Source organism: Melanotaenia boesemani, chromosome 12 (genome assembly GCF_017639745.1).
Source record: "Melanotaenia boesemani isolate fMelBoe1 chromosome 12, fMelBoe1.pri, whole genome shotgun sequence".
In the NCBI taxonomy this organism is placed as follows: domain Eukaryota; kingdom Metazoa; phylum Chordata; class Actinopteri; order Atheriniformes; family Melanotaeniidae; genus Melanotaenia; species Melanotaenia boesemani.
Genome location: NC_055693.1, coordinates 23,225,846 through 23,480,478, shown reverse-complemented (window position 1 = coordinate 23,480,478; position 254,633 = coordinate 23,225,846). Strand labels below are relative to the sequence as shown.

General features: G+C 39.1%; 10 protein-coding genes across 18 annotated transcripts; 3 read left to right on the top strand and 7 right to left on the bottom strand.

Moving 5' to 3' along the window:
• Positions 1-14,506: 14,506 nt before the first annotated feature.
• serp2 (stress-associated endoplasmic reticulum protein family member 2) lies at positions 14,507-16,328 on the top strand. The gene is made up of 3 exons (XM_042001356.1): positions 14,507-14,832; positions 15,900-15,972; positions 16,127-16,328. The coding sequence occupies exons 1-3, from the start codon at positions 14,749-14,751 to the stop codon at positions 16,165-16,167; spliced, it is 198 nt and encodes a 65-aa protein (XP_041857290.1). The 5' UTR covers positions 14,507-14,748; the 3' UTR covers positions 16,168-16,328.
• A 2,069-nt stretch (positions 16,329-18,397) lies between these two features.
• LOC121650065 (TSC22 domain family protein 1-like) lies at positions 18,398-52,927 on the bottom strand. Of its 3 annotated transcripts, XM_042001352.1 has the most exons (4): positions 52,682-52,927; positions 49,446-52,161; positions 20,927-20,978; positions 18,398-19,617 (listed from the first exon to the last, which is right to left on the bottom strand). In XM_042001352.1, exons 1-4 carry the CDS (start codon positions 52,686-52,688, stop codon positions 19,348-19,350), a joined length of 3,045 nt encoding a protein of 1,014 aa, XP_041857286.1. In that variant the 5' UTR covers positions 52,689-52,927; the 3' UTR covers positions 18,398-19,347. The 3 variants fall into 3 exon arrangements, with proteins under 3 accessions (XP_041857286.1, XP_041857287.1, XP_041857289.1); XM_042001353.1 differs by having other exon boundaries at positions 49,446-52,927; XM_042001355.1 differs by lacking the exons at positions 49,446-52,161; positions 52,682-52,927 and adding an exon at positions 21,352-23,222.
• Positions 52,928-61,848: 8,921 nt separating this feature from the next.
• On the top strand, positions 61,849-109,201 carry LOC121650353 (general transcription factor IIF subunit 2-like). Of its 2 annotated transcripts, XM_042001825.1 has the most exons (8): positions 61,849-61,955; positions 62,221-62,294; positions 62,462-62,480; positions 62,807-62,951; positions 102,408-102,489; positions 104,913-105,009; positions 107,698-107,841; positions 108,831-109,201. In XM_042001825.1, exons 1-8 carry the CDS (start codon positions 61,890-61,892, stop codon positions 108,972-108,974), a joined length of 771 nt encoding a protein of 256 aa, XP_041857759.1. In that variant the 5' UTR covers positions 61,849-61,889; the 3' UTR covers positions 108,975-109,201. The 2 variants fall into 2 exon arrangements, with proteins under 2 accessions (XP_041857759.1, XP_041857760.1); XM_042001826.1 differs by lacking the exon at positions 62,462-62,480 and having other exon boundaries at positions 61,859-61,955.
• kctd4 (potassium channel tetramerization domain containing 4) lies at positions 80,576-82,485 on the bottom strand. Its single transcript, XM_042001824.1, has one exon. The coding sequence runs from the start codon at positions 82,094-82,096 to the stop codon at positions 81,320-81,322; it is 777 nt and encodes a 258-aa protein (XP_041857758.1). The 5' UTR covers positions 82,097-82,485; the 3' UTR covers positions 80,576-81,319.
• A 1,225-nt stretch (positions 109,202-110,426) lies between the features above and the next one.
• On the bottom strand, positions 110,427-112,954 carry tpt1 (tumor protein, translationally-controlled 1). The gene is made up of 6 exons (XM_042001827.1): positions 112,806-112,954; positions 112,094-112,161; positions 111,595-111,779; positions 111,326-111,431; positions 110,943-111,059; positions 110,427-110,856 (listed from the first exon to the last, which is right to left on the bottom strand). Exons 1-6 carry the CDS (start codon positions 112,831-112,833, stop codon positions 110,854-110,856), a joined length of 507 nt encoding a protein of 168 aa, XP_041857761.1. The 5' UTR covers positions 112,834-112,954; the 3' UTR covers positions 110,427-110,853.
• A 1,812-nt stretch (positions 112,955-114,766) lies between these two features.
• Positions 114,767-135,449, bottom strand: ranbp2 (RAN binding protein 2). 2 transcript variants are annotated; one of them, XM_042000939.1, is made up of 30 exons: positions 135,253-135,449; positions 134,486-134,553; positions 134,278-134,389; positions 133,186-133,338; positions 132,745-132,975; positions 132,443-132,585; positions 131,948-132,143; positions 131,361-131,501; positions 130,936-131,095; positions 130,135-130,316; positions 129,318-129,514; positions 128,927-129,050; positions 128,236-128,397; positions 127,969-128,106; positions 127,460-127,591; positions 127,086-127,313; positions 126,912-126,995; positions 126,662-126,803; positions 126,486-126,580; positions 124,478-126,392; positions 121,571-124,285; positions 119,844-120,020; positions 119,403-119,489; positions 119,021-119,196; positions 118,590-118,872; positions 117,169-117,255; positions 116,936-117,090; positions 116,574-116,847; positions 116,114-116,469; positions 114,767-115,850 (listed from the first exon to the last, which is right to left on the bottom strand). In XM_042000939.1, the coding sequence occupies exons 1-30, from the start codon at positions 135,322-135,324 to the stop codon at positions 115,539-115,541; spliced, it is 9,297 nt and encodes a 3,098-aa protein (XP_041856873.1). In that variant the 5' UTR covers positions 135,325-135,449; the 3' UTR covers positions 114,767-115,538. The 2 variants fall into 2 exon arrangements, with proteins under 2 accessions (XP_041856873.1, XP_041856874.1); XM_042000940.1 differs by having other exon boundaries at positions 121,571-124,385; positions 124,746-126,392.
• A 1,218-nt stretch (positions 135,450-136,667) lies between these two features.
• Positions 136,668-161,031, bottom strand: LOC121650665 (LIM and senescent cell antigen-like-containing domain protein 1). 5 transcript variants are annotated; one of them, XM_042002283.1, is made up of 11 exons: positions 160,848-161,031; positions 144,865-145,024; positions 143,369-143,435; positions 143,124-143,244; positions 142,695-142,844; positions 141,956-142,106; positions 140,745-140,837; positions 139,462-139,510; positions 139,160-139,235; positions 138,587-138,775; positions 136,668-137,590 (listed from the first exon to the last, which is right to left on the bottom strand). In XM_042002283.1, exons 1-10 carry the CDS (start codon positions 160,874-160,876, stop codon positions 138,631-138,633), a joined length of 1,041 nt encoding a protein of 346 aa, XP_041858217.1. In that variant the 5' UTR covers positions 160,877-161,031; the 3' UTR covers positions 136,668-137,590; positions 138,587-138,630. The 5 variants fall into 5 exon arrangements, with proteins under 5 accessions (XP_041858217.1, XP_041858216.1, XP_041858214.1 ...); XM_042002282.1 differs by lacking the exon at positions 160,848-161,031 and adding an exon at positions 155,909-156,114; XM_042002280.1 differs by lacking the exons at positions 140,745-140,837; positions 160,848-161,031 and adding exons at positions 141,503-141,595; positions 149,674-150,188.
• Positions 161,032-163,026: 1,995 nt separating this feature from the next.
• LOC121650277 (GRIP and coiled-coil domain-containing protein 2) lies at positions 163,027-183,876 on the bottom strand. The gene is made up of 24 exons (XM_042001721.1): positions 183,715-183,876; positions 183,119-183,181; positions 182,917-183,001; positions 182,745-182,824; positions 182,534-182,638; positions 181,879-182,383; positions 179,868-181,756; positions 179,649-179,712; positions 179,422-179,522; positions 178,494-178,592; positions 177,579-177,698; positions 176,586-176,750; positions 176,273-176,377; positions 175,519-175,681; positions 174,771-174,871; positions 174,453-174,530; positions 174,203-174,340; positions 172,721-172,842; positions 172,145-172,321; positions 171,658-171,866; positions 169,176-169,403; positions 168,861-169,000; positions 166,652-166,853; positions 163,027-164,732 (listed from the first exon to the last, which is right to left on the bottom strand). Exons 1-24 carry the CDS (start codon positions 183,718-183,720, stop codon positions 164,659-164,661), a joined length of 5,019 nt encoding a protein of 1,672 aa, XP_041857655.1. The 5' UTR covers positions 183,721-183,876; the 3' UTR covers positions 163,027-164,658.
• On the top strand, positions 167,729-168,770 carry tmem223 (transmembrane protein 223). The gene has a single exon (XM_042001722.1). It carries the CDS (start codon positions 167,870-167,872, stop codon positions 168,662-168,664), a length of 795 nt encoding a protein of 264 aa, XP_041857656.1. The 5' UTR covers positions 167,729-167,869; the 3' UTR covers positions 168,665-168,770.
• A 31,368-nt stretch (positions 183,877-215,244) lies between the features above and the next one.
• On the bottom strand, positions 215,245-226,462 carry LOC121649776 (high-affinity choline transporter 1-like). Its single transcript, XM_042000829.1, has 9 exons — positions 226,383-226,462; positions 224,905-225,156; positions 224,566-224,679; positions 224,030-224,185; positions 223,729-223,877; positions 223,409-223,552; positions 223,025-223,178; positions 220,334-220,551; positions 215,245-220,220 (listed from the first exon to the last, which is right to left on the bottom strand). Exons 2-9 carry the CDS (start codon positions 225,086-225,088, stop codon positions 219,567-219,569), a joined length of 1,773 nt encoding a protein of 590 aa, XP_041856763.1. The 5' UTR covers positions 225,089-225,156; positions 226,383-226,462; the 3' UTR covers positions 215,245-219,566.
• Between the last annotated feature and the right edge of the window lie 28,171 nt (positions 226,463-254,633).

Here is a 254,633-nt window from a genome sequence, read left to right as displayed (position 1 = left end):
AATAGTAAGATATTTAAGCAAAATAACTAATTATTAATAGAAAAAAATAACAGAACGCTCAAATTTGAGAAAGCTTGCATTACGTTTTTGTTTTGTGCCATATGTGACTGTAGCATAGATGAAGTACGGCTTCTCAAAATGAGACCTTTGCTCTTGTAACACAAGGATTGCTGTGCACAGCCTTAATTTCAGCATTGTGACTTAACTTCTGTGAAAATGGTCGGCTGAGAATCTCCAGGAAAGAGTAACACAAAGGGGTGACGCTCATTAATTATTTCCACATGACTCAACCAAGCCGAGCCCTGATGGTAAGTCTTTCTTTACAGCTTCCATGGAACTGAAACAAGATCTAACAGGAGATAGTTTCCTTGAGCCATCCTAACCCACCAACACACTCACACACTGCATCACCGGTGAAGGCCCTGCTTCACATCACTGTGAGGAATGTTTGATTCAACCATCGTCCCACACAAATAACCAGGATAAATATTACCTCAGGGGTGCTGCCGTCACAGAGAACGCATGCTTACTGTTGCGACATCACCCTCCTGGATAAAACACCATTGCTCTAAACAGCTAAACAACGTTAGGACCTTTACTAACTTATAACCCAGGAGAAAGTTACTGGGGCTACTAATGGGTAAAGTTATTTATTACAGAACTTCTTCAGTAATGGTTTACATGAGGAATAAGAATCAACAACTAATGAGCTTCAATCTTTCAGCATTTCTTTATTGTGCTGTAGTAGTATATTTACTGATGGACCCGCTTACAGGCTGTTGAAATTCTTCAGGTCCTTGTAATGGCAACAGATGTTGACTGTCTGCCAAGGTTTGCTTGAGACAAACTGCTCCTAATAGTCACATCTTTGCTGAGCAGTCATTTTACTAACTTCATTTCACAGTCAAGTGGCTGCAGTTTCAGAGAAGACAATACAAAAGAACAGTTTAGTGTAATAGAGCACGAATCTGACAGGTTACAACTCAATATTTTTAAGATTTATTACCTGTGTTTTTAGGCATTTTCCTTGTGAACAACCCGGGTCATCGACTGAATCTACCCTACTTGAATTTCATTCATTTGTGTTCTAAGTCTGCAAACTTTATGAAGGCATAACACAAGCTGGACGGTGGTCATTTTAGGTCTCCTACTGACGCAAATGCATTCGTTGTTCAACAAACAAATAAGCGTGACTGGCTATTTCAGTGTACATAACAGGAAGAGAGTTTGTAAACGTTCACAATGACATGATCAGGATACACACTGTCCTCTGTGTTTCCTCAGTGGTTTCTCCACCATCCACACACCAGGCAACTTCACCACAATCACCTGAGAACGGGGTTTCTTCAACGTCATCTTCTGGGAAAATGGAATAAAAGTCACCACCTTCCACACTGGTTTGTTTTCTGGCTGTAATTTCCACAAAGTTAAAGCTTGAGTTGAAGAAGAGCTGTTCTGGCTGAAGTCACATGATGTTAACTGACGCATAAATAAACAATAAATTTCACTTATGAATAATAAGCTTTTCTCCCCTCTTTAACACAAACTCTAACATGTCAAGTACTGTTGAACAAAGTTCCAGAAAATTTTGATTTTCTATGACGTTCATTGTGAATTTTGAGGAAGACATTTGAGGAAGTCTTTTTAGAGTTTACCTCAGGGGAAAACAACATGAATGTTGACACTGTGAGGATTTCATTTTAAATTACATACTTCACTGAAAGCTCTAACAGTCCACAACATGAAGAGGTTTTATCCATCCAACCATTTTCTACACCAATTTTTCCAATTAAGGGTCGCCGAGAAGCTGGAGCCTATCAAAGCAATTAGCAGGTGAGAGGCAGGGTACACCTGAGACAGGACCCCAGTCCATCGCAGGGCAAACACAGAGAGACAAACAACCACTCACGCTCACACTCGATCCTAGGGAGAATTTAGAGTGACCAATTAACCTGACGTGCATGTCTTTGGATGGTGGGAGGAAGCCGGAGAACCCGGAGAGAACCCACACATACACGGGGAGAACATGCAAACTCCACGCAGAAAGCCCCCTGTTTGCACCTCCCCCCAGCCGAGACTCGAACCAGTGACCTTCTTGCTGCAAAGCTGTGGTGTTAAAGTGTGCCAAGAAAATATCCCCACACCATTACACTACCACCACCAGCCTGAGCTGATGATACAAGTCAGGATGTGAGGCTGCGGTGCTAACCACCACACCCCCATGCAGCCCTGCAGCTATTTCATGTTAAATAATTAGTCTCTTCAAAGACTTTGTCATCATGCTCTTTAGGACCCTGAAGTAAAATGAAAATCCTTCAATTTAGATTGAAGCTATCTTGTATGTTAATCAGTGGTTAGGAATTTTAAATGGAACTCTCACAGGAGTTTTAGCTAACCTGGTGGTGACATCATGATGAGGTCACTGAGGAGTATAAGCACATATTAAACCACAGACTGGGACACTCAGTCAAACCAGCCATCATTTGCATCTCCTCAGATTCTACAATGCATTTACTCCGGTCTACATATGATGCCACTGTGTCTTTGATGGCGTTGCAAACAGTTTTGGTCTAAATGTTGATACGCAGAGTGGGAGGCTAGCCTTCATTCAAACTTCAAACTCAAATCCATACTCAGTCAGCTTTAATAACACATACTGATTCAGTATAACATTTCAAATCCATATATCCATTTCTTCACAACCTCAATTTTAATTTATTTTTCAGCCACAATCATACAGGAAGCAACATGTAAAGCAGGATAACATGAATGTGCAGATGTTTAAAATTAAACCAAACTGTATATTACCCCCATACTCAAGCCCTGGCCATAATTTTCAGAAAAACCACCTGAAATAACATACCCAAATTAAATAAAGAATTATGCCACAATAAATAGGTTTATATTTATGTTCTTGGTGTCTAGGAACATAGGGGCTTCAGAGAATGTATTCCCAGTGTCAAAGATTTTTTTGTTTGTTACTATGCCTGGGTAAATTTCAATAAAACAGAGGAGAAATGTGAAACTTCTATCATAACCTATTTTCCCTTTTATTTGACAGAGGACAACACCATGCTAACAATAATTCAATGCAGAGAGAAAAAAATCATTTCTGAACATTAACTGTGGCAAGACAACGTGTGAGCAAATGAAGAATAAGATCAATTACAAGTTTGGAGTCATAGAAAAGCAGTTTTCCTTTTATTGTGACATTCAGCTCTGTGCAGACCAACCGTTCTGCTTGGCAGCACCTCCTGTATTTGCCCTGTGGTATTGGCCTGTCACAGCAGACTAGAAAAACACTAGAAAAAATAAATCAGCAAAATCATTAATAGAACATGGTTATATTGAAACATTCTCTTACTCAATTACACAGGTCACGAATTAACAATTCAAACATTATCATAAAAAACAAACTATTTATTTGTACGATCCTCAGTGTTCACCTTTCTACCTCTAATCACATCCACTCGATTATTCAACCAAGACCGAGAATGCACCCACACACCCTACAAGAGAGCTCCGTTGTAGGAGCTCCTCCTTGACCAATGATCAAAATCTTTCCTCAGAAGAAACATTTTGAAAGTGAATGATTGACAATAATAGAATTAGAAAACTAAAGATGGATGGTGGGTGCCCATAATTCATATTCCTACACAGGAGGTAACATAAAGCTCAGGAGGGAGCTAGTGCTTCCTAACATTAATGTTTGTTAAATACACTTTTGTTCTTCTTTTGAATATCAAGGACTAAACTTTGAGCAGCACTTGAAAATAAACAAAAAATCCTGCTTTATTACCTTTTTTTTTTTTTTGTAGTGGGTGACTGTATTTCCAAAAGGTATAAATCTTGATCCTTCATCTTCCCATAAAAGATACTATCGATGTTAATGATTGGTGATGATTTTGCTTGAACTCCTGCCTTTTCTCTTGGTTTTTTTGGTTTATCTTTGTGATATGACTCCACACTTTCCAGCTTTTTGCATCTCTTCTCAGACGTTCAGTTCAGGACCTTTGCTTTTGCAGTGAGAATAATGCTGAATGTAATCTACTCAAGGTTAGTTTAATGAAATAATACATCATGATGTGAAGATGTGAAGAATAAATGTTTTTTCTGTTTCTGTTCCCTCTACCGGTTAAAAAAAATCCTGCATTCTCCATCATTCATTTTAAGGTTATGGGGATAAAAGAAGGGCTTGTACTCTTGTTGTTTTTTTAGGTGTGTGAACCTGCTAATGGTCCATGAACATCCTGCCTTAAACACAAAATTACAGAATTCCAAATGGACTCCTCCCAGTACAATCGTAACCTTTACTGACTGGTTCCTGAACATAACATATGTGCCCTGGTATTTTCCAATTCTGGCTTTAATAATTTTCCAAAATTGGAACATAGTTGGTCCCCAACTTTGTTGGTGTTGAGTTTGAGGTTAGTCGGGTCTATGTTTGAGTGGGAGAAAATGAGGAAAGAAACAACAGCAAAGGATCTCTGCATGTGTGTGTGTGTATGCGTAGGTGTGTGTGTGTATGTGTGTGTGATTGTGTGTGTGTGTGTGTGTGTCTTTGGCCTGCCAAGTGCTGACCCAGTTTTCCTGCTTTGAGGTTGGCATCACCTGCAAGCAGCAGACGGCTGCACAGAGACTCATTCACTCAACTGCAAACACACTCAGACCAAGTTACTGAAACGTGACTGTGTTTGAAGCTGTGCAGCAATGAGTGTGTGTGTGCTACGACAGCAGTGTGTGTGAGTGTCCATGTGTTGACACTGGCCCTGCTTTCTTCAGTTTTTGACCATTTTGTGGCAGGCATTAGTCAACAGGAAGAAGACATTTCCTGCATATTTACACAAAATATACACTCTCACACACATAATACTTGATTTACTTGAAAAAAGAAAAGCTCGTTTATGCACTTTAGCCCACGGTGATAATTCTGTTTAGCATCCTGCTTGTTTGTGTATTTGACTCATGATGTGCAGGAGTTTGAAAACATGCACATTGGGATTAAAGAACACCTCTGCAAGGTAATGATATTACTTCTGACTTTACTTAGCTTTTTTGGCTATGTGTGTGTGTTTGTGTGTGTTTGCTTTTACATGTGCACGGAATTCCTCACATAGAATTATTCAAATGATGCAGGACGATCAAGTAATGAAAGATCTTTTATTCAGCATTAAAAAGCTCAATCAGACACTGTTTCTCAAAAAGGTCTCAGAGGGATGGAAATAAACAAGAGGGAAAACAGGGTTGTGATGTTTGCACATCAAGGAAAGCGATCCATACATTAATTCTGTCTGTGGTAGAATTGTTACCACTAAGCTATCATGTACCTTTAGCTGTCCACTTGTGTTATTGTAACTCAGCTTTTGAAGACATTAAATTCCACCTTGAAATACTCTCAAACCAGCTTTAAACAACCCACTCTCAGCAGGAACTTTGTAATTAATACATACATGTCCAATTCTGAATATTATATTATATTATATTATATTATATTATATTATATTATATTATATTATATTATATTATATTATATTATATTATATTATATTATATTATATTATTGCATGTGTCACTTTTAGTGGGTAGAGTGGGTAGAGTGGTTATCCAGTAGCCCAAGAGTTGCTCATGTTGAAGTGTCCCTGAGCAAGATACTAAACCCCTAATAGCTCCTGATGGGTCGTAGTTCAGCGCCTTGCATGACAATTGGTGAATGTGACTTATATGTACAGTGCTTTTACCCAAATTTTACCAAATGAGGAAGTACAGACCATTTACCATTTACCATGAGCACCTTTAGGGAATGAGAACCATTGCTAAAGTATGACTGTAATGCTCATGGCATGAATTAGGAAAACAGTAAAATGTACAGAGAAACAGGAGGTTACTAAATACTTAAGCAGGAAAAGAAGCATGCCAAAAGGGTGGGAAAAAAAATCAAAGATTTTGAAGGCAGAGAAATAGGCACGAGGGGGGCAATTACTGCAGAAGTGAGGAAGTGCGGTTGTTGTGGAAAAGAATGCTGGATCTCTGCTTTCACTGAGCCCCACTTCAAAGGAGTTTCAAGCACACACAAACACATTCATCTTACCATCCTATGGAGTCATCCTATTGGTTGCAGCCATTCACTAAGCGCCGTGGGGCCTGCACAGTCACTTTGGCAGAGAAAGAGCCATGTTTGCACAACTGTGGCTCATGTTGCTGAGCCCAAGCAGTGCAACTTTTGTTCGCATTCACATGTACATGTGTACTTCCATGTGGATGTGAACATATCTTTGCATTTGCACACATACTATAAGTGTGTACATGTGTGCTCTGCAACCCTTGTTCTTGCATTCTCTATGGCTCGCCATTATTGTGATTCTTTTGTCTGCTTTGTTTTCCTAGCGATTGGTCAGTGAATCAGCATCAGTTAGATGCTAAGCCAGCACACTGGTTTTGTATCTCAACCCAGCAGGACAATATAAAGCAGGCCGGAGATACATAACCCCCAGAAGACCCAGCAAACAAGTGCCGGGAGCCCTAATTGTCAGGACAAAGAGGAGACAACCATAAAACCAAAACATGTCTCCTGCAGATGTCTGAGATGAGAAATATTTTTTAATTTACAGGCCTAAATTACAACCATCTTTTTTACCACTTTCATGTTTTTAATTCAGACATTCATGAATTCCTAAGTATTTCTGTTGTGCACTGAATTGACGTATTAACCTCTGTCTCTTTTCTTGACCCAGTCTGCAGGTGTTTGTCATGGCTGCTGTTTATAATCCACATCACTGAACCACAGAGAGGATTATCAGGATAAGATGGCGTTCTAATCTAAGGTGTCACAGTTATGTTTAAGCTGTCCTGCGACAGGGCGTGCAGGTATATTTGAGGGTCAGACAAAGCAGATCTTCTTTCTCTGTCTGTACAGGTGGATGCAGACAGAACTCTGAAACCTCAGATCTGATGCATTACTGATGCACTGCAGCCTGTTTCTCATGATCAGGACCAGAAAATAAAACAAGAGCATTTTTTTCACCATGTAAAAGAAATTAAAATGATTAATATAGTTTTTGCAAATATTCAGAGCGTTGAATATTTGTGAGAGGAATTACTGAAAGAAACTATGCATGCTTATTACTCATATTCATCATTAGCTTGCAGGCTAAATTTTCAGGATAGCAAAGACATCACAGTTTTCAGCTCTTTTGGGAGACTTAGTTCAAATTTATATTCAATGCACAGCATTTTGGGGGTTATCTCACTGATTTTGTAGTTGTTACAGGCCACTGACAAATCTGATCCATCTCTCATCACATCCTACACTTGAAATGTTCCACAAGAGCTTTGATGAAATTGACCTTTTTCTGTTGAAACGTCCGTCTCATTAACTGCTAATTGTCATTTATAACTTCTTATGTACTGATTAAAATATATTGCATGTGGTGTTGTAATGACTTGAGTTTAGGGGATTTAGTTGTTCATTTTAACAAAACTAATTAATCAATTTATAAATTATGCAGTCTCTTTTTACATGTGTGCTTGTTTTAGTGCCCTTGACAACCATTAATGTAATCAACTTCAGATTTGGTGATTTTGTTTGTGGTTACCTGAATTTCACATCCTGTGTTGACTTTTTTCTGCAATATTATAGGTATTATAGTTTATGAATAAGCCCCTAAAATAAATGTGGAACAAGTTAAGGTAAACTGAAGGCTGTAAAACCGCTTTGTGTGCAGTCTAAAACTTTCTAAAGCTGTTATAAAATGGGAACAGTAGCCAAGAAGATCAAAGCAATAATAACACACAATGAAATGTCAAATCATTTTAAATTTCAAAGAGCGCATGGTATGATCACCTGATGATGAAAGATGGATGAGTGAGGGGAAGTGATACTCAATGTGAGTCACCACAGCGTCTGTCATTGGCAGGATTATGCAGCACTGTTAAAGCAGATAAGCATTCTTTAGAGGGAGCCTGAGTAGTCATGTTTGAAAAGCACAGCACAGACTTTGGAAAGCGGGAGGGGGGGCAGAGTGACTTCACACTCTGGCATGTGTGTCTCCAACCATGTGTGGTGTGCTGATGATGGCATGTGGGTGTGTGTTTATGTATCACCCCGGTTTCAGTTGACCCTGCTGTTAAATCAATGCTCCCAGGATTTTCAGTAAGAAGTTGCTTTTTGTTTTTTTTATGACCCTTTTTCATGTCAGTCACTTTAAGCAAATTTATTAATGTGTTATTTAGATCAAAACTGGGATTTTAAAATACATGTAAATAACCCACCAAAGCGATCAAACTAGATTAACACACACAGATAATGAAGGAGTACAAATAACTGACTGAAATGGGCCTAAAGGTGCTAAACAAACACCACATTTTTACATTTGTTTTAGTTAGTAGCAGCTCTTTAGCTTGTAAAGCGTTTCTCAACAGCTGCTTTTTCCTAATAAAAACCTATATTTTATAACTGCAGCATCATCTAACAAAATCCCAATCCAGGTAACATAAAGACATCATATGTGCAGTGAATTCAGCTGAATCTGCATGGATAATGATCTCCCATAGAGAAAGTTAAAAGAGGCAGAATGCCTTTAATGCTACACCGTCCACAGCTCTGCTGCTTTGGGCATACTTTGATGAACCAGATGACCCTCCTGTCCATGTTTACTGAAAGAGGCCAATAAAACTGCCTAACCACAGCTCAGCTCAGCTTAACTGTGCATGTAACGGTACTACTTTGTTGCTTCTGTGTGACTCAAACACAGTTGAGTTTCTCAACTTTTCACTGACTTAATAAAATGTATTTTATGTACGTTGTCAAGAATGGGGGCTCTTTATTTAGCCAGAAAGGTCCTTTAAGATGAAATGAAAGGGAACATATGGAGTTTTTCATGTGTAACATTGGTCCATGACTGCGATACATTTATATTCATTTTAAAATGAGGTTTGCGTCTTATTCTGGTCTAGTTTAAACCAAATAATGACATTTTTCTCAGTCAACACATCATTTGGTGCAACCAGCAGAGGTGCTACTTTTATATCTCCATCCTATTTCAAGAGTTTTCTTTAAACATATCCATAGCTCACTGAAACAATGCTCCCAGCAGCTCTTGAAAAAGATGGTGTCTATCACGTCGGATGGTTCACGCCTCCACGTCTTCCATTAATTTATGATAATGGACGCCTCGTTTTGCCTTACTTATTTGATAGATAAACATGTCACAGTTATTAAGCATCCTGACTAAGCAGTGTAGTTACTTCACATGAGTGTGTTGTAATCTGAACTTCATTATTGTGCGTTGTCATGTTCGTGCATGTGGGTTTGTGTTGTAGTTTGTGGGGTGGGAAACACTTTTCCACCAATAAACAAACAGAGTTCCGTAGCTAAGAACATCTCACAATACGAAGAATGAGACCAAAGTTAATTCAGTCAGGAGAGCAAATGAAGAGTTGATGCAAATGTATTAGTGTACAATCATTTGAATAAAGTTAGTTGGTTAGACTCTCATGCTGAATTGAGATGTGACCAAAAATATTAAAAGGCCTGGAGTCTAGGTGCTGCTGGTGGAGGAAGCATTTTTAAGACTCTTTCAGGACAAACTGGAGGTTAAGTTGGGGAGGAGGTGGGATTAGCAGTGCATGCTCTGAAAGAAGAATGACCATCAGTTTTCTGTACCTCGTTATTGTATTTCAGGGTCACAGAAGATAGAGGCTGGAGTCTATCCCAGCTGCTATCAGGTGAGAGAAGGGGAATTATAATTGCTATTGAAGGTTTTAACTGAGGAAGGAGAAAAATAGCAGAGCAAAAAGACGAGTTGCAAGAAACGTAAAAAGAATGAGATGGAGAAGAGTGTTTCCCTCATTAAACCTTTACCAAACCTTCATTGTTGTTTTGGTTTGTCTGAGATAGAGAGATTTATTAGCTTCTGAAGGAATCTAAAGTCGGTTTCTGCCTCATTTTTAGCTCTGTTTGTTTAAACCTGAGGCAGTGACGCTCAAAATCCAGCTTCCAGTGCCATAAATGGCCAGCTTGTGGAAATTACAAGTAAGAGAAAAATGGATGATCACAAAAGTTACCAAAATAGTTTGTCTGCATTGTCACATCTGTGTATGTTTTTTAAACACACATAATTAATTCCTGTGTGATTTGCATGAGTCGATACATCTCAAGACAGTCCTGCAGTCTGCCATTTAAAGTGGGTCAGATAGCAGCTGGTGTAACACCGGTGAGCTTCACTCTTCCAGTCTCAGGAGACAGTTAAACCAGTTTAAGTAAAATGATCAAATGATGTGATGCCATGATCTGCACCTCCTTGTTATCTTTGTTTTGGGGGGTAACCTGGGGGAGCTGTATATCTTTAACACCCTTGCATGGTTTGTAAGTTGATGCTTTGCATTTGGAAAACAAAACAGTAAAAATTGAATCTGCTTTCCATACAGTCTTTGCGTTGTTTTCACTGACCTACTTTCTCATCTCTCTCCTACTTTCACTCCTCGTCGTTCTGTGTGAATCACTCCTCTGATTTCATGGCATGAATCCTCCTTTTACACATGCTTCATATTTTCTTCTTTACTAAATTCAACAGGTCCTAGCCTTGACTAAATCTCTTTTCTATGATCTCTTTATGTTGGGTAACAATGGTTACCTGCTAGCAGTGGTTAAGGATAACAAAGGTTATAGACATACATTTATTTTCTTTATTCCTTTCTTGTTCTATGATGTAAAATATGACAGTGACAAAAAATATTTTCTCCAAACTGTGACTGTGTAAAGAATTTAATTGAAAAATTGAGCATTTTAGAGAACAACACCAGTCAACAAGAAGAACTAATACAACCAGATCACATTTTCCTGCAGATCCTTCTGCTCTAAAAGTGGTTATACCCACTCAACACTGTGAAGTTTCATACTCATATAGTTTATACTCTTTTCTTCTTCTGGCCTTTTTTCAGTCGAAGGAGCTTCACTTCTGTATGCTTCAATTCAGTTGAATAGCTCATGTGATGGCCATAATATATATATATAAAATATATATATATATTTATACATATATGACTGTGTGTGTATGTGTATGTGTGGATAAGAAACTTGTGGCTTTACGAAAATTAAGAAGCGGGCTAAAAAGTCAGGGAAGAATATAAGTTCATTTTCTAACTTCAGCACCTAAAACATCTAAAAGGCTTTGTATATGGTTCATTATACTAATGGTTAAAAACTGGAAGACTCACACTGTACATACTGCAAATTTGCCCTTTTATTACTTTGTTCACATGTTATTCTCTTGGTGAAATCACACCAAAGCAATAAAAAAAAACTCAATAAACACCATTATTATGATAAAGAGTCGATTCACTGAAGTTTTTAAACTTTTTATGAACCAGAAAGTAGCACATTTACAATTTTGATTGACCAAATGAAGATTTTAAAACTCACACATGAAATCAGTGGTAAACATTTGTGTGAAAATCATATAAACAGCTCAGCTATATGTTTTTTGAGAAAGACAAATATTTTGAAGCCATCTTGGCTTTTTGGGAGTGTAGCTGAAGACCTGAGCTTGTGTGTGTCAGGAAGTGTGGCATCATTCATCATAGCAGCACTCAGCAATGAGACGAAACACCACTACTGCTTGCTAACATGAGCATAACTCAGCTGCAGGTGTGTGTGAGGGAAATTACAGATGAAGCTCTGTGCAGTCCGACAGCATCAAGGCCAGTGGGAGGGATGAGGGGCGCTGAAGCCAGTAAATAGGAAGAAAAAACAAAGGAAAAAAGAGCTTGTTAACTGAGACCCACCTATTTGTTTTCATACAGAGCTTATTTTGGTTCATGCCACACCCTCCCATCCAGACATCAAATATTCTCCTCCCTCCTCCCCCTCACTGCAGTCCCTTCTCTCTTTACCTGGATTCATCTCTCACATTTCAGCTTTATTTTGTCAGGCTTAACTACTGTTTACCTTCTTCTCCTGCAGTGGTTGAAATACATGTTTGTGCTCCAAAAAGTGAGCTGTGACCTAATTAGAGCAGCAGATTTAAGGAGAAAAACACACCAGAAATTAGGTCAAATACTTTGCTCGGGCTTCAGTGGGAGGGGTTTCTTACAGTGGAGATGCTTTGAAATGATGAGAGGAGATTATAATTTGTCTGCCTGTTAAAGTCAGCCACAGTCCAGCTGCTGTGTCAGACATATACATGAGCTCTGTCTGCCATACTGCTGAGTTTATGCATAATTATGACTCGGAGAAGCTGTAAACAGCCTACTGCCATTGGATGCTCTGCTATTTTTGATGTGTAAATTCAAAAGTTGGTGTGACTGATCTGCATGTTTGACTTCATTCAGTAGACTTCTGTGTGCTGTTACCACCTCTTTGGCATTGCCTGCTTTTTGGATGTGAGCGCTGCATTCTTCCCTTCATGCCCATGCCATATTTCTGATTATAACTGATTGTTTCCATGTATCTTAAACTAGTGCATGTCCTTGTTTACATAGATATGTTATCTGGAATCAGTGAGGTCAGACAGGATGTCAGAGTGATGAGGTTGCCTGACTGAGAATATGACAAGATACAGAAAATCATAACATTTACAATAGTTTTACATAATACATGGTTTAATGTGTGAAGGTTGCAAGTTCCCGAAGCTGAGAAAAAATCTTTTTTTTTAAGCTCTTGCAACCTCCTTTACTCTCACATTCAGACGCCCGCATTTTCTGATCTTCTTAATCCCTGCAGCACAGCTCAGGTCTCTTTCACTCACACACAGACAATGCAAATCCCAGAGGAAAGGAAAGAGAGAAGCTTCACATCCAGGTCATGCATCGATGCTAGCGAGGACATTTGATCTGTAGCCGCAGCCTCGGTTGACATCTGCTGCTTCTATCACACGTGAGGAGATGACACATTTTTCTGAAATTTTTTTTTTTTTTTTCTTTTCTTGCTAAACCTTGTCAAGACAGCGGAAGTCCTGTTGTTAGACTTCTTAGGCGGACAGCTTTGACACCGTTGTACCTAGCTTGGTTATTGTAATGATTGATCCTGCAAACTAGGGACTGAAAGCAGAGTTTGCACATTTACAGTCAAACAAAATCAATCAGCTGGCAGGGTAATTATAGCTGAAAATGGACTGGTGAACTCATATTAGAAACAGTAAACCTCCACTAAGAAGAGAGAAATCAGTCATTTAGGTAAGCGGGCTTGTGGGAAAATAAGATTATCAACAACACTATGATTTTCTCTGGTGGAGCTATGTTATTCTTCACAGTTTTCAGTAAATCAACACTACTCAAGGCAACATGAAGAACTCCTCCCTTTGTGCTAACAATGTAACACACTTTTCAATGCACACATAATTCTGAGTCAGCTGTTTAGACTAGAGCTGTGTAGACCATCCGCCTCTTCTCCTCTTTACTGGTGGAGTTTCTGTATCCCTCCCCAAGCAAACTCTTTGATTTAGTTGCTAGGTAACCCCTGCTCTGTCTCTGCCCTGCTTTCACTCTCAGCAGCCTGTGAGTTACCATCTTGTCATATGGAGTGAGTGATGTAAGTGAGCTATAACTACAGTTAGAAATCTGTATGTTTGGTTGGGTTTATATTTACTTTTTTTTTTTTTTTTTGCTACCTTATGTTTTCAGTTTGGCAAGTAAAAAAAACCACAAAAAACAGTGGAAGCTGATAACATTGATCTTAACAGAAGTAAACAGATGGTGTTCCCGAATGCTGTAATTTAAGCTGAGTCTATTGGCATGAAAATCAGCCCTGACTGTAAATAGGAATGGTGGAACAAGCATTATGCCACAAAAAAGCCTATAGGAGTGCTTTCTACACTTTGTAGTGCAAATGCTTGCCAAAGAGAGCAACATTCTTGCAGCATGTATTGTATAAAAGAGGATAAAGGCCCAGCATCCTGATGTGAAATACAAGCTATAAAATGCAGTTTATTAGGTCTACACAGCCAAACTGACACAGGAGAGAGGCTTCACAATAAATCCTGCCTTTATGAGAGCTGTAATATAGAGTTTCATTGGAACAGCGTGATGCTGAACATTTCAATTACTGAAACAGTGAGTCTAAGATTATTCTGTATTGAACTGCATTTGTTTGTCATCAGCAGGGATTTAAAACAAACAAGAAGTTGCTTTTAAGAGAACAGTGCCCATGCAGTTGTTCATATATAGCCCAAAAAAAGAAAAAGAAAATATTTTATTCATTTAAATATTTTCTTTATTTTAATTTAATTTTTAATTTTACTTATTTGATTTTGTTTAAATATTTAATTTCATTTAAATTTTTATTCGTTTGTATTTGATTAAAATATCCTATTTTATCTAATGTTGTTTAAATAAGTTATTTAATTAAAATGTTAAAAATGCTCATCGCCAGGTGCAACAGGGGACCGTCGAGAAGCTCCCGGATATAAAAGCGTTCTGTGTCCGGCAGCAACCTTCAGAATAACAGGTTTAGCTAATTGTTTATGTTTCGCTTTTTATGATGAGTTCTAAAACACAGCTAGATAACTAAAATAACATCGTCGTTAAGTGTCGTGAAACTCAACATTTATTTTCATGCGCTGACTTTCAACAACACACGCCACTTTAATAACATTCATGCTAGCATTTTGACAGCAAAACCCCAAGCTTCCGGTTTCCTCGTGCCACAGGTCTCCCAGCCTGACGCAGGGGTGCTGTCGTAAGCCAGCAGCATCAAGAAAAATAACAGGCTAAAACAGGCTGAATTAGTCCTGATTTTTGTCCTCGCGGGGGAAGATGGTGGCTAAACAGAGGATCCGTATGGCCAACGAGAAACATAGCAAGAACATCACGCAGAGAGGAAACGTGGCCAAAACGCTGGTGAGCCGTTCACTGACAGCCAGATGCCAGCATATTATTAGCCCAGATAGGTGACGTTCAGTCCGGTTTGAACACAGCTGCATGGTGATGATGATGATGAGGAGGATAATGGTGATAGTGATGCCAGCTGTTGGTTAAATATGCCGTTCACACTTAAGACATAGACCGTTACTCAGGACCTTAACATCCCCCATCTGCCTGTAAATTCATTTTTTAACCCTCCGAACTGATGCTGCTTACAAATGTAATGTAATCAGACTGGGCTCACCTGCTCGTTACCGCCTTCCCCAGTGTTACTTTACGTTACTTTCCTGAAGTGGGAACAGACCCAAATATATATCCTATGTTGACTTTTAAGATTACCGACAGTAAAACTCTAGTATTTGTTCTTCTATTTGAATAGTATGGAAATATGTGATGGAAAATTGTAGAAATGATTAAATTTATGTGTCTTAAAAGCTGACATTTCATTTAGGGTCAAGAGGGCAGACTGAAGAGGGCTGTGTGATGCAATCAACAGCTCCAGAGCTGCTAGTATGTTTCTATTTAGCCCTCTATTCAGTTCCAAGCAACTGTGTATAGTTGTGTTTCAGGGAAACGATTTTCCAACCTACTCCTCTTTCTTCAGCTTTGTTTACATCGTCACTGCCTGTAAAAATCTCCCCCACAAACATCTAACATTCACCCACAGATTAGATCATTATGAGTGTGGAATTAAAAAAAAAGAAAAACTAACTCTGCAGCACCTCTGCACTTTTCAATCACTGTTTAGTGTTTGACCACAGAGTTGTAATTGTGGATATTTTTGATGACCAGTAACTTCTTCCAGCTAGTTTTGAGGAAAAGAAAACAAATAAGAGGGGAAAAGTTAAAACAAAAAAAAAGTGACCAAGAAAAGAGCAGGAATAACAACAACATGAGCAGAGCTGGAAATGAAAAACCACTTTGTGTCTTGTGGTTTTACTTAAGCTTTGCAGCATCATGTACGTTTGTTTTGTTGTGGTTTGTAGTAATGTGAAACACATGGTTTTTTTTTTTTTATTTATTTATTTATTTTTTTTACACAGCGACCACAAGAGGAGAAGTATCCTGTGGGTCCCTGGCTGCTCGCCCTCTTTGTATTTGTTGTGTGTGGATCAGGTATGTTTTGTATCTAAAGGGGTAGAAAAAGAGAGGTTTTTGGGCTTGTAATTACACAGTTAAAAAAAAACTGGGGTGGCACGGGTGAGTTAGTAAAGATAGAAAAATAAAAACCTAAGAAGAGGGTCTGACCCGTCGGTTTGTGTGTTGTCAGCCATATTTCAGATCATCCAGAGCATCCGTATGGGGATGTGACTCAGGAGGAAGCTCTGGACCCTCATCCCCCACCTCATGCCCTCACTGATTCTGGCAAACCTGTGCCTGCACACTCGTGTCCCCCGTCCCAGAGGCCCAAACATGGATGCCAGACACTTGAGAAAAAACAACCCCCTATGGACAAACCTCAGTCCTCCATCAGCGTTTACAGTGTTGCAGTCTGTGGTACTGACAGCTTTTCTATGGACAGTCTTAAGACCACGGCGGCTGAAGAGCATGTTCGATTGTTTGCTTGGTACCTGTGGGTATGTGTGTGCGTGAGCTGCCGGTGATTCCTGCTAACAATGTGCCATATTTGTTTAACTGTTCGTCTATATCGTGTGAAAAGAATGTTTTTTTAATTAAATGTTGAGCATTTAGAGAACGGCCGCTTTTAACTCCGGTTTGCAGGTTATGCACTGATGTGTGTTATTGATGTAAAGGTGAGGAGAGCTCAGGTTCTGACAAGCCAACAAAGCGTGGTGACTTAATGTTATCTTTAAACACTTTATGAAGTAGAGTTAAAGCATCTCTAAACCATAATACTACCACCACTATGCTTCATAATGATGATGTGTTTCTCCTGAAAATCTGCAGAAAACATGTCTGGAGTTACTGTGCCACATGACGTCATCTTGATTCTTTTATCCAGAGCATATTATTCCAAGAGAATTCTTCTTTGACTTTATGCTCACTGACAAACTGTAGTTTTGATCTTTCTCTGCTTATAGATACTAAGCATATTGTGCTAACGTCTGAAAGACTTACACACAGGACCTGTGTGTATCTGAGGGTACTTGGAGATATGTCCTGGTATTGAATACCTCAGCCAAGATTCTTTGAAATCTGCACCACTTACCAACCATTTCAAATTATTGGGAGTCCTTTAATGACCACTCATAAGAGGCATTAAGATCTGAAAAGCTAATTAAATCTTAGCATAATGACACTACAAACTTCAATAGCAAGAAGATCATATTAATTGTGCCTTTTAGGAGTTATTTGCTCCTAATTTGTAAATGGATTTTAATTTCATTAAGTTTAAGGTGGAATGAAGGAAGCCACAGACTAAATTTTTCCATCTTATTTTGATTTATGACATTGACACAGAATGTCAGGTTGATGTTAACTAAGTGCATCACTCTTAAATATAGGCAATTACAGACCCTTGTTTTCTTGTTTAAAATTCACATTAGTGCCCAAACAAGATTTCTGTTGTTGGTCATGCATGTGAACATTGTGAAATCTGCCACACTGCTCTCTGTTAAAGCCACATAGCAGCAATGCAAGCATAGGTTGGGCTTCAAGTTCAGCTTTTATTTATTAATGTTATTTTATGGTTGTATTGTTAGTGGTTTCCATTAGACGGCATAGATTAGACCTTACTACTCTGGGCACCTACAAGTTTTAGATCATGTATCAGCAGGGTATTTTTTTAGTGGCAGAGTATTTCGTGTCTGACTTATCAGTCAACTGTGAATAACAAACACTGTAAGGTGGAGCTCAGCCAATAAAACAGCCCAATAATGTGTCACTCTAGGAGTGTAAATAAATTATGTTTTATTGCCCTTTAGAGAATCGTTTGAATATACTTTGCTTTTTCTTACCACTCATGCTAAAATGAAGATGTAACACTGCAGGCAGTCATTAACTTTGGATCAAATTCATCTGATCTACAAGACTTGTACAAAGCAGCTGGCTTCTGAGGAAATTAAAGCTGCTAACCAGCGCTCACAGGCTTGATTCACAACAGAGAGCAAAACCAGGTTGTTATTCTTCCTTAAGCATGTTTATTGAAAGTTTGTGAAGTGCAGCTGTCAAGTGCAATTGTAGGTATTTATGTTACATTATGTCATCCGGTCTTTGCAGAAACATGCACAGAACATGAGCATACAACTGATACACAGAATGAAAAAGAAAGAACATCTCCAGAGTTTGTGTATTTTTTTCCATCCAAGATCCAAAAGTATTCACTGTCAAAAATTTAACAAATAAAAGTTGCTTTACCTCAGAAAGAAAAAAGAGCCATGTGAAAGTTGTTTTACAGAGTTCATGTTGCAGTTAAGGGATCTAAACAACAATGTTGGTTGTGTGTTGTCAGTTAAATAGCCTAACCTCCTGTCGATCCACAGTCCTGAAAGTACAGCATTAAAAACAGATGACGAAGGCCGGGCAAGACCAGAGTGTTTCTTGCTCCTCTGCATCAATCTGTGTGACCTATATAGCATACCTTTCTTTTTTCTTTTTTGCTCTCCCTCCTCTCCTCACTATTTTACATTGTACTTACACTATACAGAAATGTACATCATCATCTGCCCAAAGAACTTTTGTGGAAAGGGGGGAAAAATAGAAGAAATCGCAGCTTAGCCCAAAGTCTCAACCCTGTAAAATAAGGTTTAAATTACATGCCACTGCAGGGTTGAGAAAACAGCAACAATGAGCTTTTTTCAGGGCAAAATGACGAACTTGAAAGCGAAATACTGAAAATAGATCATCATCATCTCCATAAGAAATCATTTTGTTCATCCCACCAACCCACAGTTTAAGTAACATCATCAATGCTGCCAAGAGTTGTTCAAAATAAGCTCCCACCCCCTCCCCGCCAACTCCCCCATTCCAGATGGGGACTTTGTCATGATAATAAATGCTCACATTCTTCATTTGTCACTCTGAGAAGGCTTTTTCTCTCAAGTCTCAACATTTAAGATCAAGCCTTGATAGAGAACACTTATTTACATCATTCAGCAAAATAGGTAACAACCAATATAATCCTCCACCTGCCACTGCTCCATCGTCAGTATATCACTTAAAATCCAGACACAGGCACAGTGATTTCATTTTTTTTTAAATCTGTAGCTAAGCATATTGTCATCACTGATAAACAGTTTTGTTTCATCTTGGTAAGACATTCTTGTTGATGACCAAGGGTTTTTTGGCAAATGTTTGATGATTCATCCTCCTCAAAACAACCACCCATACAGCATCTAAAGATTGTCACCCACCACTGTGCCAAGGAGCACAGCACTGCTTTTTCCAGCTGGCTGCATCCCTCAGAGATAAATATGTGCAAATTTTTGTCCTAACAGCGGAACCTCCTGCTGAAGAAGGCAAAGTTTGGCTCTGCAGCTTTAGCAGAGCTCAAAACCAGAAAGTCAAGTCAGTCTAGCGGCGCAGACCAGGCTACGCTGAGGGTCCAGAGCTGTGCGAGGCGGACTGGGTGAGGGTGGCGGTGTTCGGGGGTGCCGCTGGGGCAGCTGTTGGAGGGGCAGGTGGAGAGCCAGTCTGAACCTGGGCCTGGAATTGGGCCATCTGTTCTGGGCTGGCCAATGTCTTCAGCAGCGTGTTCTCCTGCTCCAGTTGGGAGTTTCGCTCGATCAGCTCCTTGATCTGTTCCTTCAAGACCTCCACCTCTTCACGCACGGCGTACATCAGGTGACTCTTCACCAGGTCCTGAAGTAGACAGAAGCATGGATTTACCATCGGAAACTATCAGTATCACATTGATAAAAGTTGGCTACTAACTGTAAAGTTTCTCAGACTTAGGGACAATTATTGCAGAAATTTAATAAAATGTGAAAAAATGCAAAATCTCCTTAAATCCAGACCCTTAAGGATGAAAATAGTACTTAAGTGATAATACAATTTAACTTATTGAAAATGATTGTATCTCAAACATGAGGAAAATGCACAGACCTTATCTAGTCTGGATTTAAAATCACCTTGCAAAACACCTTTCACAAAAGAACTTGCAGTGATTTAGAAACACCTGACCTAATTAATTATAATACATAAAAAGTTGTCTTTAAAGTTTGTAAACTTTTGATGTTTAAGTCATGCCACTCAAATGCAAACACATTTTACTGTTATTTCAAACACAGCTTGAACAATAGACAAATGTTTTAACAGAAATGTAACGAAACGCACGAAAAAAAACCAAATCCTCCCCAATGATAAGCTTATTAATTCTACATTAAGATACAAGAAAAATCTTAAGATCTTAATTGAGTCTTTATTCAGTCTGATGTGGTTATAACACAATAGGCAGATGTTAAAAAGGGAAAACGTGAGGAACAATATTTCCCAGGATGCTACGTCATTAAGCCGGCCTACATTTATGAGTAGCCAATCAAAGGTCGAGATATTTATAACCAGGCGTGAGAGTCTTCCAGCTTGCCTAGCAACAGACCTGACAACAGAGACGGTAAAAGGGAAAACAAAACCTCTTTGGTTTTTGGATTATAACGCTTTGAATCGCGTCGCCGACTTTACAATATACTGGATCTGATACCTTTTACGACAAATAAATTTATTAAAAATTTTTTAAGGATTATTTTTCTGAAATCGTGTCTCAATTTGGATGTAGGGACAGAGTTGGAGTCGACTGCAGATATTAAGTGTCATTACTCTCACACTTGCTTTAATAAAAGTGCATAACTATCATAATTTATTTTTTAAATGTCAGCTACAATGCAGTATAATACAAAGAATTATTAATTTTCCTCCACAGCTAGGTGCCGTTTGTTGCCAGTGACTTAAATACATAGGCTAAATATTGCACAATACTATGATGAAACAACTCCTACAGATGTATAAAAAAGGGGGCGAAATGAAAAAATAAAAAATCAAGTCCTGCATCACAGGGATGACCTAGTCCTAGTTTTTAACGACCGCCCAAATCTCAGCATACTATGGAGTAAAAAGCCACTGTTATCAATGTTTTGCAGTGGGTAACACAAAAAGACGAAAACTGAAAACTCACCATTGCTTGCTCTATCTTGTTGTCTATAGCAACAACGCTGGCTCCCGACGAGCTGAAAAACAAGAGGAGAGAAATAAATACATTTCAACCCAGCCTGATGCTGCAGTGTAAAAAGATGAGGAGAAGCGCAGCCCACGGAGCTCCGTGGAAGCCGCCTTTCTTCCTTTAGAAGAATGTGGGTCGTTACAAGAAGCATCTGGAAATTTCTATAAAAGCGGCTGTCTGGTTTCAGTGTCAAATAATTCCTCACAGGCTTCCCCTGGCAGGCGTTTATGGCGTTATGGTCTTTGAATACACTGATACTGAAAGCGCTGCTTTAATCACACAGCGGTGACATTACTGATGCAGTTAAAAATATAAAATAAAAAAGCTGAGCCCTGGACACACAGCAGTGTTGTAACACTTATTTTATTTTTTTATTTTACCTATTGTCGAGCTCGACGTGCGAGCTCTCTGCGCCCAATAACGACGAAAGAAACGATATGGAGAAATTTCTTAGTTGACAGACGCCCAAATCCATGGCCACTGTGTAGCACGAAGTATTCATGCTGCTCATGTTTTGTAGTCCCTTAAACAAACCCGAGTCCACTTCCACGCCACCAGCTTTGCGAGACACATCCACGCTATTCTTTCAACTGTAGTCCGGTAAAGCGCACGCACCGACTGCAACGGTACAGACGCGAGCCATGGTTAGCTCATCTCAGCGGTACACAAAGGTCTGCAGCTTTTTTACAAGCCGGTATAATTTATGAGGCGACACACTGAGGAGCTGGTCCCTGATTGGTCGAGATTGAGACTGTTTGACTAATATATTCAGGAACCCCCCACCCGCCGCTCAGCTGACATGATCTGCATACTCCGACGGTGGAGGGAGGATGGTTGGAACCGGGGGAAACCGGATGGAGGAAGACTCCGCCTTGGCAAAAAAAGGACGCGAAAGGGCAACGTTTAGAGACTGTTGATGTACTGCAGCTATACACATTAATCAAATCATGTCTAGTGTTTCCAGTCTTGTAGTGCCACAGGAACAATTAGATTAAATTTCCTTAACTTTAGATTTTTGTCGTTTTTATAACCGCAGACAGAGAGTGAAGTTTTTCATCCCTGAGTAACATTTGTTGGGAACTTCTGAGGATAACTGGGCATGCATTGCTTACACAAATTAACTTAAGGTCAGTTCACACAAGCTCTAACTGGTATCAAAATAATAGTAATGTTCTCAAACAAGACGCCTGCAAATAACATTGCTGACATGACAACCAAGGCATCTAAATATTGATCTGATAAATACATTAATTACTGTGTCCATGGCCAAAATAATCACTATAATATATAGAGCGAGAAGAATATGAACAGGATGCAGTTATTTTATTAAAAAATGGAAATTAGGCTTTGTGAATCAAACTGCTTCAGATGACTATAAAATGTTATGCTGTATAGACATATACTGCCCCCACGTGGTCATGGGTAATACTACACAACTGTAAGACCCAACCATAATATCAAAGAATCCTGGCAACATTCATCACAAATCAATGCAATGCTGACTACTGAGCTGAGAGAGAAATGCATGACAGACTGAAAGGCACAGGACTTAGGGAGGGACCCATATGTTCATGCAAACAGTATCTGATTTAAAAACACCATGTCTTTTATAAACAAACCTATCTGCATGTACAGAAATAACCCAAGTCTAAATGCAAGTGGAAAAAGCTTACAAGGATATTGTAAGTTAATATTTGAATGCCAAGTGCAACAAACACACATCAGTCACTACAACATTTAAACAACTGACAGGTAAAGTGAGAAATATCAATCATTCCCCCAGTGCAGTGTTCTCTTGGAAAAACCTGCATCTTGGCATCTAGATGGATTTTAATTTGACATTTGCCACATACTGAAACATTTTTGCTGACCAGACACCCCCTTACATAGCAACAGCACTCCCCTACAGAAGGACTGCAGCAGGCCCTAAAAAAATCGCTTAGTGAGGGCTGAAAAAACACAACAAGGAGTCTGAGGTGCCTGCTTACATCTCAGAACACTTCTTTGTTTACACACTGACCGGTTAGAACTGTTCAGGCAGCACAAGGACATTTTCAACATTATTAAGTCCTGCTGTTATGATTGATGAGTGAATGACCTATTTAATAAATGTCCATCTTTGAGGTGATGGAGGTCAGTGTGGTTTATCACACACCCAATAAGTGCCTTTACAATACTTCATAGTTGGGAGTATCTTGGTCACACAGATACTTAAAAACACCTCCTCCACAGAAATTCTCACCTCAGACATTTATTAAACAACGTCCTCCCCCACACACCCCTCCCATCTCTATCTGAAAGGCCACTCTCACACATTCCATGTACATTACAAACCTGTGAAATAGTCTGTACACACTGTCCAAAGCATACAGCTCATAAGCTCAAAGTAGGCAGGTTTCCTCTGCCATTTTTATTTGGGTTTATATGTGTATGAAAAGTTGGATGAAAACAGTAGTGAGGGACCAAGCCTTTGCCACCACTGCCACCCCCTACCCTCTGCAACACACTCCTACAACCTATCAGAAACTTATCAGACTCACTACAGAACTTCAAATCACCCCTGTACAAACCCACCTGTACAAACTGGCTTTTCCATCATTCCAATTTCTGTTGTCTTTGTTTTTAGAAGTAAAGTGTCTCAGTGTCCAAAAAAATCACAAAAAAATGTTCCACTTTTGTGTTATACATTTATTCACCAAGTTGAAGTTTGTTTCGAAGAAAGGATGCACATTTGGGGAGCAGCCTCTTGCCGTAACTAGCAGAAAAGTGAAACTTGGCCATCCAACTCCTCCGACATCTAACCCCTTATCAAACGCCTGTAATATGACCTCTCAAATTAGAATTACTGCTGTTATTGAACCCTCTGGATTGTAAGTACAGGCTTGGGCTCTTTGTAAAGGTAACACTCTCTAGTTTCATCCACACCAATCAGAATCACTGTAAGTATTACTGATAAAAAGTTATACACTTCAGAACACACAGAAAAAAAAAACAAAATTTGTCCTCGCCTAACCTGTAGGGACAGAATGAGACCAATCTTGATGGGAAATATTGATGTCTGACCTATAGAGAGCCCTCAAAGGTAAGGAAAGTCAACATTTAAACTTTCTGCTTTTCTGTAAAAAAGGCTTTAGTGTTAGCGCTGTGGTTGTTGTGTGTCAAAATGGTTTATATCATCGGAAAGACAAAACTTTGAGCTTTCATTTGATGTGTATATTGTGGGCATTCATGACGGAGGGAAATGCACGCATGGCTGCAATGTTGTTGATTAGTAGTCATGTACCAGGACCGGTACGTCTGCATCGTAAGGGGTTAATCCTGTAGAAGCCGCAGCCGCTAATCCATAACCTAACCTGTCGAATCCGACGTGAGTGGAGTTGGAGGTTGCAACCAGGCATACTTGCAATTGTGGGGAAGGAAATTACTCTGAAATCGGTATCAGACCTGGCAAAGATTAAGATGTGACCCACCAGCTGTTTCTGGTCTGACCTGACAAACTCATGTGACTGACTGCCATCTTCCCAGATGTACAAGCCATCCATCCATCCATCTTTTTTTCTTTTTTTTTACCTTCTTATTCCAACGTAGGGTTAGTAATTTTTCAAGAGGTGCTTTCTTCATGTTCTTTTTGTGGAAAGTCAGTGCAGTAGTTTTTCCTCAGTGAGATTTGTTTCTGGTTCAGACATTTACTTCGACTGAATTACAGCTGCCAACAGCCAATATTCCCACCCTTTGGTGGCCCAACACATTAGTTTATTCGGTTCAATTTAGCCAATGAAAACATCAAACGTGAACATGGATATCCCAAACCTGCAAGACAAAAACCCAAAAGGTATTCAATGTACTATATCACAAAATAAAACTTTTCTAAATGCTAAGCTGAAGCCAGGAAATGTTACTGGAAACAAGCCATCAGCATAGCTGCCCAAACATCACCCGAATCAGCTCTAGGATAAACAATTAACATACTTCTGAAGGTAATATGCAACAGTGACAGGAGAATGGGAGAGGGGCAAAATATGTATTACAAACAAATAAATTATCTAAATCCAACAACATTCAGAAGTAGCTGGGTAGCTACAAGGTGATTTCAAAGTCCCCAGTACAACCACAGTCCTGCTTCACTAAAAATACCATGAAGACAAACAGCTTTATACTTTGGTGTCAATCTCTGTTCATTTTCTATCCCAGTCAAACAACTAAGCACTTACTGTACCGAGAAGCCAAACACCAAAAAAAGAACTTCTAAGCCATGCTGATCTCTTCCGGTCGAGTCTTTGACTGGAAGAGCTTTTAGCCACTTATCCACATCCAAATAGCCAGAACAACTGTGGCTCTGAAGGAGTCAACCCTCCCGTGTTATGTTTTCAAACTCAAGTGTGCATAGAAGCTCACAAAGGTTTCAGAGTATCTGTACCGGTTTACACAGACCGCTGGTCCAGATGCTCTCCTGAAAGAGGCACTGCAATAAGACCACGGACAAGACTTTTACACTTAGAGACATTACGCCCTGTTTTGTTTTTTAACAAGTTGTCACATTTTCCCTACTTCTTATTCATTTTCTGGGACATGTTTTGTTCAAAATATGACAAGACAATCCAACAACTCAGACACACCAGTGTTAGGGTTTTAGAGCAACCAACTCCACCTCTCTCTTCAGGATCCGCCCGTTTTGTTAAAATACCACATGGCAGATAAACACTGAGGTGACGTAACAGCCAGCAAGTCAAACACATAAGTCATAAATCATGTCATCGGCCAGACAATCCCTGGGCTTCACCGCTGGTTCACTCCTCTTAATTGGCTGATGTAAAGAAATGTTATGTTGCCAAAGTTTCACAAACATTTGCTTCTGTAACTAGGAAACACATTTGCACAACACATGACCAATACATCTGAATTTCCAGATTCTGTATGGGGGACAAAAAAAATAATACACCAATGAGGACGCCAATCTTCACTGGGATACCAAACATTTAAGTACATTATATGTCCATACATTTCTCAAGTTAACTGAAAGAATAGCCACTAATGAGAATTTGTTTCTTAAAAGAAAGCTAAACAGTTTCAACTTCCCACTTCCAAGATACATCAAATACAGACTGATAATTTGAAGCTTAAGTTGGGTACAAAAGATCCAAAATACTTCCCATTTCACATTTGTTCAGTTTAGCAAGGCTTGCTATTAAATGTCGAGTTATTTTCTATGAAATTCTGTTCCTGATTAGTCTAAAATGCCTCTTTAGTAGTCAAGTCTTTTCTTCCACAACTTTCCTACATCATGAAACACAGGGCTGCCTAAGACCGGTCCTTGAGCTCTACTATTCTGCAACTTTTAGATGCATCCCATCTCCAACACACCTGAATCAAATGAATGGCTCATTGCCAGGCCTCTGCAAAGCTGAATGACAAACACAAGGGAAATCAGCCATTCAGGTGTGTTGGAGAAGGATGCATCTAAAAGTTGCAGGATAGTAGATCTCAAGGACTTGACTTGGGCACCTCTGATGTAACATATTTGCATGCTGCCTGTCCAGCAGCTGGTTTAACATACCGCAAAGAAAATGATCAGATTGGTTTAATTCAACCATTGACAAATCGGAGCCCACTGTTTGTTTTTTTCCCCAGACGAAGGGCTGCAAAGACACAGGAAGCTGATCAGACAGCTGATGAGGCGCAGAAACACCAGTTCTGAGGGAAATAATGGGTTTGTGGCATTACAGTAGTGTAAACCTTTTGTTTTAGATCCACAAAATACAATTACGAACCTTTGATTATTTATAATTTGTGCTCACGTTTTTCCATCTCGAAGACAAACATCTTTTTCCCATCTGATTGATATCTGGGGAGTTTGGAGCAGGTGATTCAGTTCACCTGTTCCACACTGTTACCATGAGGCTTCCTTGAGATGCTATCATGACAATAATTCTGCATAATTTGTAGGTATACTTGATGCATTTAGCAATAGTGGTGAGTTTTAACCCCTGTATCAACTGCTGGTGTTTTAGGTAGGTGAGCCGACTGATGGCCTTGCTGTAAATCAACAGTAACCCAGTGACCTAGTGAGGCAGAATGAGAGAAATGACCCAAACTACACTAAGCTCAGAGCAGGCTGATGACGGTAATTCATGGTGTTGAGCGTTTTAACTACATTAAAACATTTCTTACCACTACAATACATATGACTGACAATTAACTGTTTTCTACATCCAGCTCCTGTTCTATGTATTAATACTGAGAGAAAACAATTAGCCAAATTCTCAGAACTTTATAACTACAGTAGGTAATAAAACCAGATCAAGTGCTATTGTGCTGTAGGTTAACTTTGTGAGATGGACAAGACAAAAAAAAATTACAAGAAACATGTTTTAGACTTAACCAAAGTCCTGTGTGTGTATATACTAGTATGTTAAATGCACTTGTACCAAAGATGTACAGTTCATTCATTATGCTACATGCCAACCATCTCCCTCAGCATCCTGCAGCATGGAGACCCAGTACTCCTCAATGCCAATGTCACCCCTGAAGCCATAAATGACTGAACACAAAGGGCAACATAGCCTTGCAGCTTTTGTAAGCATCTTTAACAACTGGCCCAACCAGGGAGTTGATGCACCCAACTCCCTGGGCATTCCCTGTCTCCATTTTACCTTTTGAGATGCTGCTCCAGTTCCCAGAACAAAAGCTTCACTGCCATCTCTTCATGGCCTTGCAGTGGTATTCCCTGCGCTCTCATGGAGGCGTCATTCAGCTGGAACATATGTGCTCCAAAGTTGTGCAGCAGTGTGCAGCAAGCCTCTTTGTTTAACTTTTTTAACTGTCCTCGCTCCGTCTTACACTGGTGGACAGATCTGGGTCGCGCCTATGGATGCATTAGTGGCTGAAGCTGTAAAGCCAACTAACAGTGTTCCAGTGATCATATATGTGTGCCCCTCATCTTTCCTTCTGTGTCAACCATTCGTGTTTGCATAGCTGGCTGGTGAGTGAATTACTGGCTACAGACAGTAGCTGAGAGGGTGATGACGTGTGATCATGTGATAGAAGGAGTTACATAAACCATCAACTGAGATTAGCATGTGGTCCAGTGACTACCCCGTTCTACACCGCAAGCCCTCTGCCCTTTATAGCCTGAGATGTTCTGTGGCTATAAAGTAGATCTGAGCCTCAACTTTCCAACCACACAGATAGCATTACAGCTTCCAACATCCCAAATACAGCAAACTGCCTTTTATTGAATAATCTAATAAGATAAGTAGAAAGATGCTTATTTGGCGTTCTACCGCTGTGATTTATGGGATACAGATTTCCAACAAATTTACATTCTGTCTTTATATGAATCACTCCCAGACCGAACTTGTTCAGACTTCGTCTTCCACAAAAGTTAATTAATTTGGTATTTTCTAATTTGACTTTTCTTGTACCCTAGTTTGAACGCCAGCCCTCTGCGTGACAGATAAGAGACCCTGTGCTTTAGGGTCTTATCTTGTCATTTCTCATTGAACGGCAGTCTTACGATGGCTTAATGCTTCAACAAACAGAAAACACAATACGCACTCACAGGGGCCTCCACTGGATAAGAGGCAGCCGGTCAAGAATTAACAGGTTAAAGACAAGTGCAGTCTGGGGATTTTACTTGTCCCAACAGACTTGATGCACTGCAGATGAATCAGTAGCACACATGACTTCTAAGGAGGTTTATTAAGTCCTATCACAGCCTGCATAACCATCAGTATTATGATTCAAACACCTTAAACAAATTCTCAGCTGCTGGCCATCATCATCTTCTTGACTCTCATTTAAGATGATTTCTAGAGTTACCTCAAAGGAGAGTCACATCCTTCTATTGAACCAGGTTAAATACAGCCAATGAAAATACAGCAACTCATGAAAAGCTGATAATACAGATGTTTTATTTTCAGTAGAGAACAATGGCTTTTAGAGAAATAACTGGGCTATTGTAATTAACGATGCCACTTAAGTGATTAGAGCAAAAACCATCAAGCAGGATGATAAACCCACCTCTGATATATGCAGTGTAGATTTCAGTCTTAGATATACATTTAACATAATTACTCTCTCATTGTTTGTGCTGTTAGAGCTACTTAGTGACTGTAGAACCAACAATTGTTTAATTATAAAAAGCAGCCAAAACATTCTTATAATCTTAGTAGTAGCTTTTCATCATATAAAGAAAAAGGCAAATACAGGGGTAGGGGGTGACTAATAAAAGAAAAAGAGACTTGTGGTGTGTATAATACTGGAAGAAAGCATGATAAATATGCACACGCTCACCCCAAAGAGATTTTTACAGCATGCAACTATGAGCTGGGCCATTTGTTCTGCATGTAATCTTTAAATAAACCATACAGATGCAGATTAAAACTCACACAATAATTCTTTATAAATAAGCTGTCAAGTACAGACACCACAAACACAATCACTGTGGTTAATTTCTGATTGTTTCACACAATCATTGCTTTTCAAAGCACAACATTAGCATGACTGGAAATATAGATCCAAACCCTACACACTCTGTCAGATTCATCACTGCAGCTATTTAGATAACAATGATCAAAGGGTTGTATGTAGGTCGGTTTAGCAGTTTTTCTCCCCCATTCCCTCCAGTACATGTTACAGAAAGAAGTCTGCAGTCAATTTCTGCTGTGCTTCTGGGGAAATGTGGACTGTAGATGCTAATAAAAAGGGGCCTGGCATGCCCCAGCAATGAAAAAAAGAGGTCTATTGAATAGTTGAATTGTAAAGGCTTTTGGCTGAGCTCTAGTTTGATAGTGGAAAGCACACAAAGACTTTACCAGTAAGCCCTGGCAGTGGTTTTTCCATAGTCATACCCTGACTATGGAGAATGACACAGAGCCACTCAGTGAGTCAGTCAGAGAGGCAGGGAGGAATGATGAGTGGCCATTTTGGCCTTCACACGTAAGAGAGAGGTACTATAGGGGAGTTTGGGCTGACAGCAGCAAGTCCTCAGTGCTAAACTCACACAGACGGTGAAAGATAAAGGGAACAGAAGGAGGGAGAGCGAGTCAGGTAGAAATACAAGAGCTAGAATGGCCTGGATCTATCACCTCACTATCAGTACTGTGTCTCTCAGTGAGTTAGTGATGGGGGAGGACACAGAGGAGCATTAACACACACAGTGGCTTTCAAAATACTAATAGGAAACATGCCGAGGAGGTGAATACTTTTGCAAGCTGCAGTAGATGTTTCAAATATTATTTAATACATTTTCCACCTTTTCACTTTATGTTTTAACTAATTAGAATAAAACAAGGCTGCAAAAACAATTGCTTAGCACAACACAGAACATATAATTTCTCATCAACATATTTAATCCAAGCCTTTTTCCCCTACACTTACTAAAGTACAACAGCAACACAAATGCCCTGAAACTTTTTTGCCTGCAAAGGAAGTCTGTCATCTTCTTGCTATTTTTTGTGAAACAAAAGGCTACTATGCTACATCATATCTACTTTACTGAAGCACCTATAAATGTTTGTCATTAAAATAATTTGGCAGACTAAGGCAATACCATTTAATAATTTCTGATTGTTCATAGTTCATATCAATTAGTCTTAAGTGGAAACTTTGTAGAAACATATACATCATCCAGAAAATACAGCAATATCCACATCCTGACAGCTAACTCAGTCTTAAAGAATTTTTTACCTTCTAATCACGTCTGCATCCGACTGGTTTACAGATTAACTTGAGTACTAAAATGTTGTGTTGAAATGTCTAAAAAATCTCTCAGTGTCAGCGGCATCTTTCACACCTCAAACCCTTGCAGCTCTAGTTTTAACAGCTTGTGGAGGCTTGGACAATGCTGCCTTTAAAAAAAACAAAGAAAAACTTTATCAATTACAAGCAGTAAAAGAGCTAAACTTTTTATTATTTTTTTTTTCCAGCTTTGACTGAAGAGAAAAAACAAAACAAAGGGAGGTGGGCCCTGTGCTTCTGATCAAAACTATTACCTGAGAAAATTATTCCTGTGTTTTTTATGAGGAGAAGCTGCAGCACTGTGAAAATGGGAATTTACTTATAATGTGGCCTTCAAAGAGAAAGATTTTCTTTGGACATTGGCTGCTTTTTTGTTAATTTTTCTTTCCGATCCAAATACCTAAACATTTTCTGAGAGTTGCATTTGTGTGTGAGAGTGTGTTGAGCCACTTAAACCTTACCTATAGATCATTAAAGTATGAAAAAAGCCACCCAACTTAAGGAATCTTTGGGCACTTTGTTACAAGGAATCTTTATAGCTTGCAGCTACAAAAAAATACAGGTAACGTTAAGTTTAAACGATATAAAACAGTATTTTGGGACATGTAGGGGATTTCCAAAGAACTGTTAGCTGAAAATCTCTATTTCTGGCATGATGGCATGATGTGTGGGAAAAAGTAAAAGTTTTTGTTCTGTTTTTGTTGGTTTTTTTTTTTCCATTAACATTAAATAAAATCAAAAGAAAAAAGAATAGGTGCCAAAAAGTTCTTATGAAATGTGAAATAATGGCAATCTTAGCCTGGAAAACCATTTCTGAAGACTAAAGTTTCTACATGAAAGCTTGTCTAGGAGTTCACACTGAGCTGAAAAATAAAGTTGGACAAACAAAATTTTTAAGCTTTTTTTATGTAAAAACTCTATAAGCTTATATAGTGCACTTTCATTCATAACTGCATCTTTTTATATATTTTTCCAATATATGAAGACATGAAAGGTTAAGGTTCAAGTTACATAAGTTGTGATGGGCATGTGAGCAGCAGGTTTGAATAATGAAGGGTGAAATCTGGCATTAAAAGGATTAGCAGCCAAAGAACACACAGCGCTCAAGTCCAAACATCACATAACAGAGATAACGGGATCGGCAGTAGTAAAAGATGAGGGGGGAAGGGCCTGAAGGGAAGACACTAGTGGCGCACATCATCATCACATTATGTTCACAACTGTGAGAAGGCACCTATATGCCCCAAATCAGCTTCTCTTGCCGAGATAATGCCAAGTTAGATTTTTTTCATTCATCACTGGATTACTCTCACCTGTGAACTATTATGCAGGTTGATGCCACCTTAGCAGCTAACGCTAAGACCACGGGCTCCGACATGTTCAACAAACAACAAAGGTTTGAAAATAACAGAAAGTGACATCACCCCACTCCTTAAACCCACATACTCCAAAATAAATCCAATAATGGACTGGTAAATGTACACAACGATCTTTCACATATCGTATCTTTAGAAGTGCAAGTAACTGCGTCATATCAGATCATTACAGTAATCTGATTACTCCCAGATATCTGATTTTGATGGTCATGTAAACAGGCTCATTGTTTTATAAAAAATTATTATCTAAGAAAGTCTTTAATATATACAAACAGTGTTGTTACATAAATATTTGTAAATTAATGGATATCAAATTTAACTGAATCAGGTTATTCTGAATTGAATTGATTCAGCAAATTGGTGGTGACACCCTGCCCTATCTATCCATCTATCTCTCTCCAAATTTATCTTTGAGAGTCTTTAAAGAAAGGGAAAGTACTTGCTTATGTCTGGGACAAACATCCCACTCAGACTCCACCTTACAGCCACAAGAATCTTACAAGTTGTACATTTATGTGGGAGTTTATGCTCAAAGAACTCCACAGTACCACAATATCAATTAAGGAATGTGTAGTCAAAGCAGTAGGTGCTTCCATCCCACCCCCCATACTCTGCATCCAAGATATATGTCGTTAAAACTGATGACCTGTGCATTTACTCTGCTCCAATTTAATTTAAGCTGTGGGTCAAACTGAGGGGTCAGGCTGTAGCACAACTGATCACTCACTGAATAGCTGGCATCACCAATATTGATTTGTTTCCACACTTCCTCAAAATTAAGAAGAACTGCCTCAAAGTAAATCTATTTCATTATATTTATGGCTCCTTAAAGACTTAATATGGGGCTTCAAAATTGCTTGCAAACATAGTTCATTAATGTGTCATCACGAAAGATGCTTTGTTAGTATCAGTTCACTTAGACTAAGGTAAAATAAAAAGCATGTCTTGATTATTTTACAGCTGAAAGAAAGTCTTCTCTGCCTTTACATCACACGTTTCAGGTCAGGGAAAGTTTGTCAAATGAATACCTGGAAACATTAGGCTACAATCCTTGGCCCAGTTCTCTGCCTACACTGATGTCACATTACAAGTAAAGACAACACGACAGAGCAGTGAGTGGATTAACTCCCAACGGCTCCACGTCAGCAGGTTTAAATCTCCAACGAAAGCAGGGCTATCATAAGAACATTTAAGTACCAAACAAAGGAAGATGCCGTTGTTTCTTCCAGGGTTTTACAGTCAGGCAGATACAGAGTGTCTTCGTGACTCGTGACGAGTTTGACACTAAGCACGAATGCAGCGACAGCTTGGTCACTTTAAGTTTACTGGGACTGTCAGATGCAGAGTGATGATGGTGAAAGTGGTGACTGGAAGTGAGAAAAGCTGTTCTCTGGAAGAAAAAGAGCTGATCAGAACAGATTAGTAATCAACAATGCCCTCTTTTGGTCACAATCAGAACTTGTCCTGTAACTCCTTGTGTATTCAGCTTTTTATAACTTGCAAAAAATCAGAAGAGCAATTTATTCATGTCTTCTTCCACAGTAGATAGGAAATTATTACCATGAGCATTTTATATGAAATTAGGAAAAATTTTAAAAGATTGTGGATTCTAATCTGTATACAAATCTAAGATAGATTCTTCCAATTGTATAAATGTCTGTTGCTTTATTATAGTAATCACAATATTTTCAAGAAAAAAAATCCACCTTAAAACTCTGCGTTCTAGACTGATGTGATGGCACAGTGACATTTGTTATGTGCATTTCTAGAGCCATCGCTGCCCAGCGGCTGAGAAACCACACTATACAACTTTTTCTTCCGGGAAGCCACAGGATGTTGCAGCCAAGTTTCCCTTTACGAACCACATCAGATTCTGGCAAGTAGATATAAACACACCACACATCACAACTGATTCACCAAAGAAATGCAATAAGACATTATCTAAAAAAGAGAAGAAAAGAAAGAGAAAGGGACAGAGGAGGAGATCAGATAAGAGTCTAGATAAGACTGTCTTTTACTGGCTGGAGGGATCTCACAGTACAAAAGCAGGATGCAAGATGGATGCTGATAAGGACCACGTCACTGAGAAAAATCTGTAAAAGTTCTGTAGTGCGTCTGTTGACCTGTACCCGTTTTAGATGTTTGATATTGGAAGCACTAATGTAAAGACAATCCCGTTCCTGTTTGTGCTTCACTTGCAGAAAACTCCTTTTGAGAGTTCCAACAGAGCAAAGTATCCCTTACTCTTGATCCCACGGGAAGTGATGCCTATTACATAAATAATGAAATGCTGCACATTTAACCACATAAACCCCTGCTGACTCAGTCCCAGAATAACACTATGAGGCTCCATGCTGATGCAGTCTGACCTCAGGCTTCACTGGATGTCCTTCACTTAGAAAAACCTAAAAGTTCAAGCAGAGCTGCACTGTAACATTTCAACATAACATTTCATGTGTTCAAATGTTCCTGTAGGTGTTTGGTTCCACACTGCCATCTACTGGCATAAACTATCACCAAAGCACAAATTCAAAAGCCCAACACAAAAGGCTGCCTCCTGAAATATTTGCTTGACACCAGGTGAATCTTTATTTGTCTTGAAAAATATTTCCATTCAAGTTAAAAATGCTTCATCTTACTGTAGGTGCAGAAATGAGACAATTTTGTTTGGCTAATGAACACTACAAAAACAGAAACTAACTGTTGAGGGAATGAATTTACTGTATACTTGCAACACTTTTTGCAGGATGACTGGCTTGTGAGAAAAAGACAAAGAAAAGTAACAACAGTTCTTTCCTACAGCCAATCTGAAGACAGTATATGGTAAATGTGGTCCTATTACAGTTAAAAAGAGCATTCAGATAATCAAATAACGCACACTGCATGGAGTATAATGAGCCTGCTGTGTAGGCAGGTCACAGCTTGTCAACCAGCAGGGGGTAGTACAGCATTGTTTACAGAGCTGAGAAGTGTCTGCGGGGTATGGTTTTTCAGCAGCGCTACAGTGGCTGTGTCAACAGCAGCCAGGGGAAACTTGTTGGTTATGTTTAACTAAAAGATAAAAAAGTTTAAAAGTATTCATGACATGTTAATCTCTAGTCTGGAGACGTACGAGTTCAAGAAACTAATATATTCTCTCTATTATATATGCATAGCTGTATTAGGACACAAATACAGATTACAGTAAAATATCCATCTATCTGTCCATCTAAAATATACGTCATCAGAAGTGAATAGTATTTGGGAATATCAGTACAAGACAAGTGTCTTTATTTGACCTATAAAGAGAAGCACCTAGCTACACAGTAGAAAGAAAAAGATGTAAAAGAAATGCAACCCCCTCCCTCCAGCTGCCCATTCATTCAGGCCACCCAGCATAGAGAAGGGGATTAGTTCTCACAAAGCGTGAGTGAATGAATATGAAACCCTATGAGAAAAGACACACACTGGTTCAAACTTACATCATTGCAGCTGATAGATAATTAAAACATTTCTCTGCTGGCATTTGAAATTTTTCCTTTGATCAAAATATTTTTCTGAAATCTCTCGATTACAATGCCACAGATGTATTGGTGTTTCTGGCCACATGGTGGGTCAGCACTGGGCCTCCTGTGACTGCTCTGGGATGGGGGAGGAACTTAAAGCAGCACTGCTGCTCATAGAGAAGAGTTAGAATGATATGTGCTTTCACGTCAGTCTCCATAAGTCTCCAATAACGCTTAAGAAAGTTGCTAGATTTGTCGTCCCCCCTCTTTTTCAAAGAACATTTATGAACAAATTTTAAGAGTCGCCAGAGGGGTCTGAATATTCACTAAATATAGCAACAAAGTCAGGATGGACGAATCCACTTTTTTCACTTCTGATACCGATGCAGGTATCTGAAATTTGTATCAGCTGATACTGATAAGACACGATGCAAAAACCTCACTGAATTACCTAACAAATTATGTGTCACTGTGTGGAAAAGACAGATCTTTCTTTTGTGTAAAAATTTTTTCTTTTCTAATTTATAAAAACACAAAGATATAAACATACTGAATAACTTATTGAACAACTGTGCACCAATACAGCAATCTAAAATAATCTAAATATCTTAAATAAGCTTCACAAGCTTGGTCAAACATGTAAAAATATAACAAAACTTCTCCTGGTTCAGTCAGTGCAAGTAGGAGTATAACACCAAAAGAATAATAAAGTGCTGAAACTGGGGAAAAAATAGCTTGGCTACCTTGGTCAAAGATGTAAATATAAACAAGAACAAAACCTCTTCTAAATGGTTAAGTCAGTGCAATTAGGAATTCAAAATCCAACGTTAAATAAGTAATAAAGGAGCTGAAATTAAGAAGAAAAAAAGAAGATAGCTCCACTAGCTTGGTTAGTAGATATTCAAATATACAGAAATGACTTATTAACTTATTTTTATTATTGTTATTTACCTTATTTAAATGATGGCATGTCCTTTCTGACTCTACACGGTCGCACATTCACGATTCTCCTCGATGTTCAAAGACGTGTGCATGCACACGCAGGTGAGAATACTCCCACCAGCAGACAGGCAGAAAACATGTCGGAAAAAATGTGGCGTAAATATCATAAGGTTTCACAAATTTACCCTCCATCCCGCTGATAACTTGACGTACCGTAGTTTGATCATAGTTTTATTTAACGTTTACAGATATTCATCAATGTCTCTGCTCTGTCCTACTAATCTGTCGGAGATTTAAACTGCAACTGGATCTCTCAACCATGTGTTTTCCAAGGCCCAGCTCAGCTGCTGATTGATTGTTAATGTGTTTAATGTGATCATCTCACACCATTGATGGATGAACTCAACATGACAATAGTCCACATTAGCGCACACTAACTTATGAAGGTGGTAGTGCACCCCAAAATGTGTTTTGAGCTGTAAATAACATAGTATTACTTAATTGTGATGAAAACCACCACAGCTTTCCAGAGCCTGCCGGAGCTGTTGTCAGGTCAGCGTAGCAGCGCTAACGGTTCAGGACCACCTTGATCTTGTGTAGGTGAGGAGATTCAGGAGTGGAAAAGTGATCCAATATTCTTTGTAGGTTTTATCAACATCAAATTTAATTGAAATCAAATCTAAATAAGCTGTTTATTTTCATGAGTGACAATACCCAGCCCTAATATCAAATACAGACTGATAATTTGAAACTGAAGTTGGGTATGAAGATTCTGAAATACTTTGACTTATTTCAGGAAATTAGCGATGATACCCAGCCCTACTAAATAGATAGGATTGGACCCACTGTCAAGATACCTGATCTAGATTTTTGTTTAATCTTGGTACTAGTACCAATATCTGTTCAGTGCATCCCTATCAGTTAGTTGGCAAAAGTGAGCAGCAGTGGCGTGGGGTCTACTTCTGGTGTTTGACTTCAGAAGCAGGAGAAGTGTGCATGTCATTGGCAACACGTGGTCAATGACATGCACCGTTAACTGTCAGCTCTGCCATGTTTATCTAAATCCCACATAAATCAATGTTAAAGAAATGAAACTGCAGCTGCATTTAACAGAAATGTAACAAGTCATATGAAGCACATTGATGGCAAAAAGGCAGGAATCCTTACACCGACAGCGAAGTCATCCTTTGCATTCTCTGCACTGTGTGTGCGCGCGTGTGTGTGTGTGTGTGTGTGTGGAGCATTCCCTGAGCTGACTGGACAGTGTTCTGGCCACAGGAATGCCAGCCATGATTCAGCACATTGCCTGCATGTTCAGGGGGATGACAGCAGCAGCCCACTAAAGCCTAAAAATAAAAATGCGTGGCTGAAGATGCAACCTCAACTGACACCTTTTCACACTGTTATATTTTCCATTGGTAACATTCAAATGGCATGTCCTACTTGCTGTAAGGGCATTTACTGGCCAAAAAATATCATTGATGCTTCTCTAACCTTTTATGTTTTGGTGCTAATGCAAAGCTCCTGAAACACAAGATTAAATCTATACCAAGTACATTTATTATAGTGTGGCTCAATAACAGAGATCCCTTTACAACTAATCCTTTTACTAAACAAACCAGCTTGACCAATAATCCAATCTGATATTTCCATCATTTTTATTTAAAATATATTGCAGATAAAAGTTTAAAATTTATCTACTAGACAAATAGAAACATCCTAACAGAGTTTTTAAATTGAGTTGCTTAACCCAATATCTTAGAGCCAAAGTTTTAATCTCTCTTTTCCCATCTGGTTTATTAAAACTGTTATTGTCTGTAAATTCTATCAGATACTAAAACCAGAAACAAGATATTAGTGTCAAGGTTTTAAACTGGAGAAAGAAAAAAAAGAATCAGCATAATTTGACAATGTTCATTCAACTTCTTTGTTTTGTAAAAAGGAAAGATGACCAACACCACTGATAATGTAAAAATATAGCTTTGTAAATCTGCTTTTTGTTTCCAGTTGGAGTAGAAAGCAAAGATTTAATCACTCAGTTGTAAGGGAATAAATATGGAATTCATGTGAAAAACAAATACCTGCACAAGTATAAACATCTAAATTGGTTTGTAGTAAAAACGAGAATGCTTGGAGACCTTAATAAGCTGTTGCAACTGAAAAATTGGCAGGAAGCATGGCCAACATGGGATTAAAAGCCAAACATAAACCATCACAAACACATAAACAGACGAAGAGTGTACAGTGGGCTAAAGAAAAGCTGCCATAGACTGAAATTAATTACATAAATAATCATGACTGCACTGAGTAATGAAATAGAAACACTAAGATGACTGAAGAAAAACAAAGTTCTACAATCACTGATGATATGGGGATGATGGCAGGTAAAGGGCCAGGGGAGACGGCAGGCCTTTCCTCAATAGTAAATGCTCATGAGAACATTCAAATTTTAACACACTGCATTAATCAAGGCTGAGGTTAGTTTTTCAGGGTGACAATACATCAAGCCAGAGAGCAAAAACCATTTAAATTTTCCCACAGAGAAGATCAACTAGGGATGGGCATTTTAAGTGATTCTTGAAATCAACTAATCAGGCCAAAACATTGATTAGTTGATCAGAAATGAAAAATATTTTCTTCCAATAGGGAAATTGTAAAATACAAGTGAAATTTTTGTATGTCTGTGCACGCCAAAAACCCAAATAGATTTTTTTAAAATATATATTATATATAAGGTTGTTTATTTGTTATTATTGTGCAGTTCTATTGTTCTTGATAAAGTGTAACTCCACCCACTGCCAAATTTTGAAAAACGGCAGAAACTAAAAAGGCTGGGGTGGGACATCTGGGGCGTGGTGGGAGGGTGAATCAGAGGGCAGAGCATAGACTAAAGATGAACGAAGCCTCCGTGACATCACCCGTAGGTTTCTGAAGCGCTGAACTGAAGCTCATAGGGCGGTTCCCACTGTCGCCATCTTGGCAGGTGTTGTTATTCCCGGAAAATCCAAAAATGGGCAAAGAGGTGGAGCTGAGAGGGGGACTGTGAAGGTGGGGGTGGATGATTGACACCCATCAAACGCCAAGCTGCCTGTAGCTAAGAGCTAACCGAACTAACGGTAGCTAACCAGCTAACGGAGTTAGGGGGGCTAAAGCTAAGGCGGGCTGTTAGCCGGCTAAAAACCGTGGTTATGCTGCACTCTCCCTTCTTGCTACGGATATTGGATAGCTGTCAATCAAAAGGACACACTCCAGCAGGCTCACGAAAGCTGTGGCGACCTGCAAGAGGTTGTGGCAGCTGCCGAAGTGCTGCTGCAAGTTGCCGCTGCCACGATTTGAGCTGCTGTCTGTCGCCAGATGAGCATCGGCAGGTAAAGAATGAAGTCCGGTGTTACTTTTACACCCCTCTAAAGCACAAATCCTTCCCATTGCAGATTTTTTCTTAAAAGCTCTGTAAAAGTCTAAAAGTCTGAAACTAGTAAATCTACATCAAACAACAAGTTCACAACCTGCGTCAGTGGGTTTGGCTTTTTGCCGGCAAAGTGAAGACCTGGCATTTTTTGTATCTGGAGGGAGGGTGCTGTGAGGTTTTTAAAATTTTCATGACGTAGAGGAGCACCAAGTTTAACTCTACGTCACAAAAAACAAAACCTGGTTTTACCCAATAGGGGGCGGTTTAAAATGACTAATTTTAATAACAGTATAGTTGGTTTTCATCACAATGAAATAATACTATGTTAACAGCTTAAAAACACATTTTAGGGTGCACTAACCCTTTATGTAGGAAGATGAGAAAGTGGGTCAGGAAGAGACACTGGTATTGAACCCAGGCTGGCTGCTTTAAGATTCTGCAGACTGGAGCATTCAGCAACAACAAAACCAAACAAAACCATCTGGTTTTGTCCTCCTGAAGCGCAACATTTTTGTGATAGTTTGGCAACCTGTTATCATGCTCCCTCTCTGTAGCTCACTTTTAAAGGGGCCATGCCGCTCCTTTAACACAGTGCTGTAAACAGGTCCAAATGTCTACAAAATTAAATGTAACTCTCGACTATTGACCAGTCGATTAGTCGTGTATATTCCTAATATCAACTCCATTATCTGTTCTTGGAAGCATGAATAGGTCCAGCAGCTAATTACAGCCCTTCGGTTGGTTTATGCCACTTTCTTTCGAAAAAAAAGGTTCCATCTGGACATATATGTTCATCCAAATGCATACAGTTTTATTTTTAATGTCATCCATAGATACATAGGAAGTAAACAGTGGTTTGCCAGTGAATCTCTTGGGGACCCATCAAGATAGGGTTCTTTAGGTATGTTGAAATGGGGCAGGCAACAACTGAAAACAGTCAAAGAGTGATGAAAATTCTCCAAAATAAGTATAGTAATGATAAATAAAAAAAGAGCAATTAATTCTGTTTATAATGTGAAAGTACAACAGCACCAGAATAACAGCAGGAGCTTCATCAAGCTTAGACTAGTATGTCAGCGTGCGTGAATCTATGTCTTTGAGCATAAAAAAAAAGTGCGCTCAGGTTTGGGAGGCAATTTTCTCAAAGATGAAAGGCAGCTAAATACAATCCATTAACATCCATTACAGACCATTAGTTTTCCCACAGCACTCTTAAGTGAAACAATCCTGTTTATTGATGGAAAAATAAGCAATCAGCAAGAAGGGGGCGGGCACAAACAAGATCAATGCTCAAAGCACACAAACAGGCACACAAAAACGCAGCAAAGACTAGGCGGAGACATGCAACTCAGTAGTTTTGTATTATTGTCTATTACACCATCATAAAAAAAATAACATCAGTCTCTTTATTATCTGTCACTGATGCCTTCACCACTTGGGAAGAAAAACGAAAAAGAAGAAGAGTAAAAATTCAGTGGTGTGTGGTGAGACCTCCCTCCCACTCGCGCTCCCTCTCTCACACACAGCATGTTGCTGCTCTGCTGTGTTCTGGTGCTCTCTGGCTTGGTCTGTGTGGTTAAAATGGGGGAGGTGTCAGCAGCATAACAAATAACAATTGCTGTTTACTTTTAGTGAAGCATTTTGGTTATGGACAAACCAGGGCACTATATAAAACAGCCATGACTTAATGTTACAACAACGTCGGTGCATTTGTTCTTAAAAAGAAGCACGATTGTACAAATTTTTTCACTCTGAGCATGTCAAAATAAAATATCCACGATGCTTGCTAGAACCTTAAAAACAGTCCTTTGTTAAAGCAAGAAATTCAACTTTCTTGCCTCACTATTTTTGGATGACCAAGTTTTGTTTTCAGTTAATTCATTGGCCTAAACTTAAGGAAGCATACTGTATTCACTTGGAGAAAATAAAATAAAATCAAACTAAACAAAATACGGTTGTGTTTTTACGACATAATGAGCGTCGCTTGTCGGCATTAACTAATCCTTACTGAATGATAAATTCAGCTTGTCTCAATACAAGCTCTGTAAACTGGAAAGTAAACGGTTAAATTGATCTTGACCAATAGGAACACTTCTAAGGTTCTAAGGGCTTCTAATAGTATTTTCCAAACCTCCTGAGTCCTGAGTGTAGCACACATTCACTGTAACAGTTTGGATCAGCTTAATTTACAACATTCAACTCAGTCCAGACTTGCACTCACTTTTCAGAAAGATCTTGTACTGATGATGGGAAAACCAGATGACTGGCAACTCCTGCAGGATTTAGATGTTTCCCTGCTGCAGTGCACCTGGTTCAAATAAAATCGTTCGCCAGCTGCTTGTTTTCTGGTTCTGCACAAGTCCGTTAATGATTCACTCGTTTGAATCAGCAGGGAAACATCCGATACCTGCACCGGTCTTTGAGGACCGGAGCTGCTGAGCCCTGACGTAAAGTCTTGGCGGTACTTCGCGACGCCATTTAAACAGTGATTTAATCAACAAAAAAATGTTGCTCTAAACAAAAAGCCATTCCTGCTTTGTTTTTATGCATGGTCGTACTGGAAATGGCTTTTTTCCCAACCAAACAACGGATTACTGTGTGTCATGCTCCACCCTTTTGGGTCGGATCTGTTAGAGTGGTACCCCAACGCAAGTCCCAAAACAGTAGGCCGGCTCACTTGGGATTTTAGGGTACCCTTCCCAGTTTTCGCATGTAGAAACAAAAAAAATGAGTCCTGCACTGCTGGTGGAAACAGAGCATAAATGTCTCCCATGTCATCATGTAGCCCTAATGCAGTGACCAACCGATCCTGGAGAAACATGGCTACATCCACCCGACACAACTGGGTTTTCCGCCGGAACGACAGTGAAGTCCTCAGGCGTTTGTGCAAAGTCAACTGAATGAAACTCAACAACTTGGATAAAACATAAGCGTCTTTTGTTTAGAAGTAGTCTGTTAATAATGTTGGCAAGCATTGCATATTATCTTGTAAAAAGAGGGCTTTTTTTATCTTGTTAATTCAGAAAAACAGACTTTTTTTGGGAGGGAAATTATCTTGTGAAGTCAGAAAAAGTACACTTCTGTAAAAACTTTTAAAATGTACATCAAATTCTACTAAAAGTTGCAATATTCCACATGTTAATCCAAAAGAGTTAAGAATTACAGATGTTTTGCTTGTCTAGCATTACTGATGGAATATGATTGGCTTATACACGTTTACAATGTAATGACCATATGAGCCAGCAAACAACAGGAAGTTTATACCTTTGAACTGTAATTTATTGTTTTTTATTTTGTGTTATGACAAAGTCAAATGTTAAATTTAGGCATTTACAGTGTGTATACTGACATATGTTTATAATAAAGGAGTGAGTCAGTGACAATCTTTAATCTTCCAAAGGGTGTGTCATTGCTACTAAAAACAAAATAATAAATGACCTCAATACTCTTAAAACAAATAAAAAACAGAGGGATAATCTTACTGCCATGCCTGAGTTGCAAAAGCTTACATGGATTAGATTTCAGCACAGAACAAACTAACCCCCGAAAACACAAACCAAGATGAGGCCATTGTTTAGAATTTTTCCTTTTTATCTCAGATCTGCTTTAAAATTACAGACGGCAACATGTGGAAACCAGGTGTGTCAGAGGCCACGGTTTCATCATGTCCAAGTCGATACGTATACAAAACCACCCGCAGAGCAGCCACAGATGAAGAAAACAATAATTCAATAGGGTGATTATCACAACTGGAAAGCTGAGCCACTGTGCTCAGTCTGGTTCCATCTGGTCCAGGCTGCCGATCCTCAATGGTCTAAACCAGAGTCAGTAGACCTGACTAAGTTGGGTTGGGTCAGCTTGGGTCACTTCCGCAGTGTGTTGTGAATTTTGGGGATCTCGTTGATCTCCACACAATGAGCAGCAGACCCAGGTCACATCGGCTCCCTGCACTGCCAGGGGGAAGATTACATTCTAAACAGCCAGCAGCAGAGATAGCCATCACGCACCAGCCAGTCCACATTCCCCTGAGCTTTCACACATTGAAACACACACAAACACACATACTTGGACTATGGTCACACCAACAATAGCTTTGCATTTAAATAAAAAAAAAAAAAAAAAGCCTGCTTTTTCAAAGAGATCGCCATTTTTACACAATGGTGGCATCAGCTAAAGACATTTTTTGTTTTTTAACAGTCAGAGCAATGTCGCATCACATACAGTAGAACTGAAACATAAGAAGAAAGACACATTTAATAATCCACTGGAATAGGTGCTGGACCAAATAATCAACAAGGAAATGGTCTGTACAGAAAAAAGCTCTTGCACAGGATCTTATATGCTGCCATGCATTTCAAGCAACAAACCGGCCTGCAGACCATCACATTAAATCAGTATAAACTTGCACAAATAAATGCTTATAAATACAGGAGGAAGATGGCAAAAAAATGCCAGAAAAACACTTTTACATGTAATTCACCTCAGAGACTCAACACACAGAACTGGATCAAAGCCATATGTAAGGAATTTGTTGATATTGATTTCTAAAGGAACCCTACTGCTCCGATACAAAAAGAAATGTTTAGCTGTTACAAAACATTATGCAACTTATATCAGGATCAAAACTTCTTTTGCATGTGCCTTTGGTCATTTTCTCTATAAATGTCAAGACTGCATAAGGCCAGAAACATAAAGAGCACTAAAAAGGAGTGTATAATACTGATTCTGTATGCATTACTGAACTTTGAATTAACTCGGCAGACATATTTGGTGCTTCCACTTGCACCATTCATCTTCAGCTTCAGTGCATATTGAAGACTGTTTTGCTCACTACACTGAGTTCATATAAAGTGATGTCTTTATTTAAGCTGCCACTATTACACTCAGCTTGCCTGCATCACCTCCTGTAACTTAAACATTTTCCAGTGAACACAGATTTGCAAAGCAATGCTGTAATTTTTTTATTTTTTTTTTTAACCTTTATTTAACCAGGAAAGTCCCATTGAGACTCGAAAGGTCTCTACTATCTACTCTACTACTATATCATCCCACAGACCTGGGATCAGCGAACCATGCTGTTAAAATTGACATATTATACAGTATAATGTGGAATGGAGCATAATAATATTGACATTTTCATCTCTGACTTATTTTAATTTCATCATATGTTACCTTGACATGGTGAGGTCAACCCAGCCAGAACAACAGCTGCTGTTCTTTATTTAATGGCAACCTGGAAAATACTGCTTGTATATTTTTCTAACACATGCTTTAAAATGACATTTTCATCAAATTTAGAAAAGGGACTTTACATCCCAACATTTTGCATCATTAGCAGAGAGCTCAGTGTTCAGCTCAGGCTTCCAGTGTAGCCATTGGATATATAACAAAAACCAGAAAGATTCCATCAAAAATGCCGTGATCGTGATCACATGACGCCAACAAGTTTGTTAGGGGTGGTTGGGAATTTGGAAATGCAAACTATGTTAGAAAGAATTAATGCTAGGTAAACATCCTTTACCTGGGGAGCTTAACTAAGGGTTAGTTTCAGTTTTGGATAGCTGTACCTGAGATTTTCCATCTGTGCATGTGAAAAAGACCAATACTTAAATTAAATTTGGATATTCTACATCTCTGCCTCAACCATCAAAATAATTATCCATCAGTGATATTTCATATACTAATTACTCTGAAGGCAAGATTATAAAACATTGGGCACTGGCTAGAAAAACCTGGAAACAAGAACAAGAGCAAACCGCCTGCACATTCATCAAGAAAATATTCATATTTCCTCCAGTAAATTAGGACAAACTAGAGTCCTACAATGTATGATTGCTTTGTTTTCTCTTCTACATAACTGAAGTTGCTATATTTTTCTTGCTGATAAAAGACTTAAAATGAATAAGATCAAATTTGACATTTCACAATACCTGACCAACCCAAAGTAATACAGAGTAAAATATGAACCAAAACGTGAAAATTAGTGCCTCCATCTTCAGCTTGGTCATATCAATCCAAGCAAGGCAAGTAATGCTCCTTGAAATGTCAACTTATGTCAACAAAGGTTCATAAGATTGGTGTTAAATTTCAAAACAAGAACAAAAATGCAGAGCATACACACATTCACAAAATACACAAAACACATTCATATATAGAAGACAGAGGGATTTATGAGGTAACCTAGAGAGAAAACTTGTTCAACCACCTGGTCGCATACTAATTATATGATGAATGTTTTGTACTTTATTCAGTATAACCCTTTGGCCAATAAACCTCGGCAGTCAATCATCAGCAGCCTGCCTGCCTACACACACACACACACACACACACTGACTACCCACTCATCTTGAACTCATCCGGTTAATGACTTGTCAGCACTTTTAGATCATATGCACAACTGACACCCTCCTTCATACAAATGCTCTTTGACACAAAAAAACAGATGAAATGACTCTACAGAGACCCTGTTATGATGCTGTGCCTTAAAACAGCTGCACACCACGGCCCTGTTTACACCACAACGCTGAAACAGTAAAACGCAAAAGTTTTGTTGCGTTCTGGACTCTCATTTACACAGTAACAGAGTTTTGGGTGGATAAAACCTAAAGACTTGACAAAGGCCTCTTGGGTGAAATTTCCTCACTGAGAAAGTCCCGTCAGTGTAAACGTAAAATGAAATCTTTAGGCGACAGCGACGTCTTCCACGTCATCTTGAACCTGCGCACTCAGACCCTGCTTAAACCGCGAAAAGCACAAAAACAATGGCGGACCCCCGTGTCATGTTTGTGTCGCTACATCTTTTTAATTTACTTGGTCTGTGGAAGCAAAGCCTGTTTCTGGTAGAATATTGATGCCATCAGTGAAAACGTAGAGGTTACATGTGCCAGACAACTAGCGGCTGGCACGTTAACGCTTCTGTTGTTGTGTTGCTTCTGGTCCTCTTTGCATTTTCTCCTGCTTGGACATAGTTTTCAACCCGCTGTTAATTTTTTTTATTTGGTCCAAAAACGCAAAGGAAAAATATTTGCATTTTGTGTGGAAACACTGTCTGTAAACAGGGCCTATGTTGTTCTTCTATAGGTCAGTCTATACTGCTTTTCATTGGTGTAGCTGTGGTCTTAACTATAGGACACATCATGCATATGAAGCTTATTTAACCAGATTTGCTACTTTGTTTGAATTCCACAAGTTATATTTACCCTCACTTTGCTTACTTCTGCCCTGCTCAGGTCCATTTTAGTTTTTAAAACAACAGATCCGGTGCACCATAAATCTACAAGTCATTCCAAACTACATTCCCATTGGCTAAGGAGACGCCGGGTGGAGCAGTCACGCTGCTGGATGACAGTTCCAAACATTTCTGACACACATTCTGGCCTCTCCGCAATAAATACACAAAGGAAAATCTCCTACATCTTTACAACACTTTCATAAAAGGGTGTCTAAAAATGTGCAGTAATAGAATAATTTATTGTCTTGCAGACATTAAAGAGGGGGCAGTGGAGACAGTCAAATAGGCAGCGTGAAACTTTAACAATGAAACTGCTAGTGTAGGTGAAATCCTTTGAAAGACATAAGTAAATGTTATCATTACAGAATCAGTTTTTAAAAAGAGATCTTTAAATGGGGACGTTTTAAATCCTAATGTGCCCCAAACTACCCCTAATGAACTACAGTGCTTTCCTTTCAACTTTAGCAACTTCAGAAAAGTTTCAGTGATTCAACTGAGTTCAATCAGCACCTTAGACTTCAGTCAGAAAGTCCACAAAAAATAAATAAATAAAATTAATTCTAAAATTGATCTCTGATAAAATAACTTTGCATCACTGCCCAAGCTCCATCAGAACTTTACAATATCTTTTAAAGCAATGGGAACTCTGCACCATAATTCATTATTTACAATGAATATCAGTTAAATATCTTTTATAAATTTATACCAACATGAATAAAAAAAACAAGTCTGGATTGATTAGGTCAATGGAAAACACCATCTATCTAGAGTGTTGATTTATGAGTAACTAAAGCCTCGTCACTGAGGAGCAGCCTAACATCAGTGAGTCAAAATCAGTCAAATCCACTGTACATAATTGAAGTTTGTTTATATTGAGCCCCTATTTGCTTAAGAAAACAAAACCATAAAAAAAGAAACAGATTTTTACGTTACTCTGGGTGAGTCATCTAGCAAAATATTGCACAATATTGCCTGTGTTGAAGAGTTTACTATTTTAAGTACCATTTTACTTACATACAGGCTGTGAGTGTGCTTGGAGGAGACTGTGTTGTCATCTTGGTTTGCAATAGTTTCTGTTCATGAAAGTTTACCAATAAAAAACAAAAAGCAATAAGAAGTTACAGGCTTTACCGGCCAATGTCATCTACCACCATTACACTTGTAGCTAGTAAACCTGACAGAACTGAATTTTGAGCAGTATACGCAGAGACAACTTTCCCATTTATCACACTGGCTTTAGTTTGACCCACATGCTGCTGATCAAAGACAATAATCCACCTGACCCCACACAGATTCCACATTCCTGAGTTAAACATCATGTGATAATAAATGCCATCCTTCACTATCCATCTGACCCAGGAAAACAAACCCAAACAAAACTACCATCATTACGTCCGTGTTACATTCTATATTCTGAGTGATTGGTTATCATAAATTGGGTTTTTAAAACATCATAAATAATAAGGATAAGAACTAAGAAAATACACATTTCAGAAGTTGGGAACAAGGCTTAGGAGTGAGTGAATTGTGAGCAATTTCCTGCTTCTGCAAGGCGATTAAAATTCCTGCCTAACCGCAAAAATTAGTTCTTAAAACTCACTGGCAGGACATTCCAACGGATTTTCACTTTGCAGGAGAAAAGAGGTCTTCATGAAAATCAATAGCCTGTTAATGTGAAAAACAGCCATGCACTTTACTTTTCATGTCCCCTAAACTAACATCTCTTTGTCATTTGTTCATTCAAAAGGCAGGGAGAGCATTTGTTCGCCTTGCTTTGATGTAGACAATAAGAAAATATAACATTTCCTTCAACTGAATAACACAATTTCACTTCATTCTATCACTAATCAAATAATGCCACAACAGCCTCCTGCTTTTTAACAATGTGCTGAGAGGGCAAGACAAACTGTGCACCCAGTACAAATTGTGCCCTGTAAGGTGGACAGCTGAGAAAGAAGCAAGCAGGTGGCTAAGTAAAATGTTGAATCACTGCAGACACTTGATAAAGACGAGAGACATAACATCCAGCGTCTCAACCAGAGTCTTGTGCTGTGCTCCATTGACAGAGGACAGACAGTATGTGGCAGCTTGGACACTGTCAGCTGGTTATGTACAGAAACAACTTCTTCTCTTACAGCTGTCACGACAACCAGTGGATTTGAGCTTAAACACCCACATAAAAGAGCACCTGTCTGGATTCAACTCTAATTTTGGGCCAGTGAAGACGACTACAACCAATTATATAAATACAAATAAAATAGTAATAGAAGTAAAGCAATAAAAAGTTTCTTACCCATCCTCCTCTCCATCTACAGGTTTCAGACCAACTGGTGCAGTTAAGGCACTGGCGGTGGTTGCACTGCCCTCAGTTTCTTGACCCTGGCCAGTATTAGATCCAGATCCAGTCTCACCCACAGACAGCTTGGGCAGCCCCAGCAATGCAGACTGATGCTGGAGAAGCAGCCGCTGGGCATCCTGCAGCTGTGTGGTAGTGAAGCTGGGCAGACTAGCGTAGAGGGCACTGGCCTGGGCAGCATGAGCGAGGGCCTGGGCACTGCTGTGGTCCTGGGTCAAGCTGACAGATGAAGGATGGCTGTGAGGAACACCCTGCGGGGGCATCCGAACACTGTTAACAGAATTGTGGGCTTGGGGCTGGGCCTGATGATCACTCTGGAGGTTGGGAGGAGGCACACTTTGTGCAGATGCTTGGCTGTGATGGACCGTGGTGGGCGGCTGGCTGCTCAGGGCTGGATTCTGGATTTGTGTTGGGAGTGACTGTGGCTTCTGCTGCTGACAATCAAGATGGCTTGGGTGGTTCTGAGGCTGCTGGCCAAGACCTGCTACACCAACATGAGAAGGCATGCTAGAGGTAGTGGCCTGAAGAGAGGGGGGCTGTGTGTGAATGAGACCCTGTGATTGCTGAGGACCTCCCATCATCTGGCAAGCTCCATTTGCTGGCCCAGAAGGTGCTGAGCCAGCTTGGCTGGAAAGAGGTTGGGAAGCAACAGCCTGGGGGACACCTTGCTGTGGCTGGGTATACTCCGGTGGCCTCATTGACACTGGGGCTGTTGACTGGGTGGCTGCTGATTGCTGTGCAAGAGTGGCATAGCCTAATTTCTGTGGCTGAACACTCACTAAGCCCTGTGAGGAGACTTGGGGTTGATTAGCAACTGCCTGGGCATAAGTGAGCTGGGCCACAGCAGGTGTGGGGAGACCAATAGTGGTCTGGTGACCAGGTATGGGTGTAGGCTGATGAATGTTTGTGGGAGCTGAGGGGGCTACATTAGTCTTCACATGTGGATGGGTGATATCCTGGCTGTGAATGTGAGATTGGGTTTGAGCCATGTTTAAGCCACTGGGAAGGATTCCTTGATAGCCCTGAGGAGGGGAGGCGTAATCCTGGGGTTGCTGGGGCACTGGGGGTCCACTGGTCTCTCCACTGCCTGTATTCTCAATGAAATGGCTCAAACTACTACTCACAGAACTACCACTTGTGTTTTCTCTTTCCAAGGCCCCAGCAAAGTTCTCAGAAGCAAACTGACGTGCGCCGAGAGACCCAGCATCAGAGGCAGAAGTACTGGGCGCAGGGGCTGGGGCCTCTTTGTCATAGAATTCAGTGCATGTCCATCTGCCCTTCTTAAAGGGCTCAGAGCTAGAGTCCAACTTCACCACCCTAAAGCGAGAGCTCGTAGTAGCCACCGCAGGAGCTGGAGTTGGAGCAGGCATGGCAGGAGCAGATGATACAGGAGCTGAGGCCACAGCTGTTGCAGAAGTGCTCGCAGACTGCATCACAGCTGATCCAACTCTTCCTTGGATCCCGCTGGAGACCCCCATGCCTCCGGAGGCACTGGCGACAGCAGCAGCAGTTGTACTAGTCATGGTGAAACTGGAGTTGATGTTTTGGTGTTGCTGGATCATGCTGACATTAGTGGTGGGCATACGGTTACCTCCGGCTGGAACAGCACAACTTCCACTCCCCCCACTGCTGCTTATCGCATTAAGAGGGAAGCCACCACTGCTACTGCTAGCACTCGTGCTGATTCCCCCTCTCACAGGCACATTGGCAGAGCTCAACATATTCACATTACTAACACTGCTGGTCTGGGGATTAACTATGCTAACTGTAGTGGCCGTAGCAGAACTGTGCATTCCAGGGACAGATCCTGGGGCCACAATCCCCACAGGCTGAGAACCAATACTTGGAGGGACAGCATGCGAAACATTCTCTTGAGGGCCCCCCACATCAGAAGGCATTTTCTGGGTTAGACTAGGTAAAGCTCCAGAAGTGAGGGTAGATGGGGTGCTGCCAGGCCCAGAGGAGATAGGATAGCTCTGGACATGGTTAGGATGATGAGGATGTTGATGGTGTACAGTCCCGTTTACCATGGCACCACCATGGTGTTGTGCCTGGGTCAGAGTATTAGGGTGTGAAGGCTGATTAGGAGAGACAGCTCCAGGGGTCTCTGCCTCATGGAAATTATTCAATGTCTCCTCTGAAGAGCTTCTCTCTGCTCCAACTGCATCATTAGCTCGGGAGAGGGACGCATCCAGGATTTCAGAAGAAGATAGATCCTCTGTGTGGGACTCATCTAAGTCATCATAACTTTCTGTGTCCTCTGCAATACTGTTATTGGTACTAACTGATATTTGTGCTGGAGTCACACTGGTGATCTGGAAACCACTCTTCTTTTTTATCTGAGCCCCAGTTGGCTGTGTGGGCTGGGGCTGGGAATGCAGATTCAGGGTGTGGGGAGGAGGATGATGTGGACCAGGAGAGGAAGAACCAGCAGGAGGCTGAATCAACAGGGAGGGCTGATAATCATCGGCTGAAACGTGGCTGTTACTGATCACCGGGTTTGTCGGTGTTGACAGCATGGAGCCGCTCCCGCTGCTTGTATTGCTCCCCCTTCTGTGAAAGACAGCCGGATGCGCCATCTTTCTAACACTGCCAGAGTCTCCTGCAGGGTCCGGATGATGCATTTCGAGGGAATCCGGGCGGTAGTTGGTCTCTGACAGTATGCAATGAGATTGCAGTTCGTTAACGGCGCCGTTTTGCCAAAACTACGGTGAACAGACAACCAAATTGAAAATAAATATCAAAACAAATTATAGTTTTTTGTTCTCGAGTATCAGGAAAAGCTGTGCCAATATTTACAGCATCTCATGCACGATTCAATGTTTTCCTGTGAGAGCGAGGCAACAGAAGCTAGTGGCCGCTTGCTCAGCAGCTAACGAGCTAACGTCAGCTGATGCCAGTTGAACTTCGTCGGTTAACTATCCGTCTATGCCTTTGTTAAACATAAGTTAACATTTTGTGTGTTTTGTAACGATATGCTGTATAGCAATAAACACACGTACTAAAAGCAAAACAGCCGCTGAGTATATTAGCGTTATGTTAACTACTAGCCTGACAGAAGAGTAACGCCAGATAGCTAGCTGCCAGTCTCCATCACCGGCTAGCTATAGACTGTAGTGAGTCGTTTTAACTGCTGTATTTACTCAAATCAATCAAAATTTAAACAAAGCAACCTTTCATCCAGCACAGTGTCACGTGGAAGAGGGAACGACCACTTAATAGCGGAACAAACAGGTTAAATCCATTCCACTGAATCCTCGTTTTGGTCTTGGTTTTGCTGTATCACTGGTCCTCTCCAGCGGTAGCGTCGTTCAGTATATAGCTTCCTTCACGGCTGCTGTGGCTCAATGCTGTGACGGGACTGAAGGGGAGGGGTACTCCGTAATATGGCGACCGCGCATGGTCTCTGCTGCCAGACATAAAGCAGTCTGGGTGAGGCGGCGACCGACGAGCTCGATATCAACATAAACGAAGTTTGCCGGAAAGTGCCGAGTGAAGGCGCTGCCTTTATAACCAATTTAAATGCGCCACAGTGGATTAAGTTTAATATCGAAGTAAAGCAAACCCGAATGTATAAAATAAAACAGGCTTTGTTTGATTGTTTTTACAAATAAATAGATAAATCATTTTAATTAATGAATAGTTGGTGCATTCTTACATAGATTTGGATAAAATTAATTAGACAAATTAGCTGAGTAGTAAACAGTTTGATTGTTATCGGTTTTACATTCTTATACTTATTTATCTACTCTTAAATAAAATAATTGCAAAAACAACTGATAAAGTAACTTATTATTATTATTATTATTATTATTATTATTATTTTCTATTTATTACTGATGTAACTGGAATAATAAAATACAAAATTTATTTAGCAAAAAAAAGTCAATTTCGTGTTCTTTGATTTCAAAGGAATAAGAAAACTGACACACAGATTAATATAAATTTGCTAACTGAATTGTGAAAAGCTACATCTTATACACTCCAACATAATATGTTGGAGTATATATTGCATATTATGCAATAATCTGGAGTTACATATATATCCCCAAAGACCATGTAAAACAGTCCAACAGTTGCCCAATGAAAAAGAGAGAAAAAGAATCATAGCAGTGTAAACATTTGTTGTGGATTGAGCAAAACACCATCACAACAGTGTTTGTGAAACAAAGGCAGACAGAGAGCTGCTAGATCCCTCTGCAGACACAGGTGCTAACCACACTGAAGGATTATTCTACACACAGGTACTGTTTGGGGCCTCTGTCTCTCCCCCTGTGTGTCAGAGAGAGGCTGACAGAAATGTACACATTTGTTGGTTGAACATGTTGCCACTGCAGGTCAATGAACTCCAGTGTTGAACTAGTCAAACATGTCCATTTTCTGTGTTCTGGTCTGTTCTTTTCATCACTGGATATTTATATCCAGTTGTGATTTTAGTCTCTTTCAGTTAATATCTTCTCTACTCTTCTCTAGTTTTCTCCCCTACTCTCCTAAGTGACTCATACATTCAGTGGAGGTTATCAGAAGGGCTTAGATGAAAATAGGCTCACAGATACAAAGATTTAGCCCAAAAGATCATACTTCGCTTTCAGTTTATTTGTAAACCTTGGGTGTAATGTATATTAAAGATGTGGGCCCACACAACTTTGTAGTTGAAACATTGATATTTGGTTAGTTTTGGTGGGTATGAAGATTTAAGTTGAATTTTCAGTTAAATGTAAAAACTGTACATTTCTGTGATATAAGAGAGGCAGGCATGGAAATGTAAGAAGCAGTGAGAGAAGAGGTGTTACTGATAAAGAGGAAGTAGAGAGCAGTGGTTTGTGATGCTGGTGCAACAGGAGAAGATGGAACATCAGGCAAGCAGACAAGCTATGTCCATAGTTGCAAATGATAGAGGACAGGAGACAGCAGGAGCCTGTTGCAGTCTAAGTGTCTGGTGCTGTCAGCAGCTTTAAATCACAAACAAATAAAAGCCCTATATTTAAATAACCATCCCCAATTTATACACTACATTCATTGTCATTCACATAAAAACATCCATTTTCCACTGAAGGACTTTGCAAAGTTTGATTTGCTGGCTCATCCTGTTATCCTGATATGTGGTTAGCAAAACACTGAAATCCAAATTGTTGTGTTGCAATTCAAAAGTTAGTAACAACAACCAGAAATTTTTAGTTTTACTGGTCATAATGGCTACAACTTTTACAAAACCGAAAAAAATTGACTTCAAACTGGTGTAGTGATACTGGTGATCCATGCGTGACTAGAAAGATGTTTCAGTCCTCCTCCTCCAGTGATCTGTTTGAGATGGAGCCTGGGGGTCCACTCAGATTTAAGAAGTGGTCAGTGCCACCCTGGCCACCCCTCTAGCTCTGCCCCTGCATGGTGATGCTGTATTTAGCACTGTTACCTCACAGCATAAAGGTTCCTGGTCAAGCCTCAGTGTTTCTGTGTGGAGTTTGCATGATGCAGGTGTGAACGTGAAAGCTTGTTTGTCTCTCTGTGTACACTTTCACATATAAAAACATCTGCAAAGCAGGTTTGACTAAACAACAACAAAATAAAATCTTTTACTTTTGAGTGTAAATCGAAATTGAAATATTAAGTTGGACACACTTAATAGTAGCTAATAAGTCTATTCAGACAGTTAACAGACAGTATTGCACATAACATTACTATTACAAAATGCATTTCTTTTACGGTTTGTTGAATGTTTAAAAAGAAAAAATAACTTAAAGAATATTTAGGTATTTTGTATTTATAAAGATGACACATCTCCTTCCTGAAATTTTCTTAAAAGAGTTCCCAGATTGTAAGAAGCTTGGTTCAGCTCATTGGACACAGTGTCCTGAACTTATTTCTCCTGTGAACAAGAAACTATATTATTTATCCCCTTTGTGGAGAAAGGAAATGATACTGATAGACTCTCGGGAAAATACTTTTTGATGACAGGTTTGTTTGTTATAATGCTGGGGAAAGTCAAACAATGGTTTTGAAATCACAGAAAGTCAGTCAGGGACTCATCTAGAAACGTTTGAGCCGGAGGAAAGACCAGAAACGACCCAAGCTCTAAAAGTTGGGAGATGAGAGATGGGAGAAAATGTTCCACTCAGTTTGGTCTTGAGAATCCAACAGATACAAGACAACAGACTAGACAAGCCAAGCTTTGGACTGATAGATCTTTTCATTCTGAGTAAACCTTTCAGCCTTAACTCATCTTACCATGCTTCTTTCATGTAAAGAGAAAGGACTATGAGAGATAAACTGTGAGATTACTTCCTCATCCATTAAGGTGATTATGGGTTTTGTTATTTAGCCATCATGCCTGGTAACATTTATAATTTTATAAATTCAAAAAGTTACTAGGATAGGATTAGGATAAGGCACAAATCTCCTCAAATATCAAATAATGTCCATTTAGCATGCTGTAAAAGATCTGTTCTGACATGTATGTTGGTGCCTAAATGGACAAACACCAACATAATCCAACAGCTGTTTGATCAGCTGAAGCCCACAACAAAGTGATGCTGTGTTGCAGAATTTTATTTTATTTTATTTTATTTTATTTTATTGTTTTATTTATATATTTTATTCTATTTTTTTTTTTAAAGCTACTTTACTTGCATACTTAATTGTGGCACCAAACCATGGCTCATGTGACTCCAACATGACGACATATACTTTTTCCTCCTCCACATTTTGCTGACAGCCATTATTATCAGTTATGTTGCAAATTAAGCTTTAATTTTATTCACACTGTTTTTTTCCCTGGCTATTTAGGGTGAGTGAAACCTGTTCAGTACAAAACCGAATCACTACCTTTGATCAGGAAGTAGATTTTGAGGAATATCCAGTCTCATATCGGGACAATTGCTCATTTGCACTGTGGTGCACATTTCTACTGTATCGAATGAGGATTAAAATAATACAACGCTCAGCTGTGTGTGGCTATAACTTTTTATAGGCCTCTGCAGCAGGACATGAAGGTTATTTGTTCTGAGGAAAGAGGTTTTTCAGAGCAAAGGGATGACACTGGTGAAAACAATCTAAAATTCTTAAAACAACAGCAGCTTTGGCCACAGAGAGCAGTGGGTCATGTCCAGTGATGCGGAGCAGCATGTCTGTGTCTCTGTCTGGGTCTTGTATTCACTGAACTTCGGATGGAGGCCAGAATTTATCCCAGCTTTAATTTTCTAGACCACTCCCCCTCTGCAAGCATCAGAAAATAACAGCATTTGTGCCTAACCTGATGTGTAAATATCCACATCCAACATTACATTCATAGGGTCATTGGACTTTTTGTTTTAAATGGTATGGATCATCTTAGGTGAAGTCAGACCCCCTTGAAAACCCACACAGTCAGGAATATATATTCTGACACTTAACACCTCCATGTTTGTCTTTCTTTCTTCTTTTCTCCTTCAGGCTGGATGAGGCTAAGGGCCTGAGCAGATGTTTGATCTGCAGGCTCCCTTCAAATGTCTTTAGAGATCAGTTAAAGCAGGAATCTGATCTCTTACTGTCCAGTAAGACCTTTTTTACAGGTCCACAGCTGTGAATGCATTCAGTCTATACATGAATTTCTCCTCAGTAAGATAGCTTGTAAGATAAAAAAAAATGTGATAAAAATCTTGATTTAGGACATCATTAGAGAAATTGCACTTACTAAAAAGATATAATGAATATTTTTTTAAAAAAATGCATACAGTTGGCACAATGAATTAAACAAAGCAGTAACCTTAGATGTGCATGCCTGACCGATGAGTGAAAGGGAAACTTGAGAGCAGCCGGTGGAAATACTGCATTTAATAATGGAGGAGAGAATCTAAGATGGCAAAGACTCATGGTCAAGTTTAGTGCAACAATACTTGGAAAAACTTGTTTAAGCAACATGTTGAGCAACTGCAGGAGAAAGTGTTTGAGATTCCTGCTTGAAAAAACTGTGCACCAATATGAGTCCGGGTGTTCAGGTGCTTCTTGTGGCAGGTCAAGTGAAAATCAATGAAGAATTTATCTTATTTTGATCTCAATATCCCAAATGAACTCTCAAGCCATTTTTAAAGAATTAAGTATACATGGGCATCGGACTGGTACCAGGGTTAAAAAACCTGAACAGTCAGGAAATGCCTTACTTATATCTACCAATTTCCTCCATTAAACAGGATTTTCAAAAAGACCTTTGATTGTGGTGCCCCCATCAGGCCAATAAGTATATTTGTGCCAAAATAGATAAAGTTTAATAGAGTTCATGTCAGAAAAGTCAAATGATGGTCGTTGAGGGCCATTGTAATGCAAGTTTTAGACATTTCTCTACTCTGATTCAAATTAAGTGAATTTCACTAACAGCTAGTTTAGCCCAAGCCTGTTAATGACCCGTTAATCTGAGTCGGGTGTGTTGAAAAGGAAACATCTAACACCTGCAGGACAGCAGCCCTTGAGGACTGGAACTGGACATCCCTGGTTTATATTATTGATAACTCTTTTAAACTTACCTTCTACAGTGAGCAGTCGTCCAGTTAAATGTGTAAAGTATGAATATTCAATAAGCTCCAAAGACTAGAAATGCTATAAATGTGCTTCACAGATAAAGGTCGTTATTCAGTGATCGTGCCCCCAGTGAGTCAGTCACACTGCTGCTATTCAGTACAATGCAGGGCAGGAGGTGGGTTGGCAGCCGAGGTGCCATGAATGAAGTTTTATTGACAATCTTGTAGCTGGAGACAAAAAGAAAACCAAATCATTCAGTCTTTTTCTTTCTAAATAAACAATGACTGTTGGTGAAATCATGTCAGCAGGAGTGTTTGTGTGATAGAGTGCTCTGTTTTTTTACACAATCTGAGGGTAAAATCTATGTAGATGTATGTGCAGAATAAGCATCATAACTAACATTTCACTTAACTGTACTGTTTCATACCAGAAAAACATTCTTTCTTTCTTTCTTTTTCTTTCTTTCTATTATTATTTTTTTTCTAGCTACCAATTTATGAGACTGCATCTGCCCAGCAGGGGCTGCCATGGCAACAACTCTTCTGCCAACTGCAAGCAGTTACTGCAGAAATTATACCAGCTCCGCTTTGCGTTGCATTTATGCCAAAACCATCACGTTTTCTGAAAAAAAAAGTATTATTCGAGGGAGCATAGTGCAATGAAAATGAAGCAATTCTTTCCATGTCAGAATGTTGTTCCCCAGTTGGGATTTAGGGTTTGTCCAGTACAATTTTATGGGTAAAGTGAGGATGACCTTAAGGGGAAAACTAAAACCATCACACAGTTGATGCCAAGTTCATATTATCCCTGATGAAAAGGGATTTCTGAATCTTTCAAACCACAGAGGACATTCAGAGGTTTCACAGAGATTTGAACAGGAGTAATAAGAGGAAGTTAGACTTAGGCTTCATTGTCTCACCAAGTGTATCACACACACACACACACACACACACACACACCACATTTTCCACACAAATCCAATGAAGATGATAAATTGTGAGCAGCAGGCTGGGAAACTTTGGAGGCTCTGTTTCAGTGTCTTGATGTAGAGGAAAGGTTTCACTGTGGTGAGCTTTATGTGAATGTGCTGACAGCTGCTCAGCTGATGGCAGAAGCTCTGAGTGACTCTTTGTATTGCAGAGATGTCCCAGGTTGCATTGCTGAGAGATTCATACAGGACACAGGAACTGAAAACTCATTGCCTGCGTTTGAAAAAAACAAAAAACATATTTTTCCCATCCTGACGGCTCAATTTATCCACATGACTTGGATAGCAAAACTTCCATGACAGTAATGTCAGGTCATCTTGCTGTCCTTGATCTTGCTGTGCCCAAGGCATGGAAATAACTTGGTGTTTATCCACCTTTATTTAAAAGTGAAGCTTCTCTATATTTAAAAACAGTTTGTCAATGCATCGGCATAACAATTATAATTGAGATGGCTATTATGATCCAACCATGAACTGTAGAGAAAAGGTTGGAAAACGTTTTTGTAACTTCCCAATAACAGTGTAAAGACATAACGAGATATTTTATAATGTAAGTGCATGGTCATAGAACAAAGTAATATCTGTGCTAATGTAATTTTATGATCAGGTTGTTTTCCCATGGTTTTCCAGCTTGAAGCTAGAGAGGGTGTGGAAAAAAACTTTTTTTTTTTGCATATTTTTGTAGTCATGTTATTTTATTTAATAATTTCATCCATTTTTTTCATTCACTTCCAACAGTTTTATTCTTATCAGCATCCACAAGGTGGCAGTACATACTAATGAGCTGAAAACAGATGATTATTAACACAACTACATCAAAGATCCAAATAAAGAAGCTGCTTCTTGCTTTTCTGACTTTAACTATGGAATTCTCTTATTCAAATCTTTAATAATAACATGAATGTTAGAAATTATAAAACATTCAGATTTGTCTGTAGTTGGCTTTAATGTCCCTCATTGTCCCTACCGGGCTTGCAGCAGCAACATGTGTCTTTGGATGCTTTGGATCTGTGTGGGCTTCAATATCTTGTTTCAATTTGAATTAAATGTGAATGCCTGGTGGAACTTGCAGGGGGTCCACTGCTGCTGGACTCTACTTTTATGTTGCAACCCCCCCCCCTTGTTCTCTCTATAACTCAAATAAAAACCTTATTTTCTGAACTCCATGTCAATCACTGCTTTATTTCACAGTCCATGGGCTGCATCCAAACCCTTTTTAAATTTTTAATTGACATGCACTTCTGAGACTATTTACTGTTCCTTTGTACAAAGTTTGGAAACAATAAGGTGTAAGGAGCCATTTGCACATCAAGTCTTTGTGTCATAAAATCATTAGGTAAAAAAAAAACAAAACAGGAAAAGAAGCTTAATTAATAGGTAGCTGATGTATGCCTGTCTAATATATTCATTATTTCAGTGAATATTCTGGTTTATATCTTCTAGTATTTCTTGATATGCAAGCTGATTCAATTTGCATTCATTAAATGTAAGTTGCACTCCAGTGATTTATGTTAATGAATTTAAAAGCTAATCTTGATTAACTCTGGACTCAAATACATCAAAATAACTAGTGCTCAGCTGAACTGGCATATACCTACTCACATGACCCGTGGCAACACGGAGACTTCACCTTCATTGATTGAAAGGTTGACTTTTTATTTATTTTTTTATTTTTTTTATTCTTTAACAAGAAATCTTCGTGTGCGTAAAATCTGCTTCATCTGCTGCAGATACGGGACCCAAGTGGGTTTGCTCATAGTTTCCACTGTGGCTTCACCTTGTGTTTTGCCCGTATGGGTTTGGAGCCCATCTAACTGAAATCTCAGGGACCTGCAAAATTTGCCCAGTTCAAGCACATGCCCACTCAGTACCCCCATAGTCCAAATAAAACTAAGAACCGACTTGAAACCCATACAGGCAAAACACAGGTGAAGCCACAGTGGAAACCCACTTTTTTTGCAGACAAACCCACTTGGGTCCCTTATCAGCAGCCCAAATATAACCCCTATTGGCCCCACATGGACATGCTGGCTTCGTGGTTGTGAGAAATTTAAAATTCATAGACTCTTACAATGAATAAATCTCATTTATCAGTGCTAACTTAATACTCATTTTACTTACAGTTTATCAACTGAAATACTCCAGCATTTCTATTCATTTAGAAAACAAAAGTTTGAAGTTTGGTGGTTTAAAGTTAGTGCTGGAAGAAAGTGTGCACGAAGACCACTTACAAAATGGACAATTAATTTCCACACCTGCTTGTGGACTTCAGTGTGTTCAAAGTAGTATTTAAAACGTTATTTGTTTTAAGGAATATAGAAGAATGAGAAGGAGGTGATGTGAAAGTTATTAACTTTAGCAACCTGGGACAAATCCCTGGAAATTTTGTTGATATTTTGTTTGTTGCAAGTGGAAAAGTACAGTATAATTAACCAATTGACCACTTTTGGAATCAGATAAAAATGACAGGGCCTCAGATCATTAATTACTGCTCCTTAAACGTCCTTTATCAGTGCCACCTTACTATAGGTGTGTCTCCTCTGTCCTTTACTCTATAATGAATTAAGTTTGAAGCTTTTGAAGGTTGGCATTTCAATTAAGCATGAATCTCGGTAGTTTTACATGCTTATAGTTTATTTAAGCATCCAGATTCATGAAATAAATCAATAAAATAGGACTAATATGTTTGCTGTCTGGTCTCCAGTAAAAATGGAAGAAGATGAATTGCTTTAGCACAAAGGAAGAAGATCATACAATCAGCTACAGACCAGCTGTGCTCGGTTTTGACAAATAGTTGTTTCTGTCGATTCTTTTAATCAATTTGTTTCTTTTGAAAGGCGCAACAGGAAGTTTTATGTCTCATCCACTATATAAAAATAGTGCGATTGACGACGTCTGAAACAATGTCAGAGAAAACGGAGGTTAATCTCACTGGAGTAAAAAAAACTAAAGGCGTTTGGCTTGTTAAGGTTTGTCCGCGTGCAAATGATCAGAAACTAACAGAAACGATCAGAAACTGTTGTCATATTTCTGTGAAATCCCGCCGGAGTTAGCGTTTGACGCGTGTGATGCGTTCATGGAACGATAAGCTGCTTACAATTCAGCAGAACTTGAACATTTAAAACCGATTATTTTCTGTTTAAAATTGTATTTTGACTTTAATTATAACTTTTTTCTTTGCAATTTACTCGTCAGAAAGTAAGTAGGCTAAGAAATTGCTTTATTTCTCGCCAGGTTCCCAAGTATTTATCTCAGCAATGGGACAAAGCAACAGAAAAGGAAGAAGTTGGAAAAATTTCCATTGGAAAGTATGTATAAGAAGGCCTCTGTATGTTTTTATTATATTTTATAAACTGGAAAAAGACTTTGAAAATGTTGTCTTTGCTTTATGACCTTCATTATCAACCAGCAAATTTTAGCTGCATCAGTGATGAACACATTTTTTTTTTTTTAAATCTTTTCTCACGCCTGATAGGAAACAAGGTAAAACAGAGGTGAGCCAGCTTTAAATACTTTTGTCCACGGTTGACATGACTAACATGTTAATTTCTAATCTGATACATTTGTTTAGTCTTCCCTCTTTTCAATCCACGTTTTCAGTTCATTCACAGCCATCTAACATGAAGTTCTCCATCAATTTTTTTTCTTTTTATGCTTTCCTCTTTCCTCATTGCTGCATCTCTTCTCTGTTTGCTCTTGCACTGACTCAACTTTCTGACAGGAATCAATAACATTTTACTGTATCATATTTGACCCGATTAAACAAAGAGACGGCTGCTTATATTTGTCAGCAATGCATTGACTAATCCGTGTTCCTCAGGTATGTTTCAGTCTGAATGAGGATCTGGCTGCCCTGGGCGCTGTGGGAGAGAAGGATGCATCGCTGCAGGTCCCAAGGGATCATCCCTTCACCATGCACACAGTGGGCGGACAGACCCTGGCTGTCTTCAGCCAAAGTGCAACAGGTTAGACTCAGCTGCTCCAATCCTCACCTAGCTGATGGATAATGTCATGTAGAACACGTTTATGGTGCTGGAGGTGGTTACAGGGGCCAAGCTGAAATACATGTCACAGTGTATGATATCTGTGATGGGACACAGGACAGTGTGGTTTGGTAGCTAAACAAAACAAACTATATCCTGGACAGATATGTCTTGACAGATGAAATATAATTCTGCAATTCTGCTGAAAGTTAGTTTAGTCAGAGTTCAGAGTTTGGTTTATTAAATGTGACGTTTCTCAATTCTCCAAGTCTCAATTTTCTCTGAGAGAAACCTGCAACCGCTATATGTATTTTTCTTTGATAGCACTGTAAAATTTATACTCAGACTCGCTCCTTATTTGTGGAGGACATTTTCTGCCAGGCATAATGTGTCATTGCTCTTTCTGAGCCAAAGAGATTTACATGGATTTGCATCAGACCAGCTTAAAAATAGCTGCAACAGTGTTGTTGGGTGTCAGTTACCAAGTGACTTGAGAATTACAGAAGATGATAGTGTTACTTTTAATGGGATAGCTCTGTTTGACCGCTGTGATATTTCTTTCTTTTTTTATTTTTTTTTTTTTTTTTAAGGAAGCGATGAGGAAGTGGATTTAATTGTTTTGTGATCATACCAACAGGAACTACTGAGAATGAGAAGAAAAAGACAAAAAAAAAAGAACAGAATAACACAAAAGATTAAGATATTACCTTTACTTGTAAAAACTGTAATTCAGTGAAAAGGTAAATAACAGGAAACGAGGCACTCAAATCACCACACTGTCAAGAGCAATTCTCTGCCTGCAGGGTGCCAGTACTCCGGTAAGAAACGGCTGCTTTTCTCAGTTTTTCAGGGGCTCAGGAGGGTGTGTAAATTGGCTGGTGTTGGTTTCAAAACAAAAAGCATATTTTGGGCATTCCCCAGGCGTGACCAAATTAGTTTAAAGCACACATTTTGATTACAGACCAATCCAGAGGGAAGAGTGTGAAAATGGAGCAGTGCATGGATTTCTTGTGCTGTTTGGTGAGTAAAGAACATAAAGTTGACATAGCTCCAAGTGTGACAGCACAAATAAAACAACATGTTTTTTGCAAGATGAGAGCAAAACATAAAATGAAACTAAGTAGTGATGAAAGGAAATGGTGTGATGTGTTGCATAAGTTTTGGATGGAAGACTTGGACGTAGTGAGTCTGCACTATTTACATACTGGGAAAGCATATTGAGCTAGCAGAGTGTGTACACCTTTACGCTTACTTTAATCACATGGTTGATACAAACACAACATGGTTGTTTGGAAGTCAAACAACAAGGTAGTTAAACTGATGAAGTGACTGACTCTGCTTAATGTTTTATTCCAGGCAGTATATTAACCAGCAAATTTTTCTCTTATTTTAAAATGAATAAAAATGAAAATGCTTTATTTGTCAACTAAGATAAATTGTTATATTGAAGTTTTTTTAATTAGAAACAATTAATTCAAATACTTGCTCTAGTTATTTATTATCGCACCATCCCAAAAAATGTACCGACCACATCTCTGTACACAACTTCTTGTCCATCCCTGATAAACCCCACAACTGCAGAGTAATCAGAGTATTTCTGCAGATGACAGGACTCAGAGTTGTATTGGAAATCTGAGGTTTACAGTGTGAATAGAAATGGTGAGAGTCCAGTCGCTTGTGGTGCTCCAGTGCTGCTGACCACCATCTCAGACACACAACGTTTCAGTCTCACAAGCTGTGGTCAGTTTGTTAAGCAGCCATAAATCCAGATGGTTGTGGAGGCATCCACCTGGAATTTATGGAGCTTATCATATAACAGAGCAGCTGAATTGTAAAAGCACTTGAGAAATCAAAGAACATGATCCTTGAAGTGCTGCCTGATTGGTCCAGAAGAGACTGGGCTCTCAGAAGCAGGTAGATGATGGCATCTTCAACCCAAAGGCCTTTAATATATGCAAACTGTAATGGGTTCTGAAAGATGTGCACTTGCTTATTGAGGTGAGCCAATAACAATCTCTCAAGGACTTTCATGATTTCAGATGTTAGGGCAACTGGTATGTAGTTATTTAGATACTGGAACAAGTACAAGAACTCCTTTTTTCTTTTTCTTTTTCTTTTGACACCATCTGGACCTGCAGCCTTTTTTCAGTTCTTCACATGACTGCAGGAGACAGACAGGCTAGAGGTGGAGGCAGATGAGGTCTCACTGTGTTCTGATGTGGAGGCTGTGTTAAGATCCATGGCTGAGCTGCAGGGTGACAGAATGGAGGTGTGAAAGGAAAGCTGTGGGCTCATGGAGGGTGTGTGGTCTGAATATTGTCTGATGATTAATCTGTGTGATTAATTAACACAATATACCTTGATTGCTTCAACAGATCAGGGCTGTTTTAATGTGAGCCTTTCTCATGCTGCAAATGTATTTTCCTTCATAATGGATCAACTCCTCTCTTGCCACTTGACATCACTTCTATCCAGCTCATACACTGGCAAAGCGACAAGAAGCGTTGGACTATCATGCAAACGCCTTTAGAAGTTACGAGACTGGAGCGCTTACATTTCTTCTGTATATTTTCCTCTTTCTTTGCACATGACTCATGTGTTGAGATGGCCCAGATTGTTAAAACTCAACAACACAGATCAGAAGCCTTTTAGTAATCAATCAACTTGCCAGCAAGCTAATAAGCGAGTCAAACATTGGTGTTTCTTTGTCAGTGGGCTTCACTGTTGATTTGAAGTTGAACTGAACAGAGGTATTGAAGTGTAGTCTGGATAACTTTAGTCTGAGTGGAGTGTGACATTAAAATATACTGCCAGTTTGAGGAGCTCATTGAAGGAGGTGTTTTCAGGAAATATACATCATATAGACTCTTTTTTTTTTTATGTTTGGCTTAAAACATAAACTAAATGTCCTTGAAAGGCTCTGAAAACTGTATGCACTTTGTCAATACAAGACAATAAATGAGGAAAAAAAAAAACTCCTCATTGGGGCTTATTCTATCACCGCCCTCATACACTTTAAATGCACCCACACTTGCAAGTGTGTTAATACCTCCTACCCTCCTACATGTGATAATGGATTTTTCTTTTTCAAGGCTCTTTTCTGTTGTTTCCGCCTTTTATTAGAGCAACACTTCAACATGTTCAGCATTGAACATGTTTAGCAAAATTATGCTTATAAATGGTGAGAGGTGGGGGAGAGAGATCTAGAATTCTAAAACTATAAAAGCAGTAGGTGTTTACAAGTTTCACAGAGGACTATTAGGTTATAACCCGGTGATGGTAAATTTGGAAACACTGTGTTCAGGAAGTATATAAAAAAAGTCTTTTTCCTTTAAAGGTGTCCGTGCTCCAGATGGCTGACTTGTCTGTGAAAGTTCAACAGGAACAAGAGGTGGAATAATCTTTTCTGAGACGTGGTGGTGTTTAGTCTCTATTCACCTGACCGATACTCAGCTCCTCCCCCACTCGCCCACAGGAAGGTGTACTGTTTGACACCGGTCTCCCACTCACTTACCACACCACACATAAAGCAGCTTTCCAGCCCATCTTTACCCGAATAAACCCACTTGCACAGGTTTGATCTGCACTTGCTCTCTAAACTTCAAAGTTTTTTCTGCACACCTACACAGATTTCACTGATTCTTGACACATCGGACAAAGCAGGTGTTACATGTTCAGGCATTTGATTGATGTGTAAGAAATGTGGTCAAATATATAATGAGCAAAGTACCAATGAAAATTTTAAAAAGCTTTACCATAGAAATTATAAATTGGAAGGTGTACAGTCAATACAGATGTCAGATGTTTAAATTTTTTTCTTACGTTAATTCTGAAACACATATTACCTCGGTGTTGCTATTAGGCTGTTATATCACAACCACATGATGTGAAAGTATTCATATAAAGGTTAAGAAACCAATTAAACCCTTTTGTTCTCCAAAGTTGCAGTTTAACTGCAGAAACTTTGAGGGTCCCATCTCTGAAACACATGTCTTTTGTCTTTTCCACCGTAGGGAAGAGATCATAAAAGTATATTTTACTCGCAAAAATGGTGCTGTTTGGGAGGAAGCGCTGTAAAACTGCCTCATCATTTTAGGCTGGGGGGGTGTCCAGCGATGAATGTTTCTGATTGGTCAAAAATCTCTTATACTTTAAGATTTTGTCTTTGTCAACCATGATAATTTCCTTTTTGGGATTAATAAGATATTTTTCACTTAATTTGATATAGTTTAATCAGATTTCATTTAATATATATAAAATTATTGAGGGTGAATGACTTTAGATACATACACAGACACACATTAACGCACACGTTCTCTCTAATACCTCTTGACAGCCTCACTTTCATTTAGAAGCAAACAAACTATAAACAGAAGTAAATTGCCTGCAGGGCTTTAACACTGTTTCCAACTTCTTTAATTTATTCAGATCAGCTGTTATAAGGTTGCTGCTTGTAGAATTATCAGGAGGTCTCTGCTGGAGGGTATCCATCAGGGAGCATCTTTAGAGGATGAGGAGGGCTTTCTGAATCAGCTGTGTGCTGCACAGCAGGTGGTATTTGAGACGGGATGTACTGGTGGTAACTTAGTTTACAGTTTACAGTAGATAAAAATCATCTTAGTCTTTTCCAGAGAACCATCTTTCAGAGAGTTACGTCCCTAAGGCAGGTCTAGGGGAAGAAAGGAGTAACACAATTCCAGAAGATGCCAGTCTGAAGACAAGCCATTTAAATATGGTTATTTTGTTTGACAGCTAAAATACAGAAGGGCCAGTAGCATCAGGCCAAAATAATAAACAAAACCCCTCTACTGGAAAATGAAAAGCACAACTTACCTCCCCTCAGAAACAAAATAATACAAACCTACTTCGTAACTACCCTAACTTCAACACAAATGGGAGAAAAAAGGACCAGCAAAGAAAACAAAATGGCAGCTCTCCCCTACAAGACCTCAGGGGGTCCATGGCTTTTTAGTATTTGCAGGAAGAGGGTCCTCAAGAAAAATAGGTTGGGAACCACTGACTTAGGGGGCCGGAAAAAACTTTAACTTTATCTGGACTGAATAAGGGCTGGGATATACTTGCTGTGAACGCAAGTGTAAATGTCATCATTTTGCTACGTTTGTGTATAAACTTGCTGCAAACAACGGAAGCACAGCGCAGCAAAGACGCTCAATACTGGAGATCACCGCAAAGGGAGTACACAACACTTGGACTTTGAAATAGTGAAAACTGGTCACATTGTATTTTTGGGGTATCAAACCCCAAAATACTTACAATTTGTTCCAACTGTTAAGGCATGAGTGTTTGTCACTGTGGATAAAATTATATGGATGCTAGTAGTGGTGGACAAGGTTCAGGAGATGATCTTCAAAACGATCCGCCATTATGTCTACCTTGGACCTGTCGGTTCACGCTCTTTTTTGCATGATTGCCGCTAGCTTTCAAGTTTATATTGCAACTCGCGCATGCGCCACATTACCTTGCATCAACGCAAGCGGCCTACGTGTCAAACGGACGCTAGGAATGCATGACGACCATGATACGTATGCGGATGCGCCACTAACATCAAGTATATCCCAGCCCTAAGTTATCAGTTGCAGACACGAGAGATATTACTGGTTGGTTGCAATACAGCTTTTTACCACTTGGTGGCAGTAATGCGCAGTCAGTTGTTTAACAAACTACCAGAAGATGATGTTCAGCTAGCTGCCAGCCTGTAGTGAATTATGGAGATTCATTTTAAATGGAAAAATAGAAAGATGAAAGTGGTCCAAATTCCCCTTTAAAGACAAAGATTTTGCGTTTAGAAACCAAAAATCTAATGCTCACGGGAAAGCAAGTGGAATTTTCAAAGGACAAAAGTTTTTTTAAATAAATGCATATATTTTTTTTAACTTAGATAAAGTGGAATTTGGTTTTAGTTAGTGAATACAAATTTAACAAAGAGTAACATCACCCGTTAGCTCATGAATTTTCAGGGTGCAGGTACATCCTACCAAGATGTAGGACTGATAGACACAAGTGTTCTTTTGTCCCTGCAGCCATTGCCCTGTTGAATAAGGAGTTTTAATTTTTATTTATTTATTTATTTTTTAAATGTATTATTTTTATTATAGCCCTTTTTAAAAATGTTGTGTTATTTGTGTGTTTGTGACTGATTGTTTTTTACTGCTGGCTGTACAACAAATTGCCCTCACGGGATAATAAAGAGTCCTTGATTCCTTGATTCAATTAGACCAATACAGTGTTGATATTTTAATTGGCCTCTGGCCACTTTGTACAGGAAAAATTGGGCTCCGGGATAAAAAAAAAGGATGAGAACCCCAGCCCCTAACTAACTTTATTTGTGACCAAAGAAAAACCAGCATTAACTGGAACTACTGTAACTGCCCATTTGTTGGAAAGTATGTAGTTCAGCCAACCACGCAGTGTCTAATCTCTATAATCAGACCAATTCAGATTCTGTGCAATTCATTCCTTCGCCTCTGTTATGCAAGTATCCAATGAACCAGTAAAAGCAAGAGGTTGCTAATGGAGACCGTCAGTGAGTTATACATACACAAATAATGTCTGACATGGCTTTTGTGCTGCGAGGCTGCTAGCTAAATATTCCTCCATTATTTCCCCCCTCGTTGCTCTGCATTGTTCCGGTTAAGGACCAGGTATTGATTAAGAGGTTGCTAAGCAACAGGCTTTGCTGCCAGAGAAGCGTGCAGAGAACAGTAAAGGCAGATGTAATGTCTAGCTCTGTTACAGTATGACTTCAGCTACTTGTGAAGCTTTTTATCAAAACTTTGGATATGTTAAAAACACAGAAAAGGATGTCTGTGCCAAAACTTTGACAAAAGGGTGTGGTTTTACTTTTAATATAAAACTCTTTTCATAAAAACGTTTGACATCTTTTGAAAGATTCCAGATATGATAAAGTGATTGCTTGCTTGTCAAAAGGATTTCTTTGCCCAATTAAGTATTAATCTTTAAATACAAGTCAAAAATATAAACAGAGTTTTCATCAAATTCTCAACAAAACAAGTGATTGGCTTCATCTGGACTGTTTGGTTTGTAAAATTTGACCAGCAACTCTGGAAATAAAAAGGCAATCAACCCACCGACCACCCACTGTCCTCACATTCTGAGTGTTTTTAAACTGTTAAATTATTAGTGTAACAATGATTAAACTAATTAAGACCCACCCACTTGAAACCAGAACTGACTTAAGTTCTGTAATGAATAATAAATTTACTCTCAGATTTTTGGTTACTTTTCATGACCAAATACAGTGTTTGGATTTAGATGTTTTTTTCTAGTAGCTGTTTGTGTAGATTTTGAAACTCTGACTGCAACCCTGCTTATCCCAAATTATGAATTTAACATCCTATGATGCAACTCTCCCTCACACATTTCTCGTCTATTCTCAAACACATCATCAGCTCACTGTATTCAGTTTCTCAAGTGAACTTTGAATTGTGCTCATCATACTAATAATTACTTACTCACACAGTCCTCAAATTGCTTAATTTAATCTAATTAAATCTTTAATAGGACTAAATTATGAAAAACATAGCAAACAAGTCAGATGGCTCATCCTGTGATTTTGGGCCTTTAAGCATAGATTTTTTTTAAAGAAAAGCAGAAGCATTAATCTCACCCAGCTTTGTTGGAGTCACTTTTTTCCTTGTAGGGTTGAACACACCTTTAGATGCTGCATATAAGATACACATACAGTTTTTTTCTTTATAAAGTTTTCTGTGTCATAGCTTCTGTGCCCTATTTTTATTTATTTTATTTTTTTAAGAAAGTAAAATGAGCAAGTCAGTCTATTTTTATTTAAAATGGACAGATGTTTTTGCACAGTCATACATTCATCAGATCCTGCAGAAATTGCTTACAACAAGGTTTAGGCAGACGTCTGTAAGGTGACTTAATAATTGACAAGCTTTCCTCGAGCGTTATCATATAAAATCCCAGCAGCGGCATGATGCAGTAAACCTTTAGAGGTATTCATGCTGCAGGTTGGATCCTGGCCAGACTGTTGTAGGTGTTTTATTGAAGGAGTGCAGCCGGCCGTTTAAATCTAAACGAGTGGTTCATGAAATGTTGAGCATTTTTAAAGAGGAATATCTCTTGACAGAATAACTCTTGAAGAGCATGATCATCAAGTGAAATAATGATAGCTACACTGAAATATAACCAGTTCCATTCAGAGGGATTCAGCAGGTCTGTTGTATGAATTGTTGCCATCCATTTTCTTTTGGTTGTGCTCAAACAAGGGGTCTGGTTGGGCTGTTTCCATGGCTGACCTCAAAGAGCCATCCTCCTGCGTTTCATTAGGAGTTTAATCCAGTAGGAGGTTTTGGAGTTTGTGTTGCAGCCTCTCGGGCATGCTCGCTGTCGATTCTCTTCTGCTGGCCTGCTCTTTACTCTGACAGCACCGCTACAAATCACATGAAAAAGTACCATTTTCAGAGTGTTAGGCACTGATCAAACAATTTTGTGGCAATCCTGACATTAGTTTAGCAGTGTTTATTTCTCTGTAGATATTTAGTTGCTTCATTTATTAAGGTTGTATTAGTCAGATTGGCTGCTTGCCTGAGCATAATGTCTCCTTTTAAAAATTCCATGTACTGTGCTGTACCATGCTTCAGAACATTAGGTTTTGTTAAAAATATTTTAAAAAGACATTAACGGCGTTTGTTCTCAAGGAGGTAGTTTGTGGTCCTTGAACATTTTTGTGTTCTTCAGAAAATGATTACATATCTGTAAGTAGCAAAAGCATGCAGGCCTCTTGAGTTTGTGGTCAATTTGATAATAAAAATGGAGTAGTGTGTTTGCAGTTGATGGCAACACAGTCAGGTGTGAGTGGGCACCCTGTTGTCTAAGATTGGTGATCCCAGCGTGTGTTTAAAGTGCATCAGTAAGGACAAAGAACGTTGCTGAGAAAGCTGTAGGTGCTCATCAGGCATAGTCTCTGAACCATGTCTAAAGAGCTTGGATGCCACCTGTTCATGACCATAGAGATTGTGGACAGATGAAGACCATTGACATCCTCACTAGGAGAGGTCAATCATCAAAGGGCTACAAATAAAGGAAAGAAAGGGAAAGGAGTCCAAGAGTAACTTAACAGACAAGGCCTCTGCATGTATTTTCTGCATGAAAATACAAGTGTTTAATTTGAATGAAACTCATAAAATCTGGAGAAAGAAAAACACTAGAATCCAGCATAGGAACCTCATTCCTTCTGTGAAAATGTTGGTGGTAATATTATGATACGGGCCTGTTTCACTGCATGTGGGATAGAGCGACTTGCTAGCTTTGATGGAAAGATGCCGAGCACAGGAACAGTTTTGCTAATAATTCAATAAAGAAGAATAATGTTATTGTGGACTAATGACAGTTTTGACTTTAATTCAGCTTCAATATGATAGGATGAAATCAGCCAACATCCTGAAAATTAAACAAATGACACAATAAAATTGCAACCAAATGTTAACGCTGATTTGTACAGAGTAATGGACCAAAATTCCTATAAGCTAAGGTGCATTAACAGCAGAAATATATAGTTGTGATTTATGCTGCACAAGGGAGGTCATGCTACATGTTGAAAGCAAAGGTTGGCCAAGTAAATATCCCTCACACCATTATACCACCACCACCACCACCAGGTTGAACCATTGATACGTGTCAGGATGAAACCATGCTTGCATGATGTTTCCACCAAATTCTGACCCTACCATCTAAATCTGAAGCTGAAATGGAGACTCATCAGATCAGGCAAAGGTTTTCTATCTTCCATTTTCCAGTTTTGGTGAGTCTGTGTGAATTGTAGCCTCAGGTTCCTGTTCTTAGCTGACAGGAGTGGCACCTGATGTGGTCTTCTGCTGATAGTTTTCTACATATCTTGGTTGGAACCAGTTGTTATTTGGGTTTATGTTGCCTTTCTATTGTCTCCAACCAGTCCGCTCATTCTCCTCTAACCTCTGACGTCAATAAGACATTTTGGTTCAGACAACTGCTGCTCACTGGATATTTTCTCTTTTTCAGGCCATTCTCTGTAAACCCTAGAGATGGTTGTGTGTATGAAAATCCCAGTAGTTCAAAGTCACTTAAATCAACTTTTTGCTCCATTCTGATGTTCTGTTAAATGTCTGTAGGTTGTCGTGACCATGTCTACACGACTAAATACATTGAGTTGCAGACATGTGATTGAACATGTACCTGATAAAGTGGTCGTTGAGTGTATATTTGTCATACATAAGCTGCTTTTAGGTAACAGATGGCATGTGAGAGTGTAAATGTCAGACATGGTCCAGACTTTTGTGCAGAGATTTTCCACCAAGGCCATGAGTACAACCTCTGCATAATCAGCAGATGAGATGGTTTAAGAACATCACTGTGCATGTGAGCTGACATACTGGTTTCTACTCACTCCTCTGTACATACTATGGTCACATACAGATATACGCAGTAGTCGTATCAACCTCATCTGCATTTCTTGGCATGTACAGAATGTGAAGCGTTTTCGACTGATAACGTTTTGCTTCCTCCGTGCTCTACACATGAGTTGCTCCACACCTCCTCCCTCACATTTCCAGCCAGCTCATCTCCAGGAGAAAGGCTCCTGCTGTGATGTGCTTGTGTGAATGGCAACAGATCAAAGGGTTCAGACCTGCACCTGAAAATGTTCATGTGTGGAAAACCCCTAAAGATATGAGAAAATTGGAAAAAAATGTATGGTTTCATCTGCTTTAACTAAGTTTTTTTGTCAATTTCTGGTCGTCATTTGTAGCGTGTTTATGACAGATGTCATTTAAATAAATGTTCTAAAACCTCTTGAAACCCAATATGTTACTGTAGAGCTGAGAGGTGTGAAATACTGCTTTAAAGTGTTTTACTGTAAACCTTCCTGTTTAAATGTTTATTCTGTAGGTGAGGAAAAGGGAGCGTGTCACTTGTACCCAGAGAGCTTGTGTGTTGGTGTACAAAAGCATGCAGATGGTTTGTTGCTGGGCATAATCTTGGAGCTGGTGCATTTAAAAAAACAATATTTTAACAGACAAAAGTCTACATTCAAGCATTTAAAAAAATTGTTTGTACTCAACAAGTGTTCCTCTGAAAGACAGTTCTCATTTGTTTTTCAAGGTCAGAGTGAAGTGTGCTGAATCACAGGCCTGCTATTCTTTTCAGAGATGTTTGTTTGTTATTGCCCAAGGTAAAAACATGAGAATGAGCCAGCAAATGTTTAGCAAGAGAAATGTCATCTGTGTTCCCATTTCTGTTTCTGCTTCTTGAAACAAAGGCTTATCCAGCCACTGCTGTGCACCCACACAGCAGACATGTGACAGTCAGGATAATGACAGGGGGCTAAAATGTGATGTCTGTCGTCAGTCGATTAAAGGTATCATCATCAGTGGGCCTCTATGAAATTGTTATTGGAGGTAAAGTGTGTGTTACTAAAAAGTTCTTTTATTTAATTTTGTCGTATATTGAAGTGTGTTTGAACTTTTCAAAAAGGTAAACAAGAGCTAAAGTTTTTATAGGAATTACTGCTCTCATTACAGCAGTCAGTCTTCTTATAAGAATCTTGGGTATTTCTTTCCCTGCTTTCACCATTGTTTTGATATGAAAAACTCAGTTAACTGAAATGTTTCTGTGTTAATCCTTCAGAAGCTGGATTGGCCTGCACCAGTGGCTTTTTAAATCTGAGTTGGCTGCCTGCTACTGCTGTAGGGAAAACTCAGGCTGATATTGGCTTTTCATTACCTCTGCCTATGTTTTTGGTGGAGTTGGTTTGTTTTTCTGTCTGTTAGCAAAATAACTGAAAAAGTTATGGACAGACTTTGATGGAATTTTGAGGAAATCTGAGATGTGGAATAAGGAACAAGTGATTACATTTTTTTGGGGGTGGGTGATGTGATCCGGTTCACTGCCTGGATCCAGGAATTTTTTAAATTAATCTATACGATCAGGAGATAGGGATCATTTTACATTAGAGCTTCTAACTCAATAATAAATCCCCACAATCATTGGCAAAAAATTAAATCAATCAATTAAAATACAATGGCTTGGCAGAGGTCTGCGTTCAGTGCTTCTAGTTAAAAATGTAATTCTAGCACATCAGTGTTCACGTCTGATTCGACAGATTCATCTACACACAGGTTGCACAGCCCTCTATGTTTTCATTACTTTTATGCAAGCGAAAACATCTTGTGTTGTGTGGGAGGATTTTACTGAGTGCTATCGAGGTGCACCTGATGCTGCCTTAAAAAGCTAAGTGTAGATTGTATCAAAAACGCTGTTTTACAGTATCTCACAGAAGTGAGTACACCATTCACAATTTTGCTAATATTTCATTATATCTTTTTTTATGGGACAACACTATAGAAATGAAACTTTGACATACAGAATATCAAGTTTAGTTTTTATAGTTTGGTGTCCTGTATATCTAAGTTTCATTTCTATGTGTCTAAAAAAAGAGCATTTTAGAGAGGTAGTCTCAGGAGGAAAGGTGGGTAGAGGTTAAGCAGTCTGCAAGAATCTCCAAATTGTGATTTAGTAATATCAGAATGAAGTTCCTCTGTTTAAAATTCTGGATATTTCATCATCTACAATACATAATATCAGTAAAATATTCAGAGAATCTGAACATGCCTCTGTATGCAAGGAACATGACCATGAATAATTGTTGGATGTCTGTAATCTATAGCACTGCATTAAATATAGTCAGGATTATTTAATGGAAATGGCTGGAAGTCACTGTCTGTGAACCCAGTTTTTGTAACGTCAACAAATGCAGGTTAAAACTCTGTCATGCAAAAAAGAAGCTGTTATGTAAATATGATATAGAAGCACTGCTGTCTTCTGTGGGCCAAAGCCCAATTAAAATGGATTGGGACAAAGGGGAAGATAAATTGAAGTTTAACTCTTCTTTTTTGTTTGTTTTAGCAATTTATGGATGGTATATTCTCAGGTCTAAAGAGGAGAGTGACCATCCAGTTTATTTGTATTATTATAAGCGTCTTTGGTGGAATAGGGATGTATAATTGCCTTTGGAACTGATAAATTTCACCAATGTTAAATTTCCATCACTGCTGAGAGGTGTAAGACTTTCAGCCTGTAGCCAGGCGATGCTAAGTCACAAGCTGCGTGTATTACAATGGCATGCTTTTGTTGTAGAAGAGTCCAGGTGCTGGACGGACTTTCCAGAAGTCCAGAACTTTTAACCAGCTAAAAAATTTAGACCATCATGAAGTGCAAGATATGATGAGGAAAACCCAGGACTGTTTAGGAAGTAGAATAGGATGACTCCCCTCTCCCAAAGTTCCAGCAGCTGGTCTTTACAGATCCCACATGTTCATGATGTTCATGGACTGTTGTTAAAAGAGGGGGAAGCCACACAGTGGTAAGCATGAACTTCTGGGACAGGTTGGGATGTGTGTTTAGTGCTGCACATTTTATGGCAGGTTGTATGTGATTTTAGGGTAGGGTTTGCATTACCATCTTTAATTTTTTAACGTGTGGTTGCTTGGTCAGTGTCAGGGTTTGATTGTTGCTGGTTTGTGTCTGCACTCAGGTTTTATATGAGTAATGCTCTGTACACTCGAACCAGATATTTTGACTCTGTTCTTTAAGTGTTTCATGTGTTTCTAGTGTGTTTCATACCTCTACACTCTGTTCAAGACATAAATTATGGTGCTGAAGCATATCTGAAATGACATCTCTCGATAAGACTGGTTTTGGCTCTGACTTTACAGATAAATGCAAGAAAAGGTGCAGGGCAGGTTTGCTCTGATTTCCACCCTCTCACTGTTCTGTCTCTGTGCCGCAGGACTTCCTTTTAGTATCTTTCTATTTTTGATCCTCCCTCTTTACAGCCCCTATTGTCTTTTTTTCCTGTCCCCATTTCATTCTCTCAATTCTGATGTCTTCACTTGTTTGTTCACTGTTTTATGAACAATGTTGCTGCATTTGTCCTGTTACATGTTTTTTTTTTTTTTTTTTTTTTTTTCCAAAATCTATATCTAGTAATGTAAACTCTTCCTTATGCAAGAGTCTCTAAGCTGAAAGCTGGAATATTTACTTGTATCAAGAAATGAACTGCTAAGCTTGAATTGAAGAATACATGCATGCTTTCTGAGAAAAAAGGTACAGACCCTTCCTGAAGGCTATGTCCTTATTCCCCTTGGTATGTTGCATCTGCCCCCCCTCTCCCCCAAAATCATCATCATTTCATCTCTGCTCTTCCTCTGGAGTTGACAGATAAGAATCTGAGGTATGTTAGTCATTTTCTGGCTCAGCGACACCACACGACTGAGGCATCGTGATAAGGACTGTTTCTGGAGACGGAGGGCTCATGATGAGGGAGTTGAGTTTGCCTGGTAACAGGTGAAAAGAGCAAGACAGGGCTAATAAGAGGAGCGTGGTTCTCCTTACTGCCGTTTCCACTACTCTCTTTTTCCCAGCACCTCCTGCTTGCTTCTAATGAGGCGTGGATCTCTTTAAACCTGCAGCTAATAAGTAAACATGTTGCTGCCATAAAAAATGCATAGAGCTGATCTGCAATTAAGAGCAGCCTAAAGTGTCACGGTTCACCTGAACTTCACAGCTTTACTTTTATCTCGTCTTCTATGAAATTACACAGTGTTATGTTTGCGTCTTTTTTTTTCTTTGTGTTTGGCCTGTGCATTAGGTTTGTCTCTTATTAGAGAAAGTAGGTGTTTGAGTCATGAGGAAGAAAAGTGGTGGGTCGTTGGTTTGACGACATCACCTTATAGAGCAGACGGTTTCAGTCGGCGTGCACAGTTAAAGGTAAAATGCGTGTTGCTTTTCATTTCAAGCTGGCTGACGGTTGCTCGCCGTAAGGATGTGCTCTGCAATTGCAAGTTTAAACAGTAGTCAGAAGAAATTTTACTTTTCCCCATAAAGTTTTTTTTCACCCTTTTGTAGCAAGGAGAGAAATGCTTTTCAGTGTTGGGAATAATTAAATTGAAAGATTTCCACTCCTACAGGCTTCCATAAATGGATCATGACACATCCCCGCTTCATATTGTTTGGGTATAAGCCAGGCTAGACTTGTTTTTGCATTTTCTTTGGCACGGGCGAAATCACCCAGTGCCAGAGTTGCTTTTTCATCCTTAAATCCAACCATTATACAGTGGCATTAGCTTGTTTCCTGACCCAGTATGATCACTTCCTTATTCATGAAATATCTGTAATTCATTATTTACTCTGAAACTCTTGACTTAAACTCTGAAAGTGTCTCATTTTGATATTTTAAGCTGATCTATTAAATTTGATGGTTAGTTGTTATTCCAGGGTTTATTTTCAACTTCACTGATAATACAAATGTTTAAACATCATGAGCAGTTTTGTTGCCTGCAGCTAGTTCTCACTTTGTCAGGACCTCTAGCGGACAAATCTTACAGAATTAAAAGTGAAAAAGTGAAGTCCCTCAACATGTGAAAATATGGTATGATGTCATAGCATAGATTAATATAAATAGGAGTTTTTTTTAACTGTAGTGACATATCCTATTGGTTTATGAAGCCCAGAGTTTGGCATTTTAGGATCTTTTTGGACGAAGGCTTGACAGCATTGACAAAAATGTCATTCTTTTTTTTTTTCTATTCTACAGTCATTTGGCAGACTCTTTTATCCAAAGCGACTTAAGTCTTAAGTCTATTGACTTAAGAAATTGTTTTCAGAAGGACCACAAGGACTCTGGACATAGGGAGTGATTCTTTTTTCAATGGGACTCTGTTGAAGTGAGACAACTTAAGAAGGAAGAGCCAAACAGCCACCAATGGTTTTGTACTTGAAGCCACTTTCGTACTGCCTTAACATCTGTAGCAGATACCTTGTCTGCTGATGTCATCACACATGGGACATGTAGCTGCAGTAACCCAGAAAAGAGGAGTAAAATCATTGTTGCATTTCACTTTAAACCACTGTGTTTTCCTGAACTTAACCAAGTAAACTTACTGGTTAAGTTGGTACCTAAACTTACTGGTAACTGGTACCTAAACTTACCCAGCTAGTTTTGGATTCTTAATTTTCTGAAGAAGAGAAATGTCAGTCAAAATGTGTCCAAAACAGGCATTTCTGTTCCTGCTCTGGGACTCAAACTTTGACTCTCTGGCTGGAATCCTTCACCACCCTCCAACCTCCAAATGAGGACCTAAAGCCTGCTGCCAACAAGATGTAGATGAAGATCAACCAGTTGAGTTATAACATTAAAAAGTAACACACATCCGTAAAGAAAAAATATTTTGTTACTTTTTTTTTTACATCTTAACTAGTAAATTTGAGAGAGACATTCCTACACTGAATAAAAGGAGAATTATCCTGAAACAAATATGGATAGAATAATAAACTTGTAGTTCCACTAATTTAACCAATATTCAATTTATTAACCAAGCTGCTAATATAACCACATTGAATTATTAAATTATTAATGAAACTGGTAATGAAAACAGTTACTTCTCATTAGTAAGGCAGTAGAACAATACTAGAACTGATTGTGACACACATCAGAGGGATAAAAAGAGATCCTCCTTGAGGGAAAAGGGCAGCGTTTATCTCACAGACTGACCCAATTTTAAAATGCCAAACATCTTTACTAGAACTGTGAGGGGTTTAAGGGGGGAGGCCTCCCAAAGGCTTCTGCAGGTGAAGCTGCTGGACTGTGGTGACAGCCGGTCAGCAGTGCTTACTGACAAGAAGGTGAGAATATTAATTAAATTGCTAACTGGCAATATGACTGGTGTTTTTGTGTCATAACTGGGAGATTTTAAAGAAAGAAATGCTGTTGAAGTTGAAGTTGAAACATATTTCTCATAGATTACTGTGGAAAAAGAGGAAAATATGCAGGATTTTCTATCTTCAAAATGATTGCTTTAAATTCCTAAGAGCCTCTATGTGCTCATTTTGTATCCCAGCAATGATGTGAGAATTTCAGTAGCTTGCAGTGGGAAAACTGCAGTCTGCTGGTTGAATTCAACCATTTCAAAAGCTTTTACTGTTCAGTTTATGTTTCACATTAAAGGCAAAGGTCTTCAGGATAGGATCCAACCAACAGATATAAAAAAAGCTAGAAAAAAAAACAAAGAAAATCTCTCTCGTCTCAATTCTTCATACTTCATACAAGTTCTGATGAAGTTCCTCAGGATCAAACTAAATTTAATCACTCAAACTTAAAGCTCAAAGCTAAAAATGCTCTTACAGTTTCTTCATTTAAAACCACGTATAAAAATAGTTGTGCAGAATGTGAGTTGAATCTAAGGAAAAGGACACCCTCTACTGTTCTCATGAGTTGTTTCTGTAATGACAGAAATAAGGTGATATACTTATTTTAATTTCTTTCTGGCTTGATGTTCCAGATCTGAAAATAATTATATTTAAAATGTGCAAAGGTGTGTGGATTATGTTATATTTATACATGTTTGTGTACTCTGTGTTTAGCTTCTAGTTACTCAACTACATATAGACTGTTTGATAATATAGGTCAGCCGGATTAAATGGTTATTAGCACACATTTTATGTAGCTGGATGCAAAGATTGTTAAGAGACTTGTATTACACAGACACTTCAAAACACATTAAAAACAAGAGTTTGAGTCTCACTTTTATTTGTAAAATATATACATTTAAAATTCATAGGCATTGTGTCACTGGCTTCACAGAGGCTCACAGCACTAACAAACACACTGTTTATTTAGTGCACATGCATCATGCTAGATTTAAAGCCCTTGCGATAGCCACAGTTCAACTTAACTCAGCAGTTAAATGTGAAGTCAGTGTGTCCATCCAAATCAACCTTAATGAGTTGTGCCTTTTCCCCCTCCAGGTTCCAGAAAGGCTAATAAACTAAACACAAGCTATTAAACCAACTAAACACGGCGCACGCACACACAGAGACCGTAGTAAAAGCTGAATAGCACAGCAGTGTAGATCACAGCTGGTTGTGGAGGCTTTTGGAGCCGTTTTAGAAAGCACAAACAAATCCACTGGTAAAGCTGTTGACGTTCAGTAGTCTTTGTGGAAATATTCACTGTTGGCTTGTTTTCCATATTACTGACACTTTTTTTAAGACTCTCTGGATCATTCTGAAATCTAGAAATACAAGTCAGTGCAAATTTTTAGTTGTCAACAATCGCCCAAAACTTTTAAAGCCACTAATTTGGAGTAAAAGATAAGAACATAGTCCAATCCCCCATTTTTTCTTTTACCAAATGACACATTACAACATCTTACAAGACTTTCAAACCAATACCTTACACTGGCGTGGTGGATGTGGAATTGAGCACTACACTTCTCCCTCTCTGCCTCCCTCTCTCCTCCCTGTTTCCCTTCGTCCTATTTAACAAAGTGCAGAGCCTCGGCCGCCACCACTGAGCCTTTGCTGCTGTCAAGGCTGGTGACCAACTTGAAGCCTGACTTCAGAGCCAACATCACTGTTTCTAATTTCAGGCAGTCAAGCGTGCACACGAACGTGCTGTCCTCCTTCAGAACGAGCCGCGAGCCGGGCTCTGACTTGATGAAGTGGCGGAACTGGATCACGTTGGACGACACTATAAATTCTTCTGGAAAGCCATCCAGGCGACTCTTGGAGATCTGCACCAGCCGCCCTTTGACCTTTTCGATGAAAGCGGCATCGCTGCAGTACACCTTGAGGCCCTGCGACCTCTCGTGGCTGTCTGTCACCTCCAAAAATGCAGGTTCCCGCTGGGCCGCCCTCTGACTCTCCCACTCGGCCACGGCTTCCACCAGTTCGCTCAGGCGGTAAAAATCAGCTTCCCTGCGCAGGAGTCCCGCTTCCCGGAAGTCATCGGGCAGCTGCAGCTCTCCTGTTCGGAGGTAGTTGAGCACATGGCGGAAAACCGGACCGTCTCTATCGATGAAGGGGTTACCCATGGAGTCGGTGTGCTGAACGGGCTTCTTACCATTGGCCAGCTCTTCCAGAAAGGACCCCAGGTGCTTGGAAAGGGTGGTCCGGTGGGCGGTGTACAGGAACCCCCCTACATTGAGGGTGATGGTGCCTGAGGAGGGCTTCTTGAAGCTCTTGCTGGGCTGCAGCAAGTCAGGGTTGATGTGTCTCAGTTCACTTTCCATCCTTCTGAGGTTCCATTCCATTCTCCAGTCAGCCCCTCCAGCCACGACCCAGCCTCCTCCTCAGAGCTGGTGTTCCTGCGTGTCCCTGCGTGTGTGCTGCAGATCAAGCCTTTTTTTGTCTTCTTTTTTGGACGTGGTTCTGTAGTGCAGCTGAGAAAACGAGAAGGTGTTGTCAGCTGTCGTACAGTGAGAGCGAAAGTGTTTGGAGGGAGTGTGACTGTGGATGGTGAGTGCTGTCTGGCGGAGGATCCACAGCGAAGTGGGAGCTGAAAACAGACTGGCTCTGTGTACCGATCCGTGTCCCTCCTCTCCCTCTTTCTCTCTCGCTCTCTCGCTCTTTAAGAGTGGGTGTGCAGACAGCGTCACATGCAGGGAGGAGAAAGATGGAATATGTGAACAAATGACAAAAGATTGTGGACTAAAGGAGTTCTTTCTTTCTTTTTCTCAATTCTTAATTATATTTTTATAGAAAGAAAATGTGTAAACACACAAACACACATACAAATTCACCACCCTCTCAGCAGATGGTGGAGGTAGGGTTTTTGTGTTTTAATCATTTTTGTGATATAGAATTGTAAGGCTTAATTTGTGAAAAATAGACTTGAGTTCCGTGACGAGGTTTGACATCTTTTCTGTGGTTATGACAGCGAGAAGTAGACTGCAGGTCATACTTATGTAAATGAAAACAAGTGGGAATGAATTTATGTAAATATCTTGTTTTCTCTCTTGGAAGATAACAAGTTGTCCTCACTGTCTTAGCGAGTGTTGCCTGTGCACTGATAGTGTGTCTTGTTTTGTGTGTGCCGGCTGTGAAGGAAATAGACCAATTACATTCAGTGTGGGTCTGGACGTGAAGAACAGGTTTTCAATTGGTTAATGTTTTGGCCTGTAGCCCCCTGTTAGGGGAACTGAAGAAGACTGGCCATTTGCTACAAACCACTCACATCACTGTGAGAGAGAGAGCGAGAGAGAGAGAGAGAGAGAGAGAGAGAGAGAGAGAGAGAGAGAGAGAGAGAGAGAGAGAGAGAGAGAGAGAGAGAGAGAGAGAGAGAGAGAGAGAGAGAGAGAGAGAGAGAGAGAGAGAGAGAGAGAGAGAGAGAGAGAGAGAGAAAGTAAGTGTGTGCGTCTGTGAGTTTTGCATGGCTGTCTGTCTCCTAGTGCAACTGCAAATATCACACTTAATATCAAACCTGATGAAATACAAAGAGGGTCCAGCAGCACTGTGTGCGTGTGTGCGTGCATGGGAGAGAGTGATGTTTTTGGTTTCTGACTGGTTGAAGTATCTTGCTAAGGGATCTCCATATAATATAGGAAGCCAGTAGATAAATGGTTAAGTGTTGAGGGTGATGCAGCATCAATAGGCTGGTGAATATCGTGCTGTCTTTGTTGGGTCCTTCATTCATGCCCAAACAACTAAAAATCGATGCATATTAACTACTTTGCCTCCAAAACTGCTCTGTGCTGGGTTAATGACTATACAATAAACCTATAATCCATTTAAAAAAGCCTCCTTACCTTTTCATTACTGTTTTCTACTTTTCATTAGACATGTTGTGACTTTGGGGCAAATTTGCAGAAATTACAAGAAAATCCTCCTGTCATGATCTACAACAGATACAAATGTACACTCATGCAGATGGACGGCACACAAAACATTTTTATGCTAGATTCTGACCCCAAAAGCTATTCCACTGCAGAAATATTTCAGTTCAGACAGTTTGTAACCTACTTTAGATGTGTTTTTACACCAGAGAGGCAATGCCTTTCCACTTGCATAATTTATCAACACTTGCACAGGAGTCTGGCCGTGACAAAATACCTGGATTGTTGCAGTATTTGTCACTGCAGGGTGACGAAAGCAATGTCCTGGAGGTGGGAATACACACACAGTGCCATGCTCTTAGAGGAATGGATCAGGTTAGAGTTTGGGTTATATTGGGGAATTGAAGATACTTTTAATCCAGGCTGGCTGAATCTGGGATTTTCTTGCTTCAAGAAATTAAATATCTAATTATTTTAGTTGTACTTAGATATTATTTTTGTTACACTACTGTGATGGCAGCATGAGCAGTGGCACACTGAACCAAGGCCCCACTGTTAACCATTTTAGTTTGCTTATGTTTAAAGTTAGATGCACAAAAAATAAAACCAGATGTTTCTTTTTCTTAATTACATTTCACCTTTTTATTAACACGTTTTGAAAATATGGTTGACTATTTGGATGCATACCCTGCGCTGAAATATTTGGTCACTTTGTTACAGTTAAATAATTCAGTTTTACTTTTCTTTGAGCTCCCAGTTCCTGGGAGATTGCTGTGGGAATTGCCTGGCCTGCCAAAGAGCAGAGTCCCAGCTGCCTTGGATCTGTTTAAATAGGGCTGATGCTTCATTAGACTCAGTTGGACTGTTCCACCTTTTTCAGTGTGGGAAGGTTTTAGGTTTTTCTAGTGTCTTTTGTTTTCTTTTACTCTTTCAAGGGGGAGTTTTAATTGTTTAATTTGTTATTTCTCATAAGTAGGGCTGGATGATTAATCGATAAAATTGATAAATCGAATTTTCCTTTTCTGGTGATTTATTTTTATGAGAATCTGGATTTTTTTCCATAGTTAGTTAGCAGCAGACTTAGCCCTCCCTCCACACCAGAACGGTGTTTGTCTGACAGATTTTCAGTGACGTGACCCTTAACTCATGCCTGGGATTTAGCTGTGCATATAACTGCAGTGAGAAATGCTGCTCTCTATGAGATGCAGAAGTCAACTTTAGCCCACAAACTCTTGTTAAGAGACAACCTTCATCAGGGGAATTATTTCTGCAGTGGATCCTGTATGATAAGGAGATGGAAAGAGATCATGGATGCAGTTGTGTTGCATATTTCTATGTAAGAAATAAAGTCATTTATATGGTGGAAAAGTTATGACATTATATGCTTTATTTTTGCTGGCATTCATTCATATAAATAAATAAATGTTTTAATAAGTTTATTTATGTTTTGTAACAGAAAAGAAAAACAATCGATTAAAATCGAAAATCAGATTAGGTTATAAAAAATGGGAGATTTTAGTTTTAGGCCTTATCGCCCAGCCCTACTCATAAGTTACTACTTGTTGTACCTTATATGGCAGGTGGCAGAAGAAGTAGTTTGTACTGGGTATTATTTAGACAAGATCCTGACTATGTTGTTACTTTTCATCGTTTGCTATTAATAACAAACTTTATATTTATCCCACATAACTAAACATTGATATTTTAATATGGGAATAAATTGTAGAAAATACTCTTGTATTGGAGGTATTGATGTCTGTTGGTCCACCCGCCACTAGTAGGTAGATCATTTAGTGCTTTAGTTTTCTGTGTTTGTAGCTTTGTTGAAGTTTTTGCCATGCCCAAAATTTATCACGAAATAATTTATAATAAATTAAAATGAGAGATATATTTACTAATCCCCTTGTGCCCTCTCTGATTTGTCTGTGGGATCTCTGACAATTACATTAAAATAGAAGCTACTTAAAGGAGAGCCAAGGAGTTGTAGATAAGATTTTCACTTTATTAGCAGTTTGATGGAGTTAGGTGCAGATCAATGAATTGAGGGGAAGACTTGAGGGATATCAGGAAAACTAATCTTGCACCTTTGTCTTCAGTAACATACTGACTAGGAAATGAACATATTTTCTTATTAACCTTAAATACAACTGAGAGCAACAGGTGTGTTACACTGATCCAACAGGTTGTCAAACACACTTCAGAGGTGCTGCTATAAATGGAGGTGAACTGAGTAGGCAACAACTGAAAATTCACTTGAACTAAAGCACTCAGTTCAATCATGCGAGTGCCTTTGAAATTTATGTGGGTGCTTGAAATGCTGCTTTTCTCTTCTGTGTGTTTATTTAGACTTAGAATGGCAGTTGTAGGTGTCTGCAGTGATTCTTTTTAACAATCACAGGTGATTAGTCGTATCATCTTTGGAATTGCAAACGAGGATGGGATGCAGCAGAGAGGATTGTGGGAGGTTTGATCTGCTTTCTCCCTTCTGTTAATTAAAACTGTCTCACTGAGGACGATCATTGTCTTCAAAGTCTGTGGCAGACTGTTGGATCTCTCTGTTAAATTGACAGCTTTTGACGTTCTGAAATAAAAAATTTTCCCAAATGCTGCTGGCGAGGACTCTCCTTCCCTGTTAGAGGTTGTGAATAATTCATAGCGTTGCTCTAAGAGCTTGTGATTTAACATGGAGTCATTGACTGCTGTGAAGCTGGCATGGCAACCACTTAAAATAGGGTCTTGTATGAGCTCAGAGCTGTCAGTCTATTGCTTTATTCATTATGGGAATCTATGCGCTGTAAATTAGGCATGTGTCGGGCGGGGAGTCAATTTCAACAAAAAGCCGGTATCAACAATTTAGGGCAGAGCTACTCAGTTCGGTCCCAAATGCCAGAGTCCTGCAGGTTTTCAGTGTATCCCTGCTCCAACAGAGTCGTGCCAAATTTCATAGGCTGCTGGATCCATTTAATTTGAGTCAAGTGTTTCAGGTGAGAAGGAAATATTGAAAACCTGCTGGACCGTAGCCCACATAGAACCAAACTGAATAGCCCTGATTTAGAGCATGTTTTACTGCTACTAGGTAAATATTGCCAAGCTCTGTTGAATATCACCATGTTGGCATTTCTTCTATTTTGTTTCGCCTGAATTTACATCGCATCATGCGAGAATGACACTAAACCAAAAAGGGTTTATTAGATCACTAACTAAAGGACATACTGATATTCTACAAGAAACATTGTGCAATAAAATTATACTTCATATGCACAGATAATCTCTTCTAAGGAGTTTTATCTATATAAATACATTAAATTTAAATCACTCTTATATGTATAAAAACCAATTCACAAAAAAGGCTCAAGGCACTTTACAGAAGTAATTAATTCATTGTGATACAATTAAAACCAATCAACAATAGTCCAGTTTATATTTACTGTGTTTGTATGAGTCAGTTCATAAAAAATGTCTAGGGAGGAAAACAAGAGGATTGCAACGGACCTTATCTTCGATTACGTCCTCCATCCTGACCATGCACGCAGCAGCGAGTGAGAGTGAAAAGGCAAAAACTCCCTTTTAACAGGAAGGAAGGACAAACCCCCAGCAGAACCCGTCTCAGGGAGGGTGGCCATCTGCCTCGACTGGCAACAACCTGCCAAGAGAGAAAAGAGATGCACGTTAATGACAGCAACAGTGTCATAAATTACCACATGGAAAATACAGAGTAGAGAGATGAAAATGGAAGAATATGCTTGTTGCATCATGGGACATGCTCCAGTAGTCTAAGCCACTTGTTCCCAAGGTGGGGTCCTGTCCAGTAAGTGGGTTTAAAAAGACTTTATATGTGTTCCCAATGAAGTACTTTTCTTTTGGCCCATTGTACTAACAATATAGAACTGTGAGATCTTTGATATAATGGAGCTTGATCGTGGAGAGCTTGATATGTGAGGAGAAGAATTTTAAATTCTGTTCTTAATAATATAAGGAATTGCTGTAGTTCGATCTTGGAGTAACAAAAGCATAGACTATATAATAATAATAATAATAATAATAATATGTATATATATATATATATAAAATAATTGCACCCTGTTTAAAAGAAAAAAATCAATGGCACACTGTTATTGCACAGAAAAAAAAACTCCATGTGTTTGTACAGATGCAGTATGCTTGTACCAATGTACACTGCTACTACACTACACTAATGAAATTGCCCACCAGCTCTATCTGTATTAGCAGCACATCAAAGCCTGTTTGTTGCATATGGATGTAGCTTACCCACCTTAACATCAAAACGAGTGGGTGGAACACAGTTACAGAGGTCGGAAAATCACTTCAAAGTTAACGAATGGAATCATTACATTTCCTTAATGAAGCAGCCTCTGGGCCTGGAAGAGATGAGCGCTAATGGAAAATTATATTTGGAGATCCAATCAATGACTTTACCCTCCACCCACATCGCTTCCTTGTTGTTATGATGTGTAGACGAGCCTCAGTCACAATTTTTTGTGCTTTGGTGTCAAGAACTGCGTTGCATTATTTCTAGAGACCAGATGCATGAAGATTTCATTAGCTCCACTCTGTTAATACAGGCACAAACATGCATCTGCGTTAATTACATTAGGTTTTCTGTGATTATCAACCTGTGGATTATCAACCACAGTTATCATTTCTACAGTGAAACTACAAGATTGCACTAGTTGTGTTGCATTGTCAGGTTCTTAAAAAAAGACCAGAGCAGCAGCTTATTATAGCAGCCATGTCATTAACTCATCATACGTAAACCATCATCAGCTCCGGAACCAGTCTGGTACGGATATTGTTATCTTTGTTAAGATTACAAAAAGATGTCACAATTAAGGATAACCAGGGATATGCTTTTTGAAAGTTGTAATTACACCCCTCTACTTTTGAGATGAATCTACTGATTTATGGATGGACTGGAGGCCCGAAGTGATTCAAGCAAAAGACATGAAGAAACCTTTCAGCAGGATAATGATCCAAAGAAAATCAGACGCATGTTGAAAGAATATTTCACCCAGGAGAAATCAAAGTGCTACAGCAGCCTTGTCAGAGCTAAATCCCAAAGAGCATCTAGATCAGGGCTACTCAATTCAGTTCTGCCAGAGCCGCTGCCCTGCAGGGTTCCAAAGTGTGCATGCTCCAACACACCTGACTCAAATTAAATGGATCCAGCAGCCTATGAAATTCTGAACAATGACTAATTAATTTTTCAAGTGTGTTGGAGCAGGGACACATTGAAAACCTGCAGGACTACAGCCCTCCTAGGACTAAGTTATGGGGGAAGGTTTCACCTCAGCAGTTACAGAAACACACTGATTCCCTCCATACACGTGAAGTTATTTTACGTTACCACCAAACTGTGATCTGTTAAAGTTTAGTTTAATATCAATTATTTTATCATTTAAAACCTGACAAACTTTTTCTGTCTCACTATTTGTGGAATATTTTGCTGGACAAATGTGCTTGTACCATCTGTCATTAAAATAAATGCCATTTGCTTTGACATTTAGTTATCTAATGCACTGACATTTCTGCATTTTTAAATGAGTCTTCAGATAGCTTTTGGAGCTCTGGTAAAGTCTGATTTAACTTTTGTCCATATAATCTACTGATAAGGTGTCACAACCAACTTTCTCTGATGTTACAGTAAATGTTACAGAGCTCCTGTTTAACAGATAATACAAGAGAAATGCTGTAGAGTCAGAGACATCATTTTTACCAAAGTATTTGAATAATGTGGCTGTTTTTACTGTCTGGCTCTGAAGCCGTCAGCATGAATATATTCATGATGAAATTAAGAGTAAGAGTTACATGAGCTGATCTGTGTCCAAGTTCAATTTGAAGTAAAACTCCTAAAAAAAAATCACATCATTTAAGAAATTAAAAATACTTCCATTATTTGAGGGTGAAGTTATGAGTTCAGCATTGCTTCTTGCAAACATTACTAAATGTGTGGACTGTTTTAGGATTGTCATAAACTCTAGTAAAAACAAAAACAAAGCACATTTTGATTGTGAATTCTTAATGACGTCATATTGGAAAAACCTCAGTCAAAACATTATTTTATAACTCAGAGTTTTTATATCTACATGTAAAATGTAAGATAATATTTCTAAATGAACTTTCATTATTTTTCTGCTCTTCTTTATATGATAGAAGCATACCAGAAGCATGGTAATGTTAGTTTAACTGGGCTAAATATGTAATAATGATCATGAAAAGCTGTACTTTCAACCTTGCAGATTTAACAGAAATGACTTCCCAGACTGAGCTGCTGTCACATTTTTATGTCATTGAATGTTTTTAGAAAGTGGAATCTGCATTAGAGAATCACTGGATGTATGTATTTGTATTCCATGTGTAGTTTTTAGAGAGAAATCTAATTATATTGGATGGGAATTTTTAATTTTGAGGCACAAAGTGGGCGTTGCAGAAACAGCTTCTTTAGAGACTTCTGGACTTCAGTCCACTCTTTTACTGGCCTGGATCCACAATCATATTCTGTTCTTGGCAAGGGGCTGTGATCCCCCTGGAACTGTAAACTATTTCCATCCATATTTGTAGATGTTTTTGTAAAGTTAACAGTCTTTTAATCTCTGTTTAGGAGCTTGGCTCTGCCAAACAAACTGGGATGATGTTCCACAGATGCCAGTCTATACAGATGATCAGGAGCAGACAGGAAGTGGATTTCTTAAGAGATTTTAGTTTCAGTTGTAATTTTAGATGTCGTCTTATTCATAAACAGTAGTTTAGGGAAAATTAACCTTTGACTGGCTCTTAAGTGACCACTGTAGTTGTTCTTTTAACTAAATTTGCATAAAATACATTAAAAGTGGCAAACATGAAAGAAAATAAACTCTTAAAGATAAGTGGATATCAAAACTCTTTGTGAGCCTCAAATGAAGAAAAACTCAGTTGTTTTCAACCAAAAACAATGATTGAAATACGACGGTGTCTATGGAAAGTGTAATGTCTGCTCTACCAGTAAATAAAAATACCTTGACAGCCATTTTGCCAGTGAATAAACTTGCTGGTCTGTCTTTAACAAATAGCATGTAAATCTTACAGCGTCAGTAACCAAGCCTTTTATACCTACGAATATGTAAGGGATATTGCCCGACGAGGTGTCCATTATCATAAATTAATGGACCACACTGAGCCGTGAACTGTAAACCGAAAGGCGAAGGACGACAAAATGTTGCTCCATTCTCGTCTCTCCTGGACTGACGGAGCCCAATAAGCCTGCAACTGCTTTCACAGCAATGCGCCGTCAAAGACATAATCTGGCATGTCCATTATCACTTTTTAATGGACACCCTCCAGCCAATCAGAGTATTCACCCAGACCATGGTATAAATTTATATTCAAAGCCAAATTATGATACTACACAAGTAGGTACTTCTACAGATCCCTTAACATATAAACCAGCAGACTGATTAGCTAAGAATGACTTTAATGTGTATTCATGTAATATTTCATGAGTGAAGTTGGTGCTTTCTGAGATTTTCCACGGTGACATTAGATTTTAAGGCGCCTATGTTTCACATTTGGTTACTTTTTGAATTTACAGTCAGTAAACAACATCTCTTCTTTCTTTTTTTTACGATTATTTTAATAGAGGCTGATGCTGCAGCGGAATATCATGCAAAAATTGATTTAGATTTTAAAAGTCTCTCAGTGCATCTTCACATCTTAGTTGAGATCAGAGGAAAGTTGTTTGGAGAAGCAGAGAAATCATGGTCACATGACCAGCCTGAGGCTTGCTAACAAAGGCCACTCACACTTTGTAAGAAAAATAAGCTTCCAGTAAATGCTGAAGTGAGTAATAAACCTTGGAAAAATTAATGAATGGGCAAGAGCTGTAGGCATCACCGGTTTCAACATGTTGAGATCCATGTTGGATTCTGATTAAGTACTTTGTCAAATTTGCATGTGTTGCTTTGACTTCATATGCTGGCTTTACGTGTTAGAGTCTGCAACATAAATGTGGGGATTGACAGTTGGAGACTGTGGATGATTGTGGATGGAGGCCTAGTGGGCGGCGAGCTGTTTGTTGTTTTAACATTAGGGAGGTCACAGCTCTGAGGAAAGGGCTCTGAAGCAGATGGAGGTAAGAGATGAGCATGAGGGGGTGGATGACTGACCTTCTCACCCCCGCATTTGTTTTTTTCTTCTTCTACCGTCTTCTCTGCTTTTCAAGAAATTTAATGACTTTAATGGTGTTTGCATGTCTTAAGTATCCTATTCATCTGCTTATTCACATTTTCCCGATTTTTTTTGTTAATCAAAGAGCCTTTTATTGCTGTAGTTTTTTAATCAGAAATGGTTTTCTCCTGATCTCCATGTCTTCATATAGCACTTCATTAAGGAGCTCTTTTACTCACCCTCACTTTTTTGTTTGTAAAGTAAGTGATAAGATTGTAAAGGTAAAGGGATTGAGCTCCTTTTTCTCTCAGATTAAGTCTCAGCTTGTTGTGTTTTGTTAATTTCTTTCTTAATTGTACTTTAACTATCTGTATTTATGGGGTAAAATAACATCCAAAGTCTTGTGAATAACATTCATGTGGATGCTGAAAATAATCTGCAATGTGTCATCTGTATGCAGAAAGTCTTCTTTTCTTTGTCTCTTTGTGCTCTCTGCTACAGCTACATCTCTGAAGTGTGCAAATGTATCTGAATAGACCTATGTGGCACAAAAGAACAGTTCTTGCTGATGTTATTCTAAAATGAAACAAGTGTGGGTGAAAGAGTGGGTTAAAAGCTGGGGGTGTTCTCATGAGAATCTTATTGTTAAATTGAATACAAATTTCTAGGTGAAGTGTGAAATAGCAATAGAGTGCTAGACACAAAGAGACAAAATGAAAATGATGGTATAACAAGTACTTTTAATTTAGTAAAATTACCCATCTTACCAACTTCCTCAGCTGGGCTCCTTTTGTTAATTAATCCAAACATCTTTTGTTTCAAAATGATGGACATAACTTAAGGATTAATTACTAGTTTCTCTCCTGGATCTGTTCCCGGACACAATCCTTGATAAAAAAAAAAAAAGTACTAGAATCACATAATTTGCAGTTATACTTCATAAACTGTGCAAAAACTATAGCGATGCTTTTTCAAATGTGAAGCCACATTTCCAGATGCAAGCACAAATGTGCATAAAATGAGCAACAGCAGTTTTACTTGATCATCTTAAAATTATATCTGGATGATTCAACATGAATCTGTTGGTTTTTGTATCTACCTGAAAATGTTGAATAAAAAGCAACGAGGCAACTTCTCTTTATTAAAGTCAAAGGATCTTACTTCGAAAGCATTAAATAATTCATTTTACATAAAAAAATGACAATACAGAGTTTACAAGTGCAGTTTTTATAATGTAGACAGATTTATACTCTGTCTATTTTAAGCCACCAGGAGTAATATTGGGTTAGGTTTTTCAGATGATGCATCAGAGCTGAGTTTGATCATTACAAAGGGTCTGATTACTTACACTTTTATGTGATATATGACAAAATCTTGGAAAATGTTAAAAATCTTCTGAATGCACAGATTTTTTCCACCCTACTTTAAATGAAGCTGTAAAATTATTCATTTCCTTTAAAGGAATTTTTAAGAAATGTATAAGTTATATTTGAATGTGATAAATGTAAAACATGTTGACTGTATGACTATTGAAAAATCATCATGATTCATAGCTTCCTTTCTGTTGTTGAAACAGAGTCCTCTCTTCAATGCCCTGCAGGTGTCACTAATGCAGTTTTTAAAAAGGCTCTTTTTTCCTGAATAATGTGTGTGTGTGTGTGTGTGTGTGTGTGTGTGTGTGTGTGTGTGTGTGTGTGTGTGTGTGTGTGTGTGTGTGTGTGTGTGTGTGTGTGTGTGTGTGTGTGTGTGTGTGTGTGTGTGTGTGTATGTATTATTTCTTGATAGCTGATTTCACCCCTTTACTATTTATATTTCTCTCTTTTTCCTCCTGAAAAGAAAGGGGGAACATCCTCTGCTGCTATGGATCATCGTCATCTGATAATTATGCAACTTACAGTGTGTTTGACCTTTAAGCTGCAGGGTCTGAGCACAGTGAAATCTGTTGAGGGTCTGACTTGTCTTAAAGTGCCCTTTGTCTGACACCTTATGTTTCAAGTGATCTTTGTAGATCAGGGGTGGCCAGCGTTGGTCCTCAAGATCCACAATCCTGCAGGTTTTCCATGCATCCCTGCACCAACACACCTGACTCAAATTAAATGGATCCAACAGCCTATAAGGATCTGCACAATGACTCATTAGTTTAAGTCAGGTGTGTCGGTGCAGGGATGCATGTAAAACCTGCAAGACTGTGGCTCTTTAGGGCCGACGTTGGCCACTCCTGTTGTAGATGATCCACTGCTGTTACTGAAACGTCCAGTCTCTCACCTGAGGCACTATTCACAGCGCAAATCACTTACATGGCCGTGCGTGTCTACACTAAGTTGCTTTTGTTTTGTTAAATTCATGTCTCTGAGGGGCAGGTGAAGCAAGTTTGTGTGAGAGTTATACAACAATGTGCGAGAACAAATTATTAAAGCTAAAACCAAGAGTGAAGTGCATGTAAAGTACATCAAACCACACACACTTTAGCCACTTGATTAAAACAGAAGAAGAATGTGATTGAATTATATGCAGAAGGAGCATAAATCTGCCATAATAGGACAAGACAAACACGTAGTCCTGTTACAGCAAGCGCCTCGCAGCCCGGATTGAGATCTGCTAATTACCTTTTCACAGAGCTTTCAATCACTTGTTTAATTACGTCTCTACCGCTTCCTACATAAAGAGACGGCAGTATGGATGCTTTTACCTCACACTTGAGAAGGCGAATAAGCACATTTTCCCAAATAGCAAACCTCCTTATAGCCAGACGTGTCTCTGTGGTGGAGTAATGATGTTCTCTGCACCCTTGAAACACTGACTTCTAGTTACAGTCATATATTTGGCGGCGCTGTGTTGTTTGTCTGTCTATTAGCAATGTAACTCAAAATGTTATGGACGGCATTTGATGAAATTTTCAGGAAATCTCAGAAATGGAATAAGGAACAAGTGATTAGATTTTGGGGGTGGTCTGCATCACCACCTGGTTCCAGGAATTTTTTTAAAGGATTCTTTACAATACGGAGATAGGGATCACTTTGACATCCTAACTAAAAAATAAAAAATAATGCCCACAATCATTGGCAAAAAAAAATTACAATGGCCAGGCGGAGGTCTGCACTCTCTGGGTGCTTCTAGTTTTTAAAGAGTTGTGTGCTGCAGTGTTTTAGATTTTATGGTAAGGGCTCAGATAGCCCTAAAACAGAAAAGCTGCAGGTTATCGCTGAAGCTACCCAGAGCTTCTTTCCTTCAAACTATATTTGTGTTTGCTTTCTTATGTGCTTTGGGATTTTCTTGGAGAAAGTGTACAGACACTTTGCTCTTCACTTTTGCTGTTTTTGGTTGTAAATATGAAGCTATGTAACTTAAAAGTTCCTGGGATGTTCATGTGTAGTAATTTTTATATTTTATAGACATGGTTTAGTTCTTTTCTGTGTATTTTTAATTTGGGGAAGATCTTGTCAGAGATGTGACAGTTGCATAGATTAATACTGTTGTGTCTTTATTATGCAATCATCCTACAGAGAAACTACATACACTGCACTCAAAAACATGATTGCATGTAACATACCTTTGTTACAGAGTATGAATCCATTTTACATCATTAGACCATCTAGAAGCATCTTGCAAAGAGGAACCCAACAAAGAGAGAGACAGAACAACAACAAAAAACCACGAGGCATTAACAGTTGTAATTATAGACTGTGTTGTCTTGTATACTTTCTTAACTGAGGCATATAAAATGTAAAGCAGGAAGGACCTCCTGAATCTTTCTTTATTGCAGTGGACTTGAAGAAGCCTCTCTCTGAACACACTGTTGTTTCCCCACCGTATTATGAAGCATTATCCTTCAAACTTTTGCAGCATTCTTCTCAGGACAATCAGCTCTTAAGCTTTATTTGCAGATGAACTTGATCTTGTACTCTTAGACCTGTTTTTGAATTCATAATTAAAACCCAAGTACTCAGACTCTTTGCTACCATAGAACATTTAAATGATGAATACACAGTGTTGGATTAATTCTATCATAAATATTGTATTTTGTTTGCTCTTTTTGCACAGTAATGCAATTCCAGCTCTCTTTTGCTTTAAGGAAAATACTCTAAAACAGAGATCCTGTGAATATTTATTTTTCTTCCACTGATACAGATTCTGAGAGCATGTGGGGCCAGAGACCTATGAATGAACTGTTCCTCCACAATAATTATAGCTGCACCTGTGGGTGGCAAATAGAGTTCAACTTTCTAGAGTTTCTTTCCTCTTTAAACAACATAAACATTGAGCATCTTTGCCTTTACTGGATCACTGCATCACCTGTACATCAGGTCTCCTAGACTCAAACAAAGAAAAAGAAAAAAGCAAATAAAAAGGAGGGAAAACACGACTGAATGAATCTATTAATATGAGTAGTTTACTCCGATGATCACTGAATTTGTGGTATCTACAGAGATGATCTCACTCATGTTGCTGCAGCTGACCTAACTGTAAGATGGTAATAGAGCCTTATGATGTCCTGAATGAGAAGTGTGTAGGAGAATTAGGTGACTGAATGTCTGCTGAAGGTGTTGACCACAACACTGATACAGCATGTAAGACATCTACATTGAAGCCAGTGTACAAGAGTCTGTCTTCAGTGTTCCTCCCACATACAGAAGCCTTGAGCTACACTTAGCTGTAGTCGATCTCTCCGTCGTTTGTTTGTCCATGTTTAGAAAAGGCATTTGTCTCCTACGCTGAGAGTCCATGAAAGCCACAGAAACAGGAAAACCTGAATGGCAGCACAGAAACGGAACTCTTGTCTTTGACTCCTTGTGACCGCCGCAGCCTCGCACAACAAGGATGTAGTGGAGGATGTTCAGTGTAGTCTGTGGACACATCTGTCTTGTGTGTGTGTGTGTGTGTGTGTGGGTGTGTTTTTTGACTCTGTGCTTTGGCACTCACTAGCCAATAATTGCACATAATTGCATCCATTTGTGGAAAAGGCAAAGATGAACATTAGTGAGATCCGTGACACGTACTGCGAAGTGTTTGTTGCCTTAAGAGACTCTTGCAGGCAGTTGTGTGACACATGATGTCAGGTGGTGGTGTGATTGTTGCTATGGTGACTGAAGCAGTTTAACTTGCTTTAGTGCAGCTTTGGTTAATGCTGCATACATGTATTATAAATACATTTCTCAGTAAAACATTTTTCTGTGTCATAGAGCACAAACAAAAATCAACAACAAAACAGATCACTCAATGTGTCCTCCACCAAGGCCAAAACGGTTTTTCAAACTTTTTTTTTTTTTATTACTTTTTTTCCCCATAATCCAACTGCCTCCCAAGTTTCCTGAAATTTGGTTTAGTTTTTTTACATAAACTGGTTGATAAAAAGACAAACAGCACTAATCACAAACTCATGCCTTGGCTTACATCGATGGTAGTAAAACACAAGTAATAATATTGCTCTGGGTTCTGTGTTCATTTACATTCACGGAGAGAAGAACTAGTTTGTATTCTGCCCTGTTCACTTCTGTACCAAACATTTTAAGACCCCTTGTGCAGCTTTCACTGTGACTTAACATCAACTTGGTGGAATTGAAGCTATTTTTTCTTTACAGATCGGCTTCAGCTCAGGCATGTTGCCTCACATGTTTCCTCCCTGCCTTTCCATGTTTGACTCCTAAAAAAATGTCAATCTTTAAGCATTGTTTAGGTTGAATGATATGTTTTTAGTTTGTTCTGTTGCTGTATCTTCCATTTTTTTCTGCAGTTTACTGTTCAGTTCACTGGTATTTACATGGCCATATACAACAAAACCTTCCCAAACCATGTTCGACAGTACAGATGGGAGAAAGTTGTTCTGTTTCAGTGTTTTTCTGCCTCCAAAGATGATCTGATGTTTTAGAGCAGGGGTGTTCAAAGTCTGTACTCGAAGGCTGTTGTCCTGCAGGTTTTCAATGTTTCCTGCTTCAACATACCAGACTCAAATGACATGGATCCCACAGAATTTTGTATAATATGGGACCTTTGAGTTGTGTAAATGCTCCAGGGTTTTTGCTGTGAGTGAAGTGGGCAAGCGCCCAAGGTGTAATCTGAGTAAGGGCACACGGGCGACAGGATGGGTTTTTCAGACTGCTGCTAATTCCTAGGTCATTTTAGTGGAGTGCGCGCCCACATCAGCATCTGGATCCCACAGATCAAATTAAAACCAATCATTCCAGAAAGTGCTTCCAAATAAACTGTATTTCATTAATAAAGTTAGTTTAGTTAAATACTTAAAGCCCAGGGCACAATACAGGCCAGGACCGGCCCTATCAATCTAGTAAAGTTTTTCTCTGTTGTCTTGTTCTTCGTAGCCCTTCCTCGTCAGTCAGTCGTGTGTTCTGACCTGCGTTTGTTTATTTGTGCTTGGTGTAACACTTTGTTTATCCTGCTGCAGCAGCGCTTTCAGTTAAGTAAAGTCTTGAGTTACTACACTTGCCTGGCTTGTGGTCCTTTTTCCTTTACTCCTCCCACCTTGTCTAATCACAAATTCAAATGAATAAAAACAAACTATCCCAATTATTTACTTTTTGTTAATGACCGAATGACTGAACTTTGATAGACTGATGTTGAATCTTTTCTTATTGTTTGCCCTGCCATGTTCTTTTTTTTTTTTTTTTTTTCATCATTTATCTGATAATGGCCTCCTGTGTTCTTTTGCTGAATCAGACATGGTGCTCACAGCTCCAAAAATATACATAATGAATGTCAGGGGACCATCAGAATGAGTCAGAAACACAGTTTTATTGTTAGAAAGTTATGTATCATTGCTTTGATAATATGTATGAAATGTCAGTGTAATATCCATAGTAAATATGAAGTGAAAATAAACAAATAAAAACAAAATGTTCTACTTCAGCCACAGTTTTCTGGCTTGTTACATCATTTTTTGACATGTTGAGAGGCAGAAATGTTTCTTTAGGAGAGCAGTGGTTTTATCTTTGTTTGCCAGTCATGCATGATGTTGCTGTTCCATGTTCTTATAATGACGTACAGCAACATTTACAATGTGTCTTCGCTCGCTGACCACTCCCAGGAGGATGATAATTATGGATTCATGGAGTTTATGGACTCTAAATTCATTACAGGTGGTTGTGTAATCTTTTCAGCTCTTTTTCTGACATCTTTGGGTATCCTCATTTGTGTCATACACTTTAAAAAACATGTTTTGAAACATACTTACACCAACTCAGTGTATTTATGAGTTTTGACTCTCAGAATTACCAGAGTAATAGGCATAAACAAGCTTGAGGCTGTGTGTTAATTTTGTCTTATTTTATAGTTTCCCCCTTTTTTAAAATAGTTTTTAATCCCAGGAAATAATCAAGCCCACTATTACTGAAGCTTTACTCTTAATACTGCTTAGTGGAGAATTCCCACAGAGAGCTTGAGTGAGATAATACAGCAGCATCCTGTGAAGCCTTTCCCTTAATCTGTAGTAGCTGGATTGATTAACCTGCTGTGGAGCCACAACAGCTCTAAAGTTTCACATCAGCAACTTAACAGAAGTGTTAAACAACAATAAACACATTTTAATTATCCTCAATAATTACTAATTACAAATATATTTGTTTGCAGTGGACAAAATGGATTAAGGGTCTGTGTAATAAAACACAAATTAAACTGTTTCATTTGCACACAGTGTGAAACAAGGTCAGTAGGGCATGTGCACATATTTTAAGGTCCAACAAGCAGACACGAATGTCTTACACTATTTTAATATGTGGGAGGACATTTGTAAAGTGATAAGTGCCTTTTTAGTGCTGAAATGCAGCCTAGTTATTATGTTGACAATACACCACGTCATCTAGGCAACAAAAGATGCCACAGAGCAGCGAATGCCGACTGACAGGCAATCCCACTGCGCCTCCGTCATCAGAGGCTGACGTTGCTTTGAGTGACGCCCGAGAGGGGGGAGGGGAGCATCTTTTCACTGGATCTTTTCTTCGCAGTTCTCCCACGCGTTTTAAGTAGGAGGGGCTAAGACAAAGGGAGAAGATGAAAGCGAGGGGAGGAAACACTGATTAGACAGGAATCTACACCTGAAGATCCTCAGCTGCTTAAATGATTTAAAGAAAATGTTGAAATGTGTCAGATAGCCAGTTTCTCTTCTCTACAGCGTCATTCATGCCTGTCGGTCTAATCATCTCTTGTGTCTTGTCACTCTCTGTAGGCCCACTCCCTCCATTTGCCCTTTGAGCATCTCTGTCACTTTCACTGCTGGTTTTTGTTGCCATGTGAGTTGTGAAATGTAGGGGGCTTTTCAAAGCTTTTATGTGCCCAGATAAAACCGATGCCAAATCATAAAACATTGCACAATAGACTAAGCTGTTGCCAGTGAAACGCCAACGCTCACCAAATGGACTCCACCATTTCCTGGACAGTTTATACAAAAAGAGAAAAATAAAAGCAGCTACAGTAATGTGTGGAGAGGAGCAGAAGAGGCACAAATGGTTTTGGAAAAAGCTTGTAGGCTTGCACAGTTGAACTATGGGCTAAAGCACCTTATGAAAGCGCTGCAGAAAATATGTTTATTTTTCAAGGTGATGTCGAAATGACAGAAAATGTGTCCGGCTGTGAGTTTTATCTGGACGGGTTATTGAAGGTTGGCTCAACTCGCAACTGGTTCCAGACTGTAAATGTGTTGTTTTATGCTTTTATCACCAGCAACCAGTAAAGTATGATTTTTAAAATAGGAAAATATCTAAAAATAATCTCCCTGGGAGCAGAATAAAACAAGAGATATTTTTTCTGATCTGCACAGTGAAAAATAACATAGATTTGATGTCATGATTGCTATTTAAAAAGAGCCAGTGCATCTGTACATGTGTGCAGCTGAATACACTAGTTTTTTTTTTATTTCAGTTTTATTACATTTTTTTCTAAAAGAAGGAGAATCTGCAAAAAATGTCAAATAAAAACAGAATTCAGCATTTAATTCAATTCAGCTTTATTTGTATAATGCCTATTTCCTACAAAGTCATCTCAAGGCACTTTACAGACATAATCAAATCAAGCCAATTCATTGTGGTCTAATAAAAATAAATCTACATTAGTACAATTAATGTTCACACAAGCCATTTATATATATAAAAAAATAGCCTAGCTAAGGCAGCCAGTGGATTGCATCGAATATTCTCTTTGATCCAGTCCCCCATCCTGAGCATCCACGGGGTGGCGGGTGACAGTGGAAAGGAAAAATCTCTTTTTAAACAAGGAGGAAAAACCTCCAGTAGAAAACGGCTCAGGGACGGCGGCCATCTACCTTGGCTGGTTGGAGGTGGAGAGGACAGGAAAGAGGGATCAACAAGCACCACAACTTTTTAGCCAGGGAGACTTGCCGAATGCAGTGACTTGCAAATCAATAAAATCCCTCATTAAATTAAACTGTAACAAATCATTGGTTGAGATTTTTTTTTTTCTTGGAAAACGTCTTCATGATATGAATTTGAAGACAAATCCAGGAGACCCAAGACTGTGGACCAAAGGTCCGCCAGCTGGCCTTTTATTTATAGATTAAATTGATTACTTATCATTTTGCAGTGAGTGTAAATCTAATCTGAGTGAAAGTCTGGTTCTTCCATAGTTGCCCCTTGTGACAGTTTGTCCATCAGTCACAGAGCTGCAGGGACGTCTGTCCTTCTGTCACTTTAGTTTCATCTCTGCTGAGCTCTAAGTCAGTTTCCTTCGTTCCTTTGCTTGGAAATTTGGTCAACATCCAGAATTTCTATTTTTTCAACCCTTCTGCAGTTACAGTTAATCACATTTCTGTATTGAGAATTGTAAAGTTAAAAATAGCAACTTCAAGCACAGACAAGAAACATATACTTTAGATTAAATTTGGGTTATTATCTTTAAGATAAAACAAGTATTTTAATAATAATAATAATACATTTTATTTATAAAGGCGCCTTTCTCACACTCTAGCACTGACAGGTCTTTCATTAACATTTCTGTTAGTGCTACACTAATGTTAACATGGACAAAAATTACACTTCAGAAATGGTTAATTATTTTGACTTCAGTCTAATGGCTGTTAGATAATCAAGCTTACTGTTGTAATAACACATCACCAGTGGGGTAAAACTAGACAATCCAACAACTGATGAATTCTACTTTCCTTCTGTTTTCAGAACAAACAGAAAAGGTTTAAGATAAGTTTTCAGTGGAAACAGCATCCTCTAAACATACCGCAAGAGTGCATCTAGCTCCATCACCGTTATATATTATTCATCAGTACTCATTGTGGTCTCATACTGTGTTTTAAAACTCCTCTACCATCATTAACCTCCATTAACCTCCATTAACCTCAAAATTTATAAGAATGAAAAATAATCCTATGGGATTAGAGAAAAAATACTTTCTGTAAATGATGCATATTTATTATAAAAATTAAGAGACCAGGTTTAGAACAATTAAAATACAACAATTAGTTTTTCCTATTATACAGAACAGAAGGAAGAAAGCAAGTAAATTGTTTGATGTGGCAAATATATACACAATATTTAAGTTTTATGTGAACAACATATGGAAACAAACTTTGTTACAACAGAACAGAGTGTGCATCTGCGTGTACTGTATCTTTCTGAATTATGATTAAGCAGCTGAGTCACTGTCTTTGTGGTAGATGAAATCAATCTGGAGGGGATGGTGGTGCACAGAGCCGAATGCAGGCCAGTCATCTCTGACAGCTACATGAAGATAAAGAGGTGAGTGACCTTTTCTCTTATCTCAGACGCTGCAGTTTGAAAGGTGTTTATTAAGTTAACTTAATAATACGCAAGTTGAATTTATGGCGTAAACACAAAGGCAAATCGACCTTACAGATTCCAACAATATTGACTCTGTTTTGTGGAACAACATGAATGAAAGCGTCATGTTTTGTTTATTTTTTATGTAATGCACAAAACTAAAATATCACAGCCTCTCCATCCTCACAGCTCCTGTAATTTTCACTTGTTTTATTACTATATTTAAGCTTGTTGGAAATATTAACAGCATATCAAATTAGTTACCTTTACATGATTTTCTTTATTTGTCATGTGTAACGTGAAGTGTTAAACCTAGCTCATTGTACACATCACCTATTTACATGAACAGAAATTATGTATTTGTCATGAAGGGATGAAGCTTGTCTGAAGCAGCAGATATTTCCAGATATCAGAGACCTGATGGTATTTCTCCACTTCAGACCTTTATATGTTGGATAACATAGCGATCCAGCAGGGGTGACAAACTCTTTTCTTTGAGGGCTGCTATCTTGCAGGTTTTGTTGTTCCACTGCCCCAACTCACTTGATTCCAGTCAAATTGATATAACATCTTTTTCAATGACCCTTTAATTTCAGTCAGGTGTTGGAGCAGGGACAAAAGAAACACCTGCAGGATAGTGGCCTTTGAGGACCGGAGTTTGACATCTGTGGTCACATTCTTGAACTTTAAGGTTTCTAGGTTAAAGTATCTACTTACTTCCAAACTATGGAAATACAACAAGACAATTGCATCTTCCTTGCACAGCACTAGTCATTTTGGTTTGTTTGACCACGACCTTGTTCCCTGGAAGTACATAAACTTGCAAAAGTCACATGACTGAATACAGTTAGTTTAAAAAAGGCCTCATTTTGAATTGTTGGCAGTGTCAAGCTTTAAAAGTGATGGGAGGTGGACCACAAAAGACAAAAAAAAAATGTTTTCAGGGAGTAAGGCCAAAAACTAATAGGTGGCTGAAACTGTTAAAAACCCAGAATTTTGCAGTGGAATTCGATGTGTGAACTTAGGATCTGAGTTTGTTGCTTCCTTTACAAATTTAAGCTAAATTTCCACGTAAGAGAGACAGAGAAAAAAAAAGTAGATCATAATGATGATGCTACAATCTCTTGGTCTCTGGGGCCAATCCAGATGGACTAAAGCAACAAGGAAAAGTGCCCTGTGATCTCATGAATCAAAACATGTAGAGCTGTCAAGGTTTATGCATTTGATAAAAAACCTTTGTTGTTGTATATCAGAAGTTGCTTCTTTCACCCCCTAAACAATACAAAATCTGCTCAAGAGACATGAATGAATTCCAACAAGAGGAGAGAAGTAGTTGACAGGCGTGTCGCTGCAACTGTTCATTTGTGCACACAAAACACACAAGTCCACTCTGCCTTTTGTTGTTATCTGGTCTGTCTCCTTTTCTCTGGATTCTGTTATTCCAGCCAGAGTTAGTGGACAGCATTGCTATAGCAACAGCATCACTGTGGTAGATCCACTGTTACAATACAACCCGAGGCATACACAGCACAGCTTGTATCAATGTGTCAGCCATCACATCAGTAAGACTAAAGAAAACCGCTTTATGGGTGGAAGTGTGAAAAAGAGTTTCCTCCTGTTTCTCAGCTACTTTCCTGTGTTTTGGCATACACTTAAAAAGAGAAAAGAAAAGAGATTCCTGCTGTGAACCTCGGGGCAGGATTCTCCTTCGATGATACAGGATGATATTTGTCTACTGCCGTACTGAAGTTAGATTGTTATGCAACTTGGCTTAATTACAAAACTGAGAAGAAAACTCGTTTGGATCCAGTATTATCACTCATTTGGGTAGCAGCTGACAAATGTCCCTCCATCATTGCATGCTGCAGAATAGAAAAGACAGTGACTGAGTGTGTGTGAGAATGGGATTTTGGTGGAAATTTAACCCTTCATTTATGGAGACTGCATTAAGCACACATTTTTCACATTGATAAAGAGTTTAAATAAAACAAAATGATTATGACACAAACAATGGTGATATTGAAGGGGTAGATATGGTGAGTTAATTTTCCTTGGGCAGGGCGTCAGGCAGCTGCAGTGCCTTGTGTTTAACATTTGAGTCTATAGTCGGATCATAAGTCTAAATAAAATGTGTACAGTGATTGGCCAAGTCAAAACTAATGACAGTCAATATAAAATAAATAGAAAGCAGAGGATCTGTGAGCAGAGGCGCTGCCATTACATATCTGCTTAGTTTAACCTCAAGGTGCTGACAGTTGCCCTTCTGCCAACAGGCACATCTGTCAGCTCTGACATCAAGTTTGTCAGAGACACACGAAGCAAACTTTCTCTCTTTTCCTCTCTCTCGTGTGTGTGTGTGTGTGTGTCTGTGTGTGTGGCAGGCTGCAGATTGAGTCCGTCAAGCCTCAGCGTCTGTCGCAGCAGCTGGATAGAGCCATCACTACAGCCTTTAAGCCTGTGGCCAACCATGATTTCAATGTGAGAGGCATACCAGCAGGGATGTATCTGTGTCTTTGTCACCAGTTTGATCCACTTGATTTCATGTGGTGAAAAACTTCCAACATCATTTTTAATCAGAATGCAGTGAATGGATGTAGAACCAGGGACGGACTGGCCATCGGACATACGGGCATTTTCCCTGGCGGCTGAAGGGGTTTTTTGGGGCCAACACAGTTTTATTGGTCTGACTGGTTCATGAAGCATGTGGATTGGCAGCTAGCACTTTCTCTGTGGTCCCTGTGTCTGAATTTTTCATCCAGTCAGCACAGAACTTGTTTTCCTCACCATCAGCCCATGAAACACGTTGATCTGCGGCACATTTGTTCTTTACTTAACTGACCAGGCTGAACCAGTCAGATACATTAAACCCTGTTTGGCTCTGTATCACCCAACATTTCATCGCTTGTTCTTTATCCCATTTCTGAAATTTCCCTAAAATTTAATCAAAATCCATCCTTAACTTTTTGAATTATGTTGCAGACAGACAGATGCTGCCAAATACATGACCTCCACCTTGGTGGAGCTACCAGTAATTACACTTTTGGGAAGTATTTAATGTGCCCTCACTGCATTTAAAACTCACTGCATGGTTTTAGTGGTTTAAAGAAGTTGTATGGTTAGTATTCACATTCAAGGAAAGGGGAAAATTTATGGCATGATTGCCTGGGCCAAAATTCCAGGCCTGATTATTATTCTTAATTTTTTTTTTCCTTTGTAGCACCAAGATGATGGAGGCTGTTTCGACACTGACCTGCAGATTTAGTATAGGAAAAGGTTTTTATATGTTTTCTTTACAAACACTCTGAACCAGCTACTGTATAAACAGAGATTTTTCATACGAAGTATTTTAGCTTCAGCATGGTCTGATTTTTTGGTTCAGTAGTTTCCTTTGATAAGAAGAAAAATATTATAATAGATCAAGTAAAGAGCTGTTCTATATGCAAACCATATGTTTATCTAAGCACTGTGCTTTTGCACAATTGCATAATTAAATCTAAACATTTCTAAAAGATTGGAATAGGAAGTGGTTTAAATGCAATGCAGCCTTGCCTTAAATATTTTAAACATTTGTGATAGTATCTTTTATACATTATACAACCCCATTTCCAAAAAATGTTTAGAATCTCATATAAATACAAACAGAAAGCAATGACTTGCAAATCCTGTCAACCCATATTTTATTCCTAATTGAACATAAACATATCAGATGTTGGAATTGATATATTTTACCATTTTCTGGAAAATATTGGCGATATCATGACAAGAAGAAGCCATATGTGAACACCATCCAGAAATGCCACCATTTTCTCTGGCTAATTCAGCTCATTCAGAATGGTCTGTGGCCAAGTGGAAAATTGCTCTGTGGTCTGATGAATCGGAATTTTAAATTCTTTTTGGAAACCATGGATATCCTGTAGACTAAAAACCAGAGAAACCACCCTGCTTGTTATCAGAGGACAGTTTAAAAACCTGCATCTCTGATGGTATGGGGTTACTTTTGTGCCTGTGGTGTGGGCAGCTTCTACATCTGCGAAGCTCCATCACTGCTGAAAAGTAAATGTAGGTTTTAGAGTAACATCTGCTCCCATCCAGACAACGTCTCTCTCAGGGAAGGCCTTGCAGCTTTCAGTCAGAGAATACTAAACCACATACTGCACCCATCACAAGAGTATGGCTTCACAGGAGAAGAGTCTGGGTGCTAAACTGGCCTGTCTGTAGTCCAGATCTGACACCAATAGAAAACAGTTGGGGCATCATGAAATAAAAATAATCCAGCAAAGAAGAACCAGGACTGATGACCATCTAGAATTCTGAATTTGGCAAGAATAAAACAACATATCTTTATTAAAACTCCAGCAACTGGTCTCCTCACTTCCCAAATGTTTACACCTAGTTGCTTAAAGAAGAGGAGATGCTGCACAATAGTAAACATCACTTTCTTCCATACTTGTGCTCTTGTCAAATTCAATTCTGCGTTCTGCATTAAATGGCCAGTTTCAACATCTGATATGTTTGTTATATGGGGAACATGATGAGATTTGCATTCTGTTAATATTCACATTTTACACAGTGTCCCAACTTGCTTAAAATTGAGATTTTACATTTAAAATAGGGTCTTTTTAGGTGAAAAGAGAAATTTGGAGTTGTTTTATGTTATTAAACCCTCAAAGTCATGCGCATAAAAAGGGTTGTAGCCATGGAAATACATTTTATTACAAGAATTTCTTTATTTTCTTTTATTAAAGGAATGTTTGTTTTGAAGTGAGGTAGTGTAAAGCTGTTATGGGGTAAGAAAATAATAAAAAAAATTGATTTCAGTAAAGATATATTGCGTTGCCAAACGAGCACTAGTTTAAACTCTGAATTTCTGAATTCCCAGTAGGAAAATTCAACAGGAACTCACTCCATAGAACATCACCCAGAGTACGTCCGTACAGTTTTGTTGCAAGACAGAGTTTTGGTTTGTAGTTGGAGCTTGGATAATCTGACTTCTGAGTTCAAATGCAATGTCCCAAAGTACCCAAAGAATGTAGGTGCTGCATCTGAAGTGTTCATTTTAACCACATTAAATAACTCTGTTTCCTTATCTGCAAAGTTATTGTCTTTTACATTAACACTCACTCATTGTCACTATCATTAATGGGTTTTAATGAATGTGATCCAAAGGTGGTGTATGAGAAGAAGAAGAAGTCTGAAGGGAAGATGGTGAGAGCTGAGCGGCAAGTTGTGTTGGACATGCTCTTCTCTGCCTTCGAGAAACACCAGTTTTACAGCTTCAAGGAACTGGTGGACATCACCAAACAACCTGTGGTTAGTGGCATGCATGCACACACACAAATACGTGAAGAAGTACACAATACACACAAACACATTAGCAACAATGTAACTGGAAAAAAAAAAAAAAAAAAAAACGGCACACCTGCCCACTATCCACCTTGCTTTGTTGAATTTGAACAAATCACCCACAGCATGACGTCCATGCCTATTCAAACTATCTGTTGTGGCTGAAATGTGGGCCAACACACGCACACTGCACAAATTGATCCAGTGCAGTGGATTTATTCCAGCCTGCAGTGAACAGCACTGTGTAGGTGCTGATGAGACCTTGAGGTCCTCTGCTCCCTCTGATTGCATCTGATTGCATAACCATCGGCTGAGTAGGAGTCAAACGCCCCAGTACACTCCACACCATCATTTCTCTCCCAAAGCACTTGGCCAACACTCAAATTAACTGAACTAAAGTAACCAAAATGTCCATTGTGAGAAATCTTGGAGCACATGTCTGTTATTCACAGTAGCCACAGCTTTACAAGCTCAACAGTGACACCCTGTGTTTAATGTAGGTAATAGCCTGCACTACGTTTGAGTCCATATAGTTCTGCAGGATATTCTATAAAATTAATTAGGAAATAAATGTTTGCAGATGTATGTAAATGTAATGTCGGGACCCACTGCCTGCATGGTATGTTTAACCATAACACACACACACACACACACACACATACATACACACATATATATATATATATATATATATATACATATATAGTGTTATTATATTAAAGTTGATTGTTAGTTTTAATACTTTTCTGAGAGAATTTAGAAAATAACTAAATATTTCCTTGACATATTGTCTAATCTACCATAAAAGGAGAAAACCGACTCTAAAGTTAGTTCCATTACGATTTGATTTCTTTGTGTATTCTGTTAGACACGAGTGATGAACAAAACTTAGATCAATAAGAATAATAACTTGTGTGATTGTTACAAAAGCAAGTTGTTTCTCCTGTATCATGCAGACCTACCTAAAAGAAATCCTGAAGGAAATTGGAACTTGCAGCCGTAAAGGAGCACACAAAAGCAGCTGGGAACTAAAGCCGGAGTACCGACACTACCAATCTGCTGAGGAAGAGGAGATGATTAGCTCTGGAAAAGGTCACTGAGCATCGTGGCCCACAGAGATCCAGACTTTGAATCATGTTAATATTTGTGTTAATATTTTTGTATATTTTTATGTTACCATTGGCTAAAAAATTAATATTGTGCCACGTGGCCGATTTCTGTTATGAGTTCTGATAATGCAGTGAAAGAAGTTAGTTACCTGAGTTTTTTACAGGCAGCTGTCTGATTATGAAGCTGTTTGCTGGATTAAATCTGTTGGGGAAACATTCCTGTTAAGTCTTTCCTTCTTGAACTCTGTCCTGGAAGTCACATTTCAGGCAGGTTTATCACAGCAGTCGAGGCACAGGTGGGTCTAATTAAAACAAGGACAGCTCTGTTCCAGCTCTCCTGCCACACTTTCCTACATTTATGTTATTAGCACACCTGTGTTTGACACACCTGGGAAAGTGCCATTTACTTTATTTCATGCAAGATGAACAGTTGTAAATAGTATAGTGGGTTTTTTTTCTCTCGGATTGCTGCTGCTGCTTCTTTAAAAAAAAAAGATTAAAGAGAAAATGTCCGGAAGCTTGCTGCCAGTCATGTTTCATCCCTCTCTCTCTTTGTTGCCATGGCGACATTTAAAACTGTATTTACAATAAATGGCACAATGTAAAAACCTACTGTGACCCCACCCCGTCTACCAATGTGTGTCAGCAGGTGTCTCGCTGTCAAATGGCAAAAGCATGATTAGGGTGAGATCAAGGCAGAGTTATCTTCCACTGATTCAACTGTATAATCTTTTCCATGAGATTAACAGTAGATGAAGCACATGTGTGACAGCTACACAAAATCAATTTGTACATCACTGCTGGTAGACCTTGAAGTCACAACAATGACTGCCTGTTTTCCTCAAGGAAATCAAACTAAAGTGCAACTTACTATAAAGGTGCGTTTTGTACTCGCCTGGTCACATTGACCTTTAAAAGGTGCATAATGCATGATTAATGTTGCTATAAGAGAAGATGATGAAACCAAAGGCCAAAATCTTCACAGATTAACATGACAAATTGCAGCCTTTTATGATTGGAAAGGCTAAAGCCCAAGAGTTGGTTGAATTCTCATTCTAGGAAGCTTCCATTATTTTATCTCCTTTACTGTTGGAATAAAAAATTAGATCCTTGTCGCTTTTGTGTAGTCATACCGACTGGGACTCCAATTAAATCAGTTGAACATGTCTTAATTTCTTTGATGTGATACACCTAATTAAACATTAAACAATGCACTTAATCTTTAATAGCTTTAATTTCTATACAACCTAAATCAAAGGTTTGTGCTGATGGATTCTCAATACCATGTCTTCTTCTGACTTGTTGGAAATGCCTCAAACCATATTCCACATGCACAAATTACTTTTTAATCAGCACCTTAAATTTAAGAATTTTTAAGTTCAGCCCAGATGCTTCGCATCATAGTATAAGACAAAACTGAAGGTTTTCTCACAACACAAAAAGTCGAAGTGGTACTTGATTTTATTTTCAAATTGAACCCAAAGTCCTTGCATTGTAGATGGACATTAATGCAACCATAAACCCAAACACAGGTCTGGGGATGTCAAACTGTAGATTGTTGCTAAGAGTATGCAGATAGAAGGGAAAAAAACACCAGTCAGAGCTCCACTTGCAGTTCTGCCTTTTAGTTTTCAATGAAAAACTGGACCAAAGAGAGAGAAAAAAAATGCATAAGCCAAAAAAGAAGAAAAAAGAAAAAGTTAAAAACTATTCAGTGACCAAATTCTGTTAAACTCCTCTTTTTGAGAGGAACTGTGGGCGATGGCAAGTGTCCAGTCAGGTATGGTGCAGGGTGTAGATCTCCATGAGTCTGCTTTTGGGGGCATTTTGGGAAGCGGCAGTCAATGAACAGCAGAATTTTCCCATGTAGTTACTGTAACAAAGATGAACACATGTCAAACTTCAAATCAACCACATGCACAGCTATTACACCACTGGCAAGTCCTAAACGTGTCTTACGCATTTCTCCTCCTCCAGACCGTCTTTGAAGAAAAGCATGAATGGCGTGACACCGTCCTCACGGTAGTCTAGCAGGCCCACCATGCCGTCTGGGTTCATGGACTCTCCTGTAAAAAACTGGCAAGGAAAGGGCATGTCAGCCATTCCAGTGATAGTATACAGATCAGCCTAACAGAACAAAAGTTAATGATAAGATAGAAACTGGTTAACAAGGGTAAATAAACTTGCAACTGGTCTTTGCCAAAACAAAAAGAAAAACAACTAATACATAAATAAAATATGCCTCTTAACATAAAATGTCACAGAAGGTTTTATAGGGGCACAATTATCATTAAAACCTACTTGTGTTCACTTCAAAAAAGCAAACTCAGCCTTATAGCCACCTGATAGTTCTTTATGTTTCCAATGATCTTCTTAACTTCGGGGGCGACGTCATTCATGAAACTCTCCACTCTATCTGGATGGGTTTCCTGCAGCTTGGCCTTCACACTACACATGGAGACATATTCTTCTGTGATCAAAATTGTCACATGCCAAATGTTCAGAGGTGAACACACCCATTTATTTTTCCCTAATGACTTAAGAGGCTGAAGCCAGTTAAGTCTCGACATGAAAAATTTACACATGACGCTTGTCTTTGAGAGACACTCACGCCTTCATGTAATCTTTAATGTAAGCCATGTAACCCTTCTTGTCAAAGCCAGTCTCCTGCAGTTTGTGGTTGAGGATGATGTCTACTCCGGAGACTACAGCTGACTCGTTGGCTTCGATGGCCTCTTCAGCTGATGCATTGGCCGAAATTAAAGCATCATCAAACCCGTCTGTCCTGGTAATGGTCTACAGTTTAATAGAAGAAACACACAGGGTGGGAAAACGCTCAAGTTATACTGTTGTGAAGATATGATGGAATGAAACAAAGCAGACAGATCATTGATAAGTTTTAATAGAACTCCCATCTGTTCATTCTTCATGGCTAATAGCAAGAAATCTGAATTAATGGTCCAAAATGATCTACATATCTGAGTATCATACACCAAAGCAGTCATCAGTGGTTGTATGCATTCTCAGAAACTTGAACAGTAAGATTTCCACCGTGATTCATCGCTAAAGCAGTGATGTCATGTAAAACCAATGCCACACAACCACCTCACCTTCCCTTCAACTTCAAAGAAGACCCCCGTATCTTTTATTTTGTAGATATCCGAAAACATCTCATCACCTGTGGAAGGGAGAAAAAAAATTAAACACTACACGTATATACAAACATCCGAGTACAACAAAGAATAAAAAGCTGGGTACAAAGCGACTAATTTAAGGTATAAATTAAACTAATTAGCTCTGAATTTCGTTCTAGTGCTACAATAAGCTATAAAAGGTCGTGATGTGAGGCACATTTCCGATTCCGTGTCTACAAAAACATCTTCTGGACAAAATTAAAACTGTAGCTAGCGGCTACATGAGGCTACAAGGCCAAATAAAACATCCAACATGACTTAACCCCGTTTTAGTATCCAGCGTCAGCGTCCTATATCAAATAACCCAACCGAAAGTTCCCGTAAGATTCGGAGCACTTTATTACTTTTGGAAGGTAAATCAAGATAAAACAAAAGACTAAGCGCTAACGTGGTCACAAAATGACCAGCTAGCTAACAGGGTGGCTAACTCACCGGCTGGAATTAGCTTTTTTTAAACAGTTTTGATTAGCATCTGTCTAGGCTTAACTTCTGAACCATGATAAACACGAGTTAGCTAGCTAGCCTGACTAACTTCACCTTTTCACAGTGTAACACCATTTAAATAACCACAGCAGTTGTAACACAACTCACATATACGCAAAGGACAACACAAACTGTGACTACTTACCAGTGATGATGCACTTATAGATGATCATTTTACTGCTTTGATGTTAAATCTTCCAGAGACAGAGAGCAGGCCAACCGCCCTTTCAGCACGGGAGAGGAAAAAGACCGATCAGGCCGCGAGATACTGCATTTACATCCTGCTGACGTCACCGAAGGTCGGCTCCGACTCTGAGCTTTGCCGCCACTATAGTGGTCAAAAGTGGTACTACAACTTTTTAATGCATCCGCTCTGAAGTCAGATACCGGCCTCACAACCGTTGACTAACAAAAACATAGATATTCGGGTTTTGTATGATGTCAGAATGAGCTGAAAATTCACCATAACTTTTACAAGTGAACCTAATTTGACCCTTTCTAAACTTCTAAATGCACTTGGACAACTGTCCAATGTTTACATACTTAGTGCACAATAGGTGTTCTCTAACAAGGTAAATAACTGCAAAAATCTGAACCATAAATCAACCACTAAATGTTCCGATTCAGTGACATTTAGTATTTAAACAGTTCGCTTCATCATATTGTTCATATTTGACATAATCAGACCAAGATGACACCTAACACAGGACAAGTTACTGAAATATTGTAATTTTATATGATACAGTATCTCACAGAAGTACACCCTTCACATTTTAGCTAATATTTCATTATATCATTTCATGAGACAACACTAAAATTTAACGGTGACAAACAGAATATCAAAGTTTAGTTTTTATAGTTTGGTGTCCTGTATATCAGTTTCATTTCTATAGTGATGTCCCATGAGAAGATATGAAATATTTGCAAAAATATGAGGAGTGTACTCACTTCTGTGAGATACTGTATATGTACCAATGTTAGCTTTTCTTTTAATTGCTTCAAATGATGGAATTTCCACTGCAAGATTCTACATAAATAACTTATACTTATGATTTAATGTCAGTAGAGCATCAACTTTCTATATTTTCTGTGAATTTTACCTTAAAGGTGAATATCCCAAACCTTCTGTGTATTTATATATACTACACTATCCAAAATGAAACAGCAAGCCCTAAGAATATATCAAGAAGATGACCCCAAGAGATGAAGTGCTTAGTGAATTTCTCAGGTAATGAAAACTGGTGTATATATTTATTAATTAAAAAAAACAAACAAATAAAAAAACCTGTATGAATATACCACCGACATATAGCTGGAGTGGCAGACATGAACAAGTCCTACCAATGGCTAGAGAAGGATGGGCTGAAGGACAACACAGAAGCACTAATTATGGCAGCACAGGAGCACGACCTGAGCACCAGAGCAGTGGAGGCCCAGATCACCAGGCACCAGGATACCAGGTACAGGCTGTGCAAAGAGGCCCCTGAAACAATTTAACAGCATGATGTATGATACTGGCAGGAAAGGAGTACACAGAACACCATAACCAAATAGCCAGCATAATTTACAGAATAATGTGTGCAGAATACTGGATACATCTAGTGCACAATGGGAATCACATCCCAAGGTGGTGGAGAATGAGAGAGCCAAGATCCTGTGGGCCTTCCAGATACAGACCGTCAAAATGGAAATGGCCTGGAGAGTGAAGGCAACAATGGTGTCTGTGGTCACTGAAGTCTATGGGGCAGTGTCTCTACACTGGCGAAGTGGCTCCGATAGATACCTGCAGAACCCTCAAGCTCCCAAGCCTCTGGTAGAGGACCTGAGCTTAAGATGAACCAAAAGCCACCCAGTACTGGATATGTGCATGCATGTGTGTATATAGGTATATAGGCATGTAGATTTGCAATTATATAAATATTTTTTTTCTCTCTCTCTCTCTCTCTCTCACCGACTCCCCATCTCAATAAGGGAAATATATTTCATGACTTTAGTTTAAATAAGGCAAAACTCAACCAAGAGTATAACTAGATTTAGTGAGAACGTAGTGTTTACATTCATTTGTGATGTATAAAAGCAAAACATGACAAAAGCTAAAGCCATATATTACTTGTAAAGCAACTTTATTTCTTACCAGCATATTTTGGTACAACAAGCACCATTTCAATGTTTATTGTGATCATCTCAATTTAGAAATGTTAATGGGTCTCATCTTTAAAAGTAAAACCAGATGTGTAGTCATCTGGACACCCTGGGACTTCGGTTTAAGAGGGCAGATATGAAGTCCAGTTATCTCCACTGCAAATATACTCACATAAAGAAAAATCAACAGGGATGCCTTCCAGTAAAAATTTACCAAAGGCAGCTTTTTGAGAGAAGGCCGGGGCATGGTAACAAACTAATTGGAGAATTCAATTACAAAGCTTGCTTTTTAACTATGTTTAAGACTCCTTCAAAAAAGGGAAATATAACATTCCAGAGTGAAACTTACAAAGAAGACCAGCACATTCAAATTAAACACAAGCAAGAGAAAAAAAAACATTAAGTAGTAGTTACTGTACAATTATACACAAAATGAACAGGAGAAATTATTGACAGACAATTAAAGGTGTAAGTGCAAAGGTATACTTTCTCCAAAAGCATCCTCCCATACTTCTGTTTCCCATTTCTTAGGACATAATAGGACTGAAATATAAATGCAGATGCCACACTAGTGGGAGCAAGTTTGAGTGACAGATGGTATTTACCTGTATTCCTGTGACCAGAGCCTAATGTTTTCATCTTCCACAGAAGGATGAATACTGCACGTAGGACATGTAATTATCTAAAATCTGTTGACTTTTAAATTTGACCTAAACAGAGCCGTAAATCTTAATATTCAGAGGTGCAACTGTCCACAGTCTGTAATGACCAGCTTCTTGGTGGGAGTGCCTCCCTTTGTGCCCAGCTCTCCCATCTGCTGCACCACATCGATGCCGTCTCGCACCCAGCCGAAAGCCACGTGTTTGAAGTCCAGGTGCTCGGCTTTCTTTAGGGTTATGAAGAACTGTGAGTTGTTGGTGTCACGTCCGCGGTTGGCCATCGATAGGATCCCAGGGCCTGTGTGCCGGACATCAAAGTTTTCATCCTCAAACGCTCTGCCGTAGATGGATTTTCCTCCTGTGCCATTGTTATTGGTGATATCACCACCCTGAAATACCCAAGGCAAACACATTAGCAAAGTTACAGCTGCAAAGTGTGTAAATGTAAACGCACTCTGAAACAGATTTGGTCAAACTTTGCTTTTTGTTTTTGGATCCTTAATTCAAAGATTGTTTTGTATTGTCCAGAAAAGACATCACACACTCACTTTAACTGTGATACTCTGCATTTCATACATTTGAGTAGTAATCTATAGATTTGTACAAGCTTTAAATTCCAAACAACGCCCCCCCCCCCGCCCGATTTCCTCACCTGACACATGAAATCTGGTATGACCCTGTGGAAGATGGAGTCCCTCAGCCCAAAGCCTTTCTCTCCGGTGCAGAGAGCCCTGAAGTTTTCTGCAGTTTTAGGAACAATATGAGAGAAAAGCTCTATAGTGATGGTGCCCAGCGGCTGGTCATCAGCAGCCATTTTAAGGAACACCTGTGGGTTAGTCTCTCTGGAGTGCTCCTGGACTCTGGACATCTGTGGTGACAAGACGCAAGTAGCATCGACGCTGGTTTGACCCATGCGGCTCTGACACTCACAGAAAATCTTCTTGAAGGATTCAGCTATTTCAGGGGTTTTAAATTTGGCAGCCAGCTGTTCCACAACAGCATCGCCATCTGGAAAAATGGAGGTACCGTTGAGACCATTAGAAAGACATCAGCACAAGTGCAGAGAAGAAATAACTGATGAAGCCACAACACAAACGCAAGCAGATGTGTACCCGAGTAGTCAGTGGCAGTCCAGATGAGCGCGTTAGCCGAGGCGTTCATGGGTTTAAGCTCCATCGTATGTGAGATTGTGTGGTTGGCACAAACCCTCAGCACCTGATCCCTTCTCATTAGGATTCGGTAGAAATGTTTGCTGGGGTGGTACAGGATCTTTATGTCGCCAACGCCACGCTCTTTCCACTGGCCGAGATCCCGGTCCCATCGGTACAACTTGGTCCGCTCCTTAAACAGGATCTCCTCATCTTCTTCTCCAGACTTTGTCTCCACCTGAAAGACACATAATGCTCAAAGATGAGGTGTTGGCCCTTAAATTAATCATTAAAAAAAAAAAAAAAAAAAAAAGGTGATGAAGTACCTCAGGAAGGGATACTATCGGCTCAAAGTGAATGTCCTCATTGTTAGAAGTCTCCTCCTCATCACTTCCCTCCTCCTCACCATTGTTTTTAGGTTCAGAGGACACAGCAGACCCAAATATCGTAGCTCCAGCATTGGCCCATGAGAAATTAGAGTCTAAATAAAGAATTAAACATAAAATTAAGTTATTTCTTTTTAACACAAAGCCATAGTCAAAGCTAATTTAAGGCCAACCTTGCTTTCCAAACGCAAATCCCTCTGTGCTTTTGGCCAAGTCAGCAAAAGAAAATCCTGCAATGGAGTCGAAGCCAAAGGTGGAGTCTGTAGCAAAAAGAACAAAGACAATAAATCCCAAATTAGTTCAGTTTAGTATGTCTCACCTCTGACAACAACATATGTAAATACAATAACTTATGAACTGAACATTACATGGAAACAAAATGTTGTTTCAGATATCGTTTCAACTACTGTAAAAAGGTAGAAATAAGATATCTGCTTCAGAAAAGTTGTACACTTAAAGTGTAACTACAATTCCTACTTTTTGAGTAACTCCACCCACTGCCAAATTTGAAAAATACCCAAAACTGCAAGGGTTGGGGTGGGGTGGGAGGGGTGATCAGGGAGAGGAGAGTGGGCGGGTCGGGATACATGAGCAGAAATGATTGACAGACAGCAGCTCAGCGGCCACTAGAGAGATGCAAAGCGAGATCCACAAAGTACCTATGCCACAGAGCGTTCTTTGAGGTGGAAGACTTTTCCCCTCCTGAATCAACAAGGTGGTCCTGAACTGTACCAGTTAGCACTGTTGCGCTGGCCTGTCAGCTAGGGCTGCAACGATTAGTTGACGTTGTCAACAATAAAAATAGTCGACAACGAATTTACCTGTCGACTATTGTCGGCCAAAAAAAAAAAAAAAAACTACAGCGTGAGACATCGTCTTCTTTTCTTATCGTTGCTGAGAATTGCACGTGCGTAATAAAGTCCATCAGGGGAAAAATATGGTGGCCGACCAGGGAACAAAACGGAGTACGTCTGCAATGCTCGAACATTTAAAGAAGAGGGACGTCGGACTTACATAACAACCTCATGCAATATTTAAAAGCTGAAAGTGAAATAAGCCATTTAATAAATTATGAGATACATAGTCTGATTAGTCAACAGGTCGTTTTAATAGTCGATGACTAATTGACAATCAGAATAGTCATTAGTTGCAGCCCTACTGTCAACAGTTCCAGCAGGTTCGCACAAATCTGTCCCATTGCAGGAACATTTCATCAGAAACTCTGTAAAAGAAATGAAATCTAAAACTAGCAAATCTTCAGCGAATTGGTGTGCGTGGTTTTCTATGCCTGCAAGGCGAGAACCGCCTATCTGCATCTGGAGGGACGGGGTTGTGAGGGTTTTTTAAATTTTCTTGTGACGTAGAGAAGCACCAGTACGGCTCTACATCCCAAATAACAAAGCCAGGTTTTCCCCTGTAGAGGGCGTTATGAGCCACTTTTTACCCACAAAATCCTGTTTTTTAACTACATATTATCTAATATTCTAAGCTTATCAGATGCATTCTGACTAACAGAGCTGTTCTCTTAATTCAACAAACAAATCTTGATGTCAAAGATTTTATTTCTGCAGTATTAATGAAAGGTTTCTCTGACCATGACTGGCTGGTGTGGCAGTCAAAACTGTGGCTGCTGCATCAGTTGAAGTGGCGGCAGCTGCATCGGTCTCTGTGTTTGTCTCTTGTTCTTGACTCTTCTTAGTCGACAGGTCAATAGGAGAGCTGCTGCTGGAAGTTACAGTGCGAGTCTCCGTTGGCTGGTCTGGTGTAGATGTGCTGTCTGCAACTTCTGCACTGCTGGATGACAGGCCTGAGGCTGGAGTTTCTTGATCTTCTGCTGGACTGCTTGAGGCCTCCTGAGTCTTGTTGAACTCGGCGACCTGAAACAAAGAAAAAAAAAAAAAAAACAACAAAAAAAACTCCATTACTCCTTATTCCGTTTGAACACATTCCTCTCAGTGAGAAAGGCATGTCTCTAGAAACTATATGTACAAACTCAGCACACTCTCTGGGCATTGTGTCTCTTACTAGGTCTTGCTGTGCTTTGCGGACTTCGGTCTCAAAATCTTCGGGCTTGTCTTGGTCTGGGTCGCTGTCTGTTGTGCTCAGGCCACAGAAGAATGTATTAGGAAGCTGGAGGCTCTTTGCCTTCTCCTCCTCTTCTGGTGTTGGCGTTTTCTCCCACACAACCTGGCAGTCTGGCTCTGAATGTAGTGCACAAGTTTAATGTGACAGAAGGACTGGCATGTGAGGCGAGCAACACGTGTAGAGAAGGTTCAATAATTTTTGGGCATTTAGTTATGATGAAAATGGAACACATTAAAATTTATAAATCAAAATTAATCAATGATACTTTGAAACTGAGCTGAATGAGATGGATTTAAAGTGTGGAACTGTTTGAGAGACTTACCATCATTACAAGCAGCAGCCGCGGTCGCAGGAGGATCAGGGTAGAGCTTCCCGTTCAAGGCTCTCACTGCTGACTCATAGTCCTCATCTGAAAGTCCAAAACAAATTTAACATACATTTCCCTTAAAAGTATTTGCTGGATAAGACATAAATATGGATTCTGTTCACACCTCTCTCCTACACACTTTTCCCAAATATTTAGGAGCTTCTCATTATGATGCTTTATGGCCAGGATGAGAGACAACAGCAACTAATTTGCGTTTCATTTGTAGTCGCATTTTTGCTTTAATAAAACAAGTTAATGGCGAACTAATAAAACACAGCTTAACCATTTGTGGAAAAAAAACAAACAAACCCAAGTTTAAAATAAAAGTCATAAGAAAAACCCTCCAACACTAACCAATAGGACTCTTATGCTCAGTGTCACATCCTTTTGTCTCACCATCGGTTTCAGTGTCGCTGGTGTAGCCCGGTTCATTCTTGTAGCAGAAGAAGGTGTGAGGCAGCAGGAGTTTTTTGGCTAAAGCTGCCTGCTCTGCAGTGGGTTCCCTAACGTATACAACCTCTACCTCAGAGTCCTCGTCTGCCCGTGAGCTGCCTCCTCCTGCTTGAGGGGAATCTAATGATAGACAGATACAACAGAAACAAACAGTAGGTAGCAAAATATCATCAAGTAGATTTTTGGCTTTATAATCAAAATTGTTAGGAACACTTGCACACAATGAAAAAAAAAAATCTCATGCACGACACAAGGAATAGCATGCATGTGACTTTCTACAGTGAGACAATCGTATCGAGTCGGTATTCTGTATGACTTTTCCTTACAGACTACACCACGTATTGTTTGACACATTAAAACAGCAAAAATACCTGAGCTTCACCTCTAATTAGCCTTTGCTGATCTGCACATCACTGGTAGAACTCACCAGGCAGGGAATTACGTTTCACACTGTTGCTACACATCCAGCACTAAAAATGGCACCTGTGACGTTTGCACACAGTGCATGCCTCTCTGAAGGAACAGCCTCTGCTCTCGGCTCACCTTTCAGAAGGTATTCAGCTTTTACTGATGTGCCTCCTGCTGCTGTTTAAAACTCTAGTTTGAGCCATGAAAAACTACCAGGTGATTAAATACTTTAAAAATGATCAGATCATTAAAATAATCCTGTTCCATAATTATTCCTATAAATTTATGCTTTTTATGTGTGTAATAATAATAATAAAAAAAGAATATTTAATATTATTAAATATCATTAATAGGAGTGGAAAATGTGGGCCCAAATCACAATTAATCTGCACTTTTATTACAACAAAATAATATTTCTTTATCAATACTTGAAATTGTAAGAAATGCCATCAAAATGACAGCGCTTAAACAGATGACAAATGCGATATTGAATAACTCTAGATTAAATTTTGTTTTTTTTAAAAAAAGGAAAAGAAAGTCAGTTAGAAAGTCAAAATATCTTCTCGTTTTTCTTTTTGTTTATGAGAAACACACTTAAATCCTTTAATATTAGTGCCATTTCATTATTTCTAAAATTCTCCCATCAATAAAACCTGAAGTTGAACACACGGGACATGCAACACATTCGCGTCACTGTTTAACCACTCTGTGCATCCAGGTTATTATTTTTTTCATCTAGTAGTAGTAGGGGGCAGCCAGGTGACAGCTGAGAGGTGTTAACACACACTGCAGTAATTAGAGTACCTGGGGGGTCAAATTGGATGGTGGAAGTGCTGGTCCAAAAAGCCATTGGGTTATCTTTGAAAAGCCTAAAATCCAGCCCTAAAGGATGATGGTTGTTGGGTGGAGAGAAACTAATTGTGAGGCTGGTAAAATCAGGGGGAAAAAAAGCAAAGATCTTTCAAATGTGAAATATTGTGACTGTGGCATGACCCAGTGCTGAGAGAGATGCATTAACTTCGGCGAGATATTAACTTCGGATCTATTTCTGCACACATCGTTAAATGTACATATATACTTTGTGTGTTAACACACAAAGTGCCATGTAAATAGAAAGTCTGCTTTAATAAATAAGGAGCTGGATCAGTGTTACAATGATGGAACAATGAAATGCAGATGGAAGACAGACAAAATAAATACAAAAATAGGTTGTAATACTCATGCCAGATACGAAAAGGATAAAATATTTTTTGTTTTCTTACCTGTATTCATTTTGAATGCAGGAGCTACAAGTGTAGTCTTGGCAGGACCTCCAGACTCCTGGACTTTGACACTCGATGCAGATGATGGAGTTTCTGACTGAGATTTAGGAGGGCCAAAGATCTTCTGAACGGAATCGGTGCCAAAGACAAATTTAGGGGGAGACACCACATTCTTCATGGGGTTGACTGGGCTCTGGGATCCATCTGCAGACGTCCTGCTGTCAGTAGAGAGCTCTGTACGTTCCTTTGTCGTTTCTTCCAGGACAGCAATCGCCGCCTTGCCACATACAGTTGTAGCAGCGTCTGCAGATCCTGCTGTGCCGCTGTCTTGTGCTGCAGCAACTCGCAAAGTCGCCGGAGCCATAAGCTCTTCTTTTTCATGTGCAACCTTGGCCTCGTCAAAGACCTGTTTGAATGTATTTGCAGTGTCCTGCAGCTTGAATCTCACAGCCAGCTGCTCAATTTTACCCTCTTCTCCTTCAGAGTAGTCTGCTGCACTCCAGACCCAAGCTTTCTCTGCACCTTTCATAGGTTCCAGTCTCATAAATGCTGTGATCCAGTGGTTGGCACAGAGCTTCAATACTTGGTCTCTCCTCATGATCAACCTCACTCGTTTGGTGTTCAAATTCTGCAAGATCTTGAGGTCTCCAATGCCCCTCTCCTTCCACTGTCCTACTTCCTTGTCATAACGATACAGTTTGGCTCTGTGGCTGAAGACCACTTGTTCATTTTCTTCTCCTGTAGAAGTCTCCACCAAATCGGGCAAAGGGACCACAGGCTCAAAGTACTGTCCATCCCGCTCTTCATCTTGGGTTGTGTCCTGCTCGTCATCAGTGCCCACTGAGGCTCTGCTCTGGTTAAGTTTAGAAGGAGACTTGGAGGGACTGATGCAAGGTTGGAAACTGAAGCTAAACCCACTGGTGGATTCCCCAAATCGGAAAAGATTCTTTCTCAGAGGGCTGCTGGCAAGGGGGGAGGCATAGACAGATGAGTCAGCTGTGTCATCTAAAGCTTCCTCTCTTAGGTCGTAGTTATCCCACTCCAAGGTGGGACCTGTGGTTTCACCATGAGGCCTGATCACAAGGCTTGAAACGTCACCAGAGGTTGTTTTCTCTCCTTGTGTGTCATCATCTTTGATTTTTGTTTTCTCATCCGTCAAAAATGATTTCAGGTCTTTCAAACCAGATTTCATTTCCTCTGCTTTCTGAATGAGGTGTGCTGTTCTGCCAGTGTCAACCAGTTTGTGAGGAGTTTGCAGAGGGATATCCAGGAGGAGTCTCTGACACTCTTCAAACTTCTCCTTGAACTCCTCAGCGAGCTCTGGAGTTTTAAATTTGGCAGCCAACTGTTCGGGTTTAGCATCTCCATCAGAGAAATCGTTTGCCATCCAAATCCAAGCTTTGTCTGAGCCTGCCAGTGGCTTGAGGTTCATAGTGGTGGTGATCCAGTGGTTTGCACACACCTTCAGAACTTGCTCTCTTCTCATCAGCACCCTTAGTCGCCCATTAGTACTGTTTTTCAGGAATTTTAAGATTCCTACACCACGTTCTTTCCACTGACTGGTGCTGGAATCAAATCTGAAAAGTTTGACGCGCTGAGAATACAGGACCTGTTCATCCTCCTCACCCGTTACCAGCTCCACCTTCTCAGGCATTTGTACCACTGGTTCAAACTGGATGTCATCATTTTCCTCTGTTTTATACATGCCGTCATCTTCCTGCTCGTTTGTGGATTCTGTCTTGGTGGGGGATGCTGAGAAAACCTGTTCTCCAGCCCCAGAGAAACCTTTGAAATCAGGATCTTTCTGGCCAAATTGGAAGTTTCCTCCAGAGGATTTAGCCAAGTCTGCAAAACTGAAAGTATTGGCTTTTCCAGAAATTAATGGATTCTGATCCTGGTCTATTTGGCCTGTTGAAGGTGCCAGCGCATGTTCTTTCTCCTTGTGTTTGTCAGCAATGCTCTTAAGAAAACTGGAGGCTGACCCTGATGGAGGTTGATCATCAGAAGAGGCAGAATCCTTTGCAGTGTCCTCAATACCAAATTTGAAGCCACCAGCTGACATAGGCATCGAGAAAGAGAAACCTGAAGAATTAGTTGTAGTTGCTGCAGACTGACGAGCTTCAAACTTAAATGAAGCTGAGCTTTCATCTTCCTTTTGACCAAACTGAAAAGTGCTGCCACTTCCAAATGGCACTGAAAATCCAGTTGGAGCAGGCTGGCTTGATGAGCCCTTGGTTCTAAAGGTAAAACTGAAGGTAGAGGCTGAGGGGGCAGAACTACTTGTGCTTTTAGCATTGGGATTTGGGGTCTGACATGCTACACATTTATTGGCAGAAGCATCATTTCTTACCAGACAAGAGTCACAATCCCATTCTCCTTCCTTCTTGCCAAACACGGCCTCTAAAGAGGGATTGTCGTTGGAAGAATTGCAGGAAACACATTTGGTTGCAGATGCTTCATTTCTAACCAGGCAGGTGTTGCAGTCCCACTGCCCCCCTTTCTCGGAAAAATCAGCCCCAAATCCTGATGCTGCTGTTAGATTTGACTTTGCTTGGGCCCCATCTTTTGCTTTTGCAGCAGGGTTTGGGCTGTTACACGCAACACATTTATCAGCAGATGCTTCATTTCTCACTTCACACACATCACAGTCCCACTGTCCAGGCTTCTTGCGAAACAGTGCACCAAACCCACCATCAACAGTAGAAACAGAGGGCTGTGTTGGTGTCTGATCTGTAGCTGGTGGTGCTTGTGCTGTGACAGTTGGTTTACCTGCAGTTTTAAGAGCTTTACAAGAAACACAACTGTCTGCAGAGACCTCGTTCTTTGCAGAACACTTGTTGCAGTCCCACTGCCCCCCCTTCTCGGAAAAATCAGCCCCAAATCCTGATGCTGCTGTTAGATTTGACTTTGCTTGGGCCCCATCTTTTGATTTTGCAGCAGGGTTTGGGCTGTTACACGCAACACATTTATCAGCAGATGCTTCATTTCTCACTTCACACACATCACAGTCCCACTGTCCAGGCTTCTTGCGAAACAGTGCACCAAACCCACCATCAACAGTAGAAACAGAGGGCTGTGTTGGTGTCTGATCTGTAGCTGGTGGTGCTTGTGCTGTGACAGTTGGTTTACCTGCAGTTTTAAGAGCTTTACAAGAAACACAACTGTCTGCAGAGGCCTCGTTCTTTGCAGAACACTTGTCGCAGTCCCACTGTCCTGGCTTTTTGGCAGACTGTGACCCAAAGCTAAAACTAAATGGATTTGTAGCTGTGTCGGCTGGTTTTGAGGAGCTGATACCAAATGTAAACGTGGAGGGTACAGAGGCTCCAAAAGCACCAAAACCAGTAAATTTAGAGCCAGAACTGCTCGGTTTTGATGAATCAGTACCAAATTTGAAAGTAAATGGACTAGTTTTGGTTTCAGCAACAGTCTTAATGTCTGGTTTTGATGAAGACTGGGGATTAGGAGATTGGCATGCAACACAATGCACATCTGTGGGTTTATTTCTCACACAGCACACAGTGCACTCCCATTCCCCTTCTTTAAGTGCAAACTGGGCTGCCAGTGATGCTGAATCTTTTGAGCTCTCCTCTTTCCTCTCTTGCTGAGTGTGCTTTTCTGGAGATTTGGTTTCTACTTTTTGGGCTTCCTCAAACTTGGCTTTAAATAGAGATGCTTCATCCACTGTTTTAAAGCGGATGGCCAGTTGTTCGGGCTTCGGCTCTTCATCCGCATAATCAATGGCATTCCACACCCAGGATTTGTCAGAGCCAGCATTTGGTTTCAGGAGCATATCAGCAGTGATGTAATGGTTTGCACAGATCTTCAGGACTTGTTCTCTTCTCATCAAGAGGCGGACCTTCCCTTTAGTGTTGTGTCTGAGGATTTTAACATTGCCAATGCCCCTTTCTTTCCACTCTTTTGTCTCTGCATCAAATCTGTATAACTTTGCCCTGTTGCAAAACATTTCCTCCTCCTCTTCCTCGCCTGTTTTCACATCTACCTTATCAGGAAGAGGTACAATAGGTTCAAAGTGGGGCCCATCTTCATCTTCCTCAGCGTGAGTGCTGTCATTGTCACTTTCCACAGCTCGCTCCTGCTCTGCTGTAGGCATATCAACACCAAACACTGGCTTGGAGACTTCCCCAAATTTAAATGGCTGCTCCACCTTCCCAAAAATACCTCCGCTGGCTGTGTTCTGTGCACTATCAACAAAGGAGAAGCTTGTAATATTTTTATTGCCAAAGGTGAAGATATTTGATTGGCTAGGGGGTTGCTCCTGGGCTGGATGCTTCTCTAGAACATCCGTTTTTGTGGGAATGTCTGATGTGAGTAAACCAAGCAAACTTTCGCTGTGCTTGGCTTGGGAAGCAGAGAAAGTGAAATCTCCATCATTGGATTTGAAGTTGGAATTGAATTTAAAAGCGGTCGAAGGTGTGGACTGGGCAGTGGCTCCTGTGCCAAAACTTGGCAATCTAGGGACTTCAGCCTGCTGGTTGAAGGAGAGCTTCCCGAAGTCTACAGGCTTTCCCTCGACACTCTTTGGTGGCTGAACAGGGGCTACAGATGGCTTGGTGAAGTAGCCGGGCTCAGGCAGAGAAGGGTTCGTGGTCTGTTGGGTAACATTCTGGCCATAATATTCTTCACTGTATGGTGAAAGCAGATTCGTGGCTGGGGACTCAAATCGAAGGGGAGCACCAAACACTTGTTCTTGTGGTGGGTAGATGCAGGTTGGGGCTGCCTGCAGAGGAGGTGTGTGAGTGGGCGGCTGGTAGGCATACATATGTTGCTGAGGCGGCATACGGTTCACACCATACATTGGACCCTGGGAGGAAAAAATATAAATAAATGGAGGTAAAACTCACTACACAGTTTGTGCAAGTTTATAACTGATAAACAGGGTTAGAGTAACAAATACCTTAGTGGGGGTTACATTTGCTGCTGTGCGTAAGAGGTACTGAGAATTATAACCTGGAGACTGGTTGTAGTACAGCGAGGGCCCTGTTGTGGAAACTTGAATAATAAAATAAAAGGATCAACAAACTGATGGAAATGTAAATTTTACAACATGTTAGACCCATGCAGCACACAGACCTGTTAAGGGGGCTCCATGGTAGGACTGGACTGGGGTAAAGGGTTCCTGCAGACCCTCTGCCCTGAAGCTCTCGTTGTACATTTTATGATGAGGAGACCCTGCGCTTGCTGACGCGTTGTGTTTCAGATCATGAACCTCATTCTACGAAACAGAGATGCAATGATTAAATCAGGTAACAGTGGTTAGGAGCAGATTAATGTTTAACTTTGAATTTCCTGAGAGATAAAAATCTAATAAACTGATTCTGACCTTCAGGGCTTCAACTTGCTGACACAGCATCTGAAGAAGACTTTTCTGATCTTCAACCCAGTGAGGTGGTGTTTTGGGAGAAATCTGAAGAATGAATTATGCAAAGTCACTGATCTTTGTGGAAAATCGAAATCAGTTATAAATACGGTGGAATCAAATGAAATTAACAGTTACCAGTCTTTTGGAAGGAGAGATGATGCTTTTGTTGGGGGAAGGAGTAGAAAACTTGATGTGGGATATGGTTGCGCTGGTTTCCGTCAAATGAGCAGGACTGGAGTGAGCCGGTCTTCTTTGATGCTCTAACTCCATCTCGTCCTCTTCATCCATGTCCTCCCCACTCAACCCCAGCTGCTGGTTTACATCATTCAGGAGGTCCAAAATTTCCTCCATGGACACAGGCAGCTGAGACACAAAAAGCAGGAAATGGATGCTAAATGGTTCAAACTAACATTATTACATGAGGAAAAAAGGACAATTAATCTGGCTTATATTCTGAAAGTGTACAGTCTCTCCTTCCCTCTCTTTTAGGGTTCAAAATCTGGACTCACTTTGTTGATGTCGTCTGCATTGGCATTGTAAATCTTCGACAGATAGGTTCTGAACTTTCTCCGAAATGTTATACATCTGTCTTGGGTTTCCTCAACCCCATTGCTGGCCTCCTCTGACAAGCGCTGGTAGATCTGGCAAGGAGGAAAATACATGGAGGCTGGTCAAGATGAGCAAGTTGCACATCAGTATTCCTTGAAATTAAAAGACTGTTTTTGGTCTAGATATTAAAGAATGTCTGTAGCAAGACAGCAAACACAGCAACAAGTGTCATAAACTGGACAGTGACAACCTTTAAGTTTTACTCGAGGTAACTAATGTTTACAAGTTCTGGCAAATCCAAATCTAAAGGTTGTCAAATCTTCCGAGTCAGTTAATCATCATCCAAAAAATAAATACAAGCCCTTCCCATTACAACACTGGTCCTTTTAAAACAGCTCCAACAAACAAAGCCACTATAAAGGTTTGATAGAAATAAAGTTTCTTATGTGGTTATATTTTGGTTATTTACCTGTGCTAAATGCCAGGTGGATGACATGTTATTGATGCTTTCCAAGGTGGCAATTGCTTCCTCTGTTCTGCCTTCGATGTCCAGGAGAACAGCATATGCTATGTTTGCTTCTTCTTCATAACCTTTCACAGAAGATATCTAAAAACAGCAACACAAAAGCAGTTTTCAAACCACCATGATAAAGCTCAGAGACAAAACAGGAGTTGAGGTGACAATGCTTGCATCACAAATTTCATTTAAAAATGAAAATATGAGAAAACTACTAACCTGAATATCCTTGGAATTAAAGTGTTTAAAAAGGGGCTCAAGGGGTTCGGGTATGCTGCGTCTGTTTTTGATTTTCTCCAAGAAGGGGAGAACAACTCTCCAGTAGTGGACGCTGCGGCCGATGTACTCTTTCTGGTCGTAGTAGGAGTTCACCCCATCACCCTGTGTTATTAACGATATAACACATGCAGATGTCAGAGCATGTTTATGATATACAACGCCCTTTTGGCCCGAGCCATTTCTTCAGCTGTTACTAATCCTACCATTAACACAAAGATGCATGGTAAAGGCAGCAGCACATGAGGCTGTTTGGACACTACACTTAAACATAATCCTGTTTAACAGCTGCAGACTGAGAGACAGAAAGGAGCAGCTGTGAAGAAATTAGTATTTGGCCAAGTTTCCTACATGGCTGTAGCTGACTGTACAGTCTTTCAGAGTAGAAAAGACTGTCAGCTTCATAGATGATGGACTCCATGGCTGAAAAAGTAATGTTTATAAATGATGACAGATGAGTTGTAAGTACGTTCACGTGGCAAATTTCTCTCTCAAATTGATGTACTGGTCAGCCTTTATTATGTGGCAGAGCTACAATGTTACAATATCAGTATCTCAAATGGTAATCAGGCTTTTCTGGGAACTAACCAAGTTTGAGTAAACAGTGTATGCAAGTGTGTGTGTGTATATATACCGTCTGGCTAAGACATTGAGCCCAGTGGATGGCCAGTGCAGGTTGAAGCCCATGTTTCTCTCTGGCCCTCAGAGTACTCAGCCCATGTTGCATAATCATCCGTAGCTTGGCTGACGTGCCTGGACTGGAACAGGACACAAAGACGCTCATGCCAATACTTTCAGGTTTATTACGGTTTTCTTCTAGCAGCAACAAGTCTGAAGGCTGGAAAAGATTTTTAGCTCTTTTCTGAGATTTTAAAACAGCTGGCAGATCAGGGCTTTTCACTGGGTTAAGTTTTAAATACATAATCATTTTGAGTTTTAGCAGTTCACTCGTCTTGAATCTTTCTCCAGCTGAATATACCGCAAGTTTTATCTTTGAGTGTCACCTCAGCGCTTCTGACACTCACGCTGCTCGTTTGTGAATAAGGTTGTAGATGGCGTCCCACAAATCCCTCTGTCTGTCAGTGGTTAAGAGGCGGAGCAGAGGAAGAGGAAGGCAGCGGGGCACAAAGAGCTGCTGATGCTGCTGGGTTGTTGCACTGCTGATCTTTGCTGTCTCCTGGAGCTGACAGTGGCCACAGAACACCACACCATATAAAAACACCTGGAAGGATCAAACCGGACAAAAAGGTAAACATTCGTAAAAAAATGAGACAAATGCCAAAGTTCAGATTAAAAACAAGATCTGAGAAGTAAATTTTAGTCAAGAGAAATTACAGGTGCTGGCCCATATAAATGGTTTAAGAGCAGTTATTTAGAATAGAATAGAATAGAAATACTTTATTAATCCCTTCGGAGAGCCCTCAGGGATATTTGGGTACCAGCAGCAATACGACACCAACAGTAAAGCAGGACAAGCACAAGACACAATATATACAGGTACAAAGCAAAATAGAGGCAAATAGAATGCAATAAATATAACAATAATAACAATAAGATAAGTTAAATAAAACAATATAAACAAGCATTGCACACAGTAGAGGTGGTACAGATTCCCAGTTCACTATTGCACGTATAAGTTATTGCAACTGTTTGTATGGGTTATTGTGAATGTGTTGTTTAAAATATTCATATATAAACTCTGAGCAAAGAACATTTTTAATTACCTGCAGACATAACATCAACCATGTAAACAGTTCTGTTCGTTTGTTAATGGTGGGATTTTATCAGATACAGAATATTCTACAAATAGATTTGCCCAACCCCAGGACGATGCCAGCTTACCTCCAGGTCCAGCAGGCAGATCGACTCGGGTGCATTGGTGTCTAGCTTGGATGTTTCCAATGTTAACCTTGGAAAAAGTTGTTGTAGCCAGTCCCGCATGGGTGGTCTTTGGCCCAGGAGAGACCACTGCAGCCCCAACCAACTCAGATGTTGCAAATCACCACTGTGTAACAGAATGGAGCCTACAAAGGATGCAGCAAAGTTTTTATAGTAAGAAAAAGTCATTCCTACTGGTTACTTTAGTACTTAAAGGTCCCATATTACACATTTTTTCAACAATTTCATATGAGTATCAGAGGTCCAACAACACTGTTTTCAAAGTGTATTACCCCAAATTCAGGCTTGGTCTGTAATTTCAGCCATTCACAAAGTGACTCTTGTGAGCTCTAATGAGAACATGCTGTTGCTATGTCTGAACCTTTAAATGTTCATGAGTGGTCTCTGTCCACGCCCACTCCATGCCCCTCTCTGGGAGAGGACCTGAATTTCGCTGGAGCCCGCTCGGTGATTTTAGAGGGCAGGCTCAGCTAGCCAAGGGGGCAGGTCAATGGGAGTTTCAACTACCTAGGTGAGTGGTTTTTCCCTTTGTGAGGTCACAGAGGGAAAGATCTCAGACTCATCCATTTGAGCACATATTCCCTAAACAGTGGAGCAAGTGAGTGAGTGAGGCGACAGAAATTTCTCATTTTTGAGCCTCACACACAGGCTATGAGGACACATATGACTGTTAGAAAACCTTTAGAAAGTAAATTTAGCATAATATGGGACCTTTAAGGTAATTTTTACTATTAAGTTTTGTACCAGTGTCCCATTTGGCCAGCTGAGAGAGCTCTGGAGCCACAGCGCTAATGGAACGAATGTCATCGTTGGCAATAAATGAGGGTCCGGTTGAGGCCTGCGGACCCCAAAGGAGTTCAAACAAAGAGTCCTGACCACTGCGGTTCCCAAATGCTTCCACCACCTACAAACACAAAAGATAATAATGATGTCTGTTTCTACAAATATAACCAAAACATTAGTTTATCATTGAAGTATATTACATAGTGGATATGATGCAGAGATGGTGTTAAATAACTTAAAACAATGTAACAAAAAGATCAACTGTCATCTTGTACAGTTTCAAAACGAACTAAATCAATTGATTACATTGACATAGCACACTTTACTTTTATATTCTAAAAAGGTCACAAAATTTAATGTAACCAAACCAGAAGACGGAGACTGACCTCTCTGATTAAAGTGGCCGAAGCAGTGCTCAGGTTAAACAACATGTGTCCTGCTTGACTCTGTCGGTCATTGGCCAGCAGCTCCAGAAGTTGTGGGGCTGACTGGTCTCTTTTGGTCACTTTTGCCTTTGGTCTGGGAACCTGATGGAAGGACAAAGGAGGAAATAAATAAATGCATAATAAAATTGGATGAAAGAGGAGCGGCTTAAGTGAAAACTTCAACTTTTGTTTTACATTTAAAGCCACAGCACTGATGAGCCCTGAGTTATCCGAAGCACTGCATATAATGGAGGACTTTAGTCAAAATTTGTTAAAGACTGGACATAAAAAAGAAAACCTTTTAATTTAAGCAAAACATTGAATTATAAATAGTTTAAATAATAGTTTGAATAAAATCATTTAGACTGTTTTATTAACTTCCAGAAAAATTCAAACAACATGAGAAAAAAATGATCTAATCTGTAACATTTCCATGCTTTACAGTCATTAATAAGATTTCTACTAAATAAATCTGATAACTGTCCCTTCTCCATTCGATTCGACTGGAGCAGAACTAGACATCTTAATGTTTGCTGGTGTGCGAGTACCTGATATGCCAGCAGGTAACACAGTGCAGCCAGGTCTATGATGGCCCTCCAGGTCTGCTGTCGATCCTGAGCCAACTTTAACAGCAGTGTTGCAGCATGCAGGTAGAGGTGACCTCTCATCTCCACAAAAACCTCGCAAAGATCATCTGTGTGACGGCTGGCGATGCTGCTCAGGGTCTGCATAGCTTGGTCAAATCTGCACAAATGAAGTAAAAAAAATTAAACAAACAAAAAAGAAAAAAAATCAACTTAGATTAAAACTTTCCCTGCAGCAGGGAAGATGCACAAGCCAAACTAAAAAGTATGAAAAAAATAAACAAAATGGATGTAAAGGTAACAAGTCACAAAAATAAATGGACACGTCTCTGATATGTCTCATGTTGACTCAAGGCAGAATAGAACAAAAATAATAAGAAGAAACCTATAACAAAAAGATTTTGTTTCATGAATGCAGCTGTTTTATAGAATATAATACCAGCAATAGACCTGACCTACCCTTTGAGTGCATCAAGGCTTGGCTGCACGCTGCTCTCTGACAGCGTGAGCCTCAGCAGGCTACAGTGTACCAGCAGCACTTCTCTCTGGAGGAGTCGAAACGTCTTCTCATTGCTAGAGACATTGGGCTGAGCCAGATACTCCTAAAATGAAGAATGAGACATTCTTAAGACTTCCTTTAAAATCAAACGGATTGCTTTTACGAATGAAAACAAATTTAACAAGACAGAAGCATTTGAGTAAAAGATGTTTTAACCTAATGAAACAAGCTGAATATTGAACTAAAAAACACCCATCCTGACCTGCAGAGTGTGCAGCACCACTGTGTACCAGTCCAGACTGTTGCGCAGCAGGCCCCTTTTCTCAGCAGCCAGGCAGTGTTTAACAGCCTCTTCCAGCCGGCCATCCTGACAGAATAGCTGAACCAACTTCACGTTTACATGGGCGTCAGCTGGCCGCGCTGCAAGCTCAGCCTGGAGGAGATCGAACAACTGGTTCCAGCCCTGCTGACCCTGACGACTCAACAGCTGCTCCTGTATAAGGGACAGATACAAAAAGAGTCAGTGTGGTTAACTTTCAATTAGTATCCATTTTCTTCATGGACTGTACAGAAAACTAACAGACTTTTGAGATTTGGATACTACAGACTTGAACGTGCAAGTTGAAGCAGTACTAAATTAATTCACATGACTATTTAAGTTGTAGAGGGAAAAAAAACAACAAAAAAAACACATGACGCTTACCTTTAGGTTGAAGACTGCTGGGTTCCCAGGCCATAGCTTTGCAGCTTTCTCCACCCAAAACTCTGCTCTGCTATCAGCCTCTTTCTTACTGACAAGTAATTCAGCCACCTTCAGCACCAGGTCTCTCTGTGCTGGATTCAAGTCCACTGAGCGCTACAGAAACACAAAGGTGAGGAATATTCGCCCAAAGAAAAAGTATGGTAAGCATTACGTTAACCCTTTAATGAGCAAATGATTATACTTGTACAAAATACTGGGCATAAAAAATGTCTCTGCATGCTAGTCAATGAAATCACAGAACCACAGTGAGGTATTCAGCATAAAAATTTGAGAAACCTTGAGAAAAAAGTACTGACCACTTCTTTCAGGAAAAAAGTACACAAGTTTTAAAGTCTTGTAATATCCTCTGCTATTAAAATAACACTCTTTTTATGGTTGAAAATTTAAGTTTCCAAGTATTTCAATGAGTGTCAGATAAAGGGTTAAAGCCTGCACACAATGGTCTCTATTAAAGCTAAATGTAGGTCTTAATACAAACTCCAGAAACCTGCAACTGTTAAGTTAAAATTTCTTTGACATATAAGGTTTAAGAGTAGCTGGTTTTACATGCAATATGCAACCAATAAGAAATATTTTCCCTAATGTTTCTGTCTGGATACTCTAGATTTTATGCTGCTGTGCCAATAAAAATGACTATTAAAAATGCTCCAACAGGATTTGTGGGGGAGTCTCCAAAGCAGCCTTAGCTGATGTTTGTTTACAGGACTATCTTATCTGTGACAGAAGCAAAACCTCTAGCATTCTTGTCTGTCAGCCTAGATTGAAGTGGGGGTCATTATTATGAGTGTGCTTGGTTTATATGCTTAATAATCTGAAACTTTCAAATTTGAGATAATAGGAACAAATTCTGACAGAAATAACATACTTTTCAGGAATTTAACTGAAAAAGGAACATATTATGCATGTCTTCTTCTATTTGAAACCATGAATGAATTATTTGCTTACAGAAGATATGCTGTTTCATGCCTTTTAGAACAACAACAAAAAAAAAAGGTTGAAATTATTTTATTTTGAATGACATGCTGCTCCTACCTTGTAACATCCAACTGCCTTATTGATGTCTCCCTCTCTCTCATAGAGCTGTCCAAGGAATTTATGAGCTTTGGGATCCCTCTCCTGCACTTTGAGATACTCCGATACATGTCTAGGAAACAGCATTAAACACGCAATCTTACAGTCAGTATGAAGCAGGAGGGATAATACAATAGCGTGGTCAAAAATGAAAAGATCACATGTTTACCTTTTTGCAAGTTCGTATTCTTTTGCTTCAAAGTACAATTTAGCAAATAAAAATCCTTTGACTGGCTTCTGTGAAAAGAAAACACATCACTGAATAATATACACACACAGATAGATAGATAGATAGATAGATAGATAGATAGATAGATAGATAGATAGATAGATAGATAGATAGATAGATCTCTGTGTGTGTGTGTGTGTGTAACAGTTATACATTTATAACTCTTTCAAATTAGTTGCGATATCAAATAAGCTCATGCATTTATCGTTGCCCTGCATCTTGAAATGAACGTTATCAGTTTGTACCAGTTTGTTTGGTTAATGAAAACAATAATTATCGTTACACTAAACGCCAAGTTTTAAAGTGTACTTTCTAACAACAGTTAGAAATTACATTTTAATCAAAAAGGGACTAAAATCAGATTTTGGGTCAATATTAAAGAATACAAGGAGGCTAAGCGGTCTAACATTGCAGGTATCTGTGCCGTGGCTAACTAGCTAGCTCTGGTTTAACAAACCGCGCATTTCTGAGAGAGAAGGGAAGGACGCAACCAGGCGTCATAAAGCCGCGCTGCTAGCCCAGGGCGGCAAACATAGGTTACACTTAAGGCAATATTTGGGAACCTGATTATACGCTGCTTAAATTAAACCTACAAATGATGTATACTTATAATGTGTCCATGCGGAGTTCTTATACCGGCAGGATGTCACATGCTGGTCTGACATAATGGCAGCAGCACGCTAACGTTAGCCGTTGGCTCAACTTACCTCTTTTAGTGAGGGAGAGGAACTCTGTACTGTGGAAACGTAGCGATCCACTTCAGCCTTACTCCGCCGCATAGCTTCAGATGTCAAGAACTTCTACAAGAGCTGGCAACGGTTCATAGAATATCAGGAATTCAGAAAAGTATAAAAAACCACAGACATTAATTTCAACTCGTCCGTCACTCCTTCACGTTAACTCCCCATCATTAATGCGCAGTCTCATTGCCGTCAAATGGCAGAGGATCACGTGGGTGTAGGTGTACCTTAAACCAATGGCAACGGAGCATTTAGTGTGACGCATGCTGACGCACTGTCTTTTGAAAGAAGGTTGGGGACCCGGCTGTTTCTTGGACTCGAAAATGAGGATTGAAAGATTACTTTACAACACTATAAAAGTAAATATTATGCAAAACACATAAAAATCAAATGAATAAATGAGGATAAGTAAATATACCAGTTACAAAATAGTCTTACTAATACCACACGGAAGTTGATAAAACAGTCATTTAATTCAGGCATTTAATGAGATCTTTATTGTTTGACACCCAGATATACCTTTGACTGTAATTAAATGACCTATGAACTACTTGGTCTGTTACTGAATTTATGTAACACTATGATAGATGTAAGAAATTTAAAATAAAAAACAAATGCATACTGCTAGAAATAACATTTATCATTTATTCAGATCAACTGAGATGACTCTTGAATATAAATAAATAATCTTCAATTTAAGTCTAGAGCATGCACTTTGGTGTGTTATGAAAAAGATCTATTCACAAACACTGCAAAGATAAAATACAGCATCAGAGGAGAATTGGATTATGTGTGGTTGCCTCTTTCACACAGGTAGTGACCATATCAAATACAACTATGTACCAGACTATTTATAGTCCCATTGGAGATCTGCCCCACAACTGGATGTTCCTACATGATGTGTGGCTTCAGTAATAAAATGCAGAACAGTTAACATATTTTCTGGTGTCAATAATATCACAGAATGTGGATTTCTTATAAACTTATATGAGAAAAAATAAATTTCCTACGTCAAAATAAATTACAAGCGAGGCATTTTCATAATGAGAGAAGTTGGCTTTCTTTCCTAAGTGAGTCTGAGCCCCAGGAAAGTCGGTTCATTTCCATTAAGAGGATCACTTTCTCTGGATTACAAACACAGGGAACTTTCATTTAACATCACTCCCACATCCGGTCTGTACATGCCTTGAGCTGTCATGCTATAACACACACAAAGAGTTGTGAAGCTTATTGTGTTCAGTATTTGTTGACACCATGCCACAGGCATATTTCCAACAGAACACAATTTTTATAGCTACTGAATGACTGGTTTCTGTTCTTCTGTTGCCTCCATGGGCTGATTGTAATTAACAGTGAATTAAAAAAAAGACCACACAAAAAAATCTAAATAAAAAACATGGATTTATTTTATGGCATAAGTGAATTTTTTTTGGTTAAACACATGTTTAAAAAAAACAAAAAAACCTGGTGACTCAGTAAAGTTAGTGGAAGTACCAGTTAGCAAAGCAACAAGTCATAAAAAGACGTATGACATATAGTTTAACAAGGAAATCTTATCTATTGATAGTGAGTCTATTACTGTAGCATGCAGTATGACATCATTCAATTATTGATGCACAAAGATATTCTAATTTTATTGAACTAAGCTTTTGCATAGTTAAAGAAAATACATATACATTATGCATAAAATAATGCATATAGGAAAAAACAGGAAACAATTATATACACATTAAATGCAAATGCATTCTTCAGCCATTTCTTAAATAAAGTAAATTATTACAGATTTTATTTTTGGCATCACAAAACTTTTATGTCACATTTTCTCCATGTGTTTCTTAAAGCTCATGTTTTCATTTAATATAGGACCTTTGCCATGTATTTATACTTGTATATAATATAGCAGTAAAATAAGTGAATATATGGAAAAATATACAGTGCAGGATTTGAGAAATAAGGCACTTAACAGATTAAAGCCAAACATCTTGACTTGTTGGACTGAATGACCAACTATGGAGCCAAATGCCAGCCTTAGCATTTTCCTCCTCTGGCTGAAATGTTTAAAAGCAAATTGTTCCATTAAATAATAAACCTAATTGTAACATTAACCACTTAATTTCTATTGTAATGACCCTCAAAGGCCGTCAGAGAACACAACCTCTCTGTCTCATCTCCACCTGCTCAACTGTGTGTCTACTTCCGTGCAACAGTTTCAGACAGCTTCTTCAGTCTCTTCTTTAGCTCCAGGGGGAACTTCTCGTAGCACTTCTTACACACTGGCTTCATGTCAAACTCCACAAACTTGTTTCTGTGGTGGAAATATGAGCAGTTAGATCTCGACAGCTCTAAATCTGGATGCCAGTGTCAATCCCACAGCTGGTGGTGTGACAAATAGTTTGTTGACTTGCTGGTTTGTGATTGCATGCTGCCTCGCACCCATACTTTTCATACTCTTAAAAACCATCTCTATAATACAACACAAGCAGTGACATGTTGACATTGGAAGCATTTTCAGTTATTATTTTTTTTAATTTCCAACAGGACTGAACTCATTTAGAAGGATCATTAAACTCAAGTCTGGCCTTGTTGTGCTGCATGATTTTTGTTTATTTTAGTTACTGGCAGCTTAATGCTTTGAATACTTTTCTGACTTGCTGTTTCATTTTTGTTTTTACATATACCAACAAGATTATATTTCTTGCCTTGTTCACTTAGTATTTCTAATATTTTTGGTGAACTACTCAATTTTTCTGAATAACCTCAACTTGGCAGACATCATCATGTGCTCTGAGGTAAATCTACATGAAGATTAAAATTCTTAATTTCTTCTCAACGTTGGCAAATCTCTCAAAAATCTCTCAGCTGCTTCAGCCAAAGTATGTAAACACTGCCAGAACCGGGGCAGGCGTCATACCCGTTGAAACCTCTGCATTTCCTCAGCTGAGGCCAGAAAGCTGCCGGAAGTGATTACGGCTTAGCTTCTTACACCAGACACACTGAGAGATCCTAGAAACAAAGCCTTCTCTTCTCCCTGTGATTGATCTGATTTTCTTGTTTGCATAGCAAATGCCAATCTGAATCCTGATTGCAGTTTCCTGCTCAGAGGTGATCATGTGCCGAAACATTTACAGTGTTAGGCCATTCAGATTTGTTCAGTTAGTTTTCGTTCACCTGCTAAATCTCTGCTTTCATTACTTGGCCTTAAAGCCAGGGTGAATGAACTCAGAAAAACTGTGATTTAAATATTAAAGTTGGAGTGAAAAATAAAAAAAAAAGATGGAAAGCAAGGAAGGTGGAAACTGACCAAAGGAAGAATAACTGAAGTGAGGAGAAAGGCAGAAGAGAAGGTCACAGACACATGGGTATCAATAATTTCTTCTTCTTTTCTTTTGAGTCGCGTTCGCGCTTGGCCAGCCGACGTTTCATGTCATCTGGGAGGCGTTCGTAGCAGTGTTTGCACACTGGCTTCAGATCCACCTCCACAAACTTATCCCTGACACAGCAGGTAGGAAGGAGAGATGACGACAGGTGCAAAAGAAGGGAAAGACAGGAGGAAGAGTTGTTGGACAGGACAAAGACAGAGAAGGAGGAAGCATGTTGAGGAGAGAACAAAGGAGTGGGCAAAAGGGAAATGTATAGAGGCGATGAAGGAGAGGAGAGGTGGGAGAAGAATGAACAAGAAAACAAAATAAGAGAAAGGTGAGAAATCAGGGAAAAACAGAACTGAGAAACAGATTACAGCAGCAATAAGCCTCAGAAGTGAAGCAGTTGAGAAAGAGATACATGGCAGAGCATGCAGAGAAACTTTGGCTGAAGAACATGAGTTTGTGGCAGATTCAGTGAATATAATTAATGTCAAGTGAGTACAAAAACTTACTTGAGAGTGAGCTTGGTGTTACAAGTAGAGCAGGCGAAACAGTTGACACACCAAGCCTTGTTAAGGGCTGACACCACTGGGAGAAAATAAACAAAATCAGTCACATGAGCAGTATCACAGATTATCTTCACACCATTTAAATAAACCTCTTATAATCTTCAAAACACAGTGTTTAGAAATCTTTACAGAATTTCTAAATCAATCAATACGGAAGAAAAATGCTACTATGAGTAGTGATGTCAGCAGGACGGGACAAAAACTTCCTCCACAAACTATGCTTTCTAAAAAATACGTTTTCTCACCGTCTCCTTCAATAACACGATTGCAGTGGTAACAAACATCTCCAAACAGCTGAGTGTGGTAAAGAAAGAGAAACAGAAGGTTAACGGATCTCATCAGGTCTCTGCTGGCCTTCATCGTAGCTCAACATGCTGTTTTCAGAAACCATGGAGACAAGACAAAGGCTGCAGGCTACAAGCCCTCTGCAAACGTTCCAGGAAGGTCAAACAGTATTGCCAAGTAAGAAAAAATAAATAAGAAAGCTTTATCCAGCTTTCAGACACTAGGTGGAGTCATTACATTACTGTTGGTACCTATCTAAAGGTATGTCAGTTTTGGTCAAAATACGAAGCATGCCACATGCTCTATTGTTCACTCACACATCCACTATTACTGTGTATCGGTTGGGGCAACACATAAAACCTCACTTCAACCTCTATGCACTCTTTTTTTCTCTGTGTACTCTATGTACTCTTAAAAAGGATCATCCATTGTGCCGGATTTAGAGACCATACCAATATGCTGGTTTCAAAAGCTCTGAAGTTTGCTGACCGTATAAAAAATAAAGCTTATTAAAATATATTAAAATTATGTATAAATTTAGGCATAACATTCATAGAAAGTTTCTTGGTAGAGAAGGAGATTACAATTTCAAATAACTAAATGCACGAGTAACTGTGAAAACTTGCTATGAGAAGTTAAACTGTGGAATAGTCTTTCAATTGAACTAAAATAATGAAGAAGCATTATTCAGTTCAAAGAAATGATTTGAAACATGTATCTGGAGGAATATATAAATCACCCTAGACAAAAATATCTACAGAATGACTGATCTGTGTTATGTATATATGACTTATCATACTTATATTTTTGTGTTGTTTGTGATTTACAGAACTGTGTGTAAATGGTCGAGTGTAGACATTTAAACAACTGTAAAGAAAAATTAATGGCTAATTGAGAACTGAGTGTAAGAGGTTAGGACTAATAAGTATTGACATACTTCTTCCTACTCCCTTTTAGACTTTTGAGGTAAAAAAAAAAGCAAACAAAACAAAAAACGTTTTTTTAGTGTTCTTCTTAATTTAATGTCAAATTTTCATATTTTTCTGAAAACTATAGAAATTATCTGTTTTACTGCAAATGAGTTAATCAAAATTTATGAAAAAAAATTAAGTGTTGATGGAACTAAATGCTGCTAAAAGTTAAACGTCGATCTGTGGACGTATAAGCACATCTGAATTTGGCAAACTGTTTTGGAACAAATTAGAGATCTTATCTGATAAATGCTCCGTATGGTGTGTGTTACCTGGTTGTAGTGGGTTTCGCAGTAGGCCAGGCCCTTGCGTTCGTAGTGACGGTGTCCCAGGAAGGGTTTCTCACACTTAGCACACACAAAATGCTGCAAGCAAACCCAAGGCCAAGCACACATGGTTAACACAGCCATCAGTCAGTCTAAAATCCCATTCAGATTGTGTTAAAGACAGCAGTAGAGTCTGCTTCAAACGTTGTCAGGTCAGACCTGCTAGTGCATCCATACTGGAAGTGGAGAGGGTGTACAAAAAAGTGGTCTAAATAGGATGTGCTAATACTCAATTCAGTCATAAGGGGATTTTTTTTTATCTTATCCTGGTAAGATATAAACACTCCTACAGAGAGTAATAGAGCCTAATGAACAATGGAACCTCCAAACTTCATGGCTTTTACCTTTAAGATTAAACCCAATGAACTGTTTCACCTTTTCTCTCACTCAGAATTATGTTAAATCACAGTTCATGAAACTCAGTTAAATGGAAGCAGTAGTGAATTGATAGATTATCATAATTCCAGATTATCAAAGAAGTTGGCAAAGAAATCAAAGTTTGAATAATTTAATCTCAATTAGCTTTCAGGTTCTTGAATAATGTAAGACAATCTGGCCTGCAGCTGCCACCTTTTAGACTTTTTAATTAAAGACCAACATGTGAACTTAAACTAGAGTAACCCTTGTATGGAGGTGAGTAGACTGAAGCCAGGCAGGGAGACGGGGCGGCAATACACATCAGGCAGATCCTTATTCCCCCTCACCATATCAAAGTGTCGCTCACAATAGGCATGCCCGCCTCGTTCATAAAAGGGGTGGCCCTGAAATGGGCGCTCACACACAGAGCACACATGATGCTACGTGTGGAGGAGGGAAAACAGGAAGATGGACTTAAGATGTGAAAAGACAAAAGAAAAGATGAAAATAACAGAGACTGAAAGATGATGGAGAAATTATATATGCAGAGATGAAGATACTGAACCCAACTGAGAAGAAAAAGAAACTTAAAATATACAAAAAATAGCCTAAACTTAATTTGGCTTTCAAATAATATTATATACATTTTGTACTTAACTGACTTTGTAGGAAACCCACTGCAAAGTAGTCAAAATATGGAGAAACTACTGTCCTTTTAATAAAGACAGTGATAGATGTAGACAGAATAATATAAAAATGAATACAGCCAATAGATCTAGACACAAGCTATTGGATCGCACCTCCACATGCCACTGCTTGCCCATAGCATTGACCACACGGCCCTCAATGGGTCTCCTACAGGCCCCGCAGATGGGCACACCCATCTTGTCATGGCAGGGTAGACAGTAGAGCTCCCCCTTCAGCTCCCTGGCATCAGCTGTCAGCTCCTTGCTGCAAAGGAAAAGGTAAACAATATATAGCAACTTAGCTGACACTTTCATCAGATCAGGAGTTTTTAAACACAATAATAAGTATTTATCTGTTTAACAAACAAGCAAAAAAAAGAAAAAAAAAGAATTTATTTGTAAATAAAAATACACACAAATTAAATGATTCAAAGATTCTATGCAGGCACACATGCAGGGTTTTTGTGCCTGCAACCACAATTGCATAATTTGTCCACCAGATGGCAGTATAAGGTATTTGGCTAATTAGATTTTGGCTAAATAAAAATTTACTTTTTTTATAGACACTTGTTTAAAAAAGTGATTTTTTAAAAAAGATAAATTAAAACAAATCACATAATAATGGTATATAAAATAATGTAATTAATTAATTAATTGCAATGAAGTCCAGCTGCAGAAGCTGTTATATCAACGCAAGTAACTTGCCAACCCTCTGACATGGCATCTCAAGTCTGAAACCAGTGTTTCTTCAGGATTATTCATAGCCGGGAGCACTCAGCTCTCTCACTTGCTTTGTGCTGTGTATAATTTGTGAGGCTGACACAGCTGGTCAGGTATGTGTTTGCGTGTTTACCCGCAGTTGTTGCAGTTGAAGTGATCAGGATGGTACGGGTCATTCTTGAAGAGCAGAGGCTGCTCATCAATAATGGCATGACACTTCTGACAGATGTACTTTCCGAGGCCACGAGCTTTCTCTCTGTTATGGCATGGACGACACAAGTGCCTGATGGGAAGACAGAAGTACGTGATTAGACATTTCATCTCCTATGTTGGGCCAATTTGTGTTTCATCTCATCTGGGAGGTTCACCCTTCCACACGGCAATCAAGCTTCTAATGTTTCAGAGCAAAAAGAATTAAATTTTCTGACAAAATTTAAAGAAACTTTACCCAAAACCTGTCTTGACATAATAAAATATAACCAGTTTTGAAAATGATCCAATTCTGACACAAGGCGTGATGCAGAATCAGTAAAATAACAGTTATGGTTATAACAGGACTGACCGTCCAGCGTTTTTGACAAATCCAACATCTGCAAGAACAGCTTCACAGATATCACAGCAGAAGCAGTCTGGATGCCAACTGTTGTTCATTGCCTTGATCACACGGCCAATAATGAACTCGCCTGGGAGAAGAACAAAAATTTTTAAGGAAGTTTGTAGTAGTTCAGGTATGCTACATCTCTCTAGTATCCCTGCTTATATGACCCTGAAGAGATGGGACAAAGTGAGGTAAATGGATACACTCACCACACTGATGACAGCAGGGAGCAAACAACATCTGGAAATCATGTTCGCAGTACTTCCTGCCTTCAAACTGTTAAAGAAACAGAACACCATATTGAGAACACCATAAGAATCAGTGATTGTATATAGATCTAGGCGTGTATTTTGAAGGCATTTTTTTTTACAAATCTAGAGAAACTGAAGACTTTTTTTTTAAAACCCATGTTTGAATTGACTGTAACCACAGACTGTAAATGAAAGGTGGAGGTAGCCACCATGACGTCACGGTCTGGTTTTAGGACTGTCATTTTGAAGCCTCAAGGCTGTCTATTGTCTCTGGTACTTACAGTCGGAAGTGATGTGCAAAGGATGGATTTGAATGAGAAGCTGACCATAATGTAAGGGTCCATCAGGCAGCTCACAGGATCAGCTTGTTGTGTTTAAATGTGATTAATAAACAAAAGGGGAGTTTACTTGCTTTTCATTCAAAGCTGCCCAGTCCAAAACATTTAAAGTTTTTAAATTATTTAAATGTGTGAGTTGTATAAAAAGCATCCAGCACTCTTTCTCAGAAATTATGAGTAAGATATAGATAATTAGACCTTTTTCCCCAGGACCAGGTAGTAAAAATCCTAATTTCAGTGGTAAAGATGGGCATTTTTAATATGTAGGACCTATAGAGATTAACCAAAAACTAAGATCAACATTGGCAAAGCATTCATTTAATGTTATAATTTTAGTAAAATCATTGCTCTGCACACCTATTTCTACACTGCTTTAGTACTTAGTCCAAAGGAAAACAAACAAAAACATACATAGGCAGACCTTTGAGTCTTAGGGAAAGAGAAAAGATGCATAAAAACGGAAAATGTTTATTACATTTTAATTACAGTACTACTGCTCAAACAGTGGGATAACAGTTAATATTCAACTGACTGTGCATCCATAATAATAATAAGTACAAAAGTGAATGATAGACCAACATCTTTGGCTTTCAAGTTTATATCGAACAACCTTCCCTCTTTTGAAGCAGCATAAAGAGCCTCAGATTTTCAGAAAAAAAATCATCTGACCTCATTTTGAGGCCAGCCAGCAGACAGGTTACTGGAAGCAGGCTTCTAATAGTTCAATACTGCATTAAGGCTGCGCTCACCTTTTTTTTTACTCACTTCAACACGGCAGTTTCTTTATTTAAAGAAAGTGCATCATCTCAACCCCTGCATTTAAGTGCTCTCTTGTTTAAAAGGAAATAGTTTATCAGTCAATGACAAAAGTAACTCTGGCTGTTTTTCTTTTGTAGAGCAATTTCTGTGTTCATAGAAGTTTCATGTAAACCTACAGTTCTGCCTACACATGGTTAAATATTTACTGTATGTGCAAGTGTAAACAAACACTGTAGACAATAACTTCACCATTTAGTGCCTTTAGAGTTAAAGGTGTTTATTATAATCCATTGTTGTGAACCTGTGACTGTGTCAAGCATCTTTTCTTTTTCAGTTCATAAGCAAACAGCATGTTACCTCGTAGAAAAGTCCTTCTGGGAACTGCTGGAAACACTGGGCACACACAAAGCACTGCTCATGGTAAAGTTCCCCATTGCTGTTCACTATCTTCTCTGCAGGGGCGAAGCCACTCTTGCAGCGCTCACACATGGCATTGGCCAGTGCATTGGCCATGTTGCTGAGGAGAGGGAAAAACAAATCAGGATGAATGAGCGCTTGTGTCAACAAAAGACTCCCAGATATACAAAAAAAGAAAGAAAATCACATAAAATGAATACAAGCTAAATGGAAAAATGCAAATTCATTACAGTTAACACAAATAAACACATATTCTTGCTGCTACTTATTATATATACAGAGTGAAGCCACCATGAATAAGTCCTAATTATGAGCTATTAGTTACTGTAATCTGGTTTTCACTGGTTGCCTTTTCATTAGAGAAGCAGTGTGATTACATTGGGAACTGTGTAAGGACTAATGTTAAATGGCACTACGAACAAAATATTTAGTTTTTAAGTTGTTTATTGTGCTGTATTTCAACTACTAAATTATATGCATGTTCAATAGAACATAACTGAGGTGATCATTTCTGAGAGTTCGTTGGGAATGTTAAAGGGAATTACGTCCCCCCCCCCCCCCATTTGTTCTTCTAATGTAATGAATCAACACAGGCTTTGGAAACTATGAGCTAAGTCGATAACCAGTGTCATATCAGGACAGAGCAAACAACATCGTAACATCATGATAACAGCTGGAAGATAAAAATGAAATTATAAAAAATGTGGAAAAAGTGATGTAAGATATTATCAGCTCACAATCTTGGTTCGGGGTTTATTTTGGCTCTAATTATCAGGGCGTATGGATCAGTCTAATCAGCAAATGTTGCGTAAAGAAGAAAAACTAGAAAATGTTACCTTGACGTTTAACAGCCTCACTCTGAAACATATCACTAAGCATGATCCCACTATTCTCTGTGGAAAACAGTGGTATCAGAACCTGCTCTGTACCAAGCAAAACCAAACTCTGCTTTATAAGAGTACTTAATTATGACCCTTTTTTTACTAATCAGTTACAGTAAATAGTGTTAAAAAAAACGCAACTTCAGTTGTCATCCACCAACACATTGGCATTTGTTTCTTGTTTTCGGTCGAAGGACCAAGGCAATGAGATTTGGAAAAACAAAAATTACACAATCCAACAAACTAAATAAATCTCAAGAGAAAATGTGCAAAACATCAGCTGAAGCATAAACCAGTCAGTTAATATTTACAGCATCTAGTTTTTATAGCTGTTAACAGGATTTGGGTCTTTGAGATGAAGCAAGTTTCCCTGTCATGTAAACAACACTTTGAATTGGTCCAGTGTGTATCTGATTGGATTGATTGGATAGTGTGCTAACTGGATTGATTTTTAATTTGTTCTTTTTTTGCTATTCCTGCCCTGAGTTGGATTATCACTGCTGGGAACTTTGAGCGTTCAGGAAGCAGAGCAGTGATCTCTTTTGTTTTTCTTTGTATTTTTTACCTGCCTGCTTTGATTATTTCTGATGATGTGAAGTGGTAAAAAAATCTAAAACTTCACCTTTTCACCCATATATACTTATCATCCTGATTTTCATAAGAATAAATTGTCAGAAACAGAAAATTTGATTTATCAATTAATCACACAGCCCTACAAATAAGCATATCCTCATTCCAATACTTCCAATAACAATCGTGTTTAAAGCCTGACTGTGAGTGGAAACATGTTGGAGACAGATATGTTGATATGAAAAACACCAAGGAAGGAATAGTGGAGGGACAACAGCTTCCCTGCTTTATTTTAAAAGGTCAGAATACCACACGTGTATCTAGGCAACACACACACACACACACAAGACTATGTAGGATTTTTATCCAATTACAGCATCTGTTCATTGTAACTTACATTAACTTGGTAATCATCAACAAATTCAACAAAAACCTGAATTTCTTTTAATTTTCTGAAGCTTTATCCAAAAGTAGCCATGTTTCTACCACTTGTCGATCAAAGCTTTTCATGAGTATCTGCCGCATCCACATGAAAAGACAAAGGCAACTGGCATGTCCTTTAAAAATAACACATTGGAGCAAGATGTTTCCAGCCTTCCCAGGCTTATCAAAAACATATTGTTTTATATACCCTGTCTGGACTGATATCAAACACATAACAAGTCCTGCCCTGTCCAAAGGATTTGTGGGAGGAAATGATACATTCCTCAGGCATTTCCATGCTCCTACCTTCCTCAAGTATCCTGCATCAAAGACAAGCCTATGCAATTATAGAACAAAATAGGGTCACTGAATCATACAATTTTAAATTCTCCCTAGTTTTGTCTATAGAAGGGGTTTACAACCAGCGGCTCCACAGCCACAAGTGGCTCTCTAGACCTTCCACAATGGCTCTTATTACTTGGCTAAAAATACTAAAGAACTAATGTTTTAATAACTCATAATGACAAATGCAATTTTTAGCAATTTGTTTTTGTTTTTTTCCATGGAATAATTGAATTTCCACAACATAATGACACTAAAAGCACTGGTAAAAAAAAGAAAAAAAATTATATATAATTATATTTATATAAAGTTTTGTTTAATGTGGTTCTTCAAAAATGACAACAAAGTGTTTTGTCTGCTTTTATTTCAGGGTTTTCTTTCTTTATAACAGGCTTCCAATACTATTTGTTTTATCAATACTAGTAGGTGTGTTTGTACCCATCCACACTACATGGATTTGGGCAAATCAGCAGTATCAACGAAAAAGTGAAAAACAATATAAATGCTAGCAGAAAAGCATAAGAAAAAGCAGCTGCTAACGGCCCATACACATGAATTCACCATGAATTCACCAAAAATGACCTGCTCTGTTTACACCAGGGATAGGCTGGACAATACCTGGCAGGGTAAAATTAGCCCAACTGACACAACTCTTCTTCTAGGACACAATCCCACATGTCATGGTTGCTGCTCTGCTGGGCCTCCAGCTCCTTGATCAGGCTCATTTGCTCCACCTGGAGTTCCTTGATTGCTCCCTCTTCTCACCTGCACCCCACCCTTCTTAAACCCTCTCCAGTCTCTGCCAGATGGTCAACTGCTGTTGCCTTGTTGAGATCCAGCCTTGCGTTATGTTTCAGGTTTCCTGTCATCGACCCTGTTACGTTCACGGATTATTCTTGCCTGACCCAAGCCGGACTATCTTGCCCCAAGTCTACCTGGATATCGAACCCTGTTTGGAACGACCACGGATTCTTGCCTGCCCCGGATAAGTTGTCTTATGTCTGCCTCTCTGTGTATGACCTCTGCCTGCCCTCACGACCACGTTGTTTGGATATTGGACTTTAGACATGATATTTGGAGTACTTGCAGATTCCTGAGCGCCACAGTCTACCCAGATCCTCTCGCCACATCCTATCGGACTGTTTCTGTTTCCATTCACTACCACTTCTGTTCAATAAATCATTTTCTATTAAACCTTCTGAATTACCAGGTCTTCAGGGAGAACCGTTACACCCACACAAGCTTTCCACCAGCATCAAAATGTGTTTTTTGCTTTATCAATACTCCCAAATTAGTCTGCTAACCTCTCACCCTTCCAATAACATGCCTTTATTTAATAACTGGTGTTTTTTATATTTGTATTTATATCTATCTTAAAATAATTACATAAACAGTTTGAAACTGATGTTTCAAACACTGGCACACAGGTGACACAGGGACATGAGAAGGTGTGTTTTTTTTTTTGTTTTTTTTAATACCTCAACAAAAGCTTTTCTTTTAATCCTGCTACCATGGCATTTGACTATAAAAGGAGTCTGGTAGTCAGTAAAGGGGCAAGGATGCGGACTATCAGTCCTGATTTGTGAATATCGTCTCTTTCCCTCCACTCTGGCCTTTCTGGTCTCCTCTTCACTTCCTGCCTTTTGTATTGCTGCTCTTACAATAAAACAACTCTACAGGCATTAAGAAAAGTCCACTAATTACTTTTTGTTTTGTTTTTATTACTGAGAGAACCCTGTTTTGTCATGTTATGATTTAGTCATCCACTGATGGCTGAGCCCAAATTGTTTCACCAATTACTGAATTCTTTTTCCAATAACAGATTGATCATGTTCCTTCTTTCCCTACAGCCTACAATGAACCCCAATCAGTCAAAAATACAGCATGTATATTTAGCTGTCCTGTCTCTCAAGCACACATACTTCAAATGCCAGCTGGAATATTTTACTTTGCATTACAACTCCCCCTTGGCACAAAAATAGCCCTTCCTGTGCGATCTGTCTTGTAGCACTCACAGTGATCCCTGTGCAAACATGGCACCCACGGCTGCTTGAGCTAATCAAACTGGCTGGTAAAACCCGGCTTCAAGCATATGAGAATTCTTCACATTCTGTAACACTGCAGTCACCTCGCAGTTAACACACCAATACCATGCCAGCCAATGAGCAGACCAAATTCCTTACCGTACACTTCTACTATAATAAAACATTTTCTCTGAACTGGCATCATTTTAATTGGCACATCACTAACAAAAATGCAGATTATGATTTATGATATGGAAAATCTCTAATTATTGTTAAACAACAAAGTCATACGTCCTATTCATGCTCTATGATACCCCACAGAGATACTACAGCTAGGTGAGGAAAGTTTTACTCATCAACTTAAAAGCTGTGAGTGAAATCTTTCTCTGGGGAGACATCTTGTTATCATGGATTATAACAGTCCACACATCTAAAGCTTTCAAGCAATTTCTACTCCACAACTAACTACAGTATTTTTGCTTTTGTCCACTAACACATCCACTACTTACAAGCGTGCATAGAAGTCACAAAACTCCTTATAGACTTTTACATCACTCTTCCGTCTCTGGGACTTGGACACAGGGACCTCAGCCTCCCCTCCATCCACATATTGATGTCTCTGGTGGTAGCCATTCATCTCTCCGTGACCAACATGGTCCAGGGCTTCGCCATCCTCAGGTATCGATGGTGGCAAGGCACGTCCGTTTATCTCCATATTCATCTACAATGGTCCGAGTTAATCCTAAAAGTCCATCTAAAACTTGCACTAAGTAAATATTATCAGAACTCCTTATTTTCCAGTAAAACTTATTAGTGATGGTTCAGTGCTGGTTTCCAGTAAAGGGAATGCAGTAAGCTGTGAGAGCTGGAAACCACATGGCAAGAAGGGGAACTGATCAGACCGAGCTGGGAGCTCTCTACCTCCCTCTCTCTCTCTCTCTCTCTCTCTCTCTCTCTCAGACACACTGTCTCTAACGTACATACTCCCTCTTTCTCTCATTCCCATCAACTCTTTCTCTTTTTTTCCACACACACCCTCAGCTCAGCCTCCCCTCCTGTTACACTCGCTGTCTATTCTTGGGCAGTTTACTGAAACTACAGAGCCCACCCTGACGCCTGTCCAGACAGAGGGAGGTCACTGTGTCATGAAAGACATACACCCACCCATACACATAAACACACACAGACTTTCGCTGTGGTTTTAAAATGTTTTGTGACACTAACATATACAGTTTTTGCTAAGTATCTCCTTATAATATAAATCTCTGCATGTATGTAAGTCTCCCAGCTGGAGCTCTTTGGGCGTTCTGGCTCAGTACTGCACAAAACCAGAAAGTCACACAGCAAAAAAATAAACACAAAAATGTCAGAAACTTAAATAGCAGGAATAGAATGAATAAAATGTTTTGGACAAACACACGAGGAGGAAACTAAAGCAAAATTAATGTGAATTTTAATCATATGTAGAGCTACCACATACTTGATTTCATCTTCACTCATGCTGCCATTGTTTCACCAACAGTGAATGTCTCTGCTTTGCAGGGCTACTGTTGTGCATGCGCCTACAAAGCCAGGCATTCAAAATAGTGTTTGGCATGTGACAAGTGGCATGTTTAGCTTGATCCGTTAACTGTGCACACACTGGCTGGCTCAGTTAGAAACTTTGCATTCTTTCAATTCAGAGTCACCATTTCCAAATAGATTTCATATGGTTTATTGTTTTTTTAAGGATCAAGTTGAATATCATATCAGAATATAACTCTTAAGATATTTGTACCAAATATATATAAAATATAGTAACCATCAAAATCCTGTCATGGCCTAAACCTAGGCATTTCTTTAAATCCTAAATTTGTCTCTCTTCTGGGTAAATGATAGCCCTTTATGTGGCTACACTGAACTGGCTTCTCAAATTAATCACCACATCCCAAAACATCAAAACAACACCAGGCCAGATCCGGAAATACACTCTAGTGAGACTAACATGTGTGACATTTAAAATCAGAGAACAGCTGTTGTGTTAATCCTGCAGAAGTAAGGATTAATTAATAAATGGTTGAGTCAACATCACAATGTTGTAAACCTGTGTGTGTGTGTGTGTGTGTGTGTGTGTGTGTGTGTGTGTGTGTGTGTGTGTGTGAAAGAGAGAGAGAGAGAGAGAGAGAGAGAGAGAGAGAGAGAGAGAGAGAGTCCAGCTGAAACACATCTGAGTGCTCTTCAATATAACAGTCTTCATGACTCCATTCTACAAATAGACACCCAGTGGACACTCAACTCCAAACTAGGTGCTGGCAGCTGCTGTTTTGTGTCTATGTGTGGGAAAGAGTACACAGTGGGGAGCAGCTCTGAAAGGGATGACCACTCTAATGCAGAGATTAATCCAAGTGTTTTGCAGTTATGATTCGTGTCTGATTTTATCACTGAAAAACTAAGAAAGGCCCCTCCATCAAGAAGCAGCTTGGATGCTTAATGACATAATGAGCCAAACATTTCAACATGAACCCTTAAAAATCCCCCAGAGCCTTTTCAAAACAGAACACTGTCTGCATAAAGCTCATTCACTTTGTGTAGGGAGAACTCAGCCACTAGTAACCCGTGTTGAGTGACTGGGGTACAATAGACCGAGGGTGGGTCCTGGACAGGAAATTCTCCGCTTGATAACTGTAAAGTTCCTGCACAATGTTCCACCCTAAAGTGCAAGCTCGAGAAGCTCTCCGGTGTCCAGTCTGACGCAGCCAAGTGGATTGTTCATGTGAATTTTCTCACCATAGTGCCAGCCAAGCTAAAGAGTGGGTGGAAAATGGCCCTAAACGGTACCATTTAAAAATGTCGAATCAGCCTGTGTTAAAACCACAGGCCTCAATTGTTGTACTTGTTGTAAATTGAGTCTTTCTTGGGAAGTCTGTGGCAATTTAAATTTTGGCAATTTACCTCACCCTGTGTTAGCTTAGTTATTACTTGAAATGACTATTTAGTGTCATCAGAAGATTAGACTGCACTGTGTTTACGCTGTTGTTCTTAAAAAGTTGAGACATTGCTAAACTAAAATATAAAAATGACTCAAATCTTCCACATTAGTCTCTGTTTTACACTAATGAGGCATCCAAAAAGATAAATCTATAGACCCCTTATACTGACCACTTGCAAATATGCATTAAACTTGTATTTGTTTTGGACATTGATAACGGGCTCTACTGTAACAGAAAAGTTAGAAATAGACTTGTTGCAGCGTTATTATGTCAACGAGGTCGACACTATTCTGTGTGAGACATGCAGAGATGCAGGGAGAGTGTTGATGTGAATGTCAACCTTGTCTTAAAAAAGACCACAGCAACTGTCAGCAGCAGTCAACTACACATCTCTGGTGTGTTTCCTCTGCAGGAGGACTTTGAGACTTCCTTAGGAGGCCTTTAAAAGTCAGTGGATGTTATGGCCGCAGGCCTTCCAGTCTGTGCATGATGATGGCAGTACGACTGCAGCCGGTGCTCATGATTGGCAGTGTGAGCTTTCCTTGGCTCCGCCCTCCCTCACTCATGAGTGGTCCACACGCGCTCCAGTTCCAGACTGGCTGGACCGTCATGATGGGAGAGCTATTTACCTGCAACACCACCTTCATTCGGGGCGACTGTGGACAGCGGGACACAGTTTTCCAGCCTGGGAATGATTTGAGTCTTGTGCGGTGCTAAGAGTTTCTGTGGTTGTGAATAGTCTGAAATTTGAGTTATGAGTAATTTTTTGAGATCTGAGTAACTTATTGTTCCTGCTTGAGGTGAGGTGACTTTTTGGTTTATAGGAACAGTTTTGGTTTGATTTTGTTTACTAATACGCCTGTGTACGTGTAGCCCATTTTTGGGACACTTTCTGTTCTGTTTTGTTTTGTACTTGGATACTTTTGGTTCTGTTTGTTGTTTTTGGTTTTGAGAGTTTTCTTTTTTTTTGTGGAGAGACTGTCATTAATCGGTATTGGATAGTAATTTATTTGTTTCGAGAACCCATTTTGGTTTGCATTTTTTTGAGCAAATAAATTGTGCACTTTTGTTTTATCCAGTGTTCAACTCTCCTTATGTTCCGTCCTTATACCCCCTAGATAAATGGGGACGTAACAGTGTATGGGCACAAGGTCAGGTCATACCAGCTGTATCTACAATAACGCTAAGAAATATAGTATCCTGTTCCAGATAAGAGTCCTACACTTGGCTTTTTTTCTGAGTAAATATATTCAAAGCATGGAACCCACAGTTCTGGATATTTATCGTATTTGCAAAGACATGTGTTTTCCCACAAAATCTCAAAGTACAGGTGAATAGAAAAATGCATTACAAGATCTTATACTATAATCCTGCAAAGGTTGGACATAAACAGCAGAAATGCGTGGTGTATTACAAAATATTATTTTTACAACTTGCCTTTACTGTTAGTCTAATGGACTCAGGCCTGAGACACACATCAAACACACCCTGGTCACACACCCCTACTCACTGTGTCAACAGCAACCATGGCAACACAGACATGAGGACTGCTTGGGCAAAACTGTTTTTCCTTCGTTGGAAGTGTAGTGCGTACACTAACACAAACACACACATGCACACACACTCAGAAACAGGGAGATGTAATAACTGTGCAAACATAATTCATGACTAACGTTTCCATTGTTCTGTGATTTGGTCTCTAAGGACATGCTGACCTAGCTAGCAATGGTCCGGCCTCAATTCACTGTCCAGGGCAGGAAAAACATGCAGCCCACAAGATAGAAACAAGAAAGAGAAGGTGGTGTTAGCACTTTCACATTCTTGTACTTCGTAATGTTGACCTTTTATTACAGATTAACACAACTTCTAAATCCATAAACTTTTAAAATTAATTGATAAAACTATTTTTATATGCACATGTTTGATACAGTTGTGAAAGCTTTTGTATGAATAAATTAGAGTCAATATGAAAAAACAACCACTTTCTTTTTAACAACTCTGTGGTCTCACTCAGTCCAATAATACACTAACAACTCTGATGTCTTCCCTCTTTTTATATTACAGTAATGTCAACAAAGCAACTTTTGTTCAACATTTACAAGCAAAACTACTAGAAATTGTGTCAAAGCCAATTATTTTGGTTTTCAGATAATTAAAACTCAACACCGTGGCACAGAAACCCCATGCAGGTACACATGCTCATATCTGTATTTGTCACTAGCTTAGGCTGAGCTGTGGGTGGGTTTAGTAAAACTTCAGTGTAGCAGAAAGCTGATGCATAAACCAAGACTGTAAACATTTTTATTAGACTATATTCAAGTAAAAAGCTTTAATCTCTGCGCATGAAAAGTCTGTTTTCAATTTTCAGCTAGTTTTATTACTGTGTTTTGTCCTGGCTTCATAATGATGATTAAAGATGTGTGGTATCTGAACATTTTCATTCTCATGTCCCCAGTGAAAAGTGAAAAGATGGATATTTCCAAGATTTCCTTTATTAATTACATATCTTATACTTGTTTTATACTAGTGCTCATTCAAATGCTGCACAGTGAAAATGGTTGCAAGAGATTATCTACAAACATGTTTTACTTATTAAGCTAAAATTGAGGTTTGTTCAACAGACTGATGATGGTTAGTAAAATACAATCTTCTTTCCAAAAGTTTAATCTTTTGTGATATTCTGACAGAAGCAGCTTTCATACGTCATCATGATACACTGCCTGGTGTAAAAACTTTGTATTGAACAAGAATGAGGAGGTAAGAAATGAAATGCTTGAGTTGACTTTATACACCTCTAAAGCAAGAGCTCCCCCTTTCTGCCCACATTCTCCACATTCCTCCAGCCACTTCAGGATCACACACACACACACACACACACACACACACACACACACACACACACACACACACACATACACATACACCCACAGGCAGAAGTGTAGCAAAAGAGAGGCTAAGAAAAAAACAAAAACAAGAAAGAGCAAATGAGAATTACTTATTTTATTATATTGTTAAACCTGTATTAAAAAGTCTGTTGGTGCTGCTCACACAACTCAGAGGAATTCAACCATCAGCTGCAGTATTTACTAATCAAACACTCCTATACATTCACCCTTATCTAGCTTTGTCGATACAAAAACACACAGGTAAATACTTATCTTTAGCTATTCTTTGGCAATGATGAATTTCTCCAGAGAAACAAGCAAAACTCTGATTTGCTCTAATGTGTGTGAATTCAGCTACAGATGATAACCAGCAACTAGCGGCCAAGGGACTAAAATACATTACAAGCTATTTATTTATTTCATTATTTAACTTTAACATGAAGCATCATTACAGCTCAATAGACAAATATGCAGCTTAAAGATGAAGACAAGTACTTATTTGACCAAATAGCACTACTTGTAATATTATGAAATTACTTTTTTTTTAAATTAAACTTAATAAAAAATCTAGAAAGAAAGAAACGTAACTTTTTATTTCTTCAGTGTTTCAGTTGAGATTGCCTGTATGGTCTAAGTCCTTTAAAACCAAACTGAAATGAAAGATCAAAGCTTACTAACTTCTCTTGAACACAGTTATTATAAAAGCAAACACTTTCCAGTACATGCTGAGAATTATATTTGGACATCAGCATTATTAACAACACAATAGACAGTAAAATGCATGTATCAGACCAGCTGCAGTAGCAGTCATCATGGATAAATCAACCTTTCATTAAACCACTCATCAAACTCCTCACAGAAGATTAAAAGCTTCTCAGAGGCCAACTCACCTGAGGCTGTTCCTCGTCAGACTTCCATAGCTGTCTGGTCTCTCCTGTCTTCGCCTGTATAAGTCTGAGTTTGACAACTCTTTCAGCCTCAAAGAGCTCATCTCTCCTTTGCCTCTCTGCCTTCCCCTCACTTCCTTCCTTCTTCTTATCAGCTGAGAACCTCACTCCACAGCAATACTAATAGCGTGACTGAGGTGTGGGTGTTACTGTTAGGCCAAATGAAAATGTTGGGTTGTGTTGCCCTCTCTCTCTTTCTCAAACACACCTCCAGGGCTCACACTCACCAGGGAGGACACATACAGAGGTGTGGTCTCTCACTGCTCACCTACCAACTACTTCTTGCTCCTCCTCCTGAAACAGGTAGAGGGCGAATGCATCACAGAACAGAACAATCATTACCTCATCTGGCCTTTGCCCCCGCTGTCCCCTCCTGCTTCTCACTGGCTTATTGTATAGAGGGCAAAAAGCTGAGGAGAAGAGAAGCTTTTTTCCTTGCTCACATCTTTTATCTTATATATCCCACAGACAAAGATGAGTTGTTTGTGCTATTCTGTATCAGTTTGAAGGAGCTATCAGAGACCAGAGGGTGGCACTTGTTTGCTTTGAACAGTAAAATGAAAAAGGAAAAAAGAAAGAAAACTGCACACTGCAGTTTCCATTTTCAAGTTTTAGTCATGCAGTGCTCTTGAACTGAATTTGAGCTCGTCTTTTGTAAACTGTAATTATTGCCCAAGAAAAACAACAAACCATTGAAAAATAAAAAGGTCAACCTATGAATAATTCATCACAGCATTATGTAGGAACAAGCACTTCTCTCTGACAAACACAAAACAAAGTTGCCTCTTCAATATGCTTAACTGAAGATCCTATCAAAGCCAGGACAGAGTTTTCAGAGGGGGTAGAAGAAAACAAGCAGCTAGAGGAAGGAGTTTGATTATCTTAAGAAGACTGAAGGGAGACAGTTTTCAATTCACTAAATATCACTACGATTAAAATAAATATGGTTCTAGAAAAAGGCAATGTCACTTTAAACAAGTTGATATCAAATAAATTACTCACTGCAGGCTTGATGGTGATAAAAAGCTGTGGGAAGAGTAATGAGTAACAGCATGGATCACCTTGATATTAAAAGGTATATACCAACAAAGAACAGTTTATAGCATGCAGATTCCCCTTCAGCAGCTTGCCATGACCTGTTCAGCATTCCTCATGATTCTGACAGAGTCATGTAAGAGTAAATGCCCAACTTCAATATCAGCTGCAGCAGGGTCCCAGCAGCACTGGCTGACATGTCTAAAGATGACACAACATTACCCATTAATCTGCATTAATGCAATCAAGTAGATTTGTTTAATTGAACAGAAGCAATAGCAGGAACAGAATTTAAGTTTAAATGAAAAAAGTTTTAAAAGTAATTAAATCGGTCATTTGCGGACTTTAAAATGAAGAAAACTGACTGTAAAATGTAAAAGTAAAGGCTTTATTTTGGGGTAATGTTCTTAGTTGCTCTAAATATGCTGAGATAGCTGTCTTGTTATCACACACCCCCACCCAACTGAAGCTGAACACATATTTCCCACAAGCTCCACATACTCCCTTTATAATTATGCTGCCCCTTTGTGGACAGCAGCAGTATTACAGATTTCATATCAAGTGAAACATTGAATCACAAAACAGAACAAACTCACAGCAGACTACTGGACAAAATGCCACATATTGCATTGACTGAGGGGTTAATGTTTATTTTCTTCTTTCCTTTTTTAAAAATCTGAAACCACCAATATATTCTTCTTGCACATTCTGATCATGTTAGGTTTAATTAATCTATTTTTTATATAACAATCACAAACTGAGTCATACTGTCGCTCATACAATAAGTATGTACACTACTCTAAATGCTGAGCCACAAAGGAAGATTTCAAATAAAATTGAACTTGATAAACAGTATATCAGTGCAAACGTGCAAGAAAAAAGTGGAGACTTGGGGATAATATTCTTACAATTACAAAAACCGATAATAACTAAACATATCTTACCAAAATTGCATCCAACTGTAGTGAGGATATGTTAGTTGTTTCTCAAGTTCCCTTTACTAAACACTCCCACTGCAGTTATGTCAGACTGCATGGCCTAATCATTTCCTGTTTGTGGTTGCTGTGTGTGTACAATATGTGTATGCCAGAGGGTGTTGTGTCCATTTGTGTGCCTGTGTGCCAGCGCTTTATGTGCTTGAGAGAGATGGGTGGACGTAAAAACAGTTTAGGACTGTTCATCATGTTGGAGGAAGAACGTGAGGATATGAGGGGAGTGTGAGGGCGTTAAAAGAGGAAGGTAGAGGTGTGAGGAAGCGCAAAGAGGTGACAGTTTATGACCAAACCAAATGGATGATCAAGTAATTAGCACAGAGCTGTGAGTGTTTCTACCAAGCTTCTATAAAGAAGGAAAATCCCAAACAACACTGTTGTTACATTGTCTGTATGTAGATCTTTCATAGTCGTAGATGTCTCCATGGTATGGGACAACACTGTCCGTCATCATAAAAAGAGTGCAAAACATGATCTCCATATGTTTGCAGACTAAAATCTTCCTATAATGTAATATAGTATACAATGTTTAGGTTACATGTCAGGGAAGAAAGAACTTAGATGTCCTGTAAACAGGAAAGCCCACATACTAATACTGATGAGCCTCTGTAAGAAATGATAACAATCACACCTCCTGTTGTTCCATTCTCTCTCTACACCACTCTGCATTTATTCATTATCGAACGTTTCAAAGCTTAAAAAAACAGATGGGTAATGAAAAGCTGAAAAGTCTAGTAGAAGAGTGAAAAAGGATTTGGGAAAAACCTCTAACTGTACAGCAGGAAATACAACTACAAAACAAACAGAAACTAATGGCGTAAGAATGTTAGTCTATTAAGAGATTAGACAAAATGATCCTTTATTAAATAAATGAAAACAGAAACATCAGATAAGAGAAAGAATAACTACTCTATTAGAGGCTATATTTCTAACGCATGTCCTCCATCAACATAAACATACTGTTGAGTTGTTTTCACACATGAACAATAGGGATGTTCAGGAGAACGTTAAATTGGTCTTGACTTTATTTTTGTCATTACTGTTCATACAAACACTCTTCAGCAGATTATATGCAGGAGAAATGTCTCTCAACAGAAAACACGTGGACGTAGATGAGGAGAGAGACTCTGAAGCCATGCATACTCCCTTAAGGTGAATGAAAGGAGTCTGTCTTATGTGGAAGAATTCAAGTTTTTAAAATGAAGTAGAAGTTTAGCCTACTTTTTGTACTTTGTACCATTAGTGTGGTGGCCAAACAGGAAGAGACAAAAACAAGATATTGCACCAGGCGAAGAGAAAATATTATTCATGCCCTCACTTGTGATTAGACATCATATGCTACTAAAATTACTTGCAGTATGAGCCTTAGTTATGAATATAAAAGATGTAATACTTAGTTAATTGTACATGTACAGCTATAATATAATTCCCAGACATCAAAGTTCTCTGGTAAAAGCTGAATTATTTCATGTATTAAAAGGCAATAATTGATTGTAATCCGTGTGTGCTGCAATCATATTGCTTAACACCAAATGCATCCAGTTACTGAGTGAGGTGAAATCCTACATCTCCAAACTTCACTGCTTCCAAACAAGGACAAGTCTACACCGGAGGCTCAGACGTTTGACTGAGCTCTGGTTGTATCAACACAGAGTGGGATCAGATAAAAATGTAATGCAATGGGAATGCAAGGATTCTTAGGCTGTTAAAGACTTGCCCCCATTCAAGCTTGTATTGTCTGTTCAGTGTGCTTTATGAAAGCTGGATTCATCCTAGGCCATAAAACATACAAGCAGGGGGGAAAATACTCTGAATAGCAGTCTCTGGGGAATGGATGGTCAGGAAGTGGTTTGGAAAGCAGAATCTACTGTCCAGTGACTAAATGTGGACATTCCTAGGCAGGGAGGAGGCTGATCTGCAAAAAAGAGGGACATCCTCTGTCCTTTGCTTTTAAACATCTTTCTCTCTCCTAAGCTGGAGTTTCAGGTCAATCTAATGTGAGCACAGGTTGACACAAAAATATTACTTATTCCTAATTATTTATACATTTAGAAATAGTCTGGGTTGTATAAAAACAAAGCTGCCCTACTTTAAGTAAATTAACTAAAATCCCTGATGGGAAGATTACCTCGACAAAGAGTGAAAGAAAAAATATATCATTTCTTTGTCTAAACGGAAGAAGACTCAGCTAGTTGTCAAATGTGTCTTAACTTGTTATCGCTGACTGACACTTAACATTTACCACAGTAAATGCCAGAAATATTTTATCTGAACTTGGAAACAGCATGTGTGACCACAAACCTGGCTCGAGACCCTAAAAGGAGAAAGAGTCAGACATGATGTCAGAAGGAACATGGTAGCATTGGTTTCTTTTTGTGAGATGCTACAGCAGAGCTAACAAAGTTTGCTGCAACTGTTCGCAACAATTATTCATCAAGTTATATTTATGTCAGTCATGCATGCCACACCAGTGTACTGCAAATCCAAACAGCTCTTTCAAGAACATACTGTAAATGTAAAATAAACTCTTGCTGTATCTTTTAGCTCAACTCAAAACACGGTAGGGGGCGCTCGCGCCAAGTCCAGGCTGTAGGTACACAGACAACAATTGTTAGTATTTTGTTAACAAACTAACATTCTACGAAAAATGTCATTTTCTCGCATATTGGTTTAGGTGCCTTATAGGTTTTCATATATAAATTCCAAATATAGCTTAAACGTGTCAGCTATACAGTAGTTTTCCAGCCCATCAAAAACATTGTATAGCGGACTTTTTTTCTCCATCGACAAACTGTCAACTTCTTCACTTTTCCAATAAATGTGTTTTCAATGAAAAATAAAATCTTTTTACTTACCCGTTAGTCATTTCAGCAATGCCGAGCATCTCTCCACACTATCTCGGACCACAGAAAGTGTTTTCTGAACTCTACTGCAGATGTCCAGATGTTGTACAGTCTGGGATACTGTGGGAAGAGGGGGGCTGGTTTCTTTCAGCACAGAATGGCGCATACGGACGGCCTCGCCTCTGTCCACCAGCGGCTCTTCACGCGACACTTCACTTCCGCCTTCAATCTTCAAAATAGTTAGCTTTCGGTGCAGAAGAGCTTGCTTGTTTGATACACACTTAAACATGGGGTTTAAAGATTATTCCTTTAATTTGATAAGTAAATTAAAAATATAACTAAATTAAAACTAAAACACTTTCTGACACTGTTTTTCCCGAATATGAGGGCTGACATGTAGGCTGAGAGTACAGCCCTCCGAAGGGAGGGTTTAGTTTCCTGCCTTCATAAGCTCAGGTGTGGGCAATTATTGCTTCTGTCTGGAGCCTGGGAGATGCGTGGTAAGATTTTTTGGTGTGAGTAAATGTAGTAGGGTTGTGTCCTAATTGATCCTGGTTGATGTATGTTCTGTAACTCCATGTTTAAGTAGGAATTCAGGCCTCGTCTCCTCATCAGAGCGAGAGTAGCCAGCCTGCAGCTGTGCAGTGTCTCCTTTTAAATCACGACCTCAGAGTGGTAATGTAGAGGGTCAGTCCCTCCAAAGTTCAACCTTAACTTAAACTGTCGTCAACTGTCCAGGAGTACATTGTTATTGTGACAACTAATTGCTACATTTTCTATAATTGCAGGGTAATGCATTGCTTGTCAATTTGTCAGTGAAAAATTTCTGAAGCTCATTTTAAAAATCTAAATACCTGCTTGATTACCTGTCTGTAGCACATTTGTACAGAAGTAAAAAGTATCCATGCTTGAACATTTGAGAAACAACAGGATCCAGTCATCATGAGAAAATACTATTTTTCAAAAACCATAAGAGGATTCTGTGTTAGCCACTACACAAGTTTCCAAACATTCCTCATTGCCCTGCAGAATCCCAGGGGTGAGAGACCAAACTTCAATTTTTAATTTTTATTCCACCCCGGCCCAGGGCATAATTTGACAGCTGCCTTTTGCTTTCCTGCAGTTTGTCACAGACCAGCAACTGAATGTCACACTAGCTGTATTGGCTGATTCAAAGGAAAGCAAGATGGTGTAGTAAGAACTAGCAAAAGTGACAGAACAAGAGATAACTCTTTACTTCAGTATAATTGTTGTTGGATTTTTGTTTTTGTGTGAGGAAATGTAAGTGTCAAATCCTCGTAAAGGGACTCCTAAGCAATATGCCCAGGCTCTTTATTAGATAGTGAGAACCATCTCAGGTGGTTGACAGTTGCGCAAACCCAAGGGACAGAGAAGCAGTCTATTAGAAGGCCGACCGACACCAACACTGCACACTTCTGTAGGGATAAAGAATTTATGCTTTTATTTTACAAACCGGAAATGTTTACATACTGTTTTCCTGTGTATCTGTGGCAGCTTTAAATTCAGTCTGCGAGCTGTATCTGAATTACGTTTTTATAGATTTTCATGGCAGGAAACAGCAGGACCCACCCTGGAAAGTCACCGCAGGGTCCTGCTTTAATGTGAACACATTAACATATCTGTCATTAGACCCATGCCGCCCGCTGCTCGTGCATCCTCTGTAGTCTCACTGAGGCTGCTGCTCGGGATACAAGGAAAATCTTACTTCTCATTATTTTGACCACTGGAAAACTATGCTGAAGTTCAACATGGCGGGTGGGTGGCGCGAAGAAAAAACAAAGGACTATTCTTTTGATACTGTTCAGGTTATTGCAAACTCAGAGAAAGTGAATCAATCTGTCAATTGCACCCTGCCCGCCACGGCAAAATAAAAAGATATGAAACGACTGTAAAGTTTAATAGTACAGTACTGAGAGTGAAGACCAACAAAGGGTTAACGATGCTGCTGCTGGGCCCAGAGAGGAATAATGGCATGTTTACTTTTACTTCCAGCAGCATACAGTAGCCATTATTTATTTAATGTTTCCTGTCCTAACTGCGTCATAACACTGGTACCAAATTTATTTCCTTAAAAGGAAAGATTTTACACCGTTTTCCAGCAAGAGGAGTCATCCATGACTAGAAAGACTGGGACATCTGTGCAGATCTCCAATATTTTTCCTTACAATCATTAACTGTATTTGTGTTTACCTTTATTAGCTTTGTCACGTTGAATACATGCAAAACCTAAAGTGTTTTTGCTAATTATAGAACACATCTGGCTGATAGTTATGTGACTAGCATGTCAAAAAGCATTAGGGTCTATAAATAAGCACAACTTAATGCCAAGTATTGTAATCACTCACATCTTTGTTTACTTAACTTTTTGTACAGCTGGAAATATTTTACAGTTGCTTTGAAATTGTTACAGATACACATGGCAGGATCTTAACTCTAGTCATTCTTGCACAGATAACATTTTACAGTCATGGTAATCTCTCATAGTTTCTGCTGACAGTAACCATCATAAATATAAAAGTTCACATAAAAATACATTCACTGGTGGATGAATCCCCCCAAAAAAGCTGCCACTGGAATGAGAAAATGGCCAAGCAAATTCTATTCATGTGCTTCATTCATGTGACACAAGTATGTTTAAATGTTTCTGACAGGGGAATAATAAATTTTCTCGCTTTCATAAGTACTGTGCTTTAAGACAGCTGTGCAGATCAAGTTCAGTGATCTAACTGTGGCATAACCAAACAGAACCAATACATACACTCAAATTAGATTCAGTCACCACTGGAGAAAAAAAAGTACAGTAAGAAGAAAAACATTTCTACAGGATATGAAGGATGACAACTCAAGGAGTTAAATATATTACTGTAAATGAGTTGAAAATGTCAGACATGAGTAAACAACTGCAAAACCACTCAGAAAAAAGTACAAATATGACATTTTGTTGGTCAGGTGAATCTAGGAATCTTGGACATACACTTATCTGTAAGATTTTTTTTTAAAATAAACATAACAGATTTAAATGGGCTGGACTGATAGTTCATTATGAATTAATGCTGACTGTTTTCCAAAGAACACAGCATTAAAAGCTTTTTTATTGTCTTTTAAAACTCCAGGCAAAAGCTGACAAAATGCATATTTTGTATTGTACTACTTTTGTGATAGTGTTTATAATTATGAGGAATGAGTAATGGCTTCCTTTAAGGTAGAGAAAAACATTCAAAGGTCAACATAGTGAACTGACTCACTAGTACCTATAATCAGTTACATGTACAAAGTGAAACAGAACACAACCCCAATAGTCAGATCTTTGCAAAGTAACCAAACACCTCATAATATTCTAGCTATACTACGCCACTCTACAATTGTCCCCTTGAGTAATCCCTAATCTCAAAATGTATGTGCAAAATTTAGTTTCTCCAATAATGGGGTTATAGTTGTTATGATGCTTTGTAATGCCTTATGACTGCCAATAAATGGTATAAATACACTATGTTAATAAGACTAAGGAAGACAGATATTGGTCACAGGTAATTTTCATTGGTAATACACTAACGCACTTATTGTAGTGCAAATTTAAAGTTACAAAATTTTGGTTTTCTTCATTTCTACCATGCATTCATTTGCCTCTCTTACATTCCTTGGTCCCATCTACTGCATCCTAAAATGATAATAAATGCCCCCGCTGCAACCATTTCAAATGTGCAGCATCACTATTTACTACAGGATCTCATAGAAAAAAGGCTCATTAATGCCACTGCACTGTGCTCCCAGTGTTTCATGTTTACTCGGCTGGTCATCAAGTCTATCTGATCCCAGACCAGCTGTGGAGGTAGGAGGTCCAGCCTGAGCCCCGAGAACCTGTCGCTTCCTCCTCACCTGCAAAAACATTAACAACAACTTGTTAGATATTAATTCAACTGTTAAAGGCTGAATAATTAGGATTTATTCCCTTGAAAATAATTTAAAATGTTCTCATTTGCTGTGAGAGATAAAAGGAAGCTTCCCTATAAACAATCTCTCTCCTACATCAACAATGTATTTGTCAGTTTTTTCTCCTTCAAAATAAGAGTTCCGTGCTGGAATAACTTGGGTGCACCATGTTGCTCTTTCCAACTTCCTGGTTCCTTAACCAATCATACGCGACTCCCCATGGTTGCCTAACAACAACAAGGCAGCGTTTGGTATTTTATGTCGGCAAAAGAGCAGCAGGTGCAGGTATGGAAGCGAGTAAAAGAAGCGGACCAGAAATAGTTTCAGAAAAACTTAAAAAGCCTCGCCATCCTGCTAAAAAAGCAAACGACCAAAAACGGAATAAAACGAGGATCAATATTGGAGAATCTTTTGAAAGGTGGAGAAGTCTGAGCTGGCAAAGTTTCTCCTCCACAGGTAAGCACTGGAATTTTGCTTAAATTAACAGAAAAGTTTATCTTGATTTACAAAGATTTTAGTCTAATTTATTTCTCGGCACTCGTTACATGAATTTGTGTGACTGTATGGATGTATTAGTGGAGTAAATGGGTCATCTTCGCTCGTCATCATGATGTTTGCTGGCGCTATGTTCTCCATCCTTCATAGACTGTATAAAAGAACCGTCCTTCACAAACCGGCAACCTACACGAAACTCTCCGAGGGGGAGGAGGGGAGGGGTGAAGAACGCTATCCGTGTTTTTCTCTTTCGACTGCAGTTCTGATTTGAAACACTAGGTGTCAATGCTACTTATTTTGCCTTTAAGTATAAATTAATTAAAGGAAGTTCAACAATTAAACCACAGGTTGTTTGTGTCTGTAAGCATCAGAAGCTCTTTGGTCATTTCACTGTAACTGAATAAACGTTCACAAGCATTCAAACTAGTGATGCGCGGGTCGGGTTTTTTTCCGACCCGCGGGTCCCGCTCTTTTAAAAAAATTGGACCGCACCAAACCGCCCCGCACCTCCGCTTCTATTTTTTTAACCCGACCCGACCCGACCCGACCCGCCCCATTAAAACACATGTTATGATATTGACGAATGCTTTTATTTAGTCTGAGAAAGGTGCATATGGTCTCCTAAATTGGCACTGGAAACTGGCAACACAAAATGTATTTTCATTTGAACGTTAAGCCTATAAACATAAATAGACAAATAAATAAAGTGTTTTAAAGCGTTTAAGTGTTATAAAGCACATAGACAATGCTGCTGCTGTTGTCTGAACTGATTACCTCGTTGAACCTGTCCCAAACCTGTGATTTAGCCATTTGACCCTCTTTCTTCTTTTTAAGGACGTAAACTCCCGAACGAATGTTATTCAACACTTCTTCTTCCATCTTTTGTTGCTTGTCTGCTTGGCGCTTTCTGCACCTGCGTAGCCTACTACGCGCCTACGTGGACATTACGTTACAAAACGTGACCTGTGTTTAAATAACTGATAAATATTTTGTCTTACATATTATAGTAACAAAATGTAGACACTGAGTAAGGTCTTTATTTTCAGTTTGACAAAAAATAAAATTAATAGATAGAACTAGATATTTCAGAATAGTAAACCACACCAACCCGCCCCGCAGTGAAGCGAAAATTCTTTGACCCGCCCCAACCCGAACCGCGGGTAACCCGCGGGACCCGCGGGTTAGGAGGCGGCCCGCGCATCACTAATTCAAACACCTAATTATGCAGAATGGAACCCATATCATTAAAACAACATTACAATGTTTAAAAGTCAGTTTTCTATAGGTAACTGATATTTGAAGAACAAAAAAACAAACCTTTTTTGACACCTTTTGGCATACTGCACTAGTTCAGTTCATCTATTGCATACCTTGTGCAATGGCAGCCAGTTTGCTCTTCTCCTCTGGACTGAGCTGCAACATGGTGTGAATGACGGGCAGCAGCGCCTGCCTCTCGCTGCCAGAGTGCAGGAAGATGAACTGCAGCAGGACGTTCTTCAGATACTCCAGATTGGCCACACTCTTCTCCCTCTCCTGGTTTCGCTCTAGACGTCTCACTTCATTCTTCAACAGCTGGCAGGCAGAAATGAGACATATAACACAAACATTCAAAAACTGCTTTTCACATTATAAAGCTTGTTGATAAGGTCAGTACATCTATGGCACATTTTTTTGGTTTGTGTTGTTATTCACTGAAAACTAATCGTTCCACAAAAAAGCTGGCAGTGCTGCTTATGAGTATTTCTAGCTTATTTTCCTGTAAAATATCAAAAGCTGCAGATTTTTATGATGTCCTCTTATTGCATATTGTGGGCATGTTATGCTCAATAAATGTTTTTTATTCATAAAGGTGTGGTGAATTCAAAACTTTTCTGAAGACTTATATCAGAGACAACTGCTTTGAAAACAGTTTGCAGATTCTAAAAGTGAAATGTTTTGACATCACAAAGATCTTATTCAACTTACCAAAAAACACATGGATCTGATAAGTAATGAGCAGTTTGAGGCAATCTATCTTTGTTTAAACTTTTTTATATTTAACTTTTTACTTCTATATAATGTCATTAATTAGTTTATTGTTGCCTGCATGATTCAACTGAACGATAATTTTGATGGATGCAGCTATGTTTCTAAACTGTTCAATGTAAACGTGACTGTCTGTATTTAGCATAATGTCACTAAAAGCAATTAATTGGTCCAAATAAATAAGCTTCACAATGTTATGCAGAATTTAATTAATTTTATGTCTGTGTTCCTAAAAGGCTGCTCATTAAGTTCAATAGAATTTAATCAAATATCCTGTTTTGTGGTAGGAAAGGTCCCATGAATTAAGCTTTCAATTGTAATTCTTCCTTTTTTTTCAGATCCAAGTCGCTTGCTTGTGGTTTTAGAGCTGGTTGAGTCTCTCGCGAGATTTTAAAAGCGCGTATAACGCCTTACGTCACACAACAAATATGGCGGCGCCCTCTATTGTAAAGAGGTGTAGTGTGGAAGAAAATATTTAAAACGAGTGTCAAAACGACATTTTATAAATTGAGACTTTGTTATTTTGCTTTCACAAAGGCGCGGAAAGGTCTATATGCCGAGGTATGGGATTGGAGCGCCTGCTTTGTGGAACACTGGAGTATTACTCCAGGCAGTTTCGACTTGGTAATATTCGTCAGAAGGCCAGGCTCTTTGAAAATGCGTCGATGTCTGCAGAGACCTCATGGAACACCAACTCGTTCAACCAATTCGGTGCCTATGGACTGTGCGGCGGAATGTTTGTCCGCAAAGGCCGCCAGCTTACAGCCCGTCGCAGCTTCTGCACCTCCACCCAGCCTTCCAGAGATGTCACCTTATTCGAGCACGACAGAACCAGTTTCTTCCGGCTTCTCTCGGTCTTCTGTGGCGGACAGTTTATCTTCTGGACATATTTAGCTCACTTCGCCTATACCGGGCTCAAAGACACGGGCGGAGCGAAGGAAAAGGGAAAAGCCAAGGCGCACACCACCACGGGGCTGGCTGGAATGTGGAGTTTTGAGATGAACCTGGGGTCAAACGCCTGGAGGTACGGCTTCACTCTGGGATGCCTGACAATAGGAGCAGGGATAGTCACCCTCGGGGCTCTGTTCTGCCGGCGCTCTGTTAGTAAGGTGGTTCTACACCAGGGCGGGAGAATGGTAACAGTCTGCACACAGTCTCCTTTGGGACCAGGCCAAGGCAGGAGCATAACAGTCCCACTGTCTCAGGTAGCCTGCCACGCCCACAGGCAGGAGTCCCCATCGTTCATCCCCCTCAGAGTCAAAGGACATAAGTTCTACTTTCTGCTTGACAAAGAAGGGAGTGTGAACAACACCAGGCTCTTTGACATCACTGTTGGTGCATACAGGCCAATTCAATGATATGTTAAAACTGGTATGGACACCAGCAGACGTGACAGAGCTGACAAAAATAATATATCACTTTCTTTTTGATTTCTGTCCAAGCAAATAAAATCTTTTAAATAGATTTTGGGCTCTTAAGTTTAATTAATGTTTGTGACCATTCTGCTGACTTATATATATTTAGCTATAATATATAGAGTTTGTATCTACATACAGTGATCTGCTCCATGAGAACAGCATTAGTGGCCTCGGTTTCATGCAGTAGGCTGTTCATATGCTCCATGCTTCGGGTGGCTGTGCTCAGCTTCTCACTTAGTTCTTCTTTGGTTGGTTCCACTGTCCACACAAAAGGCTCTAGAGATGCAACAGAAGCCACATGCAAGTTAAAGCAACACCTTTCTTATTTTAGTCAGCCCTGCTTCAGCTAAGGAATGACTAAACTGCATTTAACTCTAAATGAAAGATTTCATACACAGTGCTTTAAATAACCGAATTACTCTTTTATACAAACCTTTGTTTTCACACATACCTTCTTTGGGATTTGGGGATGTGAGTAGCTGCTCCAGAGAGGGCAGAGGCATGAAAGCTGGGGAGGATCTCTCAGTCTCAGAGGTCTCCATCCCTTCTCCCTCCTCCCTGGCCATAGATTGGAGGTCGCTAAAGGGCGTTATTCCAAACCCAGCTTGGTTCTGATCAGTGTTTCTGCGCTGTAGGTCTGATGCTAGAGGCTTACGGCTTGACTGGACCGACACAGAACCTGAGGAGAAGAACACGCATAAAGGTTTTACTTGTGCCACAGTGATTTGTAGTTGAACTTGTTGAAAACTGCTCTATTTAGTTTGGGGTTATGCAGGAAGATAAAGTTTGTAAATAAAAACAAGTCAAATTATGTAATAATTCAAAACTAGTATGAGGCTTCTTATTATTATGGTTGGATTACATAATTTATTATGGCTTCATAAATGGGTCAAGAGAGGTTTTAGATATATATTTTTTTGATGCCAAAACCCAACAATTCCTGGACTTTTCAGGCCTTGTAGCTTAACACTCCAAAAATTCCTCCTGGTTGTGACCGTCCTCCTACCTTGTTACATAAGGGGGCATCAGACGAACTTCAGGGCCGTCATTTATGAACTGTTTGTAGAAACTAGTAAATTCCATCAAACAAACTAAATTTAGAATGCGTGAGTACAAAATAAATCTTATTAAACATGCAGATGCCAGTCACACGCACGTTAACAAGCAAATAGTTGTTGATAAATCCCACATGTTGTAAATCACCTGCTTGTTCCTGTTCATGGTCATTTGCATTCAGAAATGCCTTCATTTAACCACATATAGGGACAACAAGTCCATGCAGAAGTCCCACAGACATTGCTTGTGTCTCTTGGGGTGATGGTAAGAAAAAAAGAATGAATTCCTCCTGAGTTTGAAGCCATCCAAACATGTGTTTAGTTCACTCATTCAAGTTCAGTTAACATTTATTTAAATATGTGCAGTAAATGAGTCTGAATTAAGGGGAGAGTGATGGGGTGTTAAAAACCAAAAAACTAAATTATAGAGATAAATGTGCTTTGGTCTGGGTGGTGGAATGCAGCTCTGTAAGGTCAGTGAATGTCCAACCTGTCTTCTGTCTCATGCAGGTGACCAAAACTACTTGGATATTGGATATTATTTCTAAAATATACTAATTAAATAATTATTTTGCATGACAAACAAATAAAGATTGACAGAAAAAAAAAATCCAGTACAAGATAATAAATTCCACACTTGCTTAAAAAAAGTCTCACGTACAAATATGTGCGTAAGAACGGTTGATAAATGAGGGGCCAGGTCTTTTCCAGTTCATCTGGCATAAGCAGTCATAACAAGTGTGCATAGAAGGGTGACAAGGAGAGATGACACACTTGAGAGAGTAGGTGGACAGCAGAGAAGATTGTGATTCATGAACTTATGACTGAGTCAAAGGGCCATACCCAGCCTATCTCATCACCTCCCTGCCTCCAGTCTGGCTGTCTCATCAGCTGAGAGGAGCAAGTCCCACCTCCACCAGCTTAGAGTTTGTATGACTCTGGACCAGTAGATGGCCTCATTGAGACAGAAACCCTGAGAGCTCATTGTGCAAGCCAAGCCAATACTAAAACACTCCACTTGAGACATATATAAAGTGTTTAAAGGTGAAAATTCCTACTTCTTATCCTGCCTCAGACACAATGCATAGCAGTCTTTGTTAAAACCAGCCAACAGATTTATTCTTACAAAAACTGACAACAGAATCAACATTTTGCACTTTATGATGATTTATTATTTAATTTTCTTTCTATTAAAGAATCAATTAGAGCAAGCAGGATGAAGAACATAGATCAATTTTACTGTTTGGTAATCTGATTTATTAAGAAAAAAACCCCAGTAAAAACCTAGTAGTTTTATGACCCACCTGTCTAAAAGGACTTGCAAAACACACAAACGCTGAACCCATTTGCATTTTAACCAGCAATTAAATCCAAATATAGCATTAAAGTGGCTCAAATATGAAACACCAGCATTGGCCCTGCATGTCGGGCTGATCCTGCTGTCCATGTGTGAGCCACTAATGAGGAGTCCCTCCAGATGCCACAGCGAGCTGTTTGCCACACTGTGAGGCGGGAACAGAGCTGGGGAGTCTTGCCAACATCTGGCCAAGGAGTGAGAGAGAATAAACACACATACACACACTTGCCTTTCCTAGTCATTACAGTGTGTATTTGCTGCTTGACTCCAGAGGGCAGCTGTGTGGGAGGTGATGAATGAGCTCTCAGTGCTGCTCTACTGATAAACCCAGACACACCCCTTCCCTCCTGCCTCCCATCATTCTACTCATGGAAGCGAAGAGTAAACAAGACAGAAAAGGCTGTAAACCACTCTATGCTTTGAATTGTCTCCTTATATGATTACTCTCTGCTGAGTTTTTGAGCAGCAAACAGAAGAAGAAAGAATCAGGTAGTTAGTTTATACCTCCCCTCGATGCTTACTGTTCTGGCTTTGGAGGTTGAAGAGTTGCTCCTCGACTCGGGTCAGCTGTCCCTGCAGGGTCTCCACGGTAGCCCGGTGATCATCCTGCAGCTTCCTGAGCTGTTCTCTGTAAGTCTGCCTCTGGGTTTCGACTTGGGAAGACAAGTCAGCCTGAGCCTGGGACACGTCTGATCGTAGGGTCACGTTCTCCGACTGTAATGACAAAAGCCTGGATGAGGAGACAGAGAGAAGAAGGAGTTTAGACACTGCTCATTAAGCTGAGAATCAGTACAAGGCATATGGCAAAAAAAAAAACAATGGAAACAAGAGTGACAAGTGTTTGGCAGGTCCAATCAGTCGCTTCCTGCATGTGTTCCTGTCTTAAAAAAAGAAATCACACCAGAGGAGGATCAGATGGAAATGTGAGAAACCATACAGAACCAGATGTCATCAACATTCCAGACACGATGAGATAAAACAAAGAACCTTAAAGCTTTATGAGTTCACCTCTCGCGGAGCTCGGCCTCCTTGCTAACAGTTTCCTGGAGGATTTTATTGTGTCTCTCCAGGAGGGTATCGTGTTCAGTCTGGAGCTGTTGGAGCTCCACTGTGCAGCTCTGGAGACATTGCTGGCTCTCTGCCAGTCTGGTCCTCAGCTTTTCTACCTGAGAGAACAACTGCTCCCTGCAATACACAACACACATTCATCATATTCAAGTTACATTCACAGTTGTGCTTTAACATGCAGTCTTGGTTTTAATTAGTTTAGGCTTGTACCTGGGATTAAATTAGCTGAAAATGCAAACTGTTGTGTGACATTGGCTATATTTTATGTGTGCACTTTGATATTTGCAAATAACTTTTATTTGTGTTAGTAATTTAAAATTAGATGTGTTTAACTGGATTTGAATGTAAACTCCTAAAATCTGACACTTTTACTCTCTGTCTTCCTGTCTTAGGGGCCTCATACCCAACAAGGTGAAGCACAGGGTCAACATAACTTCATAAATATATCCCTGTAACTTCCGCTTTACAAACAACTGACAGGATGCAACACAGTTATGCTTTCTGACTATCACCCACCTCTCTTGCTTCCCAGAGTCTCCCTCACTCTGCACACTGGTTTTGCTCTTCTGTTGTTTGAGTACGTTGTGGACTCGCACCTTGTAACTCTCAAACTCTGCTGTTGTCTCCAAGAGCTCAGCCTGGATTCAACACATGCATTAATCACAGATATGCAATAAATGAGAGAAGAAACCAACAGTAACTGTATCTTATAAATTAGCAAATAAAGAGAAACATTTTAATCCAACAGCAGAGATAAAACACCACATTATTACTGGACATCAAACGCCTGATGAAGATTGTTTACCCAGTTTAACTGTCATGGATGAAGAGGTAGTAAAAGAAGTAGTACTTTTATTGTAATTCAATTGAGAGACTTCCTCATCTCTCATATTCATTTTGTTCTGTAATTTCTCTTTTCAATCCACTACGAGTCTCATTCCTTCTATCTTTTTCTGGAAAGACACCATTAGAAAGGCCAATCTAATCTACATAGCTTTTTTTTTTATATAAACAATTTCTTCTCTTTGTACTTCATCATCATCATCTTCAGGCACAAGCCTCCTAATAATGACAGCTGGTTTGAACCATGTAACAGGGCTGCACGCCAACATGATAGAAGAGATAATAGAAAAATAAAATAAAACCAGATGGCGCAGGTGGAACAGTGGAAAGGAGAATACAAAGTGGAAATACAGCATATAGAGACTTATTGATGTGAATGATCTGGACATTATATTAGTTAAACCCCTACGGTACAGGTCAACAGCTGAAGGAACTCCTGCTTCTGTAATGCCAATCATAAAGTTCAATTACCGCTGCCTGATGGTGGACATCCATGCAGACATGTACGCATTTAACCAGCATTACCAATATCAAGTACTGAAGATTAATCATTCATCGTCTATGGTGCAGTTGTCCATAAACAGATATTTTATGATCATTTGTCTTCACTGACAGAAAAAAAACCTCTTCAATTGATTTCCTATGAGGAGTTTGAAAACAGCTCCTGATACAGAAGATATTTTATTATGAATAATGACCTCATTCACTGAGATGAGTGATTAGCTGTCGCACAGAACAACAAAAACCACAATCCATTGTGAGTAATTCACTTATAAAAATAATCACTGGTTTTAGTTCTAGTTCAATATGGATCAAATATTTTTGATTTTGTATCGTGGGCCATATAAAAAGGGCTCTTAGCAGCTGTCAGCGCAGCCACTTAGAATATGACAAAAGTACTTTTGAAACACTGTTGACATTATAAAGAGCTGACAATTAATTAAAAATAATTGAGAGATTAATAATGAAAAAAGTCATTAGCTGCAGCCCTATTTGTCAGTGGTCCCTAGTGAGTATGAGCTGCCACAGCCTTCGATTAATTTTATCCAAGTATGAGTGCAGCATCTTAAATACAAATGCTTATGTGTCCTGCAGTGCATTGAATCCTCATCTTGTCCTGATGGAGCTGTGCATGAAAACATTCAACATGTGTACCTTAGCAGAGTCTCTTTCCTGCTGCAGACTGTGGATACGTTGCTGCAGGGAGCTGCTGGTTCTCTGTTGCTGCTCCAAAGCAGATCTCAGCTGTTCTTGGAGATGATGGCGCTCTGCTGTCAGTTCACACATCTCAATCTAAATGCACAAAAGTAAACATTTCTGTCTGTGTCTTGTGTTCGAGCAAAATCTGATGTGTTTAGTTCTATATTTTATCAACAGCGGCAGCAGAGAGTACTGGGTGTGATACCTTTAAGCTTTCTAGCTGCTGCTGGTTAGCCTCCAGCTCTCCTTTCAGAGACGCCTGCAGCACCATGAGGGAGTTTTCCTGCATGAATGAACACGCACATCCATAAAGATGCAGAGTGAGTGAAAATTTAAATGCACACACTTAAATGTGAAAGAGCATCAACATACACAAATGACTGACTATTCCCTACATTTTCAAGGCCTTCCAACATATGGCTGAAAAAGATAATTTACATTCATCAGGCGGTAATGTTCCACACAGTAACAGGACATCCTTTGGGGCAAACCAACAAAAACACACACACACGCGCACACAAACCTGTTTCTTTGCGTCAGCTAAGTCCTTCTTGGTTTTCACTAGCAGCTGTTTAATTTTGGAGGTCTTGTCTTCTTCCTGGTCCAGCTGGGACTTTAAAGCCTCTGGAGATACATCATATGCATGAACAGACACATGTACACACCCGCATTAAGACAAATACAATGCAAAAAAGTTTAAACAATATTTATACTTTAGGCAATCATATTGCTGCTATCATAGAGCTTGAAATAAAACACAAAGAAAGTAGGAGAGAATCCAGTGTGTTTGCAGCTCATGACATATAAGTGAGCAAATTTCAGGTGTGTACTGTTTAAGTATTGTTCCGTGTAAACATCCTGCTGATGTGACGCAAAACTAATTTCAGTGTCTGACAATAAAGGTGTATCATATTGCACATGTAACAATTTAACATCCTTAAGGCTCTGAAGGAACAAAAGAGCTTTGAAATCAGTGAATTCTAAACTGTGCTTCTATGAATCTGAAATTCATACATTACTACCTCCCTAAATGTAAAATGAATCTGAAGAGATGGGGTGTTTGGAATCAGCACAGTTGTGCTGTAACACAAAAACTGCATATATATGGTATATTTTATATTATCATACATTTCCTAAACACATTCACACTGAAACATCAAATAAATTGTACATTTATTATTCTGTGTGTCAGTGTGGGTGAACATGAAGAGAAATGAATAGTAACGGCTCACAGGGGGAGATTATACAGTAAATGAACGTGGTATCCGTACCAATTTCCTGCTTGAGCATCTCCTGCTTGTGGTTTAATGAATTTATCTGGGCCTTTAACTCCTCAACATACTCGTCTCTCTCTGAGAGTTTTCCATTGAGTTCTTTCACCAGACGTTCGTAGTCGGCCATCTCCATGTCCAGCAGGGAGCTCTGCTGCGCCTCCTGCAAGCAGAGGGGGCAGACTGCATCAGAATCAGGAATGGATCAGGAATTTTCCTGCCAGCGGGGAATACTTCTAACAAAACAAGAGACTGTCGAGCTTTCTCCAATTGAAGATTTAGAAACTGTTGCACTTTCATTTTAGCAATGCTTACAAGCAAGTCTTCACTTACATCATATAATCAATGTAATAATACTCTAACAATAATGCATGGTTTCTTCAGCGTATGTTTTACCATTATTTGTTGTGATCTTTTCTACAAAAATGTAGAAAATAAGAAGTATATTATTATCTGGTTTTCATTTATTTTCTTAAAAATCACTGACAATATCAGTCTAAAATAATCTGTGTTTCTTAAGCTGTATTATTAAAGTGGACACAAGACAAAATCAGACCTCCAGGCAGCTTTCATGTACACTGCTGTAATATGTAGGTCTCCACTAATGGAAAACTAAAGCAGCTCCTGCACTGAGGGCTAGAGCAGCTTTCTCTCTTCCTCTGTGAGGTGCCACTGTAGCTTCAGGCCGGCCATCAGCAGCTCAGTTGCTTGACTGGATAGGCCCCCTGAGACACATTTCTGTGTGTGCGTGTACCTTGCGTAGCTGCTCCAGCTCCTGGGCAGTCTGCTGAGACTGCTGCTGTTGCTTGTGGAGCTGGGATGTCAGCTCTTCCACCTCCTTCATGGCAGATGACAAGTCCTGAAGATGCAAACAAACATACACTGCATCAGATGGTTAAAAGACTGTTGTCTTTTATGACTTGTTTCATGACTACTAAATTATTCTTACTCTGGTGAAATGATACACAAGTAAAATTACTTGTGTAATAATCTACTGATGTGTGTTTTTTAATATACAATTAGCCAGAATTTAAACCAGTTTCTCCTGTCCATCTATTTATTTCTACCTTCTGCTTTTGTTCTTTCATGGCTCTCTCTGCTAAAAGCTCTCTGTCCAGGTTTGTTAACTGTTTCTGCAGCTCTTGATTCTTGGCCTCCAGCTGCTTTGTTGTGCTCCTCAAGGTCTCCAAACCAGCAAGCAGGTCCTCCTTTTCACTGCTTAGTGTCTCCTTCTGCAAAAGGATAAAGACTCCAAAGTTAAGAGCTGAAATTCAAACAGATGCTTAGTTTTCATTAATGTATTCCTGAGAGATCTTGAGCAATTCAGGAAAGCTAGAGATTATTTTCTACGGGTTAAATATATAAGAAGCTTCACTTCTTTCCTACTTGAAGTTTTCACTAGAAAAATGTGCTTGTTGACAAATGCTCCAAACCTGAACAGGCCCACGTGACACTTCTGAAAATCACCCATGTGAATCTGACAGCAGCGGGCTCTGTGGGTTTTCTCTGCAAGGAACACTAAACCAGCAGCAGCAGCCATCTCCAATCAGCTGTCAGCCAAACACCGAGACTATGATTGGTAAACAGAGACGTTGGGACGTACTCTCAGATCTCTAACTAGCTTCGGTCTGAGTGCTCCCCCAGAGAATCGCGAATGCATTCGAGAATAAAACTGTGTCTGAGAAAATGCTGTCGCGCCAGCACACAGCAGATGGAAGCTATACCCCGCTCCATTTACCTGCCTGTTCTCTCACTGGAAAGAGACAGTTATGAGCTTGGGGGGAAAGGAGTATATATAAAAACAATTTCTCCTTTGCTCACCCAGTCACATCTGATGGGCTATTTGTGGGTGCCGGGCTGTCAGATCTATCTGGGAAAAGTGTAGCTAGCTAAAATGACCCCCTGTAAATCATATGGAAGCTGAGTTATGCTATAAGTATTGCTGAGATGTATTACTGGACAAAGTCTCACTGCTTAGATTTACTGGAGGCTGAGAGCATTTTGTGTGTTGGTTAGTGGTAATGTGTGTGTGCGTCTGATTGAGTGTGCATCCCTGTTACCTGTGTGACAGCACTGCTGAGTCGTTTGGTCAGCTCAGCAATCTGTCTCTCTGCCGCCTCCGCCTTCTCTCTCTCCTTATCCAGTTGCTCTGTTTGCTGGTCGTAATCTATCTGCAGGTTCTAAACACACACACAAACACACACGCACACACAGATCTTCAATATTCATCTCTGGAGGTCGGGTGAAATGCTCAGCGAAGGTAAACAGTATGCATCTCTGATATCAGCTGCGTATACAATTAAGTATGGGACAAAACTCTCATTAGACACAACAGAGTGGTTTCCTCTTTGGTAGAGACACAGTTTGTAAAGCACGTTGCAGTCTGGGGGCTTTTTATAGAGACTACAGGGAGTGATATTAGGCTAAAAGTTTGTTTTAAAGATGATTTCACTTGCCAATTAGCAAAATGCTGCATATTAGGAATGCATGAAATGAATCAATGTTTAATTAAATCTGTCGGTTTTAGACTGGGTGAGGGAAAACAGAGCATTTATCCATTTTATATCCATCTGTGCTTTTGTCCATAAGATGGAGAAACACCCGACACTCAGATACATAGATAGTGGTCCTGGCTTCTTCGGTGATACATGGGAAGAAATAGAACAAGGAAGTGTCCATACTGAATTGAAATCTGACATGTCACACAGTACGAAGTATTGTTTACAATATAGTAACTAATGCTCTATTACAGAATGTACCCTAAAGACGAGATACATCAGTCAGGATTAGTTTTTATATAAAATAATAATAATATTAATAATGAAAAAAAATTACTCCATAATATGTTAAATTCTAAAAGTTTTTTTTTTTATTAATAATGGAGCTGATACATTAAGCCTAATATATGCCAACCTCCTCGTAAATTCATGAAAGAACTTGCTCTTGTGTGTTGGGTATGAGACTGCTCATCTTACCTTGTAACCCTCTGCCCCATGGATGATATCTTTCATAGAACTGTTCACCTTCTCCCTCTCTGCTTTCAGAGAAGCTACTTCCTCCTTGAGTGTTAAAACCTAGAAAAAAAATAAAATAAAATACACTATTTAGTCACACACACACACACACACACACACATATATGTATATACACATATACATATATATATACACATATACACACACACACATATGTATATATATATATATATATATATATATATATATATATATATATATATATATATATATAAATATATATATATACACACACACATATATATAATACAACAGCTGCGGCCGACCGAGCTGCCCTTGGATCCGGTTAAGAGTTGCTGCTGGAGGCACAATGGAGACACAGTGTACAAGTAACTCTACTCTTACTTTTCCATTTACTATAATTAATAGATCTTCCTCTTTGAAACCAACCATCAATAAATAAGTACTTGAGCTATGCTTCTAGTAGTTGGGTGATAAAACCTTTTTTTTTTCTTTTAGGACAATTATGTACAAGCCCATCTCCTCTTCTAGACCTCTATCACTCAATCATGACACACTGCTGAGATGTACCTAGTCACAGAAAATTACAGTAAGGCTGAAAATGATATAAACAGACTGGGAACATTTTATTTATCCACCAATAGAATTAATCCTGATAAATGCAATTTGTGTAATAGCTGTGTACATACCATAGATATACTATATCTGTCCTTGAAACAGTGCAGTCATATGATTAAACCTGATAAGAAGCAGGGCCTTAACTTAAGTTTATGCTGAAGATTTAGGCTCTGCTTCTTGCTGACTTCACTGTAACATGGAAATCAAGTGTTCATGCTCTTACGTGTCTGTTATTGAATAAATGATAAACTAGCATGTCAAGTTTATAGACACTTGTTCTTCACACTACCTCCTTCTTGCTGATATCCAATTCTTTCTTGGCTTTGACAGCAACTGCTTTGATTTTGTTCATCTTCTCATCCTTTGCTTTGATTTCGTTTTCCAGTACAGCTGAGGGGAGATGAAATTGTGATGTATGAGTGACAGTCTTAAATCAAATATATCTCATACTCCACTGCACAGAGTAACTAATCAAAAGCAGGTTATTGAGGGACGATATATAAACTAAAATCCCACCTAATTTCTTTGTCATCTCATTGGTTGCATTTTCCTCAGAAGAAGCAGACTGAGCATCAGACTCCTGTGAAAGTGACAAACCAAACAAGAATAAAAACAACAATAAAACTATCATTATATTTTTCCTCTTTAAATTAGCGCTGCACTACTGTCAACGTGGAGAAAACTAATTAGACTCCAACTGACAGAAAATAAACAAACATCAGGCGGTCAACCCACCTTGAGAGCAGCCATTTCCCTCCTCAGCTGCGATATAAGCGAGTCCTTCTCCGTCAGCTGCTCTCTGAGCTCCATTTTCTCTTTCTCCATGTTTTCCATCTCTCTATCCATCTCCTCCTTCTCTTCCTCCTCTTTAGTCAACAGAGAAATCTGAGCCTGTAGTTTCTGGTTCTCGTCACATATCTTCTCATTAACTGACCTCATATCCTGCAGGTCTTTTTGCAGTCCTTCTGCATCCATCACCACTTCTTCTAGGTTGTTTTTTAACATGTTTCTCTCCTTTTCCAGGTCAGAGATGTGAGCCTGTAAGTCCTTTTGCATCTCTTCCAAGGCTTTCCCATCTTGAACCTCTTCAAGGCGGCTCTTCAACAGGTTCCTTTCCTTTTCTAGCTCATCAATGCGTGTTTGGAGCTCCTTGAGCTCTTCGGCTGACTTTTTGAGGCCTTCAGACTGATCCTCCTCCAGCGCACGCATGGAAGCATAGGTCTGTTTTGCCTCCTCTGTTAATGAATTCAGTTTTGCTTCAAGATGCTGTTTGTCAGATGTTTCCTGCTCCAGTTGCGCATCCAGAGCTGCAAGTTTGGAGCCCGCAAGTTCTCGTTCTTCCTGAGCCTTGGATAGCTCTGATAAAGCCTCCTGCCACTTCTGATGGAGACCAGCCTTTTCTGCTGTGAGCTCCTTTACAGTCTGCTCCAAAGAAGAAAGTGCTTCCTCATGAATGACAATCTCCTTTTTTAGTCGGTCTTCTGCCTTTTCTCTCTCCTCTTTTAGACATCTCACTTCATCCTCTGTTTCTGTTTTTAAGTTTTTCAGCTGCTTTTCTTTCTCGTCTTGGAGCAGAAGTGTCTCTTTGTCTCTCTCCTCCTCCAGCTTCTGAATTTCTTGCGTTTTCTCATTGTTCAGTTGTTGCATTTCAACCTCTTTAAGCTTCAACAGATGTTGGATTTTGTCCCGTTCTTCTGTCAGTGTGCTGTTGGTTTTATTCAGATCGTGAATCAGGCACTCCTTCATTTCTAGTTGGGAGAAGATCTCCTCATTCTGCCTCGTCAGACTTTCTACAGATTGTTTCAACTCACAGGCTAAACCTGTTTCCTCCTTCTCGGAGGACAGAAGTTTTTTATTCTCAGCTACGATGCCGTCAAGCTTTTGCTTTAGGTCTTGCATATTTGCCATCAGAGTGCTTTTCTCCTCTGTAACCTCCCTCATCTTAGCTAGTAGCTCATCTCTGTCCTGACTGAGCTGTTCAATCTTTTCCTGGAGGTTCAGCACAGTATTAGCTCCTTGTTCTTTCATGGCTTGGTACTGTAGAACAAAATCTTTTGTTTTCTCACCCAATTCTGCCTCTACACTTTGGAGTATCTCCCTCATGTGATGGCACTCAGCTAGGGCAGAGTCTCGCTCACTAGTCAAGGCCTCACATTGGGTTTTCAGCTCCTGGTTCAGCCTCTGCTGCTCCTCTAGGCTAAGAGAGTTTTGGTCCTGGTCTTGAGTCGGACTTATGTCTGACTCTTTAAACTCTCTATGGGCCTCTTGTTGATGAGGATCCAGTGTTATTACAGGGTCAGTAGAAGTATTATCCTTAGTCATTTTCAGCTCATTGATTTTAAACTCTAGCTCTTCCTTCTCCATTTGGAACTCCTCCTTGATCTTCTCCAGCTCTGCCTCAAGCTCACTCTTCACATTACTGAGCAGGGTTAGCTCATCCTGTAACATGGTGTTCTGGGCTTGTAGATCATCCAGGGCCACCTTCAGTCTGCTGGTCTCTGTCTCCTCTCCTTCGACATGACTGGTGTCAGCCTGACTGCAACCAGACAGCTCAAGCATTTTGGCGATCCCTGAACCACGGGGAGGTTCCTCATCTTCCTCCTGAACATCCTGGAGGTAGCTGTCTAAAAAAAATAAGAAAGATTTAGGCTAAATATCACTTGATTTACAACTGAAAGACAAGTGATGTATACACAACACAGAACACTGCTTGGACTAGTGAAGTCACAAACATGAAATAGTGTACCTTTGAGTGCAAGCTGCTCAGTTAGCTCCTCGTGGAGCAACAAGAGACGATCTCTCTCAATTTCACAGTCCTCCTCCAGAGCTCTCATTTCCTCCTCATGCTGGAGATTCTTTTGAGCCAGCTCTTCCTTCAGGTTCTCCACCTCCTGCAGGGCCTTAGTTAACTCCCTTTGGTGGTTTTCCTCTAACTCAGCTATCTCCTGGGAACTTCTCTCTTGGATCACCTTCAGTTCAGATCGAAGGGCTTCAAGCTGAGCTTCTAAATGTAGTCTGATCTCATCTGCACTCTCTTTTGCACTGGCAAAATCTGCTTGACGATCCTTCTCTCTTTCGCTCTCCCTTTGTCTGTCATTTTCTTTCCACTCCATCAGCAATTTCTGGAAATGAGCCACTTCTTCCTTGTGTTTGTTGTTGGACTCCTCAATGCTGGCCTCTAGGGTTTTGATTTTCCTTTGCTGATCTGCCATTAAACATTCACGCTCACTTTGAAGCACTGCAAGATCATCCTGCACAAAACAAGGGGTATGCAGTTGTATTATAACAGCTCAGCTTCAATATAAACATACACAAGACTCCAGAAATAAATGAAAAACCCTTTAGATATTAAATAAAACCTAATCTAGAACCATGATTAAGCATCACACAGTCTACTTTACCTTTGCTTGCTGCTTAGTTTTCTCAAGCTCTTTACGGGAGAGTGCAAGACTTTGTTGAGTTTCGGCCTTTTCCAGTAGTAAGGCATCCATCCTCTCAGTCAGCTCCTAATAAGAACAACCCAGATGATGAAGCGGGGAAATGGAGAGCAGCATGTTAACAGTATGCTAATGTGTCTAACAGTACATTAAACTTTTATTGCTCGAGACAAACCTGTATTAGAGAAGCATCCTCTAAACTGTTGTTACTGCTTTTGGATTGTTGTTTGAGGGTGTCAATTTCTTTTTCCAAGTCTGAAAAAAACAATAATGCCAAATTGCAAACCTGAACATATTTAGCCCCAGAGCTACAAAGTTACTCAACCAAACACAGCGTTTATTTCTACCTGCACATTTGCCCTTCATCTTTTGCATGGCGGCTATTTGTTTTTTGGCATATTTGATGAGATCATCTTTGGACAGTGTGTCCAACTGAGGACAAAGAAAAGATGAGAATCCAGATTAACACCAAGGTGTAGCAAATAAAAACTTTTCACTGTCCATCAAAAAATGTTTAGAAACAAGAGTGATATTTTTTATGTTTGATACCTTTGATTTGGGTGCACCTGCTGGTGATGGAGCCGCAGATTCAGATGCAGTACCTTCAGGATCCTATTACAGTCAAAGGGACATAAGAAATGACTGACTAATCATAGTGGACAGTGGAGAAAATGCAAAAAACTTCAAGATTATGAACTTTGTATATTCTGTGTCTTTGACTTTTAACTTCAAAAGTGGCCAATAAAACACAGATGTCACAGGCTGCTTTTTACTTTATTCCAAAACATGTATGTTACTCTGTTTATTCTCTTACATTTTCTATATTAAAAACAGCATTTTAACTCATAACAACCAAAATACACTGAATGGCGAAGATGAAACAGAGGAAAACACAACGACAATGTTCACAAAAATATCATAGCGAAGAATGGGAATCACATCTAAATGAATATTAATATTAATGCGAATTACAACAGGTAAATACAGCTGGTGGAACTGTTAGCTGCACGACATAATCTAATCGTTAAGAAACCGTTTCATATGTATTAATGAAAATACAGAACACTGAGTATGAGCTTACTTGGAGATGCGACACACTAAGTTCAACATTAGCTAAAGCTAACCCCTCGACATAAAACATTTACCTCCATTTCCGTCAGTCGGCTGTTCAGTATCTTCTCAGTCTCCTGTCACACACAAACCCGACCCAACAGAGTCAACACGATGTCTATGGTTATTGCAGATACTTCGCAAACTTAATACAGAGTCATATCTTGTGTTTTGGTTTTGTACTAGCAGGATATGGTGGCTACTTCCGCAATCGTGAGCCAAGTGACGTCTGAATAATTTACGTCACAAGTTTAACCAAGGATTTTTATCTTTTCTTTTTCTTTTATTGTTATGATTATAGTTGTAATTATTTGTAACCTTGTATTAATTCAGTCAAGTTTCCAAGGCCATTTTTAAAGTGAAGTTTTATATTTACATGTGATGAAAAAAAACAAAAAAACAAAAATAAACAAAAACACCACCAACAACAACAACAACAACAACAAAAAATCCAAGTCAAAATTTTCAGAACTTTTCTAATAAAAAGCAGGTAAATTTATTTATTTTGTAATACGTTTGATGTTTTTGGAAGAGTTAGATTATTTTTAATTTTAATTTTATTTGTTTATTTCCTTTTTTGTACATTTAAATTTGAATTTAAATGGTTTGAAATACCTTTAACTCTCAGTAGATAAAACAAAACAAAACATCAGAAACAGACTGATTCTGACTTTGTGGCACCAATTCATAAACGGCATGCAGCATGGAAAGACATATAAAACACTGTTTTTGGACATTCTGTAACAATTTAGCATGAAAATGTTTAAATAAAAATCAAATAAAAAAAATCAAATAAAAAAACCTAAAGCAATCTTGCAGATTTAGTTGGTAAATTTCACAAACCATTAGCTAAACACTAATATTGTTCTGAGTTTAGTTTGTATGCATCCATGTTTTGTCAATATCTTTTATGTTGATTTTTTTCTGTAGTATATATATATATATATATATATATATATATATATATACTATGTCTTTAAGAATTGTGCACAGCCACACACAATTTATTACATGCATTACCTGTCAGATGCAGCTATGTTGTATTTTACCATGAGTAAAAGACAAATATTGATAGGAAAATATAACTGACACTATAAGGACACTTGGTGGTTGCCTAGAACTAGCAGACAGTAGCCTTGCTGCATGGTTTCGATAACATGCCTGACTAAGTGAAGTGTCATCTGAAGGTAAAAGTATCATTAGCATCACTGTGCATAACCAGATATATGAAGGTCTCTGGCACTGGTCATAGAGGAGTGAGAAAAGGCTAAATTATGATGTCTGACCGCATTAGAAAGAGGTGGTTTAAAGGACATCATGTCTGTGTGTTCAAACAAGGTTACAACATAAAAGAGTGAAGGATGAAGACAAAGTGCAGTGCCTGTAGCCACAGGGCCAGATTCACTGGGGCTGTGCACTGGGTACACTATTAACAGAATTTATTATTACAAATATGAATAACAATCCTTTCCATCGTGGCAGGAAATAACCGTTCTCATAGGTAAATTCTTTATGCAAAGCCATGTTGTTTCAAATCACCCCCAAGGCTGTTTATTCCCCCATAACATTGTTTTTAGGGTGTTACAGGGAGGAGGGAGGATATGTGCCCTGATGCTGACATCAGGCTTGTCACAAACTCACTGGAGCTGCTGCATTCCCATCACATGAGGTCCAGTTTTATCTGTTGAATATGGAAAGCGTCTATTTTGACATAAGTGACAGAGGCTCTGACGGGGGCAACTTAGTGAGATGCCTCTCATGCTGACAAGGCTTGCATGCTCTGAGCAGGGGGGCAGAGCCTCTGCTGTCCCCCTGTCTCATCTGGAAGAGACCCATCTCTGCCTTCCACCCCGCCTAGGTCAAAGACACCCATCCATCAACAGCCCCCCCCTGTTTTCTCCCAGGGCATCCAGCAGTATTTTGCTGCCATTTTTCTCCCCCCACTCGTGGCCGTCAGTCAGGGATGGCTTCGCAGTAATATAACTGACACTGGCTGGCGTTCAGGGAGTAATGAATGGCCTGGCTGGGTCTATCAACTGGAGCAACAGACGCTCTTTCATGCCCCTGCCTTTCTTTATTTCTATCTCTCTTGCTTTCCTCTGCTGGTTTTGTTTCAACAACAGCCACATTTCAAACTAACGTAAGGAGTGAGACGCATTTATTTCTTTCTTGCTATTTTCTCACACCTCACCTCTTTGATTTAATACCACCACAGAAATGTCCTAAAAGCGCTACTCATACCTGGCAAGAGCGTACACTCTCAACCTTACAAACCTAAATAATTTCCATTAGACAAAACTATTTAAGCTCTACAAACTTCAATTATAAAGATCTTTCCTTTAAAGTTGCATCACTAAATGTTAATGGATTTTTATTATGGGTAATATATACCATCAAGGTAATATTTTTGGCTCTGGACTCAAATTTAGCTTGTGCAGCAAACAATTGTAAACACGACACAGACTGAATTATCTTTCCCAGGTAGAAAAAACAAACAAACAACAACAACAACAAAAAAACAATAATTTTGCACTGACTCAGAGATCCAAGTTCTAGTCCAGATCAGCAAAGCAGATCCGGGCTGGTGTCTTTTGGCACAATAGGAAAAAAACCGATACAGATCTGCTCTTCCAAGTCTGGCATGGAAATGGACAGGTGTCGTGCCAAAAAAGCACCCCTACTGTGAAAAGCACCCTCCCAAGGATATCAAGGAGTACATATTATGGCAGCAGAGTGTGCCAGATTATGCACTCCCCTCTATATCTGACTCCAAATCACTTGCAGCCCCCAAATCTACCACAGTTATTGATGATCATGGTCTGCGCATACTCTGAAAAGATCAAAATGCTGGAACTAACAAGGACAGAATTTTGCACCCTCTTCTATATCTGACTTCAAACCACTTGCAATGCCTTGGTGATAAAATTTTTGACTGTCACTTATTCTTAACACTTGCACACACACACACACACGCACGCACGCACGCACGTACGCACGCACGCACGCACGCACGCACGCACGCACACACACACATACACACAAAATCACAACAGGCAGTCATCAGCCTGCAAAATTGCATTATTTGGATTTAAGGGAGTTGTAGCGTTAAGTTACTGAAGCTTGTAACATGTCCATTAGGACATAGGGTAGGTTAGCCTACAAATGCAAATTCTGGTGGCGTGGTCTGCTAGAATATGGCCCAGATTTGTCTTTGGGTGTTCTGAATATAGACTAACCCGGCAGCTGTTTTGTGTGTTGTGCCATCTTGCAGGGCTGCCATTAGGTAGTGAGTCCTAAATAACTAATAAAGGTCAACATGGACAGTAGCATTGATATCTGGACTGATGAATCTAGACAAAGGTCTACAGTTATTGCTAAGGGTTTCTTATCTGGAGATCTCAAAAGATATTCTATTTTTCATATTAGTTGGATATCAGTGCATTAATGTAAAGCATGATTCATTTGTCAGAAACAGCTTTTCAATAACTGACAATCCACACTGGAAAATAAAACACTAATCTTGTTAGAATAAGTTATCAATAGTTGGTAAAAAAAAATAGTTTCAAATTTTTGAAAGGGCTATTAATTTTTCTATATAATCAGATATTTGGCACAGCTGTGTGTGTATTTCACAATATCTCCCAAATTAGTCATTAATTTGCTCTGAGCAATGCTGCAGTCCCGTGTCTCTTAGGCTGATAGCATTAACTAGCATAACAAACGTTATACATTGTGTCAGCTTAAGCTGGAAGATTGACAACTGTACATTAAAACATTCTGTGTTTTTGTTGTCGGGAATAAACACCAGTGTTTCCACTGCCATGAAAAGCATTTCACTTCTCCCACCATCTTTGTATGTCTGGCGTTTCTCCCAATGCAAGCACACCGGCATCAGCAGACAAACAGTGTAAACCATTGACCCTGTCAGTGTCACACAGACAGACACAGACAGTGGCATTCTTCATAAAGTGAAGGTCAGTGTTCTTTGCTTTCCCTTTTTTTTGTTTGTTTTTTAACCACAATTAAAGTTCTCCACTGCTGTTCCTGCAGCCAAATAATGCGCAAGTCTTTCCAGATTTCCTTGACATTTTTAAGAAAATAGTACAGTTCCCATCTGTTCTACTCTGACATGCACAGAAATGCCACCTCAGTAATGGCCAAGATTGTATTCTGGTGTTTACATGGATACATGTTCCCACTCACTGAAGCCTACACTCGGCACAGCTTTGTGTTGTCACTGTAAAACTGATAGGACTGTCAAAGTGCATGTGTCGGTCTTAGGGACGGAGGACACCAGATTTTTTTCCTGTTGATATAAAAGCATTATTTTATAGTACTTTTTCATCAATACCAATACCAACAAAGAAAAAATCACACAGTTTTACAGCATGCATTACTATCTTTATTAGAAGTCCAACATGAAATACTAGTAATAAAGGCATGCTTATTAAACTATAATAAAACGAGTAAAGTAAATAGAAACATAATAAAAACAAATATTTTAAAATGATAAAAAATATCAATACAAATTAATACATGATTATTTACATTTTTAAAATGAAAATGGACAAGGAAAGGTGAGTTTATTGTATAGCACATTTCATGTGCAAGACAATTCAAAGTGCTTTACATCAAATATTAAAATCATTATAGATGGTAAAGAAAGTACTAAAAAGTAGTAAAAGGCAGCAAAAAATAGCATAAATTACAATAAAAGCATGAATGAAATGAAAATGATTAAAAGCAAGACAAGTTGAAAAGTAACCGTGCAGATTTCATGCATAGGATCAAGAGAAAAGACATGTTTTTAACCTGGATTTAAAAATGTCAACATTTGGTGAAAGTTTAATCTCCACTGGCAGTTTGTTCCACTTGTTTGCAGCATAACAAGTGGAACAAGTGGAACATTTGTTTCACTTGTTTGCAGCATAACAGCTAAATGCTGCTTCTCCATGTTTAGTCTGGACTCTGGTTTGGACTCGTTGACCAGAGTCTTTGGATCTAAGAGCTCTGCTAGGTTTATATTCTCTGAACATATCACAGATGTATTCTGGGCCTAAACCATTCTGGGATTTGTAAACGATCAGAAGAGTTTTAAAATGTATTCTGTGAATGACTGGAAAGATTTTAAAACTGGTGTGATGTGTTCAAATCTCTTAGTCCTGGTTAAAACTCGAGCAGCAGCATCTGGATGAGTTGCAGATGTTTAATGCTCTTTTTAGGAAGTCCTGTTAAAAGACCATTACAGTAATCCAGCCTACTGGAGATGAATGCATGGATGAGTTTCTACTGGTCTTTTTGAGAGACTAATCTTTTGATTCTGTTGATAAAAATAAAATCTAACATAATATAATAAATTTAATAAAACATAATGTGCAAGAACCTTCATTAAACCAGTAACATATTTAAACACAACATCATCATGACATCTTAACATTGGATAGGCTACCATAATCATGTGACACAGAAGAAATAAAGACTACACCACTACTAATGGCACATGTCTTATTATTACCTAAAACTCTCAGAGAACCGCATGTTTTGTATTAATGCAACGGTATCTCAATATTCAAAAAAGTACTGGAAGATATTGAAGTAACAACTCCAAAGTATCGATACACTCATCCCTAGAAAGATGGAGGTTCTGGCTCGAAGTCAACTGCTGCTTCTATATTTACTGAATTTGATTTTGAATTTTTGAATTTGATGATTTTTTCCCCTTTCTGTTTCTGGTTCATGTCACTGTTTCATAGTCTTGCATCAGTCTCTCTCTTTGTCACCTTATGCAACACATTTTGCATGTACACATAACTTAATCTGTCGTTGTAAAAATATACCCATTTAGATACCAGAAAACACAGCCAACTTCTGTCACGTTTGATATATATGCATAGTTAATTCAATCCTCTTTTCCTTCTGGATTTGTGTCTGCTGCAATCATCCTTCTACCCAATCACTGAATGGTGACATTGGTGTTGGTAAAGTGGAGTTGTTATGTCACAGACCCCCACAGTGTGATTGAACTCTCTGTGGGGCCCCTTCAGAACACACAAAATAAAGCTGTTGATTAGCTGCTGAATAAACAACTATTTCTTTCTGTGAAAAAAAACTAAAGTATTGATTTTGAGGCAAAGGATATCAGTCAAAACAGCTTGTCGGTTGACGATAAAATGGATGACCTGAATTAACGTATACACTAAGAGGGATACCAGCGTTAGCATGACCATGATTTCTTTTAACTTTGCCAGCTTTAACAACCCAATTAACCAGATTCCAAATTGTTTGCAATTATAGCAGTAAAGTATTTCTTCATTTTCAGCCTGTTTCCTTATAAAACTGGTATTTGCATTCTTTTGAAGGAGTCATGCAGATAAGATTGTTACATTCACTCAATATTTACACTGCTCTCTCTGCTCCTTATTTCATTCATTGTGTCCTGCATTTGTTTCCTTCCTGACATTTTACCTGTACAGACTGGCAGAGCCATTAATAGGGTTGACATTTTAACATATAGCTTTGACATTTTAATGCATTAATGCAGGAACTGAACCTCTCAGATTGTTCTTTTCACTACAGACGCCGTGAGCATGGGGTCTCTAATAAATGACTGTAGCTATTACCCCTGAAAGATGACAGAATGTGTCATTATGCACAGAGCTGCCGTTAATAATGTGTTTACGTACCAGGTTAATAGTTAAGTCTGTGTGTCAAATTTTCAAGAGCAGGTACTCTGTCAGCAGTTGTGTGTCATTAAGTGAACATGCTGTAAAAGACACATCTGGGCTTTTTATAAGCATTTATAAATGAATAAGGTTGGTTAAATATTTGTGTTTCTATAGACACTGTTTAACAGAAATTGATTGAAGTATTTTAGAAACTATCGCACAGAAAACAGTACCCATTTGTTTCTGCTAATGCTACAGCTAATTTAGCAAAAAAACATGGATATTGTTACAAGATTAGAAACAAGAATAGGTTCAATGTTGAAACTGTACCATCCAAGAGCATGTGCATGTGAGACATTGATAGTGGAGACCCCCTAACCTGAGGATGCTAGTAATTTATTGATGATCTCAGACTTGCATACAGTCAGCTAGGCCTCTGATCTGATGAACACACTGTATAGTTGACCTTTGATCACATCAGTCATGGAACTCTCAGGTTGTTGTGACTTTTTCAGACTGGAAACACTGGATCCACCACAGATACAAACAGAGCTTTTTATTATTTTGCTTTAACCTGCAGTCACTCATTGGTTATCATCTCTCTTATGTTTCTAGCTTTCAAAGTTCAGGTAGCAAACCACCCTGGACTTGATTTTGTGCAAAGTGCAAGTCCTTTTTCAGCTGTGCTGTGTGAGTGCAGAGATCAAAATGAGAGGTTGAGTGTTCAAAAAAAAAAAAAAAAAAACGCAGAAAAGGCTGCCTGTGTGTTTCTGTATATAGTTCGGTGGCTCAGCAGGAGAAAAGCACCTCATCAAAGAGGATGAGCCCAACCTGCATCCGTCTGCACTTGCCCCAGCGTTGTGTTTTGATTGCAGCCGTCTTTTTCTCTTCCTCCTCCTCCTTGTCCCCAAACTCTTGCCCTCACTAGTCCTCTCTTATGCGCTTACGTGTCATTTTTAACATCCTGCACAATACTGTTGATTCACTGTTTTTGCTTCCTCCAACGATACAGTTGAAGCAAATTTTAAATGTCACAAATTAGCATATATATTAATTTAAGCTGATTCATAAACATCTTAGCTTGATCTTTACTCTAAAGTAAAGAGTAAAGTAAGTAAATTGGGATTGCATTTACAGTTACAATTCTGAATGAATAAAAAGTCAATCCTGGTGATAGTGACACATTTAGCAGCTGCAACAAGGACTACTCAGAATATTTAATGCTTTTTTCTATTGATTTGTCCAGTATTTCGCCTGGTTAAGAGTGTAAGGGAAAGTGTAACCCACAAAGCTAAAAAAATTAAATAGGCTTATCACACCGACTTGTTTCTGAGTCTTATTATATATTTGCATCACAGACAGTATAGTTCAGGGTTTGCACTCAAACAGGCCGGCTGTTGCAGAATTACACACAGCCATCAGTGATAATGTAATTGTTCAGTGTCAGTAGGTTGTACATTACTTTGTTGTGCAGTCACCATGGAAGCTAATGTACATATTCACTCAGTCCTGAGATATCAGCCCTGCATTTTAAAAAACACAACACAAATGCACACACAAACATCCACATCCACACAGCAGGCCAGTGTTGATTTCATTAGCAGCAGTGGCGATGCAGCACAGCTGATGGCTCAGAGAATAATGAGGCGTCTGAATTCACCATTGACAGCAGCTTGCTAAGTGTGACTGAAATACTGCCTACCCCTTCTCTCTGTCTCCCTCTCATACTTCTTTTCTCTCCATCTTTTTCTCTCTCTTCTGCTTCTTGTCATTCATCATCAGTCTGGTGGAGCTGTGGCCTGTACCCACTGGCCTGTCGCTGCCTGCATGTAAGTTTTGAGGAAGACTCCTAACCTTCACTGAATATATTTCATCTGCACTGCTCTATTCCAATCAGAGCTAATGGAAGTGCTGGCCAACCCTCAGCTCAACCCTGCTGTCTAGCACACACACAACCACAGCACTGTGTGCACACAGCGTGCGTTATGTTAGACAAGTGCAGGGTTTACCGCAGACTGTAAATTTTCTCTTTCATTAAAAAGAAAATGTTACTCAGCAGTTAAAGAGTGCCTCTGTGCCTCTGCAAACATGTACATTTGGTGTTATTGTTTATCAAAAATGGAAGAAAGATTTCACTGCATTAAGTGTGCAAAAGCTTCAACTAGGGCTCATTTGAAGCTTAGTTACTCTGTTACTGTAAATAAAGACCTTTTGATGCAATTACTGTTTCACCTATGAAAAAGTAACTGATAATACTCTGTAAGTAACCACCATTAACAGTCTAGTCTCATATTTAGCTGCTTGATGCTCCACTGTGTGTATATATCCACTGCATTTGCATGCAGAGTCCAATTATTTCACAAAATATTTCCATATGAAACAGTTGTCCTTTATCTTCTTAGATTCCATGATTAGATTAGATTCCACGAATTGCATCTCGGAAGTGAATAGCTCTGCAAAATAACGACTTTCATTTTGTTCATTAAATAAAGAAAGACTTGGCTCTGCATTAGTGTGGGTTTATCTCTTCAATTTTTTTTTATGTGAAACCGGCTGTGCTTCAGTGTAACATGTATTGGTTATCACATGAAAAGCTGTGTAGCACTTAGTAGCTGCCCTCATACTGTATTCAGCAAAATCTGGGGAACTACTCTTTTTTTTCTGCATTTCAGCAACATCAGTCACTGTCAGGAAACTGGCCCTCAACTGCAAACCCTCCATTAGTGGAATTACAGCAGTTTCAGGGTGCTGCCAACAGGGGTGACTACATGAGGGAAGTTAATGAGTACAAACTGGTAATCCATCAGATATGATGTGATTTTTGCAGGAAAATAGTAGAGACTGAAATTTGCCCATAAGAAGCTACTTAAACTAATAGTCCACAATAAGTTGAAAAGTATGAAAATTTAGGTGCAGACACAGCAAGAACAATGTGATCCTAATGAGGAGCTCAAGATGAGCTGACTACAACAGTGTCTGAAGCAGTTGTAAAAAAAGAAAAAAGAAAAAAGGGAAAAAGTAACAAGCAAGGAGAGCTCCAGCTCATATAATTATATGGTTTTAACGAGGCATAAATATAAATTAAGACATACATTTTGAAGTTAAATAGATTTTATTGGAAGTAAAATGAATCCTTTATACATTTGGACTACAATGACATACGCTATTTTCTTATTTCTGTGTACTTAAGCCGAGAAACTCCTCAAAATGTCTTTTTGAATGACAAAGATCTTGAATCAATTAAAAACAACAAATCATTTAAAATTGATAGAATAAATAAATAGATTTAATAAGCAGAGGTTTTTGTTTTCATTACATGTCACTCTATATTAAATTTTGTTGCCAATTGTGATCCCAGTAATAGAATATTTAGAGCAGGCTACTTCAGCAACTGCCTAGCAATGCCTGCATAGCAACACACATTCATGGCAGTGCAGTACATTTAAATAACCATAATAATAATAATAATAATAATAATAATAATAATAATAATAATAATAATAATAATAATAATAACACTAATAATAATAATAATAACAACAACAACAACAACAACAATAATAATAATAATAATAATAATAATAATACTACTACTAATAATAATAATAATAATATGTCAAAAGCTACTCTAATGTTGAAAGATTTGCAATATGTTACAGTCTACATTTAATGTGGATTAACTTTCTGATGCTAGCTATGTTACTAATGCCTTGTTTCCACCAATCGGTGCGGGTTGGGATGGGATGGAACGGTTAGGGTGTGGAAATGGTTTGGAAACTGTCATCTCATTGCGTTCCCACAGCCAACTGTCAGTGTTGGGAAAGTTCAATTTCTATATTGACTAGTTCAGTTCATATTTCATAATTCAAAATTTTAACTAAGTTCACAGTTCTAAAAATTAACTAGTTCAGGGTTGCTGAGAGCTATTACCTTCAGAATACTGGCATTTTTCTATTGTTGCCACCCATTCAGTCCATGCTAGTAGCCAGCTGCAGCTTTCACTCCTACAGTATAAAAACACGAGGAAAAACTTGCTTGAATGGTCTTTTTTAATGAGAAATTATTAAACTTTCTGTGGTAGGAACCAGACTGAGGTAGAAAACAAAGGATGTGCAATATTTAAAGTGCAAAACATTTAAACATTATTTATCTTTTCTTTAAGTCACTTTTAAATCTTTTGTGAATGTATTTTTTCTGACTTGTTTGTCCAAAAAAAGTTGTAGAACTTGCGTCATATAAGTGCAACATTCAGCCAAAATGAATAAGTAAAAAACAAAACAAAAGAAGACATGCAAGACCATGAAAGTCTTGCATTTATCAAGTTTATGAAAGCCGAGGGTTCCTCTTTCCTCAAAGGCTGCAGGTCTCTGACAAAATACTGCAAAAGGTTTTCCAGCTGTGGCTGGAGATGAAGATAACAAAGCTGCTGCTACTGTACACCGTAATTTAGTTTTGGGTGGTAGATGATCTGCTTTAGCATGCCATTGCCAAGTCTTTAGATTGTTTTTAGTGACATTTAGTTCACATACTAGAACGCTAGCCATGTGCTTTATATTAATACGCTGTTTCAGGTTTGCTATTGACGTTATTGACTTCTGCGGGCAAAGTTTACACAAAAAGGCAAAATTTCTCCCTCCTGGATCATCAGTAACTTTTTCGAAAATTATTTAAGTGATCATATGAAGATCCTGTAGTGATCATTGAAGCAGAGGTGGTGCTGCTGCCTTCATAGGATTTTCCCTCCATGTTTTGCAGTTTGATGGCGCATGCACAGTACGACTCTGTGGTGGCTGGTGTTGCCAGATTTAGTGTTTTTTGCCTATATATGAAGGCCTGTTTACGATGTGTTTAGCCGGGATTTTGCCTGGAAGGCTCCATGGAAATATGGCACTCTCTTAAACAAAGTTCAGCTGTAAGAGAACAAACACCAGAATGAGCACGCTCACAATAACGTTCATCAGGCAGAAATACAGTATGTTCAGTTCACGTTCATGCACAATATGAGTAAGTTCATGAATGATAATTCAATAAGCTCGTTCAGGTAAAACACTGCCAACCGTATCTGAGAAGCAGAGTATCAGACGGACAGCGATAGATGCCTCAGCTACATACTAGTATGGCGCCATCACAGTGCAACGCCTTCCTTAAAGTATAACCAAAACATGACTCAGAAACAAAGAAGGAGAATGGAGGTCATTCAGCAGTTTGTGTTCTTTCTTCTTGGTGGTGCTTCGTATTTCAAACCGAGACTTGGTCAACATAAAGAAAATATGTTGCTCTAAACAAAAAGCCACTTCTGCTTTGACTTCATGTCAGGTTACACATGAAGTGACTTTTTGTTTTAACCAATCAATGGTTTGCAGTGTGTCAAGCTCCACCCTTTTGGGTCGGATGTGTTAGAGTGGTACCCCAACAGAAGGGTCCCAAAAAAGTAGGATGGGTTGGGTCGGATATTGATACCTTTCCTAGTTTTTGTATGTGGAAACACAAAAAAATGCATCCCAACCTGTCCCGCCCCACCCAACTGTACCAGTTGGGGGAAACGGGGCTGAAAACTTAGCATTTGCTATTCTTGGTGGCTGGCTAACCTGGTTTGTGAAGTGTATTAATCAAAGACAGTAAATCTATGTTCAGGTCAAAATTGGGTGAATTTGATCCTCATTGATAAATTTCTTAGCCACATGACCAATTTAAAATCTGTTGCATGTATGTAATTTTTAAGGTGGCTATGTTTAGTGAAGCATCATTTTAATTAATCTTCTATTTGGCTAAATATCACAGAGATTTTTGTCTTGTCAGCCTAAAAAACATCTAAAAAAACCCCACAAAAAACAAAAAAACTAAGCCTTGTAATAGCCTTTCCCAGTCATACTGTGTTACCTTTCTCATTACTCATCCGAGCGGGGCTTAACATGTTTTCTGCTTTTTGGAGCTGTAGGAACATCATGTACACATTTCCAAGACAATTCTTACATTCTTCCACCTGAGCATTCCCCCTTTTTTGTGATGATCATGATGAAATATTGTGTGTAGCCCAAATTTAATCCAGCCAGACCCAGACATCAATAATATATCAGGGGAGCTACTGGCTTAAAGATATCAGTATTGATCTCCTATTTAGATTCAGCTTGTTTCGACTCAGAGACAAATAGCCTCTCCACCTCCCTTAAAGAACCAGTTTCGTTTTAACAGAACAAGTTACTTTACAGTGATGCTGCTGCTATTGCTCATGTCATTCACCCTCTATATTTGACAATGATAAAAGCAATCTTTGAAAATATAGTATAGTTTTCTCCTTCTCACTCCATCTGTGCCAATAGGTTGTATTTATTCATTCATTGATTTCTGACACGACAACTGGTGAGTGAAGACATGCATGCATGCAGATTACATATTCATGTCAATATGTCACGATTCAAATTTTGTATAGGATTAATGAAAAACACTTTACATATCAAAGTAGGATTATTTCAAGAATCGGTCACTCGATACCCCTTGTTTCTTTTTATTCTTGGTCTTTGTCAAGTAAATTAATGCACAGTGACTTTGTTAACCAAATTAAAGGATTTAAAAGCATCAAACTCTCTTGGATCAAGGTTACATGCAAATTGTGATGTTTAGCAGGCATTCTTTTTGTGAATCATGTCCTTCTCATTGAGTCAGTGTTTAACATCCCTGTTTATTTTCTTAGTGCCAACAGAATTTTAAAAAGTCAGCAAATTTCTCATTGTTTTGATTATTATGTGTCTCACGCATTAACTTTTCTCATAGTCTCTTGTTTCGGGAGATTGTTTTCCTCCTCTCGAAAAAAAACAACCTTGTTTGTAGTTCTCATAAAGCAGGCCAAAATGACTTAAAAGAACATTTAAGGAATATGTGACTTTTGTGGTTATGAGAACAATTACATGTGCAACTTGAAAATGGTGCACATATGCAACAACTACAATATAGAAAAATGACGGCTACATTGCAAAAGAAATGTGTTCTTAATCGTGATGGTGTTTTGATGCTAGCTAAAAAGTTTTATTCAGTGAAGTGATGTCTTTGTCTTGACTTAACAAGGAAGTGTCTGTGAAACATGCTGGGTTTAGGTGTAACCATCAAAATGCCCACCAAGGTGTTATTCACATAGTAAAAATAATGTATGTTAGCTTTAATCATGCTATTTCTAAACCTAACCAAAAGTTTGGATTTCTGATCCTTAGTGATGCTGTTGCCTAACTAGGAATGGACAAAGTTTTGTTCTAACGAGTTCTGTTCACAAATCAGCGAAGTCTGAATTGTAAAAATATTGAATGTTAGGCCTATGCATAATCTTTTCTAACCCTAACCAAGTAATTTTGATTCCTATTCCTAACCAAATCATGTTATTGCCTAATACCAACAACAAAATGACAAAAGGTGTTTTATTAAAAAAGCACTTCTGAACATTGACAGGTTTCCTCCGTGAAGCACCCCCTAGTGAGAACTAATTTGGCATCCATCTTGTATCCTACTTGTACTCTGAGCTCTCTCCAGTCAGTAAAGCACAGTTCCATGTTGATTCTCTTATTCTGTCCCTCTTTATCTTTCTTTTCCACACTTCCTCAGAGAAATTCCTCTTGCATGTTTTTGGTGAATCAGCCATATTGTGTGTTGATAGCCAGTTACTAGCACATGACATGGTGCACAAAGCAAATTGTAAAATTATGCGGCATCCCAGAAGTACAAGTTGTAAAGTGCAGTTTCTCAGCATTGGGACACTGCTGAACAACAACAGCTCCAAGATTGCACATGATAAATGTCACTGCGCCATCAAAACGAGTCAGAAATACATTTTTTATGGTCAGAAAGTTTCACAGGTCCGTTTTAAGGTATACATTATTGTCCAATGAAACTTGGAAGTGAAAGACATTTGACATGTTATAAACATGATGAATCACAGTAGGAAATGGAGAAATGATGCTCATAACCATTCATTCCTCTTTGCTTCCTGAAGAGGAAACCCCAGAGTTTGTGTTTATGCTCATAGGTATTGTATTTACTTGTAGGGGCAGAACTTTACAGGATATTTTTTGTGGATTGTATATAAAAGTCTGAATGAGCAACCTATCCAGCAACTTGAATGGAGGAGTTGTTGGAAAGTTAATATAAAATAATAGCTGATACCAGCGATACAAGTTGATGTTTTTTTTTTTTTATTTCACTTTTGAGGGCATGCTAATTGTGTGTTGTTAAATGTTGGCAACAAGACTGTTTAGATTTATACTGCAAAACTGCTTGTTAGGGTTAGGAAGAGATCATGGTTTGGCATACCCACGACCCATATCCAACATATCTGCTGGTATTTTCTTCAGTGACAGAACTATGCACTGCAGGACCAGCATTCATTCTGGGTCAGCTTTTGTATCTGGAGCAGACAATCCTTTTGAAACTGTGTTTGCCTCTTTCTTTCAGAAATGCTTGTTTTTCTAGTCTCATCACAGTCTTCAGGGCTATATCCATTTACTATAGCTCTTTACTCTCACTGCCCCAAACCAAAACCTACCTCTGCAGTGACACAGATAGTGCACTTAACTTGGTAAAGAATTCCTCCACACAGGCAGATGCAGACATAGAAGAAATACCATGTTTTTTTTGTTTTTTTTTTTAGCTGAAAGCATGAATTTTTTCTATATGCAGAAATATAAACAATCAGCTTTAAACCTAAATTGTTCATTTTATCATTTTAAATTGTTTAACTAAGCTTGAGTTCGGGCAGAGTTTACTTAACCTCCAATCCCAGTGTAGAACTACCATAAGCACACATGCAAAACAATCCCTGCATTTATGATGAAAGAAAAATAAAAAGTAAAACTTAATCATTGGGATTTCTTAGTTATTAATCTTGATTTAAGGTCCATTCCTCAGCATTTGGAGAGGGTGTCCCAATCCTAACAGGGCCAATGAATTGGTAAATGAGTTAGCTCATATTGGATTAAATTATCTTTTCCCATTCAGAGCCAGTAATCTAATTATTCTTTGCAACATCCTGTGCACAGTAAAGGGAAACATAAATCAGAACTGTGGTGTATTACAGAAAAGTACAAAACAGTTGTTTGGTAAATGTGTCCAAGCACAAACATTAATACATTAATTGCTGCTGCTTTCTTGTTTTTGTTTCTGACAGTGATCTGAAATGAGTCAGGCTGATGTTAAAGACGGACTGGTTTAAAAAAAGAAATTCTAGTAGATATTTGGTGCAATTACATAATGCAACACATCCCTTAAAGAAGCCATAAACATTTCTGAATTGATTGCACTTACAGGGATTAGGACTGGACTGAATCAATAAGCCATTTATCTTACGCGTTCAGATGTGAGGTGCTTTTAATGTTTCCCAACAGAAACTCTACAGTTAGATCATAGACATTGATTTCAGAAGAATCACTTTTCCTCTTGTTCATTGCAGCTAACAACAGACAACAATGTGCAGAGTTATCTTCAAGTCATTCAATGCCAAAAATATACTGCACATCTAAATGTATCCAGTAGAAGTCAGACAGTCCAAGTAGAGACTCATACTGAATATAATATGTGGTATAAACTGCACTTTGCCATTTAAAAATATGTCTTGTATTCTTACGTTGGAAACTATCAGGTTAGATTGACATCAACAGGTCAAGCTAAGACGTAAAATATCCTCCCATCATTTGAAAAACATCTTATCTTTTCAGTCTTACCCACACAAATCAGCAAAATCTATGGAATCCAGTTTCTAGGAGGAGGAAGATAAGCACCCAGCCAGCTGCTTAAAAGAAAAGGAGTGTTTGGCTTCATTTGTGAAAAAAGCAGAAAGAATTCTTTGTGGTGAAACTATGTCCTCTTGCTTTTTTCCTGCTCAGGGTTTGGGGCAAACATAGCTGATAAGAGGTTGATGTTTTTCTGGAAAATGAATGTGTATATGGCATATTAATTACAAAATATAACCAGTTGTTGCTTCAGGATTTGAAAATATCTAAACAGGGGTTAGGTTGTAAAATGACATTTGCATTGAAAAGTGATACTACCACATACTTAGGAATTAAAGTTAGGACAACTCAGCCAGTGCTGCACTCATTTAAACCTTACTTTTTGCAATCTGTCACAAGGGACTTCCACAGTTTTATTGCACCAAATGATTGCCTCATTATTATTTAATGTCACCTGCAGTAATTTAAGGAGATCCAGCAGATTTTTCATTTGCTCTTTATTTAATTTTATTAAGCTCTCTGCATAAGCTCTGGCAAACCTCTCAAATAATAATTCTATCATTCCTACCTGACTTGCCAAATCACATGAAAACTGTTGTATTGGTTTTGGTTATTTGTTTTTTAAAGACTATCTTGAAGTCTTCCATAGAAATGTTAGAGAAAGGGGTTACTTAATAAAAAAAACAAAAAGAAAATACCTAGCAGGTAATTGGATAAAGCACCTGTCAAAATTACTTTGGACTTGTCACTGAACCGTGGACTGTATTGCTGATTTTTTTGTAATAATAAATTAGCTGCTTATAGCTTCCAGTAGGAAGGTGATTATGATAGTGGTTAGTGGAAAAAAAAGAAAAATATCATATATGATTCTGTCTAAAGAAAGAGAGAAGAAGACAATATCAGACTTTGATCAAGAACCTTTAATAGGAGCAAGTAATTGGGTTCATCAGTACAGATGGATGACTTTTATCAGTTCATGTAAAAATTTGAAGTGCAGTGAAATGTGATTCTGTGAGCCTGTGATTCCCTTCGTCTTAATGGAGATGAAGCCACTGTTGTTTTAAAAAAGTTTCACACAAAGGTGGAATCATCTGTAAAATGTTTGCTTCTGCATAAAATCACTGAAAATGCACGTCGGCTGGTTTGATGCACAGACAGGTCAGAGTCAGAGTGGGGGGCATTGAAGCTGATAAAATTAGCTGTGAAAAACTTCCTGTTTAGCAGTGAATGTTTTGCTACAAGCTTTAGGAATAAACACCACAAAACTCATCTAGTTCCAGCAGAATCCTGTGTCTGCTTCACCACTACTGGGTAAAGTGAAGGTAGTTAACCCTGAAGCTAGCTGCAGCTTCACCCAGGAGTAATCACCGTCTCTCTGCCTCCCAAGCTTGGTTTGGAGGTGGAAGCAGAAAAGTCTAACAGCTGTTTCTGTCAGAGTTTTCACTGATAGTGGAGGCAACAGGCCAGAGCAGCACGGTTACTAAACCCTCACAGAAATGTTGGGTTTTAGTAGCAAAAAGATGAAAAAATGAGGAAAATAACTGGTTTTGCATACCTGGTCCCTCCGCTGAGTGCAGTCTTTAGCTCACTTGGTCCTAAACACTTTAACACAGCCAGCACAGGGTCTCCCTGACCCACTTTCTCATCTATCGACTGTACAAAAAGGACACAAGAGCCCACAGAATGTTAAAAAATACAGCAAAACAAAACAAAAAAAAAAAAAAAAAAAAAAAAAAGTACATGGAGCACACACATTATACAAATACCATTTAATGCATGTTTTACAATTTCCATTTGGAAATAGAGTATTTTCATTTCATTACTGAAAATGTCAAAGTGACGTCAGGCAAATCCATTTTGACTGGCTCGACTAATCGACTTAAAAAATCTAGCTAAAAGGAGACTTTTGTGTGGACTGATGACAAGGTACAACTTCTACTGTAAAAGCCATATAATGTGCCTCCGCAGAACCAATGCTAGACGGTATTTAGCCACTGTTGTAGCCATTGATGGGATTTATCTCCCTAATGTGGGTTAAGGAGGAGATGGCATCATCAGTTCAGTAAAAATGTGTACGGGTTGTAAACAGGGAAGCAAAGCAGTGGAGTCTTCAATTTTATTCAGTTTGGATTAAAAAAATTTTTGCATTTTTGGGTTCCCACAACACTCGTTCCATGTGGTTGAAACATCCAAACACCAAAAACAAATAAAGAAAAAGAAAAGAAAAAAAAAGAAAGAAAAAAAAAGAAATTTGTAAAACCTTGTAACTCATGTTTCTTCTGCTGGTCTGTGTGTCTTGATGCTAACTTTGCTGCAAAAAGAACATCCCTTGTATGCTTTAAGAAATAGTGAAATTAGCTTTCTCCACCTGTCTCTGCAACAACATACAACTCCCACATTGACAAAGTTGCATCATAACAGTATTAAATTGATATATGGCCAAAAGTCTCTTTTTCAGCTAACATACTCTGAATCTGCAACGATTCACAGTGTTGAGCTGACTGGCTAAAGATGTTTTCTGTACTCAAAGAAGTAAATACATATACTACTTCTCATGCTATGTTTCAACCTACATAGGGAGGTGTTCCCTCCTGGCAGTGACACAGTATAGGATGACATTCATGTAGCTGGGGAAAAACATCAGTACGCTACATCTTGACAGCCTCAAGCTACACTCAAAAACAAGCAAAAACAAACAAGAAGAGAAAATGGAAAAAGCAGATTATTTTTATCTCTAAAACATACTTTTAAATTGAGGCATTTCAAGCACACACACTGACCCCCCAACATCCATCTATCATCCAGGAAACTGTGCAGTGTAACATAATTAGGTTTTGTTGTGCCACTGGACTCACTTTCTCTTGTTAATTAATCAATTATTAATTGATTAGTTAATAAGTAATGTGTCTCTTTAATAAGTGATTACTTATGGGACCACGATAACCACCGGAGCCCAATATGCTGTTTTCTGTTGTGCATGGATTGCAGCTGGCATGGCTGTGGTTACAAACACATGTGCACACACACACACTAACGTATAAAACTGGGGATGGCCACTATCCAGAGTCACACACCACCTTCCATCTTGATTCATGAGAGATGTTAAACTAGAATAAAAAAAAAAAAAGAGAAAAAAATCAAATAAATAACCAACAGTACACTGGCAAAGACATAAACACACAAGCAGAACCTCTCTCCCCATGTTGGGTGTGTTTGTGTGTGTGTGTGTGACAGCTGGGGTTATTGGGAAGCTATAAGCCCTGGTTGTGTCATACGTCATCTTTAAATGACAACGCCGTAAAGCATTAAGGAGAGCCGAGCGGAGGAGGGAAAGGACTGTCAGGGCTCTGTTAACCAGATAAATGTTTCTCCCTTGTTAGCCTGTTAGCCAGCAGCTGGTAACACTTCAAATCAAAGACACATCCTGCCTGCTGCAACAGGTGCACATGAACCATGAGAGGATTAAAAGAAAAAAGAAAAGATACAGTTTGACTGATGCTGCTTTATTAAATAAAGATAATGAAAGAGAGTAATAAAAATGAACTGGAATATATGGATGGGGATTATATAACACCATATCATGTTTCATTAACAATAACAGAAGTGGTTCCAATGATGAGAACCACTTCTTCTATGATATAATATACAGAGAAATATAATAAACAGAGAAATTTTTCTTTGATCCTAAATTTTGCCCTAGCAGAGTTAAACATGAGTCTCAGTTGTGTCACATGTCTGTTGGTTTGGTTCTGTTTCTGGTTTAGTTATTGTTGTATTTTTGTTTCTGATCTTGTTTTATTTCGTTCTTCGTGTTTGCTTTCACCTCCTGCTCCCCTGTTACGCTTGGTCCTCCATTACTAATTGTTACACCTGCTCCTTGTTTGCAGTCGTAATCCTGTAATTTAAATACTTCATGTTTTCTTCAAGTTCACTTCTTACTGGGCTTAATCACCATGGTAACGCTAAACAGTAACATGCTCTGGAGCAGGTTATGTTCTGGATAAGAGATCAATGAGCATAAAAGCACCACCTCCTGACCAGTCAGTTCTTGGAAAATGGCCTGCCCATTCTGAGAACATCCTGTCCACTTTTTCTTTTAATTTTTAGGCACAGGTGCATCCTTTCGATAAACAAATAAAGCCTCATCACTGACCATTTTGAAGTATGTTTTTGTACTTGTTATTGACTTGTTCCCAAGTTCTTTTAGCTCCACTAGGGTTGCATCTGAAATAATGAGATTCATATTAATGAGCACACGTTGCAGAACTGCAGAAGCACAAATCTATGGAACACACAATTACACTTGCCATCATGGTGAGGAATTAATATTCTAGCATAAAAATCCTTTAAAAGAATTGAATGGAAAATATAAAGGAAAGAGGAAGCCCAGAACATCTGTGTCATTATAAAGTAAAATTGAATGATCAAAGTGCTGTCTGTTTATATTGTCACATTAATTAATAAAAAATAATCTCACCAATTTACACATTAAAAGAGTCTGGAATTTTCTGCCAACATTCCTTTCTGGCTTTTGCTGCGTCAGCAGTGTTGCTTTTGACCTGGAAGATGAGTTTTAATTCTTCTATCTTTGGTGGAGAGGTAAAGTAGTAGGCTGCTCTGCAGGGTTTCTCCATGTCTGCGATTGGTCAGACACTGAAAACACCAGCCTTTGTATTTGAATGTGTACTGGTCAAGATGGAAAACCATGGGTTGAATTACTGATTAGATAACCAGCTTCGTAATACCACTAATCAGGATGAGTAGAATACATATGTCATGTACTGTTAATGAAAAACAAAACAAAACAAAACAAAACAAAACAAAACAAAAAAAGTATAGGCCGATTAAACTAATTTCAGCCAAATGACAAAAAAAAAAAAAAAACAAAAAAAAACAAAAGAAGGAAACCACATATAGTTAATTTAATCTAATAACAGGTTAATTATGTCATAATAAAGGATTTCCTTTTTCTCTTTCAGCCCAGAATTACATAACTTGAAGAGGAGGGTTGAGGAAGACAGCTTCATTACTTTTCTATCTAAAATAGCACAACCATGCATTTTCATATAAACCTTTCAAATGATAATTTCAAATGGAATAAATTATTTATCTGGCGATTCATCAGTCCTAACAGAATGATGTTTGAATAAATTATCATTTTTTCTCTGCCAAGTGAAGCTGTTATTAAATAAAAATTGACAGCTTCAGTTTGAAATAAAAAATGTCTTTGATTTTTTTTCGGAATTAATGCATGAGATCATTTCACCTGCCAGCTTTCATCTTTCCATCTGAGCCTAGCATCCTTTTTATTAAAAAAAACAAACAAACATTTTGGCATCTTCACTCATTCAGTTCCTGCTGCTCGAGGAAACCAGATGTGCAACAGCAGTGAAGCAGAAAGGTGAACACAAACGATACGTATGTTCACAGAAAACCCCTCATACACAATCTTGTGTGAACACTTTTCTGTATCTTTAAAACTGTGCCAAAGCAGCAGCTTCTCCCCCCACTCAGTATTCATCGTGAGCTCAGGCATTAACTAAATCACTCCGAGCCCCTCCACCACCACCACTGTGGTGTAATACAATTTGTGCACCAAAAGGTTGTGTGAGTTCAGCTGATTACGTTAGCAATGCTGTGACAAGAGTCAGCTCCTGTCAGCTATTCAGCGAGGAGGAAAGGCGAGCTTGGTGCAACCGGGGATGAAGCTATAAATTAGCAAGAAAGTGTGGTTACAGGAACTGATCATCAATACCCTGGATTGTGACAAATATAATAATAAATAATGATACAAATCTTCTGCTTCTTCCCGGAAGAATTCTTTTTTAATTTTTTCTACTTTATTCTTCCCTCTTTATGATTAAATGTAATGAAAAGTAATTGTAAAGGCGCAGCAGGAAAAATGGGCGTTTCCTTTAGTTAAATACTCTTCTTTAACAGGAAAAACCTTACGTTCACATTTCAGACAATTCCTCCTGCTGGACCTATTAAGGCCTAACTGGTGCCAAGCTACTTACCACTGATGGGATCGATTGGAGAATGTACACTGGATACACACTATTTTCATTACTTACCGCCGTTCAATACATGGGCAGCCACTGCAGCAATCAGTTAGACTGACAGTAACAAGAAAGGCCACAGAATCTGTCAGAGGGTACAGGCACTTATGTGAAACTGCAATTCAGTGAAGCTGAAGATATTCTCCATGATGTTGAGGACTGATGGGGGATTTCAGTATGAAATCATACATACATATATATATATATATATATATATATATGTATTGACTCCAGATGTGTGATTGTGGTAAAGCACCTGGAAAAGAAATGTAAAATGAACATCAGATTTCTTTGTAAATATCTTGTGCAAACACTCACACACTCTTACACACACAAATTGCAGCTCCCATGAGATGTTTTGTTCATGAGGTGTGATATGGGCTTTCTTTGCAGGTTTACTGTGACAGAGAAATCAATGAATACAGGGTATCAATCTAATGTGAGAGAGAAAAGTACAACTTACTTCCTGTCATAACTCTGTCAGACTGACTCACAAGTAAAAATACCAGTAATATCACAAAACTGAAAAAAATTATTGTGTTTGAATATAAACAGCCTCTTTCTGGAGCAGATTTTTCTGACTTATCAAGACAGTTCGAAGTGTTAGAGCTTGTTTTCACTTTAGCAGCCATTCCAGTTTATTCAGTACCTGAATTTTGCTCACTTGGCCTGAATGTAGCACTGTTAATCACTGCTTCCCTAAAACCTGTGTCAACATGTACTCTGTGTATGCTGAAAACAGAGCCTTTGTGTCCTGATTCTCCCAACACACAGCTAATCAATATTATTTACATGCTTATATTTTCTTCGCAAAACAAACACTGCTCCAAACTAATAAGTACAAAAAAATATATTAGTAAAAAAAAGTTACTGAACAACAACTGCAAAATTTCAGACAGTCATCTAGGAGGAAAAACAAACACATAACCTTTAAATATTTCTTGTAACCTTTTGTTTTAACATTTGTGAGTCTTTTTGCAATAACAGCTGTTTTCATTGGGATTAGTTTCAGGACTCATTGCTGACCAGTCTGAGCAGCAGTAAAACTCCATGGCATGATGGGAACTTCACTGTGTTTCACTGTAGATAGATTCATTTACTCACAATGTGAACAAACTGATCTATACTTTTCTGAAGAGCTCTATCTAACGTTCTCCATTGATAGACTGTGGCTGTAAAATGATCAGGTTGTTTATATCACTTGCCTTTCTATGTCTTTCATACCATGGTAATCAACTTCTAGGTTCTTGATCAAACTGAAGTAACGGTTTCATATTAAGAGACAAAACCTGAAAGATTTTCCTTGATAAAAATCCTTTTTATTTTCTTTTAATTATTTTGAAAAAATGCATTTGTGGAGGTGATAAATGTGTGCATCATTGTTCTGCTGCTTATCTTTTCCATTAAATTAACCTGAGCTATTTTTACCTGCACCAAACAGATGATGACTGATTCAAATGAATGACTTTCTATGCTAACATTGTTATACTACAGGGATGATATTTTCCATGGGTTATTATCTGACCTGATACTGTACCTGTCTAAAGGTATTGCCCAGAGTATTTCCAGATCACAAACCACAGCCTTGATGTCACTGCACTCTGACAGCATCTTGCTTTTAGTAGAGGTGTATTGGATATTATATAACTAACGAAATGTATTTGAGCAAAAATGCTTATAGGGTACTGACAGGACTGACTGGGATACAGTGCTTTCTAAATGCACAAATGTGGCCATTTATGAGAAATGTCAAGAAGAAAAATAATGACATTTGTGACATCAGTCACAAAGAAGCATCCATCAAATGACAGAATATGACGTGCTATCAAATCCTAAAGCAATAATAAACATCAAATGTACTCTTTATGGTAATGAGGCAGATTCTTCAGGAAGGAAGGGACAAAAATAAATAGACTAGCCAAATGAGCGGAAATCAGTACCTTTGCAACTACGCGACTAAAAAGCTCTCTGTAGTTTGCTTTTGACATAGAGTCCAGTGATTAAGGCTGTGATGCGTACAGAACAGATCTGTCCTGGAAATATAAATAAATATGAAATGAACTTCCTTGAATTTCAGCTGGTTGCTTGGACGTTCCTGCTCCCAGCCAGCAAACAGTCAGTAAATCTGAAACAGTTTTTACAGATATGGTTCTCTCTGTTTGTACAGTAGAACCTCTGTTTGTTGCATTTATCACAAGCAGGATTGTTTCAGATGTTGATAAATTATGACAAGAAGGCTGAATGTAATTTACAGTTTAACTATGCCATTTGACGTCTGTATGCAGAATATCAGAACATGCCTGTACATTAGTGACAAATGTGTTTTTCCCTGTTTGTATTTCACACACTGCTTTAATATTCTTACCAGAGCTCCAACTGCGATTTATTCTCCAATAATTGATCTTTCCGCAGACAGCATTGCAAGCCCTAATAAAATGTGCCCTGGAGACTTAGAGGCTGTGCATGCTTGTCAGATCTCTAAATATGTGTGCTGGCCTATGTGTATAACTTGGAAATATGATTTGTTTGATTACAACAAAGCAAAGAGGCAGTTGCTGCTGCTTTCAGTGTGTCATATGAGGACTGCTGCATCACAGCAAACAGATCTGATTTATAAGTGTCTAACATACATCTTAACCAAAACATATTTTAGACACAACACGAAACTTTTCTCAGTCGTAACCAAGTCTGTTTTTTGTACCTCAGACCTCTGCATTAATGACCAAATACACATTTTTGTATTGAACAAGGAGTGAGGCTGTTATTACTTGCATTCACATGTAGAGACATTTGCTTCATTAGTCGTGCTTAGCATTTGGTGGTGATGGTCAACGTCACTCCTTATAGGCCAGAGCGTGTGTGATGAACATGTTCTTGATCCTTGGAAAATGCCTCATGTTTGTGCTGTTTTTTACTTTTCCGACTTTTCAAAAAAAAAAGAAAATGATCGAGGTTGCTTCAGAGTTCTTCATGCAGTAATGGTATATAGTGCTTTTACCCAAAGTGTTTTACATGTACGTCACATTCACACACGCATTCACACACTGATGGCGGAAGCTGCCATGCAAGGCGCTCAGCCACGACCCATCAGGAGCAATTAGGAGTTGGATGTCTTGCTCAGGGACACCTCAACATGAGCAGGCCGGGATCAAACCAGCAACCCTTGGGTTACATGGCAACCACTCTATCCACTGAGCCATGCTGCCCAAATGAAAAAGAGAAAGCATAATAAAGATTTAACAAAAAGATTTCACACTTACATGAGCAGAATCAATGCAGGGTTTGTTGTGAATGGTTTTAATCCCAACTGCTTTCACCCATCCACATGCAAAGAAGTTTCCAAGCTTTTCCATATTTTCACCTGCTTCACTTTGCAGAGGCTCATCGGAAGCACCAGAATGTTCAAAATATCGGGAAACTAAGCTGTTTGACGGTAGTCTTTCTTGGATAATGTTTAGGGATCTATGCCATTACATAGCTTAACTTTTTAAAGGTATTAGAGCATGAACATGCATTTTAAAACAAATTGTAAAAATAATCAGACAATGTTTCACATCTCCTTTTGTAATAGCCTTATAGCTTGCAAAAGTCACATAGTGGAATATGATCAAAAGGAAATTTTGTGTAAAACTTAAGTATTGTAGCAGCAACTTATATAAATCACAAAACACATGCAGCATAAAACCACAATGCTGTAGCGCAATTATTTACAGTAAACATCTGATGTGTGTAGCCATCCAACAGCTCAGATGTATATGCGATAGCTATCTAAACAACAGCAGGTTTCACCAGGAGCTCAGTTTTCCTGTAGGATCTGCTCCTCAGTGGTGAAGGACAGAAGCAAGGACATAACTGGTGGGTGGAGACTCTTAGTAAAGCCCATTGCTCACATGAGCTAAGGGTGCCACTGTAAATGTCTGCCCTTCCCATTTATTTCTCCCTCCTTCCTTTCCCCCTTCTATCCTGAGAAGTAGAGCACTTAGTTTAATGTGAATAATGACGATGACTATTCTGCAGACCGACCCTTATTGAGAAAACACTAAATGGGCCAAAGATTTATTGTTATGACATCATCTCCCTGTTCTTCAGAGAGCCTTTTATTTTGTAAATTCTTAAATACATTTTACAGCATTTTAATTTTCTTGCTGTTTAGTCTTTTTAATTGGTTGGTCTCTTTCTTGTTTTTATGGCTTTCTTCTTTTTCAAACCTCAGCCTGCTTTACCCTCTATGGACTCAAACATTTGATTTATGGGCTTAATTTAAATCAAGTATGTGTCAATCAAAGTATTCACATTGTACGGAATACTAATTTTGTTTCCCCACAATGCTTTTTATTAATTAAAGGTCAGGCAAACCTGCACAAGCCGCATCAAGATGACTTCATTCTCTCTCTGCTGTACTCACTCACTTCTGGCTGCTAGCTCTTCATACATTTTACAGCTTCTTTCTATTATACTAGCAGTGTAAAATGTACAAGACTCTCTTCCCTTGGCTCACATTGTCATATAAAAAAAACACGCACACACATTGATAGCTTAAAGTAATTAAATCCTCTCTCTGGAGCCACATAATTTAGAGGGATGTTTTCTGAAGGCGTCGTCTGCCAGCCAAATGTCCAACTGCTTACTTAGGTCCAGCTGACTACTTTAATACATGTATGCAACAGGGCTGTGTTTCAAAATGAGTTGAAGCAATAGGCACAATTACAGAGACGCAATTGTTTCAGACACATGTATCTGAATCAGTGGCATCCTCACAGTCTTCCAGGGTGTTTCTTTTCAGCTGAGAAGTCGCGAGAAGAAAGCATATAGCGTTATCTACACTGTCATCATCTGTGATGTTCTCTGGATCATCACATCATCTGTGATGATGACTGAGTTGCCATCTTTTGAGGTAGAAGTATTTTATCATTCACTAAGTCCCTACATAAATTTTCAAGTTGTTTATTTGTCACACGCACTTACAAGATGGCAGTGCAATGCCATCGTACATGCATTAGAGGCTGTGCACACCTATTTACCACCAGTAAAAAAACAACTATATATATACTATATATATATATATATATATATATATATATATATATATATATATATATATATATATATATATATATATAGGCCCTATATACAAAATTTACAATGTACATGGTGTGCAATATATAAACCCTTGAATAGTGCAAGTTAAAGTGACGTGATTAAATAACAGCGTTTTTCAGCACAATATAGGACACTGTGCCAGTGTCACAACAGATCAGAGTTCACAGTTTTGTTGGCCTGAAGGAAAAAACTCCTCTTGAGTTTCTCTGAGTTTGCCTTAAAGTCAGATACTGTCAATGCTGTGTTGTTGTGTTGTTATCTTGTAAAAATCTGTACAGGAGCTAGCTGGAACTTCAAACTGTGGCAATGTTTGCTCCACTCAAGTTCCTGCTTTGCAAGTGATGTCCTGACTCTTGCTAATCTTTTCAGATGTTCTAACTTAGCAGTTAGAAATGACTTTACTCCCTTTGCTGAATTGAGTCAGGTTTACAATAACCTGCAGCAAACAGCTAAACTAGCCAGAAGGCTAATGGTGGGGAATATACTTGCTTTTAATTACGTGTATGTATCATGACAGCTTCAAGCTTTTTGGCTTTGTTTGAAGTGCCATTTGTGTACATCCTCAGAAATGAGTCCCTGCAATATTTACATAACCAGTAGGAGCAGTGTAGGTACAAAATTGACTGAATGTAAGATCAAACTGATTTTACTTAATGAATCACAAAATAAATGTCACAAGAGGGGAAAACACATAACAGCTGCAAAAGGTTTTGACTTCATCCTTAATTTCTTTAGTTGAATTTTTTTTTTTTTGCCATTGTCCACCTTAGCAAACTATAGCTGAATGTCCTAAATGTTTTTTTAAACAAATATGCTGTCACTGAACTTTCTGCATCATCATCATCATCATCATAATCATCAAATGGTATTTACAGGATGTGTGTGCAACAGGAACCATAACTCTCAGCTTCTTTTCAAGTAATTTGCAACAGGTTTAAATCATGACTCCAAAATTATTCATAGATGCAAGAAGGACACAATTTCTGCTAAAAGTGCCACATGTGATGCAAACAAAGGGACTTCCCGAAATTTGATTTAATTCCTGGAAACACAGAATCACATCAGCACAATATGACTGTACACTGCAGGTTGTTGGGGTCTGCTCAACAACACTTGCATGTCTTTTACCATTAAGTATCCTTAAGCTGCTCAAAGTGCCTGTATATTCATCTTACTCATCCAAAGCATAAACTGTCCTACTAGAAAATGGCAGTTATAATTGTAAGTGAGCATGCTGCTATCTTAGATAACAAATAAGCAAATAATCATTATTCAAACAATAAAAACATCCTTCTCATTAGGGGGTTTGGGGGGTGTTGAATGCTTATTGTCCAGAATCATTTATCTATATTTATATGGAAAACATTCCTGTGGGTTTCCCACACATGCATGCAAATTTGAGCTTTTGTTGCTAACATCGTTTTTTTGTCCATCCAGACGACCTGCTGATTGCAGCCAACTCAATAAGCCTTTGCTCAGGCTCCAGTTTGTAAAATAAGTCACACAAAATGCTGAATGTTTGACTCAGATGCTAGTGATGTGAGAAGACACAGTAAGGGGTCTTTTGATTTAAAAAATGAAGGTAAAATGTACCATTATAAACTTCTTAAAGAATAACTAGATCAATGGAATATGCTTACAAGTCTACAAGAGTATAGTTTGTTGTTTCATCGGCACATCCAGTTCCCTTTCTGCCTCTTTGTCATTTTAGAGAGAATAAGTCATGAGCTGTGCTGCCGGGCATGTGTGAGCCTGTTTATATGTGTGAGTATATGCTACTGATGACGTTGGGGAGATTCTCTGTAGTGTTAAACAGAGGAAGATTCAGTGAGGATAAAGTTATAGCAGCATGCCTTTGGCTTGCCTGTAGGGTTGGAGAAAAAATGTATAGATACACAAAGATGCAAAGCGAGCTTAAAAAAAAAAAAAAAGCACTTATTCTCTACTGATCAACTGGGAGTTCAAGCACAGGATTGTGGTGATAAACACATAAGGAATGTCAGAGATTGTATGTTGTTGGAGGATTAAATAAGAGACAATAATACGTCAAACATTAAATACAACTTTTTCCAAATAATGCTTTAAAAAATGAATTTGTTAATTTCACAGATTAATCTCTTTGCATTAACAATCTGGCCTCCCGTGACATGACCTTGAGACACTGTGGGAGTTGGAATCACCATTTTGGGAAATGCTGAGAAAACAAATTAATCTTTGATTCAGCCCTGGTTTTAAACATAGATATTATTGCATATATGTATAAATGAATGTCCTCAGAAGCAACTCGTACCAATGTTTAGTTGTCGTGCCTGCTATTCTGGACAAACACAGCTCTGATCACAGAAGAAACTCATCAATATCAGAACGTCAGGAATTGTTTCTTTACCAAAGAGCAATGTTGTTGTTAAATAAACAAGATTCTAACCTTTTTTGACATGCATCTATAACCTTGATGAAATTAAACCAATCTCATAAACATTCTGTCACCTGCAGTCAAATCATCTGAAGCTTCGGCCAATTTCCTTGATGTTCAGTAATAACTACACCTATACTCACGTCTCTGGGTTACTCTCTAAACACAGAATAATATGCAAGGTGAATGCATCATTCCCACAAGTTAAAGCTTTAACACAAGGAGGTTGTTAATTTTGCTGGTCAGTAGATGCTGCAGATGCAGGTTAAAGGAGCCTTCACATTGGCTTCATTAGAGATGGGAGGTTATGTTAATCTTTTCATTGCTCACTGTGTGACCTTATAGATATCATCACACCCATTTTACTGTCTAATGACATCAATGGAAAATGACACTGAGTGTGGCATTCATGTTTGCTGGTGCTAATATTTGTGACATCAGCAACTGTAGTTTTGTGAAAATACCTTAGTTTTACTAGATACAAAAATGTCCATCTAAAATATGGAAGAAGAGACAGAAAGAGATAAATGAAGAATTCTTTCTTCTTAACTATATTTCTTGCATCATCTTTGAAGCTTGAGTGTTAAAACAGTTAAACTAAGATTCACTATCATAGAGCTTAAGCTAAAAAGAAATTATCATGCTCCATTGTTGTTATTATTGTGTTGATCTAAGTAAAATGTTCCAATTTAAATGTAAATAAATTAGGATTTTTTTAATTTTCAAACTCTTATCCCACCTGTTTGAAATGCTTTTACCAAAATAACAGAGTTTTGTTGACATATATGGGCAATGTACCAGTAACCCTAATTATGTGCAGAGTTACCTGCACATAATTTTTTTCTGAACTTTATTCATCTTGCCTTAATATGGTCATGTTTGTCTAATTACCGCTTAACAGGTTTCAGTCATGAGTAATAATTATCTCAGATGATATCCCTTATATAGAAATCTCTTTTGCTATGTGGGAGGTGTTTAATACTGGAAAAATGCAATTAGATATTTCTTTTCCCCCAGTGAGGGGGTCAGACTAGTCGTGCTGGGATCTCAGTGTGTTTGCGTTTGAGGAAGACTGACAGGCCTGACAGTTTTGGCAGTTATAAGACTGTGAGGAGGGTATTTTGATTGATGCTTCCAAGCAGGTGGCAACCCCGAGATTAAACTCTCTGGTAGACCGCCAACACACACGCTCAGTTGTGTTCTCATAACACCAGACAATGACTTAGAGTCATCATGTGAAAAAAAATTCTCACCTAATTATAACCACTTACTCACTAAGATATGGTCTTTCTGCTAACCTTAAACCTTACAACATTTTGTCCTTAAACTTTTTAAAAAATAATAAATTTGACCCCAGAAATGTACCCATATCATGAGCCATCAAAAACATAGACGTAAATATATCAAACATAATGCAATCTGCAGAATGTAACACAATATAAAAGAAGTTTAAAAGAAAGACCAAATTAGCTGCACTAAATCAATACAATTTATTCAACTGACCTCACGTTTACAACTTTACTGTGGGAGACACTGCATAAATAAATAAATGGACAAACAACATCTTTAATGCTGGATTTAAAAGTAGAATAATTCTTTCTTATACTTATTTGTTTTATATATATATATATTTAGACATTTATCACACAAAAATACAGCATTGTTGTTTCTTTTTTACAACATGGAACCACAAATATATCAGTCCAACATCTGAGTTTTTTTTGTGTGTGTTTGTGTGTATACAGGTGTGTGGATGAACCTTTGCTGCAACACACTCAACTGATTAGGACACTTAACATTCAAATGAAAATCTTTGCTTGAAGCTTTAGTTGGGATATCATCAGTTCTACTAGGGGTCAGGTTGGGTCTGACTGTACCTCAGCAGATATGGCTGCATATCCCCCTCATACTCTAGTTGTGGTAAACACTAACTACAAGGCCATCTTGCCAGCTTAAGGGATTGGAGTTAACTTCATTCACTGAATTAACTCAAATCCTCAGTGACACATTTACAGTAACCAGTCTCACCTCTTTAGCCAAAACAAGCATGTTTTGGTGGACATTGCTCTAATCTCTCAACTGTTAACAAATGAAGTGATCAAAATGCTTCCTGATTAAAACGATAAAGGTTTTATTCTATAAGGAGGGAGAAACAACAGAAGAAAAATTGTATTTCTGTCATATTCTCTACTTCATATAAACTTTTGCAATGCAGCTTCCTACTGGATTGGAGCCCCAACTGGTACTCTTCCAATAAGATACTGCAGAGATCTGGTTGGTCATCGGGGTTTGTGGGCAGTGGACTGGACCACTGTGATGCAGAAGATCAGGAATCAAGTTAGGCTCAATAAGAAAACTCCTGTTTTTTCTTTTTTAAGTGAGCTAGAGTTGTTGAGACTGAGAAATCCTTCTATGCAGAAGAAAAACAGAACTTAGATAAAACTGTTCATTTGGAGAAAAAAGGACAAGCAGAGATGTTTCATTAACTGATTTGGAGCAAATGACTCGTGTACGTGTCTACGGGTGTTCTAAGCTTGTAGAATTTGTTGATATCATTAACAGGAAACAAAACATTAAGAAAGGAGTTAAAAAAACTTATCACCTTGGTCATATACAGAAAAAAATAGTTGTTTTAATTCTTGCTTTTAAATCGAATGCTATGCACTCAAGCTGGTTTTGGACATACTTCTACTCTTGAAGCAGAAAAGGCTGATTGTAATGTAATCACTCACATGAGTTAAATGTTAAAGTATTTTTTTTCTCCATCATTTTTTTTTTTTATTATTTTGTGTTATCCATTAACTTTTTTTAAATTTTGAAAGCAAGTTAAAAATCACCGTTTTGTGCATTTGTTGTTAGTGACCTCTTATAAGGCAGAATATCACCTGATTTATCTTTCCACTGAAAAATATTTTTATCACTTTTGCAGCTTATTTCCTAACCTACACATTTCTCACCAGTGACCTTTTGATTAGGGCAAGTCCATAGATTCAGAAAGACACCAACAAACCACAACAAAGCTGACAATGGGGAAATACAGTGAAATCAACAAGACAATAGTAATACTTAATGATGCTAAATATTGTCTTTACTCAGATTTTTAAGTGTCTGATAGCGTAAAGCAGCAAGACCTGTGACCATGTAAAAGTTAATTCTGTATGAGAGCAAGTAAAATGACATTTTTAGCAATGCATATAAGACACTCTAACAAACTCTCATAAACTGTTGTTTCGAACATCTGTGCAACATTAATCAAATGTCTTGAGAGCTAATCGACTTGAGGCTGGATCAATAATGACCGGTGATACTCACACCATCCTGGGAGGAACAATCATTTCCTGTCTTTGTGAAACTGCTGTGACTGGCCAGTCGATACAACTTTAGGATGAGCAAACAAACCATCTGACACACACACATGTCAAAACAGTTTCTTGTGTGAGACGATGTTAAAAGTCGGTGATATCAATGACTGTACTGCACTGATCATTTTAAAAGCTTAATTTTATAAACTTTTACCATAGTAACTGTGATTCAGCAGTACATATATTAAGTTCAGATTAAAACTATAGAGCTAATTCTGACATGTACATACTGAACAGCCATAAGATTAAAACCACCTTTATCAAGTAGGTCGTCTCTTTGCTGTAAAATCAGCTCTGACCAGTCAGAACAAAAATAATCTGGCTCTTGGGTTGGTGTCCTTGTAGGTCAGGCTTGCAGCTCATAGATGCCATCAGATCCCATCAACGTGGTAGCAATGGAGTTTGAAGGCCAGGTGAACACCTCAGATTTGTGTTCTTTGAGCCCTTCCTAAGCAGTTTTTCTGAAGCCCACTACTGTCCAGCTTAGGAAAGCTGCCATTGTAGAGAAGTGTTTGTTAGTGGTATTAATATTATGGCTGATTTATGTATCTTTATCTTTAACTATAGCTATTTCTTTTGTCTTTAGGTTAATTCACAACCTTAAAAAACCATTTGATTTTGCTCTAGAACAGCATGCGTGTCCAAAGCCAAAACTTCATGTCTAACTCAAAACCAGAGCAAGCCCAACTCTGGTTTAATGCTGCTATATTTCAGAGACTCTTTTAGTTGAATGATGAAGATGAATGATTTACTCTCTATTGATTTGCACTACCGTGCACATGTGGCAGGACTGGCTGCCACAAAGCTGAGTCACAGGTGTTTTTTCACTGGTAAAAACATCAATGCACACTTAAAGTTTGAATAGCAAATAGTTGTTTGTAACACTGTAAAGGTTCAAAACTTTTACTTTACACTTTTTCTTTTTAGCTACATTAGTTATTGGCTTTTATAAAAAGTGGAGGATTTTGATTTTAAAGAAAGAGGATATGGAGGTAACGCACTTAATGCCATCACACATAACTTTACTTGAGTTACAGCTAGTTAGATGAAAAACCGTCTTAATGACTCTGGGTAGTTTGACCAGCTTGAAAACACAGAAAACATGGTTATGATGGGGAAGAGCAGTTGTAAAATGGTCTTGTTTTCTTTCTACAATAAAAAGAGAAGACAGCTTAATTGATTAATAATGGATAATTCATCAACTTAACTCCCATTTAATGTGTAATGTTTAAAATTAATTGAAAAATGTGTAACAGCGCTCCTTTTGGTCAACAATGTGGATAAAGGATAAATGTTAGCTACCAATCACAACTTCAGAGTAACAATGATTGATTCTGGAAAAGAAATTTGTACAAAAAAATTGACTTAATTTTAAATGTTGTTCCAAATATTTTCAGATAAATGTTATAATTATTAATTTGATTAATAAAGCACTAAATTAGCTAGATTGCCTTTGCAGTCCCGGGCACCAGGTTCACAAGTCCTACATATTAACTGTCTCATGACTTTGCTCACAAGAACCATGGCTGGCATGGTGGATTTCATATTATAATTTCATCCATGTTAACAATTTCTTTACAATAGTTTGGGTGAAAAAAACAGTATGTATGTATACAATCATATTGTTGATTGGGGTGTTTGTCCCTTTAATTTCACTGACAAACCACTCTTTGAAGAACTGACTACATATAGGCTTAATTTTGATCATACAACCATCTCGCAACAAGCTGATAACTTGATAAATGCTGGCAGTGAGTGTTAAAATATTTTAGTTACTAAACTTAAAATTTTGCTCAGTTTATCCATCAATTTGGCATCTTCAAAGGAAATATCAGTGTTACATTCTTCACATCTGAAATGACCAACTACAACAAAAGGATTAAGACCAAGGCGAAAGTCTAACATGAATTCAGCAAAATTCTAGTAATGTTCAAGTTAAAACCAGATGATAACCTGCAATTCATTACAACATATCTATCTTTACAACATATGTCCTAAAAATATTATTGCTCTATTAATAAAATTTCTCTACGCAAACTCAAAACTCTGCAAAATCTCCCAGGAGCATTTTCTTGAAGCACTTTGTTGCCAGGCATACATACTATATGTATGTACATTGACATACAAATATCATGCTTTGCAGAAGTGGACACAGTATTTTGGTTAGATATTGCACTATTCTCATGACCCACAATAAATCCATTTGACATTCTCATACACTGTCCATTGATAGTTCCTCTGATCACAGTAGCAGCATCTAAATCAAAATATTTGTAGTGATTGATTCACAGAATTGTGGTCAGAAAACACAAGAATGACTATGGGATGCTTTGCACACGTGACTGAGTCAGTATCTTAGGTCTAGACAAAAAAATGAAGAGAAAGAGAGAGAAAGAGAAAGGAGGCACCATTTCACCATCATGAAACAAACTTGTGGAGTCACTTGGAAGCCAGAGCAGATTTCTGCTGATTTAGCTTCCAGTGTGGCAGTAGCACGTTTCCTGAAAGATGCTGATGCCTCTGACTATTCCTTCCTCTTCACATTGCTTAGTTCACGTTTTCTTTGTGCCATTGTTATTTAGTTGTCGCTGTGGAAAGACTCTGGGCTTGATGCGCCATCATCACTAAGGACCTCAGTGTTGGTGAAGGTCCCAACAATTGAAGTACCCAGGACCTGCCTGACTGGAGCCATCTCTGAAAGAATTATGTTATCATGGTTGGTCACTAGAGTTGCCTTGTCCATGATCTCCTTGCTATGCTTGGACACCACAGCATCCAAGAAGTCATACTTGTGTGACAGCATGCCACTTTCAAATAGGTACTTTGTCAGGTAAGAAAAGGCCACATTTGCCAAAAAGGATGCCACCATGGATACAGACTTGAAGGGGAACCTCTGCTGGACAAAGTACTCTACATCTCCAGTGAGGTGATGGATCTTCTGTTCCGTCACCCAGCCGGGGTAATAGATAAATGGAGGGAGTTTAAGGTAGGGCTCCCCTCCACCAATGCGCAACAAAAGACCAAATAAGTAGCCCGCCACAGACCCATAGGTATTAGTACCCTTGACAAATAATACACTGAGCAGTTGGGGAAAAATGATGACGTACACAAGATCAGAGCTTAGGTACCACAGGCCATACACTGATCCTGTTAACAATGCCATTGCTGTGGCGAGAGCTCCAAATACAAAGATGGTGAGGCGCATCACCCAAACAATCTCACGATCTGAGGCCTGAAGGAGAAAAGAAAGAGTTGTAGTGAGGACCGAAAGCAGAAGCTACTGACTTGCTAGTTAGTTGAGTGATGCTGGCATAAACTGTACAGCAACGTTATTGATGTTCTTACCGACTGCCGAAATGCGAGCTGATAGATGTTTCTGGCAAACATAGAGCTGGCTGACAGTATGGACGAGTCTGCAGATGACATGACCGCAGCCGACACCGCCCCAAGACCAAAGAAAGAGATGTAGGGCGGGCAGAGGTGCTGAAGCACTATGGGAAGGATCATGTCTGATTCATCCTTATCCTTCGGAGGAAGGGGACCGTAAGAAGTTTTATTCCAATCTGAAAACAAAAGAAGAGGTTAAGTTAGATTAAAAAAGAAATCACCAGTACAAAAACTCACTAACTTCCATAAACTAATAACAAAACACACTGTAAATAAAGGTGAACAGACCGTACTTGGAATTTGTTTACATATCAAGATTAACAACATTACGTTCTTGTCCAACCTGTGTAATTCTAAATAGACTAAAAACAGCATTGTTGTTTTTTGTATTGATCCCTTTAGCTTTTCAAAGTATTCTACCTTAAAACCTTATTATAAGACCCCCTGTGGATACATGTTTTAGTTACCGAGAAACAAAAGGGCTTCATGTGTCAGTGTGCTGAAATGCAACAGAGATTATCAATCTAGTACTGTTCTGTTGATTAACATTTATGAGGTGAGCCACACTAATAAGAGAAAGGCTACAATATAACATTAAGTGGTGCAAAATCTGTGCCTTTCTTTCCTCCTTGGGTACTCATAAGCAGTGGCTGATCAGACACGGTAATACATGAAACAACTACACAAGAACAAGATTAATTAGGTCCTCTTCAGATGTAATATTCACTAAATCGGTATGGTTTGATGGCTCTCTTCTCGGCCCATCATGAGAGGATCCGTCTGCTGCTTACCCTCCAGACACAGACAAAACTACATGTACACATCTGAAAAAAATAATCTGCTGGCAAGTAAGCTCCAAAAATGCATGGTGTTTTCTTTGATCACATTTTACAGTTTGAATAAAGGATCAAATTGCTGGATCTTTCAGTTGCCTTGTGATGTTTCATTAACTGTTTAATCCATGTCTGTGTGTGTCTGTGTGTATGCACATCATTCATGGATCTGATTTGAGCAATCAGACTCACCAGCTGCAAACCATTCATAACACAACATGTGACATGATTTGCTCATCTCCAATCCCTTTGTAGCTTACCGTTGGTTGCTAGTGGAAATTTGAGGTTCTGATTGTCAACCCAGAATGCACTGGCATCAATAGTTTCCTTTGTTCCCATTTTCAGTTGCCTTAAAGCTGAGGTTGGCTTAAATTGTTACCTGGCCATTCTGTTCTTGTATTGCTTCATTACATTACATCATCTTACACACCAGGTTGTGTGTCTGCGATGGTGGTCAGCACCACAAGGAACTGTACTCTCACCATTTCTCTTCACACTGTAAACCTCAGACTTCCATTAAGACTCTGAATCATCTCATCTACAGAAATACTCTGATTACTCTGCAGTTGTGGGGTGTATCAGTGATGGACAAGAAGCTGAGTACAAAAAACTGGTCAGTCAATTTGTGAAATGGTGTAGAAACAATCACCTTATTATGAACACAAGCAAAACAAAAGAGATGATTGTTGACTTCAGAGGAACAAGAGTAAACAAAACAATGGAACTCTGGAGCTGCTGGAGCAGATTGTCCAGAAAAGAAGCCGCACAAGCTGGTGAAAATAGTGGGAAATTCAAAACACACTTTTTAATTAAACATTATTTTCTTGTCATTGACTTTTGCTTTTGTTAAAATGCTACACCTTTAAAGATACTTTAAGTAAATTTCTGACCTTAAACTCTGCGTTGCGTTCCAGAGTCATTTGATGACAAAGTTACATCTATTATGTGCATTTCTGGAAACGTGGCATCCTGAGTCCAAGAAACTGTTCTATACAACGTTTTCTTCTGGGACACTGTGTGACGTTGCACCTGAGTACACAACGGCCATTTTGAATGCTCACCGTGGCTGATTCAACAAAGAAACGCCTGAAGACGCATTATCGGAGGATAAGATGCAAAGAAAGAAAGGGACAGAGCAGGAGATCTGACAATAGTCAGGATAAGTCTGTGTTTTACTGGCTGGAAAAGCTCACAGTACAGTAGAATGCAAGATGAATGTCAAATTAGCCACCAATGCTGATAAAATCTGTAAGGTTCTGTAGTGCGTCTTTAAAACAACATAGGTATCTGAACTTTGGTAGATTTTTTCACTTTGGCGCTCCCTAACAAAGGCTAATCAGACATCTGTCATGCACCCTGTCTCTTTTCTGAGCTCTCTCAAGCCAGTTAAAGTCAGTCCGTTGTTGACTCTTATCTCTTGCTCTGTCACTTTCTCTCTTTCTTTTCCTTCCAATAATGCCCACTTGCATTTCTTTAGTGATTCAGCCATAGTCCATGTTCAAAATGGCCAGTGTGTATATGCAGTTGCTGGTGTGTGATGCAGTGCTGTAAAACAAAATGCAGCTGTGATGTGAGGCCCCAGGCTGTGCAGTGTGGTTTCTCAGACTCAGGGCATTGCAGGGTATCAACGGCTCAAGGAATGTACATATTGAATGTCAGTGTCATCAATTTATTTGTTGTAACAGGGTAGCCAGACCACAACACAACACAACAGAGCAAATTAATATTAGTGCCATTAATTTAGCTTTAAATACATCAATACCTGATATCTATGCCTATGACTGTGCTTTTGGTGCATGTGTGGGTGTGAATTTACCCGTTGAAGCCCCTATAGCTCCTATGAGGACTGACGGGACGGCCATGACCAAGCAACCGAAGGCGGCAAGGAAGGAGAGAACCTGAGCGTAGGTAGCTGAAGAGGCAGAAAGAACCCGTTGAAAATAGACCTGCCAGGGAATCCCCCCCAACATCTAGAAACGAAAACATCATCGTAAATATAGACTCTCCAAGCATTAATCAGCAATCTAAATTATACATACAAGCTGATGTCTGTCCCTAAACTAAACTTGAATGTCTTGTACTTTTCTTCTTTTATTTTTCCAACTGTGTGGTTGGGATATTGACAGCTTGAATGAAATAACATGTGTCTGGGATATAACTTATAGTAATATAGAGTCTTATAATGAAAGTTACAGCTTACCAACAAAAAGAAGTTGTCCGCCCACAGCCAGTGGTCCTCAGGGTTAATTTTCCCTAGCCAGGGAGATTGATAGATTTCTTTCTTGGCTGAAACGCTGATGTCTGACACAGCGGGATTGGAAAGGGCAAAAGGCACACTAATCCACTGAAGAGGGACCCAAAATGAAAATATTACACGATAATTTTTTTTTTTCATAATGTAATTAATTTCATCTTAATATTTGTTATATGTTATAAATCAAAATTACATGTATATCTCTTGGTGGTATTTTAAATTTGTGGATTTGAAACATATTGAGTGGATGATAATACAAAACTCACCAAGCCCACAAAGATACAGAACAGCTGAACCACATCTGTGTAGGCAACAGAGTAAAGTCCTCCAACGAGTGTGTAGAAGATAGCTATCAGTGCCGAGATAATCACTGACATGTTGATGTTGATGTCCACAATTACACTGAGAGTAGCACCTGGGCAGCAACATTCAGAGTTAAACCAAAATCTGCACTCAAATCTGAGAATGTGTTAATCTCATTCAGGTGTTATAATGACTCTAAAATGAAGATGCAATTAAAATATAGATTAACAATGTAGGTGGGGCTCCCACCTCAAGATCACTTACCCAAAGCAGACAAAATCGCTGCAGACCAGAAGATTTCCCCCATGAGTGCAGGGATGAAGAGCAGTCCCCCCATCCTTTTCCCATACAGCTGCTGGAAAGGGTCCAGCATGGTGACGTATCCACGTGATCGCATGGGTTTGGCAAAGAAAAGGCCACCTGAGTGATGTCAGACATTAAGGCAAGGCAGAAAAATGGCATTATTTCTTTTTTTTTTATTATTTATTGAAGCCAATATTTGTGTGTATGGTCAGCAGCCTTCATAGTGAGTGAAGTTCTTGTGTCTGCATGTTTTTCTTACAGTGCAACAGCATCCATCATGCATTATCACAATAATTTAAAATGGTATGTAAACTGTAGTGACATCACTCTCAGTTTTAATATGTGGAGAACTGAGTAAAAACCTTCACCCTGATTTGATACAGCAATATACAATATTCCAGCAGTTTACCTACTACCTTCTTACTCTAATTCTTTTCCCTTATGGCCTTTTCTCCCTACTTCATTATATTTAGAAAATGCAAGAGCATGAATCGTACCTACTACCAGGCTGAGAGCATAACCAAAGGGTGCCTGTGCCCAGGCCAGGCCGTAGTCCGGCAGGTAGACATATTCTGCTGTCCCGTTGATGTAACCCCCACCAACCCACGTGGCTAAAGAAGTAGAAGAAACGTATTTACTTTAGAAAAAAACAAACAACAACAACAAAAAATCTATTTTAAAAATAATTACTTTAATGTATCTGAAATATAACGAATTTACAAAGTTGCGGCAGTGAATGAACCCGTGCTTAAAAGACGCAAAAATCTCATGACTTTAAAACACGCACACTGCACATGTTGAACAGCCACCAACATGCACAAAATTAACCTGCTCACCGGTCATTGTAAATCCACCAACAAACAGCCCGATGTCCCTTCCCCCAACCATAATGCTCTCGCTCCGGTCTCCGCCATCACCAACACCAGAGTTCTTATTCTTCCACGCTGCCCAGATCCCCACGAACAGAATCAAGACATAGAAGACCACGATAGCCACGAGACCCTCGGCGTGGATCGTCATCTTCCTCTCGTCCGCTTCCCGCCCAGATCAAGTGCTACTGGACGCAGGCTGGAAACTCATGGAGACAACTTCAAAGAAACAAAGGAAAAGATATCTGTTGTCACTTTATGTATTTTGATGCAGTACATATATAAGTAATGCAGAAGCTGAACAGTGCAAAGATCCATGTTTTATTCAGGCATAAAGATCCAGACTAATTATGAGTGGGACAATACCACAGTCAGGAACATGTAACCCAAAGTTCCAGTTATTTGTATTTGAGAAAAAAAAGACAAACAATCCCATCCCATTAAAAGCAGTAATATTATTTTATTTATTCTTCATTTAGTTTGGTGAGAGACACCTTACCGTTATTTTCACCTACAACTGCTTGTCATGTAGTGTAGAAAATCATTTAAACCTCATGGTTTTTACGCAGCTCCTTTAAAGTTCTCGCAAATATCCAGCTGTTAATTTAAGGAGTCCCTCTTCGTCAGGTTATTTTAATGCATCTGAAGCCAAATCCAAATGGGGGGAAAAAAAAATATTTCTGTGAATTCAGATCTCAATAATTTTGCAATATATCTGCAAACTGTGGTTCGAGAAAACCCATTTTAAAGTCCCGCGTCAAACAAATAATAATAATAATAAAAACAAAAACAAGTTGTCTTTCACCAATGTCTTAAGTGATCGTAAAAATGAAAAAAGAGAGAGAAAAAACATATCAGTGCTCGCTGAAAAAAGAGTGAAAATTGATTAAATTAGGAAGTATCCTGTAAAAACAACATTAGTATCCTACCTTATCTAACTGACGCACTCAGTATGAGGCAGGAGGAAGAACAAGCGGATCTCCATCATGCATGAAAATGTATCAGACAAAAAGAAAGAGCAGACCGAATCGTGGAGGAGTGCGCACATATTGTGAAGCTTTTAGTTACGCGCATCTTTTCGACAGTTTTGTGCCAGTTTAACTAATTCTAAAAATGGACAAACATACAGCTATTGCCCACCAATATTTTCAAAATATGACCCGACATCTCTTCGTTTTTTGCAAATTTCATACGGAAAAGTATATCTTTGCTTTCCAAACGCGCACCATCCAAAACTGAACCGCAATAGTTCTTATACAGATGGGTCTGGAGTCTGAGTCCAAAGTGCTGCATTAAACGTGGATTTTTCGGCTTCCAGTGGCGCTCAGAGACAAGAATTGCTGTATTGATTCCTCTTTAAATCATCTGTCACATTAGTCAAAAGCAGTTACAATCCGCCATAAGTTCAACGAAATTATTTTTTTTAGAAAGTGGCAATAACTTACCTTTCCTTTGAAGAAACAGATCTAAATAGATCACAGGAACCGAGTCTCTACAAAAGTAATGAAAAAAAGTCTTAAACGTGCGCTGGCAAAAGTATCACGATGCCACTATGTAATCCACCTGGACGAGCAAACACAATTCACATGTTTTTTAACTCACCACGGCTGGCTGGCAACAGACGCGCAGAGGGAAAGATCGAGGGAGGGGGGAAACGTGGAGGTGGGTGGAGATGAATGGGAGTGGTGGGTTTATTGGGTGCTGTCAGGATAGGTAGATGGTGGATGAATGTCTTCCAGGGCAGGACGAAAATAGCACCTAATAGAGAGTGGCATGACGCACGGGCTCTCCGGAAAAGCTTTCCAATATCATAATATCGTATTGGCAGGGGAAGAAACCTTTACTCTGCCAGGTTACATTTCAAGCCTGATTTACGATGTTGCGCAGGTCCCCACTTGCCCCGTGATGGAGGCTGGCTATATGGTACAGTTAATGTTTCGCATTGCTTTTTTAGTTTATGACCCACTTTTCTGACTTTTTTTTGATAGAGCACTAACTCGTGCAAAGTTTTAGGATTTGCAAGGAAGCAGCATTGTCATTATTTGTATACTTTAGTTTAGGCCACGTGTTTATCTGGAAAGGACTGCCTTCAATCCAAAAGGGCTACAAATCAAAAACAGTCTCCACCGCGTCATTTGCTTTACTCAGCCCTATCGCTGTCCATGGTACTGAATTCATAAATATACAGTAACTCATTTCCATCCACCGGACACTGCGTTTGATTTTCTTCCCTTGCATGCAGAATTCAGTGTATTAATACTCTGGGAAACAGTTCGAAAAGCAGTTTTTCTTGAATCTGTAAACTTTAGGAAAGAAAAATATTTAAAAATGCTTGCTGAATGTGCCCAAAAGCAGGATTTTAGAACAACTATTTCAAAGGGGGGAAAAAGGTTACAAAAAGTATGTATTTCACATTGTATTGAAAACGTTCATTAATTTATGAGACACCTTGAAAGTCATATGACAAAAAAAAAAACCCAAAAGAAGTCACACACTAGTAGTTCATTGGACACGCATTTGCTGTGGCATTGTCTTACTCAGTGGCGTCGTCAGCCGATTTTCCCGGTGCTTTAGCCCGGGTCTTTTGAGTCTAGCCCTGGCAGCAAAGACCAATGTATATAGATGCTGTTAAACTCAACTGCCGCCCGCTCCACCAGCCGCTCCCCTCCGTTATTTCTTAACAGCCACAGGCTACAAACACACACACACTCATTCACTCTCACATCCAGAGCAACGCTGGGCTGAGCAGGGCTGGACTATGGGTCGGAGGGTCTGATTAGCCTTGTCCCTAACGTTAAATTAGATTACTGGGTGTCAGATTACAGTAGTTGCTTCTATAGCCCCACAAAACCACAGCCGATAACCAGGGGGCTCTGTGAAAGCATGTGCAGAGGAGAGAGCAACAGCAGCAGTCAGAGCGCGGCAAACCAGAGCTAGCAACAGGGGCGTCTCCAGCTTGCTCCATCAAATCGGGTCCAGGAGGTTTTCTATGATTTAAACATTTGAGGGCCAAATGCACTTGCTGCGCAGAGTAAAAGGTACAAAATGAAAACATTCGAGGCTTTATACATGGAGTTGTTGAGGCAGCTCCTATAGAGCCAAAGAACCAGATGCCAAAAAAAAAAATAAAAATAAAAAAAAAAATGCTTGTAAAGTTATCTTTCTTTGGCTGAGCTAAATAGCTATTACCAATTTCCATGTCTGATTTGGACACATCTCCTACTGGCTCCTCCTTTGTCTGTAGCTCACCTTTGCTACCCTCTACAAAATAATGAAATCAAAAACCAGAAAACAAATCATGCTTACAACAATACAATGTTGTAATTAAAATACATGTTTTTTAAAATCAACATCTTCCAGCTCAATGAAAGCATTAACCTTTTCCGGCTATCTAGAGCCGTCATTCAGAAATGGGAAGAGTATACCATAGACACAGGCGGACACAGGAGGTACATGAGATAAATACAACACCAGGTAATGAAAACTTTGAGTAATTAAAAATGAGTAAAAAATAAATAAAAATAAAACTGACATGAAAGAACAAAATAATATTTCCTAGAAAGCATTACTATTAAAGTATTTCCCATGTTGCAGTTCAGTTGCATTAATGCTGACTAAGGATGACTAAGGATTGCAACTTAGGTAGCAGCAGCATACCTAAACAAAAATGCTGTATAAGTCGGAATTATTGCTGGCTGTTGTAGACACTTACATTTCCAAACCCTGATTATAAGACAACCCCCAATTTCCATAACTAATCTTTAGAAAAAGACTATCAGTGTTTCCCCTAACATTCTATCCCTACCAGATCAAATTGAACTATTCTGATCTGATTTCTATGTAATAGCACGTCACAGCAGAAGTCCTTTAAGTTTCATTTGCTCAATAAACAGTTTGAGTTCTTTTATTAACAACTAAATAGTCTGGTGTTATTTATTTGATGCACATAAACTGTGTGTGTGTGTAACATAATCTATTGTCTTGTGTAGTGACCCCCGACGGCGATATGCTTGTGTCAAACAAAAAATACACATATTTGGGACAATACTGTATATCTTACCTTTTACTTTTCTTCTAAAAAAGCTAAGGAGCTGTAACTGCTTTATTTTAGATTTTCTGTCCATTTTGCTAGCCAGTGGCGTCGTAAGCCGAATGCCCTGGGTCTTTTGAGTCTAGCCCCGGCTAGATTTTTGTGTGTGTGTGTGTGTGTGTTTCTGGTACTTTGGTTGTTTTTGTGATACATATTGTTGCTGTCTTGTTTTTTTTATGACCTCCTAATGATTGTTTATGAAAGTTTAGTTTATGTGTAAAAGCTGTAGAAAATTCTCTATTGTGTGTCTGTACAGGTGTAGCAGTTGATTGTTTGGTATTTGAAGGCAATCTTTGTATCTTTGTCTACATTTTATCTTCTTTCCTTTCTACTTCTCAAGATGCAAGGCGAGATTCACAAAGCACCTATGCCACAGGGCGGTCTTTGGGGTAGAAGACATTTCCCCTCCTGAATCTCCTCAACTACACATGAACAAGGTGGTCCTGAACTCTATTAGTCTGAGCTGTTAGCGCTGTTACGTCAGCAGCTTCAGCAGCTCTGGAAAGCTGTGGAGATTCGCGGCAGGTTGTGGCAGCTGCAGAAAGTGCTGCTGTAAGTTATTATTGCTAGTATTTGAGCTGCTGGGAGTCGACAGATGAGGTAGCAGGTAGCAGGTCAGCAGGTAAACAATACATCCATCCATCTATTATCTTGACCGCTTATTCCATTACGGGTCGCGGGTGAGCTGGAGCCTATCCCAGCATTTTAGCAGGTGAGAGGCAGGGTACACCCTGGACAGGTCACCAGTCTGTCGCAGGGCCAACACAGATAGACAAACAACCATTCACACTCTCTCCTACGGAGAATTTAGAATAACCAATTAACCTAACATGCATGTCTTTGGACAGTGGGAGGAACCCGGAGAACCCAGAGAGAACCCACGCATACACGGAGAGAACATGCAAACTCCTCACAGAAAGGCCACCGTCCTCAAGGTTCGAACCTCCCCCAGCCAAGATTCGAACCGACGACCTTCTTGCTGTGAGGCTGCGGTGCTAACGACCACACCACCGTGCAGCCCGGTAAACAATACAGTCCGGTGTTAATTTTATACTCCTCAAAAGCACAAATCTGTCTGACTGCAGGAATATTTAATCAGAAACTCTGTGAAAAAAGTTTCTAAAACTAGCAAATCTACACCATATAAGTTCACATCCCTTCATATATGTTGATTGGTGAGCTGGTTGGAAGTTAGTATCACGTGTTAGCCATCGGAGGATCATTGTCTTTCTCTCTAGCTTGTGGCATCTTATTATTGTAAACCAAATATTTAGAGTAAATTTATTGATTGGGTCTAACTGGTTTCCCTCTATCTTATAAAATTCTCTGTCCCCTAACAGTTTTTGGACCTGGTAACCCTCTAATTTAGTTTCAATACCCTTCCATCTGGCTTCAAAATTCTCATTGCACAAGCATATCACTGCCCTGATCTGTGCAGCGTGATAATACTTCCTGAGGTTTGGGACTGCCAATCCACCTTTCTCCTTGGGTAGTTGTAGTGTTGTCAATCTGACCCTGGGACGCCTGTCGGCTCTTGATACAGTGATTGAGTACTTTTGACAGACTCCTCATTGAGACCGAACTTTTTTAGGACTTTTTACAGATACATTCACCTCACGCTGTCAAATGCCTTTTAGGTGTCCATACTCCCTGGTAGCACATTATCTTTCCTCTTTCTGGCCTCCTCTACTATATGTAATGTTTTCCTTATGTTATCCTGTGCCTGCCTTCCCCTTATAAAGCCAGTCTGGTCCTCCTCTTTTATATGGGACTTTCCTCAAAATCAACGCGTCTATCTGCTTTGCAATGAGCAGTAGAGAAAAGATGCTAACGACAGGTCCCTACAATAGCAATGTAAGCAATAACCCGAAACCAAGATAGAAACTCAAACAGTAAACATCTTCTGCTGAAGTTAAACACATTCTCTCTTTTATATGGGATTTTCCTCAAAATCAACGCGTCTATCTGCTTTGCACTGAGCAGTAGAGAGAAGGTGCTAACGACAGGTCCCTACACTAGCAGTGTAAACAATAACCCGAAACCATGACAGAAAAAAGAGTGAACGTGTTCTGCTGAAGTTAAACACGTTCTCACTTTTGTATGGGATTTTCCTCAAAATCAACGTGTTTATCTACTTTGCCCTGAGCAGTACACAGTGGGTGTGACCCGCGTCACGGCCTCAACTGGTTGTGGAGAGAAGTTGCTAACGACAGGTCCGTACACTAACAATGTAAACAATAACCCGAAGCCCAGACAGAAACTCAAAGAGTAAACTTGTTCTGCTGAAGTTAAACAAATTCTCTCTTTTATACTGCATTTTCCTTAAAATCAAGGTGTCTATGTGCTTTGCACTGAACAGTACACAGTGGGTGTGACCCGCGTCACAGCCTCAACTGGTTTTAGAGAGAAGTTGCTAACGACAGATCCCTACTCTAGCAATGTAAACAATAACCCGAATCCAAGACAAAAAAACAGTAAACGTGTTCTGCTGAAGTTAAACACATTCTCTCTTTTATACTGAATTTTCCTTAAAATCATCGCCCCTATCTGCTTTGCACTGACCAGTACACAGTGGGTGTGACCCGCGTCACTGCCTCAACTGGTTGTAGAGAGAAGGTGCTAAAGACAGATTCCTACACTAGTAAAGTAAACAATAACCCGAATCCAAGACAGAAACTCAAACAGTAAACTTGTTCTGCTGAAGTTAAACAAATTCTCTCTTTTATATGGGATTTTCCTCAAAATCAACGCGTCTATCTGCTTTGCACTGAGCAGTAGAGAGAAGGTGCTAACGACAGGTCCCTACACTAGCTATGTAAACAATAACCCGAATCCAAGACAAAAAAACAGTAAACGTGTTCTGCTGAAGTTAAACACATTCTCTCTTTTATACTGAATTTTCCTTAAAATCATCGCCTCTATCTGCTTTGCACTGAGCAGTACAAAGTGGGTGTGACCCGCGTCAAGGCAACAACTGGTTGTAGAGAGAAGGTGCTAACGACAGAGCCCTACGCTAGCAATGTAAACAATAACCCGAAACCAAGACAAAAATTCAATTAATAATCATGTTCTGCTGAAGTTAAACACGTTCGCTCTTTTACATGGGATTTTCCTCAAAATCAACGTGTCTATATACTTTGCCCTGAGCAGTACACAGTGGGTGTGACCCGCGTCACGGCAACAACTGGTTGTAGAGAGAAGGTGCTAACGACAGGTCACAACACTAGCAGTGTAAACAATAACCCGAAACCAAGACAGAAACTCCAACAGTAAACTTGTTCTGCTGAAGTTAAACACGTTCTCTCTTTTATATGGGATTTTCCTCAAAATCAACGTGTCTATATACTTTGCCCTGAGCAGTACACAGTGGGTGTGACCCGCGTCACGGCAACAACTGGTTGTAGAGAGAAGGTGCTAATGACAGGTCCCTACACTAGCAATGTAAACAATAACCCGAAACCAAGAAGGAAACTCAAACAGTAAACATGTTCTGCTGAAGTTAAACAAATTCTCTCTTTTATATGGGATTTTCCTCAAAAGCAACGCGTCTATCTGCTTTGCCCTGAGCAGTACACAGTGGGTGTGACCCGCATCACGGCAACAACTGGTTGTAGAGACAAGGTGCTAATGACAGATCCCTACACTAGCAATTTAAACAATAACCCGAATCCAAGACAGAAAAAACAGTAAACGTGTTCTGCTGAAGTTAAACACATTCTCTGTTTAAATGGGATTTTCCTCAAAATCAAAGCATATCTCTGCTTTGCACTGGGCAGTAGAGAGGAGATGCTAACAACAGGTCCCTACTCAAGCAATGTAAACAATAACCCGACACTAAGACAGAAACTCAAACAGTAAACTTGTTCTGCTGAAGTTAAACACATTCTCTCTTTTATATGGGATTTTCCTCAAAATCAACGAGTCTATCTGCTTTGCACTGAGCAGTAGAGAGAAGATGCTAACAACAGGTCCCTACTCTAGCAATGTAAAGAATAACCCGAATCCAAGATAGAAAAAACAGTAAACGTGTTCTGATGAAGTTAAACAGATTCTCCCTTTTATATGGTATTTTCCTCAAAATCATCACATCTTTATGCTATGCACTGAGCAGTACATAGTGGGCGTGACCCGCATCACAGCCTCAACTGGTTGTAGAGAGAAGTTGCTAACGACAGATCCCTACACTAGCAATGTAAACAATAACCCGAAACCAAGACAGAAACTCAAACAGTAAACATGTTCTGCTGTAGTTAAACACATTCTCTCTTTTATATGGGATTTTCCTCAAAATCAATGTGTCTATCTACTTTGCACTGAGCAGTACACATTGGGTGTGACCCGCAACACAGCCTCAACTGGTTGTAGAGAGAAGTTGCTAACGACAGATCCCTACACTAGCAATGTAAACAATAACCCGAAACCAAGACAGAAACTCAAACAGTAAACATGTTCTGCTGTAGTTAAACACATTCTCTCTTTTATATGGGATTTTCCTCAAAATCATCGCCTCTATATGCTATGCACTGAGCAGTACATAGTGGGCGTGACCTGCATCACAGCCTCAACTGGTTGTAGAGAGAAGCTGCTAACGACAGATCCGTACACTAGCAATGTAAACAATAACCCGAATCCAAGACAGAAAAAACAGTAAACGTGTTCTGCTGAAGTTAAACACATTCTCTCTTTTATATGGGATTTTCCTCAAAATCAACGAGTCTATCTGCTTTGCGCTGAGCAGTAGAGAGAAGGTGCTAACGACAGGTCCCTACACTAGCAATATAAACAAAAACCCGAAACCAAGACAGAAAATCAAACAGGAAACATCTTCTGCCGAAGTTAAACACATTCTCTCTTTTATATGGGATTTTCCTCAAAATCAACGAGTCTATCTGCTTTGCACTGAGCAGTAGAGAGAAGGTGCTAACGACAGGTCCCTACCCTAGCAATGTAAACAATAACCCGAATCCAAGACAGAAAAAACAGTAAACATGTTCTGCTGAAGTTAAACACATTCTCTCCTTTATATGGGATTTTCCTCAAAATCAATGTGTCTATCTGCTTTGCGCTGAGCATAGAGAGAAGGTGCGAACAACAGGTCCCTACACTAGCAATGTAAACAATAACCCGAATCCAAGACAGAAAAAACAGTAAATGTGTTCTGCTGAAGTTAAACACATTCTCTCTTTTATATGGGATTTTCCTCAAAATCAACGAGTCTATCTGCTTTGCGCTGAGCAGTAGAGAGAAGGTGCTAAAGACAGGTCCCTACACTAGCAATGTAAACAAAAACCCGAAACAAGACAGAAAATCAAACAGGAAACATCTTCTGCTGAAGTTAAACACATTCTCTCTTTTATATGGGATTTTCCTCAAAATCAACGAGTCTATCTGCTTTGCACTGAGCAGTAGAGAGGAGGTGCTAACGACAGGTCCCTACACTAGCAATGTAAACAATAACCCGAATCCAAGACAGAAAAAACAGTAAACGTGTTCTGATGAAGTTAAACACATTCTCTCTTTTATATGGGATTTTCCTCAAAATCAACGCGTCTATCTGCTTTGCGCTGAGCATAGAGAGAAGGTGCTAACAACAGGTCCCTACACTAGCAATGTAAACAATAACCCGAATCCAAGACAGAAAAAACAGTAAACATGTTCTGCTGAAGTTAAACACATTCTCTCTTTTATATGGGATTTTCCTCAAAATCAACGCGTGTATCTACTTTGCACTGAGCAGTACACAGTGGGTGTGACCCGCATCACAGTCTCAACTGGTTGTAGAGAGAAGTTGCTAACGACAGATCCCTACACTAGCAATGTAAACAATAACCCGAATCCAAGACAGAAAAAACAGTAAAGGTGTTCTGCTGAAGTTAAACACATTCTCTCTTTAAATGGGATTTTCCTCAAAATCAAAGCATATCTCTGCCTTGCACTAAGCAGTAGAGAGAAGATGCTAACAACAGGTCCCTACTCTAGCAATGTAAACAATAACCCGAATCCAAGACAGAAAAAACAGTAAACGTGTTCTGCTGAAGTTAAACACATTCTCTCTTTTATATGGGATTTTCCTCAAAATCAACGCGTCTACCTACTTTGCACTGAGCAGTAGAGAGAAGGTGCTAACGACAGGTCCCTACACTAGCAATGTAAACAATAACCCGAATCCAAGACAGAAAAAACAGTAAACGTGTTCTGCTGAAGTTAAAGAAATTCTCTCTTTTATATGGGATTTTCCTCAAAATCATCGCCTCTATATGCTATGCACTGAGCAGTACATAGTTGGCGTGACCCGCATCACAGTCTCAACTGGTTGTAGAGAGAAGTTGCTAATGACAGATCCCTACACTAGCAATGTAAACAATAACCCGAATCCAAGACAGAAAAAACAGTAAACGTGTTCTGCTGAAGTTAAAGAAATTCTCTCTTTTATATGGGATTTTCCTCAAAATCATCGCCTCTATATGCTATGCACTGAGCAGTACATAGTTGGCGTGACCCGCATCACAGTCTCAACTGGTTGTAGAGAGAAGTTGCTAATGACAGATCCCTACACTAGCAATGTAAACAATAACCCGAATCCAAGACAGAAACTCAAACACTAAACATGTTCTGCTGTAGTTCAACACATTCTCTCTTTAAATGGGATTTTCCTCAAAATCAACGAGTCTATCTGCTTTGCACTGAGCAGTAGAGAGAAGGTGCTAACGACAGGTCCCTACACTAGCTATGTAAACAATAACCCGAATTAAAGACAGAAAAAACAGTAAACGTGTTCTGATGAAGTTAAACACATTCTCTCTTTTATATGGGATTTTCCTCAAAATCAACGCGTCTATCTGCCTTGCACTGAGCAGTAGAGAGAAGGTGCTAACGACAGGTCCCTACACTAGCAATGTAGACAATAACCCGAATCCAAGACAGAAAAAACAGTAAACGTGTTCTGCTGAAGTTAAACACATTCTCTTTTATATGGGATTTTCCTCAAAATCATCGCCTCTATATGCTATGCACTGAGCAGTACATAGTGGGCGTGACCCGCATCACAGCCTCAACTGGTTGTAGAGAGAAGTTGCTAACGACAGATCCCTACACTAGCAATGTAAACAATAACCCGAAACCAAGACAGGAACTCAAACAGTAAACATGTTCTGCTGTAGTTAAACACATTCTCTCTTTTATATGGGATTTTCCTCAAAATCAACGCGTCTATGTACTTTGCACTGAGCAGTAGAGAGAAGGTGCTAACGACAGGTCGCTACACTAGCAATGTAAACAATAACCCGAATCCGAGACAGAAACTCAAACACTAAACACGTTCTGCTGTAGTTAAACACATTCTCTCTTTAAATGGGATTTTCCTCAAAATCAACGAGTCTATCTGCTTTGCACTGAGCAGTAGAGAGAAGGTGCTAACGACAGGTCCCTACACTAGCAATGTAAACAATAACCCGAAACCAAGACAGAAACTCAAACAGTAAATATGTTCTGCTGTAGTTAAACACATTCTCTCTTTTATATGGGATTTTCCTCAAAATCAACGCGTCTACCTACTTTGCACTGATCAGTAGAGAGAAGGTGCTAATGACAGGTCCCTACCCTAGCAATGTAAACAATAACCCGAATCCAAGAAAGAAACTCAAACACTAAACATGTTCTGCTGTAGTTAAACACATTCTCTCTTTAAATGGGATTTTCCTCAAAATCAACGAGTCTATCTGCTTTGCACTGAGCAGCAGAGAGAAGGTGCTAACGACAGGTCCCTACACTAGCAATGTAAACAATAACCCGAATCCAAGACAGAAAAAACAGTGAACGTGTTCTGATGAAGTTAAACACATTCTCTCTTTTATATGGGATTTTCCTCAAAATCAACGCATCTACCTACTTTGCACTGAGCAGTAGAGAGAAGGTGCTAAAGACAGGTCCCTACCTTAGCAATGTAAACAATAACCCGAAACCAAGACAGAAACTCAAACAGTAAACATGTTCTGCTGTAGTTAAACACATTCTCTCTTTTATATGGGATTTTCCTCAAAATCGACGAGTCTATCTGCTTTGCACTGAGCAGTAGAGAGAAGGTGCTAACGACAGGTCCCTACACTAGCAATGTAAACAATAACCCGAAGCCGAGACAGAAACTCAAACAGTAGAAATGTTCTGCTGAAGTTAAACACATTCTCTCTTTAAATGGGATTTTCCTCAAAATCAAAGCATATCTCTGCCTTGCACTGAGCAGTAGAGAGAAGATGCTAACAACAGGTCCCTACTCTAGCAATGTAAACAATAACACGAAACCAAGACAGAAAAAACAGTAAACGTGTTCTGCTGCAGTTAAACACATTCTCTCTTTTATATGGGATTTTCCTCAAAATCAACGCGTCTATCTGCTTTGCGCTGAGCATAGAGAGAAGGTGCTAACAACAGGTCCCTACACTAGCAATGTAAACAATAACCCAAATCCAAGACAGAAAAAACAGTAAACGTGTTCTGCTGAAGTTAAACACATTCTCTCTTTTATATGGGATTTTCCTCAAAATCAACGCGTCTACCTACTTTGCACTGAGCAGTAGAGAGAAGGTGCTAACGACAGGTCCCTACACTAGCAATGTAAACAATAACCCGAATCCAAGACAGAAACTCAAACACTAAACATGTTCTGCTGTAGTTAAACACATTCTCTCTTTAAATGGGATTTTCCTCAAAATCAAAGCATATCTCTGCTTTGCACTGAGCAGTAGAGAGAAGATGCTAACAACAGGTCCCTACTCTAGCAATGTAAACAATAACCCGAAACCAAGAAGGAAACTCAAACAGTAAACATGTTCTGCTGTAGTTAAACACATTCTCTCTTTTTATATGGGATTTTCCTCAAAATCAATGTGTCTATCTACTTTGCACTGAGCAGTACACATTGGGTGTGACCCGCAACACAGCCTCAACTGGTTGTAGAGAGAAGTTGCTAACGACAGATCCCTACACTAGCAATGTAAACAATAACCCGAAACCAAGACAGAAACTCAAACAGTAAACATGTTCTGCTGTAGTTAAACACATTCTCTCTTTTATATGGGATTTTCCTCAAAATCATCGCCTCTATATGCTATGCACTGAGCAGTACATAGTGGGCGTGACCTGCATCACAGCCTCAACTGGTTGTAGAGAGAAGCTGCTAACGACAGATCCGTACACTAGCAATGTAAACAATAACCCGAATCCAAGACAGAAAAAACAGTAAACGTGTTCTGCTGAAGTTAAACACATTCTCTCTTTTATATGGGATTTTCCTCAAAATCAACGAGTCTATCTGCTTTGCGCTGAGCAGTAGAGAGAAGGTGCTAACGACAGGTCCCTACACTAGCAATATAAACAAAAACCCGAAACCAAGACAGAAAATCAAACAGGAAACATCTTCTGCCGAAGTTAAACACATTCTCTCTTTTATATGGGATTTTCCTCAAAATCAACGAGTCTATCTGCTTTGCACTGAGCAGTAGAGAGAAGGTGCTAACAACAGGTCCCTACCCTAGCAATGTAAACAATAACCCGAATCCAAGACAGAAAAAACAGTAAACATGTTCTGCTGAAGTTAAACACATTCTCTCCTTTATATGGGATTTTCCTCAAAATCAATGTGTCTATCTGCTTTGCGCTGAGCATAGAGAGAAGGTGCGAACAACAGGTCCCTACACTAGCAATGTAAACAATAACCCGAATCCAAGACAGAAAAAACAGTAAATGTGTTCTGCTGAAGTTAAACACATTCTCTCTTTTATATGGGATTTTCCTCAAAATCAACGAGTCTATCTGCTTTGCGCTGAGCAGTAGAGAGAAGGTGCTAAAGACAGGTCCCTACACTAGCAATGTAAACAAAAACCCGAAACAAGACAGAAAATCAAACAGGAAACATCTTCTGCTGAAGTTAAACACATTCTCTCTTTTATATGGGATTTTCCTCAAAATCAACGAGTCTATCTGCTTTGCACTGAGCAGTAGAGAGGAGGTGCTAACGACAGGTCCCTACACTAGCAATGTAAACAATAACCCGAATCCAAGACAGAAAAAAGAGTAAACGTGTTCTGATGAAGTTAAACACATTCTCTCTTTTATATGGGATTTTCCTCAAAATCAACGCGTCTATCTGCTTTGCGCTGAGCATAGAGAGAAGGTGCTAACAACAGGTCCCTACACTAGCAATGTAAACAATAACCCGAATCCAAGACAGAAAAAACAGTAAACATGTTCTGCTGAAGTTAAACACATTCTCTCTTTTATATGGGATTTTCCTCAAAATCAACACGTGTATCTACTTTGCACTGAGCAGTACACAGTGGGTGTGACCCGCATCACAGTCTCAACTGGTTGTAGAGAGAAGTTGCTAACGACAGATCCCTACACTAGCAATGTAAACAATAACCCGAATCCAAGACAGAAAAAACAGTAAAGGTGTTCTGCTGAAGTTAAACACATTCTCTCTTTAAATGGGATTTTCCTCAAAATCAAAGCATATCTCTGCCTTGCACTGAGCAGTAGAGAGAAGATGCTAACAACAGGTCCCTACTCTAGCAATGTAAACAATAACCCGAATCCAAGACAGAAAAAACAGTAAACGTGTTCTGCTGAAGTTAAACACATTCTCTCCTTTATATGGGATTTTCCTCAAAATCAATGTGTCTATCTGCTTTGCGCTGAGCATAGAGAGAAGGTGCGAACAACAGGTCCCTACACTAGCAATGTAAACAATAACCCGAATCCAAGACAGAAAAAACAGTAAATGTGTTCTGCTGAAGTTAAACACATTCTCTCTTTTATATGGGATTTTCCTCAAAATCAACGAGTCTATCTGCTTTGCGCTGAGCAGTAGAGAGAAGGTGCTAAAGACAGGTCCCTACACTAGCAATGTAAACAAAAACCCGAAACAAGACAGAAAATCAAACAGGAAACATCTTCTGCTGAAGTTAAACACATTCTCTCTTTTATATGGGATTTTCCTCAAAATCAACGAGTCTATCTGCTTTGCACTGAGCAGTAGAGAGGAGGTGCTAACGACAGGTCCCTACACTAGCAATGTAAACAATAACCCGAATCCAAGACAGAAAAAAGAGTAAACGTGTTCTGATGAAGTTAAACACATTCTCTCTTTTATATGGGATTTTCCTCAAAATCAACGCGTCTATCTGCTTTGCGCTGAGCATAGAGAGAAGGTGCTAACAACAGGTCCCTACACTAGCAATGTAAACAATAACCCGAATCCAAGACAGAAAAAACAGTAAACATGTTCTGCTGAAGTTAAACACATTCTCTCTTTTATATGGGATTTTCCTAAAAATCAACGCGTGTATCTACTTTGCACTGAGCAGTACACAGTGGGTGTGACCCGCATCACAGTCTCAACTGGTTGTAGAGAGAAGTTGCTAACGACAGATCCCTACACTAGCAATGTAAACAATAACCCGAATCCAAGACAGAAAAAACAGTAAAGGTGTTCTGCTGAAGTTAAACACATTCTCTCTTTAAATGGGATTTTCCTCAAAATCAAAGCATATCTCTGCCTTGCACTGAGCAGTAGAGAGAAGGTGCTAACGACAGGTCCCTACACTAGCAATGTAAACAATAACCCGAATCCAAGACAGAAAAAACAGTAAACGTGTTCTGCTGAAGTTAAAGAAATTCTCTCTTTTATATGGGATTTTCCTCAAAATCATCGCCTCTATATGCTATGCACTGAGCAGTACATAGTTGGCGTGACCCGCATCACAGTCTCAACTGGTTGTAGAGAGAAGTTGCTAATGACAGATCCCTACACTAGCAATGTAAACAATAACCCGAATCCAAGACAGAAAAAACAGTAAACGTGTTCTGCTGAAGTTAAAGAAATTCTCTCTTTTATATGGGATTTTCCTCAAAATCATCGCCTCTATATGCTATGCACTGAGCAGTACATAGTTGGCGTGACCCGCATCACAGTCTCAACTGGTTGTAGAGAGAAGTTGCTAATGACAGATCCCTACACTAGCAATGTAAACAATAACCCGAATCCAAGACAGAAACTCAAACACTAAACATGTTCTGCTGTAGTTCAACACATTCTCTCTTTAAATGGGATTTTCCTCAAAATCAACGAGTCTATCTGCTTTGCACTGAGCAGTAGAGAGAAGGTGCTAACGACAGGTCCCTACACTAGCTATGTAAACAATAACCCGAATTAAAGACAGAAAAAACAGTAAACGTGTTCTGATGAAGTTAAACACATTCTCTCTTTTATATGGGATTTTCCTCAAAATCAACGCGTCTATCTGCCTTGCACTGAGCAGTAGAGAGAAGGTGCTAACGACAGGTCCCTACACTAGCAATGTAGACAATAACCCGAATCCAAGACAGAAAAAACAGTAAACGTGTTCTGCTGAAGTTAAACACATTCTCTTTTATATGGGATTTTCCTCAAAATCATCGCCTCTATATGCTATGCACTGAGCAGTACATAGTGGGCGTGACCCGCATCACAGCCTCAACTGGTTGTAGAGAGAAGTTGCTAACGACAGATCCCTACACTAGCAATGTAAACAATAACCCGAAACCAAGACAGGAACTCAAACAGTAAACATGTTCTGCTGTAGTTAAACACATTCTCTCTTTTATATGGGATTTTCCTCAAAATCAACGCGTCTACGTACTTTGCACTGAGCAGTAGAGAGAAGGTGCTAACGACAGGTCGCTACACTAGCAATGTAAACAATAACCCGAATCCGAGACAGAAACTCAAACACTAAACATGTTCTGCTGTAGTTAAACACATTCTCTCTTTAAATGGGATTTTCCTCAAAATCAACGAGTCTATCTGCTTTGCACTGAGCAGTAGAGAGAAGGTGCTAACGACAGGTCCCTACACTAGCAATGTAAACAATAACCCGAAACCAAGACAGAAACTCAAACAGTAAATATGTTCTGCTGTAGTTAAACACATTCTCTCTTTTATATGGGATTTTTCTCAAAATCAACGCGTCTACCTACTTTGCACTGATCAGTAGAGAGAAGGTGCTAATGACAGGTCCCTACCCTAGCAATGTAAACAATAACCCGAATCCAAGAAAGAAACTCAAACACTAAACATGTTCTGCTGTAGTTAAACACATTCTCTCTTTAAATGGGATTTTCCTCAAAATCAACGAGTCTATCTGCTTTGCACTGAGCAGCAGAGAGAAGGTGCTAACGACAGGTCCCTACACTAGCAATGTAAACAATAACCCGAATCCAAGACAGAAAAAACAGTGAACGTGTTCTGATGAAGTTAAACACATTCTCTCTTTTATATGGGATTTTCCTCAAAATCAACGCATCTACCTACTTTGCACTGAGCAGTAGAGAGAAGGTGCTAAAGACAGGTCCCTACCTTAGCAATGTAAACAATAACCCGAAACCAAGACAGAAACTCAAACAGTAAACATGTTCTGCTGTAGTTAAACACATTCTCTCTTTTATATGGGATTTTCCTCAAAATCGACGAGTCTATCTGCTTTGCACTGAGCAGTAGAGAGAAGGTGCTAACGACAGGTCCCTACACTAGCAATGTAAACAATAACCCGAAGCCGAGACAGAAACTCAAACAGTAGAAATGTTCTGCTGAAGTTAAACACATTCTCTCTTTAAATGGGATTTTCCTCAAAATCAAAGCATATCTCTGCCTTGCACTGAGCAGTAGAGAGAAGATGCTAACAACAGGTCCCTACTCTAGCAATGTAAACAATAACACGAAACCAAGACAGAAAAAACAGTAAACGTGTTCTGCTGCAGTTAAACACATTCTCTCTTTTATATGGGATTTTCCTCAAAATCAACGCGTCTATCTGCTTTGCGCTGAGCATAGAGAGAAGGTGCTAACAACAGGTCCCTACACTAGCAATGTAAACAATAACCCAAATCCAAGACAGAAAAAACAGTAAACGTGTTCTGCTGAAGTTAAACACATTCTCTCTTTTATATGGGATTTTCCTCAAAATCAACGCGTCTACCTACTTTGCACTGAGCAGTAGAGAGAAGGTGCTAACGACAGGTCCCTACACTAGCAATGTAAACAATAACACGAAACCAAGACAGAAAAAACAGTAAACGTGTTCTGCTGCAGTTAAACACATTCTCTCTTTTATATGGGATTTTCCTCAAAATCAACGCGTCTATCTGCTTTGCGCTGAGCATAGAGAGAAGGTGCTAACAACAGGTCCCTACACTAGCAATGTAAACAATAACCCAAATCCAAGACAGAAAAAACAGTAAACGTGTTCTGCTGAAGTTAAACACATTCTCTCTTTAAATGGGATTTTCCTCAAAATCAACGCGTCTACCTACTTTGCACTGAGCAGTAGAGAGAAGATGCTAACAACAGGTCCCTACTCTAGCAATGTAAACAATAACACGAAACCAAGACAGAAAAAACAGTAAACGTGTTCTGCTGCAGTTAAACACATTCTCTCTTTTATATGGGATTTTCCTCAAAATCAACGCGTCTATCTGCTTTGCGCTGAGCATAGAGAGAAGGTGCTAACAACAGGTCCCTACACTAGCAATGTAAACACTAACCCAAATCCAAGACAGAAAAAACAGTAAACGTGTTCTGCTGAAGTTAAACACATTCTCTCTTTTATATGGGATTTTCCTCAAAATCAACGCGTCTACCTACTTTGCACTGAGCAGTAGAGAGAAGGTGCTAACGACAGGTCCCTACACTAGCAATGTAAACAATAACCCGAATCCAAGACAGAAACTCAAACACTAAACATGTTCTGCTGTAGTTAAACACATTCTCTCTTTAAATGGGATTTTCCTCAAAATCAAAGCATATCTCTGCTTTGCACTGAGCAGTAGAGAGAAGATGCTAACAACAGGTCCCTACTCTAGCAATGTAAAGAATAACCCGAATCCAAGACAGATAAAACAGTAAACGTGTTCTGCTGAAGTTAAACACATTCTCTCTTCTATATGGGATTTTCCTCAAAATCAACGAGTCCATCTGCTTTGCGCTGAGCAGTAGAGAGAAGGTGCTAACGACAGGTCCCTACACTAGCAATGTAAACAAAAACCCGAAACCAAGAAAGAAAATCAAACAGTAAACATCTTCTGCTGAAGTTAAACACATTCTCTCTTTTATATGGGATTTTCCTCAAAATCAACGAGTCTATCTGCTTTGCACTGAGCAGTAGAGAGAAGGTGCTAACGACAGGTCCCTACACTAGCAATGTAGACAATAACCCGTGTCCAAGACAGAAAAAACAGTAAACGTGTTCTGCTGAAGTTAAACACATTCTCTTTTACATGGGATTTTCCTCAAAATCATCGCCTCTATATGCTATGCACTGAGCAGCACATAGTTGGCGTGACCCGCGTCACAGCCTCAACTACTTGTAGAGAGAAGTTGCTAACGACAGATCCCTACACAAGCAATATAAACAATAACCCGAAGCCAAGACAGAAACTCAAACAGTAGAAATGTTCTGCTGAAGTTAAACACATTCTCTCTTTAAATGGGATTTTCCTCAAAATCAAAGCATATCTCTGCTTTGCACTGAGCAGTAGAGAGAAGATGCTAACAACAGGTCCCTACTCTAGCAATGTAAACAATAACCCGAATCCAAGACAGAAAAAACAGTAAACGTGTTCTGCTGAAGTTAAACACATTCTCTCTTTTATATGGGATTTTCCTCAAAATCAACGAGGCTATCTGCTTTGCGCTGAGCAGTAGAGAGAAGGTGCTAACAACAGGTCCCTACACTAGCAATGTAAACAAAAACCCGAATCCAAGACAAAAAAAGCAGCAAACATGTTCTGATGAAGTTAAACAGATTCTCTCTTTTATATGGGATTTTCCTCAAAATCATCGCCTCTATATGCTATGCACTGAGCAGTACATAGTGGGCGTGACCCGCAACACAGCCTCAACTGGTTGTAGAGAGAAGTTGCTAACGACAGATCCCTACACAAGCAATATAAACAATAACCCGAAACCAAGACAGAAAAAACAGTAAACGTGTTCTACTGAAGTCAAACACATTCTCTCCTTTACATGGGATTTTCCTCAAAATCAACGCGTCTACCTACTTTGCACTGAGCAGTAGAGAGAAGGTGCTAACGACAGGTCCCTACACTAGCAATGTAAACAATAACCCGAATCCAAGACAGAAAAAACAGTAAACATGTTCGGCTGAAGTTAAAGAAATTCTCTCTTTTATATGGGATTTTCCTCAAAATCATCGCGTCTATCTGCTTTGCACTGAGCAGTAGAGAGAAGGTGCTAAAAACAGGTCCCTACTCTAGCAATGTAAACAATAACCCGAATCCAAGAATGAAAAAACAGTAAACATGTTCTACTGAAGTTAAACACATTCTCTCTTTTATATGGGATTTTCCTCAAAATCAACGAGGCTATCTGCTTTGCGCTGAGCAGTAGAGAGAAGGTGCTAACAACAGGTCCCTACACTAGCAATGTAAACAAAAACCCGAATCCAAGACAAAAAAAGCAGCAAACATGTTCTGATGAAGTTAAACAGATTCTCTCTTTTATATGGGATTTTCCTCAAAATCATCGCCTCTATATGCTATGCACTGAGCAGTACATAGTGGGTGTGACCCGCATCACAGCCTCAACTGGTTGTAGAGAGAAGTTGCTAGCGACAGATCCCTACACTAGCAATGTAAACAATAACCCGAAACCAATCAGAAATCAGAAATCAGAAATACTTTATTAATCCCTTGCAGGGAAATTCATGTTTTCAGTACAACCCATCCAAGACTAGACAAAACAACATATAACACAAACAAGAACAGGCAGACTGACGGAGCAGCCGTTTCTACAGCGCACCTTGTCTTAGATATAGGTGAAAGGTAACATAAGGGGAGTAAGATGTAGCTGGAGAGGATAAAAAAAAAGGCATCTCCACACTGGGCCTAAGGGCCCATTATTGAGATACAAAAAACACTCCTCAGTACATAAAGAACATAACTCAGACAATCACAACATCAGAAACACATGGCGGGGGAGGAGAGGGGTCTCCCATCGCAGCAAGTGCAGACGCAGCTGCATTCTCTGAGCGCGTCCAATCAACCCACTGCCCGGGAGTGGAGGGAGGTGGGAAGGACAGCCCAGGCAGTGAATAACGGGGAGGTGTATCTGTAGTGGTGTACTTGAGTGTGGAGCGTGTGTGTGCGTAGAAGTGAGCATATGAACTTTGCCCCAGTTCTCCCTCACAGTCTCTGCCACCTGATGATAGTGGGGCATCCTTGAGGGCTGATCCAGGTTGAAGTCCATTACCCCGTGAAGAGGGTGAGGGGAGGGTGGGGGACTGAGCGTCCATCAACAAAACATTCCAGGGAGCTTTCAACCAGCCATCAAGGCCAGCACAGGGAGCCAAATTTGAAAACAGCATTTGTTTTGGTTCAGGCCAGAGCTGTTTCGTCTGCCTTGAGTCTCTACAGTGGTCCCACTGGCGAATCCAATCATCCGAATTTTGGGTCAATTTCCATCCAGCCGAGCTGACAACTTCTCCAAGTTGGTGACCACCTCACGTACAAGCCCAGAAATCGCAACCAGTTTGCCATCCAGAACTGGAATAGCCTCCAGTTTACGATTCAGTTCCTGCATCGCCACAGCCTGATTGTTCATAGCTCGGCACACACCAGCACAGAAATCCAGCAGCTTGCCAGTGACTGCCGACAGTGTCCGAATTTTGCGATATGCCAGGAAACCGCCCGCTCCAAACAGCAGAAACCCAGTTATCATGAATCCGAATGTATAGATGTCCTCAGCGTCCTCGACAGAAAGAATCGACAGACACATGACTTTCCACACTCCCCAGGAATCCATCACATATCCAGCCGAAAACGTTCCGCCAGGGCAAGCAGGCTCCCCTACGCCTGTTTTCCGGTTCGAATAAATTTGGTCGATTGCATTTAGGGACCAACTGATCAGATCCATATCTCAAGATTTTGAGCTCCGGGAGTATGGAGTGCCACCAAGACAGAAACTTAAACAGTAAACATGTTCTGCTGTAGTTAAACACATTCTCTCTTTTATATGGGATTTTCCTCAAAATCAATGTGTCTATCTACTATGCACTGAGCAGTACACATTGGGTGTGACCCGCGTCACACCCTCAACTGGTTGTAGAGAGAAGTTGCTAACGACAGATCCCTACACAAGCAATATAAACAATAACCCGAAGCCAAGACAGAAACTCAAACAGTAGAAATGTTCTGCTGAAGTTAAACACATTCTCTCTTTAAATGGGATTTTCCTCAAAATCAAAGCATATCTCTGCTTTGCACTGAGCAGTAGAGAGAAGATGCTAACAACAGGTTCCTACTCTAGCAATGTAAACAATAACCCGAATCCAAGACAGAAAAAACAGTAAACGTGTTCTGCTGAAGTTAAACACATTCTCTCTTTTATATGGGATTTTCCTCAAAATCAACGAGTCTATCTGCTTTGCACTGAGCAGTAGAGAGAAGATGCTAACGACAGGTCCCTACACTAGCAACGTAAACAAAAACCCGAAACCAAGACAGAAAATCAAACAGGAAACATCTTCTGCTGAAGTTAAACACATTCTCTCTTTTATATGGGATTTTCCTCAAAATCATCGCCTCTATATGCTATGCACTGAGCAGTACATAGTGGGCGTGACCCGCATCACAGCCTCAACTAGTTGTAGAGATAAGTTGCTAACGACAGATCCCTACACTAGCAATGTAAACAATAACCCGAATCCAAGACAGAAAAAACAGTAAACGTGTCCTGCTGAAGTTAAACACATTCTCTCTTTTATATGGGATTTTCCTCAAAATCAACGAGTCTATCTGCTTTGCACTGAGCAGTAGAGAGAAGGTGCTAACGACAGGTCCCTACACTAGCAATGTAAACAATAACCCGAAGCCAAGACAGAAACTCAAACAGTAGAAATGTTCTGCTAAAGTTAAACACATTCTCTCTTTAAATGGGATTTTCCTCAAAATCAAAGCATATCTCTGCCTTGCACTGAGCAGTAGAGAGAAGATGCTAACAACAGGTCCCTACTCTAGCAATGTAAACAATAACCCGAATCCAAGACAGAAAAAACAGTAAACGTGTTCTGCTGAAGTTAAACACATTCTCTCTTTTATATGGGATTTTCCTCAAAATCAACGCGTCTACCTACTTTGCACTGAGCAGTAGAGAGAAGGTGCTAACGACAGGTCCCTACACAACAATGTAAACAATAACCCGAATCCAAGACAGAAACTCAAACACTAAACATGTTCTACTGTAGTTAAACACATTCTCTCTTTAAATGGGATTTTCCTCAAAATCAAAGCATATCTCTGCTTTGCACTGAGCAGTAGAGAGAAGGTGCTAACAACAGGTCCCTACCCTAGCAATGTAAACAATAACCCGAAACCAAGACAGAAACTCAAACACTAAACATGTTCTGCTGTAGTTAAACACATTCTCTTTTATATGGGATTTTCCTCAAAATCATCGCCTCTATATGCTATGAACTGAGCAGTACATAGTGGGCGTGACCCGCGTCACAGCCTCAACTACTTGTAGAGAGAAGTTGCTAACGACAGATCCCTACACAAGCAATATAAACAATAACCCGAAGCCAAGACAGAAACTCAAACAGTAGAAATGTTCTGCTGAAGTTAAACACATTCTCTCTTTAAATGGGATTTTCCTCAAAATCAAAGCATATCTCTGCTTTGCACTGAGCAGTAGAGAGAAGATGCTAACAACAGGTCCCTACTCTAGCAATGTAAACAATAACCCGAATCCAAGACAGAAAAAACAGTAAACGTGTTCTGCTGAAGTTAAACACATTCTCTCTTTTATATGGGATTTTCCTCAAAATCAACGCGTCTATCTGCTTTGCGCTGAGCAGTAGAGAGAAGGTGCTAACGACCGGTCAATACACTAGCAATGTAAAGAAAAACCCGAAACCAAGACAGAAAATCAAACAGGAAACATCTTCTGCTGAAGTTAAACACATTCTCTTTTTTATATGGGATTTTACTCAAAATCAACGAGTCTATCTGCTTTGCACTGAGCAGTAGAGAGAAGGTGCTAACGACAAGTCCCTACACTAGCAATGTAAACAATAACCCGAATCCAAGACAAAAAAAACAGTAAACATGTTCTGCTGAAGTTAAACACATTTTCTCTTTTATATGGGATTTTCCTCAAAATCAACGCGTCTATCTGCTTTGCGCTGAGCAGTAGAGAGAAGGTGCTAACGACAGGTCACAACACTAGCAGTGTAAACAATAACCCGAAACCAAGACAGAAACTCAAACAGTAAACTTGTTCTGCTGAAGTTAAACACATTCTCTCTTTTATATTGGATTTTCCTCAAAATCAACGTGTCTATCTACTTTGCCCTGAGCAGTACACAGTGGGTGTGACCCGCGTCAAGGCAACAACTGGTTGTAGAGAGAAGGTGCTAACGACAGAGCCCTACACTAGCAATGTAAACAATAACCCGAAACCAAGACAAAAATTCAAACAATAATCATGTTCTGCTGAAGTTAAACACATTCGCTCTTTTACATGGGATTTTCCTCAAAATCAACGCGTCTATCTGCTTTGCACTGAGCAGTAGAGAGAAGGTGCTAACGACAGAGCCCTACACTAGCAATGTAAACGATAACCCGAATCCAAGACAAAAAAACAGTAAATGTATTCTGCTGAAGTTAAACACATTCTCTCTTTTATACTGAATTTTCCTCAAAATTATCACCCCTATCTGCTTTGCACTGACCAGTATACAGTGGGTGTGACCCGCGTCACTGCCTCAACTGGTTGTAGAGAGAAGGTGCTAATGACAGGTCCCTACACTAGCAATGTAAACAATAACCCGAAACCAAGAAGGAAACTCAAACAGTAAACATGTTCTGCTGAAGTTAAACAAATTCTCTCTTTTATATGGGATTTTCCTCAAAAGCAACGCGTCTATCTGCTTTGCACTGAGCAGTAGAGATAAGGTGCTAACGACAGGTCCCTACACTAGCAATGTAAACAAAAACCCGAAACCAAGACAGAAACTCAAAGAGTAAACTTGTTCTGCTGAAGTTAAACACGTTCTCTCTCTTATATGGGATTTTCCTCAAAATCAATGTGTCTATCTACTTTGCCCTGAGAAGTACACAGTGGGTGTGACCCGCGTCACGGCCTCAACTGGTTGTAGAGACAAGGTGCTAACGACAGATCCCTACACTACAAATTTAAAAAAAAACCCGAATTAAGAAGGAAACTCAAACAGTAAAAATGTTCTGCTGAAGTTAAACAAATTCTCTCTTTTATATGGGATTTTCCTCAAAATCAACGTGTCTATCTGCTTTGCCCTGAGCAGTACACAGTGGGTGTGACCCGCATCACAGTCTCAACTGGTTGTAGAGAGAAGTTGCTAACGACAGATCCCTACACTAGCAATGTAAACAATAACCCGAATCCAAGACAGAAAAAACAGTAAACGTGTTCTGCTGAAGTTAAACACATTCTCTCTTTAAATGGGATTTTCCTCAAAATCAAAGCATATCTCTGCCTTGCACTGACCAGTAGAGAGAAGATGCTAACAACAGGTCCCTACTCTAGCAATGTAAACAATAACCCGAATCCAAGACAGAAAAAACAGTAAACGTGTTCTGCTGAAGTTAAACACATTCTCTCTTTTATATGGGATTTTCCTCAAAATCAACGCGTCTACCTACTTTGCACTGAGCAGTAGAGAGAAGGTGCTAACGACAGGTCCCTACACTAGCAATGTAAACAATAACCCGAATCCAAGACAGAAACTCAAACACTAAACATGTTCTGCTGTAGTTCAACACATTCTCTCTTTAAATGGGATTTTCCTCAAAATCAAGGCATATCTCTGCTTTGCACTGAGCAGTAGAGAGAAGATGCTAACAACAGGTCCCTACTCTAGCAATGTAAACAATAGCCCGAATCCAAGACAGAAAAAACAGTAAATGTGTTCTGCTGAAGTTAAACACATTCTCTCTTTTATATGGGATTTTCCTCAAAATCAACGAGTCTATCTGCTTTGCACTGAGCAGTAGAGAGAAGGTGCTAACGACAGGTCCCTACACTAGCTATGTAAACAATAACCCGAATTAAAGACAGAAAAAACAGTAAACGTGTTCTGATGAAGTTAAACACATTCTCTCTTTTATATGGGATTTTCCTCAAAATCAACGCATCTATCTGCTTTGCGCTGAGCATAGAGAGAAGGTGCTAACAACAGGTCCCTACACTAGCAATGTAAACAATAACCCGAATCCAAGACAGAAAAAACAGTAAAAGTGTTCTGCTGAAGTTAAAGAAATTCTCTCTTTTAAAAGGGGTTTTTCCTCAAAATCAACGCGTCTATCTGCCTTGCACTGAGCAGTAGAGAGAAGGTGCTAACGACAGGTCCCTACACTAGCAATGTAGACAATAACCCGAATCCAAGACAGAAAAAACAGTAAACGTGTTCTGCTGAAGTTAAACACATTCTCTTTTATATGGGATTTTCCTCAAAATCATCGCCTCTATATGCTATGCACTGAGCAGTACATAGTGGGCGTGACCCGCATCACAGCCTCAACTGGTTGTAGAGAGAAGTTGCTAACGACAGATCCCTACACTAGCAATGTAAACAATAACCCGAAACCAAGACAGGAACTCAAACAGTAAACATGTTCTGCTGTAGTTAAACACATTCTCTCTTTTATATGGGATTTTCCTCAAAATCAACGCGTCTACGTACTTTGCACTGAGCAGTAGAGAGAAGGTGCTAACGACAGGTCCCTACACTAGCAATGTAAACAATAACCCGAATCCAAGACAGAAACTCAAACACTAAACATGTTCTGCTGTAGTTAAACACATTCTCTCTTTAAATGGGATTTTCCTCAAAATCAAAGCATATCTCTGCTTTGCACTGAGCAGTAGAGAGAAGATGCTAACAACAGGTCCCTACTCTAGCAATGTAAACAATAACCCGAATCCAAGACAGAAAAAACAGTAAACGTGTTCTGCTGAAGTTAAACACATTCTCTCTTTTATATGGGATTTTCCTCAAAATCAACGAGTCTATCTGCTTTGCACTGAGCAGTAGAGAGAAGGTGCTGACGACAGGTCCCTACACTAGCAATGTAAACAATAATCCGAAACCAGGACAGAAAAAACAGTAAACGTGTTCTGATGGAGTTAAACACATTCTCTCTTTTATATGGGATTTTCCTCAAAATCAACGCGTCTACCTACTTTGCACTGATCAGTAGAGAGAAGGTGCTAATGACAGGTCCCTACCCTAGCAATGTAAACAATAACCCGAATCCAAGACAGAAACTCAAACACTAAACATGTTCTGCTGTAGTTAAACACATTCTCTCTTTAAATGGGATTTTCCTCAAAATCAACGAGTCTATCTGCTTTGCACTGAGCAGCAGAGAGAAGGTGCTAACGACAGGTCCCTACCCTAGCAATGTAAACAATAACCCGAATCCAAGACAGAAAAAACAGTGAACGTGTTCTGATAAAGTTAAACACATTCTCTCTTTTATATGGGATTTTCCTCAAAATCAACGCATCTACCTACTTTGCACTGAGCAGTAGAGAGAAGGTGCTAACGACAGGTCCCTACCTTAGCAATGTAAACAATAACCCGAAACCAAGACAGAAACTCAAACAGTAAACATGTTCTGCTGTAGTTAAACACATTCTCTCTTTTATATGGGATTTTCCTCAAAATCGACGAGTCTATCTGCTTTGCACTGAGCAGTAGAGAGAAGGTGCTAACGACAGGTCCCTACACTAGCAATGTAAACAATAACCCGAAGCCGAGACAGAAACTCAAACAGTAGAAATGTTCTGCTGAAGTTAAACACATTCTCTCTTTAAATGGGATTTTCCTCAAAATCAAAGCATATCTCTGCCTTGCACTGAGCAGTAGAGAGAAGATGCTAACAACAGGTCCCTACTCTAGCAATGTAAACAATAACCCGAAACCAAGACAGAAAAAACAGTAAACGTGTTCTGCTGCAGTTAAACACATTCTCTCTTTTATATGGGATTTTCCTCAAAATCAACACGTCTATCTGCTTTGCGCTGAGCATAGAGAGAAGGTGCTAACAACAGGTCCCTACACTAGCAATGTAAACAATAACCCAAATCCAAGACAGAAAAAACAGTAAACGTGTTCTGCTGAAGTTAAACACATTCTCTCTTTTATATGGGATTTTCCTCAAAATCAACGCGTCTACCTACTTTGCACTGAGCAGTAGAGAGAAGGTGCTAACGACAGGTCCCTACACTAGCAATGTAAACAATAACCCGAATCCAAGACAGAAACTCAAACACTAAACATGTTCTGCTGTAGTTAAACACATTCTCTCTTTAAATGGGATTTTCCTCAAAATCAAAGCATATCTCTGCTTTGCACTGAGCAGTAGAGAGAAGATGCTAACAACAGGTCCCTACTCTAGCAATGTAAAGAATAACCCGAATCCAAGACAGATAAAACAGTAAACGTGTTCTGCTGAAGTTAAACACATTCTCTCTTCTATATGGGATTTTCCTCAAAATCAACGAGTCTATCTGCTTTGCGCTGAGCAGTAGAGAGAAGGTGCTAACGACAGGTCCCTACACTAGCAATGTAAACAAAAACCCGAAACCAAGAAAGAAAATCAAACAGGAAACATCTTCTGCTGAAGTTAAACACATTCTCTCTTTTATATGGGATTTTCCTCAAAATCAACGAGTCTATCTGCTTTGCACTGAGCAGTAGAGAGAAGGTGCTAACAACAGGTCCCTACCCTAGCAATGTAAACAATAACCCGAATCCAAGACAGAAAAAAACAGTAAACGTGTTCTGCTGAAGTTAAAGAAATTCTCTCTTTTATATGGGATTTTCCTCAAAATCAAAGCGTCTATCTGCTTTGCACTGAGCAGTAGAGAGAAGGTGCTAACGACAGGTCCCTACACTAGCAATGTAGACAATAACCCGTATCCAAGACAGAAAAAACAGTAAACGTGTTCTGCTGAAGTTAAACACATTCTCTTTTACATGGGATTTTCCTCAAAATCATCGCCTCTATATGCTATGCACTGAGCAGCACATAGTGGGCGTGACCCGCGTCACAGCCTCAACTACTTGTAGAGAGAAGTTGCTAACGACAGATCCCTACACAAGCAATATAAACAATAACCCGAAGCCAAGACAGAAACTCAAACAGTAGAAATGTTCTGCTGAAGTTAAACACATTCTCTCTTTAAATGGGATTTTCCTCAAAATCAAAGCATATCTCTGCTTTGCACTGAGCAGTAGAGAGAAGATGCTAACAACAGGTCCCTACTCTAGCAATGTAAACAATAACCCGAATCCAAGACAGAAAAAAACAGTAAACGTGTTCTGCTGAAGTTAAACACATTCTCTCTTTTATATGGGATTTTCCTCAAAATCAACGAGGCTATCTGCTTTGCGCTGAGCAGTAGAGAGAAGGTGCTAACAACAGGTCCCTACACTAGCAATGTAAACAAAAACCCGAATCCAAGACAAAAAAAGCAGCAAACATGTTCTGATGAAGTTAAACAGATTCTCTC

What these genes read in the sequence shown, in the direction of transcription:
- serp2 (XM_042001356.1), top strand. Translation starts at nt 14,749, where the DNA reads ATGGTGGCTAAACAGAGGATCCGTATGGCCAACGAGAAACATAGCAAG. An exon ending in GAAACGTGGCCAAAACGCTG is followed by an intron (nt 14,833 to 15,899) that starts GTGAGCCGTTCA and finishes TTTTTTACACAG; the next exon opens with CGACCACAAGAGGAGAAGTA. An exon ending in ATTTGTTGTGTGTGGATCAG is followed by an intron (nt 15,973 to 16,126) that starts GTATGTTTTGTA and finishes GTGTGTTGTCAG; the next exon opens with CCATATTTCAGATCATCCAG.
- kctd4 (XM_042001824.1), bottom strand. Translation starts at nt 82,096, where the DNA reads ATGGAATGGAACCTCAGAAGGATGGAAAGTGAACTGAGACACATCAAC.
- tpt1 (XM_042001827.1), bottom strand. Translation starts at nt 112,833, where the DNA reads ATGATCATCTATAAGTGCATCATCACTG. An exon ending in TCTTTGAAGTTGAAGGGAAG is followed by an intron (nt 111,780 to 112,093) that starts GTGAGGTGGTTG and finishes ATTAAACTGTAG; the next exon opens with ACCATTACCAGGACAGACGG. An exon ending in ATTAAAGATTACATGAAGGC is followed by an intron (nt 111,432 to 111,594) that starts GTGAGTGTCTCT and finishes CTCCATGTGTAG; the next exon opens with TGTGAAGGCCAAGCTGCAGG.
- ranbp2 (XM_042000939.1), bottom strand. Translation starts at nt 135,324, where the DNA reads ATGCGGCGGAGTAAGGCTGAAGTGGATCGCTACGTTTCCACAGTACAG. An exon ending in CCATGGAGCCCCCTTAACAG is followed by an intron (nt 126,581 to 126,661) that starts GTCTGTGTGCTG and finishes TTATTATTCAAG; the next exon opens with TTTCCACAACAGGGCCCTCG. An exon ending in GACTGCCACTGACTACTCGG is followed by an intron (nt 116,470 to 116,573) that starts GTACACATCTGC and finishes CCATTTTTCCAG; the next exon opens with ATGGCGATGCTGTTGTGGAA.
- LOC121650665 (XM_042002280.1), bottom strand. Translation starts at nt 149,885, where the DNA reads ATGAATATGGAGATAAACGGACGTGCCTTGCCACCATCGATACCTGAG. An exon ending in TGTGACTTCTATGCACGCTT is followed by an intron (nt 145,025 to 149,673) that starts GTAAGTAGTGGA and finishes CCCTCTCCTCAG; the next exon opens with CAACATGGCCAATGCACTGG. An exon ending in GCAAGCAGTGGCATGTGGAG is followed by an intron (nt 141,596 to 141,955) that starts GTGCGATCCAAT and finishes CTCCACACGTAG; the next exon opens with CATCATGTGTGCTCTGTGTG.
- LOC121650277 (XM_042001721.1), bottom strand. An exon ending in TGAAAGAACAAAAGCAGAAG is followed by an intron (nt 176,378 to 176,585) that starts GTAGAAATAAAT and finishes TTGCATCTTCAG; the next exon opens with GACTTGTCATCTGCCATGAA. An exon ending in AGGAAAGAGACTCTGCTAAG is followed by an intron (nt 172,843 to 174,202) that starts GTACACATGTTG and finishes TGTTGAATCCAG; the next exon opens with GCTGAGCTCTTGGAGACAAC.
- tmem223 (XM_042001722.1), top strand. Translation starts at nt 167,870, where the DNA reads ATGGGATTGGAGCGCCTGCTTTGTGGAACACTGGAGTATTACTCCAGG.
- LOC121650353 (XM_042001825.1), top strand. Translation starts at nt 61,890, where the DNA reads ATGTCAGAGAAAACGGAGGTTAATCTCACTGGAGTAAAAAAAACTAAA. An exon ending in AGCTACATGAAGATAAAGAG is followed by an intron (nt 102,490 to 104,912) that starts GTGAGTGACCTT and finishes TGTGTGTGGCAG; the next exon opens with GCTGCAGATTGAGTCCGTCA. An exon ending in ACATCACCAAACAACCTGTG is followed by an intron (nt 107,842 to 108,830) that starts GTTAGTGGCATG and finishes TGTATCATGCAG; the next exon opens with ACCTACCTAAAAGAAATCCT.
- LOC121649776 (XM_042000829.1), bottom strand. Translation starts at nt 225,088, where the DNA reads ATGACGATCCACGCCGAGGGTCTCGTGGCTATCGTGGTCTTCTATGTC. An exon ending in TGGTGGATTTACAATGACCG is followed by an intron (nt 224,680 to 224,904) that starts GTGAGCAGGTTA and finishes CTACTTCTTTAG; the next exon opens with CCACGTGGGTTGGTGGGGGT. An exon ending in AGCTCGCATTTCGGCAGTCG is followed by an intron (nt 220,221 to 220,333) that starts GTAAGAACATCA and finishes TTTCTCCTTCAG; the next exon opens with GCCTCAGATCGTGAGATTGT.
- LOC121650065 (XM_042001352.1), bottom strand. An exon ending in GTAGATGGAGAGGAGGATGG is followed by an intron (nt 20,979 to 49,445) that starts GTAAGAAACTTT and finishes CTTGTTTTTCAG; the next exon opens with CTCGTCGGGAGCCAGCGTTG. An exon ending in ACAAGATAGAGCAAGCAATG is followed by an intron (nt 19,618 to 20,926) that starts GTGAGTTTTCAG and finishes TGTCTACTTCAG; the next exon opens with GACCTGGTGAAGAGTCACCT.